Source organism: Saccoglossus kowalevskii, chromosome 7 (assembly GCF_978046115.1).
Source record: "Saccoglossus kowalevskii chromosome 7, keSacKowa6.1, whole genome shotgun sequence".
In the NCBI taxonomy this organism is placed as follows: Eukaryota; Metazoa; Hemichordata; class Enteropneusta; family Harrimaniidae; genus Saccoglossus; species Saccoglossus kowalevskii.
Window position 1 is genome coordinate 37,706,321 of NC_140647.1, and position 285,918 is coordinate 37,992,238.

General features: G+C 36.1%; 5 protein-coding genes and 1 long non-coding RNA gene across 6 annotated transcripts; 4 read left to right on the forward strand and 2 right to left on the reverse strand.

Annotated features, from left to right (window-relative positions):
• Positions 1-6,481: 6,481 nt before the first annotated feature.
• Positions 6,482-87,039, reverse strand: LOC102802799 (mediator of RNA polymerase II transcription subunit 24-like). The gene is made up of 22 exons (XM_085501539.1): positions 86,481-87,039; positions 85,170-85,252; positions 80,375-80,493; positions 51,684-51,907; positions 50,143-50,266; positions 49,517-49,676; positions 45,975-46,088; positions 44,601-44,740; positions 44,214-44,300; positions 43,793-43,895; positions 31,742-31,884; positions 28,276-28,396; positions 27,625-27,788; positions 25,827-25,929; positions 21,187-21,362; positions 18,334-18,623; positions 16,974-17,165; positions 16,328-16,395; positions 12,620-12,686; positions 10,442-10,528; positions 9,606-9,751; positions 6,482-9,348 (listed from the first exon to the last, which is right to left on the reverse strand). Exons 1-22 carry the CDS (start codon positions 86,623-86,625, stop codon positions 9,220-9,222), a joined length of 2,985 nt encoding a protein of 994 aa, XP_085357665.1. The 5' UTR covers positions 86,626-87,039; the 3' UTR covers positions 6,482-9,219.
• Positions 87,040-87,263: 224 nt separating this feature from the next.
• LOC102802680 (uncharacterized) lies at positions 87,264-139,205 on the forward strand. The gene is made up of 15 exons (XM_085501540.1): positions 87,264-87,412; positions 92,556-92,689; positions 97,624-97,745; positions 97,926-98,133; positions 98,239-98,431; positions 98,980-99,279; positions 119,445-119,569; positions 119,949-120,045; positions 120,291-120,610; positions 122,162-122,374; positions 125,486-125,770; positions 126,133-126,846; positions 127,154-127,375; positions 127,722-127,810; positions 129,172-139,205. Exons 1-15 carry the CDS (start codon positions 87,397-87,399, stop codon positions 129,218-129,220), a joined length of 3,087 nt encoding a protein of 1,028 aa, XP_085357666.1. The 5' UTR covers positions 87,264-87,396; the 3' UTR covers positions 129,221-139,205.
• Positions 139,206-145,616: 6,411 nt separating this feature from the next.
• On the forward strand, positions 145,617-152,862 carry LOC100378442 (uncharacterized). Its single transcript, XM_085501542.1, has 6 exons — positions 145,617-145,828; positions 149,604-149,777; positions 150,232-150,382; positions 151,312-151,497; positions 151,582-151,633; positions 152,014-152,862. Exons 1-6 carry the CDS (start codon positions 145,703-145,705, stop codon positions 152,150-152,152), a joined length of 828 nt encoding a protein of 275 aa, XP_085357668.1. The 5' UTR covers positions 145,617-145,702; the 3' UTR covers positions 152,153-152,862.
• Positions 152,863-152,994: 132 nt separating this feature from the next.
• Positions 152,995-188,865, reverse strand: LOC102803091 (zinc finger CCHC domain-containing protein 7-like). Its single transcript, XM_085501541.1, has 9 exons — positions 188,752-188,865; positions 185,823-186,469; positions 185,395-185,523; positions 170,009-170,182; positions 169,754-169,789; positions 169,282-169,371; positions 160,027-160,255; positions 157,713-157,836; positions 152,995-153,979 (listed from the first exon to the last, which is right to left on the reverse strand). The coding sequence occupies exons 2-9, from the start codon at positions 186,459-186,461 to the stop codon at positions 153,964-153,966; spliced, it is 1,437 nt and encodes a 478-aa protein (XP_085357667.1). The 5' UTR covers positions 186,462-186,469; positions 188,752-188,865; the 3' UTR covers positions 152,995-153,963.
• A 3,908-nt stretch (positions 188,866-192,773) lies between these two features.
• On the forward strand, positions 192,774-275,278 carry LOC102806136 (uncharacterized). Its single transcript, XM_085501543.1, has 10 exons — positions 192,774-192,880; positions 212,479-212,720; positions 253,920-255,307; positions 261,266-261,434; positions 261,530-261,701; positions 262,036-262,129; positions 263,063-263,349; positions 264,183-264,365; positions 264,987-265,227; positions 271,276-275,278. Exons 2-10 carry the CDS (start codon positions 212,487-212,489, stop codon positions 271,508-271,510), a joined length of 3,003 nt encoding a protein of 1,000 aa, XP_085357669.1. The 5' UTR covers positions 192,774-192,880; positions 212,479-212,486; the 3' UTR covers positions 271,511-275,278.
• Positions 214,803-218,390, forward strand: LOC146740969 (uncharacterized). The gene is made up of 2 exons (XR_014929941.1): positions 214,803-214,840; positions 218,157-218,390. It is a non-coding gene; the product is annotated as an uncharacterized LOC146740969 (long non-coding RNA).
• Positions 275,279-285,918: the final 10,640 nt, after the last annotated feature.

A 285,918-nucleotide genomic window follows, 5' to 3' on the forward strand; every position in this document is an offset into this window, starting at 1 on the left:
ATCTAAGGAAACTTGGCTAGTCAATATCAAGAAAGACTGAAAAAACATTTTCCCCAAAAAAACAATTGGTTATTATTAGTTACAAAATGGATAAATCTGGATAATGAATAAAACAGTGAGGTATGTACGACCTAGAAATAGTGCCGTATGCGAGTACCAAGTTGCGAGTCGCAAGTAGCAAAATATGCCATATGCTAGTGGTAAAAACGGCATATGTGAGTGGTAAAATGTATCGTTTGCTAGTAGCAAAAAAGCCCTATGCGAGGGGTAATACAAAGGCTTGTAACGTTTGCTTATAATATAACAACGTACGTTCAATTGTGTTTTATCACAGTAAAATCAAATATTTAGCATGGTTATGAAATGATGTGTACATGGTTGGTTAAGATTGGCATGATGCTGTATCAAAAAAGTTCGTTCAGTCGTTTGCATAGAATCGATGTTTGCTCTTCACGAAATTGCACAGGAAACATGAAAGCACAATAATTTAATAAACGGCCATGACCAGCCAGCACACTCCGCATAACATGTGAAAATTGTTTTTTCTTTTGGTAAAATTAGTATGAACCCGTGGTCAGCGATTAAAGAATCATAGAATTATAATTGTAGTTAGTAACGGGTGCATGTTCACCGAAGGGTCACAGAATTCTTGTGTCACGCGCCGCCGTTTAAATGAAGACAATGGCAGGTTTCAAAAGTAGTCACACCTCGGAGAGGTGTTAAATTTGCCACAACCCAAGTGTTAACTAGCACACAATTCCATAATACATAGTATATAATAAAGAAATAAAGTGCATGTTGAGTGATAAGTCCGCATGTTTACGAGACGTCCCTCACACGTGGAATGTATTTACAGGCAACCTGGATCAAATTTGAATTGAAACAAATTGAAACAAAGAAGCGTCTGCCATTGCTTGGTCAGGATAGAGAGACAATTTTCATGGGTAAATGCTAGTAGAAGACCCTCAATGCCCCAAATACTTCGACCTAACCACTTTATATGTTAAAGTAGAAAAAGTGTTATGTTTCGTTAAAACATGGAACTATGAACCCCAGGAAGAACAACCACTTCGTTTCCTTTGAACTATGATAGTTGCCGCGATGTCGAATGTTTATTTTGACTGTTTATTTTGTCGCATTAAAAAATAAGCCGATTTACGCAAATGAACGTTTATCTCCGACTATCGGTCATTTTCGGAGTCAATCGGACGACTCCGGGAGATCAAGTGACCGAGTTGTTCCGGTTATAGCATAAAAAAACAATGGCGCCAAGACAAAAACACTGATAAATGATCGACATTCAACGGGAAAAAAAAACACATTGCCACTTCTGGCGATCGAAGGGAAACACGGAATTAGTCGGGATATCTCAACAACAAACAGCTCACCAAACCCCATGTTTCGCAAACTTTCGCAACCTTATTTTTTCGAGGGTTGAAAAAAACAAGAAGTAATCTAAAAACGACATTAAAAATTATGAAAACTCGCTAAAACTCCGACCCGTTGCATGATTTCCGGTACACTGAAGGTCACCCTGCAGACCGACTTGTTTGCGCATGCGTAGTGAACGAAATATTTTACTGCGCAGATATGAAAAAATTTTTTCAAGTTTTCCGTTTCCAGCAAAGCGGTTGAAACGGGCGTATCGGCGGCAACTAACATGGAGTATGACTAATGTCGTGGAAACAAAAGCGAAAGCACTGTAAGATAAACTAAGACAAAGGTTTTTTTAATCCTCTTAGTTTCGTTGTTCTTCCTGGGGTTTATAGTTCCATGGTTAAAATAAGCATGGACATGTTAGCATTGAAATAATCATAGAAGTACAGTTATCATCAGTACAAGTAGACTCGCTGAACAGGAACTCACACGCAAGCCAATAAAAACAGTGGCTGATTTCAAAGCAATTTTGTCTCAGACAAGACATGGACAACAAACTCGCTGTTTTGCTGATTAGGAATAACGTGATGTTATATAATTTTCGTAGTATTTCAACAGCTTTGTAATGAAGCACAGGCCCTTAGCTAAATTCTCCTATAAACTGTTGATTCTGTCGACCAATGGGAACGCACGTTTCAACCACACTACTTGGACCTTGCACATTTGCGAGACGTAACAAAAAACGCAGCCAGTGATACATTTCGAAAATAAAAATACAAAATAAACGCAATCAGAGGCGCCGACCACGCGCGTTGGAAATAAATAGAACGCATTCAACTGCGTTGTGACACAGTATCACCAGCCTCTTTCACTCACGCAATATAATTATGCTATTTCCCAACGCACTTATATTTAATACATTGACGAAAAACACCACAAGAAAAATGTCAACTAATAATACGCAATTATCCAGGCAGTACTAGAAATTATTGCTGATACTAATCATGTTTTGTATTGGAAAGTTGGATACTTGAACGTGAAGTCCCGGGCATGTAGTAATAATAATAATAACTTTATTGCCTTCGTGTAAAATGTTTTACATAGGATAAGTACAGTAAAAAAGAGTTTTAAAATAATAAGATATATGTAAGAATTGTACAAAAAACAATACAAAAGGACTTAACTAGGATTTAAATGTTAAATAAATATTTGTGTTGTGTAAATATAATTGGCCAGTTCTATAATTATGCCAGGATCTTTGCTTGAGAGTATATACATGTATGTGAACTGTATATTTTTATTGTTATTATCTTTTCTAAGGTCTATGTTTTAACGAAACATAACACTTTTTCTACTTGTACAAATAAAGTGGTTAGGTCGAAGTATTTGGGGCATTGAGGGTCTTCTACTAGCATTTACCCATGAAAATTGTCTCTCTATCCTGACCAAGCAATGGCAGACGCTTCTTTGTTTCAATTCAAATTTGATCCAGGTTGCGTGTAAATACATTTCATGTGTGAGGGACGTCTCGTAAACATGCGGACTTATCACTCAACATGCACTTTATTTCTTTATTATATACATTTTTGTACCATGTATTATGGAATTGTGTGCTAGTTAACACTTGGGTTGTGGCAAATTTAACACCTCTCCGAGGTGTGACTACTTTTGAAACCTGCCATTGTCTTCATTTAAACGGCGGCGCGTGACACAAGAATTCTGTGCCCCATTGGTGAACATGCACCCGTTACTAACTACAATTATAATTTTATGATTCTTTAATCGCTGACCACGGGTTCATACTAATTTTACCGAAAGAAAAAACAATTTTCACATGTTATGCGGAGTGTGCTGGCTGGTCATGGCCGTTTATTAAATTATTGTGCTTTCACGTTTCCTGTGCAATTTCGTGAAGAGCAAACATCGATTCTATGCAAACGACTGAACGAACTTTTTGATACAGCATCATGCCAATCTTAACCAACCATGTACACATCATTTCATAACCATGCTAAATATTTGATTTTACTGTGATAAAACACAATTGAACGTACGTTGTTATATTATAAGCAAACGTTACAAGCCTTTGTATTACTGTGATAGGTATTTTTGATGGTTAAAAACCTTTCACTTAGGTAACCGGGATTCGGTCGTTTCCACGCTAGGCTGACAAAAGACACACACAAGCTTCGTTCATGTTCCCAAGACGATTCTCTGCCAAGTCCCTGGTTTTCACCCGAGACAGCATTAAATCCATCTTTATTTCTTGTCACTCCTTAACCAATTACAATCAGTATAAGAGACTCCAAGGCCTTTCCTTCCAACAAACAACCAATCACATGAAAGTTTTACACATCAAAATCAATTAATTACTCGTCAAGCTGTCTAGAGAAAACATTTCTATACATTGTCAACACTAACTAATATTGATGGGGTAATAATCTCGCACTAACATTCCACCAAGATACTACCTTTTTTAAACTCGCAAACAACATTGGTTTAGAATTACAGCTACTGTCTTGTATCTTAAAAACTGCAGAGTCATAAGATGTTTTTGGTTGATTTCGACCAGCTCGCCATCTGGTCTTGTCATTAACCTTTATCAGTATATGTCATGACAACCACTGTCAAACTGACTGAAATATAAATCATGATATTACCCCTCGCATAGAGCTTTTTTGCTACTAGCAAACGATACATTTTACCACTCGCATATGCCGTTTTTACCACTAGCATATGGCATATTTTGCTACTTGCGACTCGCAACTTGGTACTCGCATACGGCACTATTTCTAGGTCGTAAATACCTGAAACAGTACTTCACTCAATGAACCTACATAAAAATTATTAAAGTAATCATGTAAGCCATTCATAATAACACTTTAATTTTAATCAAAGTAACTAGATATCAACTAATCATACCACACACTTTGACTTAAAAATAATGTCCATGCACATGGTGATACTCTCAGCTGGCTGGTCTATGAACACTGTTTGATAATACTGGTATGTGATTTTTAGCTTTCTATATTTTTCCATCATTAGCACTATGAACTATAAAATAGTTTTCAAAATTGTATTTTCATTTGAGTATGTAAATTGAGTACAAAGCGCACTCTGGGTGCAAAAATATTCAACTATATTTTGATGCATCAGTGTATAAAACAGTTTGATGCATGGCAATTTTATATTGTACAATGCATATGAAATGTATTTTACACTGTGGACATTTCATAGTAGAACTAATATATGCTATTTTCAGTGTGTCTACTTGATAACTTTGTCATGTTTTATAAATATACCGGTATGGTAACTCTTCATTAAATCAAAGAAAACTTAGAAAGAACTCCCATGCGCAATGTAACAAAAACTCTATGTACCAAGTTTAATTGAAATGTGATTAGAACCAAAAAATTATGAATTATTATGCTAATTAGGGAAATAATATGAACAGAGTTTTACCCCAAACTAATTAGGTTTGTACATTGTCCTAGAGCATCTTTGTACTAAGTTTCATTAAAATGGAAATTAGTACTTTAGATATCAGTGTGAAAGCTTAAAATTGGTTAATTATGCAAATTGGGTAATTAATATGTACAGATTTTAACCCACAATTATCCAGGTCTGTCTATTGTTCTACAGCATCCATGTACAAACATTCATTGATATGTGATAATTAGTATCCGAGATATCAGTGTGAAAATTGGACATTGGTTAATTATGCAAATTAGGTGATTAATATGCACAAATATTTACCAAAAACTAATTGGGTCTCTGCATAATTCTAGATTCATTGAAATGTGATGATTAGTACTTTAGATATCAGTAGAAAAGCTGAAAATTAATTATGCAAATTAGGTAATTAATATGCACAATTATTTACCCTGAAACTAATCAGGTCTCTGCATAGTCCTAAAGGATCTATGTACCAAGTTTCATTGAAATGCGATGATTAGTACTTGAGATACCCGTGGAAAAGCTGGAAATTAACTAATTATGCAAATTAGGTGATTAATATGCACAAATATTTATCCGAAACAATCAATCTCTGCATAGTCCTTGAGTATGTAAGTACCAAGTTTCATTGAAATGTAATGCTCACTACTTATATCAAAAGCTGAAAATTAATTAATTATGCAAATTAGGTAATTATATGTACTGATATTACCATAAAAACTATCAGGTCTGTGCAGTGTCATATGACATCTATGTACCAAGTTTCATTGAAATGTGATGATTAGTACTTGAGATATCAGTGGAAAATTGACTAATCATTATGCAAATTGGGTAATTAGTATCCACGGATTATTACCAAAAACTAATCAAAACCTAGCATTAGTTCAGAGCATCTATGTACCAAGTTTATCAAAATCCAATGAGTGGTTGTTTAGATATCAGTAGAACAGTCATGGAACCACTAAAAAATAGCTAATTATCATGCAAATTAGGTAATTAATATGCACGGATTTTTACCAAAAACTAATCAAATCTGCGCATATGTTCAGAGCATCTATGTACCAAGTTTCATCAAAATCCAATGAGTGGTTGTTTAGATATCAGTGGAACAGTCATGGAACCACTAAAAAATAGCTAATTATCATGCAAATTAGGTAATTAATATGCACAGATTTTTACCAAAAACTGATCAAATCTGCGCATATGTTCAGAGCATCTATGTACCAAGTTTCATCAAAATCCAATGAGTGGTTCTTTAGATATCAGTGGAACAGTCATAGAACAGCTAAAAATTAGCTAATTATCATGCAAATTAGGTAATTAACGAGCATGGATTTTTACCAAAACCTAATCAAATCTGCGCATTGGCCCAGAGCATCTATGCACCAAGTTTCATCAAAAACCAATGTATGGTTCTTGAGATAGCAGTGGAACAGTCGGACACACATACACACATACACACACATACAGACACACTAACTGCAAAGACTCCCATTTTGTGCTTCGCACATGGGAGTCAAAAAATGGATTGGAATGGAAAGTCAAAATTCGTAGAGGGTGCACTTTTACTCACTAAGGGATTGAAGGGGAGCACTGTAAAATCTTTGTATGACTTGGGAACAACTATAGAAGAAGTCAAAATACAAGATTTAGAAACTAAAATCAATCAGTTTATTTTCTTAAAATCAAAATGTTACATAAATCAATAATTGCATTTAAATATCACTTTATCATCATAAAAAACATAGTACGATATCATAGAAGCAGAAACGTGCCTTACAATAAATAGTCATCTTTATTGTAGAATAAAGGAAATGGAACCACTTAAAGTGCCTGTGCAATGCCCACCCTCACGTTTCCCATTTTAGATCTGTATCCCACTGAAATGGGCAGTTATTGGTTTTTTTGCTTAAAATGATTACTCGTATCCAAGTAAATTTGGGATATTTCTCGTGTTGTAGCCACGCCCACCTATCCTGAAATGGTCGTCTGTTTCCGGATTTCCGACTCTCGCCGAAAGTGCGCCACCAAATGACAAAATGTGAGAGGAAGTCATACCCCTGGTCATTCAGTATACTTTTAAACGATATACATTTTTCAGTCGGCATTTGTTTTGTTTTCTCTTTTTTTGTCTATTTTCCTTTTTTTTTGAGAGAGAGAGTTTTTAGATGTTGTGTTGTGGGCAATTGCAGTGAAACGTATAGTCATAGTGTAAGTATTCACACGTTTCTAATCGATCCGAAGGTGCGACATCAGTGGACGAAAGCCACTTAGCCTCAGATTCCTTTTTTGGAAAAACTGTCCTCGTCCATGACAAAAAAACAACTAGGTTTAAAGAGAAACGCCGACAACATAAACCTGGCACAACACTTTTGAAAGAAATAGATTCCGGACCATGATCACCGAGGCGGATTTCAGAAGAGAGATAGACGTTCGGCAAGTGTTTCAAATGAGTTGACTTTTTTTGCGATCCTGATTATCGTTTTATAGAAACCATTTAGTCCCTGTTAAGTAAAAGGTAGCAAAAGGTAGCATAACTTTGACAGTGACACGAAAACGAAGCGTCGGAAAAACAGGAAATTACACAGCCCTTACACACTGCTAATTGTTTTCATTTTCGAAGGCTAAAAGTTTCTGAATTGTTTGGTGGTTGGTGTTGAATGTCGAATTCACACCTCTGTTCTTTTTTTACCTCCATGCTTGCAGCTTGATCTGCGTAATAATTTCTGAAATAAGAATCCGGGCTTGGTCAATGTGTTTCCACCAAATAAAGTTTTAATATGATGTTATAATTATGACAATCAGGCCATGGATCACGCTAACTCGAATCCACTCTGAATTTATCTGTATGTGTGTCGATCTCGGTTATTTTTGTTATCCGCTTTTAACGCACTTGCCCTCGTCGTGACCCGACGCGTTCACCTATTTCAACAAAATTTCAATTTATTTCCACGCGGCTGTCATTTATTTAGTAACTGTGATTTGTCGTTTTTTAAATTATTTTATAGTGATCACTATAGTCTAATGTTTAGAATGTCAAAATATGTTCTCTTTTATTTTAATTTTGAAAGTTTTACTCAGACGATTGATGAAATAAAACAGTGTAGTGACGTGCCTAGTAACCTGCTAAATAACGAGATAATTCTGACGTCAAATTCTATTTTGTCCAGCGACAGTGTACAAACGTGCACCGCTGACGATTACCGTGACCAGCTACACCAGAATGAACATATTTCGCATCTAACTCAACCCCATGCAACAAAAATTGATACTATGTGTTCATTATGGTCCATTCTTCCTCGACGAACAAGTACCTAAGTGAAAATTTAGTCAAAGACAAGAAAACTGCAGAAGAAATTTGCCTTATTTACACGTACTGGCAATGCAAGCTGCCATGCGACTTCCCCTTCTGACGTCACAAGGGGAATTTCTGTATGCAAATAAGAAGCTAATGAGGAGCCTCGTTTTAAAATACACAAAAATAAAGTTGGTGTAGATTGCCGTTTAAAACACATTTTTTCACTTAAAAAAAATAATTCATGCTTAGAAACATAAAAAATAATAATATTTATGTATCAATGGATAATTTTAGGCGTGAAAATAGCAGCCATTTCACAGGCACTTTAAGGTAGTTGGTGACCATTAAAACATTCATTTATGCAGATCAAAAGTACAGGCACCAAACTACTGTTTGCAATAAAATGAGTAAAAAAAATGGCAATTTCTTAATTACCATTGGTAATTTCATTTGGTTATATACATATATTGTGCAAATATGATCAACAGAAATTATTGGAAAATTTGGACAATAATTTTTTTAATGAAATGATATTTTAACGTGGATTTCTATAGAAATTGCTCCAAAAATTACAATTCTTGCATTTTGTCCTACAATTTACAGCTTGTGTGTTATATTGCAGACACTTGAATCTTTCAATGAGACAATTTATGATCATAATTTACTTGTTTATCAATAAGAAGACACATTTTGTGCACATTTTGTTCAAGGAGTTCCTCAAATTACCGGTATATATACAATGCATGACTCACTGTACATGATAAAGTAAGTACATCCTTGTGGCAGCACCACAAAATCCATCCTTGTAAAATAACAGCATCAAGTAACAATACAACTGTTCATGAAAGTTTTCCATGAAGACATTAACACACATTACATCCCTTGAAGATTCCTTGACACAATGGATTTATGAGAGTTTTCTCCATGTATAACATCCTCCACAGCTTACCATCACAAACCATCATGTTTAAAATAACACCAGTCTCATACAATCTCATAATCCCTTTGTTTTAACAATTTAAGCACAGTATTCCATCCTTATATTGGCAGTGGTCAGATACCGTTTCCATAGTAACATTCAGCTCACTTCATCTTCTGCTAAGGCAAAGCATTTTTGCTGCAATTTTCCTTCCCATTGGAACATCCAGATCACACACAGCTAAGGCAAGATCAGATGGGAATGTACCTCCTAACGAACTTCTGAAAAGTTGTGAGATCTGAAGACAAAAGAATTTTATATCATTTGTTACGAATCAAGTCTTCATATATGCATTTATTTCTAATAAATGATTGCACCTCAATCCTGAATTGGTCTTTCCATATATATCTTACAAGGTAACTAGGTAATGCTCACATGCAGTTAAGACTACTCAAAACTTACTTTACTTTAATAATGAATCACAGTTCTCATAATGTACAGTCACTATACAGTCTTATGTAAAACAGCATATCACATGTCTCAGTTTTTACTTACCATGTTGACTGGCATAAATTGGAGTATTGATTTTGAAGTGAGTTCACCACACTGTAGTGCTTCTTTGACAAAAGACATGACAAACTCACTACGAGGTCCAATATTGTTCTCAGCCAGTGTTGAGGCAAATAACTGAAACATAGATGCTGTAAGGGAAGAATACATTTTTCATTAAAGAACTCAAATCATTGTTGTGACAGAGTAAGCATACTCAGTCAGTCATTCAAATCAAAACTTCATATAATGTTATTTGACGTTTTTGTCCAATTTCAGAATAGCAACAATGTTTGATTTTCACCATCTTGAATTGGATCATATGTGTGCATATATGTGACAAGATGTCATTGTAAAGTTTGAATGTGATTGGTCCAGGCATATTAAAGATACAGGTAGGCATGCATAGACAGATGCGCAGATTGACACAAGGGTAGGCACATGCACTGAGGTGAAATTATATCAGAGACTAATAACTTCACACAATCTTAGTACCCATATAGTGGGATGCCACTCACAACACATCACCAGCTGAAAGCCTACACAGATGGCCAAAATGAATGGTAGAAAAATTGCCTAATAGATAATGTATTAACCCTTTGTCACCTTTCACAAAATGAATCTGTACAAGACCTTTAGCCAATGAGAAACTATCCCGTTATAAGAAAAACACATAAAAAACTGCAAAATGTTTCCCAAAATGTTCAGCGTGGGAAATTAAGGCATTCAAAAAGTTAAAAATAATATACTGACTGAACATCTTTTAGAATTCAATTATTATGAAAGGATTTGATAAATGGAAACAAAAATGGAGATTTAGTGAGAAAACAGCTAGGCATTACCTAATGCTTTATTGAATGGATCTGACATGATCTGTGGTTGTTGGGAGTGTGACATCAACATCATTATCCCTCCATTTGCAGCAAATTCTAAAAATATAATAAGTATACAAGTCATGACCTAACACAGTCCACGTCTATTTTCAGTGTAAAATCATGCATAATATATATATGTCTCATAATAATAATAAAGGCATGTCAGAGATATGTCTCTGGAACAGAACAAAATGGCCACCATGTTCAATGTATGTAACTAAGTTTAAAAGAAATTTGTCTATATATAACTACTGAAGTTTAGTTCCAGAACCTAGATTTTGATGATATTTTTTAGTATCAATTAGAAATATGTGTGATATGATGTATGAAGCATTTTATGAAGTTTTATTACACATGGGTTTGATTGTTATTTTGGTGATTCAGTTATTCTTGTTTTTTGTAGTGTAAGTTTGACAGAAGGATGTATTTTGGAGTCTAGTGACTATAAGTAACAAAGAGAATTCATACTTAGCATGTCCACATTGGACAGAAAGATACTTTGAGTTAAGTTCAGATAGACAGAAATGCATCCTTAAGGATGTGGTAGAGTTATTTTAGTGAATTTTGCTTTTTTTGTTATTACTTTTGTAAAGTTATTGGGCTCATAATGTTATCAAAATTAAAACTGAAACACATCTAGAATACCTTTTTTTTAAAAAAATAAGAAAAACTACTTGTATAACGAGATACTGTACACTCTGTTTTTGAGATAAAAGTCTGGACGCAAACAATAACATTGACTTATTGCGTAATTGCGTAATTTGCATAATCCCTTCACGACGGAAACAGTGCTCCTGATTATTGATCAAACACAAAAAAAGGCCCCCAAGGAAAAACTCAAAACGCAGTTCAGAGGAAGCGAAACTTTACCTATAACAGAAACGCATTGCCGACAGTACAATGGGGTTCACACTTCAAGTTTGAGTATTCAAACCAAGAGGGTAAAATTTCGTCAGCAAAACATGATCAAAAAAAACATCTTCCAAAAAGTCGGGCAGACAATTTAATATCAACCGAAAATCCGTATTGGTCGGACGAGCAGTTGGGAGAGGTCGGCGAGGTTTGAAAACACTAGTGTCTTATGCGGGATTGCCGCCGGGCAACCCATCGACAAAGGTCCGTACAAGAACGCCGTTTCCGAAGTTGCGGTGGAAGTTGAGTGTCTGTTAGAACAAGACAAAACGTTGGATGTTGTTGAGTTAACTAGCACTAGGGGTTGGCGTTTAGGCATGTCGACCTCTTTCTCCGGTTACTCGGCAAGCGTTTGTTTTACAGACCACGCTTCGCATGTAAACATGATTTGAATATATAATGAGATGACGTCATTAATCTCTCTAACTGTTCAACGTTATGCGGGACCGCTGTGTACTGTAACAACGTCGCTTCTTTTTGGAGGACGAATATGGGTCCAAAACTTTATAGTTTTGGATTTTAATACTGCAAGGCTAACTAAGTGACTCCATGTTATGTGTTTTGTTGTAAAAATCAGTTCATCTGATGCTTTAGATGTCCAAAATTAGCGCAACGTGACAAATGTTTTGATTTTTGGCATTTTCAGGCAGAAGAAATCTGACGCCATAGAGGTCATTCAAGTGAGTTGTGCGTCGTCAGAAATTGACATACTTTCATGAAATTCACACACATTGATAACGTATTGGCGCAGAATAAAACCCTTGAAGCATTTTTTGATAACTCCTCGCAATGAAAAATAAAAAGCTTTTAAATTCCTTGTCTATGGGTGAAATAACAGGAAAAATGTAAATTGATGTCATTGTAAACAAATATGCAATCTATGTTCTAACACTCTTGAGACATTGACGGGGCTGATGCTGCTTTGATTTTTCAGCTTTCGTTTTTTACAAAACCCCTACGGTTTTTATACAAAACTCATTTTTATTCAAAATAATACCTCTATGTTTACTTAGTAATCACGTGACTAATTCGTGGTACATGTCGCAGATCATATTTTTCAAAAAGCCAGGAACAAGGGCTTCAAGAAAATATATAATTTGCTATGCTTCAAAACACTTTTCCTCATGAAAACAGTTTTTACTTTTTAGAGCATGATAACTCTACCACATCCTTAAGGCAGATGGACAGACCAAAATGAAGACAAAAGAATGCATTGATAAACTGACACCATACCTGCCAATGTTGTAGTGCTGTCCTGATCAGCTGTACTCAATACTCTTCGCAGTTTAAATCCACCTTCCTGCAAATCAAAAAACATTGTCATGAATTGATTTATTAAACAAATATCACCATACTAAAGGCACATATTCAATAGTAGTACATCATAATTATATATAGCATTTACTCTATGCTGAATCAATAAACAAGCAACCTGCTGTGAGGCATAGTCTGAGAGAAATTTGATCAAAATATTAGAAAATGAATAAATGTGTGCAAAAGTCAGCCCCAATTCAGCCTGATACAAACTGTATATGTATACATGTATCATAGTAATCATGTTAACTGTCAAAAATATCTTTTTTTACAAAATGAAAATAATCTGCCCAAAAATATCAAGTTTAATCAAAGAAAGCTTAGAAAGAACTCCCATGTGCTGAGAGTATTGGAGACACATTAAATACAATTCGAAATTACTTAGCTGAAAACTAATTATGCAAATCAGAAAATTAATATGACCAGATTTGAGTGTAAAACTAATGAGGTCTGCGCAATGTAACAGAAAATCTATGTCTCCAAGTTTAATTGAAATGTGATTAGAACCAAAAAATTATGAATTATTATGCTTATTAGGGAATTAATATGAACAGATTTTTACCCCAAACTAATTAGGTTTGTACATTGTCCTAGAGCATCTTTGTACTAAGTTTCATTGAAATGGAATAATTAGTACCGTGAAAACTCCAAAATTTCGACCCTTCTAAAAATTCGCCCGCCTATTTATTTGCCGGGTTTCGGTTTTTTATTTACCTCCAAATTTTCGACTCCACTAAAAATTGCCGACTCATTCTTATTCGAAAATTGCGACCAGTTTTAGTTTTCCCCCAAACGAAAAAAAACCCGATGTGAGCGTTCAAACGGGACCTTCCTCAAAGGCATGAATCCGGGTTTCTGATTGACTGAGCGAAAATATATTCTAAATAAACGAAGTTTCAAATAAAAACGAACACAAAAATCTCGGCATGCTGCGTTTCTGAATTGTTGATTATTACTGTACTCAGTAGTGATTATAATAATGTACACAAAATAAATTTGTTGAATGGTTATGAAATACAAATAAAAGTCAACTTAGTTTCATCGTAAGCGAATGATTCCGGTCTCGCATAAACGTTTGATGCTGTAGGATATCCGCCATGTTCTCTTAGGTCAAATAGGTCAAATCGCTAATTAACCAATCAAAAAGCTGGATGATGCCAACGTGTTCAAATTACCATAGCTTATTTAAATATGTTAATGTTATTGAACGCAATGCGGAAGAGATTGATGTTGTAGTACGATATTTTGGCTTGGATTTTGATGCGAAAACGGCATGATTTTTTTTAAATAAAAAAATTAGTTGTTTTTAAAAAATAAACTGGTCATCTGAAGAATAATTTAACATTGTTCACAGTGATAACAGCTCATTCTCGAAAGGAAGCTTACCCGCTCACGCTAGTCACGATAAAAATCATACACGTGTACTCTTGAATAGACAGACGTCAATGAGTACGGTAAAACTTAGACTCTATTTTAGCCGGCAGGATTGATTGAAATGTCCGAAAAATGACGCCAAAATACACCTTAAAAGTCCCATTTTATTTTCTTAAATCCCATTTTATTTTTTAATCCAAGTACGAATTTACGGCAGAATTTGGTCCCTCAAATAAGGGACACGTGAGCTTTGATTCTAACCGGATACATTGCACTGGGTCGGGGAGATCGTTTGCTAAACTTCCATGTATCTTTTGTCCAATGGATACCTGTACTTCGAACATTCGCAAGTTTTCCTAGGTAGTGCGAGACAGCTTTGTCTTTTGACCTATTAGTTTTGTGCTGACCTCTTCTCCGCGTCTTGATGTTTTGTTTTGCTTGTCATAATACTCACTGATTGATGACTTTGTTTAGATTTTGAGTTACAACTCGGCCACGACCTTTGCTTTTACCGTGAAACATGAGGAAGTTTACGTCAATTGACGGACATTGCATTTTTTAAAAACTAATAAAGCACACTGTCTATCATCCCCATTTTTTTTTGCTGATTTATATTCTGAAAAATTCGACCGTCCGAAAATGGACCTTAATTTTGACTCTAAAAACATGTCACATTTCTAACACCAATTATTTAAAACTGGTCGAAATTTTGGAGTTTTTACGATACTTTAGATATCAGTGTGAAAGCTTAAAATTGGTTAATTATGCAAATTAGGTAATTAATATGTACAGATTTTAACCCACAATTATTCAGGTCTGTCTATTGTCCTACAGCATCCATGTACATTCATTGATATGTGATGTATAGTACCTGAGATATCAGTGTGAAAGTTGGTTAATTATGCAAATTAGGTGATTAATATGCACAAATATTTACCGGAAACTAATTGGGTCTGCATAATTCTAGATTCATTGAAATGTGATGATTAGTACTTTAGATATCAGTAGAAAAGCTGAAAATTAATTATGCAAATTAGGTAATTAATATGCACAATTATTTACCCTAAAACTAATCAGGTCTCTGCATAGTCCTAAAGGATCTATGTACCAAGTTTCATTGAAATGCGATGATTAGTACTTGAGATACCCGTGGAAAAGCTGGAAATTAACTAATTATGCAAATTAGGTGATTAATATGCACAAATATTTATCGAAAACAATCAATCTCTGCATAGTCCTTGAGTATGTAAGTACCAAGTTTCATTGAAATGTAATGCTAACTACTTATATCAAATGCTGAAAATTAATTAATTATGCAAATTAGGTAATTAATATGTACTGATATTACCATAAAAACTATCAGGTCTGTGCAGTGTCGTATGACATCTATGTACCAAGTTTCATTGAAATGTGATGATTAGTACTTGAGATATCAGTGGAAAAACCGAAAATTGACTAATCATTATGCAAATTAGGTAATTAGTATCCACGGATTATTACCAAAAACTAATCAAAACCTAGCATTAGTTCAGAGCATCTATGTACCAAGTTTCATCAAAATCCAATGAGTGGTTGTTTAGATATCAGTGGAACAGTCATGGAACCACTAAAAAATAGCTAATTATCATGCAAATTAGGTAATTAATATGCACAGATTTTTACCAAAAATTAATCAAATCTGTGCATATGTTCAGAGCATCTATGTACCAAGTTTCATCAAAATCCAATGAGTGGTTCTTTAGATATCAGTGGAACAGTCATAGAACAGCTAAAAATTAGCTAATTATCATGCAAATTAGGTAATTAACAAGCATGGATTTTTACCAAAACCTAATCAAATCTGCGCATTGGCCCAGAGCATCTATGCACCAAGTTTCATCAAAAACCGATGTATGGTTCTTGAGATAGCAGTGGAACAGTCGGACACACATACACACACACACACATACACACATACACACATACACACACACATACAGACACACTAACTGCAAAGACTCCCATTTTGTGCTTCGCACATGGGAGTCAAAAATGGTTGCACTAGAAACCAAGAAAGTATTAAAGACACATAGCTATCATTGTTAAAGAAGTAGTCAAAATGTAACAGTGACAATGAACAACAGAGACAGACAATCAGTAACATTTAGTACTTTGTTCTTTTGAAGATAATTAAACCCCAGTCATTTACATGCATCAGCTAATATATGGTATTTATCTTTATAAATAGAAAGACAATAACATTGTTTTACTTACATCTCTGTCAACAAATCCTCGTTTTCTTCCTCTGAGCGGTTTAAATGAATTTTCTTTTGATCTAACTTCTGTTGGCATGGAAATAAACAATTCATTATTCCAAAAGGCATGCAATATTGTAGAAAAAAACAAACCAAAATCATAGAATTTTTCACAAAAAATTGAACAAGTATTTTGTAATGCATAAGAATTCTGTTGTTTGTTGTAAAGTCACTAACATACAGCAACTACACATAATGGTTAATCCTTCCCACAAGTTTGAAGTAAATTGGCTGACACATGCCTGAGATGTGGTTTTGATGTAGTACTACAACAAAAATGACTGTCAGTCGGTTGGTCATCTGTGACCGAATCATGAAATCACTACACATGTATCAGATGTTTCAGACTTCATCATTCAAGACTATGGATACCTGCAGTTTGTTTCCCTGCCATTATGAATTCAATACCCAGTGAAAATGCTCAAAAAACATCAAATAGTGAAAATAAATACCAGTGAAAATAAAATAATGTTTTTACAGTGGTTTTACATACAATCTAGCTTAGACATTGACACATTAATAAAGGTACTTCTAACTATACTACCAGTAGTATTTGAATATAGAACATGAATATAGAAAATAAATAAATCACTGAATAAATTTACCTCTGTAACTATCCTGGCTCATTTGTGCGGATGCAACACACCAGACAGAGAAAGTTGCCAAGGCATGTCCTTGAGGGTCACTAAGTCTCTGCCACTGACTTGGATCATTCAGTATTTGAGTTAATACAGTACGAATCAATGCCAATGTCAACTGTTCTATATCCACTTGGAACAAAGCAATCATGATTTCAACTATCAAATATAGTAAACAAGAATAAGAAATTAAAAGCATGACACATTTTACCCCAGACCCTACTAATTACCCATCAAATTACCCTTTTACTTGATGGACAGAAAATACTGTTTCAATTTCAACAAGAGGCTCTCGTGACTTTCAGGAAACTTGAAATGATATCTGAAGTTATACAATCACGCAAACCATTATTGCTGCATAAACAAATGATTTTAATTTATGATTTTTATATATTATTATGATTTTAACCTAATAATAATAATATTAATAATAATAATAATAATAATAATAATAATAATAATAATTCATCCACAGTTTCACTTTGAGAACAGTTTATGCAAGTTCTATTTTCAATTAGAGATTTGGATTAAGTGTGTCTACCTGTTTCAATAACCAGGTTATGGTTACTGATTCTAAGCTTTGTTTTTTCTTTAAGGCATTCTTTCCAGAATTCAATGTAATCCTTTTTTAGCACATTCATAATTTGTTTTGAATCCTGTGTTAAATTGTTTCCCATTACAGATTTGTTTAAATCTCTGAATTGAAATACCCCATGATAAGTTTGACTTCATCTGTTCTTGAAATGCTTGTTTTGTTAGATCATTTTCTGGAAGATCCTTAATTCTACACCAGTAATTAATAAGTAATTTTAGGTGATCTTGTTCTGTTCTGTTTTATCTTATTTATTGTTATCTAAAATTTTCACTCCCGAAATTTCCGCACCATATAATAAGAAAGGTTTTACACAGGACTTGAAAATACGAATAGCTGTTTTGCAGGCAGTTTCTTTTGGCAAGTATTTTGACATAGCATGTTTTATCTGCCATATTATTCTGTGCTTCGTTGAATTTGCTTGTATTGTTACCCCCAGATATGTATATGAATTGACACAAGTAATATTTTTATCTTGATAGTAGAAAACCTCTTTTTTGATATACTATAATTATGATTTTAATCTATGAATTTGATATATAATTATGATTTCAATCTAGGATTTTGATATACTATTATGATTTTAATCTATGATTTTGATATACTCTCATGATTTCAAAATATTCCTTTTAAATGACACAATTTCAAAATATTCTGTATCTGTCACATTATTTACAATGTCAATGTCTGAAAACATAGATTTGTGATTTATGTGTTCGTTGTTACATTTCTCACCTGCTGATTGCAGCTCATCTTTCCTCTGTAGGGAAAGTAAATGATTTACCATCTTTTCACAGAACCACTGTACACCACTGACATTGATAATTTGATCCATCGCTGCCAAGACTGTCTTATCCACACAACCAGCCTCCAGCACTTTAGCAAACACATCCTTGGCAACAATACTAGTGGGTGTAGTCAGTGGAATGGTGAAGGTGGAATCTAGACTGCTGGATGTACCACTAGGCCATGAATCCAAGCAGTTAGAACACATCTTTTTGATTATATTTGTCATTAACAGATTTCTATTGGGAGAAAGATAGATTTACAACTATCAATGTCCATACAAACAAAAATCAAAGAAAGCTTAGAAAGAACTCCCGTGTGCTGAGAGTATTGAAGACACATTAAAAATTAATTCAAAATTACTTGTACATGAGATATTGATAGAAAAGCTGAAAACTAATTATGTAAATCAGGTAACTAATATGAACAGAACAAAACAAAAAAATTATGAATTATTATGCTAATTAGAGATTTAATATGATCGAAATTAATCAGGCCTGTCTATTGTCCTAGAGCATTTATGTACCAAATTTTATTCAAATGTGATCAGTAATTGAGATTTCAGTCTTAATTAATTATGTTAATTAGGTGATTAATAAGCATAAATATTTACCAAAAACTAATTGGGTTTCTGCATACTTCTCTTTAAAAGTTTCATTAAAATCAATTTGTGGTTCTTTATATATCAGTGGAACATTATGCAAATTAGGTAATTAATATCCAATTAAAACTAATCAGGTGTCTGCATAATCCTAGAAGATCTATGTCGCAAGTCTCATTGAAATATGATGATTACTACTTGATATATCAAAAGATGAAAATTAATTAATTATGCAAATTAGCTAATTAATATATACTGATATTACCCTAAAAACTATCAGGTCTGTGCAGTGTCCTATGACATCTATGTACCAAATTTCATTGAAATGTGATTACTACTTGAAATATCAAAAGCTGAAAATTAATTAATTATGCAAATAAATTAAAAATAAATATTGATAAACAAATTTTATGGTTTTCAAAACAGCTCAAAAGAAGACAAATATGCAAAGTTTATTAAATATTGATAACTCTCCTATTGAACTTGCTTCCTCTGTGCTATATCTTGGTGTCACTCTCGACAGATCACTTACTTGGAGACCTCACATTAATAATATTGTTAAAAAGATTAGTAAAATGATTGGACTCATTTCATATCTGCGTCACTACCTACCCAAATCACTTATAATATTACTATATAATTCACTCATTCTTCCACACATAAGCTATTGTATTGAAATATGGGGCAACACTTTTAGTACCGTTTTAGATCCAATTTTCAAATTACAGAAAAAATTTATTCACTTAGCCACTTTTTCAAATCTCCCTGCAAGTAGCTCACAACTCTTTAAAATGTTGGGCATTCTTGATGTGCATAAATTATGCAAGTTCCAAACGTGCATGTTTATTTATGACCTGAAGGGCGATCGTTATGCTCGTTCTCTGGGTCATTATGCCCCTTCAATCTCTCACTCTTATTTGATACGTTCAGTTATTTCTGACAAACTTGAAATTCCAAAAGTAAAACTAAGCTCAAATAAAAACAGTTTAACATATTCATTAGTAAAACACTGGAATGATCTTCCAATTTCCATTAAAACATTAACATCAAGAAATTGCTTCAAGCTTACCCTAAAACAATTTCTTTTAAATAATTGAACATCAATTTTATTGTTATTTCTCTATCATTCAATTTACAGTATTGTCATTTCACTATTACCACCATATTTCATATAATTTTTCTCCTTATGTATTATGTACTCTTAAACAATATATTAATATGATTTATGAATTCACTGTCCTTATCAGTTTTTTTCTGCTATCAGTGAATATGCAAGGGCTAGAGACTAGATTAGTTCTACTAGAACTACCGCTCTTGTCCTCGCCAGATAGTTATGTATATCTCTATCTTTGTTTTGTACTTTGTAATGTAATTTACCTGGTGAAATAAAATTGTATTGTATTGTATTGTATACCAAGTGTCATTGGAATGTGATGATTACAACTTGAAATATCAAAAGCTGAAAATTAATTAATTATGCAAATTAGCTAATTAATATATACTGATATTACCCTAAAAACTATCAGGTTTGTGCAGTGTCCTATGACATCTATGTACCAAGTTTTATTGAAATGTGATGATTAGTACTTGAGATATCAGTGGAAAAGCCGAAAATTCATTAATCATTATGCAAATTAGGTAATTAATATTGCACATATTTTCACCCAAAACTAATCAAATCTGCGCATTAGTTTGGAGCATCTGTGTGCCAATGAGTGGTTCTTTAGATATCAGTGGAACACGAACACGAACACGCGCACAAGCGCACGCGCACACGCACACGCACGCACACACACACACACACACACACACACACACACACAGGCTACTATTTTTATTACTTGGGTAGAACAAGATGTCAAGAATGTATTCTCATATAACTCTTCATAACCCCCCCCCCCCCCCCCCCCCCGCCTCCCAAATAAGACATAATGTAACAGTTGGATGATACACACAGCATACTACAATTATTAATCAAGAAGTGCACATTTTACTGAGTATAGGCAATTGACAATACTGAAAGTGATTGGTGGAGGCATGTCAAAGATAGGAATACATACCCGGACTGTGTCTAAATAGGAACTAATAAGGTAATGAATCAAGACAAAAAACCATCATAATTCACTATAAAAGTTGCGTTAAGAATATACACACTAACTTTCCAGCAATAACTTTATAAGTGAGACAAATTACTATCTAACCTTTCATTATAAAACTGCATAGCCGGCTCACCACCTAATGGTACCATAAACATTTGCAATAACTGTATGGGTCTTGATTTCTCTGCTGCACCAAGTATATTAATATAACTACACAACCAAGCACCAATGCATACAGGAATACAACACATGCGACTACGAACATTGTCAACCATCTTCTGAAATAATAAATTATTTGAACATGTGTGTTAACATTGTGAGAGTAATATATTCATTGAAAATCTTAATTTTTCAAATTACTTTATTAATTGTAAAAAGTATTTTATAAACGTTCAAATGCTTAAGTCAAAATAAGTAAAATTCATGTAAGTTGGTAAAATGAAGTTTTTCTGGAATAAAGCAAGCCAGCTTCACTAGCATTTGCCAAAATATTCAAATTATTTCATAAAACCATGACCAATATTTTGAAATTATCAGCAACGGTAAAACTAACCTGCACTGCACAGGGACCACCAATGGCTGAACACTGCCAGTGGTAAAAGTAAAACTAACCTGCACTGCACAGGGATCACCAATGGCTGAACACTGCCAGTGGTGAAAGTAAAACTAACCTGCACTGCACAGGGACCACCAATGGCTGAACACTGCCAGTGGTAAAAGTAAAACTAATCTGCACTGCACAGGGACCACCAATGGCTGAACACTGCCAGTGGTGAAAGTAAAACTAACCTGCACTGCACAGGGACCACCAATGGCTGAACACTGCCAGTGGTAAAAGTAAAACTAACCTGCACTGCACAGGGACCACCAATGGCTGAACACTGCCAGTGGTGAAAGTAAAACTAACCTGCACTGCACAGGGACCACCAATGGCTGAACACTGCCAGTGGTAAAAGTAAAACTAACCTGCACTGCACAGGGACCACCAATGGCTGAACACTGCCAGTGGTGAAAGTAAAACTAACCTGCACTGCACAGGGACCACCAATGGCTGAACACTGCCAGTGGTAAAAGTAAAACTAACCTGCACTGCACAGGGACCACCAATGGCTGAACACTGCCAGTGGTGAAAGTAAAACTAACCTGCACTGCACAGGGACCACCAATGGCTGAACACTGCCAGTGGTAAAAGTAAAACTAACCTGCAATGCACAGGGACCACCAATGGCTGAACACTGCCAGTGGTAAAAGTAAAACTAACCTACACTGCACAGGGACCACCAATCGCTGAACACTGCCAGTGGTAAAAGTAAAACTAACCTGCACTGCACAGGGACCACCAATGGCTGAACACTGCCAGTGGTGAAAGTAAAACTAACCTGCACTGCACAGGGACCACCAATGGCTGAACACTGCCAGTGGTAAAAGTAAAACTAACCTGCACTGCACAGGGACCACCAATGGCTGAACACTGCCAGTGGTGAAAGTAAAACTAACCTGCACTGCACAGGGACCACCAATGGCTGAACACTGCCAGTGGTAAAAGTAAAACTAACCTGCACTGCACAGGGACCACCAATGGCTGAACACTGCCAGTGGTGAAAGTAAAACTAACCTGCACTGCACAGGGACCACCAATGGCTGAACACTGCCAGTGGTAAAAGTAAAACTAACCTGCAATGCACAGGGACCACCAATGGCTGAACACTGCCAGTGGTAAAAGTAAAACTAACCTGCACTGCACAGGGACCACCAATCGCTGAACACTGCCAGTGGTAAAAGTAAAACTAACCTGCACTGCACAGGGACCACCAATGGCTGAACACTGCCAGTGGTAAAAGTAAAACTAACCTGCACTGCACAGGGACCACCAATCGCTGAACACTGCCAGTGGTAAAAGTAAAACTAACCTGCACTGCACAGGGACCACCAATGGCTGAACACTGCCAGTGGTAAAAGTAAAACTAACCTGCACTGCACAGGGACCACCAATGGCTGAACACTGCCAGTGGTGAAAGTAAAACTAACCTGCACTGCACAGGGACCACCAATGGCTGAACACTGCCAGTGGTAAAAGTAAAACTAACCTGCACTGCACAGGGACCACCAATGGCTGAACACTGCCAGTGGTAAAAGTAAAACTAACCTGCACTGTATAGGAACCACCAATGGCTGAACACTGCCAGTGGTAAAAGTAAAACTAACCTGCACTGCACAGGGACCACCAATGGCTGAACACTGCCAGTGGTAAAAGTAAAACTAACCTGCACTGCATAGGAACCACCAATGGCTGAACACTGCCAGTGGTAAAAGTAAAACTAACCTGCACTGCACAGGGACCACCAATGGCTGAACACTGCCAGTGGTAAAAGTAAAACTAACCTGCACTGCACAGGGACCACCAATGGCTGAACACTGCCAGTGGTAAAAGTAAAACTAACCTGCACTGCATAGGAACCACCAATGGCTGAACACTGCCAGTGGTAAAAGTAAAACTAACCTGCACTGCACAGGGACCACCAATGGCTGAACACTGCCAGTGGTAAAAGTAAAACTAACCTGTACTGCACAGGGACCACCAATGGCTGAACACTGCCAGTGGTGAAAGTAAAACTAACCTGCACTGCACAGGGACCACCAATGGCTGAACACTGCCAGTGGTAAAAGTAGAACTAACCTGCACTGTATAGGAACCACCAATGGCTGAACACAGCCAGTGGTAAAAGTAAAACTAACCTGCACTGCACAGGGACCACCAATGGCTGAACACTGCTAGTGGTAAAAGTAAAACTAACATGCACTGCACAGGGACCACCAATGGCTGAACACTGCCAGTGGTAAAAGTAAAACTAACCTGCACTGCACAGGGACCACCAATGGCTGAACACTGCCGGTGGTAAAAGTAAAACTAACCTGCACTGCACAGGGACCACCAATGGCTTAACACTGCCAGTGGTAAAAGTAAAACTAACCTGCACTGCATAGGAACCACCAATGGCTGAACACTGCCAGTGGTAAAAGTAAAACTAACCTGCACTGCACAGGGACCACCAATGGCTGAACACTGCCAGTGGTAAAAGTAGAACTAACCTGCACTGTATAGGAACCACCAATGGCTGAACACTGCCAGTGGTAAAAGTAAAACTAACCTGCACTGCACAGAGACCACCAATGGCTGAACACTGCCAGTGGTAAAAGTAAAACTAACCTGCACTGTATAGGAACCACCAATGGCTGAACACTGCCAGTGGTAAAAGTAAAACTAACCTGCACCGCACAGGGACCACCAATGGCTGAACACTGCCAGTGGTAAAAGTAAAACTAACCTGCACTGTATAGGAACCACCAATGGCTGAACACTGCCAGAGGTGAAAGCAGAACTAACCTGCACTGCACAGGGACCACCAATGGCTGAACACTGCCAGTGGTAAAAGTAAAACTAACCTGCACTGCACAGGGACCACCAATGGCTGAACACTGCCAGTGGTAAAAGTGAAACTAACCTGCACTGCACAGGGACCACCAATGGCTGAACACTGCCAGTGGTAAAAGTAAAACTAACCTGCACTGTATAGGAACCACCAACGGCTGAACACTGCCAGTGGTAACAGTAAAACTAACCTGCACTGCACAGGGACCACCAATGGCTGAACACTGCCAGTGGTAAAAGTAAAACTAACCTGCACTGTATAGGAACCACCAATGGCTGAACACTGCCAGTGGTAAAAGTAAAACTAACCTGCACCGCACAGGGACCACCAATGGCTGAACACTGCCAGTGGTAAAAGTAAAACTAACCTGCACTGCACAGGGACCACCAATGGCTGAACACTGCCAGTGGTAAAAGTAAAACTAACCTGCACTGCATAGGAACCACCAATGGCTGAACACTGCCAGTGGTAAAAGTAAAACTAACATGCACTGCACAGGGACCACCAATGGCTGAACACTGCCAGTGGTGAAAGTAGAACTAACCTGCACTGCACAGGGACCACCAATGGCTGAACACTGCCAGAGGTGAAAGCAGAACTAACCTGCACTGCACAGGGACCACCAATGGCTGAACACTGCCAGTGGTAAAAGTAAAACTAACCTGCACTGCACAGGGACCACCAATGGCTGAACACTGCCAGTGGTAAAAGTAAAACTAACCTGCACTGTATAGGAACCACTAATGGCTGAACACTGCCAGAGGTGAAAGCAGAACTAACCTGCACTGCACAGGGCCCACCAATGGCTGAACACTGCCAGTGGTAAAAGTAAAACTAACATGCACTGCACAGGGACCACCAATGGCTGAACACTGCCAGTGGTAAAAGTAAAACTAACCTGTACTGCACAGGGACCACCAATGGCTGAACACTGCCAGTGGTAAAAGTAAAACTAACCTGCACTGTATAGAAACCACCAATGGCTGAACACTGCCAGTGGTAAAAGTAAAACTAACCTGCACTGCACAGGGACCACCAATGGCTGAACACTGCCAGTGGTAAAAGTAAAACTAACCTGCACTGCATAGGAACCACCAATGGCTGAACACTGCCAGTGGTAAAAGTAAAACTAACCTGCACTGCACAGGGACCACCAATGGCTGAACACTGCCAGTGGTAAAAGTAAAACTAACCTGCACTGCACAGGGATCACCAATGGCTGAACACTGCCAGTGGTAAAAGTAAAACTAACCTGCACTGCACAGGGACCACCAATGGCTGAACACTGCCAGTGGTAAAAGTAAAACTAACCTGCACCGCACAGGGACCACCAATGGCTGAACACTGCCAGGCATTCAGTACTTCTTGCATCACATATGGTACCTGGGTGCACATTTCATGCCATTTTGCCAGGCTGGCCAAAAAAAGACAATGCAAAAAAGAAAAGGCATTATAATATGTTTTGTATGAAGATTGCACAATGTGGTATTTTATGTGGTATTTTAGGGTGTATTTAACAGGGGCATGTTGTACTATACACACTAGTAGGCACATAGACTGGTAAATTACTATACACACTAGTAGGCACCTAGACTGGTAAATTACTATACACACTAGTAGGCACATAGACTGGTAAATTACTATACACACTAGTAGGCACATAGACTGGTAAATTACTATACACACTAGTAGGCACATAGACTGGTAAATTACTATACACACTAGTAGGCACATAGACTGGTAAATTACTATACACACTAGTAGGCGCATTGACTGGTAAATTACTATACACACTAGTAGGCACATAGACTGGTAAATTACTATACACACTAGTAGGCACATAGACTGGTACAATACTATACACACTAGTAGGCACATAGACTAGTAAATTACTATACACACTAGTAGGCACATAGACTGGTAAATTACTATACACACTAGTAGGCACATAGACTGGTAAATTACTATACACACTAGTAGGCGCATTGACTGGTAAATTACTATACACACTAGTAGGCACATATACTGGTAAATTACTATACACACTAGTAGGCACATAGACTGGTAAATTACTATACACACTAGTAGGCACATAGACTAGTAAATTACTATACACACTAGTAGGCACATAGACTAGTAAATTACTATACACACTAGTAGGCACATAGACTGGTAAATTACTATACACACTAGTAGGCACATAGACTGGTAAATTACTATACACACTAGTAGGCACATAGACTGGTAAATTACTATACACACTAGTAGGCGCATTGACTGGTAAATTACTATACACACTAGTAGGCACACAGACTGGTAAATTACTATACACACTAGTAGGTGCATTGACTGGTAAATTACTATACACACTAGTAGGCACATTGACTGGTAAATTACTATACACACTAGTAGATGCATTGACTGGTAAATTACTATACACACTAGTAGGCGCATTGACTGGTAAATTACTATACACACTAGTAGGTGCATTGACTGGTAAATTACTATACACACTAGTAGGCGCATTGACTGGTACAATACTATACACACTAGTAGGTGCATTGACTGGTAAATTACTATACACACTAGTAGGCACATAGACTAGTAAATTACTATACACACTAGTAGGCACATAGACTAGTAAATTACTATACACACTAGTAGGCACATAGACTGGTAAATTACTATACACACTAGTAGGCACATAGACTGGTAAATTACTATACACACTAGTAGGCACATAGACTGGTAAATTACTATACACACTAGTAGGCGCATTGACTGGTAAATTACTATACACACTAGTAGGCACACAGACTGGTAAATTACTATACACACTAGTAGGTGCATTGACTGGTAAATTACTATACACACTAGTAGGCACATTGACTGGTAAATTACTATACACACTAGTAGATGCATTGACTGGTAAATTACTATACACACTAGTAGGCGCATTGACTGGTAAATTACTATACACACTAGTAGGTGCATTGACTGGTAAATTACTATACACACTAGTAGGCGCATTGACTGGTACAATACTATACACACTAGTAGGTGCATTGACTGGTAAATTACTATACACACTAGTAGGCACATAGACTACCTTGTTTTTATATCTGATCCAGAGTTGAGGATATTCAGTAGATGATCCACTTTGCTCTGTTCTGGTTTCAGTGCCATCTCTAATGGTTTGGGACCATTGTCATCAGGTAAACAGTGAGTGGCCCAGTTTTCAAAAAATGAATCTCCACCATTTGCTGTTACCATCTGTAAGTGAATGAGATAAAGAAATTACAAACTTGGATTCTTTCAAAAAATGTGATACTATCTTGGGTCAAACATGTTTGTTTTTAGTACTAGTCAGTATCAGTCTAAAACAGGGAATTAGGATTTTGGTTTCCGTCTGTCCTTCCATGTGACATAATTTCTCAGATACACCTGGACGCACTGAGCTCAAGACATGATGCACACATCATTTAGTATTTCATTCTAATGACCTTTAACTGACTGATTTTGTTAACATGTCAGGAATGCTTGAGACAATTGTATTCAAACTTGGCATGAAACATCACACACAGTGAGATACTGAGTTAGTTTGTTTTGTCATTGCTATATGTTCATGTGTCCTTGAACCATTTCTCACATGTACCTTGATTTTGTTCAAAACTGATACAATGACCAGTGTCACCAACATTAGTTCTATAGTCTTACATATACAGTAAATGTGGTAATTAGTGCAGACATTTAATCTTACCTCCACTCCATACAGCTGTGCAATGTGACACAACATAAGAAAGGATATATCATAAAGTAATGCTCTAGTATAAGATGCCTTGCTACCTTCACCACTGGTCTGCTTAGCTACCTCATTAAACCTGAATAAAAACAGACAATATGTTTATAACATTAGAAGAATATATCATTAAGTAATGCCATAATAAACTTCACTAAGTAAAACAAGAATAAAGTTATTAGTTATGTTAGTAAGCGCACACAGCACACAGGACTGACAGCTTGACATGCACATTGGGTCTGGTCATTTTTCTAAACGTATTACACTGTATGCCGGAACAGGACATGCTCTATTTCATACTATGGAGTGAGCAGTCAGCTGAGAGAATCCAAATCTGTAATGTGAGGTGAACACATTCATCACTATATTGTCCTGGGTTGTTGTGTTAGTAAACAAATATACATGGGGTATAGTGCAAGGATGTACAGGCTACATATGTGTACATCACATAGACAGTTAATACAGGCAGTGAGATCTAACATATTGGTGCAACAATATTTTGTCTTTTTACAAGGCTTTAAAAATGCTGCATATTCAGCTGGAGGTCTTTTTATATTTTAGTTATATTTACTAGGTTGAACATTAAACAAAACATAGTTAAACTCTGGTGACCCTGTACTTTGCTTCATAATATTATTTCATAGTTTTATAACATGAATATACATTACCAGAATTAATTTTGAATTTTAATACAGTCATCAAACTATGAATATAATTTTTTACCATAGATACAGTACAGTTCTCTCGGAAGCTTTGGCTTCACTTCAGCTTCACCTTTGCTTCAGCATCGCATCATTATGGCATTGTTATGGCTTCAGCATCGCATCAATGTCGCGACATTAAAAAGTTAGGCGGTTACCGCTTCGCTTCATTGTGGCCTCATTATGGCGACAATGTGGCATCAGCATCGCTTCATCAAACACACTCATTTCGCCCAACCTCTCGCCCGCTTCTGCTTTTCAATCGCTCGCTTTTGCGACCGCTTGTAGAATTTCCGCTTTATTTTCGACTGTGCAAAAATTCTGACTATTAACAATTTTCTGGTTTTCATAGATCGCGGTTACTAGTTTAGTAACCGTGCATAGATGTTGAACAACCGTCAAAAGTTCAAATACTTTTTGTTTTAACTATCTATAATTATATGCACGCAATCTGACCCTTTGACCTAGATTTGGCTGGGATTGACTATTTTATTTTAAACAATATTCTGATGTGACGCACTGCTACAAAATGTATTTCAACAGAAGTACGACATGGTTGTCCAGGTTTCTTTTCCTGACTGTGTTGAGTTTACGATTTGTATAATTATTGTTATTTCCCCCAAGGAGAACACAAATCGAAGGACCATGAAGCTAAATAGAAGTCCCACGCATGGACTGAGTGAAAGAAAATATTTCTAAGGCTAAAATAAAACCTAATAGCTCTTTGTGTATTTGTCAATTTTGCATATATTTGGTCTGACAGTATGTTCGTAAATATCTGGAAAAATCACGTCTTTCGTTAATAATTTTATTTGTTTGAAATATCAACCGACCGTGTCCCAATAATTTGTTTGGAATATCGATGCCCGTTTCTCCAAATGGTCCCGACGTCCATTATTCAATACAATCAGCATTTATTTATCGTAATTCGTGGGGATCATGTCCCTGAATTTGCGGGCTGTAAAATCAAATAATTAAACAAGTACTATTCATTATATATATTTTTTACCTCGTGAAACTACAACACAGTGTAGAGTTGTTGCGGTGAAACAGTCGCCTTGAAATCGATGGAACTTCAATTATCCATTTCTCACCTTGAAATAAAATTAAAAAAATTCGAAGAGCATCGGGGGATATATTATTAACCAGTCTTACCAATCGCTAGCCTTATTTTATTCAAATCCATAAAATTCACGAGTTTTTCGACATTTGTTGGCAACTTCCGCGCTAAAAATGGTTGAAAATGTGGGTGTGGTTCTCTCGCAAAGTCCCGTTGATAATACGGACAAATATGGTTCTTTGACCTAGGTCGTGCTCCGATCAGGTGACTTTCAGCAAATCAATGATGTTGTAACAAAGCATATTTGACGCTAATTAAAGGGTCATCGTACTGTCAAATCTCCGGCGTCGATTCACTGTGCTGTGACAGGCTTCACAATCACTCACTGAAAAACAGCTGGGATTTGACCTCAGTTCAAAAAAGAAAAACTGGGCTGAGATACAATTCAGTTTTGCAAGTTGGGAAATAAGGTAAACCAGATTGGGGTCGATGATATTCAGTATCAAAGGACTTCTGTGTGTATAATGAGTTTCAAATTGTCACCAAATATTTACGCCTACAACTAAATGAATTTTTCTGAAGCCCAATAAATTATTTCTGCATGTCAAGTGCTATTCGATTTTTTACCAGGCCTGTGGCTCGTTTTTATTCGAAAATATTTTTTTGTGAGAATACTTTTAAAGTACGTATAGATTGAGCTCAGGTTACTGATCGTGACTTAATTTTGAAAATTGGATGTAAAATTTTACCAGACCGACGCCACCACAACCATCCAATCATAGTTGGAAATGTACGCACTTGTTTTGGAACTTTGTATCAAGATGACAGGCGACAACGCCGACGCACCAGGCGGCGTTTGCGTGTTTTGCAAGTATTGGTAGTCCGGGCATGAGATCGGACTCGGCTAAAACTAAACGAAACACAGAAAAATACCACCAAATTGAGGAATCTGAATCTGTTCTCTTACCAGCAAATAAAATGAATGAAAATAAGGTAATTTTATAACAAGAACAGTTTCATTTCCTATAGCAAATTGTGTTGTTTCCGAACGACGATTGCATCGTGTGATTTAAATTTATCACGTTTTTCCTTGCAGTCAATATGACACTCGTCACCTTGCAGATTGCAATGTACTTCATATAGTTTTTGGTACCCAATACTCTCAACATTAAATAATTAAACAAGATATTTTTTTAAATGTCATTTTACTCTTGGTCATATTATTTTATTCCCCTTACCGCTTTGAATTTCAAATCGATTACATATCGAACATCTGTACACATGTTTTTCTCTACTGCCTTTCCATGTGAAAATAATGAGGTCATACTCTTGTCACAATACTTTGAAGCTGATGCCATGTTGATGCCATGAGATTGTGAAGCTGAGGCCACAATGATACCACAAAATAAGAGAGGCGAACACAGCTTGAATTTTCAATGACGAGAAGCTGACGCCACAATGATGCGATGCTGAGGCGACAATGAAGCCATGCGTATGCGACAATGATGCCACAAAAGCCAAAGCTACCACGAGAACTGTACTGTATTTATATAAACAACGACAGACATTTTCCTTTAATATAAATTTCCTTTCCATCTTCAATGATACAGGCAAGGTAGAAATGTGTAAAAACATGTCATGTCCATTGAAGTTAGGAATATCTTACTTGATTAACTTGGCTGCAAATTTCTTGAGTTTACCAGTAGCTGCTGCAGCTGCAAGTATTAGCTCAAAGCTCTTACCAGACATCATGTGACCAAGCACACCAAGTAAAGCTTCTTGACTCTTGGAGTAGTCTGCATCTAATGTCTAACAGAGAAAACAAAATTTGTAATACTAATTGATTCACAGCTGATTTTAATATCTTTTAAAATTTACTATTTCTGATTTAAAGATTTGGATTTAACATCAAGTAATTCAGATTAAAATTGATATTAACAGGATAGTTTTGCAGAAAGTATAACCTAAATGACAAAGGTGGTGAAAATGTTTTATTACAGCAATTCCAGGCACTGATTTGACGCTGAAGTAGTGCTATATGTTGATAACTTACTACAATAGGTTACACACTTGTTTTCACATTTACAGAAGTTGTTACATATAATGCAGACAGCATGTCTGCAATTTGAAAGAAAGAAAGCTTCGCCCATAAAAGAGGCGGTACATTAGTTTTGAATTTCTCCTCCAATAAATGATCAAGACTCTCAACTTAGTTTCATACAATCTGCGTCACATGTTATTTCAGTGAAAGGCCGCATAAAGTGCTGGCTGACCGACTGATCATGACAGAATTATGGATCAAAGAGCATTATTACTACTATGGAAATATCCGTATCACGCCGATGTATATAACTAAAAGCTGCCTGTAACAAATGTCCTATGATGACTTCATCCAGTATATCAATAATGAAATTGAATACATAAGTAGAATAGGTGTTATTTGATTATTAGTTCTCGACGATGAGAACCAAAAGATTGATGTGCCACCAAATAATCCCTTAAAAAAGCTCATCACTAGCAACACATGATCACACGTCCAGAGAGGGTTGTCGCCGTACATACACAAGTAGTTTTTGTCAAATTTCCTGTCTGTAAATGCGCGTTCTCACTGTTTTATAATATTTGACATAGTCTATAATGTTGTCAGGTAATTTTTTAGTCGCGGATTGGTCGCTCTTACGCTTTTCTGGCAGGATACTCTCAGTGGTAACAAAACGTTTGACGATATTATAAGCTGTCACCACCATTTCGATCTCCAATCTCAGCAAATGACAGTCCACGAAAATACAAATCGACAACTCTTGTTCTCACTACAATTGGTTTTTTGACCCCTTGGCTTCTCCATCGCGGTGCTTAAACAACTTAGGCAAATGCTGATTAGCAAACACGAAATCAACACAATGACCGACCAAAAGTGAATGAAGGACAGACGCGCCTAGGTGTACCTGTTTTTGTAGCAAAAATAGAAAACATTGTGGGAAATATCTGTCAATCATTCCTCTGATTTGCCGCCGATGTTTATATTTTTAATTACAACTTATGTAAATTTGAAAACAAAGTGGATAACCTATTGTAGTAAGTTATCAACATCTAGCACAACTTCAGCGTCAAGTCAGTGCCTGGAATTGCTGTAAAAGTGCATATTTCAACAATTGAATATTGAAAACTGACAATATTCATGAATTTCTGTTTTAATACATTTGGGCTGTTTTGCTAATTATTAAACAAGCAGCCTTTCGGCTGAGATAGCTCCGCTGTTAGCAATGCACATTTTAATTAAAGAACAAAAGATATCATTAGAAAATGAACAATATGTATAGTATCAAAACAATCAGCGGTTTTCAACAAGAAATTGAAAATATCACTTTTTACCAAAAATGACAAAAATATTCACCAAAATTAGAGAATTAAAGATATAATTACAAAATGAACAAATCTGAGAGAGGTCTACATGTTGTACCTATATATGTAATATCAAAGCAATTGGACTTGCGGTTTTCAACAAGAAGTCGAAAATACCACTTTTTACCAAAAATATTCACCAAAATTAGAAAATTAAAGATGTCATTACAAAATGAACAAATCTGAGAGGTCCACATGTAGTACCTATATATGTAATATCAAAGCAATTGGACTTGCGGTATTCAACAAGTCGAAAATATCACTATTTACCAAAAATGACAAAAATATTCACCAAAATTAGAGAATTGAAGATATCATCATGAAATGAACAAATCTAAGAGAGGTCTACCCAAGGTACATATACGTCAAGTATCAAAGCATTCAGGCTTGTAGTTTTCAAGAATAAGTCGAAAAAGTAAAACACTGACACGGACGACAGAGGACGGACGGCGACGGACAATCACTCATATGATAAGCTCCGCTTGACAAAGTCAACAGCGGAGCTAAATATGCCTGACACTTTTTCATAGTGTCACATGACTTATGCAATTGGTCAGAATGCAGTTTGAAAATGAACTGTTATTATGCTATTGGTCAGAAGGCAGTTTTGAAATGATATGTTGTTATGCTATTGGTCAGAATGCACTTTGCAGATGAGCTGTTGTTATGCTATTATTCAGAAAGAGTTTGGAGAATGTTTTTTGTTAAGCTCTGCAAGGGTAGTTTGCAGATGAGGGTTTGTTAAGCTCAGCAAGGGTAGTGTGCAGATGAGGGTTTGTTAAGCTCTTCAAGGGTAGTTTACAGATGAGGGTTTGTTAAGCTATTCAAGGGCAGTTTGCAGATGAGGGTTTGTTAAGCTCTTCAAGGGTAGTTTGCAGATGAGGGTTTGTTAAGCTCTTCAAGGGTAGTTTGCAGATGAGGGTTTGTTAAGCTCTTCAAGGGTAGTTTGCAGATGAGGGTTTGTTAAGCTCTTCAAGGGTAGTTTACAGATGAGGGTTTGTTAAGCTCTTCAAGGATAGTTTGCAGATGAGGGTTTGTTAAGCTCTTCAAGGATAGTTTGCAGATGAGGGTTTGTTAAGCTCTTTAAGGGTAGTTTGCAGATGAGGGTTTTTTTAACCTCTTCAAGGGTTTGCAGATGAGATTTTGTTAAGCTCTTCAAGGGTAGTTTGCAGATGAGCATTTGTTAAGGTCTTCAAGGGCAGTTTGCAAATGAGCATTTGTTAAGCTCTTCAAGGGTAGTTTGCAGATGAGTGTTTGTTAAGCTCTTCAAGGGTAGTTTGCAGATGAGGGTTTGTTAAGCTCTTCAAGGGTAGTTTGCAGATGAGCATTTGTTAAGCTCTTCAAGGGTAGTTTGCAGATGAGTGTTTGTTAAGCTCTTCAAGGGTAGTTTGCAGATGAGGGTTTGTTAAGGTCTTCAAGGGCAGTTTGCAAATGAGGGTTTGTTAAGGTCTTCAATGATAGTTTGCAGATGAGCATTTGTTAAGCTCTTGAAGGGTAGTTTGCAGATTAGGGTTTGTTAAGCTCTTCAAGGGTAGTTTGCAGATGAGGGTTTGTTAAGCTCTTCAAGGGCAGTTTGCAGATGAGGGTTTGTTAAGCTCTTCAAGGGTAGTTTGCAGATGAGGGTTTGTTAAGCTCTTCAAGGGCAGTTTGCAGATGAGGGTTTGTTAAGCTCTTCAAGGGTAGTTTGCAGATGAGGGTTTGTTAAGCTCTTCAAGGGTAGTTTGCAGATGAGGGTTTGTTAAGCTCTTCAAGGGTAGTTTGCAGATGAGAAGTTGTTAAGCTCTTCAAGGGTAGTTCGCATATGAGGGTTTGTTAAGCTCTTCAAGGATAGTTTGCAGATGAGGGTTTGTTAAGCTCTTCAAGGGTAGTTCGCATATGAGGCTTTGTTAAGCTCTTCAAGGGTAGTTTGCAGGTGGGGGTTTGTTAAGCTCTTCAAGGGTAGTTTACAGATGAGGGTTTGATAAGCTCTTCAAGGATAGTTTGCAGATGGGGGTTTGTTAAGCTCTTCAAGGGTAGTTTGCAGATGAGGGTTTGTTAAACTCTTCAAGGGTAGTTTGCAGATGAGGGTTTGTTAAGCTCTTCAAGGGCAGTTTGCAGGTAGGGGTTTGTAAAGCTCTTCAAGGGTAGTTTGCAGGTGGGGGTTTGTTAAGCTCTTCAAGGGTAGTTTGCAGATGAGGGTTTGTTAAGCTCTTCAAGGGTAGTTTGCAGATGAGGGTTTGTTAAGCTCTTCAAGGGCAGTTTGCAGATGAGGGTTTGTTAAGCTATTCAGGTGTAGTTTTCAGATGCGGGTTTGTTAAGCTCTTCAAGGATAGTTTGCAGATGAGGGTTTGATAAGCTCTTCAAGGATAGTTTGCAGATGAGGGTTTGTTAAGCTCTTCAAGGGTAGTTTGCAGATGAGCATTTGTTAAGCTCTTCAAGGGTAGTTTGCAGAAGAGCATTTGTTAAGCTCTTCAAGGGTAGTTTGCAGATGAGGGTTTGTTAAGCTCTTCAAGGGTAGTTTGCAGATGAGGGTTTGTTAAGCTCTTCAAGGGTAGTTTGCAGATGAGGTTTTTTTTTAAGCTCTTCAAGGGTAGTTTGCAGATGAGTGTTTGTTAAGCTCTTCAAGGGTAGTTTGCAGATGAGGGTTTGTTAAGGTCTTCAAGGGCAGTTTGCAAATGAGGGTTTGTTAAGGTCTTCAATGATAGTTTGCAGATGAGCATTTGTTAAGCTCTTCAAGGGTAGTTTGCAGATTAGGGTTTGTTAAGCTCTTCAAGGGTAGTTTGCAGATGAGGGTTTGTTAAGCTCTTCAAGGGCAGTTTGCAGATGAGGGTTTGTTAAGCTCTTCAAGGGTAGTTTGCAGATGAGGGTTTGTTAAGCTCTTCAAGAGTAGTTTGCAGATGAGGGTTTGTTAAGCTCTTCAAGGGTAGTTTGCAGATGAGGGTTTGTTAAGCTCTTCAAGGGTAGTTTGCAGATGAGAAGTTGCTAAGCTCTTCAAGGGTAGTTTGCAGAAGAGCATTTGTTAAGCTCTTCAAGGGTAGTTTGCAGATGAGGGTTTGTTAAGCTCTTCAAGGGTAGTTTGCAGAAGAGCATTTGTTAAGCTCTTCAAGGGTAGTTTGCAGATGAGGGTTTGTTAAGCTCTTCAAGGGTAGTTTGCAGATGAGGGTTTGTTAAGCTCTTCAAGGGTAGTTTGCAGATGAGGTTTTTTTTTAAGCTCTTCAAGGGTAGTTTGCAGATGAGTGTTTGTTAAGCTCTTCAAGGGTAGTTTGCAGATGAGGGTTTGTTAAGGTCTTCAAGGGCAGTTTGCAAATGAGGGTTTGTTAAGGTCTTCAATGATAGTTTGCAGATGAGCATTTGTTAAGCTCTTCAAGGGTAGTTTGCAGATTAGGGTTTGTTAAGCTCTTCAAGGGTAGTTTGCAGATGAGGGTTTGTTAAGCTCTTCAAGGGCAGTTTGCAGATGAGGGTTTGTTAAGCTCTTCAAGGGTAGTTTGCAGATGAGGGTTTGTTAAGCTCTTCAAGAGTAGTTTGCAGATGAGGGTTTGTTAAGCTCTTCAAGGGTAGTTTGCAGATGAGGGTTTGTTAAGCTCTTCAAGGGTAGTTTGCAGATGAGAAGTTGCTAAGCTCTTCAAGGGTAGTTCGCATATGAGGGTTTGTTAAGCTCTTCAAGGATAGTTTGCAGATGAGGGTTTGTTAAGCTCTTCAAGGGTAGTTCGCATATGAGGCTTTGTTAAGCTCTTCAAGGGTAGTTTGCAGATGAGCATTTGTTAAGCTCTTCAAGGGTAGTTCGCATATGCGGGTTTGTTAAGCTCTTCAGGGGTAGTTTGCAGATAAGGGCTTGTTAAGCTCTTCAAGGGTAGTTTGCAGATGAGGGTTTATTAAGCTCTTCAAGGGCAGTTTGCAGATGAGGTTTTGTTAAGCTCTTCAAGGGTAGTTTGCAGATGAGGGTTTGTTAAACTCTTCAAGGGTAGTTTGCAGATGAGGGTTTGTTAAGCTCTTCAAGGGTAGTTTGCAGGTGGGGTTTTGTTAAGCTCTTCAAGGGTAGTTTGCAGGTGGGGGTTTGTTAAGCTCTTCAAGGATAGTTTGCAGATGAGGGTTTGTTAAGCTCTTCAAGGGCAGTTTGTAGATGAGGGTTTGTTGAGATCTTCAAGGGTAGTTTGCAAATGAGAGTTTGTTAAGCTCTTCAAGGGTAGTTTGTAGATGAGGGTTTGTTAAGCTCTTTAAGGGTAGTTTGCAGATGGGGGTTTGTTAAGTTCTTCAAGGGTAGTTTGCAGATGAGGGTTTGTTAAGCTCTTCAAGGGTAGTTTGCAGATGAGGGTTTGTTAAGCTCTTCAAGGGTAGTTTTCAGATGCGGGTTTGTTAAGCTCTTCAAGGGTAGTTTACAGATGAGGGTTTGATAAGCTCTTCAAAGATAATTTGCAGATGGGGGTTTGTTAAGCTCTTCAAGGGTAGTTTGCAGATAAGGGCTTGTTAAGCTCTTCAAGGGTAGTTTGCAGATGAGGGTTTGTTAAGCTCTTCAAGGGTAGTTTGCAGATGAGGGTTTGTTAAGCTCTTCAAGGGCAGTTTGCAGATGAGGGTTTGTTAAGCTATTCAGGTGTAGTTTTCAGATGCGGGTTTGTTAAGCTCTTCAAGGATAGTTTGCAGATGAGGGTATGATAAGCTATTCAAGGATAGTTTGCAGATGAGGGTTTGTTAAGCTCTTCAAGGGTAGTTTGCAGATGAGCATTTGTTAAGCTCTTCAAGGGTAGTTTGCAGATGAGCATTTGTTAAGCTCTTCAAGGGTAGTTTGCAGATGAGGGTTTGTTAAGCTCTTCAAGGGTAGTTTGCAGATGAGGGTTTGTTAAGCTCTTCAAGGGTAGTTTGCAGATGAGGGTTTGTTAAGCTCTTCAAGGGTAGTTTGCAGATGAGGGTTTGTTAAGCTCTTCAAGGGCAGTTTGCAGATGAGGGTTTGTTAAGCTATTCAAGGGTAGTTTTCAGATGCGGGTTTGTTAAGCTCTTCAAGGGTAGTTTACAGATGAGGGTTTGATAAGCTCTTCAAGGGTAGTTCGCATATGAGGGTTTGTTAAGCTCTTCAGATGAGGGTTTGTTAAGCTCTTCAAGGGTAGTTTGCAGATGAGGGTTTGTTAAGCTCTTCAAGGGTAGTTTGCAGATGAGCATTTGTTAAGCTCTTCAAGGGTAGTTTGCAGATGAGGGTTTGTTAAGCTGTTCAAGGGTAGTTTGCAGATGAGGGTTTGTTAAGCTCTTCATAGGTAGTTTGCAGATGAGTGTTTGTTAAGCTCTGCAAGGGTAGTTTGCCGATGAGGGTTTGTTAAGCTCTTCAAGGGTAGTTTGCAGATGAGGGTTTGTTAAGCTCTTCAAGGGTAGTTTGCAGATTAGGGTTTGTTAAGCTCTTCAAGGGTAGTTTGCAGATTAGGGTTTGTTAAGCTCTTCAAGGGTAGTTTGCAGATTAGGGTTTGTTAAACTCTTCTAGGGTAGTTTGCAGACGAGGGTTTGTTAAGCTCTTCAAGGGTAGTTTGCAGATTAGGGTTTGTAAAGCTCTTCAAGGGAAGTTTGCAGATTAGGGTTTGTTAAACTCTTCTAGGGTAGTTTGCAGATTAGGGTTTGTTAAGCTCTTCAAGGGTAGTTTGCAGATTAGGGTTTGTTAAGCTCTTCAAGGGTAGTTTGCAGATTAGGGTTTGTTAAGCTCTTCTAGGGTAGTTTGCAGATTAGGGTTTGTTAAGCTCTTCAAGGGTAGTTTGCAGATTAGGGTTTGTTAAGCTCTTCAAGGATAGTTTGCAGATGAGGGTTTGTTAAGCTCTTCAAGGGTAGTTTGCAGATGAGGGTTTGTTAAGCTCTTCAAGGGTAGTTTGCAGATGAGGGTTTGTTAAGCTCTTCAAGGGCAGTTTGCAGATGAGGGTTTGTTAAGCTATTCAGGTGTAGTTTTCAGATGCGGGTTTGTTAAGCTCTTCAAGGATAGTTTGCAGATGAGGGTTTGATAAGCTCTTCAAGGATAGTTTGCAGATGAGGGTTTGTTAAGCTCTTCAAGGGTAGTTTGCAGATGAGCATTTGTTAAGCTCTTCAAGGGTAATTTGCAGATGAGCATTTGTTAAGCTCTTCAAGGGTAGTTTGCAGATGAGGGTTTGTTAAGCTCTTCAAGGGTAGTTTGCAGATGAGGGTTTGTTAAGCTCTTCAAGGGTAGTTTGCAGATGAGGGTTTGTTAAGCTCTTCAAGGGTAGTTTGCAGATGAGGGTTTGTTAAGCTCTTCAAGGGCAGTTTGCAGATGAGGGTTTGTTAAGCTATTCAAGGGTAGTTTTCAGATGCGGGTTTGTTAAGCTCTTCAAGGGTAGTTTACAGATGAGGGTTTGATAAGCTCTTCAAGGGTAGTTCGCATATGAGGGTTTGTTAAGCTCTTCAGATGAGGGTTTGTTAAGCTCTTCAAGGGTAGTTTGCAGATGAGGGTTTGTTAAGCTCTTCAAGGGTAGTTTGCAGATGAGCATTTGTTAAGCTCTTCAAGGGTAGTTTGCAGATGAGGGTTTGTTAAGCTGTTCAAGGGTAGTTTGCAGATGAGGGTTTGTTAAGCTCTTCATAGGTAGTTTGCAGATGAGTGTTTGTTAAGCTCTGCAAGGGTAGTTTGCCGATGAGGGTTTGTTAAGCTCTTCAAGGGTAGTTTGCAGATGAGGGTTTGTTAAGCTCTTCAAGGGTAGTTTGCAGATTAGGGTTTGTTAAGCTCTTCAAGGGTAGTTTGCAGATTAGGGTTTGTTAAGCGCTTCAAGGGTAGTTTGCAGATTAGGGTTTGTTAAACTCTTCTAGGGTAGTTTGCAGACGAGGGTTTGTTAAGCTCTTCAAGGGTAGTTTGCAGATTAGGGTTTGTAAAGCTCTTCAAGGGTAGTTTGCAGATTAGGGTTTGTAAAGCTCTTCAAGGGAAGTTTGCAGATTAGGGTTTGTTAAACTCTTCTAGGGTAGTTTGCAGATTAGGGTTTGTTAAGCTCTTCAAGGGTAGTTTGCAGATTAGGGTTTGTTAAGCTCTTCAAGAGTAGTTTGCAGATTAGGGTTCGTTAAGCTCTTCAAGGGTAGTTTGCAGATTAGGGTTTGTTAAGCTCTTCTAGGGTAGTTTGCAGATTAGGGTTTGTTAAGCTCTTCAAGGGTAGTTTGCAGATTAGGGTTTGTTAAGCTCTTCAAGGGTAGTTTGCAGATTAGGGTTTGTTAAGCTCTTCTAGGGTAGTTTGCAGATGAGGGTTTGTTAAGCTCTTCAAGGGTAGTTTGTAGATGAGCATTTGTTAAGCTCTTCCAGGGTAGTTTGCAGATGAGGGTTTGTTAAGCTCTTCAAGGGTAGTTTGCAGATGAGGGTTTGTTAAGCTCTTCAAGGGTAGTTTGCAGATGAGGGTTTGTTAAGCTATTCAAGGGCAGTTTGCAGATGAGGGTTTGTTAAGCTATTCAAGTGTAGTTTTCAGATGCGGGTTTGTTAAGCTCTTCAAGGGTAGTTTACAGATGAGGGTTTGTTAAGCTCTTCAAGGATAGTTTGCAGATGAGGGTTTGATAAGCTCTTCAAGGATAGTTTGCAGATGAGGGTTTGTTAAGCTCTTCTAGGGTAGTTTGCATATGAGCATTTGTTAAGCTCTTCAAGGGTAGTTTGCAGATGAGCATTTGTTAAGCTCTTCAAGGGTAGTTTGCAGATAAGGGTTTGTTAAGCTCTGCAAGGGTAGTTTGCAGATGAGGGTTTGTTAAGCTCTTCAAGGGTAGTTTGCAGATGAGGGTTTGTTAAGCTCTTCAAGGGTAGTTTGCAGATGAGGCTTTGTTAAGCTTTTCAAGGGTAGTTTGCAGATGAGCATTTGTTAAGCTCTTCAAGGGTAGTTCGCATATGCGGGTTTGTTAAGCTCTTCAAGGGTAGTATGCAGATGAGGGTTTGTTAAGCTCTTCAAGGGCAGTTTGCAGGTGGGGGTTTGTTAAACTCTTTAAAGGTAGTTTGCAGGTGGGGGTTTGTTAAGCACTTCAAAGGTAGTTTGCAGATGAGGGTTTGTTAAGCTCTTCAAGGGTAGTTTGCAGATGAGCATTTGTTAAGCTCTTCAAGGGTAGTTTGCAGATGAGCGTTTGTTAAGCTCTTCAAGGGTAGTTTGCAGATGAGGGTTTGTTAAGCTCTTCAAGGATAGTTTGCAGATGAGGGTTTGTTAAGCTCTTCAAGGGTAGTTTGCAGATGAGGGTTTGTTAAGCACTTCAAGGGTAGTTTGCAGATGAGCATTTGTTAAGCTCTTCAAGGATAGTTTGCAGATGAGGGTTTGTTAAGCTCTTCAAGGGTAGTTCGCATATGAGGGTTTGTTAAGCTCTTCAAGGGTAGTTTGCAGATGAGGGTTTGTTAAGATCTTCAAGGCTAGTTTGCAGATGAGGGTTTGTTTAACTCTTCAAGGGCAGTTTGCAGATGAGGGTTTGTTAAGCTCTTCAAGGGTGGTTTGCAGATGAGGGTTTGTTAAGCTCTTCAAGGGTAGTTTGCAGATGAGGGTTTGTTAAGCTCTTCAAGGGTAGTTTGCAGATGAGGGTTTGTTAAGCTCTTCAAGGCTAGTTTGCAGATGAGGGTTTGTTAAGCTCTCCAAGGGTAGTTTGCAGGTGAGGATTTGTTAAGCTCAGCAAGGGTAGTTTGCAGATGAGGGTTTGTTAAGCTCTTCAAGGGCAGTTTGCAGATGAGGGTTTGTTAAGCTATTCAAGGATAGTTTGCAGATGAGGGTTGTTAAGCTCTTCAAGGGCAGTTTGCAGATGAGGGTTTGTTAAGCTCTTCAAGGATAGTTTGCAGATGAGGGTTGTTAAGCTCTTCAAGGATAATTTGCAGATGATGCTTTGTTAAGCTCTTCAAGGGTAGTTTACAGATGAGGGTTTGTTAAGCTCTTCAAGGGTAGTTTGCAGATGAGGGTTTGTTAAGCTCTTCAAGGATAGTTTGCATATTAGGGTTTGTTAAACTCTTCAAGGGTAGTTTGCAGATGAGGGTTTGTTAAGCTCTTCAAGGGTAGTTTGCAGGTGAAGATTTGTTAAGTCAGCAAGGGTAGTTTGCAGATGAGGGTTTGTTAAGCTCTTCAAGGATAGTTTGCAGATGAGGGTTGTTAAGCTCTTCAAGGATAGTTTGCAGATGGGCGTTTGTTGTGCTCTTCAAGGGTAGTTTGCAGATGAGGGTTTGTTAAGCTCTTCAAGAATAGTTTGCAGATGAGAGTTTGTTAAGCTCTTCAAGGATAGTTTGCAGATGAAGGTTTGTTAAGCTCTTCAAGGATAGTTTGCAGATGAGGGTTTGTTAAAGTCCTCAAGGATAGTTTGCAGATGAGGGTTTGTTAAGCTCTTCAAGGGTAGTTTGCAGATGGTGGTTTGTTAAGCTCTTCAAGGGTAGTTTGCAGATGAGGGTTTGTTAAGCTCAGCAAGGGTAGTTTGCAGATGAGGGTTTGTTAAGCTCTTCAAGGGCAGTTTGTAGATGAGGGTTTGTTAAGGTCCTCAAGGATAGTTTGCAGATGAGAGTTTGTTAAGCTCTTCAAGGGCAGTTTGTAGATGAGGGTTTGTTAAACTCTTCAAGGGTAGTTTGCAAATGAGGGTTTGTTAAGCTCAGCAAGGGTAGTTTGCAGATGAGGGTTTGTTAAGCTCTTCAAGGGCAGTTTGTAGATGAGGGTTTGTTAAGCTCTTCAAGGGCAGTTTGTAGATGAGGGTTTGTTGAGATCTTCAAGGGTAGTTTGCAAATGAGGGTTTGTTAAGCTCTTCAAGGGTAGTTTGTAGATGAGGGTTTGTTAAGCTCTTTAAGGGTAGTTTGCAGATGGGGGTTTGTTAAGTTCTTCAAGGGTAGTTTGCAGATGAGGGTTTGTTAAGCTCTTCAAGGGTAGTTTGCAGATGAGGGTTTGTTAAGCTCTTCAAGGGTAGTTTGCATATGAGGGTTTGTTAAGCTCTTCAAGGGTAGTTTGCAGATGAGGGTTTGTTAAGGTCCTCAAGGATAGTTTGCAGATGAGGGTTTGTTAAGCTCTTCAAGGGTAGTTTGCAGATTAGGGTTTGTTAAGCTCTTCAAGGGTAGTTTGCAGATGAGGGTTTGTTAAGCTCTTCAAGGGTAGTTTGCATATGAGGGTTTGTTAAGCTCTTCAAGGGTAGTTTGCAGATGAGGGTTTGTTAAGGTCCTCAAGGATAGTTTGCAGATGGGGGTTTGTTAAGCTCTTCAAGGGTAGTTTGCAGATGAGGGTTTGATAAGCTCTTCAAGGATAGTTTGCAGATGAGGGTTTGTTAAGCTCTTCAAGGGTAGTTTGCTGATGAGGGTTTGTTGAGCTCTTCAAGGGTAGTTTGCAGATGAACTGTTACTGGTTAGAATTCCATGGGTACAGGAACATGACATAATAGATTATTAAAAACATACCTTGAGTATATTTTTCACTGTTGGATCAGCTCTTAGTATAAGGCTAGCATTAGGTTGGGTTGGAGGAGTGTCTGTAGACTTAGTCTTCTGTGTTTCCTGAGTTCTGAAATACAAGTTGAATAAATTATCAACCAACTGCAAGCAAAGATTCTATAGATACAGAGAAACCGCAAGAGTGCATGAAAATTACCGTATTACCAATAAAAGCAATGTATTCATAAACATATATCACAGTGAACACATCATACCAGGACACAAGAATGTATTCATAAACATATATCACAGTGAACACAACATACCAGTACACAAGAAGGTATTCATAAACATATACACATGTATCACAGTGAACACAACATAACAGGACACAAGAAGGTATTCATAAACATTTTATCAAAGTGATATTTAAGTATAAGACTTGTACCTTTTTGCATGGATCTTTCTGACCTGTACGTCACTCATCAAGCCATGTTTCACCAACTCTTGGAGAAGATATTGTAAGCTGTCACAGCTACAAATTAAAAAAAAGTTAAAAACAATTCTTAGATATAGCAAGACCTCACTGCCGATAGCTAATATACACAGAACATTTTTTATTTTCACTGCGAACAATTTTGAGAATTTTATGGCATTCATGAAGACAACATGTTTCAAAAGTCACCAACACTCCGTGTTGTAGAACCCAGAGACATTGTAAATGCTACAGAATTGTCAATTGTTATTTTCACTAAATTTATCTCTGAGGCAGTTTACAGTATATTATAAAGAAGCTAATTCATTATAATAAACTTCAGAAGAGTATGATACATACTGTGACTTGGTATCGGCAGCATCCAGCAAAGGAACAAACCTCAGCAACTGCTCAAAAGATTGGTTTAATATTTCACTATTATCCTGCTTACTACCATCAGATGGTGGCAATGATTGTAACCTCATTAATATTTGGGGTAGCTGTGAAATGAGACAGAATAATCATCTTGTATTAGAAAAGATGGTTTACACCATTAATGTGACACATTATAGTTTATGTTAGTTTGTAGGTATGTTATTACCACATAACTGAACTGAGTGTGGGCATGGACATCTATTCAAAATGAACAAACATTCTACAATGTATGTGTAGTTTATGTTAGTATGGAGGTATGTAATCAACACATAACTGAACTGAGTCAGGTCATGGGCATCCATTCAAAATGAACAAACATTCTACAATGTATATGTAGTTTATGTTAGTATGGAGGTATGTAATCAACACATAACTGAACTGGGTCAGGTCATGGACATCCATTCCAAATGAACAAACATTCTACAATGTATGTGTAGTTTATGTTAGTATGGAGGTATGTAATCAACACATAACTGAACTGGGTCAGGTCATGGACATCCATTCCAAATGAACAAACATTCTACAATGTATGTGTAGTTTATGTTAGTATGGAGGTATGTAATCAACACATAACCTGAGTCAGGTCATGGACATCCATTCCAAATGAACAAACATTCTACAATGTATGTGTAGTTTATGTTAGTATGGAGGTATGTAATCAACACATAACTGAACTGGGTCAGGTCATGGACATCCATTCCAAATGAACAAACATTCTACAATGTATGTGTAGTTTATGTTAGTATGGAGGTATGTAATCAACACATAACTGAACTGAGTCAGGTCATGGACATCCATTCCAAATGAACTAACATTCTACAATGTACGTGTAGTTTATGTTAGTATGGAGGTATGTAATCAACACATAACTGAACTGAGTCAGGTCATGGACATCCATTCCAAATGAACTAACATTCTACAATGTATGTGTAGTTTATGTTAGTATGGAGGTATGTAATCAACACATAACTGAACTGAGTCACGTCATGGACATCCATTCCAAATGAACAAACATTCTACAATGTATGTGTAGTTTATGTTAGTATGGAGGTATGTAATCAACACATAACTGAACTGGGTCAGGTCATGGACATCCATTCCAAATGAACAAACATTCTACAATGTATGTGTAGTTTATGTTAGTATGGAGGTATGTAATCAACACATAACTCAACTGAGTCAGGTCATGGACATCCATTCCAAATGAACTAACATTCTACAATGTATGTGTAGTTTATGTTAGTGCGTTGGTATGTCCATTTCAACAAAAAATTGAATTCAAAGATTGTTAACACTAACCTTGAGATAAGTAAATGAGGCCCATTTCAATTCATCAGAGCTACCAGCAGCATCCACCACACCAATCAGACTGGCCCTCATCAACTCTAAATACACAGTAGCTCTGTGTAATTTCTAGCATAACAAATCACAAAAATAGCAGTTTAAGTTTTAAACAAGTGACATGACATTTGAAATAGTTCAGCTGTTTCAGTAGAGCTGTGAGTGTTACCTAATGTCACAGAAATAACTAATCTAATAAATAGAGGTCTATCCAAGATACATACGATGTAGTCATATATCAAAGTAAATGGAGTAGCAGATTTAAAGAATAACATTTTGACCAAAAGTGACAAAAATATTTGCTAAAAATAAAGAATTGAAGATAACATCACAAAATAAACAAGTCTGACAGAAGTTCATTCAGAGTACCTACATACAAAGTATCAAAGATATTGATCTGGTAGTTTTCAGGAAGAAGTCGAACAATGCTATTGTTGACAATGATGGACAATCTTCAATGACAGTGAAAACCAAACTAAACAGCAAGTAGAAGAGATTATTCATTGCCAATTGACAGAGGGAAGGTACCCATAGCAATTGAAAATGTGTGATTTTTCTATTTTAATTTATGCAGCAGACTGAATGCACACACATACAATACACATATTGGCTAAAGGACAGTCTGAGGGTGGTGAATTTGGTGACTTTACTGACTAAAGGACAGTCTGAAGGTGGTGAATTTGGTGGCTTTACTGGCTAAAGGACAGTCTGAAGGTGGTGAATTTGGTGGCTTTACTGGCTAAAGAACAGTCTGAGGGTGGTGAATTTGGTGGCTTTACTGGCTAAAGGACAGTCTGAAGGTGGTGAATTTGGTGGCTTTACTGGCTGAAGGACAGTCTGAGGGTGGTGTATTTGGTGGCTGTACTGGCAAAAAGACAGTCTGAGGTTGGTGATATTTGGTGGCTTTACTGGCTGAAGGACAGTCTGAGGGTGGTGTATTTGGTGGCAGTACTAGCTGAAGGACAGTCTGAGGGTGGAGATATTTGGTGGCTTTACTGGCTAAAGGACAGTCTGAGGGTGGTGCAATTGGTGGCTGTACTGGCTAAAGGACAGTCTGAGGGTGGTGTATTTGGTGGTTTTACTGGCTAAAGGACAGTCTGAATGTGGTGAATTTGGTGGCTGTACTGGCTGAAGGACAGTCTGAAGGAGGTGAATTTGGTGACTGTACTGGCTGAAGGACAGTCTAAGGTTGGTGATATTTGATGGCTGTACAAGCTTAAGGACAGTCTGAGGGTGGTGATATTTGGTGGCTTTACTGGCTAAAGGACAGTCCGAGTGTGGTGTATTTGGTGGTTGTACTGGCTGAAGGACAGCATGACAGTGGTAGTGTTTGGTGGCTGTACTGGCTAAAGGACAGTCTGAGGGTGGTGTATTTGGTGGTTGTACTGGCTAAAGAACAGTCAGAGGGTGGTGTATTTGGTGGTTGTACTGGCTAAAGAACAGTCAGAGGGTGGTGTATTTGGTGGCTGTACTGGCTGAAGGACAGTCTGAGGGTGGTGTATTTGGTGGCTGTACTGGCTGAAGGACAGTCTGAGGGTGGTGTATTTGGTGGCTGTACTGTCTGAAGGACAGTCTGAGGGTGGTGTATTTGGTGGTTGTACTGGCTAAAGAACAGTCAGAGGGTGGTGTATTTGGTGGCTTTACTGGCTAAAGGACAGTCTGAGGGTGGTGTATTTGGTGGCTGTATTGGCTGAAGGACAGTCTGAGGGTGGTGTATTTGGTGGCTGTACTGGCTGAAGGACAGTCTGAGGGTGGTGTATTTGGTGGCTGTATTGGCTGAAGGTCAGTCGGAGGGTGGTGATATTTGCATGGTGACTGTTCTGGCTGAAGAGTAGTCTGAGAATGGTGTATTTGGTGGCTGTACTGACTGAAGGACAGTCTGGGGTTGGTGATATTTGCATGGTGGCTGTACTGGCTGAAGGACAGTCTGAGGTTGGTGATATTTGGTGGCTTTACTGGTTGAAGGACAGTCTGAGGTTGGTGATATTTGGTGGCCATACTGGCTAGAGGACAGTCTGAGGTTGGTGATATTTGGTGGCTTTACTGGCTGAAGGACAGTCTGAGGGTGGTGTATTGGTGGCTGTATTGGCTGAAGGACAGTTTGAGGGTGTTAATATTTGGTGGTTTTACTGGCTGAAGGACAGTCTGGGCGTGGTGATATTCGCATGCTGGCTGTACTGGTTGAAGGACAGTCTGAGGTTGGTGATATTTGGTGGCCATACTGGCTAGAGGACAGTCTGAGGTTGTTGATATTTGGTGGCTTTACTGGCTGAAGGACAGTCTGCGGGTGGTGTATTTGGTGGCTGTATTGGCTGAAGGACAGTCTGCGGGTGGTGATATTTGGTGGCTTTACTAGATAAAGGACAGTCTGAGGTTGGTGATATTTTGAGGCCTACAATGGGCTCTGATACAGTTTACATTCCTGGATACTTTTGATAAGTCTACAATGGGCTCTGATACAGTTTACATACCTGGATACTTTTGATAAGCCTACAATGGGCTCTGATACAGTTTACATACCTGGATACTTTTGATAAGCCTACAATGGGCTCTGATACAGTTTACATTCCTGGATACTTTTGATAAGCCTACAATGGGCTCTGATACAGTTTACATTCCTGGATACTTTTGATAAGCCTACAATGGGCTCTGATACAGTTTACATTCCTGGATACTTTTGATAAGCCTACAATGGGCTCTGATACAGTTTACATACCTGGATACTTTTGATAAGCCTACAATGGGCTCTGATACAGTTTACATTCCTGGATACTTTTGATAAGCCTACAATGGGCTCTGATACAGTTTACATACCTGGATACTTTTGATAAGCCTACAATGGGCTCTGATACAGTTTACATACCTGGATACTTTTGATAAGCCTACAATGGGCTCTGATACAGTTTACATTCCTGGATACTTTTGATAAGCCTACAATGGGCTCTGATACAGTTTACATTCCTGGATACTTTTGATAAGCCTACAATGGGCTCTGATACAGTTTACATTCCTGGATACTTTTGATAAGCCTACAATGGGCTCTGATACAGTTTACATACCTGGATACTTTTGATAAGCCTACAATGGGCTCTGATACAGTTTACATTCCTGGATACTTTTGATAAGCCTACAATGGGCTCTGATACAGTTTACATACCTGGATACTTTTGATAAGCTTACAGTGGGCTTTGATACAGTTTACATACCTGGATACTTTTGATAAGCCTACAATGGGCTCTGAGACAGTTTACATACCTGGATACTTTTGATAAGCCTACAATGGGCTCTGATACAGTTTACATACCTGGATACTTTTGATAAGCCTACAATGGGCTCTGAGACAGTTTACATACCTGGATACTTTTGATAAGCCTACAATGGGCTCTGATACAGTTTACATACCTAGATACTTTTGATAAGCCTACAATGGGCTCTGAGACAGTTTACATACCTGGATACTTTTGATAAGCCTACAGTGGGCTCTGGTACAGTTTACATACCTGGATACTTTCGATAAGCACAACTTGATCTACAAAAGGCTGTATATCAATGGTGATGTTAAGAACAGCTTCCATGTATGTCATAATGTTAATTGTACAGCTAGAAACTTTACTACCAAATGCAACATCACCAATTGGAGAAATGGGCTGGTTCTGTAATCTAAAGAGAAAACGATTATTATCAACATTGACTGAAACTTATTACCCGGTAATGAAATTGTCTGATGAACAGTTTACTCGATGAGTAGTTTTTCCTGTCTGCGTTTCATAGCCAATTTTTAAATAGTGACTCATACCCATTGTTTGAAAATATTTAAAGGTGAGGATACCCATTATTTTCCTCATCAGGAGAAACTGAAAGCTTTCAAAGTTGTCAGACACTTTCAGACAAAAATTGTTCTCCCAGAATCAAAATGGAGAGTGCAATATCATCCCCACAATATATCAGGATAATAAATCTACTCTGATCATAATATATTACTCACACACACAAAGTAACTATTAATAACTTTTAAAGTACTCAGAGAGATATGATCACTTGCCAACCATCATGTCAATGCACAAGAGTGAGAAACATATCAGACAAATTTAAACAGTGCAACAAGCAATATTAAGTGATGCCTTACTTTTGAATTTCCACCAAGTATCTATCAACCTTTTCTCTTAGCTCCTTAGTGAACACTGTCTGTTGTTGGTTAATCAATGTATTTCTAATACTGGTCAACACCTGTTCAATTCCCTTCCAGGTTTCTGAAAACAATAAATGACACTCAATCAATTTTGTATATTTCTTTCTAGTTTTCAGGAATTCTTGCATAGCTTTCTTCTTACGCAGCTTTCTAGTGTTTCTACAAATCTTTCTAGTGTTCCTGCACATCTTTCTAGTGTTCCTACACATTTTTCTAGTGTTCCTACACATCTTTCTAGTGTTCCTGCACATCTTTCTAGTATTCCTACACATTTTTCTAGTGTTCCTACACATCTTTCTAGTATTCCTACACATCTTTCTAGTGTTCCTACACATGTTTCTAGTATTCCTACACATTTTTCTAGTATTCCTACACATTTTTCTAGTATTCCTACACATCTTTCTAGTATTCCTACACATTTTTCTAGTATTCCTACACATCTTTCTAGTGTTCCTACACATTTTTCTAGTGTTCCTACACATCTTTCTAGTGTTCCTACACATGTTTCTAGTATTCCTACACATCTTTCTAGTGTTCCTATACATCTTTCTAGTATTCCTACACATCTTTCTAGTATTCCTACACATCTTTCTAGTATTCCTACACATCTTTCTAGTGTTCCTACACATGTTTCTAGTATTCCTACACATTTTTCTAGTATTCCTACACATCTTTCTAGTATTCCTACACATCTTTCTAGTGTTCCTACACATCTTTCTAGTGTTCCTACATATTTTTCTAGTGTTCCTGCACATTTTTCTAGTGTTCCTACACATCTTTCTAGTGTTCCTACATATTTTTCCAGTGTTCCTACATATTTTTCCAGTGTTCCATCACATTTTTCTAGTATTCCTACACATCTTTCTAGTATTCCTACACATCTTTCTAGTGTTCCTACACATCTTTCTAGTGTTCCTACACATGTTTCTAGTATTCCTACACATTTTTCTAGTATTCCTACACATTTTTCTAGTGTTCCTACACATCTTTCTAGTGTTCCTACACATGTTTCTAGTATTCCTACACATGTTTCTAGTGTTCCTACACATTTTTCTAGTATTCCAACACATCTTTCTAGTATTCCTACACATCTTTCTAGTGTTCCTACACATCTTTCTAGTGTTCCTACACATCTTTCTAGTGTTCCTACACATTTTTCTAGTGTTCCTACACATTTTTCTAGTATTCCTACACATCTTTCTAGTGTTCCTACACATTTTTCTAGTATTCCTACACATCTTTCTAGTATTCCTACACATCTTTCTAGTGTTCCTACACATCTTTCTAGTGGTTCTACACAGCTTTCCAGTGTTCCCACATAGCTTTCAAGTGTTCTTGCACAGCTTCCTAGTTCTCTCACATAATTCTTATAAATTTTCTATTCAACAACGCACTCTGTTTGTTTCATGTCAATATTCAATTCTTGGAATTCCATTTTACTAACTACTTAAAATGCACTCCTTATTACCCCAACTTACTATCATCTTCTAACTTTCCAATATACAACAGGCCTCGAGTGTGTTTGGCTTCATACAGTCTCTTCAACACTTCACTGCACATCTCAATGTTCTTCGAGATAACTAATGTTTCTTTGATTTCGCGTTGCTTCTCTAACGCATGCAAAATACCCCTAAGCAACCAGTGAACAGCTGTCAACAATGACTGACACAGTATCAAACACTCTTCTGCATTTCCATGGCAGCTAAACAAAAGAAGTAAAGATAATTTTGAAATATAATTTCAAATATCTGAATGTAAATAAATTATATCAGCTGAGTTTTTTGAAAGTTTTTTATAAATTTGCATTAAAAATTTGTGCACAACAGTATTTTAAATCTTTGGAACGAACATTACCAAAAAAATTACAGAAAACACAAACAAAGTAAATGTTGCTAAGAAAAATAATGGCATTCAAAAAAGCCAAAATTAGTTTCCATATACCACTTAGCCTTACACAGCAACCATTACACTTAGGCAGGAACAGCAGAAATAAATAAAACTTAATGTTGTTTGACATGCTGATGGCACATATAAAACCTTATACAACATGTGCATATAGATTTCACAGGAAATACTCTGTTGCTGATATAAATATTGTCCTTGTGTAAACAATAATTACATGTATAGCAGAAAACAATACACAACATTAGATGTAATGAGATTGACCTATTCTTACTTGCTCAATAATTAAAACTTTATTGGCTAGGTTTGAAATCACATAATCAATGTTTTGTGATATAAATAAAATGAAGAAATAGAGACAGTTTTCTCTTCTCTTCTCTTAAAGTTTGAAGCAGTAAGATTGTAAAAATAGATGGTGAAATTGACATTAAAAAGATTGATGAATTAATGAAAGTATTTCTACAAGTGCTATCATTTACAGTTAGGTAATTCAATTTCAGTCATGTGCTACATTGTTGCTATATCTAATGAAAACAAAAGAAAATGTTTGAATGTGAGGTCAAAATGATGCACTTGTTTAAATAAGGAAGAAATTGAAATGCGTCTATATCAATTTCAAATACTTCTGTATTATGTTTTGCAGACAAATCAATATTATCTTTTTCAATGCAGGATGTACAATTAATAATAAACTGTGGAAGTTTAATGTAGCTTGTCACTTTAGCAGTCTTTCTGACAGCCAATATCTAATGAAAAGTTCGAAAATCAATTTTCTCTTTTGAACTTCTGTGAAAATGTGATAAGTTTATAGAGGGTTAAGGTATATTTAAGAATAGGTAAAGTGAGCTTTGAGATACCATATAAATACACTTCAAATGCTAAGCCTAAAACTCACAGCTATCAGATCCCTGAGTATAGGAGTAATTGAAATAATAATTCAAAGTAAAGGAAAATCAATGAATTAACAGAACATCACTGACATGTTTAGAACATACTCTTTAACAAGAATAACCTGTCAATGGGATACTGCTAGAAAGCCTACTCAGTGTATACATGTATGGAGACTAATATAAAGCCTACTCAGTGTATGCATGTATGGGGACTGCTAGAAAGCCTACTCAGTGTATACATATGTGGGAGCTGCTAGAAAGCCTACTCAGTGTATACATGTATGGAGACTAATATAAAGCCTACTCAGTGTATACATGGATGGAGACTAATATAAAGCCTACTCAGTGATGCATGTATGGGGACTGCTATAAAGCCTACTCAGTGTATACATGTATGGAGACTGCTATAAAGTCTACTTAGTGTATGCATGTATGGAGAGTGCTATGAAGCCTACTCAGTATATGAATGTATGGAGACTGCTATGAAGTCTACTTAGTGTATGCATGTATGGAGAGTGCTATGAAGCCTACTCAGTGTATGCATGTATGGAGACTGCTATAAAGCCTACTTAGTGTATACATGTATGGGGACTGCTATGAAGCCTACTTAGTATATGCATATATGGGGACAGCTAGAAAGCCTACTCAGTGTATACATGTATGGAGACTGCTATAAAGCCTACTTAGTGTATACATGTATGGAGACTGCTATAAAGCCTACTCAGTGTATACATGTATGGGGACTGCTATAAAGTCTACTCAGTGTATACATGTATGGAGACTGCTATAAAGCCTACTCAGTGTATACATGTATGGAGACTGCTATAAAGCCTACTCAGTGTATACATGTATGGAGACTGCTATAAAGCCTACTTAGTGTATACATGTATGGGGACTGCTATGAAGCCTACTTAGTATATGCATGTATGGGGACAGCTAGAAAGCCTACTCAGTTTATACATATATGGGAACTGCTATGAAGCCTACACAGGGTATGAATGTATGGAGACTGCTATAAAGCCTACTCACTGTATGCATGTATGGAGAGTGCTATGAAGCCTACTCAGTATATGAATGTATGGAGACTGCTATAAAGCCTACTCAGTGTATACATGTATGGAGACTGCTAGAAAGCCTACTCAGTGTATACATGTAAGGAGACTGCTATAAAGCCAACTCAGTGTACACATGTATGGAGACTGCTCGAAAGCCTATTCAGTGTATACATGTATGGAGACTACTCAGAAAGCCTACTCAGTGTACACATGTATGGAGACTGCTAGAAAGCCTACTCAGTGTACACATGTATGGAGACTGCTAGAAAGCCTACTCAGTGTACACATGTATGGAGACTGCTAGAAAGCCTACTCAGTGTATACATGTATGGAGACTGCTACAAAGCCTACTCAGTGTATACATGTAAGGAGACTGCTATAAAGCCTACTCAGTGTACACATGTATGGAGACTACTCAGAAAGCCTACTCAGAGTATACATGTATGGAGACTGCTATAAAGCCTACTCGGTGTATACATGTATGGAGACTGCTATAAAGCCTACTCAGTGTATGCATGTATGGAGACTGCTAGAAAGCCTACTAAGTGTATGAATGTATGGAGACTACTCAGAAAGCCTACTTAGTGTATACATGTATGGAGACTAAAAAGCCTACTCAGCGTATACATGTATGGAGACTGCTATAAAGCCTACTCAGTGTATGCATGTATGGAGACTGCAAGAAAGCCTACTAAGTGTATGAATGTATGGCGACTACTCAGAAAGCCTACTCAGTGTATACATGTATGGAGACTGCTATAAAACCTACTCAGTGTATGCATGTATGGAGACTGCTAAAAAGCCTACTCAGTGTATGCATGTATGGAGACTGCAAGAAAGCCTACTAAGTGTATACATGTATGGAAACTATAAAGTCTACTCAGTGTATACATGTATGGAGACTGCAATAAAGCCTACTCAGTGTATACATGTATGGAGACTGCTATAAAGTCTACTCAGTGTATACATGTATGGAGACTGCTATAAAGCCTACTCAGTGTATGTATGTATGGAGACTGCAAGAAAACCTACTAAGTGTATACATGTATGGAGACTGCTACAGTGTATAAAGCCTACTCAGTGTACGCATGCATGGAGACTGCTAGAAAGCCTACTAAGTGTATACATGTATGGAGACTGCTATAAAGCCTACTCAGTTTATGCATGTATGGAGACTACTCAGAAAGCCTACTCAGTGAATGAATGTATGGAGACTACTCAGAAAGCCTACTCAGTGTATACATGTATGGAGACTTCTAGAAAGCCTACTCAGTGTATGCATGTATGGACCCTTCTAGAAAGCCTACTCAGTGTATGCATGTATGGAGACTGCTATAAAGCCTACTAAGTGTATGAATGTTTGGAGACTGCTAAAAAGCCTACTCAGTGTATACATGTATAGAGACTGCTAGAAAGCCTACTCAGTGTATACATATATGGAGACTGCAAGAAAGCCTACTCAGTGTATGAATGTATGGAGAATACTCAGTGTATACATGTATGGAGACTGCTATAAAGCCTACTCAGTGTATGCATGTATGGAGACTGCTAAAAAGCCTACTCAGTGTATGCATGTATGGAGACTGCAAGAAAGCCTACTAAGTGTATACATGTATGGAGACTGCTAGAAAGCCTACTCAGTGTATACATGTATGGAGACTGCTAGAAAGTATACTCAGTGTACACACGTATGGAGACTACTCAGAAAGCCTACTCAGTGTATGAATGTATGGAGACTACTCAGAAAGCCTACTCAGTGTATGCATGTATGTAGACTGCTAAAAAGTCTACTCAGTGTATACATGTATGGAGACTGCTAGAAAGTATACTCAGTGTATATATGTAAGGAGACTGCTATAAAGCCTACTCAGTGTATTCATGTATGGAGACTGTTAGAAAGCCTATTCAGTGTATACATGTATGGAGACTACTCAGAAAGCCTACTCAGTGTATACATGTATGGAGACTGCTATAAAGCCTACTCAGTGTATACATGTATGGAGACTGCTATAACGCCTACTCAGTGTATACATGTATGGAGACTGCTAGAAAGCCTACTTAGTGTATACATGTATGGAGAGTGCTAGAAAGCCTACTTAGTGTATATATGTATGGAGACTGCTATAAAGCCTACTCAGTGTATGCATGTATGGAGACTGCTATAAAGCCTACTCAGTGTATGTATGTATGGAGACTGCAAGAAAACCTACTAAGTGTATACATGTATGGAGACTGCTACAGTGTATAAAGCCTACTCAGTGTACGCATGCATGGAGACTGCTAGAAAGCCTACTAAGTGTATACATGTATGGAGACTGCTATAAAGCCTACTCAGTTTATGCATGTATGGAGACTACTCAGAAAGCCTACTCAGTGAATGAATGTATGGAGACTACTCAGAAAGCCTACTCAGTGTATACATGTATGGAGACTTCTAGAAAGCCTACTCAGTGTATGCATGTATGGACCCTTCTAGAAAGCCTACTCAGTGTATGCATGTATGGAGACTGCTATAAAGCCTACTAAGTGTATGAATGTTTGGAGACTGCTAAAAAGCCTACTCAGTGTATACATGTATAGAGACTGCTAGAAAGCCTACTCAGTGTATACATATATGGAGACTGCAAGAAAGCCTACTCAGTGTATGAATGTATGGAGAATACTCAGTGTATACATGTATGGAGACTGCTATAAAGCCTACTCAGTGTATGCATGTATGGAGACTGCTAAAAAGCCTACTCAGTGTATGCATGTATGGAGACTGCAAGAAAGCCTACTAAGTGTATACATGTATGGAGACTGCTAGAAAGCCTACTCAGTGTATACATGTATGGAGACTGCTAGAAAGTATACTCAGTGTACACACGTATGGAGACTACTCAGAAAGCCTACTCAGTGTATGAATGTATGGAGACTACTCAGAAAGCCTACTCAGTGTATGCATGTATGTAGACTGCTAAAAAGTCTACTCAGTGTATACATGTATGGAGACTGCTAGAAAGTATACTCAGTGTATATATGTAAGGAGACTGCTATAAAGCCTACTCAGTGTATTCATGTATGGAGACTGTTAGAAAGCCTATTCAGTGTATACATGTATGGAGACTACTCAGAAAGCCTACTCAGTGTATACATGTATGGAGACTGCTATAAAGCCTACTCAGTGTATACATGTATGGAGACTGCTATAACGCCTACTCAGTGTATACATGTATGGAGACTGCTAGAAAGCCTACTTAGTGTATACATGTATGGAGAGTGCTAGAAAGCCTACTTAGTGTATATATGTATGGAGACTGCTATAAAGCCTACTCAGTGTATGCATGTATGGAGACTGCAAGAAAGCCTACTCAGTGTATGCATGTATGTAGACTGCTAGAAAGCCTACTTAGTGTATACATGTATGGAGACTGCTATAAGGCCTACTCAGTGTATACATGTAAGGAGACTGCTATAAAGCCTACTCAGTGTATACATGTAAGGAGACTGCTATAAAGCCTACTCAGTGTATACATGTATGGAGACTGCTATAAAGCCTACTCAGTGTATGCATGTATGGAGACTGCAAGAAAGCCTACTCAGTGTATACATGTATGGAGACTGCTAGAAAGCCTACTTAGTGTATACATGTATGGAGACTGCTATTAAGCCTACTCAGTGTATGCATGTATGGAGACTGCAAGAAAGCCTACTCAGTGTATGAATGTATGAAGACTACTCAGAAAGCCTACTTAGTGTATACATGTATGGAGACTGCTATAAAGCCTACTCAGTGTATGCATGTATGAAGACTGCTAAAAAGCCTACTCAGTGTATGCATGTATGGAGACTGCAAGAAAGCCTACTAAGTGTATACATGTATGGAGACTGCTAGAAAGCCTACTCAGTGTATACATGTATGGAGACTGCTAGAAAGCCTACTCAGTGTATACATGTATGGAGACTGCTAGAAAGTATACTCAGTGTATACATGTATGGAGACCACTCAGAAAGCCTACTCAGTGTATACATGTATGGAGACTAGAAAGCCTACTCAGTGTATGCATGTATGGAGACTACTCAGAAAGCCTACTCAGTGTATGAATGTATGGAGACTACTCAGAAAGCCTACTCAGTGTATGCATGTATGTAGACTGCTAAAAAGTCTACTCAGTGTATACATGTATGGAGACTGCTAGAAAGCCTACTTAGTGTATACATGTATGGAGACTGCTATAAAGCCTACTCAGTGTATACATGTATGGAGACTGCTAGAAAGCCTACTCAGTGTATACATGTATGGAGACTACTCAGAAAGCCTACTCAGTGTACACATGTATGGAGACTAGAAAGCCTACTCAGTGTATGCATGTATGGAGACTACTCAGAAAGCCTACTCAGTGTATGAATGTATGGAGACTACTCAGAAAGCCTACTCAGTGTATACATGTATGGAGACTTCTAGAAAGCCTACTCAGTGTATGCATGTATGGACCCTTCTAGAAAGCCTACTCAGTGTAGGCATGTATGGAGACTGCTATAAAGCCTACTAAGTGTATGAATGTATGGAGACTGCTATAAAGCCTACTCAGTGTATACATGTATGGAGACTGCTAGAAAGCCTACTCAGTGTATACATGTATGGAGACTGCTATGAAGCCTACTCAGTGTATGCATGTATGGAGACTGCTAAAAAGCCTACTCAGTGTATGCATGTATGGAGACTGCAAGAAAGCCTACTCAGTGTATACATGTATGGAGACTGCTAGAAAGCCTACTCAGTGTATACATGTATGGAGACTGCTATGAAGCCTACTCAGTGTATGCATGTATGGAGACTGCTAAAAAGCCTACTCAGTGTATGCATGTATGGAGACTGCAAGAAAGCCTACTAAGTGTATACATGTATGGAGACTGCTAGAAAGCCTACTCAGTGTATACATGTACGGAGACTGCTAGAAAGCCTACTCAGTGTATACATGTATGGAGACTACTCAGAAAGCCTACTCAGTGTATACATGTATGGAGACTGCTATAAAGCCTACTCAGTGTATGCATGTATGGAGACTGCTAGAAAGCCTACTTAGTGTATACATGTATGGAGACTGCTAGAAAGCCTACTTAGTGTATACATGTATGGAGACTGCTAGAAAGCATACTCAGTGTATGCATGTATGGAGACTGCAAGAAAGCCTACTCAGTGTATGCATGTATGTAGACTGCTATAAAGCCTACTCGGTGTATACATGTATGGAGACTGCTATAAAGCCTACTCAGTGTATGCATGTATGGAGACTGCTAGAAAGCCTACTTAGTGTATACATGTATGGAGACTGCTATAAAGCCTACTAAGTGTATGAATGTATGGAGACTGCTAGAAAGCCTACTCAGTGTATACATGTATGGAGACTGCTAGAAAGCCTACTCAGTGTATACATGTATGGAGACTGCTATGAAGCCTACTCAGTGTATGCATGTATGGAGACTGCTAAAAAGCCTACTCAGTGTATGCATGTATGGAGACTGCAAGAAAGCCTACTAAGTGTATACATGTATGGAGACTGCTAGAAAGCCTACTCAGTGTATACATGTATGGAGACTGCTAGAAAGCCTACTCAGTGTATACATGTATGGAGACTGCTATGAAGTCTACTCAGTGTATACATACCGGTATCTGGGGACTGCTATAAAGCCTACTTAGGGTATACATGTATGGAGGCTGCTATAAAGCCTACACTGTGTGTGCATGTACGGAGACTGCTAGAAAACCTACTCAGTGTATACATGTATGGAGACTGCTAGAAAGCCTACTCAGTGTATACATGTATGGAGACTGCTATAAAGCCTACTCAGTGTATGCATGTATGGAGACTGCTAGAAAGCCTACTCAGTGAATACATGTATGGAGACTGATAGAAAGCCTACTCAGTGTATACATGTATGGAGACTGCTATAAAGCCTACTCAGTGTATGCATGTATGGGGACTGCTATGAAGCCTACTTAGTATATGCATGTATGGGGACAGCTAGAAAGCATACTCAGTGTATACATAATATGGGAACTGCTATGAAGCCTACTCATGGTATGAATGTATGGAGACTGCTATAAAGCCTACTCAGTGTATGCATGTATGGAGACTGCAAGAAAGCCTACTAAGTGTATGAATGTATGGAGACTGCTATAAAGCCTACTCAGTGTATACATGTATGGAGACTGCTAGAAAGCCTACTCAGTGTATACATGTATGGAGACTGCTAGAAAGCCTACTCAGTGTATACATGTATGGAGACTGCTATGAAGCCTACTCAGTGTATGCATGTATGGAGACTGCTAAAAAGCCTACTCAGTGTATGCATGTATGGAGACTGCAAGAAAGCCTATTCAGTGTATACATGTATGGAGACTACTCAGAAAGCCTACTCAGTGTATACATGTATGGAGACTGCTATAAAGCCTACTCGGTGTATACATGTATGGAGACTGCTATAAAGCCTACTCAGTGTATGCATGCATGGAGACTGCTAGAAAGCCTACTAAGTGTATACATGTATGGAGACTGCTATAAAGCCTACTCAGTGTATACATGTATGGAAACTTCTAGAAAGCCTACTCAGTGTATGCATGTATGGAGACTACTCAGTGTATACATGTATGGAGACTTCTAGAAAGCCTACTCAGTGTATGCATGTATGGGGACTGCTATAAAGTCTACTCAGGGTATACATGTATGGAGACTGCTAGAAAGTCTACTCAGTGTATGCATGTATGGGGACTGCTATAAAGCCTACTTAGTGTATACATGTATGGAGACTACTCAGAAAGCCTACTCAGTGTATACATGTATGGAGACTAAAAAGCCTACTCAGTGTATGAATGTATGGAGACTACTCAGAAAGCCTACTCAGTGTATGAATGTATGGAGACTACTCAGAAAGCCTACTCAGTGTATACATGTATGGAGACTTCTAGAAAGACTACTCAGTGTATGCATGTATGGAGACTGCTAGAAAGCCTACTCAGTGGATGCATGTATGGAGACTGCTAGAAAGCCTACTCAGTGTATACATGTATGGAGACTGCTAGAAAGCCTACTCAGTGTATACATGTATGGAGACTTCTAGAAAGACTACTCAGTGTATGCATGTATGGAGACTGCTATAAAGCCTACTCAGTGTATGCATGTATGGAGACTGCTATAAAGCCTACTCAGTGTATGCATGTATGGAGACTTCTAGAAAGACTACTCAGTGTATGCATGTATGGAGACTGCTATAAAGCCTACTCAGTGTATACATAAATGGAGACTGCTATGAAGCCTACTCAGGGTATACATGTATGGAGACTGCTATGAAGTCTACTCAGTGTATACATACCAGTATATGGGGACTGCTATAAAGCCTACTTAGGGTATACATGTATGGAGGCTGCTATAAAGCCTACTCAGTGTATACATGTATGGAGACTGCTAGAAAGCCTACTCAGTGTATGCATGTATGGAGACTGCTATAAAGCCTACTCAGTTTATGCATGTATGGACACTGCTAGAAAGCCTACTCAGTGTATACATGTATGGAGACTGATAGAAAGCCTACTCAGTGTATACATGTATGGAGACTGCTATAAAGCCTACTCAGTGTATGCATGTATGGGGACTGCTATGAAGCCTACTTAGTATATGCATGTATGGGGACAGCTAGAAAGCCTACTCAGTGTATACATATATGGGAACTGCTATGAAGCCTACTCAGGGTATGAATGTATGGAGACTGCTATAAAGCCTACTCAGTGTATGCATGTATGGAGAGTGCTATGAAGCCTACTCAGTATATGAATGTATGGAGACTGCTATAAAGCCTACTCAGTGTATACATGTATGGAGACTGCTAGAAAGCCTATTCAGTGTATACATGTATGGAGACTACTCAGAAAGCCTACTCAGTGTATACATGTATGGAGACTGCTATAAAGCCTACTCGGTGTATACATGTATGGAGACTGCTATAAAGCCTACTCAGTGTATGCATGTATGGAGACTGCTAGAAAGCCTACTTAGTGTATACATGTATGGAGACTGCTAGAAAGCCTACTTAGTATATACATGTATGGAGACTGCTATAAAGCCTACTCAGTGTATGCATGTATGGAGACTGCAAGAAAGCCTACTCAGTGTACGAATGTATGGAGACTACTCAGAAAGCCTACTCAGTGTATACATGTATGGAGACTGCTATAAAGCCTACTCGGTGTATACATGTATGGAGACTGCTATAAAGCCTACTCAGTGTATGCATGTATGGAGACTGCTAGAAAGCCTACTTAGTGTATACATGTATGGAGACTGCTAGAAAGCCTACTTAGTGTATACATGTATGGAGACTGCTAGAAAGCCTACTCAGTGTATGCATGTATGGAGACTGCAAGAAAGCCTACTCAGTGTACGAATGTATGGAGACTACTCAGAAAGCCTACTCAGTGTATACATGTATGGAGACTGCTATAAAGCCTACTCAGTGTATGCATGTATGGAGACTGCTAAAAAGCCTACTCAGTGTATGCATGTATGGAGACTGCAAGAAAGCCTATTCAGTGTATACATGTATGGAGACTACTCAGAAAGCCTACTCAGTGTATACATGTATGGAGACTGCTATAAAGCCTACTCGGTGTATACATGTATGGAGACTGCTATAAAGCCTACTCAGTGTATGCATGCATGGAGACTGCTAGAAAGCCTACTAAGTGTATACATGTATGGAGACTGCTATAAAGCCTACTCAGTGTATACATGTATGGAAACTTCTAGAAAGCCTACTCAGTGTATGCATGTATGGAGACTACTCAGTGTATACATGTATGGAGACTTCTAGAAAGCCTACTCAGTGTATGCATGTATGGGGACTGCTATAAAGTCTACTCAGGGTATACATGTATGGAGACTGCTAGAAAGTCTACTCAGTGTATGCATGTATGGGGACTGCTATAAAGCCTACTTAGTGTATACATGTATGGAGACTACTCAGAAAGCCTACTCAGTGTATACATGTATGGAGACTAAAAAGCCTACTCAGTGTATGAATGTATGGAGACTACTCAGAAAGCCTACTCAGTGTATGAATGTATGGAGACTACTCAGAAAGCCTACTCAGTGTATACATGTATGGAGACTTCTAGAAAGACTACTCAGTGTATGCATGTATGGAGACTGCTAGAAAGCCTACTCAGTGGATGCATGTATGGAGACTGCTAGAAAGCCTACTCAGTGTATACATGTATGGAGACTGCTAGAAAGCCTACTCAGTGTATACATGTATGGAGACTTCTAGAAAGACTACTCAGTGTATGCATGTATGGAGACTGCTATAAAGCCTACTCAGTGTATGCATGTATGGAGACTGCTATAAAGCCTACTCAGTGTATGCATGTATGGAGACTTCTAGAAAGACTACTCAGTGTATGCATGTATGGAGACTGCTATAAAGCCTACTCAGTGTATACATAAATGGAGACTGCTATGAAGCCTACTCAGGGTATACATGTATGGAGACTGCTATGAAGTCTACTCAGTGTATACATACCAGTATATGGGGACTGCTATAAAGCCTACTTAGGGTATACATGTATGGAGGCTGCTATAAAGCCTACTCAGTGTATACATGTATGGAGACTGCTAGAAAGCCTACTCAGTGTATGCATGTATGGAGACTGCTATAAAGCCTACTCAGTTTATGCATGTATGGACACTGCTAGAAAGCCTACTCAGTGTATACATGTATGGAGACTGATAGAAAGCCTACTCAGTGTATACATGTATGGAGACTGCTATAAAGCCTACTCAGTGTATGCATGTATGGGGACTGCTATGAAGCCTACTTAGTATATGCATGTATGGGGACAGCTAGAAAGCATACTCAGTGTATACATGTATGGAGACTGCTATGAAGTCTACTCAGTGTATACATACCGGTATCTGGGGACTGCTATAAAGCCTACTTAGGGTATACATGTATGGAGGCTGCTATAAAGCCTACACTGTGTGTGCATGTACGGAGACTGCTAGAAAACCTACTCAGTGTATACATGTATGGAGACTGCTAGAAAGCCTACTCAGTGTATACATGTATGGAGACTGCTATAAAGCCTACTCAGTGTATGCATGTATGGAGACTGCTAGAAAGCCTACTCAGTGAATACATGTATGGAGACTGATAGAAAGCCTACTCAGTGTATACATGTATGGAGACTGCTATAAAGCCTACTCAGTGTATGCATGTATGGGGACTGCTATGAAGCCTACTTAGTATATGCATGTATGGGGACAGCTAGAAAGCATACTCAGTGTATACATAATATGGGAACTGCTATGAAGCCTACTCATGGTATGAATGTATGGAGACTGCTATAAAGCCTACTCAGTGTATGCATGTATGGAGACTGCAAGAAAGCCTACTAAGTGTATGAATGTATGGAGACTGCTATAAAGCCTACTCAGTGTATACATGTATGGAGACTGCTAGAAAGCCTACTCAGTGTATACATGTATGGAGACTGCTAGAAAGCCTACTCAGTGTATACATGTATGGAGACTGCTATGAAGCCTACTCAGTGTATGCATGTATGGAGACTGCTAAAAAGCCTACTCAGTGTATGCATGTATGGAGACTGCAAGAAAGCCTATTCAGTGTATACATGTATGGAGACTACTCAGAAAGCCTACTCAGTGTATACATGTATGGAGACTGCTATAAAGCCTACTCGGTGTATACATGTATGGAGACTGCTATAAAGCCTACTCAGTGTATGCATGCATGGAGACTGCTAGAAAGCCTACTAAGTGTATACATGTATGGAGACTGCTATAAAGCCTACTCAGTGTATACATGTATGGAAACTTCTAGAAAGCCTACTCAGTGTATGCATGTATGGAGACTACTCAGTGTATACATGTATGGAGACTTCTAGAAAGCCTACTCAGTGTATGCATGTATGGGGACTGCTATAAAGTCTACTCAGGGTATACATGTATGGAGACTGCTAGAAAGTCTACTCAGTGTATGCATGTATGGGGACTGCTATAAAGCCTACTTAGTGTATACATGTATGGAGACTACTCAGAAAGCCTACTCAGTGTATACATGTATGGAGACTAAAAAGCCTACTCAGTGTATGAATGTATGGAGACTACTCAGAAAGCCTACTCAGTGTATGAATGTATGGAGACTACTCAGAAAGCCTACTCAGTGTATACATGTATGGAGACTTCTAGAAAGACTACTCAGTGTATGCATGTATGGAGACTGCTAGAAAGCCTACTCAGTGGATGCATGTATGGAGACTGCTAGAAAGCCTACTCAGTGTATACATGTATGGAGACTGCTAGAAAGCCTACTCAGTGTATACATGTATGGAGACTTCTAGAAAGACTACTCAGTGTATGCATGTATGGAGACTGCTATAAAGCCTACTCAGTGTATGCATGTATGGAGACTGCTATAAAGCCTACTCAGTGTATGCATGTATGGAGACTTCTAGAAAGACTACTCAGTGTATGCATGTATGGAGACTGCTATAAAGCCTACTCAGTGTATACATAAATGGAGACTGCTATGAAGCCTACTCAGGGTATACATGTATGGAGACTGCTATGAAGTCTACTCAGTGTATACATACCAGTATATGGGGACTGCTATAAAGCCTACTTAGGGTATACATGTATGGAGGCTGCTATAAAGCCTACTCAGTGTATACATGTATGGAGACTGCTAGAAAGCCTACTCAGTGTATGCATGTATGGAGACTGCTATAAAGCCTACTCAGTTTATGCATGTATGGACACTGCTAGAAAGCCTACTCAGTGTATACATGTATGGAGACTGATAGAAAGCCTACTCAGTGTATACATGTATGGAGACTGCTATAAAGCCTACTCAGTGTATGCATGTATGGGGACTGCTATGAAGCCTACTTAGTATATGCATGTATGGGGACAGCTAGAAAGCCTACTCAGTGTATACATATATGGGAACTGCTATGAAGCCTACTCAGGGTATGAATGTATGGAGACTGCTATAAAGCCTACTCAGTGTATGCATGTATGGAGAGTGCTATGAAGCCTACTCAGTATATGAATGTATGGAGACTGCTATAAAGCCTACTCAGTGTATACATGTATGGAGACTGCTAGAAAGCCTATTCAGTGTATACATGTATGGAGACTACTCAGAAAGCCTACTCAGTGTATACATGTATGGAGACTGCTATAAAGCCTACTCGGTGTATACATGTATGGAGACTGCTATAAAGCCTACTCAGTGTATGCATGTATGGAGACTGCTAGAAAGCCTACTTAGTGTATACATGTATGGAGACTGCTAGAAAGCCTACTTAGTATATACATGTATGGAGACTGCTATAAAGCCTACTCAGTGTATGCATGTATGGAGACTGCAAGAAAGCCTACTCAGTGTACGAATGTATGGAGACTACTCAGAAAGCCTACTCAGTGTATACATGTATGGAGACTGCTATAAAGCCTACTCGGTGTATACATGTATGGAGACTGCTATAAAGCCTACTCAGTGTATGCATGTATGGAGACTGCTAGAAAGCCTACTTAGTGTATACATGTATGGAGACTGCTAGAAAGCCTACTTAGTGTATACATGTATGGAGACTGCTAGAAAGCCTACTCAGTGTATGCATGTATGGAGACTGCAAGAAAGCCTACTCAGTGTACGAATGTATGGAGACTACTCAGAAAGCCTACTCAGTGTATACATGTATGGAGACTGCTATAAAGCCTACTCAGTGTATGCATGTATGGAGACTGCTAAAAAGCCTACTCAGTGTATGCATGTATGGAGACTGCAAGAAAGCCTATTCAGTGTATACATGTATGGAGACTACTCAGAAAGCCTACTCAGTGTATACATGTATGGAGACTGCTATAAAGCCTACTCGGTGTATACATGTATGGAGACTGCTATAAAGCCTACTCAGTGTATGCATGCATGGAGACTGCTAGAAAGCCTACTAAGTGTATACATGTATGGAGACTGCTATAAAGCCTACTCAGTGTATACATGTATGGAAACTTCTAGAAAGCCTACTCAGTGTATGCATGTATGGAGACTACTCAGTGTATACATGTATGGAGACTTCTAGAAAGCCTACTCAGTGTATGCATGTATGGGGACTGCTATAAAGTCTACTCAGGGTATACATGTATGGAGACTGCTAGAAAGTCTACTCAGTGTATGCATGTATGGGGACTGCTATAAAGCCTACTTAGTGTATACATGTATGGAGACTACTCAGAAAGCCTACTCAGTGTATACATGTATGGAGACTAAAAAGCCTACTCAGTGTATGAATGTATGGAGACTACTCAGAAAGCCTACTCAGTGTATGAATGTATGGAGACTACTCAGAAAGCCTACTCAGTGTATACATGTATGGAGACTTCTAGAAAGACTACTCAGTGTATGCATGTATGGAGACTGCTAGAAAGCCTACTCAGTGGATGCATGTATGGAGACTGCTAGAAAGCCTACTCAGTGTATACATGTATGGAGACTGCTAGAAAGCCTACTCAGTGTATACATGTATGGAGACTTCTAGAAAGACTACTCAGTGTATGCATGTATGGAGACTGCTATAAAGCCTACTCAGTGTATGCATGTATGGAGACTGCTATAAAGCCTACTCAGTGTATGCATGTATGGAGACTTCTAGAAAGACTACTCAGTGTATGCATGTATGGAGACTGCTATAAAGCCTACTCAGTGTATACATAAATGGAGACTGCTATGAAGCCTACTCAGGGTATACATGTATGGAGACTGCTATGAAGTCTACTCAGTGTATACATACCAGTATATGGGGACTGCTATAAAGCCTACTTAGGGTATACATGTATGGAGGCTGCTATAAAGCCTACTCAGTGTATACATGTATGGAGACTGCTAGAAAGCCTACTCAGTGTATGCATGTATGGAGACTGCTATAAAGCCTACTCAGTTTATGCATGTATGGACACTGCTAGAAAGCCTACTCAGTGTATACATGTATGGAGACTGATAGAAAGCCTACTCAGTGTATACATGTATGGAGACTGCTATAAAGCCTACTCAGTGTATGCATGTATGGGGACTGCTATGAAGCCTACTTAGTATATGCATGTATGGGGACAGCTAGAAAGCCTACTCAGTGTATACATATATGGGAACTGCTATGAAGCCTACTCAGGGTATGAATGTATGGAGACTGCTATAAAGCCTACTCAGTGTATGCATGTATGGAGAGTGCTATGAAGCCTACTCAGTATATGAATGTATGGAGACTGCTATAAAGCCTACTCAGTGTATACATGTATGGAGACTGCTAGAAAGCCTATTCAGTGTATACATGTATGGAGACTACTCAGAAAGCCTACTCAGTGTATACATGTATGGAGACTGCTATAAAGCCTACTCGGTGTATACATGTATGGAGACTGCTATAAAGCCTACTCAGTGTATGCATGTATGGAGACTGCTAGAAAGCCTACTTAGTGTATACATGTATGGAGACTGCTAGAAAGCCTACTTAGTATATACATGTATGGAGACTGCTATAAAGCCTACTCAGTGTATGCATGTATGGAGACTGCAAGAAAGCCTACTCAGTGTACGAATGTATGGAGACTACTCAGAAAGCCTACTCAGTGTATACATGTATGGAGACTGCTATAAAGCCTACTCGGTGTATACATGTATGGAGACTGCTATAAAGCCTACTCAGTGTATGCATGTATGGAGACTGCTAGAAAGCCTACTTAGTGTATACATGTATGGAGACTGCTAGAAAGCCTACTTAGTGTATACATGTATGGAGACTGCTAGAAAGCCTACTCAGTGTATGCATGTATGGAGACTGCAAGAAAGCCTACTCAGTGTACGAATGTATGGAGACTACTCAGAAAGCCTACTCAGTGTATACATGTATGGAGACTGCTATAAAGCCTACTCAGTGTATGCATGTATGGAGACTGCTAAAAAGCCTACTCAGTGTATGCATGTATGGAGACTACTCAGAAAGCCTACTCAAAGTATGAATGTCTGGAGACTACTCAGAAAGCCTACTCAGTGTATACATGTATGTAGACTGCTAAAAAGTCTACTCAGTGTATACATGTATGGAGACTGCTATGAAGCCTATTCAGTGTATACATGTATATAGACTGCTAGAAAGCCTACTCAGTGTATACATGTATGGAGACTACTCAGAAAGCCTACTCAGTGTATACATGTATGGAGACTAGAAAGCCTACTCAGTGTATGCATGTATGGAGACTACTCAGAAAGCTACTCAGTGTATGAATGTATGGAGACTACTCAGAAAGCCTACTCAGTGTATACATGTATGGAGACTTCCAGAAAGCCTACTCAGTGTATGCATGTATGGACCCTTCTAGAAAGCCTACTCAGTGTATGCATGTATGGAGACTGCTATAAAGCCTACTAAGTGTATGAATGTATGGAGACTGCTAGAAAGCCTACTCAGTGTATACATGTATGGAGACTGCTAGAAAGCCTACTCAGTGTATACATGTATGGAGACTGCTATGAAGCCTACTCAGGGTATACATGTATGGAGACTTCTAGAAAGCCTACTCAGTGTATGCATGTATGGAGACTGCTATAAAGCCTACTCAGTGTATGAATATATGGGGACTGCTATAAAGTCTACTCAGGGTATACATGTATGGAGACTGCTAGAAAGTCTACTCAGTGTATGCATGTATGGGGACTGCTATGAAGCCTACTTAGTGTATACATGTATGGAGACTACTCAGAAGCCTACTCAGTGTATACATGTATGGAGACTAGAAAGCCTACTCAGTGTATGAATGTATGGAGACTACTCAGTGTATACATGTATGGAGACTTCTAGAAAGCCTACTCAGTGTATGCATGTATGGAGACTGCTATAAAGTCTACTCAGGGTATACATGTATGGAGACTGCTAAAAGTCTACTCAGTGTATACATGTATGGAGACTGCTAAAAAGTCTACTCAGTGTATACATGTATGGAGACTGCTATAAAGCCTACTCAGTGTATACATGTATGGAGACTACTCAGAAAGCCTACTCAGTGTATACATGTATGGAGACTAGAAAGCCTACTCAGTGTATGCATGTATGGAGACTACTCAGAAAGCCTACTCAGTGTATGAATGTATGGAGACTACTCAGAAAGCCTACTCAGTGTATACATGTATGGAGACTTCTAGAAAGCCTACTCAGTGTATGCATGTATGGAGACTGCTATAAAGCCTACTCAGTGTATGCATGTATGGAGACTGCTAGAAAGCCTACTCAGTGTATACATGTATGGAGACTGCTAGAAAGCCTACTCAGTGTATACATGTATGGAGACTGCTATGAAGCCTACTCAGTGTATACATGTATGGAGACTGCTATGAAGTCTACTCAGTGTATACATACCGGTATACATGTATGGGGACTGCTATAAAGCCTACTTAGGGTATACATGTATGGAGGCTGCTATAAAGCCTACTCAGTGTATGCATGTATGGCGACTGCTAGAAAGCCTACTCAGTGTATACATGTATGGAGACTGCTAGAAAGCCTACTCAGTGTATACATGTATGGAGACTGCTAGAAAGCCTACTCAGTTTATGCATGTATGGAGACTGCTAGAAAGCCTACTCAGTGTATACATGTATGGAGACTGATAGAAAGCCTACTCAGTGTATACATGTATGGAGACTGCTATAAAGCCTACTCAGTGTATGCATGAATGGAGACTGCTATAAAGCCTACTCAGTGTATGCATGTATGGGGACTGCTATGAAGCCTACTCAGTGTATACATATATGGGAACTGCTATGAAGCCTACACAGGGTATGAATGTATGGAGACTGCTATAAAGCCTACTCAGTGTATGCATGTATGGAGAGTGCTATGAAGCCTACTCAGTATATGAATGTATGGAGACTGCTATAAAGCCTACTCAGTGTATACATGTATGGAGACAGCTAGAAAGCCTACTCAGTGTATACATGTATGGAGACTGCTAGAAAGTATACTCAGTAAATATATGTAAGGAGACTGCTATAAGGCCTACTAAGTGTATTCACGTATGGAGACTGTTAGAAAGCCTATTCAGTGTATACATGTATGGAGACTACTCAGAAAGCCTACTCAGTGTATACATGTATGGAGACTGCTATAAAGCCTACTCGGTGTATACATGTATGGAGACTGCTATAAAGCCTACTCAGTGTATGCATGTATGGAGACTGCTAGAAAGCCTACTAAGTGTATGAATGTATGGAGACTACTCAGAAAGCCTACTCAGTGTATGCATGTATGGAGACTGCTAGAAAGCCTACTTAGTGTATACATGTATGGAGACTGCTAGAAAGCCTACTTAGTGTATACATGTATGGAGACTGCTAGAAAGCCTACTCAGTGTATGCATGTATGGAGACTGCAAGAAAGCCTACTCAGTGTATGAATGTATGGAGACTGTTAGAAAGCCTATTCAGTGTATACATGTATGGAGACTACTCAGAAAGCCTACTCAGTGTATACATGTATGGAGACTGCTATAAAGCCTACTCAGTGTATGCATGTATGGAGACTGCTAAAAAGCCTACTCAGTGTATGCATGTATGGAGACTGCAAGAAAGCCTACTAAGTGTATACATGTATGGAGACTGCTAGAAAGCCTACTCAGTGTATACATGTATGGAGACTGCTAGAAAAGCCTACTCAGTGTATACATGTATGGAGACTGCTAGAAAGTATACTCAGTGTACACACGTATGGAGACTACTCAGAAAGCCTACTCAGTGTATACACGTATGGAGACTGCTATAAAGCCTACTCAGTGTATACACGTATGGAGACTGCTATAAAGCCTACTCAGTGTATACATGTATGGAGACTGCTATAAAGCCTACTCAGTGTATACATGTATGGAGACTGCTATAAAGCCTGCTCAGTGTATACATGTATGGAGACTGCTATAAAACCTACTCAGTGTATACATGTATGGAGACTGCTATAAAGCCTACTCAGTGTATACATGTATGGAGACTGCTATAAAGCCTACTCAGTGTATACATGTATGGAGACTGCTATAAAGCCTACTTAGTGTGTAGTGTAGTGTAGTGTAGTGTAGTGTAGTGTAGTGTAGTGTAGTGTAGTGTAGTGTAGTGTAGTGTAGTGTAGTGTAGTGTAGTGTAGTGTAGTGTAGTGTAGTGTAGTGTAGTGTAGTGTAGTGTAGTGTAGTGTAGTGTAGTATAGTATAGTATAGTATATTTTATTTGGCACGAAATAATGCATTGAATTACATTATCTATGGTCAATAAACATGCAACAACAAGTAACAAACATCAATAACAAATAAAACAATAAGTAAGCAAAGAAATATAAAATATTAGTAGAAAATGTAATAAGAAACAAAAGTAAAATTTAGATATTGTTAGACATTATAATTTGATGAACAAATTTTCTGAGACTGTTAACAATGAAACTATCATTTGAGGTAAATATTTTTTTAAGTAAGTTATCTTTGGATAATTCTTGAATTTTTTCATCATAAACCGAAACCATATTTAAAAATTCTAAACGACTATTCTTAATTTCAATATTTTCAGTTCATGAATACATGAGTTTCACTGCCAACAGCCCCTAGATCACATAGTGTACAAATTGTATGGAGACTGATATAAAGCCTACTCAGTGTATACATGTATGGAGACTAGAAAGCCTACTCAGTGTATGAATGTATGGAGACTACTCAGTGTATACATGTATGGAGACTGCTATAAAGTCTACTTAGTATATGCATGTATGGAGACTGCTATAAAGTCTACTTAGTGTATGCATGTATGGAGACTAGAAAGCCTACTTAGTGTATACATGTATGGAGACTACTCAGAAAGCCTACTTAGTATATGCATGTATGGAGACTGCTATAAAGTCTACTCAGTGTATGCATGTATGGAGACTGCTATAAAGTCTACTCAGTGTATGCATGTATGGAGACTGCTATAAAGCCTACTCAGTGTATACATGTATGGGGACTGCTATAAAGCCTACTCAGTGTATGCATGTATGGGGACTGCTATAAAGCCTACTTAGTGTATACATGTATGGAGACTGCTATAAAGTCTACTCAGTGTATGCATGTATGGACACTGCTATAAAGCCTACTCAGTGTGTACATGTATGGGGACTGCTATAAAGCCTACTCAGTGTATGCATGTATGGAGACTGCTATAAAGCCTACTCAGGGTATACATGTATGGGGACTGCTATAAGGCCTACTCAGTGTATGCATGTATGGAGACTGCTATAAAGCCTACTCAGTGTATACATGTATGGAGACTGCTAGAAAGCCTACTCAGTGTATACATGTATGGAGACTGCTATAAAGCCTACTTAGTGTATACATGTATGGAGACTACTCAGAAAGCCTACTTAGTGTATGCATGTATGGAGACTGCTATAAAGCCTACTCAGTGTATACATGTATGGAGACTACTCAGAAAGCCTACTCAGTGTATACATGTATGGGGACTGCTATAAAGCCTACTCAGTGTATATATGTATGGAGACTGCTATAAAGCCTACTCAGAGTATACATGTATGGAGACTACTATAAAGCCTACTCAGTGTATACATGTATGGGGACTGCTATAAAGTCTACTCAGTGTATACATGTATGGAGACTGCTATAAAGCCTACTCAGTGTATACATGTATGGGGACTGCTATAAAGCCTACTTAGTGTATACATGTATGGAGACTACTCAGAAAGCCTACTTAGTGTATGCATGTATGGAGACTGCTATAAAGCCTACTCAGTGTATACATGTATGGGGACTGCTATAAACCCTACTCAGTGTATACATGTATGGAGACTGCTAGAAAGCCTACTCAGTGTATACATGTATGGAGACTGCTATAAAGCCTACTTAGTGTATACATGTATGGAGACTACTCAGAAAGCCTACTTAGTGTATGCATGTATGGAGACTGCTATAAAGCCTACTCAGTGTATACATGTATGGAGACTACTCAGAAAGCCTACTCAGTGTATACATGTATGGGGACTGCTATAAAGCCTACTCAGTGTATACATGTATGGAGACTGCTATAAAGCCTACTCAGAGTATACATGTATGGAGACTACTATAAAGCCTACTCAGTGTATACATGTATGGGGACTGTTATAAAGCCTACTCAGTGTATACATGTATGGAGACTGCTATAAAGCCTACTCAGTGTATACATGTATGGAGACTGCTATAAAGCCTACTTAGTATATGCATGTATGGAGACTGCTATAAAGCCTACTCAGTGTATGCATGTATGGAGACTGCTATAAAGCCTACTCAGAGTATACATGTATGGAGACTACTATAAAGCCTACTCAGTGTATACATGTATGGGGACTGCTATAAAGCCTACTCAGTGTATACATGTATGGAGACTGCTATAAAGCCTACTTAGTATATGCATGTATGGAGACTGCTATAAAGCCTACTCAGTGTATGCATGTATGGAGACTGCAAGAAAGCCTACTCAGTGTATGAATGTATGGAGACTGTTAGAAAGCCTATTCAGTGTATACATGTATGGAGACTACTCAGAAAGCCTACTCAGTGTATACATGTATGGAGACTGCTATAAAGCCTACTCAGTGTATGCATGTATGGAGACTGCTAAAAAGCCTACTCAGTGTATGCATGTATGGAGACTGCAAGAAAGCCTACTAAGTGTATACATGTATGGAGACTGCTAGAAAGCCTACTCAGTGTATACATGTATGGAGACTGCTAGAAAAGCCTACTCAGTGTATACATGTATGGAGACTGCTAGAAAGTATACTCAGTGTACACACGTATGGAGACTACTCAGAAAGCCTACTCAGTGTATACACGTATGGAGACTGCTATAAAGCCTACTCAGTGTATACACGTATGGAGACTGCTATAAAGCCTACTCAGTGTATACATGTATGGAGACTGCTATAAAGCCTACTCAGTGTATACATGTATGGAGACTGCTATAAAGCCTGCTCAGTGTATACATGTATGGAGACTGCTATAAAACCTACTCAGTGTATACATGTATGGAGACTGCTATAAAGCCTACTCAGTGTATACATGTATGGAGACTGCTATAAAGCCTACTCAGTGTATACATGTATGGAGACTGCTATAAAGCCTACTTAGTGTGTAGTGTAGTGTAGTGTAGTGTAGTGTAGTGTAGTGTAGTGTAGTGTAGTGTAGTGTAGTGTAGTGTAGTGTAGTGTAGTGTAGTGTAGTGTAGTGTAGTGTAGTGTAGTGTAGTGTAGTGTAGTGTAGTGTAGTATAGTATAGTATAGTATAGTATATTTTATTTGGCACGAAATAATGCATTGAATTACATTATCTATGGTCAATAAACATGCAACAACAAGTAACAAACATCAATAACAAATAAAACAATAAGTAAGCAAAGAAATATAAAATATTAGTAGAAAATGTAATAAGAAACAAAAGTAAAATTTAGATATTGTTAGACATTATAATTTGATGAACAAATTTTCTGAGACTGTTAACAATGAAACTATCATTTGAGGTAAATATTTTTTTAAGTAAGTTATCTTTGGATAATTCTTGAATTTTTTCATCATAAACCGAAACCATATTTAAAAATTCTAAACGACTATTCTTAATTTCAATATTTTCAGTTCATGAATACATGAGTTTCACTGCCAACAGCCCCTAGATCACATAGTGTACAAATTGTATGGAGACTGATATAAAGCCTACTCAGTGTATACATGTATGGAGACTAGAAAGCCTACTCAGTGTATGAATGTATGGAGACTACTCAGTGTATACATGTATGGAGACTGCTATAAAGTCTACTTAGTATATGCATGTATGGAGACTGCTATAAAGTCTACTTAGTGTATGCATGTATGGAGACTAGAAAGCCTACTTAGTGTATACATGTATGGAGACTACTCAGAAAGCCTACTTAGTATATGCATGTATGGAGACTGCTATAAAGTCTACTCAGTGTATGCATGTATGGAGACTGCTATAAAGTCTACTCAGTGTATGCATGTATGGAGACTGCTATAAAGCCTACTCAGTGTATACATGTATGGGGACTGCTATAAAGCCTACTCAGTGTATGCATGTATGGGGACTGCTATAAAGCCTACTTAGTGTATACATGTATGGAGACTGCTATAAAGTCTACTCAGTGTATGCATGTATGGACACTGCTATAAAGCCTACTCAGTGTGTACATGTATGGGGACTGCTATAAAGCCTACTCAGTGTATGCATGTATGGAGACTGCTATAAAGCCTACTCAGGGTATACATGTATGGGGACTGCTATAAGGCCTACTCAGTGTATGCATGTATGGAGACTGCTATAAAGCCTACTCAGTGTATACACGTATGGAGACTGCTATAAAGTCTACTCAGTGTATGCATGTATGGAGACTGCTATAAAGCCTACTCAGTGTATACATGTATGGGGACTGCTATAAAGCCTACTCAGTGTATGCATGTATGGAGACTGCTATAAAGCCTACTCAGTGTATACATGTATGGAGACTACTCAGAAAGCCTACTTAGTGTATGCATGTATGGAGACTGCTATAAAGCCTACTCAGTGTATACATGTATGGGGACTGCTATAAAGCCTAGTACTCAGTGTATACATGTATGGAGACTGCTATAAAGCCTACTTAGTGTATACATGTATGGAGACTACTCAGAAAGCCTACTTAGTGTATGCATGTATGGAGACTGCTATAAAGCCTACTCAGTGTATACATGTATGGGGACTGCTATAAACCCTACTCAGTGTATACATGTATGGAGACTGCTAGAAAGCCTACTCAGTGTATACATGTATGGAGACTGCTATAAAGCCTACTTAGTGTATACATGTATGGAGACTACTCAGAAAGCCTACTTAGTGTATGCATGTATGGAGACTGCTATAAAGCCTACTCAGTGTATACATGTATGGAGACTACTCAGAAAGCCTACTCAGTGTATACATGTATGGGGACTGCTATAAAGCCTACTCAGTGTATATATGTATGGAGACTGCTATAAAGCCTACTCAGAGTATACATGTATGGAGACTACTATAAAGCCTACTCAGTGTATACATGTATGGGGACTGCTATAAAGTCTACTCAGTGTATACATGTATGGAGACTGCTATAAAGCCTACTCAGTGTATACATGTATGGGGACTGCTATAAAGCCTACTTAGTGTATACATGTATGGAGACTACTCAGAAAGCCTACTTAGTGTATGCATGTATGGAGACTGCTATAAAGCCTACTCAGTGTATACATGTATGGGGACTGCTATAAACCCTACTCAGTGTATACATGTATGGAGACTGCTAGAAAGCCTACTCAGTGTATACATGTATGGAGACTGCTATAAAGCCTACTTAGTGTATACATGTATGGAGACTACTCAGAAAGCCTACTTAGTGTATGCATGTATGGAGACTGCTATAAAGCCTACTCAGTGTATACATGTATGGAGACTACTCAGAAAGCCTACTCAGTGTATACATGTATGGGGACTGCTATAAAGCCTACTCAGTGTATACATGTATGGAGACTGCTATAAAGCCTACTTAGTATATGCATGTATGGAGACTGCTATAAAGCCTACTTAGTATATGCATGTATGGAGACTGCTATAAAGCCTACTCAGTGTATGCATGTATGGAGACTGCTATAAAGCCTACTCAGAGTATACATGTATGGAGACTACTATAAAGCCTACTCAGTGTATACATGTATGGGGACTGCTATAAAGCCTACTCAGTGTATACATGTATGGAGACTGCTATAAAGCCTACTCAGTGTATACATGTATGGAGACTGCTATAAAGCCTACTTAGTATATGCATGTATGGAGACTGCTATAAAGCCTACTCAGTGTATGCATGTATGGAGACTGCTATAAAGCCTACTCAGTGTATACATGTATGGAGACTGCTATAAAGCCTACTTAGTATATGCATGTATGGAGACTGCTATAAAGCCTACTCAGTGTATGCATGTATGGAGACTGCTATAAAGCCTACTCAGTGTATACATGTATGGGGACTGCTATAAAGCCTACTCAGTGTATACATGTATGGAGACTGCTATAAAGCCTACTTAGTGTATGCATGTATGGAGGCTGCTAGAAAGCATTTAATACTAAATTTTATATATGTAGTTAACATACATTTGATGACTCAACCATGATAACACTATTTTAATAGAGCACAAATCATTCCTACATACGAGGAGGGACAAAAGTTCTATGGCCTGTCATCAATCTGCACATAATATACTGAAAAACATGATACATAATCTTATCCACAATTGATTTTTTTATCTCATTTCATTCTTGTTATATACTGATAGAAGCATGTGTATTTCTAAAGACGTAATAAAGTTATTGTTATTATTACAGCAATAGATTTTTAGAAGATTGAAATATTGTTTTATGGCAAAAATACAGAAAGTATAATCACCCAATTGACCTTCCTAGAAGCCACTGGGTCAGATAACAGATAGAATCAGGTATCTCAAAACTCCTGCATTAAAAAGCAATAATTTGGTTAATGTAAACAAAAACAGTGCTCCCATTAAAATGAAACTAGCATGGATGCTGTGCAAAGCAGAGTTACAGCCTCATAATTCATGCATCTTTAAGGAGAAATGTGACAAATGAGACCCAATGGCTGTCGATATATTCTACTATAATATTACTTAGTTACTGTAACAGATGATTTTTGTTTTCCTAAAATAGAGATTTAATAACATTTTTCTGGCTTTGAAGAAGGAAAAATTGAAGAGGAATCTTCACTTGCTGGAAAAGAATCTCCCTAACGAGTCATGGATTTAGAAGTAAACATTTAACAGGCCTTGCCTCTGTAAAAATGAACTCACTTTGTAATGAGAAAGAGTGAATGAGAGATATACATGTGATAGATGCACATGGAACCAGTATTTTTAACTAAACATTTTCATGCATTAAAATAATTACATATAATGAAATAGCTGTGATGGTACAAATGTATAATTCAAAAAGGACAAATACAGATAACATCCATGTACATTCCAGAAAATAATGTGCACAATAGAAGACTTGTCTCGTGTATATGGCGTTTCAATTGCGGATTAACATTTTTTTGAAAAAAAATAAAGGAGTTCTCAACAACAAACATCCAATCATATATTTACCAATGTCCTAATAAGTCTATTTTGTTACTACCAGTATATATGATTTTTTTCAACAAATGTGACAAAATTAAATTTTAAGATACAATCATAGCCATAGCAACCAATGTTAAATGCTCAAAAATCCCTATTTTCATAAATGTTTGACCTGTGCTTTGTGCAAAAAGTAGTTTGGTGACCATGTATTTCATCTGGGTTTTGTTAACAACAACATAAAATAAATCCATACTGTAAATAAGAGGAAAGTCTGATTATTTGTTTAAATGGTAACAAACCAACTTAAAAAAAAAGGTCACAGCAGTCAGCCATTTTGAATCTGAAAAAACAAAGGTACTACATGCATGTCTGTGCAAAATTTGAAAAATGGTTTAAAAAGCCTGATTTTAATATTTTAGCTTTAAACAAGTGCATGTATGTAACATGATGTATGATGGATATGTGAAGTTTAAGCATAGTCAGTCATAGCATGTCTCAGATATAGCTTGAACAGCATTTATTAAAACAGTATGACTATATTGAGGGACGGTGGACTATCGAAGGCAAAATGAAAAACAAAATGATGTGCATCAATGTCCCATTCTGTTGAATGTTGGAATAGTATATGTTTATGCATTAAAGAAATTCTGTTGCAGAATTGCAAAAATGCATGATTTGAACACTTTAATGTTCGTACTCTAATAACCTTGATAGTGAATAACGAATTAACAGGATGAGAAACTATGAGAAAACAAGACCTTGGCAATATTGAAAACAAAAATCTGAGTCACCGTTTTGAAATTTCACACTGAACAGATTTACTATTTATTACGCCAATCATATTTTATTCAGTTTGCTCTAATCAAGTGTAAATAAGATGCATCTTGCTTTGATTGGTGGAGAGGGTGGTACACTATGTAAATGAGCTTTGTTAACATTGCATTAACAGTTTATGTAAGTTTCCACCAGCTATTCCCATTACAGAGAACGCTAAATGCTGACATGCATTACCTGGTGCCTAGACAGAAGCAGGCAGACATTCAAGCAGTCTATGACAGTGCTCAGTTTCATACCTTATCTTGTGGGCACAGCTCACCAAAAGATCTAATAAACTTCTCATACAATATGGTCTACTTGTGAACAAATCTTCATATCTTACCATAGAAGTCAATACAGCTGCATAGGACACAACCTAAAATCAAATTGAAGCTGTCACATCAAGTCTGACAAGGTTGATTCATTTTTTTTATAGAAACAATCATGTGATTGAATATGTATCTCTAATACTTGCTGACCAAATCATGTGATTGAATATGTATCTCTAATACTAGCTGACCAAATATTGTGACCTATAGCATTAAAGTTCTCAATAATACACGTGTTACATACAGTAGATACTAAAACCCAATTGTCAGTCAGGTGTCAATGAAGCAATTGTTTCTAAGAAAATCCTTTTCGAGCACCTTAGATGTTTTGACCACGTCGATAAATATCTATGGTATTTGTACTACCAGTACTATATACTGTAAACCCATTGTGTCGACACAGGAGGCACTGTCCCTGCACAGACCTGTGTCATATGACACCGATTTTGGCTAAAATAGCGCTCCACCGCCTCTTTACACTAGTGTTTATACATGTTGATACTTCTTTTTACAATTTAAGTTGCTTTTTAAGGGAAGGGAAGAGTAGGAAATCAAACGGGCGGTGCACCGCGGTCATTACCGCTGTGTACAGCAAAACGCCGGGGAGAGCCGCGGACTGCTTATAATTAGGGGCCTCTACTGCTGTACCGGTCACAACCGCGGTCCTCGGTAATGTGTGAAATACATACTTAACAGTTTCTTTGTTATAAAATCCGATGCTGTAAATGAATACGATATGTGCGCTTGTTTAGTATTTAGTACATGTATTTAGCGTAAATTTCCAAAGTGATGCGATACAATTTTTCATGGTACATGTAGGTATACCTTTATTACACTGGAATAAAATCTACAATTGAAAAGAGGACAATTTACAAAGTGTCAGCGTATCCAAGCCGTATCCTGGTTCTTGATTGATTTGGCAGTATCATGTTCACCATTTGTGTCACACTCCAGAAAAAATGGCCAGCAAACGAGAAACGGGCTAACTAATCAAAACAGGTCAGGCTGTCTGCATTGCACTGACAATGACATGATTATTTTCTGTTTCGTTTCATAAATCTTGCCTTGCGCATAATAATAATAATAATAATTTTATTGCATCCTTAGAAGTACAAATGTTCTATTGGTTTACAGCAATAAATATATAAGTGATTAAAATAATATCAAAGTATGATAACGTAAAAAATAGAAAAAAAGAGTCAAGGTATTATATCCAAAAGCTCATTTCTTAAAATAAATGATTTATATAAAAATTTCCCTAAAAGTTTTATTATATTTCTGTCATTACCTTTCATTAAATATGTGAATTTTTGCAGGTTGGTAATGATTTCTTTGGGGAATAAAATATTGGAAATAAAATCATTTCTATCTGTTTGATATCGTGGGCAAACTAAAAGAAAGTGTAATTCGTCTTCAACTTCCTGTAATGGGCATTGTTTACAAATTCTATTTTCTAATGGGGTTTTTGGATTGGTATGTCTGCCTTTTTCAATGGCTAGATTGTGACTACTTGTCCTGAATCTAGCCATTGATATTCTTTGATTATTATCCAAAACATTAATGTAATTTTCCAGATTGTAATTAATTTTAAATTTAATGTTTGTTCTCAGTTTTGTTTTTTCATTTGTCATATTCTCTCTCCAGTATGTTATATATTGTTGTTTAATAGTGCTGCTAATTTCCTTAATATTTTGATGTGATAGCTGTGATGTTTTAGAGAGGTCTACATCTTTCAAGATATTTTTGACTGATGTTTCCCATTGTGCTTTTGACAAAGTCTGATCGCTTAACGCTATCTTTGTATAATTATTTTGTGACTTGTCTGTGACACGGGACCAGAACTTAATCATATTGATTTTCACTTCAGTTATCAATGGAAATGCTCCAATTTCACCCTGACATGCGCATGTATTCTTGGTTGACAGAATCTTCTTTAAACAAAAGACGATATTTTTCTGTTATATGTTCGTGTTCCATGGTACTCGTGAGTGTGAAAGGCATTTTGAATGAATAATTATTGACTTTATGATACCGTACGATAACGCTAGCTGGCTCGATTAGAATTTCATTACGCGTGAACCGCTGAGGTCATTGCCCGTTACTGTGCCAACCGCACATAGTTCAAAAGCACCTGACGTTGTTTGTTTTTTTTCACTCGAAATGTAAGCGATCGAATACTCTGCGTTCAAAGTACGCTGCCCTGAGTTTGAAATTACAGTAAATTGTAACGCATGGATTTTATTTACATGAAATTTAGTTTTATTTCAAAATGATATAGATGTCAAACCATAATTATTATTATTTGAAATGTTGTTTCTTGACTTGACTTTTCTGGCTTTAATGTTTTGTGTGTGCGTGTTTGTTTACAATATCATTATCAACAACAGTTATTCAGTGGCCCCGTCTCTGAGGCAGTAAGTCGCGGTTTCGACTAAGTCGCGTAGTTATAAATTATACAAATTATACGAAAGCAACGCAATTTCAAGTCGACAATGTTGAAATATTCACAACCCGTACGTAAACAACGGAAAATAAGTTTGCGTAATTATTACAAAGGCAACGCATTATCAAGTCGGCAAAGTTTAAATATTCACAGCCAGTACGTAAACAATGGAAAATAAGTTTGCATAATTACGTCGGCAATGGTGAAATATTCACAGCCGTACGTAAACAATGGAAAATAAGTTTGCGTAATTATTACGAAGGCAACGCATTATCACGTCGGCAATGGTGAAATATTCACAACCAGAATGGTAACAATTTTTACGTAGGCAACGCAGAGCCAATGGGATGTGTATAATAACAAGGTCAACGCGCGGAGCGCGAATGGTCACCAAGGTAACAACCCACTTGTTCAGTGCGCGACTTGGGGTTAAACTTGGGCCAAGGTTTATTAGATTAGTCAGTTTCGCCAAGAAGTGCGCTATTTTTTTCGCTGATCACCCAGTTGTTGTAGTATATATTGTAGCACCAAGTGTGTGACACTCCCTCTTCAACTTCGGCTTGCTTTTCCTACTTAGTGCATGGTCTCGAGGTAACGTAAACTGCGGCCTCTCATCGAGTGTTTTACACTTGGAATTTATACTTCGCCCGATTATATTGGTATACACGAAACATTAATCTTTTAAAATAAATCCTGAGACCATACAGCGGCGGCAAGTAACCTTTAGTTTCCCAGTCTATTGTGTCCATTCATAGTCTTAACAATAGGGTGTAAATTGCCATGCGAGCCTACCGCACACGGCCGCGTTAAACCGGGGTCATGGAATCTATGCATAAATTTGCATAAAATGCGGTCGACCGGCGAGCACCCACCATGACCGCGGTTAACCGCGAGTTTGATTTCCTACTCTTCCCTATCAAATTTTAGTGAAATACTGTTTAGTGAGTGAAATATTAATGTCATAAATAATTCAATCTTTGAAACAGAAACTAACACATAATAACGATAATCAAATTTGTGTGTGAAGTTCGGCATACTCACGTAATTTCCGGTTTCAACTAATTCGAAAATAGAACATCCTTGAACGCAATAAAATCACACGTTTGAACTCCTTCCAAACCAGACACTAGCAGCGTGAACTCATTGCAAATTTGCGCAATTCGGGCCCAGTTTGTCCTTACAATATTTCCAAGTTTCATTTATCATTATTTAGTAAACAGGCCCCCAAAACGATTTAATATATCCGTCAAATACGTGCCGGCCGACGATTGACTTCTAAACATTCGAAATTTCGAACAATCTCCTGGCACACCTTGCGCGATATGCGTCAGACCGGTGTTGAAAGAATGCCGACCTACAGTGTCAATGACTGTAAACCACTTTAATTTTGTGAGACAAACAATTGTAAGTTAGTGAAAATCACAAAATGTCACGAAAAGTGCCATAAAATTTCTCAGCAGTAAAAATTAATGAAACGATTAACAGTGTCAATGATGTTATATAACTTATAAGTATTCTATTTCTTAATCTTGCTTGAGAAGTATGAGAAATAGAATACTTCCTACTAACCCCTCACCCCTTCCACCAACCCCAATCATAAGATCAATCAATATGATTCCATCAAACAAGCATGTGTTGTGTTAATTTTAAATTATCATCAGATGTCATATAGGTAGCACATATATTATTGATGCTCAACATAAATTTCAGACAATCACAGCTGAAAACCGAGAAATATGTGAAATAAGGATAGTTGTCGAACCATGTGTCATGAGACTTAATATTTTGTTTTTATTGGTAGGACATGTTCATATACCAATGTTGCCAAAAAGGGTTAAAAGTGGCCACTTTCAGAAAGAAAATCAGAATGACAACAAAAATGCCTTAATACCATATAGACTTGAATAAACTGACCTACGGTATATGTACATGTATAACTAGGCTGGTATGTATCTTTAGCCATAGTGTTGGTAGAAAAGGTGAGATTAGGAAACATGTTTAGTTTATAGAGCCTAAAGCTGTCTGTGAATATACAACTTACTCGTAGTTTTCAATGTTGACATCATTAGGTATTATAGTACAGTTTAAAAGTAAAATTAAGCACATATCTTGTTAGTGTTGACTTAACTCACTGAAATCTGACAATTTCAGTGTGTTTTTCAAGTTTTTATGAGTGTCACTGAGAGTTTTCTGCTTTAATTTCTAATATAGCATACGATTACGACTGTCATTGCATCTATGATCACAGTGACATTTAAGTGTAATAAAAATATACAATACCTGAGAACTGATAGCATGTTTTAAATAAGACAATATTAAAGTATTTGGACTTGGACCGATGAGTGCTTCACTAAGCAGCATTTCTGAAATGAGACAATGAATGACCTTTTCAGTAATTGAACAACCTACTGTGGAATACTTTATTTTCGCTTGGAATTAATTTTCGCTATTTTCGCTAAAGGAATGATTCAGTGAAAATAAAATCCAGCGAATATACCTGTTTTCCTATCTTTTACATTCAACTCGCCAAAAATCAGTGAAAATAAATTCCATATAACACACCTAAAAAGTCTTTTCAGCGAAAATAAATTCCAGTGAAAATAAAGTATTTTACAGTATATATCATCTGAAAGCTTATTAGGTGAACACAGGAGCTCATATGGCATACCAATGTTAACCTAATTGAATTGCACATGATGTTCGTAATGCTGTAGGCTAAATAATCTTATTTACCTTACCATTCTGACCGAAAACAAACTCGCGTTTTCGCTGTTCCACTTCACAAGGGAATCCTACTACAGTGATGTCAAAGTTTTTCTGACGGTTTTTGCTCAAATGGTAATTGAAAACAGTGGTCCCCAGTGGTCAGTTAACCTTTAACCTCTCCTTTGAAACTGACTCAATTTAGCAATTTAATGTTCTGTGCTAAATGATAGTGTCACTTCTTGTACTCACATTCATTTAAATTTATTTTAGTGAACAAATCAATGTAATTTCAACAAATTTTCATTTATGGCAGTATATCGACAAATGATTGAGGTATAACCCTGCAAAGACTCATGGGTAATGGGTATAACCAAATTATTTTACAGCCAAAGAAAGCATTTTCTTTGGATTTGAAGGAAGTGTGGGGATCTTTTATGATCAATGTTTTAAGAATATTTATAAATGTTCACAAAACAAATTCAAGCCTTTATGAAACATGGTGTACTATTCAGCATTGTGTGTTTGCATATCCTTTCTGTGTCAATAAAATCTTAATATCCAAAAATAACTTTAAAGACACCAAATGTATCAGAAATAGTATAAATATCAGCATGACTACGCGTATAACAGAGATATAATTCTACAGTTATAATCATACAAGATAAGATAACAGCTTTATTACAACCGTGTAGAAAATTTTACATTTCTAATTTGGTGTTTAAAATGTAATAAAGTTAATAATGAATAACTAAAAAAGTAAGTAGGCGAAAGTTGAGTAAATAAAAAGTTAAATAAGTGTGACTGAGTGTATTCTTTTGTTTGTTCATACAAGTTATTCCTACTCTTTACAAAATAAAGTACCCAATAAAAGAAAGATTTGCTGACCTGCTAGGTTATACACATCTCCAGATGTTCCTTTGGGAAGCACAGCTTTAACTTGTGCGCTCCATTGTACATCACTCCATCTTTCTCGCCATGCCTTCAGCAACAGGGACTTCAAAATCATCTGTTTTTGTTTGATCATCTCCATTGTCGTGCTCGAAATTTTAAACTTTTCAGCTGTTTACAAACCCCGCTGATATCAAATTGAAGAGTGCGTTTGCAATACTGTTAGCAACTTTCACTCTCGTGTTACTGAAAATATTAATTTGTTAACTGTGGTCCTTTTCAGTAACCCGTGTTTAGATAGAGCAGAACGTTACGCACATTATGTATCGTCCGTAGCGCCCTCTTGAATCATAACAAGATCGCTCAACGGGCGGCTGCTACTCCTAGCGTGAACGACTAATAGCATAAATACCAACGACGTTTTTGCATATTAGGGTGAAACACAATGAATTTTTTCAGTAAAACGTGGATACTTCTTTCAAAAAACAAAAAAATATAATATGTTCCTTCGGATTCAACGGGGAAACCTCAGTCCACGGACCGGAACTCCAACCACTTCCGCTTTGATTGGTTGTTAGCCTCGTCCAGCAAAAATAAATCAAGTGGACATTTTGATGTTTTATACATTTTTCAGAAACAATACTATATATGTTAAAGTGCAAAAATTAAATATATATATAAATATTAAAGTTACTATAACCATTCATATTTTTTAAAAATGCGCGAAAAATGTTGGCAGCTATTTGTCATTGGGCTCGAGTACGATTTGCAGGCTGAACGCCATTTTTCAAGCGAAGAAATACTATGTATCTGTTGACGTCTGCGTTGTTGTGAGGATTTTATCCGTTTATTTGATCGTCAGAGCTGAGTCATCGTTTGCAATAGTTTGCTTAAATGTGATAGAATTGCAGTTATGACTGATGTCGAAGGTATGTGATTTCTATGTTGATGTATTACGTGATAAGTAATGGAATGATTGACCTCGTTCGATATGTTGTTTGTTTCAAATGCCACGGTCATGAATTTGACCATGATGTACCTGGGGTGATCTCACACTTACTTTGACTGTGTGTGTTTTTTATAGCAGTGATGTAACTTATTTATATAAATTTACAATGAGCCATTTCCCTACTGATCGCAGTTGCATCGTATACAAAACACAGTAAGAGTTTTATGTGAGAATACCCTTTTGAAGTAAAAAAATATATATATTCATTGCTCATTCAGATGGTAACTTGTATCAGTGAGTGTACTAGATGTGTTACTAATAATACATTGTACCAGTTATAATCTGAGAAACGAAGGTTGAAAATCAGTAGCAAGGATATCAGGGATTATATGTGTAGATATGAAAATTGTGATATTTTTTCCTGTAGTCAATTTTACAAATAGACAGTGGATTAGAATAGAAGTAGTATGAAGTAAAATGACAAAATCTCTTCTCGTCTACCATGACTGTTTACAATCGTTGCAATGTTCAGTTTTCACTACGGACAAGGATATCTTATACAGTTCAGTTGTTATTCTTGTCAATCACAATAACCAAAAAAGCAGATGAGTACTTTATAATAATATTTTTGTTATGATTTATTGATTTTTCAAAGTAATGCAGTGTATAAGCAGTTTGTGTGCAAACATTATGAATAAATTATTCACTGGTTCTTGACTAAAATCATGGGAATAGCATTCTGTATTTCTTGGTAAAACCATTCAAAAGTTCTGAGAACACTGTATTTCTGTGGCAAGGCTTGGACAAATTGACGTGCATAGAAAGCCTGTCCATGGTTTCATTCGAAGGAGCTGATATTTTGTGTTAATGTTAGTGTGTCATACCTGTTTCTCAAAGACTCATTTTGTTGGTGCAATCCTTTATACTGTGAATATGAAAACTTTTACAGTTTGGATATCAATTCATTTTGGTAAAATAGTACTAGATTCTGCTGTAAATTCACCCAGAGCCGTTAAACGGCAGTTCAGGTTTTTAAAAAAATAAATGGGGACCAAGAAACTGCCCATTCCGCGATTTTTCGACAGTTTTTAGCTCCGCTGTCGACTTATCATATGAGTGATTGTTCGTCTGTCGTCGCCGTCCGTGTCAATGTTTTACTTTTTCGACTTCTTCTTGAAAACTACAAGCCTGAATGCTTTGATACTTGGTGTATATGTACCTTGGGTAGACCTCTCTTAGGTTTGTTCATTTCATGTTGATATCTTCAATTCTCTAATTTTGGTGAATATTTTTGTCATTTTTGGTAAAAAGTGATATTTTCGACTTCTTGTTAAAAACCGCAAGTGCAATTGCTTTGATATTACATATATAGGTACTACATGTGGACCTCTCTCAGATTTGTTCATTTTGTAATGATATCTTTAATTCTCTAATTTTGGTGAATATTTTTGTAATTTTTGGTAAAAAGTGATATTTTCGACTTCTTGTTAAAAACCGCAAGTGCAATTGCTTTGATATTACTTATATATAGGTACTACATGTGGACCTCTCTCAGATTTGTTGATTTTGTAATGATATCTTTAATTCTCTAATTTTGGTGAATATTTTTGTCATTTTTGGTAAAAAGTGATATTTTCGACTTCTTGTTAAAAACCGCAAGTCCAATCGCTTTGATACTACATATATAGGTACTACATTTGGACCTCTCTCAGATTTGTTCATTTCGTGATGATATCTTCAATTCTCTAATTTTGGTGAATATTTTTGTCATTTTTGGTAAAAAGTGATATTTTCGACTTCTTGTTAAAAACCGCAAGTGCAATTGCTTTGATATTACTTATATAGGTACTACATGTGGATCTCTCTCAGATTTGTTCATTTTTAGCTCCGCTGTCGACTTTGTCGAGCGGAGCTTATCATATGAGTGATTGTCGTCGTCGTCGTCCGTCGTCGTCGTCCGTGTCAATGTTTTACTTTTTCGACTTCTTCTTGAAAACTACAAGCCTGAATGCTTTGATACTTGGTGTATATGTACCTTGGGTAGACCTCTCTCAGATTTGTTCATTTCATGATGATATCTTTAATTCTCTAATTTTGGTGAATATTTTTGTAATTTTTAGTAAAAAGTGATATTTTTGACTTCTTGTTGAAAACCGAAAGTGCAATTGCTTTGATATTACATATATAGGTACTACATGTCGACCTCTCTCAGATTTGTTCATTTTGTAATGATATCTTCAATTCTCTAATTTTGGTGAATATTTTTGTAATTTTTGGTAAAAAGTGATATTTTCGACTTCTTGTTGAAAACCGCAAGTCCAATTGCTTTGATATTACATATATAGGTACTACATGTGGACCTCTCTCAGATTTGTTCATTTTGTAATGATATCTTTATTTCTCTAATTTCAGTGAATATTTTTGTAATTTTTGGTAAAAAGTGATATTTTCGACTTCTTGTTGAAAACCGCAAGTCCAATTGCTTTGATATTACATATATAGGTACTACATGTGGACCTCTCTCAGATTTGTTCATTTCATAATGATATCTTTAATTCTCTAATTTTGATGAATATTTTTGTAATTTTTGGTAAAAAGTGATATTTTCGACTTCTTGTTGAAAACCACAAGTCCAATTGCTTTGATATATTATACATATAGGTACTACATGTGGACCTCTCTCAGATTTGTTCATTTTCTAATGATATCTTCTGTTCTTTAATTGCCATGTGCATTGCTAACAGCTGAGCTATCTCAGCCGACAGGCTGCTTGTTTAATGATATCTCAGTGTTCTCCACAATCTAAAATAGCTGGTGGGCGACCTAATTAGCATAAATTTGCATATTAATTTGCATATCATTTACATACAGCATTCTAGCATTTATGTCATGAACTGCAATACACACTAAGTTATTTACTATTCTCTTTTTAATTTAATTGAAACATGTTACAATTATTTAAAATACAGATTGGTCACTATTAATATTTACGAAATGCAAAAAGTTTGAAATCGGTGATTTATACGTTCGCAAATTATTCTGCGTTCATGAAATGCAATTCGAGTAACCAAGAGCAAGTACAAAACATTAATGTAGAAAATATACAAGGTGATTTGTCGCCAAAACGAACGATTTGTCAAAATAAAACTCATAACATTTTTTATTTGTGGCATCAGTACTCACCCGTGCCGACAGACGGCATTTACGCATGTACGGTCACAATACGTTGCGTTTTCACACGTTGTTTTTGGAATTCAAGAAAAAATGCTAGCAATCGGCAAAATAAAAGAATCTGCTATGTTCTCGAAAGATTAGACATAAAAAATGGATAAATTGAAAAAAGTACGTGGAAAAGATAACTCAAATATTATTCAATTACAAATACTCGCGGTAAACTAATCCGGTAGCCATGTTTGATGTTTATTACCGCTTTCCGAATTCAGTACACGAACACCCAGAATGCGTTGTTCCCCTATGCAACTTCGATACTAAATCGTTACAGCGCCAACAGCGGTGGGTGGCCGACGGTCGTTGAATGAGGTAGGCCAAAAGGTCACCAGTTTGCCTTCTCCATGCTGTTTTCATGATGAAAATCGAGCGAACGTTGTAAATACGGCTATAATTTTAATTTTTGTTCGAGTTTACATGCAATCTGCTAATATATTTGTTTACTTTTTGTGTATATACATTTCGTTCGTATTTACTTCTTTCTTTCGTGATCGGAAGACGATTATTAACAATACAGCTGTAAATTGAAACCACTGTAGTTGCGTATCGTGAGCAATAAGTGGCAACAATGTCGGGCGACAATGAATTCAGGCGATTGACACATTGCCATGAATACACTCGATAACTGCTTGCAGACTTCCAGTGGTCATTGTTTATGTTTGGACTCGTGAAACAATAGCAAAATAAAGGGTTGGGCAACTACTCTTTTGTTTAGGCTTGGGAAGAACAATGCAAGCTTTTTTACAAATAATTTCAGCTGGATGTACGTTGGTGGGCGGGTGTTGAGAGTTACTAGGCGGCCGTACAACTTGATGGGCGGGCCGCCCACCTAAAACCCCTTGTGGAGAACACTGTATCTTTAATTCTCTAATTTTGGTGAATAGTTTTGTCATTTTTTGTAAAAAGTGATATTTTCGACTTCTTGTTAAAAACCGCAAGTCCAATTGCTTTGATACTACATATATAGGTACTACAAGTGGACCTCTCTCAGATTTGTTCATTTTGTAATGATATCTTTAATTCTCTAATTTTGGTGAATATTTTTGTCATTTTTGGTAAAAAGTGATATTTTCGACTTCTTGTTGAAAACTGTGAGTCCGATTGATTTGATATTACATATATAGGTACTACATGTGGACCTCTCAGATTTGTTCATTTTGTGATGATATCTTCAATTCTCTAATTAATTTATTTTGGTGAATATTTTTGTAATTTTCGGTAAAAAGTGATATTTTCGACTTCTTGTTAAAAACCGTAAGTCCGATTGCTTTGATACTATTCATATTGTTCATTTTCTAATGATGTCTTCAGTTCTTTAATTGAAATGTGCATTGCTAACAGCGGAGCTATCTCAGCCGATAGGCTGCTTGTTTGAAACTTCTTTTAGAATATACTTTCGTTACTAATAAAATGAAACAAAATAATTGTATTTGGCGCACAAGGTTCGTGAACAAGATTTTTTTGGAGAATGATGCGCGGTCTACTTATTAATCCAGCTAGAAAAAAAATGTATACAATTTTAGTGTCTTTCGTTTTGGGTGGTCCAACTGCCGGTGTTGAAAGTCGGCGTAGGTGGATTTTTCAATGAAAATATAAGCCCCTAAAAATATTTGATGATAATTTTTTGAAAATTTGAACCCCAAATTAGGGCTCACCAGCCATGAAACCGCCCAGGGCGATTTTTCTGATGGGCGAATTTACGACAGAATCGGGTACAAAAATAGTTGTAAATTTGTTGTTTGTACTAATACAACAGTTATAATCATGTCTGGGTGTCCAGAAATATTGGAATGGAATTCTGTTCATGTGACTAAATTTAAAAATGTATATGTTTAAATAATAAAGTATTTAAAAAGAAATTTATTTATATGCAAATCATATTTGTGGTTTTACAGATGCCTTTACATTGGACGAAGATGAGGTGAGTGAGGAAGACAAAGCATACAACAGAAAGAGGCCGACTGAAGTATCATGGGATAGTGATGATGATCTCTTAAAAGATGACCCTTTTCCAACTTTTGGCAAAAAGGTACAATCTACCGGTATAAATTTTGTGTGCAAATGAAGATTTTGTTGTTTATTTTCTGTTGTTCCCTTGTATCTTTTATATTCACGGAAATGTTATATCAACTTTTCAAATTCCACGTTTGAGATTTTACAGTTCATCCAGGTGTAGTGTATAGGGCTTAATTATTCATTACGTCTCATTTATATTTGTTTAACTTGGTATAAATAAATTTAAATTTAATCCTACAATGTACAAATCAGTGAATTAATTATTTAAAACATATCCCTGCTACATCAAGTCTGCTAAAAATGAACCTAGTGAATTTTTGCCTACTTTATTATACATTATAACTTTTGTTGAATAGTACGTGCACATTATATACTACCGTAAAAACTCGATTAATTCGCAGTCCCAATTAATTATTTTCGAACGCTAATTTTTAAATGTACCGTTAAAGTCCTATTATAAACCGCGGTTTATATTACAATGTATCAATTTAAAAATTGGGATCAAAAGCTCAAGTTCGGGGTGCGGTTTCTATTACGTACATATTGCAATCATTAAATGGGCGTGGTCATTTTTTGTCCACAACACATGGAACAATACAAAACAAACAATACACCGTACAATCTCTTGAATAGGCGTCAGGGAAGAGTGAAAGGCCTTATTTTGGTTCTAAAATAGGCGTTACGAAATGTTGAAAAATTACAGTCAATGAAAAAAAAATTCCACATGATATAAAAAATACTCAGTATTTTTAATGTAATATGCATTTATTTTTTTAATTTTCTTGGTAACGAAAAGTATATTCTAACAGAAGTTTCAAATAAAAACACGAATGCACTGCTTAGTAGCAAATGATCACATAACGGTAGCTCGATCCGGCCATGCTGCGGGTGACAAGTGAATAACTTACTTGTTTTCAAAGTGTTGATATTGGTGATTATTTTTTAGTAGTGATTACAATAACGCACGAAAAATAAATTCGTTGAATTTTTATAAAATGCAAGTAAAATTCAACTTAGTTTCCCCATAAGCGAATGACTTCAGTCACATGTAAACAGCCGATACGATATCCAGCATGTTTTTGAATGCTCACGTGACATATTATTGACCGGATAGGTCAAGTCGCTAATTAACCAATAAAAATGCTGGATGGTGCCCACGTGTCTAAATTACATAGCTCATTTGAATATGTTAATGACAGTTCAGCGACCTCATGGTGAACGCAACACGGAAGAGATTTACCGATAATGTAGCGCGATCTTTTGCCTTTGATTTCCATGGGAAAACGGCATGATTTTTTTTTTAAATCAAGAAATTATTTGTTTTCGAAAGATAAATTATTCTTCAATGCTCAGTTTAACACTTTTACGGTGATAAAAGCTCATTGTCTAAAACTTACTAAACACAGACGTATTCAGAAAGAGTATTGACAGAGGTCGCCAGAACAAAAGCAGTTTCATTGCCTGTCTGACCGCCTGTGGTCTGACATCTTATCACCACTGAACAATAAATAGGTGTGAATATTTTTAGGCATGTTGTCGAAACAAATGAATAGGATTAAGAACAATGCCGTTTTGGAACAGCTGGTTGAAACAATGAAGTCAGTCGTGGTCTTGTTGAATTGGGGGTGCGGTTAGTAATAGGTACTTTTCAAGTTTTCAATTTTTGTTAAGAACTCTTTAACCCCAAAGCCGGAATTGGGGGTGCGGTTACTATTACGTATGCGGTTTATATTAGGACTTTAACGGTATCCTTTTAATTCGCGGCGTTCAAAAACATGTTTAAAATTGTATCCTATTAATTCGCGGGCCAGAATAAAGTGGATAACTCAGAATATATTGCATGAAGACATTAAAAATATACATTTTGTTTGAGTTTTTATGTTATCAGTACTTGGTGTAGCCGCAATCGCAGACGATCTCCGTCATCACAGCCTTTCAGTTAGCAAGCAGTTTAGGTTCGGTAAAGATTTGACCTGAAAAAAATCATTCCCCCACGACACTACAGATGTTGGGCGAGATTATTACTTAGTCGATAAATATCCATCGATCACAAATTTCTGTGATGGAAAGCTTAGTACAGGGCTTTTTCGTCGCTGGTCCACGAGGTTGCATCGACCATGTGTCCGCCATTATTCTATTACGTCATTTAAGTGAACCGCCCTATGGTGCGTAGATTGACGTTTTTGATTGGTCACATTTTCATTACACCGGATTTGGTAAAAAGCACAGTTAAGCGGTCATGTACGTTCTATAAATCTAACCTTGCACACATAATCTTGTACTGATGTGTTTTTTGTCCGAGAAAGACGTTCCCTTTCATTTAACCCCCAGTTAGCTCTTCGCGTCCATGGTATTTGTGAGAGTTGAAAGATTTTTTGAACAAATGACAAGTAACTATATTGATTTGCGTCAAGCTGGGTGGCCCCAATTTAAATATCAGTGCGTGAACTCTGGAGGTCATTGCCCAATGCCGCACGTAATTCAAACACGTGGTTATTAGAGTTCAGTCGAAATGTACGCGAGTGATGCGATCGAAGTGCGCTGCCCAGAGTTTATTATATTATAGTAAAATTTAATTTGACGTATGGTATGTTTATGTTTCAGTGTTCTCCCCTAGCCAAAACAGCGTCGCGGGCCCCGGCGTGATCGGATTTGCCCGCGACGCTATGTGTTTCCTCCGCGATGCCATTATTTATCCCGTGACCTGATTTCTTCAGTCTCTCACAGACTGTAAGTTTCCTGGCTAACTAGTTAAATCTACAAATGCATTGTATTAACGTCAATTTCCCGGGATAATCCCCTGTTGTGTCTCATTGGTTGGATATCGTTTTAAAAAAACAAAGCAGTTCCATATAAAGACAAAGCCGTAAGCCCCGGTGTCAAACGCTCTTTGCCAAACGTATATTTATATGCAAATGATATAGTCACACTTGGGGTCAAAAGCCACATGTTTCCGGTGTGTACGAAACGTATTTTCATTATTATTTTTAGAAATGTAGTAGTACTATTATTCTAAGTTTTGATTTTTGTCAGTATTTTTGATATTGTATTTGTTTTTTGAGATCAAAATGTGAAAAAATATATATTTATGATGTAAAAAATTTTGACCTCGTGATTGTGAATCCAAGATGGCGTCACCCACGTACGATCCAGCGAGCGTGAACTTCCCACTCGGATCGCATATCGTGCTCAGATTCGGATGAATTAAGTGAAGCATAATTGAAAATAATTTATTTATCAAAAAATCGGGAATTCTAATCAAGAAACGTGTGGAAATTGGAGTGACACTTGTGTTATTTCTTGGAAGAAAAGCCTCAATTTTACGTGGTATAACAATGGCGACAATTCGTAATTCCAGACCTCCGTTGTCTCTCACAATTGTGTTGAACAGACAACATCGATGATTAAAAAAAATACATAAAGATGGATAATTTCAGCCAGAAAAACTATTATTGCTCGAACATAGTAGCGTAAGTATCTTGACTCGTAACAGTTGTTGTACTTAACCGGAAAACAACAGAAACGAAAGACAAGCAATGAGAATAATCAACCCCATGTTTAATTTACCGGGACTGAACAGGGTTTTATAAAGTTGCTGATTACTGGGCCAAGCAAAGAAACAGAAAACTCAGTATTTCTGTAGGACATTTGCAATACTAAACATGCAGTGAAATAATTGTATACAGATTGTACATAAAATAAATAGAAAAAAAGGAAAAAACTGGTTTTGTTTTATTTCCCCATATGACAAACAATATGTTAATTTATGCTAATTATTATGCAAATTAGCCGCGACTCTATGAAAACTTTCTGGGGAGGACACTGTGTTTGCGTAATTATTACGAATGCAACGCAGTATCAAGTCGGTGATATTGAAATATTCACAGACCCAATACCCCGTGTCAGTGCCCTAACAATAGTTGAAAAAAAAACTACTAGTAATTATCATGAAAGCAATACATTACAAATTTGAAATATTCAGAGCCGGTACAATATTGTAAACAAATTTGCGTAATTAGAAAAGCAGTGCACTAAGTAAACGACGTTGATATATTCAAAGCCAGTACGTACAGAGTTGCATACAAGTTGGTGATCACTCAGTTGTCACAGCGTGTGTTGTGTCATGTCCATGATGCACCCCGTTTCGACTTTGGCTTGCTTTTCCTTCTTAGTGCATGTTCACGTAATATGCGACCTCTCATCAATGTATTAAAACACTTTGAATTTATACTTTGCATGATTATATTTGGTCAACGCGAAACATTATTTTTTCTAAACATTTTCTGAAACTATTTTTATCAATGCAGGGTTATTTTTCTAGACCAGATGGGCTTCGTAATATCTGCCAAAACATCGCCCGGGTGATGCCTAGAAAAATAAAAAAAGGCAGTGCAGCCAGACGGCTACTTTGTAGTCACGTGTTCATTGTTTGTTTGTGTACAGAGTGACATTTGCCATTTCACTGTTTCATTTCAAGTGTAACATGGTGCGTGTTCTCTGCCCGACTATAAACGCCATGAATGTCGCTAGCCACGAGTAACAGAGGCACTAAAACACCGTCCTGTAATCGTGTTCATTGAAAAACAAAACAAATCACTAACGAATTTATGAAAACAGCTTCTTTTTGAATCGATCTAAAAGTACTCTTTTAATTCGCACAAAAAAAACAATAATTTCCGTTTTAACGCTACTAGTTGGTGCACTTGAAAAAATAATTATTTTTACTACCGCGAATTAATCGAGTTTTTACGGTACTTTATATTAAAAAGTTCAGAACTGTTAAACTCATTGATTTAAAATGTACATTATATGTTGCCTATATATTTACTAAAATCTTTTATAATAATTGATTCAATGTTGTAGTTGGAGATGTGCAGATGCTACATTCATATAACAGACTGCCATCTCTATCAACTTCTGAAGAGCTGTATTTGTTTTTCTTCATAGGCAAGACATGATTTTTCAGATGAAGAACTTGATGAAGATGTGCTGTTAGGCATAAGTGACAATGAGGAAGACGTATTAAATGCAAGTGGTGATGATGGACAAGATATTTTTGATAATTTCAGGTATTCACATCAGTTCATTCACATTTTTTCAAATGAGACTTGTTAAAAATAAACACTTGAGCAATCTATGGAAATTTTATTTGTTCTCGTCTAGTTAATCACAAGAAGGATCTTGACAAGCCATAGTGCAAGCATATTGTTGTTCCTAAAACAGACATTATCAAAATTTTGCCTTTTCAGCAAAACTGAACCTGTAGATGGTGTTGATATACTTTTAAATGAAGACATATCAAACTTAGATGGTGATGTTTTGGATATCGGTATTGACAACACAGATATCTTGGATGAAGATGTGTCCACTCAAGTATATGATTCAGAAGAAACGTTTGTTGATACAACTGAAACACAAGCAGTGGTACCAGAAATTAAGGAGGAATTACCAGAACAGGTAAAGATTTATATTTTTATACACTGATTCTAGTCACAATTGACATTTGAGTATCACGCATGTCCAAAGTAACACTCATTTATACTCATGCTTTTTACATGACAGGAAGTGGAAACGGAACTTGATGACACACTGGAAGATGAAAACCAAGTGTTAGATGATTCCCTTCTTGAAAGCAGTGAAAGTGAAGGTGACGATGACGATACCCGTACACGTTTCAAGTCAGAAAGACAGGACTCTGCAGTAGTGGTGTCTACAAGTACTGCTGGACGAAAGCGAGATATACCTGATACACTCGGTAAGGTCACATGGGAATGATCCTAATGCTACATTAATAATGTTTTGTTTTAGCTGTACTTTGGCATATACTGCTGATGTCATGGCATATACTGCTGATGTCATGGCATATACTGCTGATGTCATGGCATATACTGCTGGTGACATGGCATATGCTGCTGGTGACATGGCATATATTGCTGGTGACATGGCATATACTGCTGATGTCATCGCATATACTGCTGATGTCATCGCATATATTGCTGATGTCATGGCAATGCTAGAATGTATTTGGTTACTTCAGGTGAAGTTTGTTTTATAAATCATGTACATTACCTAGATGTTTTGACCTGTAATTATTTTTGTACAATGAACTGCATATTATTGAGCAAGTGTTGGAAATCGATCAATATTGTTCAAGCAATCTACGATATTTCAGATAACATTACATATGTTTTTCAATTAGAAATAGCTTAAATTCATTCCTGTTTGAGATACAAAATTTAGTATATCTGCAATGGAGATAATAAATTGCATACTGAACTTTGAAATATGTATTGCCTTTTGTAGAGGTGAGTGCCGAAGTTCAAGCAAGTATTGATGAGTTTGACCAGAAATTAAAGCAAAAGAAACAGAGAAATCATCGAGGGGGTTACTGCAATCGTCAGTATCAAGGTAATGGAAGAGGAATGGGTATGCAGCAACACAGACCCATGCAGCTTGGTTTGTCACAGGGACCAGCTGGAATACAGCTGCAACACAGGCCGATTGGGATGCAACAACAACGCCCACAGAACAGTGGCTCTTTACAACCGAAGAAAATTCATATTAATCCACATTTTAAAGGCACAGTGAATGTCAGACCTGACAGTAAGAAGAATTTATGTTGTTTTAATTGTATTGTTTTGTGTGTTGGTTAAGTTGATGGATTGGGTTTGTGGGTGGGTGTGGGTTCGTGGGTGGGTGTAGGTTCGGGTGTGTCTGTGAGGTATGCACACTCAGATGTAGTTTATATTTATAGTACCTGGATAGAGTGGACTGCCCATTTAAAATACTCTTCCCATACATGTTTGTGGTTGGTTTTCATAGTGTGTTTCTGCAGATCTTATCAGCCAATTTGCATACTTTTATTTGCTTCCATTGGATATACACACCTTTGTGGGTAGTTAATTGAATACAACGTTTATGAGTAAACATTGTAAGTATGGCTGACCATGTGATGAAATGTGATGAAGTTAAAATGAAAATACCATTTCAATTAGGTGATATGGGTAGGTAATTCACTGGAAAGCTGCTGTCTGTCTTATTTCCACAGCTACAAAGCAAACTAACTGGTATTTAATTTAAAGTCGTCCAATCATTTGCTGCCACCTGACTGTGTCAGACTTCAGTTGTCTGCATTTGAAATCCAAATTACCTTGGTTTGGGATGAATGTGTTAGATTTAGATTGTCTGCATTATTATCAAAACTAACATGACTGTGTTGGTCATTTTGCATATGACTTGTCTCCACTGCACTGCCAGAATTCTGTTGGTCAATAATTTTTAATGAAGCCATGTTGCATAAAAAGCAATTCTAGAAAATGACAGATACAAGCTCTGACGTGACAGCAACATGCATTAAGATAACAGTAAAATACTTTGACATGATGGCAACATGTAATGAACTGAAAAAATGATCTTATTACAGAATCATTCTAAGATTAGATCTGTAAAAAGCCATCATCTTCATGTGTTCACTCATACTAATCTGGGGTAGCTACATTTACATGAACTACAAGGCAGAAGATAAATCTACCTGTGTGCAGCATGGTGTCAAGACATCATAAAAATAGTGCTGGTCAATAATGGTGATAACAGTCCACCAATCAAAAGTTCTATTCAGACTGGCAACATATCACACACAAAAACATTTATTCATGGTCAAACAAATGTTGATTTCTATTCAATAAGGCAAATAATTGTAATACCGGTATACAAAAACAAATTTCATTGATTTGTCATGAAATGTATGAAAATAGCAACTTAAAAATATCATCTGACCTGTTGTGTCTAGTTATTAAGTGATTGGAATAAGTATGGTCTGTACTGACAACAGTTTCTGGAAATTTCTGAATATTGGTGAAGACCAAGACTGCAATGTGGAAGTGCTTTATCAAAGCTGAATAAAGACAACTTTGTGTTCCTTTGTGTAGTGGAAATGCTGGAATTGGTAATTGTTAAAGATGAAATAGTTAAGCTTTAACGATGAATGTTAAATTCTAATTTCTTCATTTATGCTCGACACAAGTATTCCTGACTAAGCCAGTGACTGAAAAATTGTTCTGGTTTAGATGCCAGGAACAATTGAAACATCCCATTAAAAATTATACCTTAATTATTCATAAACACATTAAATTTTGCTCAAAATAAAAGAATTGTCTGATAATTAGGTTATTATTACTTGTTTGACACTGCCTTGACTTTTCAAAAGAAATAACCAACATCAAGATAAAACACAAGGCATATCATGTGCAATACTATCGTACTCTGCCGCATTAGTGCCCATGCCTGGTCATGCGTCCACTCCCCACTTTTGTGCAATTTTTATATTCAGGGTCACATTCGGCGAATCACCCACCCCTTTAAAATGCCACTAATTTAAAACTTGGTCTTTAATCATTGCTCAACGAATACTGGAAATCGTTTTTATATCATGATACAGCATGGATATCAACTGCCGTGAATATGTTGTGAATGCGTAGACCACAGTAACCATGCATAAACTACGCTTCGCAATGACCTGTTAATAAAAGTAAAATACGGTAAATATTCCATGCCATATTCATGTCACTGCCAGTTACCAGTTAAAAAAAAAAAACATGTCGTTTATTCGCCGAAATCAATTACAACAGATCGTACTTCGACATTGATAATTCACTTCTGCTTTGCGCTACGAGAAAGAGTCGGGAATTTCCAAAGAATTGCGGTGGTACAACACTGCATTCTGATTAGTTAATAACAGACTTGGCCCATTAGATCAAAGAACGTTGTTGCAAGTCAAATCATGCGAATACATCATGGCGGAAAAATGCTTTCCATCGAGAGTTTGTGTACGATCAAACACATTTGTCGAATATTTTAATCTTGTAAATTTGAGTGGTACGTAATTAATATTGTAATAAAAATTGCATATTTTTTGTGACCATTCTTCATTGTAAAAGTCAATGACGATGCAACTAATTTCGTTATTTTATTTTCCTTCAAAGACGTAATATTTCCCTCAATCTGTCACATGGTGAATTAAAATTGTCATTGGCACTCTTTTCCAAAGGGGTGCTCTGGCGAGCGCCCACCCCTAAAAACTCGTGATTTTCTGAGTTCAGGACCCTGGGCGCGAGGGTCTATTTAAATCTCCATAAACCAAAATTTGCAAATATTCCTTTTGGTGGGGGTTGGGGTGACTGACTGTTCAACTCTGTGACTAATCTTAGCGTGTACCATGCCAGCACTACTCTGATTTTGTTTATATACAGATGAAGTTTAATCTGTCTGTTCTTACAGTGCTTCAACAAACACATTTGGCCATGATTGAATGGATTAATGTCTTTAAGAATAAACAGACACACCCAACCATAAATTGTTTAACATATGTCTCAATTTAAGGAATTAAAAAAAAACACAAAACAAATGACTGGCATTCAGGGGGGCGCACAATCTACAAAAACAAAACAATTAATTGACAAGTACATTACATCATAGAGCCTAAAAAGGAAAGATAAGAAACAATGACGAAAAAGTAATACTGTAAAATACTGAAATAATTTTCGCTTACCGGATTCTGTCGTAAATTCGCCCATATGGAAAGTTGCCCTGGTCGATTTCATAGCTGGTGGGTCTTTATTTCGGGTTAAAAATTTCAAAAAAATATCATCAAAGGCCTTCAGATCTGGCTGTACTAGGATAGTGGAAGTAATGGTACAGCATTATAACAGTGAATAAAGCCACGCTGTGTGGCGTGGATGGGTTTCATGTTCTCTGCACGTAATAAGCTTAGTTATTAAGCATCCTTTTTGGGGGATGTCCCATGGCCGAGGGGAAGACGTGTAGTGGTGTGAAGCTAGGCGATTAGGTGCCGTACACGAGCACCAATTCGAGTCATGCACGCAGTACATGTTTACTATAATTTGACGTAGTATTCACCTTGCCGTTTATTCGGTGTTATTTGCTTACTTTACTTCCTATGTCGACAGCAACTATGAATAACCAATCAAAATGATGGATGATGTCAACGTGTTCAAATTACTATAGCTCATTTATGAATGAATGAATGAGTTTATTCACAACAAATAAACAATTAAAAACCAGTATTACCAGTACATTGCTGATAGAATATAAGGAATTTGTGGTGGGCATCCCTGAAATAGTTCTACTGAACTAGTCGGGTCAGTGACCCATTTAATGGTAAACAAACAAGCAAGTGATAATAATCAATAAATAAATAAATAATATGTACAAGAAGGCACTGCTTTCATAACAGTAAATGCAAAAGGAAAAAAGCCTTTGCCTAATAAATAACACAATTATTTGTCAGTAATACTGATAAGAAACAGTTGACAGATGATAATACATTGTAATAATAAAATAATATCGTAAGAATGAATAGAATGAAAATTAATTCCAGCTAAAATAAAGTATTTTACAGTAGTTTATTTTTGTATGATGTTGCTTTGTATACGTAATTAGCAAAAGCATTCCACAGACTTCCAGATGACATCACAGTGCAGACACTGAGCAAATACTTCATTAAAACTGTTGCGTCACCAGTCTTGCTTTTGTTACTCTTGTTTTAAGGTCTATGATTACACATTTTAGTCAAATTGGTTATACAATGTCAGTGTTCTCCACAATCCAAAATAGCGTATGGGCGGTCCAATTAGCATACATAAATCCATATCATTTACATATTGCATATTGCATTTATGTCATGAACTGCAATACACACTATTATTTACTATTCTTTTTTTAATTTAATTGAAACATGTTACAATCTTTTGAAATACAGATTGATATTGATAAATCTGTGATTTATACGTTCTCAAATTATTCTGCGTTCATGAAATGCAATTCGAGTAACGAAGAGCAAGTACAAAACATAATTGAGTTATAATGTAGAAAGTATACGAGGTGATTTGACCAGAAGCCGAAACAGACGATTTGTCAAAATAAAACCCATAACATTTTTATTTGTGGCATCAGTACTCGCCCGTGTCGACGGATGGTACGATACATTTAAGCATTGCGTTTTCACACGTTGTTTTGATATTCAAGAAAAAATGCTAGCAATCGGCAAAATAAAAGAATCTGCTTACAGCTATGTTCTCGAAAGATTCAACATAAACAATTGAAAAAAGTATGTGGAAAAGATAACTAAAATATGTACATGTATTTAATTACAAATACTCATGGTAAACTAATCCGGCAGCCATGTTTGATGTTTTTTACCGCTTTCCGAATTCAGTACACGAACACCCAGAATGCGCTGTTCCCCTATGCAACTTAGATACTAAATCGTTATGGCGCCAACAGCGGTGGGTAGCAGACGGTCGTTGAATGGGGTAGGCTAAAAGGTCACCAATTTGCCTTCTCCATGCTGTTTTCACAATGAAAATCGAGCGAACGTTGTAAATACGGCTAGTATTTTTGTTCGAGTTTACATGCAATCTGCTAATATATTTGTTTATTTTCTGTGTATATATATTTCGTTTGTATTTTCTTCCTTTCGTGATCGGAAGACGATTATTAAAAATACAGCTGTAAACCACTGTAGTTGCGTATTGTAAGCAATAAGTGGCAACAATGTCGGGCGACAATGAATTCAGGCGATTGACACATTGCCATGAATACACTTGATAACTGCTTGCAGACTTCCAGTGGTCATTGTTTATGATTGGCCTCTTGAAACAATAGCAAAATAAAGGGTTTAGCAACTACTCTTTTGTTTAGGCTTGGGAAGAACAATGCAAGCTTTTTACAAATAATTTCAGTTGGATGTACGTCAGTGGGCGGGTGTTGAGAGTAACCCTTGTGGAGAACACTGAATGTAGTAAGATATAAATGTATGAACCTCATGGTACTACTGGTATACAGATTTCCGTTTTTTGGAAAGAGTAAGCTCGTTCTGCTCCACATGTATCACCTGATGTTTATCTTTCTCAATAAAATGGTTTCTGATCGAAAACCGAGGTACACATCAGACAAAACTGATAAGATGTGGACTGTAATTTCAAGTCTGTTTGCATCATGTCATTTTGCGTGTTTTAATTCACAGCTTCATGAGTGCATTCCATTCATGAATTAGCATATAAACCACCGTCCCTCAGGTGTTGAGGGACGGTGTATAAACTGATGATTTTGTGAATACAAATAAAAGACTTTTCTGTGGACATTTGGTTTATTTTGTAGTCCTTTGTAGTCTGAGGCAAGAACTTTGCACATATTACAGGCAACAAACACATGAACTAGTGGATGCCTTGGTAAGCCACCATACTTGTCCCATTCTGGCTATTAACTTGAACACAATCTATGAAAAACTTGTTGTCAAAAAATTTCAGACACCGTCTTAATGTGATTTGGTCGTCTCTTTCACAAAGTAAAGTGTTCATTATCATTTAGCAACCAATCAGACATTCATTTTTGAATTATAAATGCAGAAACTCTGTATAGCAGTGTATTGGAGACTGGTCTCTTCAAATAACATACTGACACATACATCAGTATGTAGTCTTTGTTTATATACTAATTAACATCTGTTGAATAAGTTGTGTTATAGTGTAGCTGCATACTGTGGAATACTTTTATTTTCGCTAGGAATTTATTTTCGCTATTTTCGTTAAAGGAATGATTCAGTGAAAATAAAATCCAACAAATATACCTTTTTTCCTATCTTTTACATTCAACTCGCCAAAAATCAGTGAAAATAAATTCCATATAACACACATGAAAAGTCATTTCAGCGAAAATTAATTCAAGCGAAAATAAAGTATTTTACAGTAGATAGGATTTGAGTGATAGTTATGTTTATTTATGTTCGACTGACTTATTTTCTAGAAACAAGCAGATTTTGATACAAAGAGGGAATAACTCTCAGTTGTGAATTACAGCTCATGTAGAATTCGAAACTAATCCACTCTAAAAAGAGGATCACACTTTGTATAAAAACCCTACACCCTACCTGCTGACTGTATTCTTCAGTGTTTAATTGACACTGACCCTATCACAGATGCCTACTCTGTGTGCTTGAATCACTATAGCTTCATTTCATTGATTGGGAAAGTACTCTGTTGTAGGTGCCCTTATCACAACATGGTCAGGGAAGAATTTTGATGGAGATGATAAGACGAGTTACGTGCCACCCCAAGATTCTGTCACTCAAAAACAAAGTGGAAGTATTTTTCATGATTCTGAACTGATAGATGACTTAGCTGAACCATCTTTAGATCCCTGTCTTGAGAAGTCCAGTAAGGGTGAAGGTTATCTTGGAGATAATAAAATGTGTAGCGTTCCATGTGACACAAGTAAATTGAGTGAAAGTCTTGTTCACGATTCTCACAAAAAAGAACTGCTAACTAATGTGGCTGAACATACTTTGGGTTCCACTCCTGCGAAGTTCAGTAATGGTGAAGCTGGTTGTAATACTCTATGTCAAGATTCTGACAGTGAATTGAGAAAACTAGATAAACCTACGTTAGAGGACATTTATGAGATTCCCAGTAAAGACATGATACGTGGCATGTCACTGGTAGAGTCAAGACATTCACTGTTCCATGGTTCGAAGGACACTGGTCGAATTGATCATACCAGAATTACTCAGTACACAAATCCAACTCAGGTAGAATATACAAACAGTGAAGATAACCATTTGAACTATAAGCATTTCAGTAAACTCAAGTATGTTGTCCAGCATACAAGCACCACTGTCAAGCATATGTCTTATGCTGCCCACAATAAGAAGAGAGCTGCTGGAAGACGAAGGATCCTTGATGCATCTTGTCATCATTCCTCATCAGACAGTGATGATGACAAAACTGCTAAACATAGTAGTAAGGACACTGATTATCAAAATGTGAAATTGCACCATTCCAGAATAAGAAAGAAGAAGAGGAAGAATGTAAATAAAAGTTTCCCCATAAAAAGAGCATCATCTATAACGATGTACTGGAAACAGAAGAAACATTCTTCAATGAGGCATAATTGTAGTCTGAAAAAATGTTCACAAAGTCCTTCCCCCACTGTGCAAACTTCTAGGCATGGTAGAAAGAATTTGTGTCTGCAAAATGTGAAATTGCAGCATTCCAGAAGGAAAGAAATTAGTGAAGTTGCAGTGACTGACAATGAGGCTGGGAAAAATGAACGAAAACCACATGTGGAAGAGAGGCAAAATGAGGGTGACATGACAGAAGGAACAGGTGACAGTGAGGGTGAAGATATTGTTGAGGGACAGATCCCTGTCAGAGCTATGGATGATAGGGAAGAAACTGACAGTTCAGATGATCAACAGTCAGTGGAGAAATCTGAAGAAAGTGACCACTGTTTTCCCTCCTCATCTGGAGAGGAATCAGATGAAGATCCATTTAAAGGACTTAGTGCTAGATCAAGAAAGAGACTGAAACCTAGTATAAATGTAAAAAGAATAGAGGATACATGGAAAAAAACGGACAAGTATGAAGAGCCAACTGAATACTCTGGTGACAGTTCTGATAGTGAGAATGATGAAGGGTGGTCATCACATCTAAGGAGACATAGACGGTCACAGGAATTTACTGGAAACCCACCAGGACCCAATGTTTGCCTGGATGAAAATGTCAGTCCTCTGGAAGCATTTTATACAATATTTCCTCACTCCTTGATAAAAAAACTACGGCGTGAGACAAATAAATATGCCAGATGGTGTCAAGCCAAAAAACGGAAAACAGATAAATACTGGCTTGAAGTAAAGGATAGTGAGATGAAGGCATTCCTGGGTATCCTTATCCTAATGGGATCAGACCCTAAAATGGAAATTGGAGATTACTGGTCAAACCAGACTGCTTTGAGAAATGAATTTATTGCTGGCACCATGAGCAGAAATCGTTACCACAAAATCATGCAATATTTTCATTGTAACAATCCTGAAAATGATCCTGCAAATATCAGTGACCCCAAAGTCCGCAGAATTGAAAAAGGTCGCAACCCTATGTACAAAGTCGCTCCAATACTGGACAAAATTATGGAACAATCTGTAAAGTCGTATCACCTGCACCAACAGGTTGTTATAGATGAGGCCATTATTGGTTATAAGGGCACTAAAGGAGGTATCCCAAGTGTTTCCATAATTTCCAAACCTAGGTCTAAGGGGTTTAAAGTTTACGTTCTTGCTGATGCAGTGTCAAACTACGTAAATTGCATCAGATTTATGACAAGAGGAGCTATACCAAATAAAAAAGGTGACAGTAAAACCCTGGAGTTAGTTGTGGATATGGTCAGTCATATCAGTGGATTCAACCATATTCTATACACAGACAATTATTACACCAGTCCTGAATTGGCAGTGACCCTGCTGAACCAACATCACATGTTTCTTACTGGTAGTGTACGTCCAACAAGGAAGGGAATGCCAACCAGTCTAAAGGCTAATGAAAAAAACAACCCTGCCAGTAAGAAAATAATAGCCCTGGAAAGGGGGCAGTTTGCCTCAAGACAGAAGGGAGAAATGGTATTAGTTGTTTGGAAGGATTCAAAACTGTTCACAGTGCTCACAACTTGCAAAGAGGGGTTCAGAATAAATGGAGAGAGAGTGGTGAGACATGTGAAAGACAAAAACACAAAGAAGAGAATTACATACACACTTCCAGCACCTGATGTGATAGATAACTACAATGAGTATATGGGTGGCGTTGACAGGGCGAATCAGTTGAGGTCCTACTACACCTCACAAAGGCAAACACACAAGTGGTGGAAGTATATATTTTTCTACTTGTTGGATACAGCCTTGACAAACAGCTGGATCATATTTAAAGAAATGACCAACTCCAAATTGACACACAAGTCATTCCAAGTTCAGATAGGTGTTTCCCTAGTTGGTGGTTTTTCATCAAGAAAGAAAGTGCTTGTGACTTCCCAGCCTACAATAGACAGCTACAAGGGACATACACTCATTCGAGAAAAGGGGCGTGGCCAATCTTGTAGGCTCTGTATAAAACTCAAGAGAAGAACAAGATCTGGAGGATATCACAAAAGTAGCTACAAGTGTCGTGAATGTAGCATTAGCCTGTGCAGGGATTGTTTTCTGCCCTATCATCACATAGCAACTGGAAAGGCAACATTGTGTAAAGAAACACAGTATGATGCCGGGGACCAGAATGAAGCCAAACAACTATGGCACACCAGCCAACCAAGACAAAGAGGAAGGGGAAAACAAGCCAGAAGATAAAGAGGAAGACAAGCCCGATGATTTAGAAGATTTTGTTAGATTTGTGTTCTGTAGTTTAGTTTAGTGAGGGTGTTTGTGTAAGTCCTACCGGCACAGAACTGTAACTGACCATGCATGTTTTGTTGTATTGATTCAGCCGATTTCTATATAATACCAATTACATGACATCAGTTATCATTGACACACCAACAATTATTAAGTGTGTCTACAAACCCTGCAGTTGTTAGTGTGTGTTACTGTGGCATATTGCACATGTTACTAAGTACTACTTGTACTTGTCCCAATTGTTACTGAGTGGCCTTGTGGACTGCCAGCCAGTTGTTACTGAATGCTTCAGTTAGAATGGAATGTTACTCAACCTATCAGTTATCAAGAGCAGTCACTAACAATTACAAAGATAAACCTAGGACCCCTTGGGAAATATTTCTGACATGTTTATTTTCCAACTATATTACTAGAAACAAAACTATATATCTTAAATTTGATAACTAACAGGGACTGTGCTGTGTATGGCTTGTTAACTGTGTTATTCACCTCTGAGGCAAGAACTTTGCACATATTACAGATGGCAAACACATGAACTAGTGGATATTATATTCACAGCAGTGTTACAACATGCATAAACAGGTACGCATTGATGAAGCCATTATTGGTTACACCGGGAAATATTGTGCTATCCCCACAGTGAACCAACATATATTATATATATATATATATATATATTTACCAACATTGAATTCATGACTAGCAGTGGTAGCCGTGAGGTAGATTCCAGAAATACATCAATGACTCTGCAGCAGGTTGTTGAGTCTAATAAGTGTGAAACATCACATACTTTACACAGATAGCTTTTATACAAGTTTGGAAATGATCAAACTCCTCTTGACATATCATCAGACTTATGTTGTAGGTACTATAAGGCACGACAGAATTGGATCTCCCAAATCCTTATCTGTCAGTCCTCTGCGAAATCTTGCTAACAAGGTAATAAAGAATATGAAAAGAGGACAGTTTGTTTCACGACTGAAAGGACAAGTTGTGGCCATTACTTATTATGAACTTGATGACATCATGCATAGAAGGTTACTGCGATAATAACCAACCTGTTGTACGTCTATTACGATCACATGAACTGGGAAGAAAAATTTATTATTCCCTGCCAGCACATCAAATTATTGACAACTACAATGTGTATATGGGTGGTGTAGATAGAGCAAATCAACTAAGATCTTACTACACATCACAAAGACAGACACATAAATGGTGGAAATATGTGTTCTTCTACCTCCTTGACACTGCTCTAACTAATGCATGGATCATCTACAAAGAAAAGGTAGACCAAAAGAAATCCCATAAAATATTCCAGCTGGAAGTTGGTATGGCATTGGTGGATTTATTAGTCATAAACATGTGCCAAATCATGAGCCTATCATTGATACGTATAAGCACCATAATTTGGTGCACAGCTCTAGTGTGAAGCGTGGTGCTAGCTGCAGATGGTACATCAAGATGGAAAGACATACACCCAGGGGATTCTACCGTTCTAGTAGTTTCCAGTGTAGAGAATGTACAATATACCTCTGTAGGGATTGCTTTCTCCCATACCATCATGCTGCCATAGGAAGTCCAGTCTGTAACTAAGAAACACAGACAGAAGAAGTTGACCTAAAAGAGGCAAAAAGAAGATGGAAGGCCTCCAGGGGATGACGTGCGGCCAAAAAAGGGAGAGGTGGCCGTGGTGGAAGAGAAAGCAGAATTGGTCGCAAAATTACATTCTAACACCTTTCGACATAGTGAAATGGGAGACCTTGTCGCATGTAGTAGTTACTTATTGACTCAACTAAATATTAAAAAGTTCACTTGATAGAATTTCTTAGTATATAAATCTAAACTAGTGTAAATTAGATGAGCATTCTATTTAGATTGTGTAGGATGAGATGCATTGACATGATTGTGATATCAGCTTAATATACGTGTAAGGTAATAACATGACAAATTGGTTACTTGAAATATTACTAATAACAGATAAATGTAACTCATGGTTTAATCAGAAAAATGTAAATGTATATTGCAATTGGAAACTAAACATGGTCAGGGAAGGATTCTTATGGAAATGGTAAGTTAGGTAACTTACCACCCCCAAGATTCTTACAGTAGAGAATTGAGAGAAAATGTATTCTATGGTGTCTATAATGGAGAACTAATAGTGCACGTCTTAGTTGAACAAAACATTACCATAAAAGGGGAATTATCTGTAACAAAGTACTGGAAACAGAAGAAACATTCTTCAGAAAGAAATTTACACCGTCCCCTCACTGTGAAAACTGCTAGGTTTCAGAAAGAGAAACAACATAAAGAAGAGTATGTCTTGCGTTGCTAAACATCAGCTTCGCAATAATAAGGACGCAACCAAAAGAATGGCCGACATCCCTTGTCAATAGTAATGATAGCACAAACCTTTCTTCCTCATCTGGTAAAGAACTATTTTCCGCAGAAGTTGGATTGAAAATTAAAGCATGCTTCTGAGTTAGGAAGATGAATCATATTGAAAGCACATGGGTAAATTTGGAGAATAATCAAAAACCAGACCAGTGTTTAGATGACTCAGATAATGATGTTGATTCTAATGGTATGTTAATTGTAAAAAAGAGGCATATTTTATCATTCATTTTTATCTGGTCCCAGTTTAGAGTTGGAACCAACATCAATACCTGTAGCCTAAAATTAAGAAAACAGATTTGTACTGGCATAAGACAGACTAAAAGATTGGCATAAAAGATTAACTAAATTGAGTTTATACTATCATGTGAAAGTTATATCAGTTTTAGTATTTACCATTTTCAGTGACAATTCTTCACATATGTATCTCTAAAAACTTTGATATTTCTGACCTACATAAAGTGAAAAACTTTGATATTTCTGATCTACATAAAGTAAAAAACTTTGATATTTCTGACCTACATAAAGTGAACAACTTTGTTTTAAAGGATAGTCAGGGTAACAAAGATTTTAAATCATACAACTTCTGCATACCAAAAAAATATTAAAAGCAAGTTAAAAGTAGTTACAACAGATTATTAAATTTTTTAGAAATACAATTATTTAACCAAAATAGACTAAAGTTTATTTGTGCTTGTTCAAATACAGAAGAAAAAAAGGTTTTCTGAAGTTTGCTAGTATAAATTGACTTTCACTATCAGTTTTATTACTTTTTACATTGTCCTCCAGTGTTCGTTTGAACTTCTTCTTGTGTGATATATTTTCCTTTTTAACCAAATTACAATAGATATTTCATAATTTCTGTAATACCCGGTAATAGGATTGTATGTAAGTGAGTTTATAAAGTCATTATGTCTCAATATTTGAAAGGCTTCTGGTTTTACAAGAGACAAATTATGTTAATTTTTGAAGTCATCCAGTGGCTTTAGTGAAAAGTTATCTCTGTAAACACTTCATCAAACTATGAAGCAGGGGAAATATATGTATCACATCATGATGTGTACATGAAAACAGTTTTGTTGTAAGCCTGTGTACAATGTGGTTCATTTTGTGTACTGTAAAGGGGGTAATTATTCACTGGGTTTTAATTTAGCTTATTTCGCTGACTGGAAAAATGCGCTAAATTAAAACACAGTGAATATGTAAAATTTAGCATAGAGCACATTATCTAAATGACAAAACAGTGAATTTAAAACCTACTGAATATGCCTAAAATGGTAAATCAGTGAAATTTAAACCCAGTGAAAATTAGTCATTTTACAGTACTTGACCTGCTTGATATACTATACCCCATCTAGTGTGTCTAAGAATGTATTTCAATGTGGTCTTCAATAACCTTGATGACCTTGACCTTTTTGATAACTTTACAGTTAAGTTCATGAACTATCAGTTGTCAAACTTGCATTCAATCATAAGTGAATATCCGGTTACTATTACTTGATAGATAGATAGATAGATAGATAGAATTTTTTATTTGGAATGTACCAATGAAATCTTGAGTAAAGTCCAACAATAACAAAACAAAACATTCAGAACAACAAACACTTACAGTACTAATAACATATCAAGAATATAGAATATAAATTTTGCAAAAATGCTAAAAATGAAAAAATCATGACTTGAAACAATAATAGGAAATAATTCATCCATGCTAAAATCTTCCAACTTTGGGGCATAGATGTATAAAGCTGCAATTCAAAATTTTCTTTAGAACACCTATCAAGCTTAGAATTGTTCAACAAATTGTTTTTCCACTTCATACGGTACAAACATTTGAGCTTCACTTTAATAATATCACAAAAATTATTCTGATGTGGGTCCGGATTAGTTAGATCTGTTATGACTAGTAATTTTTGTATAAAGTTGATATGTGTAATGTATGTACAAAAAACTTCATCACAGAATGAACTTCAGTCTTATTTTAGAGTACTCTGAGGGATTATTTCAACTGTTTTTTACCAGCATGACAAAATAATTAGTGTTTTTGTTTATTTAGTCAATTTTCACTGCCAAGTTTATTTTATTTTTGTTCAAAGACAAAAAAACAGTATTTTATAACGCCTTTCTTCTATATCTGAAGGTACAATCTCTTTTTTGTAATCTGTTTTAGTAATACATGTACATTGAAATATTGTAGAAACTAGAAATGCTCATTCCTCTTGTATACTTTGTGTTTTCCTTTTTTGCGATCAATTTTTTTAGTTATTCAGTGTTTTTTTTGTTTTGTTTTTGAAATTTTCTAATTTCTAATCTAATTTATGTATTTTGTATTCAAATATTTCACTTATTGAAAGATTTTTTAAGATGAAACTACATTACTCGGTGCCAAGTTGCCTTCTGGAAGACACTGACTGTTAGTGTACTATTTAGTGTAAACTAAATATACCAACTTATCCTAATATGGTGAACCTCCCTACATTCTGGCATTTTGTGGGGTATTTGGAGCATGGCCTTTAGACAGGCAAAGTGTTCAATACATTATCCACTGTTTTTAAATTTTAATGACAACTGCTTCCATTTCTTGAAAAGAAAAAATCTCATTGATAGTTAATTTGGGGGATTCTATGAAGTACTTTGGTAGACAGATTTCAAAACTTGTTGTCAGTGCTGCCAGGGGCCAAAAAGGGACTTCCTGTAAGCGGAAGTGGTTTTGTGTTGATGTTTGTTCAATTCAGTGCATTCAATGAATCCTGCACTGTGTCTGCATGACTTGTCAGGTTCATGTGAAAGGGCAGCTACATGTCAATATTTAGTGTGATTGCTCTATTTACATATGAACTCACTTACATACTGAGTTTTGTAGTTATTACCTGTATTTTATGGGAGGGACCATCACAGACTCTGGAGGGTTTGAGGCAAAATTTCTGGGAAAATATATTTATTAAAAAAAATTACACACACTTTGAAATTTACCAATGTTTTTGTTTTTTCATCTCCCACCCAGAGATTTGATTGGTCATCCCATAAACTAACTGTAGGTACTATGCACAGAATCTATTTCACTGAAATCAACCAGTATCTCAGGTACTGTGCACAGACTCTATTTTACTGAAATCAACCAGTATGTCAGGTACTGTGCACAGACTCTATTTCACTGAAATCAACCAGTATCTCAGCGTACTGTGCACAGATTCTATTTTACTGAAATCAACCAGTATCTCAGCGTACTGTGCACAGATTCTATTTTACTGAAATCAACCAGTATCTCAGCGTACTGTGCACAGACTCTATTTTACTGAAATCAACCATTATCTCAGCGTACTGTGCACAGATTCTATTTTACTGAAATCAACCAGCATCCCACGGTACTGTGCACAGATTATATTTTACTGAAATCAACCGGCATCCCAGGGTACTGTGCACAGATTCTATTTCACTGAAATCAACCAGCATCCCACGGTACTGTGCACAGATTCTATTTTACTGAAATATCTGTATACCTAAAAAAAAATGAGTAAATAGTATATTTTTTATAATACTTTTTATAATTTTTGATAATTATTTTAGAATAGTTTAGCTACTGCATATAACACATATGTATATACAATATAGGGAATCTTTGATTTTAGAGTGACTGTATAGATACACTGCTAATAGTTACCATGGTAATCATGACTTCCATAATGAGTATGTACCTCTAATAGGGTATGTATGGTATCATAGTTTTATGAACTATATACATTGTAGTGCTATTACTATGTTATCCTATTACTATATCCTATCCTTAACATGTATTTGCTGCTAGCATGTTATTTTAGCTATAGACTTGGAGATGGGAAAAACTGACCTACATAAAGTGAAAAACTTTGATATTTCTGACCTACATAAAGTGAAAAACTTTGATATTTCTGACCTACATAAAGTGAAAAACTTTGTTTTAAAGGATAGTCAGGGTAACAAAGATTTTAAATCATACAACTTCTGCATACCAAAAAAATATTAAAAGCAAGTTAAAAGTAGTTACAACAGATTATTAAATTTTTTAGAAATACAATTATTTAACCAAAATAGACTAAAGTTTATTTGTGCTTGTTCAAATACAGAAGAAAAAAAGGTTTTCTGAAGTTTGCTAGTATAAATTGACTTTCACTATCAGTTTTATTACTTTTTACATTGTCCTCCAGTGTTCGTTTGAACTTCTTCTTGTGTGATATATTTTCCTTTTTAACCAAATTACAATAGATATTTCATAATTTCTGTAATACCCGGTAATAGGATTGTATGTAAGTGAGTTTATAAAGTCATTATGTCTCAATATTTGAAAGGCTTCTGGTTTTACAAGAGACAAATTATGTTAATTTTTGAAGTCATCCAGTGGCTTTAGTGAAAAGTTATCTCTGTAAACACTTCATCAAACTATGAAGCAGGGGAAATATATGTATCACATCATGATGTGTACATGAAAACAGTTTTGTTGTAAGCCTGTGTACAATGTGGTTCATTTTGTGTGCTTGACCTGCTTGATATACTATACCCCATCTAGTGTGTCTAAGAATGTATTTCAATGTGGTCTTCAATAACCTTGATGACCTTGACCTTTTTGATGACTTTACAGTTAAGTTCATGAACTATCAGTTGTCAAACTTGCATTCAATCATAAGTGAATATCCGGTTACTATTACTTGATAGATAGATAGATAGATAGATAGAATTTTTTATTTGGAATGTACCAATGAAATCTCGAGTAAAGTCCAACAATAACAAAACAAAACATTCAGAACAACAAACACTTACAGTACTAATAACATATCAAGAATATAGAATATAAATTTTGCAAAAATGCTAAAAATGAAAAAATCATGACTTGAAACAATAATAGGAAATAATTCATCCATGCTAAAATCTTCCAACTTTGGGGCATAGATGTATAAAGCTGCAATTCAAAATTTTCTTTAGAACACCTATCAAGCTTAGAATTGTTCAACAAATTGTTTTTCCACTTCATACGGTACAAACATTTGAGCTTCACTTTAATAATATCACAAAAATTATTCTGATGTGGGTCCGGATTAGTTAGATCTGTTATGACTAGTAATTTTTGTATAGAGGTGATATGTGTAATGTATGTACAAAAAACTTCATCACAGAATGAACTTCAGTCTTATTTTAGAGTACTCTGAGGGATTATTTCAACTGTTTTTTACCAGCATGACAAAATAATTAGTGTTTTTGTTTATTTAGTCAATTTTCACTGCCAAGTTTATTTTATTTTTGTTCAAAGACAAAAAAAAACAGTATTTTATAACGCCTTTCTTCTATATCTGAAGGTACAATCTCTTTTTTGTAATCTGTTTTAGTAATACATGTACATTGAAATATTGTAGAAACTAGAAATGCTCATTCCTCTTGTATACTTTGTGTTTTCCTTTTTTGCGATCATTTTTTTTAGTTATTCAGTGTTTTTTTTTGTGTTTTTTTTGAAATTTTCTAATTTCTAATCTAATTTATGTATTTTGTATTCAAATATTTCACTTATTGAAAGATTTTTTAAGATGAAATTACATTACTCGGTGCCAAGTTGCCTTCTGGAAGACACTGACTGTTAGTGTACTATTTAGTGTAAACTAAATATACCAACTTATCCTAATATGGTGAACCTCCCTACATTCTGGCATTTTGTGGGGTATTTGGAGCATGGCCTTTAGACAGGCAAAGTGTTCAATACATTATCCACTGTTTTTAAATTTTAATGACAACTGCTTCCATTTCTTGAAAAGAAAAAATCTCATTGATAGTTAATTTGGGGGATTCTATGAAGTACTTTGGTAGACAGATTTCAAAACTTGTTGTCAGTGCTGCCAGGGGCCAAAAAGGGACTTCCTGTAAGCGGAAGTGGTTTTGTGTTGATGTTTGTTCAATTCAGTGCATTCAATGAATCCTGCACTGTGTCTGCATGACTTGTCAGGTTCATGTGAAAGGGCAGCTACATGTCAATATTTAGTGTGATTGCTCTATTTACATATGAACTCACTTACATACTGAGTTTTGTAGTTATTACCTGTATTTTATGGGAGAGACCATCACAGACTCTGGAGGGTTTGAGGCAAAATTTCTGGGAAAATATATTTATTAAAAAAAATTACACACACTTTGAAATTTACCAATGTTTTTGTTTTTTCATCTCCCACCCAGAGATTTGATTGGTCATCCCATAAACTAACTGTAGGTACTATGCACAGAATCTATTTCACTGAAATCAACCAGTATCTCAGCGTACTGTGCACAGATTCTATTTCACTGAAATCAACCAGTATCTCAGCGTACTGTGCACAGACTCTATTTTACTGAAATCAACCAGTATCTCAGCGTACTGTGCACAGATTCTATTTTACTGAAATCAACCACTATCTCAGCGTACTGTGCACAGATTCTATTTTACTGAAATCAACCAGTATCTCAGCGTACTGTGCACAGATTCTATTTTACTGAAACCAACCAGCATCCCACGGTACTGTGCACAGATTCTATTTTACTGAAATCAACCAGCATCCCACGGTACTGTGCACAGATTCTATTTCACTGAAATCAACCAGCATCCCACGGTACTGTGCACAGATTCTATTTTACTGAAATCAACCAGCATCCCACGGTACTGTGCACAGATTCTATTTTACTGAAATCAACCAGCATCCCAGGGTTCTGTGCACAGAATCTATTTCACTGAAATCAACCAGTATCTCAGCGTACTGTGCACAGATTCTATTTTACTGAAATATCTGTATACCTAAAAAAAATGAGTAAATAGTATATTTTTTATAATACTTTTTATAATTTTTGATAATTATTTTAGAATAGTTTAGCTACTGCATATAACACATATGTATATACAATATAGGGAATCTTTGATTTTAGAGTGACTGTATAGATACACTGCTAATAGTTACCATGGTAATCATGACTTCCATAATGAGTATGTACCTCTAATAGGGTATGTATGGTATCATAGTTTCATGAACTATATACATTGTAGTGCTATTACTATGTTATCCTATTACTATATCCTATCCTTAACATGTATTTGTTGCTAGCATGTTATTTTAGCTATAGACTTGGAGATGGGAAAAACTGCTATCTATCATGTCTCAGGGTTGCTACTGGTCAAACCTTGGTTAACTGATGTTTTTGGTATGTTCACATTAGGCCCGTGGAAAAATATTGTATAAATTAAAAAATGTTTGGTTAAATTTAAAAAAAATAATTCCACAAATCAACTTGTGCATTTACTTTTTACTGGTCCTCCAAAATATAATTTTAGCAATGTCAAAGTGTTGCTTATTCATACTCTTATCTGTATCTGCTAAAATAACATGTGATGCTAAATAGTGTTTTCATATACTGTATGTATTATTGTATTGCATACTATGTGATTTATTAAAATACCTAATCATACTGTTATGTAAACCTTGATTACATTAATCTTAGGTATATTTTCTTTACTTAAGTGCATTGCCAGCTAACTTTGTACTCAGCTAATTTTATATTTGATACTTTTTAAGTTGTATACTGATCTATATTTTGATATCAATGTTTAATAATTTTTCAATAAAAAATCAGTTGTTAGTTTATAACTAAAAAAGTAATTCTGTGTTGTTTTTGTGTTGTTACATATGCTGAATGTTGTCAGAAAACTCCAGTACCTAGATAGAATAGCAAGTATTCCAAATAATGATCTATTGTACTCAGGTCAAATGTTAAAAGAATGGCAGTGCAATGCAGAACAAGAGTAAAATTAATCATGCCCCTGTCACTTGGTGGGGAATATAGCTGACATCAGATACCCATTCTACTGCCCTCTATAGGTTGGGGCTATTGCTGATAGGCATAGCATTATTTAATAAAGAGTGACCTTGACATTGCACTTGCTGATTTATCTGCACTTGTACATATACTGTATTTGTTCTATTAGTTGAGTTATAATCTTTCTGTAAAAGCCCTATTAGAAACAGCATGGGTGCCCTCTGGAGGCTACTAGACTGTATAATTCATGTTTATGTATAGTTGAAAATGTTCTTTTTACAGTAAACACGACAAACAACTTCCCATTCTGATTTTCTATTCTCTTTCATAGTTGATGGTTCATTTTCAGGTGCATTAAGATGGGATAGGACCAGCATGTCACCGTCAGCAAGCCAACCATCGTATCCTCCATCGCTGCTATCAGAATCCATCAGACCATCTTACCAAACATCAGTGCCATCTGTAATGCAGCAGGTAAGTTTGAGGGCGCCAGACATCCTACTCTGTACTAATAAGCATCGGTGTTCAGCTGACCTTAGACTTTGCAGTGGATTGTTTGGCTGGTGATCTACTATCATATTTGCACCTTTAAAAAAGCATGGGCTTATGTAAATGGCAGGTTTGTCTGTGGGTCAAAATGTTTAATAATTCAGTATACTTTATTTGCGGCTTACATACACTTCTAATAAAGTACGATGTGACAGATGTTGACGAAAACCATCTTCTTTTTTCTGCAGAAAATACAATAAAATTAAAAGCTGGATGCTTCAAGAACTCATTTGATCAACAAATTTTCAAGAGTTTGCGCATGCGGTTGAATTTAATTGTCTAATTGTTATTTGTGTGTTTACAGCATCCTTCCCAACCATATCAGTATAGAACCACATTTAATAGACCACCAATGAAAGAAACATGGGGTGCACCCCAGTCCAGGCATCCAGGACCACCAGGTATGCAACTGTCATCATCTTCCAACTTCAAAGAAATGATCAGCTACTTTTGTCAATTACAATTCCTCAATAGAAAGTCATGGCTGCTTATTTCATAATTAAAACATAAATTTAAAATCAAGTTGTATTTAGTAATCTGATGATTATACATATAGTATAGTAATTATATACCTATTCATCTTAGCACTGAAACTAGCTTTAAAATAGTGGCCATGTTGTAATTGTAATCTTTTATCTTTTGACAGGATCTATGTATCAACCATCTTACTCTCCAATGTCTTCTCACGGTCGACCACCAATGTCAGGCCCACCTAGATATTCTCAACCACAGCAGCCTCCAGGATATCAAAATGCCAGACCACCATATCCAGGGAGCAGACCACCATACCCCGGTGCCAGACCCCCATACCCCGGTGCCAGACCACCTCGTCAAGGTGGGATGCCAGGACCAATGACAGGACCACCACCACCACCCAGACATAGTGGTGGCTACCCTTATCCGAGAGAGCGGCAGCCATTCATGGGAGATAGTGGTCTACCACAACGAATGCCACACTCAGAACCGGTAATATATCATGTTTTTAACAGATCTGATGAACGTCTAAATGATATTTTATTATAAGATTTGTGGGAACGTTTAAGAATACCTTGCAAACCCCTGTCTGCTTTTAACAGCATTTTCATGAAACAAAGTTACTGTGACTCGCTGTCTCAAAGTTGCTGTGACTCACTGTCTCAAAGTTGCTGTGACTCACTGTCTCAAATTTACTGTGACTCACTGATTCAAATTTACTTTGACTCACTGTCTCAAATTTACTTTGACTCACTGTCTCAAATTTACTGTGACTCACTGTCTCAAATTTACGATGACTCACTGTCTCAAATTTACTGTGACTCACTGTCTCAAATTTACTTTGACTCACTGTCTCAAATATACTGTGACTCACTGTCTCAAATTTACGATGACTCACTGTCTCAAATTTACTTTGACTCACTGTCTCAAATTTACTGTGACTCGCTGTCTCAAAGTTGCTGTGACTCACTGTCTCAAATTTACTGTGACTCACTGTCTCAAATTTACTTTGACTCACTGTCTCAAATTTACTTTGACTCACTGTCTCAAATTTACTTTGACTCACTGTCTCAAATTTACTGTGACTCACTGTCTCAAATTTACGATGACTCACTGTCTCAAATTTACGATGACTCACTCACTGTCTCAAATTTACTTTGACTCACTGTCTCAAATTTACTTTGACTCACTGTCTCAAATTTACGATGACTCACTGTCTCAAATTTACTTTGACTCACTGTCTCAAATTTGCTGTGACTCACTGTCTCAAATTTACTTTGACTCACTGTCTCAAATTTACGATGACTCACTCACTGTCTCAAATTTACTTTGACTCACTGTCTCAAATTTACTTTGACTCACTGTCTCAAATTTACGATGACTCACTGTCTCAAATTTACTTTGACTCACTGTCTCAAATTTACTTTGACTCACTGTCTCAAATTTACTTTGACTCACTGTCTCAAATTTACTTTGACTCACTGTCTCAAATTTACTTTGACTCACTGTCTCAAATTTACGATGACTCACTGTCTCAAATTTACGATGACTCACTGTCTCAAATTTACTTTGACTCACTGTCTCAAATTTGCTGTGACTCACTGTCTCAAATTTACTTTGACTCACTGTCTCAAATTTACGATGACTCACTCACTGTCTCAAATTTACTTTGACTCACTGTCTCAAATTTACTTTGACTCACTGTCTCAAATTTACTTTGACTCACTGTCTCAAATTTACTTTGACTCACTGTCTCAAATTTACTTTGACTCACTGTCTCAAAGTTGCTGTGACTCACTGTCTCAAAGTTGCTGTGACTCACTGTCTTAAAGTTGCTGTGACTCACTGTCTCAAAGTTGCTGTGACTCACTGTCTCAAAGTTGCTGTGACTCTCTATCACTGTGGATTTCATACAAAATTTAATGTATATATCCCAAAAAACAAAACATAAATAGGATTACTGTAGACCATTACCAAATCTGCTTTCTGCTGGATAAACAGTATGACATAGTTTGTGTTAGTGTACAACTTGTGTAATTTCAGATTCCTTCACACATTACGTCTGGTCCAAGGTATCAAAATTCACAAGGGATGAAACCAAACATGGGACAGCAACCACAGTATCGGCCAGCACAGCCATCACAGCAATATCGACAGAGATCACCACATCCTACAACATCTTCACAACAACACATCTCTCTTCATCAATCCCTATCACCAAGGCAACAGTCCCCGTCTACATCTGGCTATCAACAGGTATGTTTAACATTATTAATGGCGTACCGTTAAAATCTTATTATAAACCGCGGTTTATATTACAATGTATCAAATAAAAAATTGGGATCAACAGCTCAAGTTCGGGGTGCGGTTTATATTAGGGACATACTGTAGAATACTTTATTTTCGCTTGGAATTTATTTTCGCTATTTTCGCTGAAAGGATGATTCCGTGAAAATAAAATCCAGCGAATATACATTTTTTCCTATATTTCTATATAAACTCATCAAAAATCAGTGAAAATATATTCCATACAAAATGTCCAAAAAGCCTTTTCAGCGAAAATTAATTCCAGCGAAAATAAAGTATTCCACAGTATTGCAATCACTAAATGGGCATGGTCATTTTTTTCCCACATCACTCGCACAAAACAAACAATACACCGTACAATCTTTTGAATATAAGCGTAACTCTAATTTAGATGTCGAGGAAGAGTGATAAGCCTCACGTCACAAAAAAACTGTTCACATGAAAAAAAAAAAATACTAAAATATGCATTTTTTTTATTTTCTTCGTAACGGAAAGTATATTCTGACAGGAGTTTCAAATAAAAACAAACATTAATGCATTGCTTAGTAGAAAATGATCATGGTACGACACTAAAAAAGTATGGTACCATGGCTACGGTAACGCAATCCGGCCATGCTTCGGCTCACAAGTGAATAACTTGTTTTCGAACTGTTAAAATTGTTGATTATTACTCAGTAGTGATTATAGCAACGCACAAAAATTAAATTCGTTGAATTGTTATCAAATGCAAATAAAATTCAACTTAGTTTCACCGTAAGCGAATTATTTCGGTCACATGTAAATGATCGATGCGACATCCGCCATGTAGTTTGAATGCACACGAGACATTACTTGACCGGGTAGGTCAAGTCGCTAATTAACCAATCAAAATGCTGGATGGTGCCCACGTGTTCAAATTACCTTAGTTCATTTAAATATGTTAATGACAGGTCACCGACTTCATGGTGAACGAAACCCGGAAGCGATTTACCGATAATGTAGTGCGATCTTTTGGCTTTGATTTCCATGGGAAAACGACATGACTTTTTTTTAAAATCAAGAAATTAGTTGTTTTCGAAAGAGAAACTGAGCATTGAAAAAGAATTTAACAGTTTTTCGATGAGAACAGATCATTGTCGAAAACTTGCGACAAACGGACGTATTCACAAGGAGTATTGACACAATTTGTCACAAGACAAAAGCAGTTCCACTGTGTGTTTGACATCCTAACACTACTGAACAATAAAGAGGTGTGAATATTTTTAGGCACGTTGTTGAAACAAATGAATAGGATTAGGAACAATGTACCAGCTCGTTGAAACAAAGTCAGTTACGGTCGCGGTCTTGTTGAATTGGGGGTGCGGTTAGTACTTTTCATGTTTTCAATTTTTGTTGAGAACTCTTTAACACTGAAGCCAAAATTGGGGGTGCAGTTACTATTAGGTATGCGGTTTATAATAGGATTTTAACGGTATTAACCTTTGAGTGCCAATGTCAATTTTTGTAATTTTTCACAGAATAAATTTCGTTTCCATATTTTTTTTCAAAAATTTAGATCTTGAACTGTACTCAATAGAAAATTATGTTCCTTTGGTCAAAAATTATTCAAACATTTATAGTGTTTCACCAAAATTTTGGCAAAAAAAATGATGGTTCCCACAATGCTGATGTGACAATATTGTGCAATTTGGGGCGGGGGGTATCAGAATTATTACTGGTATAAATTATTCTTACATTACCTGTTTTCTATTGACTTTGGTGGAGCTTTCAGCAAGTAATGTGTTATATGCTACTATCACTGATCTAATAATTAATAACTTGTCCAATTATCACTTTTTAGCTCCGCTGTCGACTTTGTCGAGCGGAGCTTATCATATGAGTGATTGTCGGTCGTCGTCGTCCGTGTCAATGTTTTACTTTTTCGACTTCTTCTTGAAAACTACAAGCCTGAATGCTTTGATACTTGGTGTATATGTACCTTGGGTAGACCTCTCTCAGATTTGTTCATTTCATGATGATATCTTCAATTCTCTAATTTTGGTGAATATTTTTGTCATTTTTGGTAAAAAGTGATATTTTCGACTTCTTGTTGAAAACCGCAAGTCCAATTGCTTTGATATTACATATATAGGTACTACATGTCGACCTCTCTCAGATTTGTTCATTTTGTAATGATATCTTCAATTCTCTAATTTTGGTGAATATTTTTGTAATTTTTGGTAAAAAGTGATATTTTCGACTTCTTGTTGAAAACCGCAAGTTCAATTGCTTTGATATTACATATATAGGTACTACATGTGGACCTCTCTCAGATTTGTTCATTTTGTAATGATATCTTTAATTCTCTAATTTTGGTGAATATTTTTGTCATTTTTGGTAAAAAGTGATATTTTCGACTTCTTGTTGAAAGCCGCAAGTCCAATTGCTTTGATATTACATATATAGGTACTACATGTGGACCTCTCTCAGATTTGTTCATTTTGTAATGATATCTTTAATTCTCTAATTTCGGTGAATATTTTTGTAATTTTTGGTAAAAAGTGATATTTTCGACTTCTTGTTGAAAACCGCAAGTCCAATTGCTTTGATATTACATATATAGGTACTACATGTGGACCTCTCTCAGATTTGTTCATTTCATAATGATATCTTTAATTCTCTAATTTTGATGAATATTTTTGTAATTTTTGGTAAAAAGTGATATTTTCGACTTCTTGTTGAAAACCGCAAGTTCAATTGCTTTGATATATTATACATATAGGTACTACATGTGGACCTCTCTCAGATTTGTTCATTTTCTAATGATATCTTCAGTTCTTTAATTGAAATGTGCATTGCTAACAGCAGAGCTATCTCAGCCGAGAGGCTGCTTGTTTAAAATTTCTTTTAATCTCAAAACTTTGTTTGATGACACGTGAGAGAAAGTCATATCTTATGATTAATCTGAATGAACTCTTATATTGTTGAAGCATTACAAAAAATAATCTAGTTTCCCACAATGCATTGTACATATGCTCAATGGTTTACAATTCGGCTCAAACTACCTGTTTTACAATTTAACAACATTATTATCAATTCCAGATTCAGCCAAGACCAATTCTTTCTCAGCAGCCACGCCAGAGGCTTCCCACACCATACCATTTGCCACAGCAACCAAATATACAACAACATCCAAGAATGCAGCAGCCACGTCTTCAGCATTCACAACAGGGACAGCCAAGACTACACCTGCCCCAGACAAGCCAACTTAGGCCACCACAGCCTAAAGTCAGCATTCCAAGGGCACCTGCTCCCTTAATGAACCTTACTCCGCCTGCACAAATAGAAAAGACAGCACCACAGCAACAACAACCGCCGAAGGAAGAGGTAATGCTGGTCTAGAATTTTTCAGTCTGGCTGTTAATAATGACCTTATCTGTGCAACAATTCAGTGAAAAGTTACCCATAAATAACTTGAAAAGCATAGAAAAATATGAGCCAGCAGTCGCTACCTTCCCATGAAACATCAAAGCTTACAGGAGTTTACAATTTTAGTGACAATTATCACAAATTGTGACACCCCCTTCCCTCCCACTTTTATAACATGCAGTTTTATCAAAGTATGCAGTGTGACCTTTACAGGACACATGCACAGTAACTAACTACAGTTTATGTTATTAGCAAACCTTGAATGGTCTGCAATGATTGTCGTATCATTTGAGCTTACTGTCATTTACTTTGTTTAACAGGAACCAATGGATGAGGAAACAAGGATTATGAAAATCAAACTAGATGAACAAAAGAAATTACGAGAAGCGATTCAGAAGAGGAAAGAAGAGAGAAGACAACAAATGGCAATAAAGAGACAGGCAGAACTTAAGAAGAAATTTATGCTTGAACAAGGTGGTGGTGACGCCAGCACACAGGTGGCTGCTGTACCTGTGGTTGAACCAGTAATTCAAACTGTTGATAAGCAACAGCCAATGATGCAACTGCAACATGAGACATCAGAACAGCAAGGACAGCTGCAGTTTCAGCCAGGACAGTCATTACAACAGGGACAGCAAGTATCACAAGTTTTGCAATTTTCGCAGCAGAAATTGATGCCAATGCAGCAAAAACTGCAACCTGGACAAAGAAAAGTGTTGTTGACCAAAAAGGCGAAGCTGCAGCAAATGAAGCTTCAGAAGCAAAAGCCCCAAAAACTGCAGCATCAACAAAATATGCAGCAACAGCAGGCATTGGTACAGCTAGGAACACCAAATCAACTGCAACAACCACAGCCCCTTATGTCACTACCAGGACAAGGTAACTCTGTGGTTAAAGTTCTCACTGGAGGTGATGAACTACCTCAACAGATACCAACTATAGGTGGCAGTATGCCCATCAAACCTTTATCTCAAGCCAAACCATTCCTCATGCAAAGTCCCAGATCTTCAACTGCTAAAGCGCCGATTAAACGGGTAAGGTATTAGGTTGTTTCCTTTGGAAACGTGTTAACACAGGTGTCTGAGTTATACACTGATATCCATTGACAGTGTATTACATTAATGCAAATAACAATTACCTTGTGTAGACATATCATACTTTGACATGCTGGGTGATCTCATTCAAATTTCTCAATTTTTAATTATCATCGAAAAATGTGATCCATACTTCTAGTGTTAGTAGTTTTCAATATGATTTTAAAATACACCCAATAGTTAATTGGCATTGGGTATTATTTGATAAAAATATTGAAAACAATTTTAAAATAATTTATACTTACAGAAAATAATGATGAGTTCTGGAAATAAACAGCTGAAAATCCACAAGGTGGTGAAGATGCAGCCAAAACAACAACAGCCACAGCCACAGCCAGAAAGGAAAGTAGTAACTAACCCTAAGAATGGTGCTCCAATGTCTTTTAGAATGGTAGCCATTGATGGTTTGCCATCTAACGTGGGTAAAGATAAATTATTGGAGATGCTTAAATCAAGTGGAACAGTAGAGGTAAGATGTCATTTGATTATTATTAATAATCATAGTTATTTACTACTGTGATGTATACTGTGAATTATTGCTGCACACATTACGATGTTAAATGTTATCATTTTATGTGTACATATATCAAACAGTATGCAGAGAAAGACCAATCATGTGACATGGTTTATCTGAGTGATTTCAGATTCAGTAATATTCACTCATAGGATGCAAATATTGGAAGAAAGGAAATAATTTTTGACATTTTAAATGCATGTATTGTGTCAATTTGTGTAAATGAAAACAAATAGAGTTTACCACTCTTGTTTAGCAATATCATAAGATGACTCATAAAATGCATTTCTTTGTCTTTCAGACACTTCAGATTATTCCAAGTCAGCACAAAGCCCTGGCACGTTACTTGAGACAAGAACATGCTGAAGCATTTCAGAAAAAATATCATAGGTAAGAGTGAGGTGTGATATATAGTATTATTGTATACCTTGTATTGCCCAGCCTTGTCATGCTGTGGGAAATATCATAGGTAAGAGTTAGGTGTGATATATAGTATTATTGTATACCTTGTATTGCCCAGCCTTGTCATGCTGTGGGAAATATCATAGGTAAGAGTTAGGTGTGATATATAGTATTATTGTATACCTTGTATTGCCCAGCCTTGTCATGCTGTGGGAAATATCATAGGTAAGAGTTAGGTGTGATATATAGAATTATTGTATACCTTGTATTGCCCAGCCTTGTCATGCTGTGGGAAATATCATAGGTAAGAGTTAGGTGTGATATATAGTATTATTGTATACCTTGTATTGCCCAGCCTTGTCATGCTGTGGGAAATATCATAGGTAAGAGTTAGGTGTGATATATAGTATTATTGTATACCTTGTATTGCCCAGCCTTGTCATGCTGTGGGAAATATCATAGGTAAGAGTTAGGTGTGATATATAGAATTATTGTATACCTTGTATTGCCCAGCCTTGTCATGCTGTGGGAAATATCATAGGTAAGAGTTAGGTGTGATATATAGTATTATTGTATACCTTGTATTGCCCAGCCTTGTCATGCTGTGGGAAATATCATAGGTAAGAGTTAGGTGTGATATATAGTATTATTGTATACCTTGTATTGCCCAGCCTTGTCATGCTGTGGGAAATATCATAGGTAAGAGTTAGGTGTGATATATAGTATTATTGTATACCTTGTATTGCCCAGCCTTGTCATGCTGTGGGAAATATCATAGGTAAGAGTTAGGTGTGATATATAGTATTATTGTATACCTTGTATTGCCCAGCCTTGTCATGCTGTGGGAAATATCATAGGTAAGAGTTAGGTGTGATATATAGTATTATTGTATACCTTGTATTGCCCAGCCTTGTCATGCTGTGGGAAATATCATAGGTAAGAGTTAGGTGTGATATATAGAATTATTGTATACCTTGTATTGCCCAGCCTTGTCATGCTGTGGGAAACCTAATGAGCAAGCCATGCAGTAATTTTCCATATAACGCCTGCCCAGTTTGACCATATTTAGATAAATATATTCCTTTTATAGATATTTGAACTGGGTCCAACCAGCTACCGGTATATCACATTTGCCATTTTATTGTGGGGCTTGCTTTCATAAATCATTGATCGCATTAGCTATAACCAACTGTCGGACACAGGCAGATATTTAAAATAGTATTAATATAAAAATTAAAATGAAATAGGAACATGGAAGAATGTTTAACTACAGTCTTTAGGGTCAGTCACCTGATACTGAAAAATATATGTAATTAACATTTCTCATTTCTCTGTTTTATTTCTTTCAGACATATGATAGAACTTTCACATATCAATGTTACACTTATGCAGGTCTGAATCATTGAGTGCAGTGTAAGTTTTGTAATCCATCCTCTATGTGTTTACCATATGGTATCACAACTGCCTTGTTCTGTAAATAGTTGGGTATTGATGGGAAAGTATGCCCTAACGTCACATCCCATTGGCCTAAAAAGTGAGTATGCAGCAAATTGTTGGGTTATCAACCAATCTGATAAAGTGTTATGTATAAAAGATGAAGATACAAGATACATAAGATTTGATGAAGATGCTGCTGCACACAGATGAGAAGACCATAGTGGTTGCTGAAGAAGCTGTTCATAAAGAAAAGATTATTGGCTGTTGTTGTTGTTGTCAAGACATATTTTCTGTGGTACAATGTATATATGTACATGTTACCAGTCTGGTACTAGAAGTGTTATTAAATACCAGTCATATGGTAGCAATGTGCTTGGTACACAACATTTCTTATTGTAAAACACATCTGTGAGTGTACCTTAGTGTGTACCAGAATTCCAGATATGGAGCTATGAAAAACAAAACTGGTCACATATGGTATGTGTTATTGTCTGGCTGCTCTCTCCAACTGAAGTAATCACGACTGCACCAAAAGACAACAGTAAAACTTGGTTATTGATGCGTAGAAATGCCTTAAAATAGATTGAGAACAATGTCCTGAAAATCGCATGTTTCAGGAAGTTAGATTTCCTCAGCATTCACTCCATGTCTTAACATTTTACCATAAACATTACTGATATGGTGGTATTAATACATTTCCTATCAGATATATAGATACTGTGACTGTAAGAGTTCACTAGAGATATCTCATTTATCATTGAACTATCAACTCGGTATAACTCATTTTATTTATTTTATTTATAGACAAACTAACAGTGTTCAATCAGCTTATCAACATATTACACTAATATTTTACTGGAATTAGTGTGCATAAGCAGCCAAATTTCTGATGTGACCCCACAGCTCTGTTAAAATACGGAATAGTCTTTTGATATGCTTTTTCACCCAATTCTGCATAAACCAAGATAAATGCATGATGTGTGCTAGTTTCAGATTGTTAAATATTCAGATGCATTAATATAGTGAGAATGTTGCAAATAATAGCACCTTACAAGCTGAAAAAAAATTATAGTCAGAATTAGAATTATATCTGATTTAACAGTCATTGGACCCTAGTAGACAAAGAACATTTGACATGCAATGTAGTAGTGAACAAAAGATTGATGTACGGATCTGAAGCACATATTGCAAAGTAGTGATGAAAACACTCCATAAATTATATTCCATACATTATTACCAGCATTTATTGTGATAGATGACAGTGTGTTGTAATATAACTGAATTGAACTCTGCATTGTTTGGAAATGAAATCACCTCTTTGTGTATTGTTAGCAGAAGGCTTTAATTTGTAATATTTGAAATTATCAAATATCTTGTGTGGCATCAGATTTATTTGGAATATTCTTTAATTCACAAGGTTCATAACTTGGCACTATTAAGCTAGAAGCCTACTCATAATTGAAAATACCAAGAATGTATCCATTTTGCAATAATTTGTACTTGCAACCAAAATATGCTGTTGACTTTAAAAAAGTTTGGTGTCACTAACCCTAATTTTTAGTTCATGTTGATCATTTTGTCAATATTAGAACACCTCTACTTTTTTCTTTCTCCATCTACAGTGGAGATTTTATGTCATTTCTTAAATTGTAGGTCATAAGGTGAAAAATCAATATATATATATATATATATATATTGCAACTGATTGGTACTTTGTTATCCTGAATTATTTCAAAAATCTAGGTTACGAAAAAAGTAGTTTGGCTTGTTCTGTGGAATTAATACTTTGCCAAGTTTCTCAAATAAAGACGGTACTGTAACACACAATAGAATATAGCTCCATGGTAAACCAATGAACTTAGCACAATTGATGACCATTTTTCCCAATAATTGTGAGTAGGCCTCTACTTTAAACTAAAAATAAAAACCTATCTGATATGTGAATATTGAGAATGTTGTCTTAGATAGTTAAGTTCATGTCTTTAAGAAGGTTTCATAATCAAACCCGCTTGGTATCAGAATTTATTTTTTTCGGCTCTTTGCATGTAATAAAAACTGAAAATTATTGTTAAGTGACTAAATCATAACTCGTCATGGCTTTCTCATTATGAAATAAAACATTGCATGACAACCTAGAATTGCAAAATTATTAATATTTTTATCTAAGTCATACAAATGTGATTCACCATTCCTAACAAAACTCTGCTCTGTAGAAGGTTACTTTAACTTGCTGTATAGAAATCAGCAACTGCTAAATTACATGTTGTGATTATAAAATTATGTCTGCTTCATTAATTACTATTTACAGGTAAAAACGTGACATTGTTTAGAAACTGATTATTATAAATGACTGAAGGACTGTAGATTTATGCAACATTAAAATCTTAGTTAAGGCCTTAATATGTGTTGTAATCAGTGATAAACATAAATTCTTATCTGCTGTGTGGTTTTATACTAAATCATGAAAACCAATTTCAGTTAAATACAAGATTTTTAAGCCTTTTTTTTTTTACTTTTTTTACATTTTCTTTTTTCCAACTTTTGTTTTGATTTGGGAGGTTAAAATACCTACCAGTAATACTACATCAATAGGGTTTTTTAAGCAAAAGTTTGAGGCTATTTCAACGGCTTCCCAAATGACTGAACCACATAAAATGTCTGGAGTGAATGCTGGGCAAAAAGGAAATCTTAACAATCAATATTGAATGACTGTTAAATATGGTGTGCTAATTACATAATTACATTCTGTTGTAATTGCTAAAAACCTTATTTGAGCAAAACTTGCAAAAGATGATTTCTAATGTAACTTTGTGTTAACTATGTAGCTTGCTTGTTGACATTGTAATTCTGCTTGGAGATGAATTCCTATTTTGAGAAATAAGACACTTGATGAAACGAGAGGAGTTAATAGGATAGCAATTTTTTGTTTTCATATATATATTTTCAAAATAATGTAATTTTCATTTATGTAATGGTAGTCATTATTAAACATATATTACGTAAAAAGACATTTTTTATGTGTGTAGTACACTTATATTTATTTGGTGGTATTTTTGTATTTGAAGAGAGTCTTTCAACTATAAACAATGATGGGTGCTATTTATTTTCAATTTTGTTGGAATGGGATTTCATTGTTTTGGGGGATGGGATGGACAGAGTCTAGGTTAGCTGTTGTGTAAAGTATATTGGGACTACATCATTGATATGACATTCTAAGTGTCATGTATCCAAAACACAATACCTGGCTTGCTTCTTGCATTTCATGTAAAAACACAAATAGGGGGAAAGAGGACTTTTTTTTCTTTATTATTTTTTTTTTTTTTTTCCAATTTTATTTATTATTTACACTGTATTTGTAAAGTAGTTTGCATGTATGTAGTTTTATTTGTTCAATCTCTGGGGGTGTACTATTATGGCAATGGAGACTATGACTGTATATTTGAGATTAAATAGTAATTGTTCTGTTATTCCTCATAATATTTGACTTCACCGATAATTAATAACTACATCAGTGCATGCATAGAAATTCAATTGTCCTGAATAGACAACTATGGTGACTATGAAGTCACTGATTTTACCATCCTCTGAACGGAAGTCTTATAAGTGTACATAATTTGGAGACTATGATTTACATCAAGATGGTGTATGACCTCAATCAAGTATGTTTTTAATTTCTTTCAAAACTTTAATAGACTTCTGTGTTATTTCATTATCAGTACTTGTGGTTCTAATTTGGTAAACAATGACCACATCTAGGCCTATCTATATGCTATGTTAAAACTATAGGTTCAACAAATAACATACCTCCATACATAATTGATTTTATTCATTTTTAGTCTATTGATTACGTCAAGTTTGCAAGTCATTGTAACCGCAAGACAAGTCAGGCACTTTATAATTACTTCATCTTACTGAACTCATCTAAGCGATTCATGTTTAACATTACTCAAACTCCTGTTTTCCGTCCAGACCCTATAGTCGTAGCCAGGAATCCTCATTGACTGACTTGGGTCCCATAAACAGGGCAAATTTTTAATTTGCAGTTTTTCAACTTGAATCTATGTTCATGAAAATGAAATACTTTGGCAATTTCTGACAATCTAATAATGATAACATTATTTAAAGCCACAATAGTTGAAACAGTTTCTAACATTGATGAAATTTTCACCAAAATAATTTCATTAGTACAGGACAAGCTCTTATTGAGTGGCACAAACTATTGGGTGCATCCATGTTTTTTGGATAGCAAGTATATTGAGTATATTTTTATAATCATCAGACTTTCTGTTGGCTGCATTAATAATCTGTAATGAGAAATGTTTTGAAAGTTACAGCTACCGTCTCTTTAAGTAATGTAAATATTTGAATATACCTTTATAGTCTCCACTCCTTCATGTAACTAGCAAGTTCCTCTGCATTGTGTTTTTACATTAAAATGTAACTAGACTACTACAAGGACTGTATCTACTTTATTGGAAGTGCATTATCACATTGCACCAAAAATATTTTTAATTTGAAATCCCTTCGAAACTATTTTTTGAGCTCTCATGCACATATTGGAGATACACTTTTAATAGAGCTAATACAGAACATGTAGGAATATTAGTACAATGATTGTGTGTATTATAAATAAGGTTACTGCTTTCAAAAAAGCAGATTGAACAAAATATGTTAAATATGTTGAAAACGTATGCCTATAGTGACGTTAAGAAGTTTTGCAACAGTAATAGTTGTTAGAGAGATATATATATATATACAGGTTGTTGAAAAAAGCATCAGTGTTTATCATTGGTCTGAAATCATTACTGGGGTTGCTATAGGGGTTGGGATATATCAAGTTTGTTGTCACTGTTAGTCATATAAGCTGCAAGATATTTGTAGTGAATGCTACATCTGGGAAATAGTACGCAATTCTGTAAACCATTTGATTTGAATCACAAGAGAAAAATTCATAGTATGTATGCCATACAAATGTTACTTGATAACCTATTTTGCTATATTTGATTATTCAGACAATTGAAAACAACATTTTTTACGCTTTCAATTAGATGATGGTGTTCGTAATGCTGTCTACAACTTAGTCTTGCCATGGAGGTAAAAAGAGATCTCTTTTTACCTCCATGGTCTTGCTTTATTGTTTTTCTTTTTTTTATCTGCTTTGTTTTCTATTTATGTAACTAACTACTGTCATGTGTTGACAATTCATTGTACAGTGTTGATAGGCTATAATAACAAAACTAAAGCATAGATTAAAAAAATAAAGTCACAGTTGTTTGTACAATGTCACCAAAAACTGCTCACAAAAAAAACACATTTTGAAATGAATGTGGAGCCAGAATCATGGCAAAGTATAAAACCATGTTTAGATTTCTTTGACCTATGAAAATGGCCATTGAATAATCCCTTAGACAAAAAAAATGAACATTTTGTGATTTTTACTTGCTCATAGAAATATTTCTCTAAAAATCAAAATGGTTTACATTATGTGAAATATTTGTATAGTTCAAGCATTATCGTATGTTAAATGTTCCCATGGCAACTATGGTTGGTTCAAATTTGCTACATTAAACTACTGAAGGTAGAAGTTTTTTGTATATTCTTACTGTTCGTGTAACAAAACCTAGCGTAGTGCACCTACAGAGAAAGGTGTATTTATTATTGTATGCCTTTATTGTCATTTGTGTTGGGGCATGTGTGTCTACAGTAGAAAGTATAATACTCTTAGAAGATTGTCTACTGGGTTTTATTTCACTGATTGGTATTCAAAAGTGATTAAAGTGAAGAGTTGTCACCTGCACATAACACAGCCTACAATAGCATGTTACTGTTCTATCCATGTGCCTTTGAATTTGTAGTTGGTGTCGTCACTTAGGACACAATGTGCAAGTGACACGATCTAACACGACTTGCTTCAATAATTGCAACACGTTTGATTTTGAACATGTTGCTTATTTATTAAAACTGAATTTAAAATAAATTTAAACCCAGTAGTTAGTAGTATTTATAGCTCTTTCACTGTGAAACATTCTCTGTAACAATTTTACAAACTTCTCTTTTCTCAGTACTGATGTCACTGCTGTACATTACATTCACATATCTGAGGTTAAAAAATATTTGTTTCTGATCAGAGAACGTGTCAGTTTGAAAAGAATACTCCCAACTCAGCATGATATAAGTTTGTATATCTCGGTACCTTCCAGTAAACCTTGGTTGTTCCTTACATCTTTCAATTATTTCCTTTTGAATGACAATTCTTGTCACCTTTTTCAAATTATTATTTTTGTCCCACTTGTGAATGGTGACTCTATGGTGACTCACTTGTGACTTCTTAGCAATCCACTGGTGACTCGCTGGTGACTCGCTGGTGATCTACTGGTGACTCGCTGATGACTCGCTGGTGACCTACTGGTGACCCACTGGTGACTCGCTGGTGACCTACTGGTGACTCGCTGGTGACCTACTGGTGACTCGCTGGTGACCTACTGGTGACTCGCTGGTGACCTACTGGTGACTCGCTGGTGACCTACTGGTGACCCACTGGTGACCTACTGGTGACCTACTGGTGACTCACTGGTGATCCACTGGTGACTCGCTGGTGACCCACTGGTGACCTACTGGTGATCCACTGGTGACTCGCTCGTGATCTACTGGTGACTCGCTGGTGACCTACTGGTGACTCGCTGGTGACCTACTGGTGACTCGCTGGTGATCTACTGGTGATTCGCTGGTGACCCACTGGTGACTCGCTGGTGACCTACTGGTGATCCACTGGTGACTCGCTGGTGACCTACTGGTGATCCACTGGTGATCCACTGGTGATCCACTGGTGACTCGCTGGTGACCTACTGGTGACTCGCTGGTGACCTACTGGTGACTCGCTGGTGACCTACTGGTGACTCGCTGGTGACCTACTGGTGACCTACTGGTGACTCGCTGGTGATCCACTGGTGACTCGCTGGTGACCCACTGGTGACCTACTGGTGATCCACTGGTGACTCGCTGGTGACCTACTGGTGACTCGCTGGTGACCCGCTGGTGACTCGCTGGTGACCCACTGGTGACTCGCTGGTGACCTACTGGTGACTCGCTGGTGACCTACTGGTGACTCGCTGGTGACCTACTGGTGACCCACTGGTAACTCGCTGGTGACCTACTGGTGACCCACTGGTGACCCACTGGTGACTCACTGGTGACCCACTGGTGACCTACTGGTGACCTACTGGTGACCCGCTGGTGACCTACTGGTGATCCACTGGTGACTCGCTGGTGACCTACTGGTGATCCGCTGGTGACTCGCTGGTGACCTACTGGTGATCCACTGGTGACCTACTGGTGATCCACTGGTGACTCGCTGGTGACCTACTGGTGATCCACTGGTGACCTACTGGTGATCCACTGGTGATCCACTGGTGACCCGCTGGTGATCCACTGGTGACCTACTTGTGACCCATTAGTGATCCACTGGTGACCCACTGATGACCCAATGATCAAGATAATTCTTTAGATTACTTTGATGGTTTCAGTAATTTCTTGCATTAGTTTTGTCGTTATACTACACATGTATTATATAGTCATTGTCATCAGGAGTGTGCCAAGTTACAGATTTACAAGAATTGTAAAGCAGTGGAAGGGCTATATAATTGTTATTCACAAATACAAAACAATTTAGTCAATTTTTGTAGTATAGCTTGTTCCCAAACTGAACTCGCATTGTTTATCATTTTCTGCACAATTCATTTTTTAAATGTGTTTTTTTTTTCATTAACCCAACTGTTCCTAGTAATTAAATATTTGTGTATGTACTTACAACTTTTTTGACTGCCATAGTTGCTTGATTCATGTTATTTTTTTTATTGAAATTTTGCAAAACAACAGAGTTTATATGCAATGTTGGTAAACAATATGATAAATTTTGACTTCAGGTTATTCTGTAAATTGTAATGTCCTATAAAGTATTACTATGATAATATTATTGTAAAAAGGTATTTAACCTCAGTATTATTTCACATATTTCAAGAATTTAGGGTGTCTATTCTTTATATGGAAGTTTGCTTATAGCATGAAAGATGTCATATTTATCTCTGAATGGTCAATTATTTCAACACTGTGTCATACTAACCTTTTAAGTTGTATCTTAAGGTGACAGGCAACCAAGTCAAGTTTTTTTTTTTCATTCTAGGGAGTTTAAACCTGAACTTGACTTTCCACTTAAGATTGACTACAAAACTGTTGCAAGATTTTGTTTCTGTAGAACTCAGCGTGGATGATGGATCAATGGCATGTTTACTGTGTGAGCAGCAACAAGTGAGATTCTATTAACGCAATGCTTTCATCATCTGCGAATACCTGTATTAACAATAATACTTTTTTTGACTGTCTAATAGATACATTAATGTATTAAGTTGTTTTTCCTTTAGGAGAAAATCAAGATGGCTGTTAATATTTTGTTTTCTGTTTTAGAGATGATGCCTTGCTTCTAAATATCAGTGATGTCATCAATATGTTGTCCAATCACAATACTTATATTTTATCTATGTGTTATTGATTTCAAACTTTATTTCACAGGCATGACATTTTATTCTCATTCCTGGTTTATGTATTGGTCTTTTTCTTGTAATTAGTGTAGATTAAAAAGAACCCATCTGAGAAAAAAACACATGCAATATACATTATTTGATTTTTGCATACATATTGCTTTAATATAAAGGTGGTTGCCTATCATTCATATCATTGTGTGATTCCATAGTGTGTGTGATCATGTATAAAAACTGCATTCACATCATGACTGGGGAATTAACTTGTATACAATATCAGTATTTTTGTCATAGTGTATGTATGCATTTAATCTTAGGAGTGTTTATCACAACGTGTTCGGTGTTGATGAATGTCTGAAGAACCAACGTTACTTTGGATCATTTATTGTTGATATTCAATGATTAATGAGCCGTCTGTCGTTATAAAAAGAAACAAATTGTTTCTAGCCGCATCGGTTAGATTTTCCCAATATTTCTTGTAATCAGCTGAGATTCTGTGAGTTCATCATGCTGCTGTAGACCTAGACCTCCTATGTCTCTCACAGTACTTTAAGACCTTATTACATGTGCAATCCATGGTGCAGTGTATTACCGATAAATACAATAATGGGTTAACCTGTAATGTTACCGGATAGTCTCATATGAACTATGGTTATTTCGTCATTGTTTATTACCGCATTGTGCATGCCTGTTAACACATCTCTATTCATTTAATTAAAAACATCACACCAAAAACATTGTCCACTTGTATCGAGTACATTGGATGATACAGATAGAAGTTTTTGATATGCATTACATACATCGTGTAAAGAAGTGCAGTCATATTTACATACATACTATATATAGGGTTGACTGATGCAGTCATTTACATACTTCATATTTGCATAATTCTATATATGGTTGACTAATGCAGTCATTTACATACTTCATATTTGCATAATTCTATATATGGTTGACAGATGCAGTCATTTACATACCTCATATTTGCATAATTCTATATATGGTTGACAGATGCAGTCATTTACGTACCTCATAATTGCCTAATTCTATATATGGTTGACAGATGCAGTCATTTACATACCTCATATTTGCCTAATTCTATATATGGTTGAGTGATGCCGATATTTACATAACTATAATATGATGGTGTTATTTGCATAACTTAAAAAGTATAAGGAATCTCAACTGGTTAAAATAAAACGTAGTCGATATTTGACATTCTGTTCTAAAATTGTTTATTTCAATTGTATTTGAAACTTTATGTAGCCAATATTTGGCTTTATAAAAAACAAACTGTTCATAAAAACTTATCACCAATTTTGATTGACATGAATGATTGTAAATACTGTAATATGTTGTATTTCAAATCATGTTATTGAAATTAAATGATACAAGTTATATTTTCACTGTAATGTTACTTGTCATTATTTTCCCTACCACACTCACTACTTGCTTGATTGCATCTTGAATTTGTGACCTTGCTGATTTCATTCAGGTTATTGAGTTGGTAATGTACGCAACCTTTGAAATATATATTACTGTGGAGTTGTATGTCGAAAGGAAGGAGCATACATGTTTCAAAATTCATATTTTATATATATATATATATATATATATATATATATATATACCCAATATGAAAATATATTGCTAATTCAAAATTTTGAGATTGCCTTACCATTTTGTGAATGACATTTTATAGAAGCCTGTTCAGATGTACTGTGAAAACAGATGTTTAGTTTTGGGTTTGATGTATCATTTTTGAGACTTATAAACTATATTGTATAAATCAATATGAAATCTTGGTGTAACTTGATTATCATTTATATGAGGCAATACATGATTCGGCCTGTGGTAGTTTGTGCAAAGTGAAAGTTGATTGGAAACTTGGCTTGGAAAACTAAAAATTGGTAGAAAAGTTGCAGAAGTTGGCTAGAAAGCTAATTTGATTGTGAGCATTTTATTTTTTGACTTCTCAGCTAACTTTACAAAGTTGTAGAACTTGAACAGAAAGTAACCAATGATAGTTTGATGATTCTCTGGCTGAGTTTTGATGTTCACACACAAAAAAACAAAATTAACCTCTGGCCAAGACAACTATGTTTCAAAATAAAGACTTAAGGGTTTCAAGAGCCCAATGATTTGGAAATTGCTGTTTAAAAGTACTTTGATAAAATGAAGGATGCCCTCATTTTTGAAGTATTTAAAATTGGCAATCTTTAAAAATTGTTCAAAAAGTCAGAAAATTATAGCTTAATTTGGGTTGCAAAGTTGCAAGGCTGTGCTGGGAAATTGAAAATGTTGGATGGAATGTTGAGAGATTGATTGCGAAAGAAAGATAGCTAGAAAGGTTGGTTGAAATGTCAAAACAGTTGTAGAGTTGAAAAACTGAAAAATATGTTGCAAAGGTTAGCTGGGAAGACAAAACAATTCGTTCGAAAATCATACATCAAGAGTGGTAAATTGGAAAAACAACATTTCAAGTTGCAAAAGCATAGTGTAAAGTCGAAAAATGAGTTGCAAATTTGCGTGGGAAAGTTGTATAAAAAGTTTGAAAAGCGGTCTTTGAGTTTCGGCAGCAATGTCAAGTAATGTTTTGAAAGGAGGGAAAATTGTTCGGGTGCGGGAAAAGTCATCTGCAAAGTCGTGAAGGTGGAAATCTTGAGAAGGCAATAATGTCGGCATAATAAAAGAAAAGGTGTTTTGAATGGCGGTAGCAAAGCGATTTGAAAGACAGTAAATTTGTTTGAAGAGTTGCATTGAATGGCGGAAAAATTGTTATAAAGTTTCAAAATTTGTTTGGGAAGTCAAGATGTTCACTTGGAAGAGTTCATTGAACGGTTCGCAAAGCGTTTTTTGAAAACAAATTTATGTGGAAAGTCAGAAATGTTGAAGTTGCATTGAAAGAAAATTGTTACCTGTGAAGTGAAATTTGTTTTGGATGGCAGGAAATTCGTATGACAAGTGTGCAAAGCGGTTTAAACAATTTAGAAATTCGCCCTGTAAGTCATAAAATATGCTGGAAGGCAGGAAAAATATGAATCAGAAAAGAAGCTTTGGGGTGACAAAAGTCGTCTGTAAAGTCAGAAAAGTGGCTTTGGAAAGTGGTAAAGTTGTTTAAGAGGCTGGCAAATTCATCTGCACTGTCGTAAACGTTGCATTGAAAGCGCCGAAGTCACGCACAACTCCAGTAATAGTTCGAAATGTTGGAAAAGCCAAGAAAGTTCATTTTGGAAGACAGTAAGGTGTTATAATATAATGTTTGCAAAATAACAAGACAAGAAAATCGTCTACCAAGTAAAATAGTTGCTTTCAAATTTTGATAGTTGTAAGCAAGGTGATAAAGGCTGCTTTGAAATGCGGTAAAGTTGTTTGAAAGATCAAAAATGTCGTCTACAAAGCCGTAACATTGATCAGAAAAGACAAAAAAGTGAATTTGGATAACGGAGGAGGTTATTTGGAGTTTGAAAAAGTTGCCTTTCATTGTAATTTGGTAAAGCGGCTTTAGAGGACAATAAATTCGTGAGTTGCATTGAACTCCTGCAGTTGTTAGAAAAAGTATTTCAGGAGGTCGGAAGAGTTGCATTCATTTGAAAGCAGAAAGACTGCGGAAGTTTGCAAAGCAGTTGGAGACGACAAGAAAGTTGTGAATTCCACAAAGTTACTATGAGTAAGTTGTCGAAAGAGTTCTTAAAGTAGTTTGAAAGGTTGTAACTGTCACGGTTGTCTTTAAAGTCACAAAATGTTGAAAATAGTTTAGAACGTTGGGGAAAATTACTATCACCAATCTAAATAACTTTTTGAAAATATGTGAGCAGAACGCACAAAGTATTGTGTTTAGTACCTCTACTTAGAATATGACATTCTGTGTATCAGCATTTGTAGGCCTTCTGCACTTATCTAACCTTTTGGTTTCAAATGTAGCAAGTTTTGATACACATAAACATATTTGCAGACAGGATCTCCAGATTCAGCCCTGGGGTATACTCCTATATATTAGATGGTCTAAAACCATTCAGTTTCAACAACGTGTTCTGCTGGTTCCACTGCCTTTTATTCCGGGCCACCCCCTGTATCCTACATCAGCTCTTTTAAAATATATCGTTTTTTCTGCAGGTGCACCTGCCAGTGGTCCAGCTTTTTGTTACCCCTTTTCATCCCGTTTCCCACCTCATACTCTCAATATTTATCGATCTCGTCTTCATTTGATCCTAAACACTCTCGGGATTGCTGCTTGCTGCCAAAGTGTCAGGCCATGCTTCTATCAGGGGGAATTCTTCTTCTCTTGGTTCTCCACACGTGTCAGGGGGGAATCTCGTCTCGTCTCTCTATCTCTTCCCCTTGTGGTATGGGATTGGAGAAGTCACTTAAACTTTACACACACACACACACACACACACACACACACACACACACACACAACGAAATACGTTTCAACTCTCGTCTTAGTCGGCCAGTCGAGCACTTTGTAAGACACAGTGCCCTGGGGAAAAATCCCCAAAACTATCGCAAGGCTGACCCAAGACTCTCCTAGACTGCGTCAAGACTCGCCCCAAGACTCTCTAAGACTGCGTCTCAAGACTCGTCTAGCCTCTCCAAGACTGCGTCTGTCCCGGTGTGCTCGCCAAGACCAACTAAAAACAACTTTATTCATTTTCAAAACCTTAACCAATTACAAAGCAGTTTAAAGACTCTAGGGCGTAACCTTCAATCATACAGCCAATCACACTAAGTACTGAACACGTCATATCTTTTGATTAATCGTTCACTACGAATACTAACTGTCAGAAATAGTAGTCCAAATAGCGACGGTTATCTCGTAATTAGTTCCAAATCACTGAGCCAAGTTCCGTCCAGAACCTCGCCTAAACGATGACAGACATAACACAGCCATTCACTCGTAATCAGCTAATTAAGTCGATTAATAGATACGCAAAAACAATTTCATCACACTTCTGAAGTGTGGGGGGTGCAACTTGGGCACTCCAATGCGGTATACCAGGTGAAATTAAGTACTAGGAGACTGGAAAAGCTCTGCATATCTCTCCTATGTTCAAGATGTTAGCCTTCAACAACGTATATCAGCTATGTCTACTTTTACCCTACAACTACCACTACCACATTGAGTTTTTTGGTCACATCTTTGGGAGAAAGTTCTGTTCACATTCAGTTTGTTTTGTTTGCGAATTAATTTTAATATTAAAGAACTTATCCCGAGTGTACCAAAGAAACTCTTGTGTGCATAGTCTCGCTTTACTGTTAACTATGTGATAATTTACAGGAAATTGCAAGTAGGCAATAGCGTGTTTGCTCACATGGAGCCCAGGAACTATAATCAACTTAAAAAACGGTCAGAAAATAAAAAGTGGTATGACAAGTCATGTTATATTCTAAGACGTGACGTTATTGGTATGGGTAAGCTTCTAACTAAGTACCCCAGGGAACCCTATGTTAGAAATAGATATTTCCAGTTGAAGAAAGATTATAAAAAAATAGTTAAACGCAAAAAAAGGGATTATAAAGAGGAACTTCTAAATAAAATTATAGAAGTTGAGAAAAATGATCTTGAGGAATTTTGGAATACAATCAAGGAGTTAAAAACTAATAGTGCATTACCCTCCAATAGTGATATCAATAATAGTATTTGTGTAGAAGAATGGGTGAAACATTTCTCAAATCAAAATGTTAAGTACTGCAATGACAGCTCATTAGATACAGAAATAAATGAGTTGGAAAATAATGCAACTAACAATGAATTAAATAATAATATTAGTATAGGTGAAATTATTAAGGCTATTAAACAGCTTAAAAAGAAAAAATCCGCTGGTAAAGATAAAATCATAAATGAAATGATTATTTATGGTCAATCAGTTCTGTTAGAGCCAATTAAAAAATTGTTCAATGATATTTTTAATGCAAACAAGTTTCCGGATAATTGGCGTACTAGTACCATTAAGCCTATTTTTAAATCGGGTGATAAAAATAATCCAAATAATTATAGAGGGATAGCTCTTTCGAGCTGTTTAGCAAAATTATTTACATCTGTACTAAACAAACGTTTACATAAATATGTGGAGGCAAACAATATTCTGAGCCCTTGTCAAACTGGATTTAGGCCTGGGTACAGAACAACTGATAACATGTTCATTCTTAAAACTGCCATTGACAAATATATCAACAATACTGAGAATAAAAAAAAGGGTGGTAAACTATTTGTTGGTTTTGTAGATCTTAAAAAAGCCTTTGATAGTGTATGGCGTAAAGGGCTTTATTATAAAATGCTGAAAAACAATATCAATGGTAAATTATATAATGTCATTAAAGATATGTATGAAGATGTCAACTATGACATAAAACTAAATAATGGTATTACCAATCAGTTTAAATCACTCAGAGGTGTCAGACAAGGTTGTAACATTAGCCCCATATTGTTCAATCTTTTCTTAAATGATTTCCCAGATACATTGGATGAGACATGTCAGCCTGTTAAAATTGGAAAGTCATCAATAAGTAGCCTAGTTTATGCAGATGACTTAGTATTACTCTCTGAAACAGAGGAAGGGTTACAAAACTGTTTTACTAAGCTACATTCCTATTGCACTGATTGGAATTTGGAAGTAAACACTTCCAAACCCAAAGTAATTGTCTTTAACAAAAATGGCAGGTTGCTCAATCATAAATACAATTTTTATTATAATAATATAGAAATTGATATTGTGAGTAGTTATAAATATTTAGGTATGGAGTTTAAGCCAAATGGAAAGTTTGATTTGGCAAAAGAAAATTTATATAAAAAGGCAGTCAAAGCATTTTTCTTTATTAAAAAATCTCTTAGTGGGTCTACCAAAATTAATATAAAAACTTGGCTGAATGTCTTTGATCATGTTATTAGACCTATATTAACATATGGCTGTGAGATTTGGGGGATAGAAAAGTATACAGACAAAACAGTCATCGAAAAAATTAACATAAAATTGTGCAAACTACTCCTTCAAGTTAACCAGTCTGCAACAAATTTGGCTGTAAGAGGAGAGCTGGGTAGACATCCACTGTCAGTATTTATTAATAAAATGATGATAAAATACTGGCATAGATCATGCACTGTGAAAGAAAACACTCTAATTCATGAGGCAATGTCTTACAATATCCACAGGGAGCCCAGGAACTATAATCAACTGTAATACGCAGTCTCTATGAGCGCGGGGGGGGGGGGGGTATCGGCTGGTATCTAGTGTAAGAAATAGGAATGAAAAATTAAAAATAAAATCTAAAAAAAATACCAGGTTGAAGAATATTAGTTGCTGTGCCGTGCGTTCGGGCAAACCGTTAGGAATTCCTAAATGGAGTAAATTTGTGTAGTTTTCTTGATTTATTCTGCAGATATCGGTAAAATGTAGGTAGGGCTTTGGCGAAATTTGAAGAAGCAACTAATATTCTTCAACCTGGTATTTTTTTAGATTTTATTTTTCATTCTTTTCGTCTGTTTTTTCGAGTTTAAAAAATGTGAGCTGGCAGGAGCCTTCATCCCTTGTCTATTTCTTACACTAGATACCAGCCGATACCCCCCCCCCCCCGCTCATAGAGACTGCGTATTACAGTTGATTATAGTTCCTGGGCTCCCTGTGGTTTGCTATAGAAGTTTGTAAAACTTTTCAAACATATTTAGCCTAATAATCAAATTTTGTGAGCATTGGATTTCGACAGGAACAGTATTTTAGAATTATATTTATATGATGACAAACTAATAATACATATGCATCCAGACAATATGCATAATTAATTAATTAATTGTATAAACTGTGGCTTCCGACTTCTGAAAAGCCAACCCAATACATAGGTAAAACATCGGTCATCACGTAGAATTACTTCCTGGTTGCGTCAAAGGTCAAATGATTTCAGTTTGCATGAAATGGAAAAGCCAGAGAATAAAAAACAGAAGACAGGCGAAGGTGCTGTCTCATCGTGGCCCAAGTACTGTGATCGCATCGACGAAGATAAAGTCAAACACTTTTTTGATGAAAATGGTTATGTGAAGGTTAGTAGTGCCGTGTATCGACGTGCTTTCAATTCCGCTAGTACCCGCTGATTTAGTACCCGTCTTGTAACTGTTCACATGGAAGGTAATTGCCACCATGGTGTTCCTTATGCTAGCTGTCCTTATGGGAACACCGACACCCCCCCCCCCCCCATCACCACCACCACCTCGGAGTACCAGGTATGTGGTGAAAGTGTGGAGGTAATCTCTGGACAGTAATATTCATAGTAGCCCTGTGTACATGTCTGTTATTCCGACCGCCGACATGTACACAAGGCTATGTTCAGACACCGTGTTAAGGGACGATGGTTCAGAGAAGCTTGAAGAAGTCATCAATTTTCTCATGAAATTTCCCACCTTGGGACAACAATGCGTTATAGGATGGGGTAGTGATAACAGGATGATAAACCATTTTTGTGTTATCCCAGGGGTGGGACATAATAAAGTCAGCAACTCTTTTTTTCCCAACATTAAAAGGCCAATGTCACATAGGGATCTAATGACCATGAAGCCTAACAAGAGAGCTGCAGTTCCTTTTAAACTCACAATCTACCAATAAATGTACTCCAGGTCTATAAAATGTATTGACTTTTAGATTTAATAAATATTTTTGTGACAGGTGACAGTTCCTAGCAATGTCACTGTTGTCACTACTGACTTTTTTAATGTGCAATTTGCAATATATTGACTTAAAAAATGGTGCATGTGATTGTTTTTGAGAATGGCAATCACTTCAAATGCTTTTATCTTACTGTGATGGAAATATTATGCCATATATATATAATTGTAAACTGATGACATTATATATTGTCACTGATAGGGGATTTTTCTTATCCAGAATTAAAGAAAAAATATGTATTTTAAAAAATGATATAAAATGCAGTTTTGATTTAGTAGCATTGTTTTCTATGAAATTGTTCTAAAGGTGTCAAGAATGAAATTAAAATAAAGGGAATGAAAGGTATAGAGATTACCTTGTCTATCTGACAATATTTTCATCATTAGAAATTTGTAATAATAATAACTTTATTGCATCCTTAGAAGTACAAATGTTCTTTTGGTTTACAGCAATAAATATATAAGTGATTAAAATAATATCAAAGTATGATAACGTAAAAAATAGAAAAAAAGAGTTAAGGTATTACATCCACAGAAAGCCTATTTCTTAAAATGAATGATTTATGTAAAAATTCCCCTAAAAGTTTAATTATATTTCTGTCATTACCTTTCATTAAATATGTGAATTTTTGCAGGTTGGTAATGATTTGTTTGGGGAATAAAATATTGGAAATAAAATCATTTCTATCTGTTTGATATCATGGGCAAACTAAAAGAAAGTGTAATTAAGATTCTTTGTGTCCAGGAATTGCACCCACCTCAATTACCAGTTACTTGACTGCAGATACACATGCAAATATGAATTTATTTACTTAGTTTCAGGCCTAGCAGTTGAGCAATAAACACCTTGGCTACAAGTGCTCCTCTCTAGTGCGTTATTCTCCTTCTGATTTGATGACCAATACTCACTTGGTTCACTCTATCTTGAGAAGTCTGTTCTCAGTTTACATATGGTGGCAGCGATGGGATTACATAACAATGCACTATGCTGAAAATAGCTGAAAAATGCTGCTGGAGGGAGGGGGGTATACAAAAGTACATAATACTTGAATCTTGTCTCTTTTGAGTTTTAGTATTAATTAGTTTATTTGTTGTTTAATTTGAAGGTATTGTACATACAAATCTATCAATGTCTCTGAGGTTTTGAAAGTTTAACATTTACTTAATATAACTCTCTCAGTACATGTATTTTGGACACTGACTATTTATTTTCTTTATTCCGCACTATATGGCCACCGGCCTAAAGTACTGTTACATTTCAAAACTTAAATTACACACGGTCGCTTTAAAATTACAAGATACATATACTTCAAATCATACTTCCATTTCAGTTTCTCTGTAATGAAAACTCTTAAACAAATATTTACCCAAACTTAGTAAAATATACGAGTTAGTACTCTGTAGCAATGCAATGAATTTCATCTTGGTTGGTGGTGAAAAATAATATTTTGGTAAGAATTTTTGTCTAAGTGCTTCATATTTTGGACAAACCATAGTAAAATGATATTCGTCCTCTGTGACCCTGCAACCAAATGGACATAATCTTTGGTCACGTGGAATACCCAATGTTCTACCATTTTCAATTTCTAGGGGATGACAGGAAATTCTAAGTCTAGTTATAGCACATGAATAGATAGGAGTAGCCAACGAAATAGCAGTAAGATATCTTTCGTATATTAAATCTTGTTTAAACATGCAATATGTTTGAAGCTTTACATTTTTATTAATTTCTGCACACCAATTCTGTCTAGATATATCAAAACATCTTCTTTTAAATTCACTGAAGAACATCTCGCTATTATCAATTCTTTGTTCATACCATACATGTCCATAACCAGATGTACATAAAATATTTTTTACCTCTAAAGCCCAACACCTAGACCCCCCTTCTGCTCTATGGTATAGATAATTATAACATTCCTTTAAAATGGTTGAGCCGTCCTCTTGAATCAGTTTCAGCCAAAATCTGACCATTTCAATATTAACATAGACTCTAACTGAGTGTCTTCCTAATTCACCCCTTACTGCAGCATTGGAAGCGTTGAAACTAACTCTCAATAGAAATTTACAAAACTTATTTTGTACTTTTTCTATGTCAGCTATTACACCCCGCATTCCCCACACACAACTACCGAATAACAAAATTGGCAATATTTTACAGTCAAATACTTTGCATGCAAGATCAGGCTGCAGTACGTCCCCCCAACCCCATAATGGTTTTTTCCAAACAAAATAGTGCTTTTCTAGCTCGCGCCGAGATATCTTTCTGTGTTTGAAACCATTTTCCCGAACTCGAAAAAACTATGCCTAAATAATTATATTTTGCTACAATTTCAATTTCTTTACCCCTCAGAAACCATTTTTCATATTTTTTCAGACGACCCCCTTTTCGGAAAACAATTATTTTTGATTTTTTCAGATTAATATTCAGTCTCCATTTTAGACAATAATCCACTAAGTTATTAAATAATCTTTGTAATCCAACAGGTGTGCTGCTGAACAACACCAAATCATCCGCATATAACAAATAAAAAAGTTTTAAAGTATTTATATACACAACTGATTCCTGTCCTTGTTGGAGGGCACTCTTAAGGTCATTTATGTAAAAGCAAAACAGTAAAGGTGAAATAACAGAACCCTGCTGCAGCCCAACATTAATATGGAAAAATTCAGTAACTCCCTTTGGGTTTTTCACAGCAGCCTTAATATTTTGATACATAGAATAAAGTGATTTAAACAGTTTCCCCTTAATCCCAATTTTTGACAACTTATAAAATAATGAACAATGGTGTACTCTATCAAATGCCTTTTCATAATCAATAAAGGCACAATAGAATCTAGCTCCAAGAGTATAAACATATTTTTCTACAAGGGTATAGAGAACAAAAATATTATTCAAAGTTGATTTACCTTTTTACTGAATTACCTAATGTAGCATTAACTGCTGATTTATGTGATTTACTTGGTCTTGTTTTACTGCCTAATTCAATTTCAATTTTGTAGCTATGTTCTACAAATATGTCTCCCAATTTCAAATCAGTTATCATCACAGCGACATACACAACACATGTAAAATCCATGAAATTAAAACAAACACCACGACCACCGCCCTTTAAATTTCCGATATGAAAAACTATTTCTTTTCATATATTTACAGCTGGTGGATTTTCTCTCAGACAAAGAGATTGCTTCTGTCCATCGAGAACTTGGTCGCTATAGACAAGATGTTGTTCCGAAAATAGAATCAAAATTTGTTTTTTATGAAGAAAAAGGAAATGAAGACAGCATTATTAGACTGGAACAAATGCTTGTACATGATGAGTTTTTCAAGGTAATTATATTTATTTATTGTCAATGACAATCTCATTTATAAAGTGTAGTGTTCCCTCCAAAAAATTTAAACCACTCTAACAAAGAAAAAATTTACATAAATATGCATATTATCACTTACAAAACTCTTATTGTGTGAAGAAAATGTTTGGTTTTCAGCGATTTTGATGTTGCCAATGAATTGCTAAATAATGTAAATAAGTGAAAGAACCGATTAATGTTCAACTTGGGCAGTTTTTGCTAGTGTTCATGATTATTCACGAAGCATTCTTGTTTTATATGCATTTTGCTTTTAAGAAAAAAGCAATAATCTTGCTCATTTCTGTTCCCGTAATCCAACTTTCTAGTGTGTTTGTGATACCATATTTGTGAGAATACGTTGGATATACAAGAAAATCATGTTGAATGAGATCTTTAACTTGTTATTTATTAATAATTTATTTCAATTAATTTAGGATTTAGCAGAGTCACCAGCTTTCAATGGATTAGCTGATTTATTGCTTGGAATGGAATGTGAACCTAATAACATCCAGTTTTTCTCAAAGCCTCCAGGAGGGAAGGACACACCTCCCCACCAAGATGGAAAGTATTTTATGCATGATAAAGGTATAATTACAAAATATTACCTAGGTGGAAGTACCTGGTCTTACTGGATAGTTTTTAGTCCACATCATACACAGTCGTAATGGAATACACGAACATGTTTTTTAGTTTGGTTGACCTTTGACTGGCTAATGACCAGTTTTGTCCTAAAACACTAAAAATCAACTTTTTATCAGGCATGCCTGGGCAACACGGCATGAACGTCATACATTGTAGTTACTAGTGCACTTCTGATTCAAAATGGCCGTCTTGTGGCCATGTTGGTTTCATTTTAATTCATCTTTAACCATTTCACAGACATGATTTGACAAATTCATGCACATTTCTATAAATTTGTCATCAACTGTTAATTTCTCTGGTGTGCCTAGTCAAGGATTATCTTACAGTGGGTTTTTGCAATTTGATTTAAAATTGGCATGTCCTACCTTGATTCAGAAGGGTGCTATTACGATCAGATTCAATGTCTACTGGTATGTTGTTTTTTCTAATATTTGGATGCAACCATTCCTACATGTGGACTAGACAAATTCCATATGAATGAAGCGTAATTTCTCAGATCAAACATACATCTACCGTACTTTCTCTATTAGCTGTGTATGCATTCATGTAAATTAGAGGTATTTCTATGGTCAGAATAAGTAACATTTTAAGGATTCAGTATGCAACAAATGCCATTTTTGGTTGGACTTCTATTTGAAATTATATTTGTATAGGAAATGACATGCTTTTTACGGTAAATTGTAAATGAAAGAAAAATTATATTTTGCTTCTTGTTCCAGGGAAAATTGAAAAAATTATATGGTTTTAATTTCTTTTTATGAAATTTATTTAATGCCTTAACAATATGTCAGAGTTGTTACGGGGTAAAGGAAACAATTGTATAATTTGTTAAATATTGAATTCACATTAAATATTAAGTTATATATATGTAGGTTTGACATTTTGGTTAGCATTGGAGGATGCTGATGAGGAAAATGGATGCATGTATTATGTACCTGGCACTCATAAAAGTGGATGTCTGGAACATGTAAAGACAGACATGTTAGGATTCAGTCAGGCTTTGGTTGATTACACAGATGGTATGAAAAATAAAGAAGTTTGTGCTGAAGCTGAAAAAGGTATTCAATGTTTCTAAACTAAGTTGAACAGTGTTGATTTTTTAATTTTAATTATAATTATATAAATTATTCATTCATCATTAGGTACATTGCTAGGTCATCATCCCAACATGGTACATAGAGCCGGTAAAAACAGGTAATTTATTTATGTATAAATTTACAGAAGATTGAAAACGTCCATTCAGTGTGTTGTGGTATTTTTTGCAAAATTAATGCTAGGAAATACCGATAGTAAACTGACAACTAATTGCCATCTATCTATCTATCTGGTGAGATTTTTGCAATTAGTTTTACTGATGAAGTCATGTTTTATTGACTGGCAGGTCAAAATAAGTAATAATTTAATGATTCAGTATACATGTACAAATGTGATTTTTTATTTATATGCACTTCTGATTAAGAGGTAGTAGCTTTATTATCCAAATCAAAAACTTGCAGTATAATTATTAAATTAGTTTATTATTATTATTTTTGACACATTACTAGCTGAAAAAGAGTAAATCTATTTGTCTTCAGGTCTGACATAAGATGGAGACCAGCCATAGGACTGACATACTGGGCTAAAAGCTGTCGAGATGATGAAGAGTTGCACAAGAGACGAGCTGCATATAAAAAAAGCTTATTCCAAGAATTGAAGACAACTGGCAAAATCTGAGCCAGCAAAGCTAAAATACTATGGCTTAAAGTACATATATCTAGCAATATATATTCTAAACAGTCTTAACTATTTCACCATCTGACTTTCTTGCCCAAATTCTCCAGCACTGTTTTCTTATATTCTGCAATATTTCTGGAAATGAACCCTAATTTTAAAGCCAACAGACTAAATTTGAGTAAAACTCTTGTTACTGCCTGTAAATCGGCAATAATGAAGAATCAAAGTTAAGCTCTGCAGAGCTCCTGTATGAATACAGAATACATTCATAATGTATTTACAAAAAAATCTCAAAAATTAAAATTCATAAACAGTTAAGGTGCAGTAAGGTCAAGGGGAGGATCACTGGCAGCATGAATTTATCTATGTAGTAAATTTACTTATAATCTATTGTGGTTCTCAAATTAGATTGAAATAAGAAGATTAATATGAAAATTAACCACTTAATATGCACAGACATGTCCCTAAAACTTAATCTCCGGACAAAGTAAGTTTTTGAGATTTTGCTTACACAGAAACATAGTAGCTACAATTTATTTTGAAACAAACGATTGTAAATAATTTTGAAACAAACGATTGCAAATAATTTTGAAACAAACGATTGCAAATAATTTTGAAACAAACGATTGCAAATAATTTTGAATGGGTGTTAACACGTGTATATATTCACTTTGTTTCAGTAATGGAAATAAATTACAGCCTTATAAATATTTTATTCGTCTTGGTGTTAATACTACCGCATGGTCTGGGGTACAACTCTGAATAAAGTAGAAATAGCGGTCCACATGGATTATACGAAATGGAGTGACGTGCATTTTGTACACACAAAAGATGAGAACACATTTACAAATATGGTCAAATTTTAATTCATAATCTAATTTTAAGACGCATATAAATGACAGACTAATCAATGGAGTCTAAAGTAATGTATTTACAATATAAAAAGATACTAATTGTTCTGCCTGTATTTATTTCATTATCAGAACAGGAAATAATCAGCATGTGAATAGAAACATTTGATTCTCAGAAGTGATTACATCCAAGATGATAAATTAGCATCTAATTTCAGAAAATAAGTAAATTTTTTATTATGTAATTTATGTAAACAATGCTTCAGGAACTAGTTGACATTTGTGTACAACTTGTAGGAACACTGGGTACAGTGTTCATGTGAATTTGTCTACAGCATTCCTTAAAACAAATGTTATGCATAAAGGACCAATGTAAAGTACTAAATTTAGGTCTGAGATCCAATTCCAGAATGGCAGAAATACTTAGCAATAAAATAGCTGCATTAGGCCATTAAATAGGATCACAGTACAAATGCATGCACATGTGTGAAGTTTAAACGTAATTAGCCCAGGTATGTCTCAGATACAGATGTAAGATACAAATGAGTTGCACAGAGGTGAACATGTATGGTAAATACCCATTTCCTGACTATACCACAACAGGGCCTATCAAGACAAGTATTTTGATGAATTTGGGTACTCATTTTTTGGTAAAGTGTGATATAGGTTTGTTATAAACTTTTTTTTTCAAAACTTCTTTATGAGATTCAATGGTCCATGCTATTACACACATACTCTGGTTAAAAGCTGCTGGAACAGCAGAACAACCACTACATTCTAGATCAGATACAGGAAACAGGAAGCTCTACTAGTTGCCATAGAAACCCATGGTTAGCTAGTAGATTGATCCACAAACTTTTCGGGAAGATGACTGCAATGGCTAGACATCCAACGCCATGACTTTCTCTTGTCTTTGTCATCAACTATTTTGTATAAATAAATCTTAGTTCACTGTCACTTTTAGTATCTTGATGGTCTGCAGATAAGAGAATAATATTTAATTTACATAAATTGACAAAGCTTGTTATGGCATATAGTCTGTATAGACCACACCATTTACACTGACATAAGGTCATATTCAGTCAAGATGAATACACCATAAATTACTTTTATTTGGTTTGGGGACAGTGCACCCTGACAACCTTGAACTATCTGTAGCTTTGAATTTCTACAGTATTGTGTTTTCAGGATTTTTTTACAACAATTTATATTAAGGTGCTACAGCAGGGCACTGTCTGTGCTACATTTACCGTACTTATCCGGGTAAGAGCCCATGCCTGAACAAACGCCCACCCCCACTTTTGACACAATAAAGAAGTTGAGGTCATATCCGGGCACACGCCCAGGGGGTCTTTTTCTACATACACAAAACAAAAAAAACTATTTTCTATTCGTTGACTGTGGTTGTATTAACAGTTGACTTTCTTGAAGTCTGTCGTGATACTTATAAAAATTGTTAATTGCGTAAAACAAGGCGTGAACGCAAAATAGCTGTGACAGCTTTCTGCCTTCAGGGCAGCGCTTTCACCCTTGATTATTTTCAGAATCATAACAGTCAGCAAGTCTATAAAAATGAATATTAAAGCAGAAACGACAGTTCTCTTTTTGAAATATGTCATGGCCCTAAAAAGGGCCGGCCGTTTGGTTTGTGCTTCCTTAGAAACAATTCAAGCAAATCGTATAAGGAGAGCCGCTAAGCAAGTGTCGCACTCGTTCGGCTTTAGCGTCATCGACAATGAAAACAATGTTGCAATATTGTAGCAACCCGTACCTGGGAGAATGGTTGAAATCACGTTATTTTGGCTTTATAAATATTTGTTGCAGTTTGCGAATCCATAACTGGGGCAAGCAATTTTGCAATGTCACGCCGAAGACTGCCAACTTTTTTACCATCTTTTATCACCGCTATTGCATTTCTGTCATGAAAACTATTCTTCTGTTGTTGGATGAAAAAAAACGTCCTACCGGGGTATTTCAAGTCCACCGTGATACCCATATAGTGAGACATTTCAACCGCCAGAACTTGCTGAATGATAACTTTCACTGTGATAAATAAGTCTCGAGTCTGTTAAGAAAGCAATGTCACGATTTGACCTTTATGATGAAATATTAGTAGTGATGTCATTCTTCGCCAATCAGTAAAGCAGATGCATAAAGGTCAAAGATGATTGCTAGACTGTAAACAAAAGCATCGTGTGCCATCGCAGCAGAGCGATCCCATTTTTCTTGTCTCTTTATTATGATTAGACATGAATAAAAAGTGCCAAGCTGACAGACTGCGAAATCCCTGGATTAAAAGTGCTAAGTCCAAATTGTGTGGGACGATATCGATGAACTTCAGGAATAAGTTGTAGGGATTTTGTTCGACGGCTACAGTGACGCCGACTTGGACATTTGAGGTTTTGAGTTTGACGAAGATGGCAATGAACATACAAATAAAGATCTGAGAAGTTTTTCAAACAGCTATGAATTTTTATAATTTTTACTGTGTAAATTTGTAAATTATTATTGATCTTGTTTGACGGTTGATTCGTAATTTGTCGAGACCGGAAATCATTTTACGCAGTTTAACACCTGACATTTTAATTCATGCGTATTGGGCGTGTTTGTTGGCGGGAAAATCCTAATTCAAATGATTCCTCACTGTCGATTTTTATTATTTCTGGTTTATTTGTCACATTATTTAGCGATACATTATTTTTGTTTTACTTCTAGTATTGCATATTGTTCATTTATTTCCGTTGCATGTTTTCATTTGCCGTTCTATTCCCTGCCGCAGTTTGATCTGTGTGTTGTCAATTTTCGTGAATTTTCTTTTTTTTTGCCGGGGATCTCCTGGCAATCGCCCACCCCTACTTTTTTGCAATTTTCCATGTCCAGGACCCTTGGCTTATGCCCGGATAAATACGGTAGAATTTAGCACTTAAATTTTAAAAAAATTTTTGTTCACAACTAAACTATATCCAGTTAAATTTGTGTATAGCAACCACTAAAAGGACTTCATTCATTAACTTTGTTAAAATAGTCTTAATTATTTTGGTCTCAAAGAATAGTGAATTCACAAAAATAAACAAGTCATTGAAAATGACACAGTCCCCGTTAAATTTTTGAAAGTTCTCTTTCTGCTCGTCATATTAAAGCGGAGGGGTTGTCGTGAGCGTGTCCTTGAAAATTGAGTTCCAAGTGGCGTATACAACAGATTGTTTATTTACATCAAAACACGTGTTCCGTGTAGTAGTAATATGGCCAAAAATAAAAACAGCCGTTATTCGGCCATCTTTGATCTGATTATGAAACACACTGATATGTATGATGTATGTGCAAAATACAAATGAAAATGGTACATAAATTGTGGAAATATAGTAGTAATACCAAAAAGTCAGATGGCTGTCAATCAGCCATCCTTGACCAGATGTTGAAACAAATTGTCATGGACATGCATCCTAACATGTATAAAGTACATGTATGTGCCAAATTTGAATGAAAACTGACAGAGCACTTCCAAGATACCGCATAAAATAAAAGAAAAAAAAAAGATGCCTGCCAGTAGACCATCTTTGATCCAATTGCGAAATAAATTGTCATGGACATGTAACCTAACATGTATAATCTATGTACCAAGTTTGAATGACAACTGACAAAGCATGTCCAAAATACAACATTTTCAAAAAACAAGATGGCTGCCAGTCGGCCATTCTGAATCGAATTGCTAAACCACTGCATGTGCATATGTACCACATAAGGTACTAGGCACATGCAAAGAATGAACGGAATCGGTCTACAGGATTCTGAAATATTGCTATTGACAGACTGACGCACGGGCGGACGGACGGACAGACTCAGGAACTCACGGATGGTCGGGGACATGTATCCTAACATGTATGATCGATGTACTAAATATGAATGAAAACTGACAAAGCATGTCCAAAATAAGCCATTTTCAAAAAACAAGATGGCTGCCAGTCGGCCATCTTTGATCCAATTGTGAAATAAATCGTCATGGACATGTATCCTAACATGTATAATCTATGTACCAAATTTGAATGAAAACTGACAAAGCATGTCCAAAATACAACATTTTCAAAAAACAGGATGGCTGCCAGTTGCTAAACCACTGCATGTGCATATGGTCCCAGATAAAGTACTAGGCACATGCAAAGAATGAACGGAATCGGTCCATAGGATTCTGACATATGACTCTGGACGGACGCACGGACGGAGACCGAATTATAAGTCCCCGTTTTCGGACTTCGTCCGAACGGGGACTAATAAATCACATTCATATAGAGGTGTCTGCCTATAAGTCTTTATATACAGGTGGTCACCAAGATTTTTCTGTACTAGAAAACTCACTAAATAAATTAACAATATAAAAATTCAAACTTTTTTGTCCTATGCCACCAAGAATAATTTCAAGATATGAAGAAATAATTACACCATGAAAACCAGGGCAAAAATTAAAATTTTCTCAAAAAAACTCATCTCATTTGATCTCATTTTTGTTTTCATTTACATAATTCACGATAATGAAGCATTAAACAGTTTAAATTCAGATCGAAAGGTGTCACTCAGTGCATGTTCAAATTTCATGTTAAACAATGTAATTTACACATATTGTGTACATCGCTATGAGTCCCATATCAAGGACGTGGCACTGCCCACTGCTCTTATCAAGGGGATATGAAGACAAACACAACTTGTACACATACCTGTTTTTATTTTTTTTCTTATACTTATTTTTATCTTGTACAGGAAAGTTATTTGACCATTTTGTCTTTGTCTTAACTTTATGATTATCTATGGTTCTGGTTATCGTTTGATGGAATCCATTTTCTGCAAACAATGAAATGTGTAATACAGTTGGTAAATTTGTGCCTTGATTGACTGTGATAGAGATGATCTGAGAGGGAGGGGTCCCCAATATTACTGTGGGTACGGGAGAAGAGCAGTACTGTAAATGTGTTGTTTTAGCTAGTATGTTAATTTAACGAATCCATAATTCAAGATGTCACTAATTTCAATGAAGTATATTCTTACAATGAGATTGTTGGCACTTTTGCTAAATTAAGATTTTGTTAATTCATGCATTGAGTCAAATTTCCTAAAATGACATGCAGCTATTTCAACAGTATCTAGCCCATGAAGATAATGAAACAGTTCACTATGCATACATCAATTATTATTCAAAAATTGCTGTCCAACCTCAGAAATAAATGCTACCTAATTATGGATTATCATATCAAATCCATCTAACAAGTTCAAACAACTTAGAACCAAGTGTGTGAACATGAAAACTGATCAATCCAGGCAGCCTATGTGTAATCATGTATGAGGCCTTGCAAAAAAAGATTTCCTGGTCAAATTTAAAAATGATGAGGTCATTTATTTTGCTAAAATATTTGATGGAGTACAAATTTTTCAGGTTTAATAAATTTTTCAAAAGAGGGCTCTGTGCAGTGGCAAAATAAGTGAAAATCAAAGAAAGCTTAGAAAGAACTCCCGAGTGCTGAGAGTATTGGAGACACATTAAAATTCAAAATTTTAGATTTGCTTTTCAAACAAAAAAACTTGGCAACTAATTTTTGTCTGCTATTTGAGATGCATAACATGAAAAAAATGTGATTCGCATTATCAAAATTTATAATACATACAGAAAATACAATTGATTTCTCATCCATGGTTTTTAATCTAATTAGTTCCAGAGCACCTCTGAAATGAATTCAATTTAATTCAGATTTTTTTAAATAACAGAAATGAGCTAATAATAGATACCGTATTCAATATGCATGTTTATCAACTTTAAACTAATCATGTATGTGGATTACTTCAATGAACCAAATGAATTATTATACAAATTAAGCAATTATTATGCATAGATTTAGGTCTGTATATTGTTTCAGGGTGCACATGTACAAAATTTCAATATAATGTGATGATTAATCCTAACTAAATTAGTGAAAAGCTGAAAAGTAAATTATTATGCAAATTAGATAATTATTATAGATGTATATAAACCTAAAACTAATTAGATCATCACATTGTGTTAGAGTACATATGTACCAAGATTCATTGAATTAAGATAAGTACTGTCACAGACCATCTATGTACGAAGTTTCATTGAAATGTGATTAGAACCAAAAATTGTGATTTATTATGCAAATTAGATAATTATTATTATAGATGTATATAAACCTAAAACTAATTTGATCATCACATTGTGTTAGAGTACATATGTACAAGGATTCATTGAATTAAGATAAGTACTGTCACAGACCATCTACGTACAAAGTTTCATTGAAATGTGATTAGAACCAAAAATTATGATTTATTATGCAAATTAGGTAATTAATATGATCTGATTTTAACCCAAAACTGAGCGGGTCTGTGCATTGTTCTAGAGCATCAATGTACCAAGTTTCACTGAAATGGAATAATTAGTACTTGCGATATGTGTAAAAGCCAAAAATTAACTAGTTATGCAAATTAGTTGATTAATATGCACACATTTTTACTTAAAACTAGAGCATCTATGTACCAAGTTTCATTGAAAAGTAAGTAATAGTACTTGAAATATCAAAAGCTGAAAATTGATTAATTATGCAAATTAAGTAATTAATATTTTACATATCTGTCTGTGCATTGTCCTATGTATCTATGTAAGTTTCATTGAAATGTGATGATTAGTACCCGAGATATCAGTGGAAAAGCCGAAAATTGACTAATCATTATGCAAATTAGGTTAATTATATGCATGGATTTTTACCCAAAACTTATCACATCTGTGCATTAGTTCAGAGCATCTATGTACCAAGTTTCATCAAAATCTAATGAATGTCACACATACACACACACGCACATACTGACAAGGTAACTGCAAAGACTCCTATTGTGTGCTTCACATGTGGTGTTGGCTGTCACCAGAACCATGCCGTTTTTTAGACCATACCTGCACTTTATCAGTGCTCCGTTCTGCCCACAGTAATTGTCTATGTCTACGGTAAATAATTCAATAAGTGTACTTACTTGTTTTTGTTTTTTTGTTTTTAAACCAAACTGCTTCATAATCATCCTTCTCATCCTCTTCCTCATCAAAAAACTTGTGTTTATTAGATGAGTGTCGCTTTCTTTTCTGTTTACCTGGCTGACTTGTCATCTCATTGAATCTATTATTAATCTGCTTCCAATTGTCATATCGACATATAAAAGGCGTCATTGGTATAATAGACTTTATCATTCTGCTTTTATTACATATCTACAAAATCAATTACATGTATGAGAGTAAGGTAACATTAAGTGTAATCTCTCTAATCTTGAGAGTGAATATCTGGGTATTTTCACCTCCTGGTAAGCAGAACCGATGAATGGTAATAAATTCTCAAAAAACTTTACTTTGGGCCAATTGTTGAGACTCTCCTAAACAGTGAAACAAGATTACCCCTACATGTGTAATATATAGAAATTTGGTTGCTCAGTATTATTTCAAAGTTGAGTTTGTGCTGTTTTCGTTGACTCTTTGATCGGCATTCCACACCAGCTTGAATACATGTGGTGTGCGTCTTAGCAATGTAAATGAGTAAATATATGTTCTGTGAGAATGCTACTTGTGTGTGTATGGGGGGGGGGTGTTTTTGATGGCAGGAACATCACTAAATTGCAACTACATATAATAATAGTAGCATGGCAATCTGGAAATCCACAGGTGTATTAAATGGATTCTGAAGCAAATCTTATTGAAACAAGTAACCTGTAGAATGCTGTGTGGGTAATATTTTTTTATATTGATTTTTGCTGCATTTGCAGCAAATAGTTACCAAACAATGAGAAATCTATAGGATTGAATATACCCCACAGCTGGCTTCACATGCATAGTTCAAGCCTGCCTAACCGGTGCTTACACCAGGATTTAGTTACAGCACCTAGGCAGTATGTGGTTACAGCTTAATGTTCGAGTAATCGCAAGAAATTGACATGACAATAAAGATTCATTAAAGACTGGCACTCCCATGCAATTAACAGCGAGGGAAATTCCTGGGATTGAAACATATATTTTGAAATCACTGATGTAGGCAACGAATAACTGCAAGTTGACATAAAGACGAGGTAGTTTATTTAATCAGTGCTCAACTAGAGGCTGAAATTATAATTAATTTGTTTATTTCAATTTCTCCTGACGTCAAATAGAATACACTGGTGAAACACGGTAGTAACTGTGGGTGAAAGGATGTTTTGGGGTGTAGTTTACATTGTATATAGAGTGGTAGGGTCGGGTGTAATTTGTTCATTTCCAACTATTATAAAGACGTGTATAATTTCACTTAATTTATTTTTGCTGACATGTTTTCAAGCATTACATGTGAATCTAATTTTCACTGTGCTGTGTCTCAATAGAGTATGAGGGGAAATGGCATTTTCACTGGAATTTATTTCAGGGGAAAAATGTTTTCAGTGATAATGAACTATTATGACAGATACCCTCCCCGTGGCTTTCATTGCGTATGGAAATTATTTTCACGAGTGATGCGGTGTATCCTGCTGCCGTACTTTCACGAGCGAAGCCACGGGGAGGGTGTGGGGTTCTGTTATTATACATACAGGTCCCATATTTGATTATTTCATATTAAAAAAAGAACGTGCGACAAACTGGGATAGAAATTTAGGTCTGGGAACCCAATTGCCCATTAATATATGCTCCAAGACAGTGCTGCGACCTAGCAACGCTTGTCAGTGTAGAACACGTGTCGCTGTACGTGTGAAAATAAAATAATCAGACGTCTAATTTGAGTCATTGTCCGAATAAATAACTCGTGGATGTTTAAGCGTGGTGGTCATCGCGCAGCGCGTGTTCGAATTTCATGTAAATAAACAATGTATTTTACACGCGTTGTATACGTCGCTATGAGTCCCATATCGAACAGGACGCGACACGACGACTGTTGCCCTTTAGTTGGGACCACGACAGAACCAGAACTTAAACTGGGCGACTACGATACACGGTTTATGTTGAAGTTAAAAGTTCCTCCACAGATCTGTGCATTGGCAAACATGCCGTGCAACTGCGGTACTCCACTGATGGAATGACTTTCGTTGACATCGGTCGTCGCTGACTCGTGAGCTGCACACTACAACTTCGTTTGTGATGTTGCTTGCTGATCGTAGATAGACTGAGTCTTGGTTACCAGTTAAATGTTGCTCATTTGGCGTTGGTAATCTTTATTTGTAACTGAGTAACGCCGCAAAGTCGCCAGCAGAAACCTCATGGTATATCGATGTTGATGGTTGCGGCTGCATATTAATCCGAGATTTTACTGCGGGTCCAGGCTGCGAGTGGATCTTCCGAGAGCCCTTCAAGATTTATAAAACCCAGTTTCCAGGTGGTCAACAAACATTAAGTTCTCCCAATCCTAGTATTCTATGTGATGTACATCTAACATGCCAAAAATGCTGGTGAACGATTTGAACCCGACAAAAGTAGCAGACGGAAATGTGTTTACAAAATAAAAATAGTGATTACTTGAAATAGATACCAGGAAGGGGAGGGGCCCGAGGGGGTAAAAGAAAAGTTATATAACATTTTATTATTCAATAATTTATAAAAATACATAAGTTTGTCCAACTCCCTGTGATACAACACCTCAGACACAACTCATTGTACTCTGCTTGAGTGTGGGCAAAAAGTTACTATTTGAATTTTTGATATCTTTTTTCATTAATGAGAAATTTGACCCCGAAGTTAGAGTAACTGTTCAGCAGGAATGGCTTTTTAACTCTTCTGTGATTTTTGTTGGCTTGGCTGATTTTGTTCATACTTGACAGGTAGGTTGTACCATCACTAATTGGAAAAAGAATTCTGACCTACCGCTACCATGGCAACAGCCAAAATCTGTTTTTTGAATACTTTCGCTCCAAATTTATTACCTCCTACCAGTATTGTAATAGCAGTGTCTAAATGATCATGCCTTTTATTCAGGCTACGTTGCGCACTGGTAAGAGATCACCGGCGCCGACATTGTTACCACTGTCAACGTAATCCCAACGCAGCTTTGAACTTTGAACAAATTGTAAATGCTGCCTCCAATCTAGAAAATACTATCGCAAAACGGTTGGAAATAATACATTTAACGGCTGAATACGTCCTAACAAACATAGTTGAACTCTGGTGATCTTGCCCTTGGTTATATAATATAATTCCCTTTATCATAGTTTGTTTCAATATAAATATGCATTGTCATAATTAATTTTGAATACAAACAAGTTTTGGGGTTGAACCAACAGTGGGGAATCAGTCTACCAAATGTCCTTAAAAGATGTAAATATCTTACAAAAACATTGGTGCCTTATTTGTTTAATTATTTTAAGGGACATAATTTCCAGCTTTATTCAAAGTAATTCAGATATTTTAGTATAAAAACAAATGTCTCATTGCAAAAAAAGTGCTGCATTTACATGTGAATAGATTCATAAAACATGCAAGATAACAGAAAATTTTAGCTGGCTTTAGTCCAAGTATTTTGTACAGGTGTCTGTCAAAAATTAATGATTCACTGAGACAAATATGAACTGCCTCATTGTGTGACTACTGTATTATATGAAAAGTAAAAAAAAAAACACCCTTTATGAATAGCTATCATGTTGCAAGCTCTGCTTTGTATGCAAATTAACTTAAATAGTTAGTTGGTGTCCAGTGGAGGGAGAAGTCAACAGTACTGTTGCCTCCTGAGAATCTACATCTTCAAACACTGCAATCTTTGAAGTGCGTTTTTAAACTAGTATTATAAAAACTCTATCATTCTGTTCTAATAGCTGAAACATATTCCTGTGAGTTTTCATTTGTCGAATGAACTGTTTGTCAAATACAGAATACATATATTTTAGAATAATTTTCTTTTTAAAATGTGGATGAAATGTTTTGCTTTTAATGTATTTTTTATGTATTGTTTTTGATTTGATAACTTTGAACTAAACAGATTTTCTATTAGCTTCAGATCTTGATCAAAGATAGGCCACCAGTTCATATGAGTGCTTATAATGATTTTCTGACATCTTGTTTTCTGTAAAGATTGTATTGGTAGGTTTGCAAATGTGTATCAGACTGTGCAATCTCTCCATGAGTTGGTTTTGAAACCCAGTATGGAATTCTGAGATACATTACCAAGGATATTATTACAAGATAAATTATTTGCTTCATTGAACACATACAACAATGCATATTTCCACTGAGATCAGTGACCTTTGATGTGTATCACCAGTGATCAGTAAAGTAGAAACAGTCAAAATATTTTATCAGATTTTCTCAATTTTTGCATGATATTTTCATACAGGACATCTGTTGTTTCAAACTCAGGGAAGACTTTATACTGATGAATAAGGTGACCAAGTTTGATAAAGTTTGGAATAGAATTAGTAAAGTAAATATGCACACAATAACAATTATTAACGACGACGATGACAACAACAACAATGCCGCACAAAATTTTTCCCTTAATATACCTTTCCCTTCCATCTTTGATGGTACGGGCAAGGTAATAAAATAAAGTGACTTCTAAAGACTGAATGTTATTTTGCGAACCTCGTATAAGGTGCCCGGTTTTAGTTATAAACAGACGTTAGCTTCACGTTCATGTCCCTTCCATGATAACAGCCGAAAACATATAGCTTTTTTTTACCGGTTTGTTTTCATTGGCAACCGAAGTATTTTTATTTTGTAAACAAATTTTCGTCTAGTATTTTTATCCAGTTCAAATCGTTCAGCAACATTTTTGGCATATTAGGTATACATCACATGAAATACTACGATTGAGAGAACATGATGTATGTTGACTGATTTTTATCATAGTACGAAGTACCAGGAGGTTACTCAGTTCCAAATAAAGATTACCAACGTCAAATGAGCAACATTTGACTGGTAATCAAGATTCATTTAATCCATGACTAACAAGCAACATCACAAGCGAAGTTGTAGCATGCAGTACTAGTAAGTCATCCCGTCAGTGGAGTACCGCAGTAGCACGGCATGTTTGCCATCAGCATTGTATTCAAACGAATCATGTGGTGTGCCGTTCTCGTTCAAACCCGGGATTCGATCAATAGGGGAGTTCCAGTAAAAAAAACACATTGCAAATCATGCAAGTTCAACATTTTCAAACCAATATACTAAAACAGAAATGCTCAGCAATGAAAAAGAAAGATAGATATTACTTTTCACTATACACATCTCTGTTGATACTATCCCTCACATATTCTACTCCCAATTACTCCTGCGTAAAATGGACTAGCCTCTTTTCATGTTGACATTCAGAGTAAAATCAGGCTGTTAAAATTGGCTGTTGCATACTCTTTCGCCGGTCTGGGAAAATGTGTTTAATTAGCTCTCATTCAAGCAACAATGCAGATTTTCCAGTGGGAGTAAAACTATTCAACTCTGTCATTAAAAAATAGGGGTGTTTTCAGCAAAAAACGAATAACCCTGGAATGCACACAACATACTGAATTTCGGAACAAATCGTGCATTACTTACAGCAGCAGAATACCACAGAAATGTCAGACGAAACATGAAAACACTATATATTGTATTTCAGCCTGAACCCTCTATATTGCAATTCAAGGAATTAACCCCATATGTGCATCCATTTCCCACCTTGGTATCACCCACCCTTGAAAACAAACTCTTAATACCACGCTGAAGCGTTTGGTAACAAGTCACTGACAACACATGGTTCTCATCGTGAACAATTTTATATGAATTTTTAAAACATTATTCCATTAAAAATAGAATGTATTCATCAGTATTTGTTAATAATTTTGGACAACCATTTTATATCTCCATATGATATATAATGTAATTGTCACAATATAAAGAATGTTGACACCTTAAAGGTTATTTATTTTTCTTATATTCGAAACAGGCTTGAATATTGTAGCGTTATGTGGAATGGTATCCATCAAACTGATGCTGTGGTTGTATTAAATAAATAAATAACAGACAATACTTGGTACCATAAAATTTGTATTAGAAGCCGCTTTCCCATTAGAAGTCATCCCATTCTTTTTGAACAATTGAGAGCCAAACATTTGTCATTTGTTATATTTGTAGATGCCGCATCCCCATTTTAATAGAAGCCGAGGCTTCTAATACAGATTTTACAGTAATTGCTGTTCTAAGTAACTACCGGTATTCAAAATTGCTAGACATTAAAAACAATGGCTTTTCTACATGTGATTTGGAAATATTTGGGATATGAAACCATAGAAACCGATTATTAATGGCATGATAATCATCTTGTTTTAGGCAGAGGGTTCTCCGAACCCGCCTATTCATATAGTTCATACCCACCATAGACTCCAGTCAGTCAAAATGACTCTTTTGAACTGTAGGCATCAGTGATTCTGCCAATGTCGGAGAGATAGAATCTAGGTCAGGGGAAACCCTTATGTCACGAACCACATGACTGAGGCCATATGGCGGCGCCATTACGGCTGGCTATTCACTCTGGTTCCTTTCTCTTCGCATCGAGGACTTAGACCAAAGCTACGGAAAAAGTGGGGGGGGGGTCTATGGTGGGTATGAATTGTGTGAATAGGCGTGTTTGGAGAACCCTCTGCCTAAATTCACTACGTTCAATTACCCGCCATAGACTCCGGTCAGTCAAAATGACTATTTTAAACTGTAGAGTCAGATGCTGATAGGGGGCAGGTTTTATGAGCAAACAGAAACTGATGAAAGTCTTTTCCCAGTCAAGGATGATACACTCTACACCACTTATCACCTCGCTAAGACCCCCAAAAGTAGTATGCTTTTGAAGTAAAGACCGAAACAGTTCTGCGTGAGGACATAGGCCGAAAAGCGAGACCTCGAAACTTCCAAGGAGTGCTGATGGTAGAGAAATCTGTCCACAAAAATGCTGAGACCTACTTATTGCCTATATGCAGGGACCCTTGTGGTTCTTCGGGCTGGGTCTCTTAGGTAGTAGTTTATAAAGACGTTTGCATTCTCCGGAAGCCTGCCTTCAGAAAATGCTCAAGGGGGCGCTTGACGCTAGCACTAGTGAGTTAGCAATCGCACGGACCTCATGTGCTCGTACTTGGTGTCTCTGCAAGCTCTGTGTCGAGGAAGTTAAAGTATTATAGATCTCTAATACAGTCGCAGTTTTCCACCTTGTGATGGAAGTCAGGGAGGCCGGCCTATCCTGTCTGCCTGGGCCATAACACAAAGACATGTGCTTGGCACCCTGTCTTGAATCCCCAGTACGATTTTGGTAGCAACTCCATGCTCGAACCGGGCAGAGAAGCAATTCCGCCTGACCCTCCGGCCCGACAAAATATGACAGCCGGGGATGACGATCGGGTGAGGATTATGTCCTGGTATTTGGCGAGAAACCCGATTCGTGTCTTTAGCACAACTTGATTGTTCATAAAGGCGGTACATGTACATCGTCTGAGAAGGACAATACCCCAATGCCCCCAGTTCTGACAGATGCCTACCTGAGGAGAGGGTCAGTAGGGAGGCTCAAAGGGGTGGTCTGCTTAGAGCAGACCACACAATCGAGAAATCCCAGTTGGGCAGTTCCTTTGTACGGGGTTGTACCGGGCAGCTGCGTAATGCGGCCTGGGGAACTACCCTTTGAACCAAGATCATCATTTCGATGATAAGCATTAGTTCTCGGAGGCACACTGAGGGAACGCTGACTAGGCGTTTTGCTAGGCTGTATAGCGCCAAGCAACCCGCTTGAAATAGCTATACCAAGCCTACCTCTGTGCCAAACTCCATGCCCAGGAACACCAACTGTTGCTTTGGGTAGGGATGGTGAAGTAAATCCTGTGTTAGCCTTACTTGCTACCGCAAATCCGGTAAACCACTGCCTGAAAACAGACTGTAACAGACTTTAACCGATTTTTACTGGACGCGCGACCTTGCTGTGAAAATACAAGCGACGCAGTCAGTGTCAGTGATTTTGTGTGGCTCTGAAAAACATCCCAGGCCTCAGAACTCCAGTGAAAAACATACGCCTTCAAGGCAAAAACCCTGAACCCCGCACGCAGCCACGGCAAAAATAGCATTTCAGATGTGGGTTCTATGCTGGTAAATTCTGATTATAACCACTGCACAGTCGCCTCGAAAAACGAGGAGACAAAACCGGCGGCAAGCATCTGGTGCTGTCATTACATCTATCGATTTCTAAATACATTGATAAAGCATAAAATGGACATGACATGCATGAGGGAAGCGAAATACATTTGGAAAAGGTGACGCAACAAAACCAACAAGTGATTAAGTTAAGTCGCTGAGTTTTATTTACTTTGTTGTGAAAAATGCTACATTTAAAGGGAAAATCGACACGAGGGTAAAAATGACAAGGAAAACTTATCCTACCAGTAACAACCCAAGCCAGAAACCCGGACAGGAAAAGGCAGGCTATGCAGGCAGAGCCGCTAAACTTCATCCCCCGTCGATGCAGAGATAAAGAAAGAGTGAATAGCCAGCCGTAATGGCGCCGCCATATGGCCTCGGTCACTTGGTTTGTGACGTAAGGGAAAGAATCTTGGGGTCATGGGGCTTCCTCTGACCTAGATTCTATCTCTCCATCATTGGCAGAATCACTGATTAATGCCTACAGTTCAAAATAGTCATTTTGACTGGCCGGAGTCTATGGTGGTAATTGAACGTAGTGAATTGACACATGTCTCGTCCAAAAAGTAGTTTGGTGACTATATATTTTCATTCTAGTTTTGTGTACAACAACATAGAATAAAATCATACTTTGAAATTCAAAGAAATTTGATCATTTGTTTTAATGACAGCAAACTACCTTACGATTAGTCAGATTCTTCCTATATAGTCATTGGGTCTCTCATATTTGAATTTCTTTAATCAATAATGACTATTCTATTTGGTATTGTTACCACTGTGTACAACATCACACATTACGTATTTCGTAGGTTAGATGTGTTTGCCAAGCATCTGAAGCAGAATTTGAATAACAATACAGGACGGTAATTATTGTAGAGAAGACACATAATAACTTATTTGATGAATGGAACAATATGGCAGCTTTTATTCAAGACTGTAAATCTTGCAATCACCTAAAGTTACGTAAAATTGAAAGACCTTTCAACAACTTTAAAGCAAGGACGAAAGGACACTAAGTAAATAAGTTGACCCTTTTCCAGGCTGTGATTCATTTGAAGGGCTTTATGTTTTGTGACCACTAAATATACATATATGCATAATAAGATTCCTGTCTTGGCTTGGGTCAGAAATTAACACTCTAATTAAATACTCACATGACCAAAGTGTCCAGCTCTACCACAGTTATAACAAAAGACATTTTTGTTTTTGTTTAAAGGTGCTTGCTGCATAGAACCATACTTAACCTGCAATTAACATATCATTAATGGTGATGTCTTACGTCTCCATCTTGACAACAAATTTGACACATAACATATGTATGAATGGATTTTCTACAATGATTCTTTGGTATGTTGTTAATTATTCAAATTGAAGTCAGCTATTCTGGATATCACAATTTATTTCAGAAGTTATAGTTTAATCAGAGAAACATGAGATCTTGGAATTATGAATAAAAAAATGGTTGACATGCAAAAAGGGTAGGTCCACATGCACAAGGAAAAGGTCTCCATGCACAGAGGATGACACAAAAAGACAGAACTCAATTCATATGCTGCATTTGGAGACCAACATCATTTTTAGTGGCAACTAGAAACTTGCATGCTTGTTTTATTAGGAAATACTTACAGTTAAATGTAACTGTCGCCAAATATCTGGACATTCCTGCAAAATACCATGAATAATAAATCATTTTTACAATAACATACTTAATGCATATTGCTACAAGTTAATGAGTGATCACGAAGAATGGTCATGAAAAACAAATGGTTGAGTTGCTATTAATTTTCATGTGACTTGTGACATTTACACAACATGTGACTTGGAGTGCAATATGAAAACACCAAATTTACTAATGTTAGGTATCCACAACCATTAACTTACCTTTCCAATATGACCACTTTGCTGACATCGATAACATTCTTCTGATAGTCTTCTCCATCGCTCAGTACAGTCTTTCATTTGATGTCCCGGTTGATGACAGTTGAAACACAATGCATTAGGACATCTCTGTCGTGAGTGACCTGTCTCTCCACACAGATAGCATGAGGGATGTTTCTGATGAGACAAGATAATCAATATACATTAACAGTCCAGTCTTAACTGCTTTGTTATAAATCAGGACACCATTGAGGGAATCAAAGGATCTTGTCAGTGACAAGTGCATGTCCAACGTTTTGAGCTAAAATGGCTCAGCTGAACACAGTAACACAAGGAGAGAATTACTATTAAAATCTCTTCAAAATTATATGCATTGGTAGAATCATAATTTGCTCTTCTGGGTCTTAATTTGGGTGAGTGATATACGAGTGGAGTGATCACTCTCCTTAGAAAGTCTGTACATGATGTCTTTAATGATCTCTGTAATTCTTACTCACCCTTGGCTGAGTGAGTGGAGTGATCACTCTCCTTAGAAAGTCTGTATGTGATGTCTTTAATGATCTCTGTAATTCTTACTTACCCTTGGCTGAGTGAGTGGAGTGATCACTCTCCTTAGAAAGTCTGTATGTGATGTCTTTAATGATCTCTGTAATTCTTACTTACCCTTGGCTGAGTGAGTGGAGTGATCACTCTCCTTAGAAAGTCTGTATGTGATGTCTTTAATGATCTCTGTAATTCTTATTTACCCTTGGCTGAGTGAATGGAGTGATCACTCTCCTTAGAAAGTGAAGTCTGTACATGATGTCTTTAATGATCTCTGTAATTCTTATTTACCCTTGGCTGAGTGAGTGGAGTGATCACTCTCCTTAGAAAGTGAAGTCTGTACATGATGTCTTTAATAATCTCTGTAATTATTACTTACCCTTGGCTGAGTGAGTGGAGTGATCACTCTCCTTAGAAAGTCTGTATGTGATGTCTTTAATGATCTCTGTAATTCTTACTCACCCTTGGCTGAGTGAGTGGAGTGATCACTCTCCTTAGAAAGTCTGTATGTGATGTCTTTAATGATCTCTGTAATTCTTACTCACCCTTGGCTGAGTGAGTGGAATGATCACTCTCCTTAGAAAGTGAAGTCTGTACATGATGTCTTTAATGATCTCTGTAATTCTTATTTACCCTTGGCTGAGTGAGTGGAATGATCACTCTCCTTAGAAAGTGAAGTCTGTACATGATGTCTTTAATAATCTCTGTAATTATTACTTACCCTTGGCTGAGTGAGTGGAGTGATCACTCTCCTTAGAAAGTCTGTATGTGATGTCTTTAATGATCTCTGTAATTCTTATTTACCCTCGGCTGAGTGAGTGGAATGATCACTCTCCTTAGAAAGTGAAGTCTGTACATGATGTCTTTAATAATCTCTGTAATTCTTACTTACCCTTGGCTGAGTAAGTGGAGTGATCACTCTCCTTAGAAAGTCTGTATGTGATGTCTTTAATGATCTCTGTAATTCTTACTTACCCTTGGCTGAGTGAGTGGAGTGATCACTCTCCTTAGAAAGTCTGTATGTGATGTCTTTAATGATCTCTGTAATTCTTATTTACCCTTGGCTGAGTGAATGGAGTGATCACTCTCCTTAGAAAGTGAAGTCTGTACATGATGTCTTTAATGATCTCTGTAATTCTTATTTACCCTTGGCTGAGTGAGTGGAGTGATCACTCTCCTTAGAAAGTGAAGTCTGTACATGATGTCTTTAATAATCTCTGTAATTATTACTTACCCTTGGCTGAGTGAGTGGAGTGATCACTCTCCTTAGAAAGTCTGTATGTGATGTCTTTAATGATCCCTGTAATTCTTACTCACCCTTGGCTGAGTGAGTGGAGTGATCACTCTCCTTAGAAAGTCTGTATGTGATGTCTTTAATGATCTCTGTAATTCTTACTCACCCTTGGCTGAGTGAGTGGAGTGATCACTCTCCTTAGAAAGTCTGTATGTGATGTCTTTAATGATCTCTGTAATTCTTACTCACCCTTGGCTGAGTGAGTGGAATGATCACTCTCCTTAGAAAGTGAAGTCTGTACATGATGTCTTTAATGATCTCTGTAATTCTTATTTACCCTTGGCTGAGTGAGTGGAATGATCACTCTCCTTAGAAAGTGAAGTCTGTACATGATGTCTTTAATAATCTCTGTAATTATTACTTACCCTTGGCTGAGTGAGTGGAGTGATCACTCTCCTTAGAAAGTCTGTATGTGATGTCTTTAATGATCTCTGTAATTCTTACTCACCCTTGGCTGAGTGAGTGGAATGATCACTCTCCTTAGAAAGTGAAGTCTGTATGTGATGTCTTTAATGATCTCTGTAATTCTTACTTACCCTTGGCTGAGTGAGTGGAGTGATCACTCTCCTTAGAAAGTGAAGTCTGTACATGATGTCTTTAATGATCTCTGTAATTCTTACTTACCCTTGGCTGAGTGAGTGGAGTGATCACTCTCCTTAGAAAGTCTGTATGTGATGTCTTTAATGATCTCTGTAATTCTTATTTACCCTTGGCTGAGTGAGTAGAGTGATCACTCTCCTTAGAAAGTGAAGTCTGTACATGATGTCTTTAATAATCTCTGTAATTATTACTTACCCTTGGCTGAGTGAGTGGAGTGATCACTCTCCTTAGAAAGTCTGTATGTGATGTCTTTAATGATCTCTGTAATTCTTATTTACCCTCGGCTGAGTGAGTGGAATGATCACTCTCCTTAGAAAGTGAAGTCTGTACATGATGTCTTTAATAATCTCTGTAATTCTTACTTACCCTTGGCTGAGTAAGTGGAGTGATCACTCTCCTTAGAAAGTCTGTATGTGATGTCTTTAATGATCTCTGTAATTCTTACTTACCCTTGGCTGAGTGAGTGGAGTGATCACTCTCCTTAGAAAGTCTGTATGTGATGTCTTTAATGATCTCTGTAATTCTTATTTACCCTTGGCTGAGTGAATGGAGTGATCACTCTCCTTAGAAAGTGAAGTCTGTACATGATGTCTTTAATGATCTCTGTAATTCTTATTTACCCTTGGCTGAGTGAGTGGAGTGATCACTCTCCTTAGAAAGTGAAGTCTGTACATGATGTCTTTAATAATCTCTGTAATTATTACTTACCCTTGGCTGAGTGAGTGGAGTGATCACTCTCCTTAGAAAGTCTGTATGTGATGTCTTTAATGATCTCTGTAATTCTTACTCACCCTTGGCTGAGTGAGTGGAATGATCACTCTCCTTAGAAAGTGAAGTCTGTATGTGATGTCTTTAATGATCTCTGTAATTCTTACTTACCCTTGGCTGAGTGAGTGGAGTGATCACTCTCCTTAGAAAGTCTGTATGTGATGTCTTTAATGATCCCTGTAATTCTTACTCACCCTTGGCTGAGTGAGTGGAGTGATCACTCTCCTTAGAAAGTCTGTATGTGATGTCTTTAATGATCTCTGTAATTCTTACTCACCCTTGGCTGAGTGAGTGGAGTGATCACTCTCCTTAGAAAGTCTGTATGTGATGTCTTTAATGATCTCTGTAATTCTTACTCACCCTTGGCTGAGTGAGTGGAATGATCACTCTCCTTAGAAAGTGAAGTCTGTACATGATGTCTTTAATGATCTCTGTAATTCTTATTTACCCTTGGCTGAGTGAGTGGAATGATCACTCTCCTTAGAAAGTGAAGTCTGTACATGATGTCTTTAATAATCTCTGTAATTATTACTTACCCTTGGCTGAGTGAGTGGAGTGATCACTCTCCTTAGAAAGTCTGTATGTGATGTCTTTAATGATCTCTGTAATTCTTACTCACCCTTGGCTGAGTGAGTGGAATGATCACTCTCCTTAGAAAGTGAAGTCTGTATGTGATGTCTTTAATGATCTCTGTAATTCTTACTTACCCTTGGCTGAGTGAGTGGAGTGATCACTCTCCTTAGAAAGTGAAGTCTGTACATGATGTCTTTAATGATCTCTGTAATTCTTACTTACCCTTGGCTGAGTGAGTGGAGTGATCACTCTCCTTAGAAAGTCTGTATGTGATGTCTTTAATGATCTCTGTAATTCTTATTTACCCTTGGCTGAGTGAGTAGAGTGATCACTCTCCTTAGAAAGTGAAGTCTGTACATGATGTCTTTAATGATCTCTGTAAATCTTATTTACCCTTGGCTGAGTGAGTGGAGTGATCACTCTCCTTAGAAAGTGAAGTCTGTACATGATGTCTTTAATGATCTCTGTAATTCTTATTTACCCTCGGCTGAGTGAGTGGAATGATCACTCTCCTTAGAAAGTGAAGTCTGTACATGATGTCTTTAATAATCTCTGTAATTCTTACTTACCCTTGGCTGAGTGAGTGGAATGATCACTCTCCTTAGAAAGTCTGTACATGATGTCTTTAATGATCTCTGTAATTATTACTTACCCTAGGCTGAGTGAGTGGAATGATCACTCTCCTTAGAAAGTGAAGTTTGTACATGATGTCTTTAATAATCTCTGTAATTATTACTTACCCTTGGCTGAGTGAGTGGAATGATCACTCTCCTTAGAAAGTGAAGTCTGTACATGATGTCTTTAATAATCTCTGTAATTCTTACTTACCCTTGGCTGAGTGAGTGGAGTGATCACTCTCCTTAGAAAGTGAAGTCTGTATGTGATGTCTTTAATGATCTCTGTAATTCTTACTTACCCTTGGCTGAGTGAGTGGAGTGATCACTCTCCTTAGAAAGTCTGTATGTGATGTCTTTAATGATCTCTGTAATTCTTACTCACCCTTGGCTGAGTGAGTAGAGTGATCACTCTCCGTAGAAAGTGAAGTCTGTACATGATGTCTTTATGATCTCTGTAATTCTTATTTACCCTTGGCTGAGTGAGTGGAGTGATCACTCTCCTTAGAAAGTGAAGTCTGTATGTGATGTCTTTAATGATCTCTGTAATTCTTACTTACCCTTGGTTGAGTGAGTGGAGTGATCACTCTCCTTAGAAAGTCTATATGTGATGTCTTTAATGATCTCTGTAATTCTTACTTACCCTTGGCTGAGTGAGTGGAGTGATCACTCTCCTTAGAAAGTGAAGTCTGTACATGATGTCTTTAATGATCTCTGTAATTCTTATTTACCGTTGGCTGAGTGAGTGGAGTGATCACTCTCCTTAGAAAGTCTGTATGTGATGTCTTTAATGATCTCGGTAATTCTTACTTACCCTTGGCTGAGTGAGTGGAGTGATCACTCTCCTTAGAAAGTGAAGTCTGTACATGATGTCTTTAATGATCTCTGTAATTCTTATTTACCCTTGGCTGAATGAGTAGAGTGATCACTCTCCTTAGAAAGTGAAGTCTGTACATGATGTCTTTAATGATCTCTGTAATTCTTACTTACCCTTGGCTGAGTGAGTGGAGTGATCACTCTCCTTAGAAAGTCTGTATGTGATGTCTTTAATGATCTCTGTAATTCTTACTCACCCTTGGCTGATTGAGTAGAGTGATCACTCTCCTTAGAAAGTGAAGTCTGTACATTATGTCTTTAATGATCTCTGTAATTCTTACTTACCCTTGGCTGAGTGAGTGGAGTGATCACTCTCCTTACAAAGTCTGTATGTGATGTCTTTAATGATCTCTGTAATTCTTACTTACCCTTGGCTGAGTGAGTGGAGTGATCACTCTCCTTAGAAAGTCTGTATGTGATGTCTTTAATGATCTCTGTAATTCTTACTCACCCTTGGTTGATTGAGTAGAGTGATCACTCTCCTTAGAAAGTGAAGTCTGTACATGATGTCTTTAATGATCTCTGTAATTCTTACTTACCCTTGGCTGAGTGAGTGGAGTGATCACTCTCCTTACAAAGTCTGTATGTGATGTCTTTAATGATCTCTGTAATTCTTACTTACCCTTGGCTGAGTGAGTGGAGTGATCACTCTCCTTAGAAAGTCTGTATGTGATGTCTTTAATGATCTCTGTAATTCTTATTTACCCTTGGCTGAGTGAGTAGAGTGATCACTCTCCTTAGAAAGTGAAGTCTGTACATGATGTCTTTAATGATCTCTGTAATTCTTACTTACCCTTGGCTGAGTGAGTGGAGTGATCACTCTCCTTAGAAAGTCTGTATGTGATGTCTTTAATGATCTCTGTAATTCTTACTCACCCTTGGCTGAGTGAGTAGAGTGATCACTCTCCTTAGAAAGTGAAGTCTGTACATGATGTCTTTAATGATCTCTGTAATTCTTATTTACCGTTGGCTGAGTGAGTGGAGTGATCACTCTCCTTAGAAAGTCTGTATGTGATGTCTTTAATGATCTCTGTAATTCTTACTCACCCTTGGTTGAGTGAGTAGAGTGATCACTCTCCTTAGAAAGTGAAGTCTGTACATGGTGTCTTTAATGATCTCTGTAATTCTTACTTACCCTTGGCTGAGTGAGTGGAGTGATCACTCTCCTTAGAAAGTCTGTATGTGATGTCTTTAATGATCTCTGTAATTCTTACTTACCCTTGGCTGAGTGAGTGGAGTGATCACTCTCCTTAGAAAGTCTGTACATGATGTCTTTAATGATCTCTGTAATTCTTACTTACCCTTGGCTGAGTGAGTGGAGTGATCACTCTCCTTAGAAAGTCTGTATGTGATGTCTTTAATGATCTCTGTAATTCTTACTCACCCTTGGCTGAGTGAGTGGAGTGATCACTCTCCTTAGAAAGTCTGTACATGATGTCTTTAATGATCTCTGTAATTCTTATTTACCCTTGGCTGAGTGAGTGGAATGATCACTCTCCTTAGAAAGTGAAGTCTGTACATGATGTCTTTAATAATCTCTGTAATTATTACTTACCCTTGGCTGAGTGAGTGGAGTGATCACTCTCCTTAGAAAGTCTGTATGTGATGTCTTTAATGATCTCTGTAATTCTTACTCACCCTTGGCTGAGTGAGTGGAATGATCACTCTCCTTAGAAAGTGAAGTCTGTATGTGATGTCTTTAATGATCTCTGTAATTCTTACTTACCCTTGGCTGAGTGAGTGGAGTGATCACTCTCCTTAGAAAGTGAAGTCTGTACATGATGTCTTTAATGATCTCTGTAATTCTTACTTACCCTTGGCTGAGTGAGTGGAGTGATCACTCTCCTTAGAAAGTCTGTATGTGATGTCTTTAATGATCTCTGTAATTCTTATTTACCCTTGGCTGAGTGAGTAGAGTGATCACTCTCCTTAGAAAGTGAAGTCTGTACATGATGTCTTTAATGATCTCTGTAAATCTTATTTACCCTTGGCTGAGTGAGTGGAGTGATCACTCTCCTTAGAAAGTGAAGTCTGTACATGATGTCTTTAATGATCTCTGTAATTCTTATTTACCCTCGGCTGAGTGAGTGGAATGATCACTCTCCTTAGAAAGTGAAGTCTGTACATGATGTCTTTAATAATCTCTGTAATTCTTACTTACCCTTGGCTGAGTGAGTGGAATGATCACTCTCCTTAGAAAGTCTGTACATGATGTCTTTAATGATCTCTGTAATTATTACTTACCCTAGGCTGAGTGAGTGGAATGATCACTCTCCTTAGAAAGTGAAGTTTGTACATGATGTCTTTAATAATCTCTGTAATTATTACTTACCCTTGGCTGAGTGAGTGGAATGATCACTCTCCTTAGAAAGTGAAGTCTGTACATGATGTCTTTAATAATCTCTGTAATTCTTACTTACCCTTGGCTGAGTGAGTGGAGTGATCACTCTCCTTAGAAAGTGAAGTCTGTATGTGATGTCTTTAATGATCTCTGTAATTCTTACTTACCCTTGGCTGAGTGAGTGGAGTGATCACTCTCCTTAGAAAGTCTGTATGTGATGTCTTTAATGATCTCTGTAATTCTTACTCACCCTTGGCTGAGTGAGTAGAGTGATCACTCTCCGTAGAAAGTGAAGTCTGTACATGATGTCTTTATGATCTCTGTAATTCTTATTTACCCTTGGCTGAGTGAGTGGAGTGATCACTCTCCTTAGAAAGTGAAGTCTGTATGTGATGTCTTTAATGATCTCTGTAATTCTTACTTACCCTTGGTTGAGTGAGTGGAGTGATCACTCTCCTTAGAAAGTCTATATGTGATGTCTTTAATGATCTCTGTAATTCTTACTTACCCTTGGCTGAGTGAGTGGAGTGATCACTCTCCTTAGAAAGTGAAGTCTGTACATGATGTCTTTAATGATCTCTGTAATTCTTATTTACCGTTGGCTGAGTGAGTGGAGTGATCACTCTCCTTAGAAAGTCTGTATGTGATGTCTTTAATGATCTCGGTAATTCTTACTTACCCTTGGCTGAGTGAGTGGAGTGATCACTCTCCTTAGAAAGTGAAGTCTGTACATGATGTCTTTAATGATCTCTGTAATTCTTATTTACCCTTGGCTGAGTGAGTAGAGTGATCACTCTCCTTAGAAAGTGAAGTCTGTACATGATGTCTTTAATGATCTCTGTAATTCTTACTTACCCTTGGCTGAGTGAGTGGAGTGATCACTCTCCTTAGAAAGTCTGTATGTGATGTCTTTAATGATCTCTGTAATTCTTACTCACCCTTGGCTGATTGAGTAGAGTGATCACTCTCCTTAGAAAGTGAAGTCTGTACATGATGTCTTTAATGATCTCTGTAATTCTTACTTACCCTTGGCTGAGTGAGTGGAGTGATCACTCTCCTTACAAAGTCTGTATGTGATGTCTTTAATGATCTCTGTAATTCTTACTTACCCTTGGCTGAGTGAGTGGAGTGATCACTCTCCTTAGAAAGTCTGTATGTGATGTCTTTAATGATCTCTGTAATTCTTACTCACCCTTGGTTGATTGAGTAGAGTGATCACTCTCCTTAGAAAGTGAAGTCTGTACATGATGTCTTTAATGATCTCTGTAATTCTTACTTACCCTTGGCTGAGTGAGTGGAGTGATCACTCTCCTTACAAAGTCTGTATGTGATGTCTTTAATGATCTCTGTAATTCTTACTTACCCTTGGCTGAGTGAGTGGAGTGATCACTCTCCTTAGAAAGTCTGTATGTGATGTCTTTAATGATCTCTGTAATTCTTATTTACCCTTGGCTGAGTGAGTAGAGTGATCACTCTCCTTAGAAAGTGAAGTCTGTACATGATGTCTTTAATGATCTCTGTAATTCTTACTTACCCTTGGCTGAGTGAGTGGAGTGATCACTCTCCTTAGAAAGTCTGTATGTGATGTCTTTAATGATCTCTGTAATTCTTACTCACCCTTGGCTGAGTGAGTAGAGTGATCACTCTCCTTAGAAAGTGAAGTCTGTACATGATGTCTTTAATGATCTCTGTAATTCTTACTTACCCTTGGCTGAGTGAGTGGAGTGATCACTCTCCTTAGAAAGTCTGTATGTGATGTCTTTAATGATCTCTGTAATTCTTATTTACCCTTGGCTGAGTGAGTAGAGTGATCACTCTCCTTAGAAAGTGAAGTCTGTACATGATGTCTTTAATGATCTCTGTAATTCTTACTTACCCTTGGCTGAGTGAGTGGAGTGATCACTCTCCTTAGAAAGTCTGTATGTGATGTCTTTAATGATCTCTGTAATTCTTACTCACCCTTGGCTGAGTGAGTAGAGTGATCACTCTCCTTAGAAAGTGAAGTCTGTACATGATGTCTTTAATGATCTCTGTAATTCTTATTTACCGTTGGCTGAGTGAGTGGAGTGATCACTCTCCTTAGAAAGTCTGTATGTGATGTCTTTAATGATCTCTGTAATTCTTACTCACCCTTGGTTGAGTGAGTAGAGTGATCACTCTCCTTAGAAAGTGAAGTCTGTACATGGTGTCTTTAATGATCTCTGTAATTCTTACTTACCCTTGGCTGAGTGAGTGGAGTGATCACTCTCCTTAGAAAGTCTGTATGTGATGTCTTTAATGATCTCTGTAATTCTTACTTACCCTTGGCTGAGTGAGTGGAGTGATCACTCTCCTTAGAAAGTCTGTACATGATGTCTTTAATGATCTCTGTAATTCTTACTTACCCTTGGCTGAGTGAGTGGAGTGATCACTCTCCTTAGAAAGTCTGTATGTGATGTCTTTAATGATCTCTGTAATTCTTACTCACCCTTGGCTGAGTGAGTGGAGTGATCACTCTCCTTAGAAAGTCTGTACATGATGTCTTTAATGATCTCTGTAATTCTTATTTACCCTTGGCTGAGTGAGTGGAATGATCACTCTCCTTAGAAAGTGAAGTCTGTACATGATGTCTTTAATAATCTCTGTAATTATTACTTACCCTTGGCTGAGTGAGTGGAGTGATCACTCTCCTTAGAAAGTCTGTATGTGATGTCTTTAATGATCTCTGTAATTCTTACTCACCCTTGGCTGAGTGAGTGGAATGATCACTCTCCTTAGAAAGTGAAGTCTGTATGTGATGTCTTTAATGATCTCTGTAATTCTTACTTACCCTTGGCTGAGTGAGTGGAGTGATCACTCTCCTTAGAAAGTGAAGTCTGTACATGATGTCTTTAATGATCTCTGTAATTCTTACTTACCCTTGGCTGAGTGAGTGGAGTGATCACTCTCCTTAGAAAGTCTGTATGTGATGTCTTTAATGATCTCTGTAATTCTTATTTACCCTTGGCTGAGTGAGTAGAGTGATCACTCTCCTTAGAAAGTGAAGTCTGTACATGATGTCTTTAATGATCTCTGTAAATCTTATTTACCCTTGGCTGAGTGAGTGGAGTGATCACTCTCCTTAGAAAGTGAAGTCTGTACATGATGTCTTTAATGATCTCTGTAATTCTTATTTACCCTCGGCTGAGTGAGTGGAATGATCACTCTCCTTAGAAAGTGAAGTCTGTACATGATGTCTTTAATAATCTCTGTAATTCTTACTTACCCTTGGCTGAGTGAGTGGAATGATCACTCTCCTTAGAAAGTCTGTACATGATGTCTTTAATGATCTCTGTAATTATTACTTACCCTAGGCTGAGTGAGTGGAATGATCACTCTCCTTAGAAAGTGAAGTTTGTACATGATGTCTTTAATAATCTCTGTAATTATTACTTACCCTTGGCTGAGTGAGTGGAATGATCACTCTCCTTAGAAAGTGAAGTCTGTACATGATGTCTTTAATAATCTCTGTAATTCTTACTTACCCTTGGCTGAGTGAGTGGAGTGATCACTCTCCTTAGAAAGTGAAGTCTGTATGTGATGTCTTTAATGATCTCTGTAATTCTTACTTACCCTTGGCTGAGTGAGTGGAGTGATCACTCTCCTTAGAAAGTCTGTATGTGATGTCTTTAATGATCTCTGTAATTCTTACTCACCCTTGGCTGAGTGAGTAGAGTGATCACTCTCCGTAGAAAGTGAAGTCTGTACATGATGTCTTTATGATCTCTGTAATTCTTATTTACCCTTGGCTGAGTGAGTGGAGTGATCACTCTCCTTAGAAAGTGAAGTCTGTATGTGATGTCTTTAATGATCTCTGTAATTCTTACTTACCCTTGGTTGAGTGAGTGGAGTGATCACTCTCCTTAGAAAGTCTATATGTGATGTCTTTAATGATCTCTGTAATTCTTACTTACCCTTGGCTGAGTGAGTGGAGTGATCACTCTCCTTAGAAAGTGAAGTCTGTACATGATGTCTTTAATGATCTCTGTAATTCTTATTTACCGTTGGCTGAGTGAGTGGAGTGATCACTCTCCTTAGAAAGTCTGTATGTGATGTCTTTAATGATCTCGGTAATTCTTACTTACCCTTGGCTGAGTGAGTGGAGTGATCACTCTCCTTAGAAAGTGAAGTCTGTACATGATGTCTTTAATGATCTCTGTAATTCTTATTTACCCTTGGCTGAGTGAGTAGAGTGATCACTCTCCTTAGAAAGTGAAGTCTGTACATGATGTCTTTAATGATCTCTGTAATTCTTACTTACCCTTGGCTGAGTGAGTGGAGTGATCACTCTCCTTAGAAAGTCTGTATGTGATGTCTTTAATGATCTCTGTAATTCTTACTCACCCTTGGCTGATTGAGTAGAGTGATCACTCTCCTTAGAAAGTGAAGTCTGTACATGATGTCTTTAATGATCTCTGTAATTCTTACTTACCCTTGGCTGAGTGAGTGGAGTGATCACTCTCCTTACAAAGTCTGTATGTGATGTCTTTAATGATCTCTGTAATTCTTACTTACCCTTGGCTGAGTGAGTGGAGTGATCACTCTCCTTAGAAAGTCTGTATGTGATGTCTTTAATGATCTCTGTAATTCTTACTCACCCTTGGTTGATTGAGTAGAGTGATCACTCTCCTTAGAAAGTGAAGTCTGTACATGATGTCTTTAATGATCTCTGTAATTCTTACTTACCCTTGGCTGAGTGAGTGGAGTGATCACTCTCCTTACAAAGTCTGTATGTGATGTCTTTAATGATCTCTGTAATTCTTACTTACCCTTGGCTGAGTGAGTGGAGTGATCACTCTCCTTAGAAAGTCTGTATGTGATGTCTTTAATGATCTCTGTAATTCTTATTTACCCTTGGCTGAGTGAGTAGAGTGATCACTCTCCTTAGAAAGTGAAGTCTGTACATGATGTCTTTAATGATCTCTGTAATTCTTACTTACCCTTGGCTGAGTGAGTGGAGTGATCACTCTCCTTAGAAAGTCTGTATGTGATGTCTTTAATGATCTCTGTAATTCTTACTCACCCTTGGCTGAGTGAGTAGAGTGATCACTCTCCTTAGAAAGTGAAGTCTGTACATGATGTCTTTAATGATCTCTGTAATTCTTATTTACCGTTGGCTGAGTGAGTGGAGTGATCACTCTCCTTAGAAAGTCTGTATGTGATGTCTTTAATGATCTCTGTAATTCTTACTCACCCTTGGTTGAGTGAGTAGAGTGATCACTCTCCTTAGAAAGTGAAGTCTGTACATGGTGTCTTTAATGATCTCTGTAATTCTTACTTACCCTTGGCTGAGTGAGTGGAGTGATCACTCTCCTTAGAAAGTCTGTATGTGATGTCTTTAATGATCTCTGTAATTCTTACTTACCCTTGGCTGAGTGAGTGGAGTGATCACTCTCCTTAGAAAGTCTGTACATGATGTCTTTAATGATCTCTGTAATTCTTACTTACCCTTGGCTGAGTGAGTGGAGTGATCACTCTCCTTAGAAAGTCTGTATGTGATGTCTTTAATGATCTCTGTAATTCTTACTCACCCTTGGCTGAGTGAGTGGAGTGATCACTCTCCTTAGAAAGTCTGTATGTGATGTCTTTAATGATCTCTGTAATTCTTACTCACCCTTGGCTGAGTGAGTGGAGTGATCACTCTCCTTAGAAAGTGAAGTCTGTACATGATGTCTTTAATGATCTCTGTAATTCTTACTTACCCTTGGCTGAGTGAGTGGAATGATCACTCTCCTTAGAAAGTCTGTACATGATGTCTTTAATGATCTCTGTAATTATTACTTACCCTAGGCTGAGTGAGTGGAATGATCACTCTCCTTAGAAAGTGAAGTTTGTACATGATGTCTTTAATAATCTCTGTAATTATTACTTACCCTTGGCTGAGTGAGTGGAATGATCACTCTCCTTAGAAAGTGAAGTCTGTACATGATGTCTTTAATAATCTCTGTAATTCTTACTTACCCTTGGCTGAGTGAGTGGAGTGATCACTCTCCTTAGAAAGTGAAGTCTGTATGTGATGTCTTTAATGATCTCTGTAATTCTTACTTACCCTTGGCTGAGTGAGTGGAGTGATCACTCTCCTTAGAAAGTCTGTATGTGATGTCTTTAATGATCTCTGTAATTCTTACTCACCCTTGGCTGAGTGAGTAGAGTGATCACTCTCCGTAGAAAGTGAAGTCTGTACATGATGTCTTTATGATCTCTGTAATTCTTATTTACCCTTGGCTGAGTGAGTAGAGTGATCACTCTCCTTAGAAAGTGAAGTCTGTATGTGATGTCTTTAATGATCTCTGTAATTCTTACTTACCCTTGGTTGAGTGAGTGGAGTGATCACTCTCCTTAGAAAGTCTATATGTGATGTCTTTAATGATCTCTGTAATTCTTACTTACCCTTGGCTGAGTGAGTGGAGTGATCACTCTCCTTAGAAAGTGAAGTCTGTACATGATGTCTTTAATGATCTCTGTAATTCTTATTTACCCTTGGCTGAGTGAGTAGAGTGATCACTCTCCTTAGAAAGTGAAGTCTGTACATGATGTCTTTAATGATCTCTGTAATTCTTACTTACCCTTGGCTGAGTGAGTGGAGTGATCACTCTCCTTAGAAAGTCTGTATGTGATGTCTTTAATGATCTCTGTAATTCTTACTCACCCTTGGCTGATTGAGTAGAGTGATCACTCTCCTTAGAAAGTGAAGTCTGTACATGATGTCTTTAATGATCTCTGTAATTCTTACTTACCCTTGGCTGAGTGAGTGGAGTGATCACTCTCCTTACAAAGTCTGTATGTGATGTCTTTAATGATCTCTGTAATTCTTACTTACCCTTGGCTGAGTGAGTGGAGTGATCACTCTCCTTAGAAAGTCTGTATGTGATGTCTTTAATGATCTCTGTAATTCTTACTCACCCTTGGTTGATTGAGTAGAGTGATCACTCTCCTTAGAAAGTGAAGTCTGTACATGATGTCTTTAATGATCTCTGTAATTCTTACTTACCCTTGGCTGAGTGAGTGGAGTGATCACTCTCCTTACAAAGTCTGTATGTGATGTCTTTAATGATCTCTGTAATTCTTACTTACCCTTGGCTGAGTGAGTGGAGTGATCACTCTCCTTAGAAAGTCTGTATGTGATGTCTTTAATGATCTCTGTAATTCTTATTTACCCTTGGCTGAGTGAGTAGAGTGATCACTCTCCTTAGAAAGTGAAGTCTGTACATGATGTCTTTAATGATCTCTGTAATTCTTACTTACCCTTGGCTGAGTGAGTGGAGTGATCACTCTCCTTAGAAAGTCTGTATGTGATGTCTTTAATGATCTCTGTAATTCTTACTCACCCTTGGCTGAGTGAGTAGAGTGATCACTCTCCTTAGAAAGTGAAGTCTGTACATGATGTCTTTAATGATCTCTGTAATTCTTATTTACCGTTGGCTGAGTGAGTGGAGTGATCACTCTCCTTAGAAAGTCTGTATGTGATGTCTTTAATGATCTCTGTAATTCTTACTCACCCTTGGTTGAGTGAGTAGAGTGATCACTCTCCTTAGAAAGTGAAGTCTGTACATGGTGTCTTTAATGATCTCTGTAATTCTTACTTACCCTTGGCTGAGTGAGTGGAGTGATCACTCTCCTTAGAAAGTGAAGTCTGTATGTGATGTCTTTAATGATCTCTGTAATTCTTATTTACCCTTTGCTGAGTGAGTGGAGTGATCACTCTCATTAGAAAGTGAAGTCTGTTCATGATGTCTTTAATGCTTTCTGTAACTTTACTAACCCTTGGCTGAGTGCAGTATTTTGAAAGATGTCCACACTCTCCACATTTGTGACATCTTATTGAAGACTTTGAAGCGTAGTATCGTTTATGATGGCTCTTTGATTTTTTTTCACTATTCTGGATGTTATTCTGGTGAAGAAAGATTACAAAGCTCATTACGACAACTGGTATGATGTAAATATGAGATGTGGTTGAAGCATTGGTCAGCCTGATTACAACCCTCCTCCTCTAAAGAAACGTAGCAAGAATAGAAAAGTGGAAATCACTACCAATGCTAGATTTGACTGGTGACAAGTTAATTGTTTGCACTTAGATGTCAGACACAGCAATCACATGTACAATGTAGATGCAGTGTCGTTAGTCACTCTAGCAAATACATTTGAAGTATTCTGATAATTCTTATATTATATGAGTAAATGTGAACTTACCATCTTGTCTTCTAATTCAATTTTCCAATCTTTAGATGTTTTTGATGTTTGTTGTGAACTCCACATGTTAGTCACATTCATCATCAAATCAGGTTGTGGATCAGTGATGTCATCAATGACTGTCCATTCCGCAACACTTTCTTCATCGCTAGAAATACGGATTGTAGGTGTACTGGATGATTCTTTTCCTTTTCTAAATTTAGATTTCTTAGCAAATTTATTGGATTTCTTATTCTTTTTCATTTGCAAGTGATCTAATTTTATTTTACAATCTGACTGTTCCAGACTTGTCTCAGATATAGGTGCAAGTGATGCAAAATGTTCTTCTTTTCTTTTTTTGGAAGGTTGGACATCAGAATCACTTGATATGAAAATAACTTCAGATTTTCTTTTTTTAGGAACATGGGTAGATTTCAAAAATACAACACTATCAGAATCAGCAGCTGATAACTTGACAGCATCACTCGGTGTGATTGTATAATCATTATCAACCTCATCCGAGGTCTGTGCATAGTGCATTTGCTGATACAATTGGCATTCAATGTTTTTCTTCTCTGCATCATCCCCTGAATCACTGTCACTACCAAGACCATAAATGTCTCTTTCGTAGTCTTCTAGTGAATCATACATAGTCTGCATCTTGATATCTAGAATAAACAAATGTAATGATTAGTAAACCTCAGATAAGTGTAATAAGCCATGCACGACACAGTTCACGTTCATTATCGAATTTAAATAAATATAGTTTTGTTTATAGTACAGCCAAAACAAGGTTAGGTCAGCTTGGACGTTCAGCCAGTGATACATTTCCACGCGCGTTGGAAATAAATAGACGAGCATAATCATACTGTCACATGTTTTCCGTCTTAGCCTTGTCTTTTCATCTTAACCGTCGCAGTCTGCTTCATTGAATGTTTAGTTTGATAATTGATAAACATATATTTCAAGTTGTGTTAATACAAATATGATTTAAACTTGTCCCTTCCGTTGCCAACATATTCAATATACAGAAATTAGGGTTCTCTGAACCCGCCTATTCACATAGTTCATACCCACCATAGACTCCGGTCAGTCAAAATGACTATTTTGAACTGTAGGCATGAATCAGTTATTCTGATAGAATCTAGGTCAGGGGAAGCCCCATGACCCCAAGATTGTCTTCCTTTACGTCACAGACCACGTTACCGCTTTGTATTGTGAGTTTGCGTATGATCGAAAACATTTCACAACGAAGATAATGATAAAGATCTTGCTTTTGACTGTTTTTCCACAGACCTTACTCATTTTTGCACCGACAATTCAGACGGGATGTAAATCGTATTGTAATAAAGTGTGTGTATTTTTATGAACATGTTTGTTTCTTCATTGTAAAAAGTGTCGTGGAAATCAAAAAGACGTAATATTAACCTGAGACCGGCGCTGTGAACGAAAAATGTAATTTGTATAATTTGTCCTGGTTGGGAGGATTGTTAAAATTTTACCCACCCCCCAAATTATTTTTTCTGAGGTGGTCCTCGAGTATAAGCCCACCCCCTAATTTTCCCTATTTTACATGTATTTTATTGTTTCTTATATCCTTATTGTATTCTAATCTAGATCCAAGAGGGGATACGATATCAATAAAGATTGTTATTATTATTACATGTTCAGGCCGCTGTGCTTAAACTCGAGGAAGTACAGTACATTGGGGCAAAAACTGTACCAGTCAACTAAATCAAGACAAAATTAATATAACGGCCTTGAAATAGTACTGACCCGATGTTTTGATTTTGTACACGTGTGTAGCAACGTCACGTTGAGAGAACGCTCATTACTTACTTCCACCTGATTTATTTCCACTGCTATTTAGTTTGACCTGCAACTGAATTTTATACTTTCTGTTTTATTTTTACCCGGACCTGTTTTATGAATGTCTGTGGACTACGAGAATAAATAACGTTAAAAAAATTATTAAATTTGGTCTGAAATGTCACTTCACTTCCTGTTGAAACATCACAGTTTATCGCGAAACCGTGCGTTAACGCATGACTTAGTGGGCATTTCCTGATCTCCGCCATTTGTTGATGATGAGCTTAAAACCGTAATGTTATCGCAAAGGTAAACCCGAGACACACGTTAGATCAAAAGAAATACCAGCATTGCCAGTCTGTTTAGTAGTGGTCTGAGATTCACATAAGTTTTTATACCAGCATAAGTTAAGTCGGTGTTACCTCTTTCTATGTCATTGTACACAGGCCTAGATTCACACCTGTTTTTTTGTTAAGCAAGCTTAAAAGAACACAAAAAATTATATAAACTGACATGCGAAGAGTAAGTAAGCAGTACATGTGATAATCCTGTAGGGTTTTCACCTGTATGGGGTTATCCTTGTTGACGCTGTGAATGCAATAATAATAATATAAACTCAATTACTCTCACATTATTCAATTTTACTATCACTGATGTCGTAACAGAAGTCATCAAAACAATAATAGCGATCTACTACTAGTACAAAGTATTATCATTCATTGACATCCAAGTAAGACTGTACAACCATGTAGCGTGTACAAAATGGGTGTATTCACACCTATACACCGACACTTATCATCTGTGCACGGCGTAAACCAGACAGTGTGCATCCAAGACAGTCTACGAATATATCCACATATTATTTGCACATTGCTCTGGACAAGCATAAAAGCTGTATTACCAACACTCTATAAATAAATAACAGATAAAAGTGTTCTGTTTATAAACAGTTTAATAAGAATACAAACGTGTACACTACGAAAGAAAACACGCAAACACAAGTCCATACGGGCACCGCGTGATTCCATCATTCACTCCAACCGCGCGGCCGGTTAGATAAAATTTCGTCTAAATAAGCAAATTATATCATTGATCTACAACAATTATAATTTTTGACACATCGTGGTCAATAAATACTTACCTTCAACCGATAATAATCGAAAGTTCAAACAAAACCATGCCACAACCAAACCGGGAAGCAAAACACATACAACCGGACACGGAAACGAATGTTTACCGGGGGGTTAACAGTGGGTCAATGTTCTTATTTCTGGCCTCTTGGTGGCGCTGTATAAGGAGTAGATTATTAAAAACACGGGGCGGGGCTTATGGCAGAATTTGTGGAAAAGAAATAGGAACAAATCATGGAAAAACATATCCTGCATGGGGGTCAATGATAGTAAACAAATTATGTACGCCTAAATCTTGGGGAAAACATATTTCACACAAAGGGGAAATATTCATCATGGGAAAACCCCAAAACTGGAATACTTGCACATTTTATTAAAACAGTACTCGAGAAAGCTTACTTTTGGTGCTATAATGTGTTAAAATGTCGACCAATCTTTAATATAGAGCTGAATGATAATAGAACAATTTTGTTCAATAAGACTCTTCTACAGGAATAAGTTTCGGTAGAAGGTGAGTCCAGTCACAAACCCAGACACGTAACACGTCAGAGTGTTCTGGTTATAACTCTAACTCTTTTATACAACTAAAAGAATAGGGGCTGTTACTTGTGATTCCACTGCAATTAAGTTGTTGTGCCATTTGTCTATCATTCACATGTGCAACATCTATTAGAAGAGAATTGTCAACAGTTATAGTAATTAATTTAAATCTGCCTAGCTCCCATAGATGTCCAGTCTTTATTCTATTCTTATATGTATCATTGTATTGTATTTAGAATTATACTTATATAATACAACGTCTGAGGGCCATTCGTTTCTTAGTAGATTGTTACTATTACTGTCTGAGACTGTGCATTACATGAAGGAAAAGTAATCAGCATGATAATTGTATTTCAATTGTAAATGAATCCAGTGTCTATCCAATCTTGCTTTGAAAGAGTCCACTGTTGGGCCTGAAACAACATTATTGGGTAAAGTGTTCCAAATATTTACAACTCTATTACTGAAAAGGTATTTTCTGACATCCAGACGTGACCCAATTGTTTCTAATTTAAAGTAATGGCCTCTAGTTATAGATTGTGCAGGTAATGTAAATAAATCTTGGTGGGTTGTATATTTGTGATTAAGATAATTATAAGTTTGTATCATGTCTCCACGTAACCGTCTATACACTAAAGTAGGCAATTTAAGAAACTTAAGCCTGGTGTCATATGACGAAGATTTGATATCTGGAACAAGTTTAGTGGTTGTACGTTGGACTGCTTCAAGGGTATCAATATGACGGAGTTTGTATGGTGCCCATACGTGATTATTATATTCAAGATGAGGCCTAATTAAAGCCTTATATAGCAAGACAAGTCACTCATCGTCCAATTAACTAAAGTAACGACGTATAACACCCAAAATATTATTTGCTTTGTGCGCTATATAGTCAATATGTTGGTTAACATATACATTATTATCCACAAGTACACCCTGGTCTTTCACAGTTTCTAACCTCCAAAGTAATAGTGGTATTGTTGTCTCTCATGTTATATAAAGATGACCAGGATTACATATGCCAATTTGAAAGACTGTACATTTACTTGGATTAATTCTCATTTGCCAAGTATCAGCCCAGTCTTGGACTTTCATAATATCAAGTTGAAGTTGTGTAGAACAATTAGTATTAGCATATAGTTTAGCGTCGTCAGCAAATAGTTTGAGACTTCTTAGAACAACGTCAGTCATTAATGTAAACAATAAATAGAACCGGTCCCAACACACTCCCCTGTGGAACGCCATTGGTCACTTGTACGAGATTAGAATACTGTCCATTAATAACAACCTGTTGTTTTCTATTAGTTAAAAATGATTCTATCCAATTGCAAATATCCCCCAAAATACCATAAGCTCGAAGACAGAATCAGATGACAGAATCAAATGCCTTTAGAAAGTCCAAATACATGACATCAACTGTGCCACCTTCATTAATAACACACGTCCAGTTTTTAACGACCTCCAATAGTTGTGTCATACATGACCTACCACTAAGAAACCCATGTTGATGTGGAGAAAATAAGTTGTTCTGGTTCAAATTCATATGATTAAGAATTGCATCTCTGATGATAGATTCCAAAATTTTACAGATGGCAACTGACTAATTCAACTTATTTTTGATACAATCTTTTTTTTAAATTTAATTTTAGTCTCCATCATGAACCGTCACTCAAATTAAAAAGTCCAAAGTATACAAGATACTATCTTACAGTGCTTTGAATAAATAGAATTACGTGTGTCTGAGAAACCAACAAATATACATTGTATATAATATTGTCAACTGAATGCATTTATTTATTTTTTCATACGAGTACCCAGTTTTGATCTTTTGTTTGCAATTACATATTCCACATGTTTTGCACAAATGATTTCAAGTTTATAAAAGTTGGATTTTTTTGTTTACACCTGGATATGTAAATAAATCTCTTTATTACCAAAATCAGAAAATTTAAAACCCTTGGCATTGAAGGGTCTCCAAGTATTATTTATTCAGCATTAAGCTGTCGTTTTAATCCAATGAGATTTCCCCAACGATTTGAGAATTTGACCCAAATCTTTTCAACTAAAGGACATCTGACTAGGAGGTGTGATAATGTTCCATCCCCTAAGTTGCAAAATGTACATTTGCTAGACTGAACAACATGTGGTATTATTTTGTGAAGCCTGACATTTGTCATCAAGATATTGTGATTCACTTTCCACTGTAACTCGCGTAGTTTTGTGTCAATTGTTAATTTAAATGGTAGTCTATAAATTTCTTCCCACATTGCAATGGGTTTTTCTAACATTACTGCAAAAGTAGTCTCTAATCGAGGGGATATGAAATACTTGTCAATTATACTACGACTAATCACCTTGGTTGCACAATCAGAGGCGGCGGCAGCTTTTTTTTTTTTTTTTACTGTGGGCGAAGATTTTATGTGAATGCCAACAAATGCTCCCCCGTGAACATTTTGAAATCTACACCCTCTGAAACGCTGTTTCTTGCATTTTGGGAATCAAATTTTGATGGTACACTTAGGTATATTTCTCTTACGTTTTCTTGAGATGGGTGTATATATAGACCTTATTTTTCGTGGGGGCTACCGCCCTCACTGACTCCACGGCGCCGCCGCCGCCACTGACAATGTTTTAAATATGAGTCTGATACCAATTCTTTGATCTTGACCTTCAATATCAAATTTTGACAAATCAGCTGGCTTCTACACTGAAGGCAATGCTGAAACCACGCCACACAACATGAGCCAACTTTGTGGTTAGAATATAATCAGAAAAATTACATTTGATTAAAATTGAATAGCCAAGTCCATTCTATTGATACGAGTGAAACTAAAAAATGTAAAGTTAACAGTTTTTATTCCACTATGAAAACAGGAACGGGAAACAAAAAGGGTCAGTTTTCTCTACAAGAAAACAAAACTGCCTAAACGTAAACAATGAGCTGTCAAAATTTGTGTCATTATAACAAGTGGATTTTTCATCATATTTAGAGCAGATATAGCATAGTGCACTCGTTATACACTGACAAATGTGAATACTGGCACAACTTATCAAACATATAAAAACTGCGTAGAAAAGTAACAACTAAAACTGTTTCAGATGTATAAATCTTCTAGGTATATGTATTAATGGGATTATCTATACAGGAGATTATAACCCACATTGCACACAGGAAGCTGGACTTTCCTTTGCCTCAGACAGAAGTTGCATGTCTCTGTTTTCTAAGGTCTATGCAGGAACTATGGACAGGACAAATGTTGAGATGACGCTCTTCTGCAGCTGTTTTACAGACACTCTTTATCAGCTCCGCAATCAAATATTAAAACGAACCTTTGGTTTTAACAATTTATTTTCAGGTGTCTATTACATACACCAAAACATGATTTTGAGGTTTCATTTTTATGCACAAGACGTGAAAATAGTATGAACGCGGATTTTCAGATCTGGTTGTATAGCGCCCTCTATCGGTGAATAACTCCACAATTTTCTTCACGTGACTTACTGGAAAAACCCTCTGCTACGGTTGCGTCGTTTTTTCCCGGAAGTGATCGGGCTCATCATAATTTTCACTCATTTTCAAGTCAGTGGGCACATGCACAGGTACAGTTGCCATTCTATCATGTTGATTTGCAATGTTAACGTCGTTAATTTGCGCTCATGCTGTTTTTATGTAATTTCCCTGAAACGTGACGTTTACTCAGTCTTCATCATGAACCGTCACTCAAATCAATTTGCATTGCGCCAACCGCCTGTCTATCTCGAGTTCCGTTGGGAAGGCGGTCTTAGCCAGACATCAAAAAGCTCAAATATTTCCTACTTGATGGCGCCGTTGAGTAAGACTTTGTTCCCAGACGAGTCGCCTTCACCACATTCAGTCTTGACCTTTTTGATTGTCGTCTGAACGACGCGCGATCATGAAAACATTATGAACTTCGAATGAATACAAATTAATATATGAGAATGCGTATGATAACCAGTAGTGAGGTGTAGTTTTCTTTGTTATCACAGAATATCGGATGCCAAAGATAGCTTTTATTGACATTTGACTTTTTAAATGAGCGTAAAATAATAATAATAATAATAATCAAATTTTATTGCATCCTTACAATATTTCTTTTGGTAAAAAGCAATAAATATATCCGTACACAACACAATTACAATACAATATAAATAGATACGTTAAAGTTTTCTGTATTCCATGGCTTTAAGTAGATAGGTCCCCATACATTTAATTGCCTTGGAGTCCTTGTTGCTCATCAAAAATATAAAATTACTCAATTTATCTCCTGCATTAGTTAATGTAATTTCTGTGAGCAATTCATGTCTAATATGTTTGTACCGATCACATTCTAAAAGGAAGTGAACTTCATCTTCTATTTTATTTTGGGAACACAAATTACAAATTCTTTTTTCAATGGGAGTTTTTGGCTGTGTGTGCCTTCCTTTTTCAATAGCCAAACAATGGTTACTTGTTTGGAAGCGTGACATGCAGACTTGATGTTTTTTCGGAAGACAATTTAAGTATGACTCAAAATTATAAGTGTTTTTGAATTTTGCATATGTTCTTAGTTTTGTGTTTTCTTGATTGACATTCTGTTTCCAAAATGTAATATAGTTTTCTTTTAAAGTCTTATCAATGTTCTTTATATTCAAATCTGTTTTACTAGTTTGAATTCTTGAGTCAATAACTAAATTCTGAACCGATGAACACCATGGTAAATTGAATTTCATTTGTTCATAATATGCTTGTTTTGTAAGACATTTATCTGGAAGCCCTTGTATGCGTAACCAATACTTGATAAGGTTTTTCTTGGTGTCTATTAGTAATGGGAAACAGCCCAACTCTGCCCTACAAGCTAAATTATGAATTATGAACTTCGAATGAATACAAATTAATATATGAGAATGCGTATGATAACCAGTAGTGAGGTGTAGTTTTCTTTGTTATCACAGAATATCGGATGCCAAAGATAGCTTTTATTGACATTTGACTTTTTAAATGAGCGTAAAATGATGTCATGTTGAGAGTTTCACTTTCAGTGTGAGCAATTTATGGATCAAACAACTGAAGTCATCGGAAGTTGGGGGTTGGGGTTGGAAGAGTGTGACCAGTACATCTTTTTGAGGTGTCTTGTCTGTACATTTTTATTTTTCTTGAATGTGCCAATTTTTTCTTCTGTAAGCGCTGACATGCAATTGTTTCTCTTGTTGTCTAGCTTGCTTTCAACAAATCTTTCCAGCCAACCTGTCACTTTAAATGGTAAACCCTTTAAGGGTTGATCATTTAAAAATTAGGGGGAGGGGGAATTAATAAATTGCAAATTTTTTTTCCCACCAACATAGTCACAAACTTTTTTTTCTCAGCTCAACAGCCAGTAATTTGTTTTCTCCATGTTAAAGCGAACCTAAATGCGGCCTTAATTTATAGTTGTGTATATTGTAAACTGTATTCGAAATAATATTGCAGTGGTTTAATTTTGTTTTAATTATAACTGTAGCTTGGATAGGCATTTGAAGTGCTTGCCATGGAGGCCATTCATGGAGGGGAATAATTAACGAACGAACATATTTAACATCCGGGTACTTTTCAAAGCTATGACGTTTTAGTATCTGATTGCATTGATTTCGTATACGCCATTGTACATAGCCGTTCATGCTGCCAAGCATTGTGTACTATTAGTATAAACTCAACTTTTATATGCACAATGTGCTTTTTAAAACTTGGGTTAGAGCCTAATGTGTTTGAACCACAGTATTCTGAGAGGGAAAGCCCAATTGCGTTAAAGTACCGTACTTCCCCGATTGTAAGCCCCTCCCGAGTATGAAGCCCATCTCTATGTTTTTACTTGGTATTTATTGAGTTGAGAGCATTCACGATTATAAGCCCAGAGTGTTTTTACTGGGCGTCGACGATATTCTTTAAAATATGCGTGTAAAAGGTGTGTTTCATTTCATAATAATGGTGATTGGCATGTTAGTTTGGTTCATGCTTTTAGTTTTATGAGAAAACTCGCATTAATTTCAAGTTCAGAGTGCATGGCGAATGTACACAACGTGATTCGCATCGTTTCTATTCTGTCATTTACTCAGGATGAACATCGATGTTGCACTTCTGGAGTAATCCATATTTGAGTAGTAGCCTTCGAAAAGCCAAAAATGTGATCGTCAAGGCATGTACCTGGTTATTGGGCATGGTTTACTTTGAGACTAAGGCCTAAAGTTTGAACGATGAGACATGTTGGCGACCGAGAAAGGTGTTTAAAGAGGCACCTGCCAGTTAAGCTTAATTTCACAACAAATTTACTTTCTGGATTAAAATAACAATGGATAACAAAAGATAGATTAACGATGTAAACAACATAAACAATAGTGTCCCATGATTCTTTGGTGCAATCCATGGGATTGAGCGGTTCCCCTTTAAATTCTTCCTCCACACTCAGTTTACCCACGGTTACTATTAACCGTCGTTTATATTTCGGAAATTGCGAATCGCCAGTTTTTAGGGAAAAATATCATCGTTTTTTTGTTGCAATCAGTGCTACAGATCGCATTTTAACATTGCGGTAATTCACTTCCGCACTGCGCTAAAAAATCATCGTCAATAATCGGAAAATTTCATCATTACGACACATCATTTTGATTGGTTAATGAAAGACATGACCTGTTATGTCAAAGGAAGTTGTTCCAGGTCAAATCGTGCTGAAAAACCTCATGGTGAAAAATTGTTTTGCGTCGAGAGTTTGCGTACGATCGAAAACATACCAAAACGAAGATAATGATAAATGCCATCGTCCACTGTTTCCTCACAGACCCTACCCATTATTTCACCGTAAATTCAGACGGTATGTAAATCGTATTGTAATAAAATGTGTGTGTTTTTTATGAACATGTTTGTTTCTTCATTGTAAGTATCGTTCAAATCAATGACGCATTTTGTTTTCAAAAATAAGTATTATTTTCCCGAGCCCGGCGTGGTGAACGAATATTTTTTTTGGATAATTTTTCGTTGTTTGCAAGATGGTTACAGGGTTTAACCCCAAAACAAAATCATTTTTTCTGAGTTGGTCCTCGAGTACAAGCTCATCCCTTACTTTTCCTTTACGTGTTCATGCCTCCGGGCTTATGATCAGGGAAGTACGGTATACTGTGACGATTCAGATCAGTCCAGTGTCAGTGAGTGATGAGAGTATATCGTCGACGATGCCCCTTGTTCGGATGAAAGTTTTATTTCAAATTACACGGAAGTCTGTGAACAATCTGCTTGGTGTTCCTGTGACACTTGTCCCATGATTTGCCAGTGCAGCCCCGTGAATACATGGACGAAAATGTTTCCACCACCACCCTATGAACTCAAGATTGCATACTCCAGCATCCATACTTTGAATAATTTGCACGCTGCACAGTGCAGTACTGGAAACAGCATTTATTAGACAGACAAAAAACAAAACAAAATGCCTGTCTCAATCAATCGCACATCCATAATGTTTGTATGTTGATATGCTTGTAAAAGTCGAAACAACCTAGACTAGAAGTCAATTCACCAGTCCAGCCAGCTATGGCTCCCTAAGTTGCTTATATTTAATCAGATACTATTTCGTCATCATGCTTTGTTACCTTACCTGTTTATACCTCATGAGGGCGTTTTTTGATGGCAAGATGGCGCGAACGGAAGTCCTTCGCAGGTTTATGGTTTCTCATATTTAAATCATCATAACTCTAAAGATAATCATTTTTTTTAATTTTTTTTTTCAAATTTATAATCAATATACATAACTTGATAAATACAAACACCAAAATGGGCTCTATTTAGTTCCCCTTTAAGAGTGATCAACCTTTTTCCCCCTTTTCCTATCACTCATGAACAACATTATTCTGAATCTAGCCATCTGATTGGCTGAAGCAAGGTATTATATCTGGCACTAGATGCAACTGTGATTCTGGATCAAAACTGAATAAATTGGCTTAAATACCTAACTGAATCAAGATCACATGACTGTGAGCATCAATCATAGTGTTTGTGAGTGTATATTGTTCAACTGATTACAAAACCTGGTATAAGTATTACCAGAGGTACATTACTTGGGATTTGCAACTACGGTGACATGATACCAAGATCTTGTTACAATCTCGCTCTCGCATAAGCGTTCTAACTCAGAAAAATGCGAATGGGCATGCCCGAGGTAACTAGGATACTGGAATGTCCAGGTGGATCAAAATAGCTGCCCACGATATGACGGATTACGAGAACTATATTTTCTGTACATTTTCAATGTATTACATTTTTCACTATGATAGTGGCAAGAAAAGTTTTATTTTTTCATTACAAACCTTGTCAGAAGGTCGTAGCCTCAGTCTTGCTATCTACGAGACTTGAATGGGATCTTGACATGATGTCACCATACAGTACTATGCGAGTTGCAAACCCCAAGTAATGTACCTCTGGTATTACCGGGTAATACAAATTACTATTATACATTGTCACTGTAACGCCATAAGTTATAGCGTGCTGTAATTTTGCGGAATTGCACTGGGTATTTTCATCCTACCATATTAGGAAACGCAAATTCCAAATATGGAATGATTAAGTGCGTAATTGTCCTCTAATAATAAAAAACAAACATGGCTGCCACCAAGGTTTGACCAGACACCACACAAAGAAGTTCACTAAATCTGTTCTAAACGTTTTGGATTTCGGCATTCCCATAATGTATTCCTGGGAGGAACAGATGTACAGTACGCTGTACTGTCTTCGTGCATACTTTGCAGTATCCTGATGTAATAACCTCATATTATTGCCAAAAAACATTGTCACACATTTTGCAAGAGAACTTCCTATGATGAATTGCTGCATACCATTCTAATTCAACATGCGACATCAACAACACATCTATTGTTCCTACTCGCCGGGCTTGTCATCTGTTTATCAATCAGAGTATATATACAAAGAATACAGAAAGCATTGTATTTTTAATTTTTTTTGCTTTGTTTATGTGTGGAAATAATGTATGGTTGGTTATTACTACTACATATGTAGTTCTTGATATAAACAGCTTTGTAGCATATTTCTAGTATGAGCATGTTGTAACAAAGTTATAAACGATACACTGGAGTAGCATAAATTAGCTTACATTCAGTTATTATCTATCGTGATTTGATTTGTATACCGTACTTCCCCGAGAATAAGCCCTTCCCCGAGTATAAGCCCACCCCTCTGTTTTTAGACATTCAATAATAATAATAATAATAATAATAACTTTATTGCATCCTTAGAAATACAATGTTTCTATCAGTTAATAGCAATAAAGATTAGTTGTGATAACTACTACTACAAAAAAGAAAGTTAGTTGTTAAAAAAAAAAAAAAAAGATAAAGCAAGTGTTACATATCAAATGGCATTTTTATTTCTTGATTGAAATGCATTATGAATATAGTTGCCAATCTTTTTTATTATTACATCATCTTTTGAAGTCATCAAGAAATCAATGAGTTGAAGGCATCCCCGAGAATAGGCCCAGGGTGTTTTACCGAGCATCGATGACATTTATTAAAATATGCATGTAAAAAGTGTTTCATTGCATAATAATTGTGATTGGTACTGTAGTTTTGTTCCTGTTTAATTTCAGAGTGCATGGCGGGCGAACATACGAAACATGGTTCAAATCTTTTCTATTCTGTTATTAATTACTTATAATTCGGTCTCTGTTCGTCCGTGCGTCTGTGCGTCCATCCGGAGTCATATCTCAGAATCTCTTGGACCGATTCTGTTCATTCTTTGCATGTGCCTAGTACTTTGTGGGACATATGCACATGCAGTGGTTTAGTGATTCGATTCAAAATATCTGACTGGCAGCCATCTTGTTTTTTGAAAATGTTGTATTTTGGGCATGCTTTGTCAGTTTTCATTCAAACTTGGTACATAGATTATACATGTTAGGATACATGTCCATGACGATTTATTTCACAATTGGATAAAAGATGGCTGACTGGCAGCCATCTTGTTTTTTGAAAATGTTGTATTTTGGACATGCTTCGTCAGTTTTCATTCAAATTTAGTACATTGATCATACATGTTAGGATAAATGTCCCCAACCATCCGTGAGTTCTTGAGTCTGTCTGACCATCCGTCCGTGTGTCTGTGCTTCAGTCTGAACAGAGTCATATTTCAGAATCCTGTGGACCGATTCCGTTCATTCTTTGCATCTGTTGTATACGCCACTTGGAACTCAAGTTTCAAGGACACGTTCGCGACAACCTCTCCGCTTTAATATGACAAGCACAAAAAGAACTTTCAAAAATTTAACGGGGAATGTGTCATTTTCAATGACTTGTTTACTCAGGATGAACCACGATGTTGCAATACTGAAGTAATCCATATTTCTTTTGTGTAGTAGTTTTAGAAACGCCAAAAATGTAATCATCAAGTCGTGAAACCTGGTCATTGAACATCGTTTTACTTTTCTGAATAATCGTGTCCATTGAGACATTTTGTGAATGGGGTGTGAACTATTCTTCGACATGACTTGTTGGCAACCGTGAAAAGTTTAAATACTTCCTCCACCCTCAGTTTACCTTTCTAAAATTCGAATCAGCAGCTTTAGGGAAAAAAGCATTGATTTTTGTCGAAATCTGATCACATTTTAACATTTCGGTAATTCACTTCCGCATTGCGTTGAAAAAATTACTTTGTCAATAATCAGAAAACTTTGTCTGTACGATACAGCATTTTGATTGGTTAACGAAAGCTGTGACCTGTTAGGTAAAAGTTGTTCAAGTCAAATCATGATGAAAAACACCATGGCGGCAATTGCTTTGTATCGAGAGTTTGCGCATCATGATCGAAAACAAATTACTATTATACATTGTCACTGTAACGCCATAAGTTATAGCGTGCTGTAATTTTGCGGTATTGCACTGGGTATTTTCATCCTACCATATTAGGAAACGCAACATTCCACAACGAAGGTAATGATAAAGATCTTGCCTTCGACTGTTTTCCCACAGACCTTACCATTTTTGCACCGTAATTCAGACGGTATGTAAACCGTATTGTAATAAAATGTGTGTATTTTTATGAACATGTTTGTTTCTTTATTGTAAAAAGTGGCGTGGAAATCAAAAAGACGTAATATTTCTCCGAGACTGGGGCTGTGAAAGAAAAATGGTTACAATTTTAAACCCCCAAAAAATGTTCTTTTCTGAGGGGGTCCTTAGTATAAGCCCACCCATATTTTACATGTTCAGGCCCCTGGGCTTATACTCGGGGAAGTACAGTATATACAGAGCAGCTAAATATACATATTCTGTCAATGAAAAGGTCATGAAATACCATGCCAATGTATTGTTGGTTGAGTTGGAAATGATGTCATAATGACATCATATTTCAACAGTGTCAATAAAATATATTGTATTTTTTGTATTGTTGGTTGAGTTGGAAATGATGTCATAATGACATATTTCAACAGTGTCAATGAAATATATTGTATTTTTTGTATTGTTGGTTGAACAGAGTTGGAAATGATATCATAATGACATCATATTTCAACAGTGTCAATAAAATATATTGTATTTTTTGTATTGTTGGTTGAACAGAGTTGGAAATGATGTCATAATGACATCATATTTCAAAAGTGTCAATAAAATATATTGTATTTTTTTTTCACCAGAAAATATACACAATATTAATTACATCCTTGATTTGTATAACAAAACATAAGCCATTAAAGTTCGTAGACATATTTGGATTTGCAAATTCATTGTTTTCATTCAATATTTCTATTTACTAACATTTCTTTTCAAAATACAAATTATGTACTTTACAATGTTATTTCTGAATATATTTTATCCCCAATAGAATTGGCTTAAAACATGAAACTAGAAGGTTTCTATGAAATCTATTTATTTTGCTAACTCAATTTTCAGTGCAAATCTGATGGTTTTTGTAGGCAGAACATCAACGTCAAGCAGTGAGCCTTTGTTCTTCTGAATTTTACGAATGATGCCTGCCAAAATAATGTAAATTATTTCAGTTGTATATTTTATATTCTTAGAAAATCATTTTACTAAGATTACTTATAAATATATTTTAATGTTTATCACTAATTGACACTAATTGTGGTAATTTTAAAATACTAATTTATTTCATCTCTGCAGAAATAGATATCGCAATGATTATTATTCGGTTTAGTTTCAAGTATTACTGCCATATATACTGCTGATGGAGAATACAAATAAACATTGTATAATGTAACACCTTTTGCATTTTTGCACATTTAATAGTGTGAATGGCTAATCTTGATGGTATCTTGTCCTCTCTTGACATGAACTTTGACATGATGGTCTGATTCTCTGCTCTAATGAAAAGCCTATATTCTAAAAAGTGCATGCCACATATATTTTTATTTATTCAATTTTATCCTTTTATACATTTTCTTTGTTTTGTAAATTTTCACTGCAATTGTATTCTATAATAATATTATTTTGCGTTAACTTTACCCTGATCGCTTCCTGACATTTAAATTTCCAACAAATGAGATTAGGTATATTTAGTATCTTATATTTCTGCAAAACTGGTTGATTCTATTTTGAAGAGGGTCTTTTAATAGGACAATCTGAAAACAAACAATAAAATGCCTCATCTGGCCAAAAGGTACGCACATTTATTTTTCTTTAGGAGTGATTGTAATATCAGTCTCTAGGGAAATGATATGAAACCGTTTATGATATTTGTATTGGCTATGATGTCATTGTGACTGAAATGAGTACTCTAGTTTCTAAAGACAGATGTATGTTGCCATTTTGTATGTTGAAAGTTATTTATTAACCTTAGAGGGCAGTATGTAAATTTGTACCCATTTGTGACAGTCTTGCGTCTATTCTACTTTTTTTTACATGTCTTTTTTATGTTCTAAAATATCCATTGATCTATGTATAAATGTTGAAATGACCCTTACCGGTAATTTATGCCATTGTGTATATTACATCATAAGAATTACTGTGCCAATGCCTAAATGTCATTTCATGTACTAAATATAAATGATCCGATAAACTTTGTGGAGTGCCAACGACACCCCTGAAGTTACCGGACAAACAGCTCACAGCATATCATTTCTTATTAGCTCCATGATATCACTTACATCATCAACTCCGTAATTATATAAACATACCCAGAGTTTGAAAAAAAACAACTTGGGATTAACACCTTGCATTTGTATAAACCCATAGCTGACAGTCATTTTTATCAGTCAAAACGACTGTCTGAATCATGCTATCCCACAGCTTTTACGTGGAAATCACACTGACATCGCTCCAAACTTGTAAATTAACATTGAAATTGTATTGCGGATATATTCAGGTTTATGTACGACATGAAAATAAAGCACCACAGGCGTTAAGATTGCCAAAAAGCGTGATTTTGCGGAGCACCTCAAAGCGATGTTTCATTTGCATACTGAAAACTGGTGGCCATCTTTCCTTTTATATATCCGGACCCACAGTTTAATGGTTCTGATATATCTCAATTACCAAATGTTGATTTTGATGAAACTTGTTGCATACTATAATGCTCCAGGCTAATGCGCAAATTTGATTAGGTTTAAATCCATGCATATTGATTACCTAATTTGCATGATAATTGGTAACTATTATCTATAGAACACTTATCAAACAATATTTTATTCATTGTTGTTATTGAGCACTTTATTATTCCATGTATACATATGCTTTTTAAATAATCTAAGATCATGGCAGTACTGTAGTGGTGTGACGTGACATCAAAGATCATGGCAGTACTGTAGTGGTGTGACGTGACATCAAGGATCATAGCAGCACTGCAGTGGTGTGATGTGACATCAAAGATCGTGGCAGTACTGTAGTGGTGTGATATGACATCAAAGATCATGGCAACACTGCAGTGGTGTGATATGACATCAAAGATCATAGCAGCACTGCAGTGGTGTGACGTGACATCAAAGATCATGGCAGCACTGCAGTGGTGTGATATGACATCAATGATCATGGCAACACTGCAGTGGTGTTATATGACATCAAAGATCATAGCAGCACTGCAGTGGTGTGATGTGACATCAAAGATCATGGCAGCACTGCAGTGGTGTGATGTGACATCAAAGATCATGGCAGCACTGCAGTGGTGTGATATGACATCAAAGATCATGGCAGTACTGCAGTGGTGTGATATGACATCTAAGATCATGGCAGTGCTGCAGTGGTGTGATATGACATCAAAGATCATGGCAGTACTGCAGTGGTGTGATATGACATCAAAGATCATGGCAACACTGCAGTGGTGTGATGTGACATCAAAGATCATGGCAGTACTGCAGTGGTGTGATATGACATCAAAGATCATGGCATCACGGCAGTGGTGTGATGTGACATCAAAGATCATGGCAGCACTGCAGTGGTGTGATATGACATCAAAGATGGCAACACTGCAGTGGTGTGATGTGACATCAAAGATCATGGCAGTACTGCAGTGGTGTGATATGACATCTAAGATCATGGCAGTACTGCAGTGGTGTGATATGACATCAAAGATCAAGGCAGTACTGCAGTGGTGTGGCGTGACATCTAAGATCATGGCAGTACTGCAGTGGTGTGATGTGACATCAAAGATCATGGCAGTACTGCAGTGGTGTGATGTGACATCAAAGATCATGTCAGCACTGCAGTGGTGTGATATGACATCTAAGGTCATGACAGTACTGCAGTGGTGTGATGTGACATCAAAGATCATGGCAGTACTGCAGTGGTGTGATGTGACATCAAAGATCATGGCAGCACTGCATTGGTGTGATGTGACATCAAAGATTATGTCAGCAGTGCAGTGGTGTGATATGACATCAAAGATCATGGCAGCACTGCAGTGGTGTGATGTGACATCAAAGATCATGGCAGCACTGCAGTGGTGTGATATGACATCAAAGATTATGTTGGCACTGCGGTGGTGTGATGTGACATCAAAGATCATGGCAGTACTGCAGTGGTGTGATATGACATCTAAGATCATGGCAGTACTGCAGTGGTGTGATATGACATCTAAGGCCATGGCAGTACTGCAGTGGTGTGATGTGACATCAAAGATCATGGCAGTACTGCAGTGGTGTGATATGACATCAAAGATCATGGCAGTACTGCAGTGGTGTGATATGACATCTAAGATCATGGCAGTGCTGCAGTGGTGTGATATGACATCAAAGATCATGGCAGTACTGCAGTGGTGTGATATGACATCAAAGATCATGGCAACACTGCAGTGGTGTGATGTGACATCAAAGATCATGGCAGTACTGCAGTGGTGTGATATGACATCAAAGATCATGGCATCACTGCAGTGGTGTGATGTGACATCAAAGATCATGGCAGCACTGCAGTGGTGTGATATGACATCAAAGATGGCAACACTGCAGTGGTGTGATGTGACATCAAAGATCATGGCAGTACTGCAGTGGTGTGATATGACATCTAAGATCATGGCAGTACTGCAGTGGTGTGATATGACATCAAAGATCAAGGCAGTACTGCAGTGGTGTGGCGTGACATCTAAGATCATGGCAGTACTGCAGTGGTGTGATGTGACATCAAAGATCATGGCAGTACTGCAGTGGTGTGATGTGACATCAAAGATCATGTCAGCACTGCAGTGGTGTGATATGACATCTAAGGTCATGACAGTACTGCAGTGGTGTGATGTGACATCAAAGATCATGGCAGTACTGCAGTGGTGTGATGTGACATCAAAGATCATGGCAGCACTGCATTGGTGTGATGTGACATCAAAGATTATGTCAGCAGAGCAGTGGTGTGATATGACATCAAAGATCATGGCAGCACTGCAGTGGTGTGATGTGACATCAAAGATCATGGCAGCACTGCAGTGGTGTGATATGACATCAAAGATTATGTTGGCACTGCGGTGGTGTGATGTGACATCAAAGATCATGGCAGTACTGCAGTGGTGTGATATGACATAAAAGATCATGGCATCACGGCAGTGGTGTGATGTGACATCAAAGATCATGGCAGCACTGCAGTGGTGTGATATGACATCAAAGATGGCAACACTGCAGTGGTGTGATGTGACATCAAAGATCATGGCAGTACTGCAGTGGTGTGATATGACATCTAAGATCATGGCAGTACTGCAGTGGTGTGATATGACATCAAAGATCAAGGCAGTACTGCAGTGGTGTGGCGTGACATCTAAGATCATGGCAGTACTGCAGTGGTGTGATGTGACATCAAAGATCATGGCAGTACTGCAGTGGTGTGATGTGACATCAAAGATCATGTCAGCACTGCAGTGGTGTGATATGACATCTAAGGTCATGACAGTACTGCAGTGGTGTGATGTGACATCAAAGATCATGGCAGTACTGCAGTGGTGTGATGTGACATCAAAGATCATGGCAGCACTGCATTGGTGTGATGTGACATCAAAGATTATGTCAGCAGTGCAGTGGTGTGATATGACATCAAAGATCATGGCAGCACTGCAGTGGTGTGATGTGACATCAAAGATCATGGCAGCACTGCAGTGGTGTGATATGACATCAAAGATTATGTTGGCACTGCGGTGGTGTGATGTGACGTCAAAGATCATGGCAGTACTGCAGTGGTGTGATATGACATCTAAGATCATGGCAGTACTGCAGTGGTGTGATATGACATCAAAGATCATGGCAGTACTGCAGTGGTGTGATGTGACATCAAAGATCATGGCAGTACTGCAGTGGTGTGATGTGACATCAAAGATCATGTCAGCACTGCAGTGGTGTGATATGACATCTAAGGCCATGGCAGTACTGCAGTGGTGTGATGTGACATCAAAGATCATGGCAGTACTGCAGTGGTGTGATATGACATCAAAGATCATGGCAGTACTGCAGTGGTGTGATATGACATCTAAGATCATGGCAGTGCTGCAGTGGTGTGATATGACATCAAAGATCATGGCAGTACTGCAGTGGTGTGATATGACATCAAAGATCATGGCAACACTGCAGTGGTGTGATGTGACATCAAAGATCATGGCAGTACTGCAGTGGTGTGATATGACATCAAAGATCATGGCATCACTGCAGTGGTGTGATGTGACATCAAAGATCATGGCAGCACTGCAGTGGTGTGATATGACATCAAAGATGGCAACACTGCAGTGGTGTGATGTGACATCAAAGATCATGGCAGTACTGCAGTGGTGTGATATGACATCTAAGATCATGGCAGTACTGCAGTGGTGTGATATGACATCAAAGATCAAGGCAGTACTGCAGTGGTGTGGCGTGACATCTAAGATCATGGCAGTACTGCAGTGGTGTGATATGACATCAAAGATCATGGCAGTACTGCAGTGGTGTGATGTGACATCAAAGATCATGTCAGCACTGCAGTGGTGTGATATGACATCTAAGGTCATGACAGTACTGCAGTGGTGTGATGTGACATCAAAGATCATGGCAGTACTGCAGTGGTGTGATGTGACATCAAAGATCATGGCAGCACTGCATTGGTGTGATGTGACATCAAAGATTATGTCAGCAGAGCAGTGGTGTGATATGACATCAAAGATCATGGCAGCACTGCAGTGGTGTGATGTGACATCAAAGATCAAGGCAGTACTGCAGTGGTGTGGCGTGACATCTAAGATCATGGCAGTACTGCAGTGGTGTGATGTGACATCAAAGATCATGGCAGTACTGCAGTGGTGTGATGTGACATCAAAGATCATGTCAGCACTGCAGTGGTGTGATATGACATCTAAGGCCATGGCAGTACTGCAGTGGTGTGATGTGACATCAAAGATCATGGCAGTACTGCAGTGGTGTGATATGACATCAAAGATCATGGCAGTACTGCAGTGGTGTGATATGACATCTAAGATCATGGCAGTGCTGCAGTGGTGTGATATGACATCAAAGATCATGGCAGTACTGCAGTGGTGTGATATGACATCAAAGATCATGGCAACACTGCAGTGGTGTGATGTGACATCAAAGATCATGGCAGTACTGCAGTGGTGTGATATGACATCAAAGATCATGGCATCACTGCAGTGGTGTGATGTGACATCAAAGATCATGGCAGCACTGCAGTGGTGTGATATGACATCAAAGATGGCAACACTGCAGTGGTGTGATGTGACATCAAAGATCATGGCAGTACTGCAGTGGTGTGATATGACATCTAAGATCATGGCAGTACTGCAGTGGTGTGATATGACATCAAAGATCAAGGCAGTACTGCAGTGGTGTGGCGTGACATCTAAGATCATGGCAGTACTGCAGTGGTGTGATGTGACATCAAAGATCATGGCAGTACTGCAGTGGTGTGATGTGACATCAAAGATCATGTCAGCACTGCAGTGGTGTGATATGACATCTAAGGTCATGACAGTACTGCAGTGGTGTGATGTGACATCAAAGATCATGGCAGTACTGCAGTGGTGTGATGTGACATCAAAGATCATGGCAGCACTGCATTGGTGTGATGTGACATCAAAGATTATGTCAGCAGAGCAGTGGTGTGATATGACATCAAAGATCATGGCAGCACTGCAGTGGTGTGATGTGACATCAAAGATCATGGCAGCACTGCAGTGGTGTGATATGACATCAAAGATTATGTTGGCACTGCGGTGGTGTGATGTGACATCAAAGATCATGGCAGTACTGCAGTGGTGTGATATGACATAAAAGATCATGGCATCACGGCAGTGGTGTGATGTGACATCAAAGATCATGGCAGCACTGCAGTGGTGTGATATGACATCAAAGATGGCAACACTGCAGTGGTGTGATGTGACATCAAAGATCATGGCAGTACTGCAGTGGTGTGATATGACATCTAAGATCATGGCAGTACTGCAGTGGTGTGATATGACATCAAAGATCAAGGCAGTACTGCAGTGGTGTGGCGTGACATCTAAGATCATGGCAGTACTGCAGTGGTGTGATGTGACATCAAAGATCATGGCAGTACTGCAGTGGTGTGATGTGACATCAAAGATCATGTCAGCACTGCAGTGGTGTGATATGACATCTAAGGTCATGACAGTACTGCAGTGGTGTGATGTGACATCAAAGATCATGGCAGTACTGCAGTGGTGTGATGTGACATCAAAGATCATGGCAGCACTGCATTGGTGTGATGTGACATCAAAGATTATGTCAGCAGTGCAGTGGTGTGATATGACATCAAAGATCATGGCAGCACTGCAGTGGTGTGATGTGACATCAAAGATCATGGCAGCACTGCAGTGGTGTGATATGACATCAAAGATTATGTTGGCACTGCGGTGGTGTGATGTGACGTCAAAGATCATGGCAGTACTGCAGTGGTGTGATATGACATCTAAGATCATGGCAGTACTGCAGTGGTGTGATATGACATCAAAGATCATGGCAGTACTGCAGTGGTGTGATGTGACATCAAAGATCATGGCAGTACTGCAGTGGTGTGATGTGACATCAAAGATCATGTCAGCACTGCAGTGGTGTGATATGACATCTAAGGCCATGGCAGTACTGCAGTGGTGTGATGTGACATCAAAGATCATGGCAGTACTGCAGTGGTGTGATATGACATCAAAGATCATGGCAGTACTGCAGTGGTGTGATATGACATCTAAGATCATGGCAGTGCTGCAGTGGTGTGATATGACATCAAAGATCATGGCAGTACTGCAGTGGTGTGATATGACATCAAAGATCATGGCAACACTGCAGTGGTGTGATGTGACATCAAAGATCATGGCAGTACTGCAGTGGTGTGATATGACATCAAAGATCATGGCATCACTGCAGTGGTGTGATGTGACATCAAAGATCATGGCAGCACTGCAGTGGTGTGATATGACATCAAAGATGGCAACACTGCAGTGGTGTGATGTGACATCAAAGATCATGGCAGTACTGCAGTGGTGTGATATGACATCTAAGATCATGGCAGTACTGCAGTGGTGTGATATGACATCAAAGATCAAGGCAGTACTGCAGTGGTGTGGCGTGACATCTAAGATCATGGCAGTACTGCAGTGGTGTGATGTGACATCAAAGATCATGGCAGTACTGCAGTGGTGTGATGTGACATCAAAGATCATGTCAGCACTGCAGTGGTGTGATATGACATCTAAGGTCATGACAGTACTGCAGTGGTGTGATGTGACATCAAAGATCATGGCAGTACTGCAGTGGTGTGATGTGACATCAAAGATCATGGCAGCACTGCATTGGTGTGATGTGACATCAAAGATTATGTCAGCAGAGCAGTGGTGTGATATGACATCAAAGATCATGGCAGCACTGCAGTGGTGTGATGTGACATCAAAGATCAAGGCAGTACTGCAGTGGTGTGGCGTGACATCTAAGATCATGGCAGTACTGCAGTGGTGTGATGTGACATCAAAGATCATGGCAGTACTGCAGTGGTGTGATGTGACATCAAAGATCATGTCAGCACTGCAGTGGTGTGATATGACATCTAAGGCCATGGCAGTACTGCAGTGGTGTGATGTGACATCAAAGATCATGGCAGTACTGCAGTGGTGTGATATGACATCAAAGATCATGGCAGTACTGCAGTGGTGTGATATGACATCAAAGATCATGGCAGTACTGCAGTGGTGTGATATGACATCTAAGATCATGGCAGTGCTGCAGTGGTGTGATATGACATCAAAGATCATGGCAGTACTGCAGTGGTGTGATATGACATCAAAGATCATGGCAACACTGCAGTGGTGTGATGTGACATCAAAGATCATGGCAGTACTGCAGTGGTGTGATATGACATCAAAGATCATGGCATCACTGCAGTGGTGTGATGTGACATCAAAGATCATGGCAGCACTGCAGTGGTGTGATATGACATCAAAGATGGCAACACTGCAGTGGTGTGATGTGACATCAAAGATCATGGCAGTACTGCAGTGGTGTGATATGACATCTAAGATCATGGCAGTACTGCAGTGGTGTGATATGACATCAAAGATCAAGGCAGTACTGCAGTGGTGTGGCGTGACATCTAAGATCATGGCAGTACTGCAGTGGTGTGATGTGACATCAAAGATCATGGCAGTACTGCAGTGGTGTGATGTGACATCAAAGATCATGTCAGCACTGCAGTGGTGTGATATGACATCTAAGGTCATGACAGTACTGCAGTGGTGTGATGTGACATCAAAGATCATGGCAGTACTGCAGTGGTGTGATGTGACATCAAAGATCATGGCAGCACTGCATTGGTGTGATGTGACATCAAAGATTATGTCAGCAGAGCAGTGGTGTGATATGACATCAAAGATCATGGCAGCACTGCAGTGGTGTGATGTGACATCAAAGATCATGGCAGCACTGCAGTGGTGTGATATGACATCAAAGATTATGTTGGCACTGCGGTGGTGTGATGTGACATCAAAGATCATGGCAGTACTGCAGTGGTGTGATATGACATCTAAGATCATGGCAGTACTGCAGTGGTGTGATATGACATCAAAGATCAAGGCAGTACTGCAGTGGTGTGGCGTGACATCTAAGATCATGGCAGTACTGCAGTGGTGTGATGTGACATCAAAGATCATGACAGTACTGCAGTGGTGTGATGTGACATCAAAGATCATGTCAGCACTGCAGTGGTGTGATATGACATCTAAGGCCATGGCAGTACTGCAGTGGTGTGATGTGACATCAAAGATCATGGCAGTACTGCAGTGGTGTGATGTGACATCAAAGATCATGGCAGCACTGCATTGGTGTGATGTGACATCAAAGATTATGTCAGCAGTGCAGTGGTGTGATATGACATCAAAGATCATGGCAGCACTGCAGTGGTGTGATGTGACATCAAAGATCATGGCAGCACTGCAGTGGTGTGATATGAGATCAAAGATTATGTTGGCACTGCGGTAGTGTGATGTGACATCAAAGATCATGGCAGTACTGCAGTGGTGTGATGTGACATCAAAGATCATGGCAGCACTGCAGTGGTGTGATATGACATCAAAGATCATGGCAGTACTGCAGTGGTGTGATGTGACATCAAAGATCATGGCAGCGCTGCAGTGGTGTGATGTGACATCAAAGATCATGGCAGCACTGCAGTGGTGTGATATGATATCTATGATCATGGCAGTACTGCAGTGGTGTGATGTAACATCAAAGATCATGGCAACACTGCAGTGGTGTGATATGACATCTAAGGTCATGGCAGTACTACAGTGGTGTGACGTGACATCAAAGATCATGGCAACACTGCAGTGGTGTGATATGACATCTAAGGTCATGGCAGTACTACAGTGGTGTGACGTGACATCAAAGATCATGGCGACATTGCAGTGGTGTGATATGACATCTAATATGGCAGCACTGCAGTGGTGTGATATGACATCAAGGTTCGTGGCAGTACTGCAGTGGTGTGATATGACATCAAAGATCATGGCAACACTGCAGTGGTGTGATGTGACATCAAAGATCATGGCAGAACTGCAGTGGTGTGATGTGACATCAAAGATCATGGCAGCACTGCAGTGGTGTGATATGACATCAAAGATCATGGCAACATTGCAGTGGTGTGATATGGCATCTAAGATCATGGCAGTACTGCAGTGATGTGATATGACATCAAAGATCATGGCAACATTGCAGTGGTGTGATATGACATCTAAGATCATGGCAGCACTGCAGTGGTGTGATATGACATCTAATATCATGGCAGCACTGCAGTGGTGTGATATGACATCAAAGATCATGGCAGCACTGCAGTGGTGTGACGTGACATCAAAGATCATGGCAGCACTGAGGTGGTGTGACGTAACATCAAAGATCATGGCAACATTGCAGTGGTGTGATATGACATCAAAGATCATGGCAGCACTGCAGTGGTGTGATGTGACATCAAAGATCATGGCAGCACAGCAGTGGTGTGACGTGACATCAAAGATCATGGCAGCACTGCAGTGGTGTGATATGACATCAAAGATTATGGCAGCACTGCAGTGGTGTTATGTGATATCAAAGATTGTCAAAGATTTTTTTTTATCAGTACCTGCATTTACTGTGTTTGCTTGTTCAGTCTGAAAGTAACACTGAAATCAAAGAAAATATTTTCCCGAATAGCGGTATGAGACAAAATCTGCTTATGAACTGGCCAATTAATTATGCGTTGTATTGTAATTCTCTTGTCAGATTAAGATATGGAACAGGATGTGCTAGAATATTTACAAGATCAGCGACATACGGTCACATCCAAAGATATACAGCAATCACTTGGATTGACACAAGGAGAACTTAATTTACACTTACATAGTTTGGAACACAGTGGCAAAGTGGAGCCTGTGCAAATATCGCCACCAACATGGAGATTGCGACCAAGACACCCAGCATTGACTCCTCTTTCATCAGTGGGACGAAAGAAACGAGGGAGAAAAGTGAGTATTTAGCATTCAGTTAAAATAAATATTGTATTCCTGGTATCAGAATTCATAGAAGGCACTCATCTGCATATGAGAATCATTTGGCTGCTAATATGCAAATGAGGTAAAATAGTTCTTTCCAAATTTGAGTTTTCTTGAATTGTCACAGTACATTTTTGACACTGTATTGTTGAATGTTTTGGTTTGTATATTTGAATATTAAGACATCCAACGGTGCATTTTTTCACATACAAGTGTACTATAATTATGTCAATTAAACAGATGTCCATGTGATAATTTTCAGTGTTTTTACGGCAAATACTTTCACTTTGCTCAAGAAACTATGGCTGCAGGATACACTGATGAAACTAACTTGCATTCACCACAAACATTATAAGCAAGGTGATGAAGGCCACGACACACTGATCAATGCCCACATATTACTGGAATAATAGTAATATATAATCCTGACATTTAGATGTGTAAAACTCTTAATGAGAGATCATCACTGTGGGTTACAAAATCAATCACTTTTGAAATCAAATATTCTCACTGCAATATCATAAGTAATTATTTTACAACCAGAAATAGGAGTCAAGCTGTTTGTTTAAAATACTAGATTAGGGAAGAGTAGGAAATCAAACGGACGGTGCACCGCGGTCATTACCGCGGTGGTGGTGGGTGCTCACTGGTCGACCGCATTTTATGCAAATTTATGCATAGATTCCCTGACGCCGGCTGACCGCGGTTTTCCGCGGTGGGCTCGCACAGCAATTCACACTTATTGTCAAGACCATTAATGAACACAAAGAACTGATAAATTATAAGGATCACAAAGTTCTAATGAAAAATTAAACCAGTTTGGCTGAGCCAAAAGCTAGGAAACTCGTCTATAATAGTTGACATTATTTTATTTGCCTGAGCCTTGGAATAAAATCACAAAACGATCCAGAAAGACGTAGAGATCAACATAATATAAAATATGATCGCATTATTTTGTGAATATATATCATGCATGGTCTCAGAAAATGTTTAGAAAGATTAATGTTTCGCGTAGACCAAATATAATCACGCATAAGTATAAATTCAAAATGTTTTAATACATTGGTGAGAGGTCGCATTTACGTGAACAAGAACATGCACTAAGAAGGAAAAGCAAGCCAAAGTCGAAACGGGGTGTATCATGGACTTGGTACAACATGCGCTGTGACAATTGAGTGATCGTCGACATCATTTTGGGGCACAATTGAACTTCAAGTACGTTGCGAAACTTGCTACGCGGCGATGCTGACATCAAGTGTGTGTTGACCGAAGTTTGACCCCAAGTCTCGCACTGAACTGGCACGTTACCTTAGCAACCCTTTTCTTTCTTGGTCCGCGCTTCGATCTCGTAAATTTGTTATTATATCCGGCGGTACTGTAATAACACAACTTGTATCCAACTCTGTATTGGCTTTGAATATTTCAACATTGTTTACTTAGTGTGCTGCTTTTCTAATAACGCAAATATGTTTACAGTATTGCACGGGCTCTAAGTATTTCAACTTTGCAATGTATTGCTTTTATAATAATTACGCAAACTAAGTTATTTTTATTATTGTTGGGACACTAGCTCGGGCTATTGGGTCTGTGAATATTTCAATATTACCGACTTGAAATAAAGTGAATATGTAATATTAACCATACAATAACATACAATATCATGCGTAATGTTAAATTTTGAGCCTTCGCAGACGAAGTCTGCCGAAGGCTTATAGATTGGGTTCTGTCCGTTCGTTCGTCCATCCGTTCGTCCGTCTTTTACTTCTTATAACTTGATATGCTCTGTCCAATTTTTAAAAGTTGGTGCAAATGTAATTCTCCATGCCATACATATGCACGCCAAGTATTTTTTTGATTCGCCAAAGTTTCATTGTGTTTTTCTGTGATTTTCAACATTTTACTAGTACAAGTGCCGAAATTTGCCGGAAAAATCCGAGTTTTAACGACATCTGGCAAGAGAACTGGCATACCGTATTGCGCATGCGCCAGTCTAACCGCTGAAGAAATCGGCGGCGATTTCGTCTGAGGATATTTTATAACGGACTGTATCTTTCTTTGCACAAGGCTTACATAGATTAAATTCTATCTCAAAGGTAAGAAACTGTGCTTATGGTATTTATTATGAACTTTGATTTATCCTTTTGTGTCCTGACTTTAGTGAGAAACTAGCGATCGCACAGTGTCACACTTTGCCAGAAAAACAGTCCTGCTATTAGTTCAAGAACTGGTTATGAAACGTGTAAATCGAAAGTTTATCTCGTCATTTAGGAGGCTTGGGAATAACGTTTGGCATATAAAATACTGGAATAATAAAAACGTAAAAGTTTAGAACACGCTGATCATGATTCTGTTATGTACGATTGCTGTTGCCGGTGTTCATTGGCAACTGCTAGCAGATTGAAACTTGGTTTCGTGACGACATATTAGACTAGAATTATCGAGAAAACACAAGTCAAGTTCGGCCAACCGAAAGCAATGATGAAATTGAAAAGTACTGTAATTAAATATCAATGAATCTATCATCGCTTTTAAATTACCGTAAATATGATAACCGAGTGCGTTACTGCACTCGTGACCGAGACCTCTACGCTCCATGCGGTGTTGAAGTTTATTGGTAAATCGGACCTCTGTCAACAGAGACACATTTTCCCAATCAGCTATTTATTTTGGTACTGAAGTCAGGGTGGCAATTTCAATGTTTAGCTACCATAATTTATCTCCATTATGAGCAGGAAAATAAATTACGGACCTCGATTGAGATGGATTTAACATAGACCATGTTTTTAAGGGATATGTGAAACAATATTAGGGAGGGGTTCAAATTTACGCAATCCTCAATTTTAATGATGTTGACTTAATAGTCATAATTTTTTTTTTCAAAACTTCGGATATTATTTAATATATTTTAATACAACTACAATATTTTAATTAGTATGCAAATTGATATACAAATTAGCAGCCAATCTGAGACAATGCAATCCAGTTCAAAGGAAATTTGACATACACTTAGGTTACATGATCACTACCTCTGCTGATTAGTTTTTTATGCACTTCTATCTGCTTTTATATTAAATGTATTTTTTTGTATTTTTCTCAATAGTTTTTGACTCCCGTGTGCGAAGCACAAAAGGGAGTCTTTGCAGTTACCCTGTCTGTATGTCTGTATGTCTGTATGTATGTATGTATGTCACTTTTTTTGTTCCACAGTTATCTCAAGAACCACTAATCAAATTTTGGTGAAACTTGGTACATAGATGCTCTGGGATAATGCGCAGAGTTGATTAGGTTTTGGTAAAAATCTATGAATATTAATTACCTAATTTGCATGATAATTAGCTGATTTTTAGCTGTTCCAAGACTGTTCCACTGATATCTGAAGAACCACTCATTGTAATTTGATGAAACTTGGCACATGGATGCTCTGAACCAATACGCAGATTTGATTAGTTTTGGGTAAAAATCTATGAATATTAATTACCTAATTTGCATGATAATTAACTGATTTTAAACTGTTCTATGACTGTTCCACTGATATTTGAAGAACCACTCATTGGATTTCAATGAAACATGGATGTGCTGAACTAATGCGCAGATTTGGTTAGTTTTGGGTAAAAATCTGTTAATATTATTAATTACCTAATTTACATAATGATTAATCAATTTTCGGTTTTTCCACTGATATCTCATATACTAATCATAACATTTCTATAAAACTTGATACATATATGTCATATGACACTGTACAGACCTGAGAGTTTTTAGGGTAATATCAGTACATATTAATTACCTAATTTGCATAATTAATTAATTTTCAGCTTTTGATATTTTGAGTAGTAATGATCACGTTTCAATCAAACTTGGTACATAGTTACTTGAGGACTGTGCAGAGACCTAATTAGTTTTTGGGTAAAAATTTGTGCATATTAATCACTTTATTAGCATAATTAGTTAATTTTCAGCTTTTCACCTGATATCTCAAGTACTAATCATCACATTTCAATGAGACTTGCGACATAGATATTCTAGGACTATGCAGAGACCTGATTAATTTGGGGATAAATAATTGTGCCTATTAATTACCTAATTTGCATAATTAGTTAATTTTTTGCTGTTCAATGGCTATTGCACTGATGTCTAAAAACCACTCATTGGATTTCAATGAAACTTTTAAAGAGTACCCATCACATTTCAATGAACCTAGGACTATACACCATATTAGTTTTTGGTAAATATTTATGCTTCTCAATCACCTAATTAACATAATTAATTAATTAATACTGATATCTCAAGTATTGATCATCACATTTGAATAAAACATGGTAAATAACTGCTCTAGGACAATAGACAGCCTGATTAATTTTGGGTTAAAATTTGTGCATATTAATCACTTTATTAGCATAATTAGTTAATTTTCAGCTTTTCACCTGATATCTCAAGTACTAATCATCACATTTCAATGAGACTTGCAACATAGATATTCTAGGACTATGCAGAGACCTGATTAATTTTGGGATAAATAATTGTGCCTATTAATTACCTAATTTGCATAATTAGTTAATTTTTTGCTGTTCTATGGCTGTTGCACTGATGTCTAAAAACCACTCATTGGATTTCAATGAAACTTTTAAAGAGTACCCATCACATTTCAATGAACCTAGGACTATACACCATATTAGTTTTTGGTAAATATTTATGCTTCTCAATCACCTAATTAACATAATTAATTAATATTGATATCTCAAGTATTGATCATCACATTTGAATAAAACATGGTAAATAACTGCTCTAGGACAATAGACAGCCTGATTAATTTTGGGTTAAAATCTGTTCATATTAATTCTCTAATTAGCATAATAATTAATATTTTTTGGTTCTAATCACATTTCAATGAAACTTGGTACAATAACATTGTGCAGACCTTATTAGTTTTACACTTAAATCTGTTCATATTAGTTATCTTATTTGCATAATTAGTTTTCTGCGTTTCCATCAACATATCAAATTCAAGTAATTTTAAATTAATTTTTAATGTGTCTCCAATACTCTCAGCACACGGGAGTTCTTTCTAAGCTTTCTTTGATTTTTTATTTCTTTTGATAGCTTGGCATCCATTTGGTTCAGCTCAAGTGGCTTTTTGCACATTCTTAATCCCGTAAATATTAATTTGACAACTTTGTAGAGTGGGAACAGACTGTTGAATTAGTTCATCCTAGACTTTGGTAGAACATGTTTAAAAAAGTACAGTGTGAACTGCAATTTTTTTCTGGCTGGTATAAATTTATTAAGTAATATTTTTTCATACTAAAAAGACTCAAATATCTTTTTTAATTAAATCTATCAGCCAATGGGAGCACATATGCTACAACCTCTGCTTACTTTGGGCTAAATGTTTTTTTTGTTTTTTTTCAGGTGCATAGCCAGATTTTTTTTTCTCAGAAAGCAAAGCCACTGGAACTGCATGTATTACAAAAACATACCGGTACTATTCACTGCGTGTCTGACAATTGTATAAAGTTTTGCAAGTCCTCTGTTTTTTACTTTGAGAAGTTCTGTCAACCAAAGCATAAATATGTGTTTCTCTGTACATAAAATTTCACACGATTTGTTAATATTAATGTATGATAATAAAAACTTGATAATATTTTTATGGATTTTTGCACTTTATTTGTATCATTGTCGTATGAGAAGTAATCTTGTCCTTTTTAGAGATATTGAAACTAATCCAGGGCCACAAACTAGTTTATCCAAACAGACACAACACTGACTCTACATATTTGCAGATCTGATTTGTACACTTCCTTGTTATTTTACCTGTTGTACTGGTTTGGTGCTATCTGGTTTCCTTGCTGAGAATAATGCTGACCTGGATGGAGAGTGCTATAAACTTGAAAATGCCATAGAAATCACGTTTGCCAATTTATGTCCATGCAACTTTAGAATGACAACTAGCGAAGGCAGTGTCATTCATGACTTGTTCTATAATAAACTCGCAGCGCACTTCGATCGCATTATCCGCGTACATTTCAACTGAACTCTAATATCCATGTGTTTGAATTACGTGCGGCAATGAGCAATGACCTCAATGAGTAAATAACATTCTTTTCATGTGGTAGACTTTATTCAAGTGTAACAAACGTAAGTGAAATGTATGGACGAGTCATAATACTCGTACTTTCGAAAATTACGACTCTTACTCTTACAACATTGTTTCATGTAACAACAATTCGTATACAGCATTGGACTTATGGATTTTTATATTAATAAAATACGTGGGCCGATAATATTACCATATGCTTAGTATTTCCATGCCAGCGATGCTTGTAACCTGCTCGATTTAAAAACCCAGTACCAGTAGTTGAATCTCTAAATTATGAGGTACCCCGTAGTTGAATCTCTAAATTATGAGGTACCCCGGTAGTTAGTCCCCGTTCAGGCGCAGCCTGAAAAGGGGACTTTATAATTCAGGTTATGTCCATTTTTCCGTCTCCAACATTTTCTCAGAAATTCTACAGCAGATATCAGTGAAACTTGGCAGGTTGATGAACAAGTCTCTGCTGAGTATGCACGTAATTTTTTTCCCAGATCTAAAAATCCCAAGTGGGTCTTTTTCACGATTTTCATCAAAAATTACCTCTCCCGGCAACATTGACAAAACGTCTGCGCATGCTCAGAATAAATTAATTACTGTAAAATACTTTATTTTTGCTTGCAACATTTTTTTGCTATTTTCGCTGAAGGAATGTTTCAGTTAAAATAAAATCCAGCGAATATACCCTTTTCTTATATTTTACAGTCAACTTGTCGAAAATCAATGAAAATAAATTCAATACAAAACACCCAGAAAAAGTCTTTTCAGCGAATGATAATCCAGCAGAAATAAAATATTTTACAGTAGATTAGATCTGTGAGTAACGCTGCTGTTATTACGGCACGTGATTTCTCCATTGCGTGCAATTTATTATAGTACTGTTTATACATGTGTTCTGTTCGGCTCAGTGGTCTCGTTCACTAGTTACTAGAAGAACTAGTAACTTTATTTGATTTCAAGAACTTCAAGAAGGCGGTATAAGAGACGTGTTTGCAAAGGTAAGTCCTCCAGTTTCAACAAAATTGAATGTATATTGGGGTACGATTGGTGTACATTCCGTGACCTACGGACGTGAATATTATGATGATTGCCAGCTTTATATTCTAAAGCCAAAAAAGCAAACAATTGTCTCCAATCTACGAAACTAGTTCGTAAACTGTCAAATTATTGTACATGGGGGACATAGTTTTCAACTACGGTAAATCGTTATCCGGTCTTTTGCTTGTGTCGCGATTTCCGAAATATCCACAACTCGGGGGGGGGGGGGTGTCCCCGTATCGATCAATTTATTCATTATATAATAGTAGGTTGCCTATGATTATATTCGTATTTTTTATGTTGTGAGCATTAAACTGTTAGTTGTAATAAAGATTTTGCCGATCTCCTGCGATTCTACATGGCGGATGTACAGTGACAACACGTGTATGGACGGTCGGTCGAGTAGTCTGCAACAGACTATGAAATCGCCCGGCGTTTTTTTGGCAGTTTTTTTTTTTAAATATTTTGGATATCCAAGAGTATGATGTTATTGTGAATAGCCTGAATGGGTAAGCTTTGTTTCGACAATGAGCTGTTATTTCTGTGAACAATGTTAAATTATTCTTTGAATGCTCAGTTTATTTTTTGAAAACAACTAATTTTTGGATTAAAAAAAAAAATCATGCCGTTTTCCCCGTCAAAATCAAAGCATAAAGATCTTGCCAGAACATCAGTAAATCTACTACCGCGTTGCGTTCACCACGAGGTCACTGAACCGTCATTAACATATTTAAATGAGCCACGTGTAAATGGGAACATGGCGGATATTGTATGGTATCGAGCATTTACATTCGACCGAAATCATTCATTTACGATGAAACTAAGTTGAATATTACTTCCAATTCATAAAAATTCAACGAATTAATTGTTTGTGCGTTATTATAATCATTACTGAATAATAATCAACAATTGCAATACTTCGAAAACAAGTAAGTTATTCACTTGCGAAACACAGAATGACCAGATTGTGCTACCGTGATCATTTGCTACCGGTACTAACCACTAAGCAATGTATTCGTGTTTGTATTTATTCGAAACTTCTTTTAGAACATACTTTACTTTCGTTATCAACAAAATTATAAAAAAATAATGCATATTACATTATGTGATTTTGGGGGGGGGATTCAATTCCAACATTTCGCAGTGCCTATGAACCAAAGGCTTTTCACTCTTCTCTGAGTGTGACACCTAAACCAGAGGTTTTATGGTGTATAAACTGGCACTAAATGAAAAGGCCATTGAACCTTATTCAAATTTATAAGTACATGGTATTATGTATTTCATTATGAAAACTGACTAAATTAAATGTGATCTTATTTTTAATTGTTTGAACAGAATGATTTATATCGGTATTGACGTTTTCATCCAATATTAATTGTGCAATTGTTAAAATGCCTACCTACACATTTATTGTTTTTGTTTCTAAAATAGACATTTGTAAAAAAAAAATTATAAAATCATGCTTGATTAAAATTCAAAAAAAAACAAGATGTAGCCATGTAGCCCCTTTTCTGTTATGTTTCCAACTTCTTCCAAAGTAAAACTGGCAAAGGCATGTAATTGCCATACAATCATCAATTGTGGGAAAACTTATATGTTATTGAAAATCTTTATTTTGTTGTCTGTGAATTAATATAATATTTGAAATGGCGTAATGGTGCAAAATATTCTCAAACAATCGGTCTTCTGGTGGCACTACACTGCACATTTATGCACAGTCAGTATCCCAATGTGCGATCTCAGCTTACTAAGTGATGATGGTGGTTGAAATGGAAAACTGAATACAAAAATCCAGAAAACATATCAAACGAATTTCCATCTGCTGTGAATGCATGTTTCGTTGCATCAAATAAATAACCCAATTTTATGATAGAAGCTTGCGATCTTGTGCCATACAGGGTCAAGTGATTGAGCAATAAAAAACATGGTACCAATGATCTGAAATTTCAGGAGTGCTCGCTGAAGGTTTATCAATCCTGCGTATTGTCTTGTTCTTTTTCAATCCTGCATTTCAGTTACTAGAATTTATACTAAAAAAAATTGTTTCTGTTTTTCTTCTAATAACCCGGCCACTCTCAAAAACAAATATTTTTCCATGGTCGAAATGCAAGAATACAAAACTACTGTGATTGCATAGCGATACCTGTAGGGCCATTGTCAATTAGTTCGCCTGATCAACACAGCGTTATACATAGGGCTGTTATTGAATCACGGAGAGTAAAATCTTGTGATACTAATCTCTAGAACCACTCAGATTGGTACATACCGGTATGTCTTATGAACCCACATGTGTATATCTTGGACAATATTCATTTTAAACTTTTTTTTTTTTTTTTACAGTGATGCTGTGAACTGCTTCAATTTCGCAAGGCATTTTTTCTGGGTTCCTACAACATGGAGTGTCAGGGACTTTATTGAAATGTTGTACACAAATTTCATAAAATCCTGAATATATCTAGAAGTGAAAATTAAATGGTTTACAGTATTTTATACCCATTAATAATGATTGAAATACAATAATATCACTGCACTAAAACGACTTTGAACAATTATTGTTACTTCTTCATTGAAGGTTATGAGCAGACCAACCTTTATCACTACTGGCTTTCTTAATTATTACATGTACTTGCTCTGAAAACATAGCTTTTACAATTGTTTAAATTAACAGATGTTGTTCTATGTACAATGAATACATTTTAATAAACCTTACTGTATTAATAACAAATTGTATTTGACAACATGAGAATGATTCTGATGCCCAGTGGTGATGTTGAAACAAACTCAGGTCCTGGTAATATACTAAGACTTGATTAACAAAGAAGTCATGTACATCAAGGTTCACTCAGATTTATGAATGCAGTTTCTTGAGCAAGTATACATGTATGACAAATAGTTTTGTTGCACTTGTGTACTCTGAGATTCTGAACATGGATCAGTGGAAGTTTTTAGTTGTCAGTACAAAACTAGATTATGGGAAATCACTTTATGATGAGTTGTACCCACAAAAAGTACATATTTATTCACCTGTTTGCAGATGTTCCTTGTACTACCTGTACTTTATAATCAAATAACGAAGACTGTGACATTTCATGTCTTGTTGAATCTCTAAATTATGAGATACCCCGGTAGTTGAATCTCTAAATTATGAGGTACCCCGGTAGTTGAATCTCTAAATTATGAGGTACCCCGGTAGTTGAATCTCTAAATTATGAGGTACCCCGGTAGTTGAATCTCTAAATTATGAGATACCCCGGTAGTTGAATCTCTAAATTATGAGGTACCCTGGTAGTTAAATCTTTCATACACTTGATCTCTGTTTCTTACATCTTCATTTTGATAATTGTGGCTTCTTGAAATTCAATGAAATGGAAAACATTATTCATTTATTCTTGGCACTAATTTGTTTGTGTTTACCGTTTACCTATGGAGATTATTCTATGAATATAATTGAAAATAGTATTGAAATTAATGAATCAATAGTTGAAAGTAATCGTTCATTCACAACATTGTGACTGCAAGAAATGAAATGAATATGTTAGCCATTCTTCAAAATATCAGTCTAGTAGGCTGAATGTAGTAATAAAATCCTTCTACCACTGACTAAGAATTTATATAGATATGATGTAAAATATGATAATCATTTGTTGATCTATGTACTGAAATATCTAGTTCTATATTTGAAAGAGGAGAGTGTGTATAATCGATGGATGCATCTTATGTTCATGTGATACTTTGTAGACCACTTTCCTGAATGTACCTTGTTGGTAACCTTAAAACAAGACTAACTGGGAATTTGGTATAAGTAAGAAGTCTGATGTTGTCATGGTGAAAAATACAAACATGCCAGTCTGCTTGTATTTGGTAAAACTGAATCTTATTTTTGTCACGTTGATCAGTGATGCAACATTATGTCATTGTATCCCTGTGTCTGCTATGTGCATGTATACAAAAGCCAATATTGTTGACTTTCATGAAAGTGCTACATTGAAATTGAAATCAGACAATCCTCATCAAAAGTTGTTATAATGAAAAACGTGAGAACATTTATATGTCTTGTTACCATAGCAACTGAACTTTGCAATTTTGTCACCTGCTTTTTCTGCTTTTTCGATCTTTCAATTTTTATTGTTTTTTTATTTATGATCTGGTATACTGTAAACCAATTAAGGCATTGAATAAAGTTTGCCATGAATGATCTCTCAATTAAATTACTCTCACTAAATGTGAGGGGTATTAGAAACAATATAGAGAGAACCAAATTATTTACATAGTTGAAACCCAAAAAATGCGTAATTATTAAGCTGCAAGAGACTTATAGTTCTCAAGAAGTTGAAGAGCAGTGGACAAAACAATGGAATGATAAAATATTTTTAGTCCCCGTTCGGACGCAGTCCGAAAACGGGAACTTATGTTTTGACCTCCGTGTGTCCGTGCGTGCATGCATCTGTGCGTGCGTCCGGACCTGTATCTTAGAAATGCCTGACACATACATCATACATGATATTATACATATGCACGTCAATTTGTTTCACGATCTGATTCAAGATGGCCGAATGGTGGCCATTTTTGTGCTAAAAATCATCAAAATCAAGCATTTCTCGGCTGTTTACAAATGGATTTTGTTGACACTTTGTATATACATTAGACATTATAGGACCTTGATGCACATTATTTTGTTTTACGATCTGATTCAAGATGGCCAAATGGTGGCCATTTTTGTGCTAAAAAATCCTAAAAATCAACCATTTCTCGGCTATTTACAGATGGATTTTGTTCAAACTTGGTATATACATTAGACATTATGGGACCTTGATGCAAATAATTTTGTTTTTCAGATAAGATTCAAAATGGCCGACTAAAAAAATCCAAGCAGCAAACGCTTCACATGGAGACAAAAATCTCCTGTCATACAATGCCGTCTTGATTATTGGTTCATTTCTGATACCCTACAAGATCGTGTGAAGTCAGTAGAAATCAAACCATCCATCTGCTCAGATCACTCCGCTATTACTCTCTGTATTCAAAGTGAATCATGGGGCAGACATGGTCGGCCCTACTGGAAATTTAATAATTCTTTGTGTAAAGATAGAAATTATTTCCTAAAGCTATCAAATCAAATCAAGGAGTGGGAGTCTGAGCTTTCAGGCAAAGACCCAATGATTTCTTGGGAGTATCTAAAGTATAAAATAAGACGTTTTACAATGACCTATTCAAAATCAAAAGCTCAAGAAAAAAACAAAAAACTTCATGAAGTGGAATCGTTAATTGAGGACTTGGAAAATAATCTTGATAATGAAATTAAAACAGTACAATATCATGAGACAAAATTGAAAATAGAAAAAATCTGGAATGATAAATTACAGGGTTCTATTATACGATCTAGATGTAATCATTACAAACTGGGAGAAAAAAGTAATAATTTTTTTCTGCATTTGGAGAAATCTACTCAAATCTGTATGCGAAAGATCATTTGATAGAATCAGAACTGGGCGCTCAACAATTTTTATATAGTACTAACATCCCTTGCCTAGGTGAGGAAGCAAAGCGGTCTTGTGAGGGAGCACTAACTTTGAATGAATGTTTTAGAGCCTTAACCTTATTACCAAGAGATAAAACACCTGGTAATGATGGCTTGTCAGCTGAATTTTATCTAACATTTTGGAACATTATTAGTTCACATTTACTCAATAGCTTAAATTACTCTCATAGAAAGGGACAGTTAACAGAGTCGCAAAGACAAGGGGTCATAATCCTGATTGCTAAAAAAGGCACAGATAAAACATTCCTTGAAAACTATAGACCAATCTCCCTCATTAATACCGATGTCAAGATAGCCTCTAAAGCAATTGATTACAAATTTCTGATAAAAATATTGGAGGTATTTAATTTTGGTAACTTCTTTATAAATTGGGTAAAAACGTTTTACAGTAGCATCTCTTCTTGCGTGATGAATCATGGAAGGTCAACTGGTTATTTTCCCATTGCAAAAGGTGTGCGGCAGGGAGACCTCTTATCCCTTTATCTGTTTATAACAGTAGTGGAATTACTTGCAATTAGTATTCGAAATAATCCAACTATAAATGGTATTGGTACTTTTAAAAAATGTATTAATTTAGTAATGTATGCAGACGACATAACCTGTACAATTAAGCCCACCCCAATGATACCGCTCTTCAATACAGTTAACAAATTTGGAAAATGTTCAGAATTAAATCTAAATCAGGATAAAACTGAGGCACTTTTGTTGGGGTCTGGTCACACACCAAAAGAGAAAATAAATATTAAATGGTCGAATGGAATAACAATTTTGGGAGTTTTTTTTACCTATGCATCTGACATGTCTGTTGAGGAAAATTTTTCAAAGAAAATTAACAGTCTGAAGTCAGTATGCTCATTATGGTCTAGAAGAAAACTCTCAATAATTGGTAAAATACAGATCCTTAAAACCTTTGGCCTTTCCCAATTCATATATTTAGCATCAATGATTTCAGTGCCAAAATCAATTATAAAAAAAATCAATACTGTGGAATACTTTATTTTCGCTGGAATAAATTTTCGCTGAACAGGCTTTTTGGGCGTTTTGCTTGGAATTTATTTTCACTGATTTTTGATGAGTTTAATGTGAAATATAGGAAAAAAAGTATATTCGCTGGATTTTATTTTCACGGAATCATCCCTTCAGCGAAAATAGCGAAAATAAATTCTAAGCGAAAATAAAGTATTCTACAGTAGTATTTTTTACAATTTTATTTGGAATGGAAAAGATAAAATTAAAAGAAACATCCTTATTTCAGATATTGAAAGGGGTGGATTAAATATGATTGAGGTGGACTCTTTTTTTAAAGCACAACAGATTATGTGGGTGAAACTGTTTGTTTCTGATAGCCAAGCCAGATGGAAGGATATATTGAAGGGACTATTGAAAAAGTTTTGGGACCATGTTTTTTTTTGCAACTATGATGAATCAGAATTTGAAAATCAAATCCCACCCTTTTATTATGATATTATCCGGGAATGGTCATCTCTGACATCATACACTCCAAAAACAACATCTGAAATTGATAAACAAATATTATGGAACAATAGATTTTTAAAAATTGGCTTTCGTACAGTCTATCTGAAAAGTTTAGCAAGAAAAAAAGTATTAAGAATAATAGACCTAATCGATTTCTATGGAAACTTTCATGACTGGCAATTTTGGAAGATAAAAGGTATCACTTTGACAGAATACCATACTATTCAAGGCCTAATCGCTGCAATACCAGATGACTGGAGAGAGAACATTCATGCTAATACCCATAAGTGGTGTGATTTTCAAAACAAAGTCAAATGGAATTCTAAGTATGTTGCAATTAATACACTGACGAGCAAAAAGGTGTATAAATCTTTGTGTGAAAACATTATTGAAGAGCCAAATATTGCCATAGACTTCCAACATTTGTATGGGATGAAACAAAATGTAATTTTCAAACTAACTTTCAAGACAACAATCTCCACAGAGCATTCCAATACAAAATTCTACACAGAGTTTTAACAACTAATGTAAAACTGTATATATAATCAATTCCCCCACTGTTCTTTTTGTGAAAAAGAAAAAGAAACATTAGAACACATATTTGTTAACTGTATTCTTGTAAAGAGACTGTGGAGACTGTTGCAAAGTGATTGCAATCTTATTGCCAATTTTGTTTGTAATGTCAAAAATATTATTATAGGTCTATGTGAACCGGAAAATATATTATTAAATCATTTTATTTTATTATTTAAAAAATATGTATATACCTGTAGGGTTCAAAAGGTTCATTCAACAAAATACGCATATAAAAGTTGGATCAGGGAAAATAGAAATATTGAACTACAAATCGCAATAAACAAAAACAAAGAGCTTATCCATTATCAGAAATGGGAACCATTAACTAATTGGTTAGATAATGGGTAAATTTAGATGTTATACCAAATCATTTTTTTTCTCTTTTCTTTTCTTCTTATTTTCTTTCTCTTAATTTTAATTTTCTTTCCTTATACCACTATGTTATGTAATATTTTGTGTTGTATGTTTATATTATTGAACCGAAATAAAAATATTGTTTAAATAAAAAAAAAAAGAATTATGCAATGAATATATTAGTAGTTATGAATATTTTAATGTTGATATAAAATGTCCTTAATAGTTGAATGCTATGAATTAGTTTTCTCGTCTCCATAGTTATAATATAATGTGTACAGTGACAAATTTATACTATATTCAGCAATTTATGTGGAGTTCAATCTTGTTACTATAGTGACTGAAATATGTGATTAACAAATATATTAAAAAAATTATGTTGTGAAATCTGTAATAGTGGTACATGTGCCAAAAATAGGAAAGTTGTATATATTAAAAAGTGGTTGTGATGGTAAAGAATAACTAATCATGAAAGTACAACTTTGAAATTCTGAGAAAGTAAAATTTATTGCAACTTTGTATTTCTTAGTGAGTCATAAGTATATGCAGGTGAAATGAATGAATGATCCACTTTCAACACTAGATGGCGCTCTAATGCTTCCTCTAAATGTTGACTGCAGCTGTTAATCCAGAAAGAAGTATCCCATAATATTCAACCATGAAATTGATTATGTGGTCACTTTGCATGTACCAGGTAAAGAGATGAATTCACAACTTGTGACTATTTAATCCCATCTCTGTCGTTATGTAGTATTTTGTTCTCTTCTCATGTAACATATGGTCTATTATTCTTTTATCAAATTTTGTGTAGTCTGCAATTAATGATTTGATCACAGATGTGGCTTTATGTTTTGGCTGGGAAAATTTTGGTGAAGAAATTTAGAATTCTGTAGTCTCTATTGGTATATATTTATCGAATGCTAAGATTTAAATATATATAAATAAAGTCAGAAGAACAGTTTACTCTCATCTAATAGCAAAAATATTATAAATATTCTCCAATCTGTTTAGCCATGTTATTCTCAGTATTATGATGAGATGCATACAGGAATATAAAGATCACTGTTTGGGGTTGTGATCAGAGCAGATTTTAATAAACTAACAATCATCATCAATGAATTAAGTACCTTATACATTTTGTATAACTAGAACAACTTTTGAATTTTCAATAGAAATACACAATTCCTCTAATTTTCACAATGATTATCCAAATGCATTAAGTCATCGTGTTTTGAATTCATAAAAAATCTAGGACAAGATGACTTGATGAGTGTAATCCCTACACAGCTGGATAAGACAGTGCTAGCTGCAGTCAATGTTTGTATTGGAATTACTTAATGTATGTCAAAACCAGCCTGGTTCTGTGAATTTCAAGGTTGTATACTTCACTTGTGGAACACTCATATATAGATACCACTGTATTGAGGTTGACTTTCTATAAAGACTTTCCCACACAGCTAGTACATAGGGATGTCATACATATCTTTTATATTAGTAAATAATAATAATAACTTTATTGTAATCGTATCCACAAAGGGGTATTGATAAATACAATAAAGGTAATGTATATAAAAATAATGACAATATTAGTAATATTCACTACAGGCAAGATGGCAGGTGAAAAGGTATATTGTTCAGGGCTATCAACTCAACTGATTTCAACCCAATATTGTCGTGGGCTATAACTGTTTCTATCAACTCAACTGTTATAAACCCAATATTGTGGTGGGCTATAACTGTTTCTATCAACTCAACTGTTATAAACCCAATATTGTGGTGGGCTATAACTGTTTCAATCAACTCAACTGTTATAAACCCAATATTGTGGTGGGCTATAACTGTTTCAATCAACTCAACTGTTATAAACCCAATATTGTGGTGGGCTATAACTGTTTCTATCAACTCAACTGTTATAAACCCAATATTGTGGTGGCTATAAATGTTTCTATCAACTCAACTGTTATAAACCCAATATTGTGGTGGCTATAAATGTTTCTATCAACTCAACTGTTATAAACCCAATATTGTGGGAGGCTATAACCGTTTCCATCAACTCAACTGTTATAAACCCAATATTGTGGTGGGCTATAACTGTTTCTATCAACTCAACTGTTATAAACCCAATATTGTGGTGGGCTATAACTGTTTCAATCAACTCAACTGTTATAAACCCAATATTGTGGTGGGCTATAACTGTTTCAATCAACTCAACTGTTATAAACCCAATATTGTGGTGGGCTATAACTGTTTCTATCAACTCAACTGTTATAAACCCAATATTGTGGTGGCTATAAATGTTTCTATCAACTCAACTGTTATAAACCCAATATTGTGGTAGCTATAACTGTTTCTATCAACTCAACTGTTATAAACCCAATATTGTGGGAGGCTATGATCGTTTCCATCAACTCAACTGTTATAAACCCAATATTGTGGTGGGCTATAACTGTTTCAATCAACTCAACTGTTATAAACCCAATATTGTGGTGGCTATAAATGTTTCTATCAACTCAACTGTTATAAACCCAATATTGTGGAGGGCTATAACCGTTTCTATCAACTCAACTGTTATAAACCCAATATTGTGGTGGCTATAAATGTTTCTATCAACTCAACTGTTATAAACCCAATATTGTGGAGGGCTATAACCGTTTCCATCAACTCAACTCTTATAAACCCAATATTGTGGAGGGCTATAACCATTTCTATCAACTCAACTGTTATAAACCCAATATTGTAGAGGGCTATAACCATTTCTATCAACTCAACTGTTATAAACCCAATATTGTGGTGGCTATAAATGTTTCTATCAACTCAACTGTTATAAACCCAATATTGTGGAGGGCTATAACCATTTCTATCAACTCAACTGTTATAAACCCAATATTGTGGTGGCTATAAATGTTTCTATCAACTCAACTGTTATAAACCCAATATTGTGGTGGCTATAAATGTTTCTATCAACTCAACTGTTATAAACCCAATATTGTGGAGGGCTATAACCGTTTCCATCAACTCAGCTCTTATAAACCCAATATTGTGGAGGGCTATAACCATTTCTATCAACTCAACTGTTATAAACCCAATATTGTAGAGGGCTATAACCATTTCTATCAACTCAACTGTTATAAACCCAATATTGTGGTGGGCTATAACTGTTTCTATCAACTCAACTGTTATAAACCCAATATTGTGGTGGGCTATAACTGTTTCTATCAACTCAACTGTTATAAACCCAATATTGTGGAGGGCTATAACCGTTTCCATCAACTCAGCTCTTATAAACCCAATATTGTGGAGGGCTATAACCATTTCTATCAACTCAACTGTTATAAACCCAATATTGTAGAGGGCTATAACCATTTCTATCAACTCAACTGTTATAAACCCAATATTGTGGTGGGCTATAACTGTTTCTATCAACTCAACTGTTATAAACCCAATATTGTGGTGGGCTATAACTGTTTCTATCAACTCAACTGTTATAAACCCAATATTGTGGTGGGCTATAACTGTTTCAATCAACTCAACTGTTATAAACCCAATATTGTGGTGGGCTATAACTGTTTCAATCAACTCAACTGTTATAAACCCAATATTGTGGTGGGCTATAACTGTTTCTATCAACTCAACTGTTATAAACCCAATATTGTGGTGGCTATAAATGTTTCTATCAACTCAACTGTTATAAACCCAATATTGTGGTGGCTATAAATGTTTCTATCAACTCAACTGTTATAAATCCAATATTGTGGAGGGCTATAACCATTTCTATCAACTCAACTGTTATAAACCCAATATTGTGGGAGGCTATAACCGTTTCCATCAACTCAACTGTTATAAACCCAATATTGTGGTGGGCTATAACTGTTTCTATCAACTCAACTGTTATAAATCCAATATTGTGGAGGGCTATAACCATTTCTATCAACTCAACTGTTATAAACCCAATATTGTGGGAGGCTATAACCGTTTCCATCAACTCAACTGTTATAAACCCAATATTGTGGTGGGCTATAACCGTTTCTATCAACTCAACTGTTATAAACCCAATATTGTGGGAGGCTATAACCGTTTCTATCAACTCAACTGTTATAAACCCAATATTGTTGTGGGTTATAACCGTTTCTATCAACTCAACTGTTATAAACCCAATATTGTGGTGGGCTATAACCGTTTCTATCAACTGACTGTTATAAACCCAATATTGTTGTGGGCTATAACCGTTTCTATCAACTCAACTGTTATAAACCCAATATTGTGGAGGGCTATAACCGTTTCCATCAACTCAACTGTTATAAACCCAATATTGTGCTGGGCTATAACCGTTTCCATCAACTCAACTGTTATATACCCAATATTGTGGGAGGCTATAACCGTTTCCATCAACTCAACTGTTATAAACCCAATATTGTGGAGGGCTATAACCATTTCTATCAACTCAACTGTTATAAACCCAATATTGTGGTGGCTATAACTGTTTCTATCAACTCAACTGTTATAAACCCAATATTGTGGAGGGCTATAACCATTTCTATCAACTCAACTGTTATAAATCCAATATTGTGGAGGGCTATAACTGTTTCTATCAACTCAACTGTTATAAACCCAATATTGTTGTGGGCTATACCCGTTTCTATCAACTCAACTGTTATAAACCCAATATTGTGGGAGGCTATAACTGTTTCTATCAACTCAACTGTTATAAACCCAATATTGTTGTGAGTTATAACCGTTTCTATCAACTCAACTGTTATAAACCCAATATTGTGGTGGGCTATAACCGTTTCTATCAACTGACTGTTATAAACCCAATATTGTTGTGGGCTATAACCGTTTCTATCAACTCAACTGTTATAAACCCAATATTCTGGGAGGCTATAACCGTTTCCATCAACTCAACTGTTATATACCCAATATTGTGGGAGGCTATAACCGTTTCCATCAACTCAACTGTTATAAACCCAATATTGTGGAGGGCTATAACCATTTCTATCAACTCAACTGTTATAAACCCAATATTGTGGAGGGCTATAACTGTTTCTATCAACTCAACTGTTATAAACCCAATATTGTGGAGGGCTATAACCATTTCTATCAACTCAACTGTTATAAATCCAATATTGTGGAGGGCTATAACCATTTCTATCAACTCAACTGTTATAAACCCAATATTGTGGGAGGCTATAACCGTTTCCATCAACTCAACTGTTATAAACCCAATATTGTGGTGGGCTGTAACCGTTTCCATCAACTCAACTGTTATAAACCCAATATTGTGGTGGGCTATAACCGTTTCCATCAACTCAACTGTTATAAACCCAATATTGTGGTGGGCTATAACCGTTTCTATCAACTCAACTGTTATAAACCCAATATTCATAAACCAAATATTGTGGTTGACTAACCACATGTTTTGACAATGAAACTGGCATCAATCTTTCTCATGGAGTTTTCTTAATTCATTTGGATATAGTTTGGGGAGAACACGTCTCAGACTTCTTTGATCAGCTATGTCTTCTACGAGACAATGTTTGCATCAACTTAACTACATAGCAGCATTAATTATTTATATGGTTATGCTTTAAGATATTGAAATCACATTTCATTTGCACTTAATGTCAAAATGTCAGCGTATACAAATTCATAATTTCTACAGGGAATAGTTTCATTGATGAATGTCGTATTTTGTGATTTAAAATATTTCTGTTGTGTAAATGATTACAAAATTGGCTTCTCTGACAGTTCCTTGGAGAGTAACATTATATCACCAGACTTTAGTGAGGGGGCATAACTATTTACCAGTTTTGACTTTAGTGAGGGGCTGTGATATTTCACCTGTTATGACTTCAATGAGGGGCTGTGATATTTCACCTGTTATGACTTCAATGAGGGGCTGTGATATTTCATCTGTTATGACTTCAATGAGGAGCTGTGATATTTCACCTGTTTTGACCTTAGTCAGGGGCTGTGATATTTCACCTGTTATGACTTCAATGAGGGGCTGTGATATTTCACCTGTTTTGACCTTAGTCAGGGGCTGTGATATTTCACCAGTTATGACTTCAATGAGGGGCTGTGATATTTCACCAGTTTTGACTTCAGTTAGGGGCTGTGATATTTCACCAGTTATGACTTCAGTGAGGGGCTGTGATATTTCACCAGTTATGACTTCAATGAGGGGCTGTGATATTTCACCAGTTTTTACTTCAGTTAGGGGCTGTGATAATTCACTAGTTTTTACTTCAGTGAGGAGTTGCAGCATTCCATCAGTTTTGACTTTTTTGCACTTTGTAAATTCCAAAACAAATTATCATCGTAAGGTATTACTGTACATTACTTGTTTTCTGATAAAGCTGATGGATTGAACCTGAAGCTCGGATATGATTATTATCTAGAAATTACTTGAGAGACCTTATGGCCTTGGTATGGTCTATGTGGACAAGTGATGATTAAATTTGGTATCTATATAAGACTAAGACATCCATCAGCATTCTAACCCACTTACAGATTTCTCTGGCAATTACACACTAACATACATTTAGTGTTTCGCTTGACTTGGGGATGTTTGGATTTCATCTCCCTTTGGGACTTTTCTAACTTGAATAACTACTGCATTTGAATTTTTATGAACCCCTGGAATCTTCATTAATATGAACTTGAATGAAAAAAATTGAGAGTTTTAATGCATTTTATGATGGAGGTAAATCCTACTTGTCAGACTATGAATGTCCTAAAATTGTGATGTCATTAAACAAAACTCTGACTGTGTCAGTGGCAGCAATTTAATCAATAACAGTGCAGTGACTAATTGGAATTGAATTTAAATAGATTGAATAGCTAAAAGTATTAAAAAGTAATTACATATTTGGTGAACTAATTAACGGGAAATGGTACAAAAGTCACTGATAACTGACTTAATTGGAATTGAGTTAAATGTTATCTTTATTCTCTTTTAGCTTATAAACTGTTTATCAGGAATACTTAATTATTTCATAGGGGGAGAAGGTCAGGCTAAAGAAGGTGAAAACTGAACAGAAGTTTAGGAATATGCAAATGTTCATCATGTATAACTATTTGTAAATTGTAGATGCAATGCATACTGTAATGAAGAATATATTCTTTGCATCCAATATTGACCCTCCTCCTTCCCTTTATCATAATAGTTCAACCCTTGCTACAATGTGGAAATGAAGTCATTTATACATCCTGTGTGTACGTGCATGTATTGTACCATTGGCTGTTTTTGTTTTGTCATGTTTCAATGTGTGTAATTTGTGTCTATACTGGATATATATATATATGAACAGTGGCTTCCTATTGCCTACATATCACCAAATTGTGTTTGCTTACTTGTAAACATCTATTGACAGTGATGGGAGACATGTGATTTGTGATGGACCAATCAGAAGAAAGTGAGTCAATTGCTCATTTTGAATCTTTCTCTTCTACATGCTTGTCAGAATTTTATTTTACAGATTTTCCGATGTTATGCATGCATTTAAAACTTTTTTCCCAAATGGCTTCCTGATTCCACTCATATCTTCATGATAATGCATGTCACAGTGACATATGGGGGAGGTGCATATAGAGGATGGGCATAGGGAGGAGGGAGGGTGTGTTGTCACCATGAGCCCCGATAACACAAACACATACAATTGAAAAATACCTTAAAAATCTGAGTTGTAATCTTTTACAGCTCTTAACTTGGAAACAAATGCAGACAATATAATTCCAAACCAGTTTTGTTTCAAAAGCAGTGTATTGTTTCATATAGTTAAAGAGGATGACTAAAAAAACATATAATTGATATGCAGATTTTGCTTGTCGATGCTTTCAAATATATGTCTCCTCTTTATAAGTATCTTAATTAATGTTGTGGCTGAATGCACTTGTCTAATTTGCATAATTGATTACAATGTCATACATTATAGTTCTACAATTGAATTTACTGTTTGTTCATTGAAATTTATGTCCGTTTTTTATTTTGCTATTTTGTGATAAAAGAGTAAGGAACGAAGAATGCAATGATTTATACATTCTTAGAAGCAAAAATGCATCTCAATTTAATTATCAGTGCATGCCATTAGGTTGGCTGGAAGCAGTGACTGTATCATAAGGTCAGACTTGAATGATTGGTTATTCTATACATTACAGTTGCAAGAGGTGTGTACCTGTACACTACATGTTAGCACAAGGTTAAACCGTCCCTGTACATCCTATATATTTATCAGTTACTTTTGACAGATGATGAACTCTTTCTCATCATGAGTCTCCTGTGTGTCCTGTGAGAACTGCAATGCATTGTGGGATTGCCAGATGACTAAATATTTTGATCATTTTAAAAATACAGTGTAGTAGATTTCCAAAAAGGTAATGAGTGCTCCCGTTATTGCCATTGGCTCATAGCTGGCTCATAGCTGGCTGTCAGATTGTCATCTGGCATGATCATCTTGTTGTTTATGGATAATTACATTACTGTTTTACTATTTTACACACAGCATGCTCACTTTGCTTTGATTGCATCCTTGTATTTGACATATGATTACTTCAAATTATTTTCACCTTAAACCAACTTCTTTTAATCTAATCGTCCCTTTTATTTATTTTTTTCTCCATTAAATTGTAAGTTTATAAGACAATTTATTTAACATACATATACCTGAATATAATCAGTTCAAATATGGGCTGCTGCCTGAATAACTTATATCCATATTGCAATGAAGTTAGAAGAAGCATGCATAATTTGTCTTTTGGAAGACGTGATTGATACCTGTTTTGTATGTCTTAACTTATACACCCTCCCAACTTAATTTAAATAATTAAAGCATGATTTGTCAATAGCCAATTCTATAATGGCAAGTAGTACATAACATCAATTGTTGTATGTCTGACTGAATTTATATCTTAATGTAAAATTGTGTTATCCATTCACCAAATTAATTGTTTATTTTTTTTATGTTTCAGTTGTACTAATTATCAGTAATTCATTATTAGTAATATAATGTAAGATGATGTCTCAATGTATTTTAAACTAACAGGATGAACAGCTTATTTAAAGTAGTCTTTGTATCTCTCATTTAACACTATTATGTAAAGATTATACTGAAGTAAATGAAAGCTTGAGTCTGAAAATAAAAATTAATTTGAGTTTCATGTCATTTGCTTATGGAACAGTTAACATAGTCAACCAAGTATGTCAGTGTTGGTAATAATTAAGACAAGATGGAATATGGGAGATGACATGCAGAGCTTTTGGTGTAGGTGTCTGTCATCGTTGTGTCTCGTGTCAATGTTTGGCTTGCCTGTAATAAAGTGAAGAAAAAGTCGTAGTTAGTGGCAAACCATGGTAGTGGTCTGTTGTCATCCACGTCTGGCGTCACCATCTTAAAATTTTTCTTGTGGCCATGATAGATCCAAAATATTCAGCAAATCGCTATCAAACTAATATATATGGTTTATCTGTAGGTATAGTTGGGCTGTATAGTTTTAGGAATTGATTTTCCAAAAATTGTATTTTTGGTGAATTTTGAAATTTTATTTTAAAAGTGTATATAGTGTCTAATTGGGAATTTCATAGTGCTTTGCAAGTCGTGAAAAAACTTTTAATTTTTTAACTTCTTTCTTTTCTTTTTTTCTTCTTTTGAGGTATTCTATATTTTATATATTTTTTTCATGTGTTTTTTTTCTTCAAATTATTTTTTTTTGCCTTTTGCAGTATTTTCTTCAATTTTCTTATGATGTTAAATGTTATCAATAATGGGCGCTCTTTAAATTTGTGTTCAATAATTTCAATGTGTAACATTTTCAATGAATTTAAAAACATGTCTACTAAAACTGTTCGGTGACCATGGATCGTAGTGGTATTATTTAGGGCTTAAATCATTCAGCAAACTAGGGAGAGATGTCAGGCATAATTTCTAACAGTTTAACTAATCTAATCAGATTGGTAAATTTTGTGAAGTTCATGATGATTAAATTATCAATAGTATTGACTTAAGTATATAAGGATCAGTTCATATGTAATGATATCTGCTATGATCTGCCTGACCTTACTTATACAGGGCAAGCCATGTGTAGTTTAACTATGTTTTAAAAGGATTTTGTCTTGAAGACCGTTAAAGCTATATTTGGTTTTATACTTAGTACATATATTCATTGGGTGGACATCTGCTAGATTTTTTACTCCCGTGTGCGAAGCATACAATGGGAGTCTTTGCAGTTAGTGTGTCTGTATGTGTGTGTGTGTGTGTGTGTGTACATATGTATGTGTATGTGTGTCCGTCTGTTCCACTGATATCTCAAGAATCATACATCAGTTTTTGATGAAACTTGGTGCATAGATGTTCTGGGCCAATGCGCAGATTTGATTAGGTTTTGGTAAAAATCCATGCATATTAATTACCTAATTTGCATGATAATTAGCTGATTTTTAGCTGTTCCATGACTGTTCCACTGATATCTAAAGAACCACTCTTTGGATTTTGATAAAACTTGCCACATAGATGCTCTGAACTAATGCGCAGATTTGATTAGTTTTGGGTAAAAACCTGTGCAATATTAATTACCTAATTTGCATAATGATTAATCTATTTTTGGCTTTTCCACTGATATCTCAAGTACTAATCATCACATTTCAATAAAACTTGGTACATAGATGTCATAGGACACTGCACAGATCTGATAGTTTTTAGGGTAATATCAGTATATGTTAATTACCTAATTTGCATAATTAATTAATTCTCAGCTTTTGATATTTAAAGTAGTAATCATCACATTTTAATAAATCTTGGTACATAGATGTCATAGGACACTGCACAGACCTGATAGTTTTTAGGGTACTACAGTACATATTAATTACCTAATTTGCATAATTAATTAATTTTCAGCTTTTGATATTTCAAGTAGTAATCATCACATTTTAATAAAACTTGGTACATAGATGTCATAGGACACTGCACAGACCTGATAGTTTTAGGGTAATATCAGTACATATTAATTACCTAATTTGCATAATTAATTAGTTTTCAGCTTTTGATATTTCAAGTAGTAATCATCACATTTCAATGAAACTTGGTACATAGTTACTCAAGGACTGTGCAGAGACCTGATTAGTTTTGCGGTAAATATTTGTGCACATTAATTAACTTATTAGCATAATTAGTTAATTTTCAGCTTTTCGCCTGATATCTCAAGTACTAATCATCATATTTCAATGAGACTTGCTACATAGATCTTCTAGGACTATGCAGAGACCTGATTAGTTTTAGGGTAAATAATTGTGGATATTAATTACCTAATTTGCATAATTAGTTAATTTTGTCCATGAATGTTCCACTGATATATATAGAACCACCAATTGGATTGTTAATGAAACTTTTAAAGAGTACTCATCATCACATTTCAATAAATCTAGGACTATGCAGAGACCCAATTAGTTTTTGATAAATATTTATGCTTATTAATCACCTAATTAACATAATTAATTACCTAATTAACATAATTAATTAACACTGATATTTCAATTACTGATCATCACATTTGAATAAAATTTGGTACTTAAATGCTCTAGGACAATAGACATGCCCGATTAATTTTGGGTTGAAATTTGTTCATATTAATTCTCTAATAATAATTCATAGTTTTTTTGTTTTAATCACATTTCAATGAAACATAGATATTACATTACGCAGACCTTATTAGTTTTACACTCAAATCTGTTCGTATTAGTTACCTGATTTACATAATTAGTTTTCAGCTTTTCCATCAATATCTCAAATACAAGTAATTTTTAATTAATTTTCAATGTGTCTTCAATACTTTCATCACACAGGAGTTTTTTCTAAGCTTTTTCTGATATCATTCTGTGACAATGTCCTCTATTCTTTTTTAGTGAATATTTTTGCAATTTTTGATCAAAAATGTTATTTTCGACTTTTTGAAAACTTATACTCTAATTGTACTTATATACTCCTTGGGTGAACCTCTATTAGATTAGATCATTTTGTAACATTAGGGAATCACTACTAATTCACAGACATATCCTCTTCCTGCAGTAGTGGAAACACTTACCAGTGATGGTTATTTACTCACCACTATACAATGTATGTGCTAACATTTTTAATCCTTAATATGAACGGTCGTCGGGATTCACTTGATTCATGCCAAAATCACGCCCTCATTTGATGATTCATTACAAACATGGTTGTTGATATGCATGTTCTGTGCATATATGTGTCTGATGCTATTCTCTGGTATTTTTAATTGAATATGCGTCACCTACAACATTACTTCAGCTTCCACCTATATATTCCATGAAACGATAGTTGTGTTTCCCTCCATTACCATGTCTTATGAATCAGTATTTGTGCTCTTAGACTCATAGCCGTGAACGTGATTTTGGTCTGTGGCATTTAGACTGCCAAACTTGGCATGTGTCAAGTTTTGGTTCCAAATCTTTATTGGGACCAAGATCAAGTTTTTTTTTGCCACATGCCAACTCAGTACTGATGTGTTCACATACATGTTGAACACAAATAAAACAAAGTGCCTTATTGTGACTTATCATTCATTCTGGGGATAATTTTTCAAGAGATTGTCTAAACATCAAGAAGAAACAACACTATTATAACGCTATTAATACCACATGTAGAGATGAAGTGGGAGAATTACAGTAGAAGTAATATAAATTTGATTAAATTACTAAATATTTTAAAACAGGCTTTTCTGGAACAGGATAAATCCAATTTGCAATGAGTATACTCATTACAAAAAAAAAATGACAGATTTAACACAGATTTATCATCAGATCAGAAAATGAATTGCGAGCAAAAATATAAAGCAAATTGTTAAAGTTATCAAACGACAATACACAAATTTCTTAAGAAAAACAAAACTGAATGCATACATGTATGTAAAATTCAAAAATTCTTATACGTGTGTTTAGGTGTATTGAATTTAAAACAAAAAAGTTCAGTGAGAAAACTTTGGACTAGTAATCACAACATGGCAAATAAAAAAAACCAAACAGTTGAAAATAGAATTTTTTTAAACAATGTAGAATTTATAGACAATGTTAGAAAATGAGCTACACTTGGTTATGATATGGTAGGCACTTAATATAAACTTGAACATCAAATAACAGTTCCACAAGAAGCCCAGTATCTTCGCTAAACTAAATGATTGAATGAGGGGTGGTCACATGGAATGGAATTACTCACAGTATACCCCTCAGTTTATGCAAATTACATCAACATTTTACATTTAATTATGTCAACAAGATGAGGCATGCAAATCTAAATACAAAAACAAATGTCGTCATTTCGGCAATTTGAACATCAAAATGGAATATTTTGAAAAACGAAGTATAGGCACATTGCAAACTCGACAATGATGGCATTCTGATAATTCTTTGCAACAAGGGTGCAGAAAAAACCTTGCTGATTTTCTTATCTAATAGCGCAGGAAACTTAATTAACTTGGTCATGTCTGCCCTATCATTCGTAACATGACAACTCAACCTGATTTAAATAAATGTAGCCAGGAAGTCGGCAGTGAGGTCAGCGATGTGAATTTTGATCTTCAAATGTGAACTGTGAAAAGGTGTGGAAAACTAGTCTAAGACAATTATATACAATATCTGAAACATTCATGCCGATAAATTAATGTCAATATATAATAATAAAAATCACTGGATACTGTTGTGACGGACTGTTGCAGACGATATTGTAGTGGTTTCCGCTGAGACCAACTGACGTAATTCTGAGAATAAAGGGTGCAACACAATTATTAACTGTAAACCTTGGGGTATATGAGGATTTGTCTCCCTGATGTGACATTTATTACTTCGGCTGGACACAAATCTGCATATACCCCTCAGTTACAGTTTAATAATTGAAGATATGTGCCACTACATACTCAACTCATTCTGTCAATAAATGTCATCTGTTCTATAACAAATTTCTTTATCTTATCCCCTTCTTTCGTAATCAGTTATCACAACTTATCTGAATTGTTATTAGATAGAAACACTGCATATCAAATGATAATATAAAACTGTTATTTTTAGTTGTTATTACTCAAACTGTATTTTACTTGTACAGTGCTAATATTTTTACTATTGGAAGCTTACCTTACCATATGAACTCTGAACCATTCATATGTCAACTCACTGACCCAGTTGCCATGTTTTTCATCTCCTGCAATTAACACTAGAGGGCTAAATCTGGATCAATAAACCTTAAACTGTTTTTAGTGAAACACACACTTTTTGTTCATCCATAGTAAATATCTCATATTTGCAGATGACCCAACCACCTAATGAAACACACATTTTTTGTTCATCCATGGTAAATATCTCATATTTGCAGATGACCCAACCACCTAATGAAACACACACTTTTTGTTCATCCATAGTAAATATCTCATATTTGCAGATGACCCAACCACCTAATGAAACAAACTCTATTTGTTCATCCATAGTAAATATCTCATATTTGCAGATGACCCAACTACCTAATGAAACACACACTTTTTGTTCATCCATAGTAAATATTCCATATTTGCAGATGACCCAACCACCTATTGAAACACACACTATTTGTTCATCCATAGTAAATATCTCATATTTGTAGATGACCTAACCACCTAATGAAACACACACTTTTTATTCATCCATAGTAAATATCTCATATTTGCAGATGACCCAACCACCTAATGAAACACACACTTTTTATTCATCCATAGTAAATATCTCATATTTGCAGATGAACTAACCACCTAATGAAACACACACTACATGTATTTGTTCATCCATAGTAAATATCTCATATTTGTAGATGACCTAACCACCTAATGAAACACACACTTTTTATTCATCCATAGTAAATATCTCATATTTGCAGATGAACTAACCACCTAATGAAACACACACTTTTTATTCATCCATAGTAAATATCTCATATTTGCAGATGAACTAACCACCTAATGAAACACACACTACATGTATTTGTTCATCCATAGTAAATATCTCATATTTGCAGATGACCCAACCACCTAATGAAACACACACTTTTTATTCATCCATAGTAAATATCTCATATTTGCAGATGAACTAACCACCTAATGAAACACACACTACATGTATTTGTTCATCCATAGTAAATATCTCATATTTGTAGATGACCCAACCACCTAATGAAACACACACTTTTTGTTCATCCATAGTAAATCTCTCATATTTGCAGATGACCTAACCACCTAATGAAACACACATTTTTATTCATCCATAGTAAATATCTCATATTTGCAGATGAACCAACCACCTTATGAAACACACACTACATGTATTTGTTCATCCATAGTAAATATCTCATATTTGCAGATGACCCAACCACCTAATGAAACACACACTTTTTGTTCATCCATAGTAAATATCTCATATTTGCAGATGACCTAACCACCTAATGAAACACACACTACATGTATTTGTTCATCCATAGTAAATATCTCATATTTGTAGATGACCTAACCACCTAATGAAACACACACCTTTTGTTCATCCATAGTAAATATCTCATATTTGTAGATGACCTAACCACCTAATGAAACACACACTTTTTGTTCATCCATAGTAAATCTCTCATATTTGCAGATGACCCAACCACCTAATGAAACACACACTTTTTGTTCATCCATAGTAAATCTCTCATATTTGCAGATGACCCAACCACCTAATGAAACACACACTTTTTGTTCATCCATAGTAAATATCTCATATTTGTAGATGACCTAACCACCTAATGAAACACACACTTTTTGTTCATCCATAGTAAATCTCTCATATTTGCAGATGACCCAACCATCTAATGAAACACACACTTTTTGTTCATCCATAGTAAATCTCTCATATGTGCAGATGACCCAACCACCTAATGAAACACACACTTTTTGTTCATCCATAGTAAATCTCTCATATTTACAGATGACCCAACCACCTAATGAAACACACACTTTTTGTTCATTCATAGTAAATATCTCATATTTGCAGATGACCAACCACCTAATGAAACACACACTTTTTGTTCATCCATAGTAAATATCTCATATTTGTAGATGACCTAACCACCTAATGAAACACACACTTTTTGTTCATCCATAGTAAATCTCTCATATTTGCAGATGACCCAACCATCTAATGAAACACACACTTTTTGTTCATCCATGGTAAATATCTCATATTTGTAGATGACCTAACCACCTAATGAAACACACACTTTTTGTTCATCCATAGTAAATCTCTCATATTTGTAGATGACCTAACCACCTAATGAAACACACACTTTTTGTTCATCCATAGTAAATCTCTCATATTTGCAGATGACCCAACCATCTAATGAAACACACACTTTTTGTTCATCCATAGTAAATCTCTCATATTTGCAGATGACCCAACCACCTAATGAAACACACATTTTTTGTTCATTCATAGTAAATATCTCATATTTGCAGATGACCGAACCATCTAATGAAACACACACTTTTTGTTCATCCATAGTAAATATCTCATATTTGCAGATGACCCAACCACCTAATGAAACACACACTTTTTGTTCATCTATAGTAAATCTATCATATTTGCGGATGACCCAACCACCTAATGAAACACATACTTTTTGTTCATTCATAGTAAATATCTCATATTTGCAGATGACCAACCACCTAATGAAACACACACTTTTTGTTCATCCATAGTAAATCTCTCATATTTGCGGATGACCCAACCACCTAATGAAACACATACTTTTTGTTCATTCATAGTAAATATTTCATATTTGCAGATGACCCAACCACCTAATGAAACACACACTTTTTGTTCATTCATAGTAAATATCTCATATTTGCAGATGACCAACCACCTAATGAAACACACACTTTTTGTTCATCCATAGTAAATATCTCATATTTGCAGATGACCCAACCACCTAATGAAACACACACTTTTTGTTCATCCATAGTAAATCTCTCATATTTGCGGATGACCCAACCACCTAATGAAACACATACTTTTTGTTCATTCATAGTAAATATCTCATATTTGCAGATGACCCAACCACCTAATGAAACACACTTTTTGTTCATTCATAGTAAATATCTCATATTTGCAGATGACCAACCACCTAATGAAACACACACTTTTTGTTCATCCATAGTAAATATCTCATATTTGCTGATGACCCAACCACCTAATGAAACACACACTTTTTGTTCATCCATAGTAAATATCTCAAATGTTCATGCAATAAGACACATTCCAATGTATTTACTAATTTTCGTTGAAACACAGTCTGCTAAAAACAAATGCGTGATTAAAATGTGTTGACAAAAATCCACGCAATAAAACTTAATTCATTTTTCATTTGACTTGAAAGGTTGTTATTTACATTAAGGTACACCTGTTGTTGAGTGCAGAGTAACCAAGTATATAATTATTTTAAAAGATATACTGAGTTGGTGATACTTAGCACAGGTGACGCTTGATTGGTTTTATAACTCCACAGCAGCTGTTAGTCGATCTATGCTTTTACTGACTTGAAACCTGTTGCATATGAATTAATTCACCTCCATGTCTTTATGCTGGGCTATTACTTCCCACCATTTCATATGCATGTGAAAGTCCAGACTTTAAATAATGTGAAAGACTTAGGTACTCAACTTTTAACACATATTGTTATTTCTAATTCTATCACAAAGTACCATAACTGTGATGTACTTGAAATTCCCATAATCACAATGTTTTAAAGGACCGGGGTCGTCGTGCAGCGTATTTTACATACGTTGTGTACATCGTTATGAGTTCCATATCAAACAGTATGTGGTGTGATGACAACCACATTTTAACAATTTATAACATCTCTCATTCAAGATTAAAACAATTATAGTCACATTAAAAAAGAAATATATTTTAATAGCACAACATACACTACGCAATGCTGGACATCTACATATGTGTCTCGTACAAAGCACCTGCTTTAATCTCATTAGGTATTTTGTTGGGTATTGAAGTGAACATTGTCATGCATTTCCATAAATAGAATGAAAATTAACAACATTGAAGTGGTAACATTATTCTGATAATAAAAATTTTAAATATACAGAATATCTATATATAACCTATACTGTACATTGAATTCAGATCTAAAATGAATATTTAAAAAATTGCTTTAAAATTTGGTACGCAGTACACAAGGCAAAAATAAGTGTGTTAATCAAATGTGATGAAAATTAAAATGTGTGGCTCATTGACGCATTTACTGAAATGATGACAATATTGTTTGTGAAATTTATTACAGCTATGCAAATAGGGTTTACTTGTGTTACTGATGTAAACCTGTTTGTGTCTGATATCACAGGAACCATTTAACAAATACCAATGAAATTTATTAAATATTTTGGTATAAATCACAAACCTGATTAGTTCACAGTTTAAATCCCTTTATTATTGTTTGAAATTATTCGCATGTTTTCAGTGATCTTCTCTTAATTTGATGTTATCACCCAGCCAGGATAAGATTCTTAGAGATATCTTAAAGCGGGGCAGTTGTCACCTGCGCATGCGTCAGATGGCCTTAGCGTGTCATTGTTTACAAACAAGCATCTACCCATGAGCCTTTGCATTTTTAGTGTGTGTTGTTATCATCGCTTGGGACTCGCAGGTGACGACCCTCCCGCTTTAAATCACTTTGTCTGGAAATACACATTGGCGATATGCACTATTTTAATAAGCCATGCTTTTTTTGAATGCTTCCAGTTTGACAAAATGTTTTAATGAATCATTTGAAAAGTGAATCAGAATACCAGTTGTAATTTATGTCTAGATTATGTCCATGCAAAAAGTGTTTGTTATTTTCATTGATGTCACTGGTATTTTTGATACACAGGAAAACTAGGCAACGGTATATATGGTGAAAACCCTAAAATTGTCAAACCGTGAACTTTTGTGGCATCTGGAATGTAACTGTTTTTTTGTCAAAAGAATGGAAAGGAAGTAATAAAAAGAAATCAATATTGGCTGATTATAAATTTCAAAATATTTGCTGTTCATGAAATAAAGATTTTCTGTTGTGGAGACTGTGCAAATGCAATGACTTGTTGAAAATATAACTATAAATCTTGGCAGGGAACATCTATACTTTATACAATGATAATATGATATTATACTTTTTATACAAATCACTCTGTCACATACTTCCTTCCTACGATTTATTACCACTATATGCATATTAATTAAGGCACTGATATGAACGTCCTTATTATTAAAGTTGTATTACTGTGTTTAAAGCCTTTAACAAGTAATTTTTATATGTACTGTAATAAGTACAACAGCTAGAGAAATCACAAAACGTTTATCAGAAGCTGTATGGATATGGGAGTTTATTATCGTTTTTGTGACATCATCATATGTTAAGTTAAAAATAAAATTTAAAATCTTGAAAGGTTGTGATATTGTTCCTATTAACATGATATAATTTGGTAATATCAGACACCATGCTATACCAGTTAGGCTTTCCAGCTGCTATTTGATATGTGTCAATTACAGATAAAGTAGGTTTGACAAATATGCATGATTGGTCATCAAGCGTGTCCGCGACATATGGTTGAACACTGTGACAATCAAACATGCATGCTGTCCTTAGTATGCTAGCTGTCTATGCTCTCTAACACTCTTATATACATTTTTTCAATTATAACAATATTATGTCAACATCCAGTATTTAATTATAATCTAAGACCTTTGAATTAGTACAAGTATGTGTTTTATGCTGCCTGACATCAATGTTTTCTTAAATGTTTTTCCCTTTGTGAATACTATTGTATACATACATGTACCTTGATAGTTATAGTGTATTTATTACTAACAACACTTATGCAAACAAACATGTCTTCATGTCAGTATACCTGATGTTATTGCAATCAACTTTGACAGCCAAGAAAGTTAACTTCAGGTCATAAATGAGATTAGTTTATGTAATCAGTATGGAATTGTAAATATAATCTGCTTTCTGCATATTAGAGGTTCAGGAAGTCAAAATATGCATTGTCGTGATGACGGCATGACTGATAATATGATAGATGGATTCAGTCCAGTACACAGTGTATGATATTTTATCTTGCAAGGAATATAAATGATGTCATATGGAATCTATTTAGTCAGAGTATATCAGTCTATGAAATCTTGCTATAATCAACACTTGTGTCGCTTTGTTGGATATTTTTCACATGAATGCATTCCAGGCTTTATTCAGCTATGCTTTTTTCATCCATTCAATGAATCTCTCGCTCTGGTTCAGATAAATGCATCTTTGATATTATGACATCACTGTAAATATTGCATATGTTACAAAATTTGATGATTACAATCATACAGTTGTGAGATGCAAAGTGCCTGTCATATTTGATTAGTTTACAGTTCCTGTTGGATTCCATCCATCTGTCTGCATGCATGTCTGACATCATTTCTCAAACATTCATTGATATATTTTGTTCAAACACATAATATTAATACATGTAATATAATAATAATAAATTTATTGCCTCTGTGTAAACAAATTTACATAGGATAAGCACAGCAAAAAAGAGTTTTAAAATACATGTACTAAAAAAATATATGTAGTAATAAAAAACAAACAAACCATATTTATGGTTATATAATATCCGATAAGTGACCGTGTGATATTTGGACTTGGAACATATGAAATTTACTGCACTATGTTGTCTTAGGGCAAAATGTGAACATAACTACGTTGTCTTAGGGCAAAATGTGAACATAACTATGTTGTCTTAGGGCAAAATGTGAACATAACTATGTTGTCCTAGGGCAAAATGTGAACATAACTATGTTGTCTTAGGACAAAATGTGAACATAACTATGTTGTTTTAAGGCAAATATTATGATTGCTTAGAAATGCATCCTTTAATTTCTGGTATAATAATATTTTTATTGCCAACATTAAAATGAATACGATGACTGTCATTCCAGAAATGTGGAAGTTAGTTGGAAAGATTATTTTTTGCTGGGTGTATAAAAAATTACTGGTAGTTAACAACTTAATGCTTGCATATGAATTTATATATTTGTATTGCCATTGTAATTAATATTTTGTTCTTTGTATTTGGACTTCACTAATTTATTGATTTATTTTTTACCTTACTGTGTATGTAGGTTATAAGTTTTGTTCATTACCTGTTGTCAACACAAATGTTCATTTACGAGTGCAATTAAGTTTAAAGCCTTTTTAATTTTGAGTAACTTGGCCAAAAATCAAATTGGAATTGCAGCTTTTGTGTTACATTGATCAAAAGCTAATGTATTATTGACTAAGCTATTATTTGTTTTCCGTAAAATAAATCTTGTCATGCATTGTTGTTTGAATTCTGCTTTGAGGGAAGTATTGATAATCTATGTTCACTCAGATGTAGTGGTAACATATAAGGTACATGTACCTAATGGCTATGCAGATAACATCTCAAGATTCTAGTGTGCTTCACAGACTAATTTAATTTTGATCGTTGAACAGAGAATCCAGTGTGTGATTCATCACCATAATGACCATATCATATGGTGTTGAAAACTCAATCACAACCAAATTTACAAATATCAAATATTACAATGCACATATTCAGGATTTTTTAGAAAAAAACTGCAAGAGGGAGCACTGCAATTCAGCGACACCACCAAGTGGGGGACATAGGCTTCTACCTACCAGGGTGTGGAGCTTTTGATAATTCTAAGTTAAAATGGAGCATTCTAGGGCTTCCTTGGGGCCAAAATTACTATCAGACAGGTCACAGTTGAAGAATTTTATGGTTGCCAGAGGATCTGCTTCCCAGGGCAAGAGGCGCATGGCCATAGCATGAGGGCGCTGCGCCCCTTTTCCCTTGTTCAAAAAAATACCTGCATATTACTTAACATGTCAAAGTCTGCAAACAAAGTATTGCTGACAGTACAACTTTTAATATTTTGCTTATTAATTTGCATAAAATCAAATTTCACAGCTACAACATTCAAATTTATGATTTTACCTGATTTTGTGAAATTCACAAATATTCGTCTCTAATGAAATGATACGTACTTTTAACAATTTAATTGTCACTGCAAGAAATTTTTGCAAATCAATATTTTATGGTATTCACTGACAAGTTGTTTTATAGGAACCTAGGAAAATTATTAATGTTTGAAAAGTTTTTACTGACTTGCTAATTGATGAAAATTTGTGATTTACAGTATCCTTTCAGCACAGGTGGTGGTGGATAGTGGGGGGGGGGGGGTGTTTGAATGATTGAGTTTATGTGAATGTGGAATACAATTCATCATACTTGAATAAAATGAATAAATGTTCATTATAAAATTGTTGTTATTTAATTAATCATTGATGTGTGCATACAAGTTGAAAAATTGCAACTTTTGTAAGACACTTGTAAGCTTTACTTTGTTCCCAAAATAAAAAAGAACCTTGGTGGTTATCATTTGCAAAATGTTTTTAAAGAGCAGTAAAACACATAGCAGTATAGTCCAAAATAAAGCTGAGAAGCCTTGTCTTCTTGGGAAATTTATAAATATAGGTTTTATAATAGTGTTGTGACAAAAGGAATTATGGAATCAAGATGGAAGGGGTGGTTGCTATAATGCTAGTAGTCACTTCAGTATTGTTAAACCATGGTGCTACTTTAATATTAATGTTTTCTAATTAAGAAGAGATTAACATAAATGGATAGAAATTCATCAATCAATCAACTTTTTTAAAGTAGCTTTAGGGACAGGTGGGAGCACTCATCTAGAAATACCATTCTTCATAAATAGGTTTGCTCAGTTACATGTTGTCTAGCTTCCTATGAACTGTAAGCAGTGAAGGTACGTAGTCTGTATTATATGTACAACTAAGGGTTAGCCTTGTAAATCAGTGAACAGCTTTTCAGAAATCAGTTTGGCAAGTGAGACAGAGATTGTTTTCAATCAGTATCGCTCACTGTAAGTGCATGACCATCTGCCATGTCTGTGTGTATGGTCTTTGTTTGTATAGTTCCTTTCTTAAGTATTTCTCTTGTTACGAGACACAATGGTGTTACATAAAGCTGTTTTTATATTTCTTAGTTTAGCTACAATAGTAAATGTTTGTTTTGCTGTTTTCAATTGATACATTAATGACTGATTGATTGCCTTACAAATTAATCTTGTTCATATTTTTTATTTTTAACTACTAATACTAACTACATGTATTAATAAATCTGAATTTTTTTCCCTGCAATTAATACATTCTCATTACAAATTGTACTTATCTTTGTTCCCTAGTTTGTACAAATTTGGTTTGTCTTATATAAATGTTTACTACATAGGAAATACTTAAGTTTGACCCATGGTGTCATCCAACATTGTATAGCTGGCAGCAAAGACCATTCAGGAGATGTGAAAATACCAAACTAATTAATTTCCCTACCTTGAGTTTACATTTTGTTTTTGAGTTCACTCCCACTTCTTTTTAGGAATAATGATTTATTTTTGAAACCAAAAATATAAATTTTCCCAGAAATCAGTAGCTAAGTCGACGTCTATAATTGGAGATATAAGCAAATTATCATGCTTAAAGAAATATTTAAACACTTAGGCCTTACCATTTTATAAATTTTATAAAACTCGGTATATTTCTCCCTAAGTAATCATACAGGAAGGACTTGTCAAACCACAGTTTCAGGAAATGTTCTATTCTTTGCATTTAAATATTTTAATATTGATGCGAGTGACTTTGAATAGCTAACGAATTAAATTCTTTAGATGACCCAATACACCATGTTGATCTATTCTTATATGTCTTGAATAATTCAGTACCTCCTGGATGTGGCATTTCCACTCATTGTCTCACATTTCTATGATTCCTGTCTCCACACATAACGTCTATTGCATCCTGTTCTGTTTTACGGCCGGCAATTTTCAGACGAACCGATGTGTACTTTGAAAAGCATAAATAGCATCAATTTTTAATGTTTTGCTTATTTTCCTGATTGGAATACATGACATTTTAATCTGTTAATCTTTTTTTTCTCTCTAAAATGACTGCAATGTATATTGTATTGAATGAAACCAGTATATAACAATAGAGAGGATCTTGTCATTTCTCAAAATTTTTTTTAGTAAGAAACAGGAAATAATCGTATGTTGGAGCAATGGTAATTATAATAGCTATAAATTATTAAGAAACTCGTATTTATTTTTATGAAAAGATGCTTTAACATGGATTACCATGGAAATCGATCCAAACTTGTCAATCTTTGCATTTTTAAAGGCAAATATTTATCTAACAAAATATTTTGTATGGTACTTGGTTGAAAAAACTACAAGTGTACAAGTGTTGATGTGTAGCAATTACCGGTAATAACAACATTGAAACAACATTGTAAAATCTAAAATATCGAGGAAATTGTCAGTCTTCTGATCTCCCTGGTTTTCTAGGTCAGTCATGTTGGCAACAATGATCTTGAGAAATCTTTTCTGCTTTAAGCATGCTGTTGTTAAATTCCATAATTGAATCAAATCATTCTCATTAAGTTCCTTGTTGAGACAAAGGTATTCCCTCTGAGAAAAACTCTTACCCTTTGTACAGGTTCACCTTGAATACAGAGATTGATGATGGCATGTTAGTCTCAAGGAAACTAAGCCAAAGATTTAGACTAAGTGAACTGTATACTGCTTTTTATGAAATTCCGTCTTACAATATATGGGTATTAAAAATTCATATTGGCAAAATATTTACAGTGTATTGCACGTTTCATGAAGTGTCTTGTTTTCGAAAACCAAGATTAATTGATCATTTTGAACTTGAAGTATTTAGAGAAAAAAAGCTTTTAACAGGTGGTCCCCATCTCGTTACTTTATTTACTTACATTTTATTGCATTGTTAGAAAAAGAACATTTCTATAAATTTTAGCAATAAATATGTAGGTAACAAAAACTAAAAAGTAATACGTGTACTAATACTAATATCAGCAAAAGACAAATTATGCAAATTCAATTGGTTTGAAATCTGTTGGTTTACCAAGTTAAACCAGAGTATTAGCCAGGAATTTGAAAGTGCCTGTCAAAAATACGCTAAAAAGAGATTTTGTGCATTATATTTGACTAAATTTACAAGGCACAAATGCAAAAAATTAGAAAAAATAATAAAATGTTTCCTGTCAATTTGCCAGACTGAGAGGTAGCAGGCTAATATACTGAGTTTGATAACTAAAATTCTCATTTATGTCTGATATTGTGATAAGATTCATGTCATCGTTTGTGACTTGCATGCTGTTGATGATTGTCGCTTGACATGTACATCTCCTGCATATAAAAAGAACAGCTTTGATATCCTTCAATATCCTTCATTTTTTCAGCCATCAATTGTTTGTAAATGTAAAATTCTAATACATGCTTCTTTGTTATGCAGAATGTATGCTCCCTTAAACTTAAGTATGGTAGTTGATATGAAACTTGCATATTGTGCCTAAAAAAACATCCACACTCCAACATGGTGGCTGTGACATGGTCTGTAACATTATATACAATTTTATCACATTGGTGGGCGTTGTGTTGAAATTGAATTCCCAAAATAGAAAAAAAAATGTTAATTCAGAATATAGTTGATCAGTTGGTACATTTAAAATGAAATTTGATTGAATCTGAATCTGTGGCAGCTCTGATATGCGGGGAAATGTGGGCTTATATATTTAGCTCATGCTCCTGGACAATTTTATAATTTATAACTGCTGTCTATGAAACCGTAACATGTAACTCAAATTACCATCAAGAATGAAATAATAAATTTTATCAAAAGTGTGACAATTTGATATTCATTATACTTTACACTTTTCAGTTATTTTCATTGAAGTCATATAAATCAATATAAATGTGACTTGAATTTTGAATTTAAGACGATCATCAATAACATCTTTAAAAATCATTGTTCTATCCTTGTCAGCAGGTCAAACCACTTAAGTCGGAAATAGGGGTGGAAGAGGGTTAATATTCAATGTGGTCTTTAACGTAATATACCATCTATTTTTAATTCTGCAGAGGTTAAAGCAGACTGTTGAAATCGAAGAGAGTGTCCTCGGCATTCTACAGAAGGAACAGAGATCAGTGACAACAGCCGAACTTGTGAAAGCATCAGGACACGGAGAGAAAAAGGAAATCAACAAAATATTATACAAACTTCAACGGCAGGGAGTCATCATAAAAGTGTGCGAATCTCCCCCCAAATGGGGACTCAAGCATCCTGTTACTCTGGAACAAGACATCCACGATAATACACAAGAAGTAGACAACGTGGATATAAACATTGATGCTAATGAGGACAGCATTGCTGATGAGGAACCTGATGAACAAGATATAGATTCAATGGAAACTCAGACTGTAACTATGGCAACCGCAATAAAAATGGAACAGATGACTTCAAGTGAAATTAATGTGAACAATGGTCGCGATGAAGTAGAAATGAAAAGTGAAACCATTGATGTACATCTGCCAAAGACCAACAGTAATGGCGATTTCAAACTTCAAATGCAGATGGCGGCAGTGACAGCAGTGCAGGCATCCAACAATGATATGATGGTCGTAAATAATAATAAAGAAACTCTGAGGGCTCAGTTGTTAAATGCACTGAATGCACAAATGGAACCTATCCATGCAAATAACCTTGCTAAACTGGTTGGATTGAATAGCAAAAAAGATATTAATCCAGTCTTGTTTCCGATGCAGAATATGGGACTAGTTTTGAAAGTGTCAAACGTCCCTCCAAAGTGGATCATTACCGATAAAGGTACTGAATCTTTGACAGCATCACCGACGCAACAGGCAGCGACTTTACAGATACCGCCCGATCCTCAACAGATCATACAACAGTTAGGTGCTAACACTTTCATGCAACCTCCAGCATCGATGGTACAAGTCCATAAAAGTGACCTTGAAAAGTCTCTCTTACAGGCCCTGCTGATGCGTGAGAATTATAAAGCTGCTGAACTTGCCAGAGCCGTTGGATTTCAGAGCAAGAAAGACATCAATCCTACACTGTTCCACTTACAAAGGAGAGGATTAACTAAAAAGATAAATGACTCTCCTCCTACCTGGTGTATCACTGTAAAAGGGAAAGAACAGATTGAATGTATTTTAGCGGAGTGTGGGGAAGATATCCAGTCACGAGGAGAAGGACTTGAGGAAGATGAAAACTTAGAGAGACGAGGGTCTCTAGCAGAAGATGAAGTGATGACACAGCAAATCACTCTACCAGCCAACATGTGTACTGGTACAAGTTCTTCCTTATCTCCTGCTGCTACGTTTACCAGTGAAACATTTGCTGTGATCAATAAGAACCCCATCAGTGCTTTGATGGAGTATGCACAGTCTAGACAGTACAAATGTTCCATAGAAGTGCTGTATCAGAGCGGTCCACCACATAGTCCACGGTAAGTCTTATTTTTATTTAAATATGGAAACATTGTATAAACTGGAAGAAATGCTGTTTCTGAGAGCGCAAGATGGATAACCATGGCAACATGAATACACAACATTCAGCAATTCAGAAAATTAACTACTGCAACATTTGCTGGGATATTTATTGTTTAATACTGTAGTTCACAATGAAATAGCTGCATGCCATTTTAGGGAATTTGACTCAATACAAAATCTTAATTTAGCTTAGCAACAATTTCATTATCAGTTACTTTTTGTAAATTAATTAAAATAACATGCTAGCTAAAATGTTTTTACAGTATATATGCTGGATGGTGAATCATTAATATAGATGCAGTGTGTATTTTATCTTGGTTTAGTTTTGTGGTCACCATGTCAAACAGAATTAACATCATTGATGATGGAACTGATTTGTATTGCAGTCAGAATTCAAATACATTTCAGTTTAAGCTCAGCTTGAACTATTTTAATGAGTGGGATGATGTGATCACAAGACAAAATGATGTCACCTTGAGAAATATTCATGATGTACTGTCACACTTTCTTACAATGGAAGCTGAAATAAACAAATCAGAATTTTTTTAGTGGTGTTTGTTTTGACTTCAGCACTCTCAATTCTTACAAGTTTGATTGAAATGAAACTTTGAATTTAAATAAATAACAACCAAATTGATTTATGAAAAAATAATTCTTGAAAATTGTACAATTTTGGCAAAAATGTTGCTGAGCAATCTTTGTAATTGGGCTGTACTGTGCGCACATCATGATTAATACACTCTATTACAATGTACCTCATTGGAAGGTCATAGACGTTGAAAAAAAAGTGAAAATATTACAAAAATCAAATTTGTTTTTATCACAGCATTTTACAGGAGAATTAAATATGTGATATATTTACCGTCGTGGAATTCAGGTATTGTCATGTTGTAATCACTGACCTAAGACAGCAAACTTTCAAGATTGCATCTGACTCATAAATTTATGAAAATACATCTCTTTTAAAATTCATTTATTAACAGTAAATACATATTAATATGAAAATTTAAAAAATTGTATTAGTGGAAATTAGTGAAATAAAAAAAAATATACTGAGCATGGTGGATATGATATCAAGTGTTCTGAAACATTCATTCACAAACATAAAGTTTACCTGATATATTTTTTGTTCAAACCATAACTGAATAATAAGCAATGCAGAAAAATGATCATTTGGGAAATGTTTTGTTTCTTCAGGTGTTCATAAATTTTACCACATACCACCAGTCAACAGTTTTTGTTTTCATTAATAAGAGTCTAAGTAGAATCAAACAATATTAGTCTGAAAAGAAAAATCTGAAGCGGAAGAAATTTTTGGGAAAAAAACAGCAAAATTCTGTGATCGGTTTAAATTCTAGAAGCCAATAAATCTATAAAAATCTGCTAAATAATTAGGTGGTCCAAATTGTAGAGATATTCTGGGAAGCTCATATATAAACACAGACAGCAAAAAAACAGTTCTCACTCAGAATTGAAATTAGAAATTGGTTGCAATGAAACATTTGTAAATTGTACACATCTACTTACACAGCTGTAAATTACAATTATGTTAGAATTGGGTTTGTTGAAGAGTTGCTCACGGCAATACAGGAATTGTACAATTTGTGAATAATTCATTGCAGTAGAGTAAAATGGCGGCAATTGGCTACTCAATTCAATTAAACAAGGTAGCATTCATGTTTATATTGCTCACAGCTATTCATTAGTTATTTCTAAACTAATAGGATATATAGTTGTTTATTGAGTCTCGAGACATGCAATTCTACTTTTGCCAGTAAGTGAACTAGTTAATATTTAGGGACTGCATCATGCAAGAAAAGTTAGTATCTTTTGTGAATTTAGCTGATGTGTGTATATAATATTAAAATATGAAGAAATAAAATATATCATATTGAAATTAAATTCCCCTTATAATTGTTTTGCTTCCTACCATTGGTGACATTTTATGTATAACTTAGACAAACAGATAGTCATTAAAGGAAGGTGTTAACCTTTTTGGAGCATGTAGATCAACATTCTAATTGCACTTTGTAATTTATTTTAAAATTGCTTAGACCCTATAGCACTCATAAAAATATAATTTATTCCAAACACAAAATTAGTAATTTTATTGAAAAAGCGCACCAGTGGCTTACTTTAATTTTTCAATGATATTTTTCAATGATTTGCTCATGTAAACCATAAAAAAAATTAGTATTTTTAACTGGAACCCTGTGAGTGATAAAAATGGTGAATAAATTCCAAGTGAACATTAAACACTAAAAAGTAAAATGTGATTTATCACAATTGCATATCAACTTTTACAAGCATGTGTTATATTTTACCAATCAATTTGTATTGAGACTAATTTGCACAATGTTGATGACATTCAAAGTACCATGGTCATTGCAGTAAAAACCCATGTTGTTAGCTCATATCACATTATGTATGTTATGGATTGCATGCAATATACCATAACGCATCTACTAGTAAAATACATTGGTTTGTTCAAACCAAATTTGAATGCTTGCTTTCATAAAAATGTTAATTTGTTCACATCCTTTTCTGTTTCATTTTCCTCGTAAATGACTAGTGTTATATATGCAATAAATAAAAAATAAAATATTCATTGACATTATAAGTTGTTGAAAGTTTGTTACATAATTTATGTGACTAACTACAAATATGCTCATTTTCATGGTTACAAGAGATTTTTGGTAGCCATTTTGAATAGAAAAATGGTGATACTTGAAGTTTTTTTTTCTCAAGAGAAGTAATTAACCTACAGGGAACTTGTGTCTGTCCTTGAAAAATCAATGTATGCATAGTCTTGTGCATTATTTTGCAATTGAAATAGACTCAATCAATTACTTGAGCAATTCCTATTTTTATTTGGCACCAGAATAATAACACATTCGAAAAATAAAATCATATTCATTAAGTTCTTCATTTTGTTCCTGAGAAGTAAAATTAAAACGCCAGGTACAATGTTTGCAACACTTTCCAATATCTGAATCACTAGACAGTATGTTTTGATTAGTAACATGTATGTTTTCACCCGCCTTTCAGAATATTAAACAACAAACATACAAACCACATTTAGTATCTATACAATTGTGTGATATAAGTGGTTTTGTGCACACATGGTAATGGGTATCATTATAGGAACATTCAACAACCTGTGTACCCTGTTAGTTGTCATGCCCGATAGGTCAATAACAATCACTGGGGTATTCCACACTTCCATCATTAGCATATCAAAAAGCTGAATCTATTTCTCTACTATAGTTTTTCCCACTTAGATGTGAAACATTGGCTTTCTGTATTTCCCTATACAATTGCCCTTTGTACTTATATGTACTGGTTGTAATGCAAGCAATATGTAAATCACAATACAGATTGCATGTGCTTTGCAAGTATCATCCAACCAATTATTCTGGCATTTGATTGTGGTGCATATTAAATACAATATTGGTGCCCATTAAAATTATATACATGTACTACTGTAATATCTAGAGTTTCGGAATACAATAACTTTGCATGAACAAAGAAGTTGGTTATGTGTGAGTAATGTATGTAAACAGCTCTCATTATATTATTACTAGAAGTAAAAGAAAGATATGTGAAATAATTAGGTTATCATAGGAAAATGTATACTATGCACTCAGGCAGTACTGGGTCACATCAATCTCTGCTATGTATCTGTAGATACATTCTCATGCATACACTCTCAGGATAATCTTTTACTATTTATAAATCATACTTTATGTAAATTTATATACAAAATTATATTAAGAATATGTGAAGGCCATTTACCATTATAGTTATTATTTTTGCTGACTTTTACTCATAATGCCCTACATTGGAATCAACCAATTGTCTCCATTCTACTATTTGAGTCCTTGAAAAGCCATTGTGTCTGATATTTATATTAATTAATAACTAACCTTATTTGTATAATTTGTTGTGCTTTGATTGTACCAATATTCTAAATTACTTGTAAACTAAACTGAAAGTATGAGATCATTTTGTTATGCAAACAATTTAGAAATATCCTGGCAAAACCTGTTCCTTGGAAAGTTTTTCCTCAACATCTCGTAATCAAAAAACCCAGTAGAGATTTATCTCTGGTTAATTGCCACACACATCAAAGTATTAGTAGAATGCATATGAATGTTTTCATTTTGGGCTCAGTGATGGACTCCTGTTGTTCACTCTCTTTACAAGGCTTTTGTTGGTGCCTTTCCTTTACATATAGATATATAGCGATTTGCTTGTCAGGACATACTGGTAAATACAATAAGTAATCAATGATGATTACTGGAACCGTTCAGAAATGAAAACAGTGGTAATATATATAAAAAAGTTTGACATTTCTTCTTTGGCATAAACATAATAATAATGATTTGGTTAGAAGACAGCTTAAATGTCAGCAGAAAATATCAAAGAAATAAATTGTATAGTTGCCATGTATTTCATTTGAATTAACAATTCTACTCTGAAAGAAACTGTTCTCATTTTTTATAGGCAGCAATAATGTAGTTAATTAATTCTAAGTTTTTTGTCATTGCTGCTCATTATAGTATAAATTTCTCTTCATCAGATGAGAAATTTAAAAGCATGTAAATGAGAAAACATAGAATACAGTAGTTTTTGTTCATCTTTGTGTAGTTTACATTGAGTGATATAACTTCATTCTCAAATAAAGTACATGAAGGGCTTTTTTTTTGTCTAGTGTGTCGCCCAGTTTCAATGTGTAATTTATGGCAGCTAAGTCTAAATTTGGAATGTTCTTACTGTCTATCATTCAGTGTTGATGCTTGGAGAGAAATGGTTTAGGCGGTTTCCTTTCATAGTATCAAAATGAATCGTGGTGCAGCACTCCTTGATGCATCTCCATGTAGTATGTGGTGTGCAAGCAGAGCGCATACCTTCACCTGATTATGTCGCATTGCAAATATAAGTGACTTTTTCCTGTGGTGGCTTGGAGATACTGACATCAAGTTTAAGTGGTACATGCGTTTTTTCTCATATCAAATGCAACGTTTCGCCTTTTCTATTGAGATGCAAATTTGTTCCTGTATCTCAACTCTGTGTTTTTTAGAGAAATTGTCTTTCCTAGGAATTGGCATTTCTCAAGCAAACAAACCCACATACACTTGCAAGGCCTTCAGATATATTTCGATGTGTTTATGTTTGTCCATTATATTTTTTTCTCAACTCTGAAGTATATTTTGTAAAGGAATTTAACAGAGGTGAGACAGTGTTTACACTCTGTTTGAAACACCTTGTCATAACATTGTCTCAGTACTGTTATCCTCACTTTTGCCATGCAAAGAAAAGATTGTACTAGACAGTTCCATCTGGAATTTGTATGTATGATTCAACCTTTTCACCACCAGTTCCCTTTTTTCATCACAAATTCACATAATAATCCTGTTTATAGTCTGCACTTTCCTTCTGAAGATTAGGACAAAATAGCCGATTTTTTTTTATAAAAACTGAAAATTTACTCAAATTTTGTCTGCCCCAAAATTAGGGTTCATTTCCAGAATTATTGAAAAATATAAAAAAAAAATTGGGTGAAATGGTCAATATCTAGATTGTCAACAAACATGGTTGTGATAGCATACATGTATGAGCATAGCATACATAATGAATTGTTAAATATCTGATCTGACCAGCTAAATAAGATTCTGAATGTACTTGTACTGGTATCATATACAAAAAACCTTAGAGCTAGGTCTGCCATAAATGACATTTATGCATAATATTAGCCAAGACTTGTTGAGTTGTTGAGTTAGAGTAATTGATGAAGGGTTGGTGTGTGTAGGGGGAGTGACAAAATGAAAGTTGACAATTCATCCTACAGGAATATTCACTAATAGAGGGCGCTGTTGACTATGTATTAATTTGTCTGTCTTTTTGTTTAACAGGTTTACCATGGCGGCTATAGTGAATGGACGCCGTTTTCCGTCCGTTATCAGTAAATCTAAAAAAGACGGTAAACGAGAAGCTGCAGATAAAGCATTGCGTGTCCTGATTGCTGAAGGATTAATTCAAACTCAACAAACCCAGCCATCAACGTTAGCCAATGATAACAAGGTAACCACTCATATGACCCAAAAAGCCAAATTACGTGTTGTTCATAATTTACTTGCATATTTGATACGATTTATTATCTTTTTTTTGCTTTACAGATTCTAAATGGTGAAAGTCTTCATGCTGATAATATTGCTGCCCTTAGCCATCAGACCTTTAATGCGGTTGTGGCTAATCTCCCAGAATGCATTTCAGGTCGAAAGATTTTGGCAGCACTAGTGATGTTAAGAGAAACAGAAGAACTTGGCACTGTCATAAGTTTAGGAACTGGTAAGGGTTCAAACGGAAAAAAAGTGGGATGATAATATTTATGTATGCAACGTTACTTGTTTTTATATTGAGTATATGAAAGCTTATGATAAATGGAAAGTTCTCTCTTGTTTTTTTTCCTTCCCTTGTTGAAATGAATCAGTTTTGTTTTAGGCAATATACTGGATTGAACAAAAGCAAAAAAAAAACACAAAGTGTACAAAATGATATTTCTGACTATAGAGGGCTCATTTCTCGTTATTCGTGCAAGATATTGATTGCCACTATAATCATATTTATGGAAATTTTGTGTGTTTCTTGGCACTTAAAACGCAACATGTTTTTATTGTACTAGGCAACCGTTGTGTGACAGGTGATATGTTGAGCTTGGAAGGCCATACAGTCAACGACTCACATGCTGAAATCATAACAAGAAGATCATTCCTAAGGTCAGCATAACAATCTTTTATGTGGCTTGCAAGATATTTCAGTGTGATTATCTTTTGCCATTTTGTAAATAATTTGTATCAGTATTTCTTGATAGAACATCATACTGACAATTAATTTGTATTGAAAATTCCTATGAAATGCTAGCTACTGTCTCGCCCAAAATCATTTATTGGTACTGTAAAATTACTAATTTATTAAGCACAAAATAAATTAGTGAAAAAATTAGTTTTAAACTCAATCTACAACAATTTTATTTTTATGTACACACATGTATTCTAAAACGAGGCTCATTATTAACTTCTCATTTGCATATTCAAATACCCCTAGTGATGTACATTGTGTATGCAGGAGAACTTGCTGGTCAGCGTTCATTGTCGATATGTATATAAGGCACATTTCTTATTGCGTGCGAGTGAATTGGCATCCTGACTAAATACAATTCATGTTATATTATACTATAAGGGACATTGAGATTAATATTTTTCTCGCCAAATTTTGTTTAGATATGCTGCTGTGCTACTATTTTTAGAAACTTTAAACAATTTATGTTTAATTATTCTATAAGGAACATTGAGATTAATACAGTACTTATATTATTTGAGGAACATGAATATTAATTATTTTTTTATGTAATTATGCTGACTTCATTGTGCTTGTCCACATTTGGTTAGAATTTTTACATCTAAATTCTTGCCAGTATTTTTCACATGAAATGTTTAGTTATAATATTGCATTGTTTCAGAACTTATACTCACTTTTGCCATGCCAAAAAAAAAAGATATTGCATCTTTAGTTTGTGTCCATCTATTCATTTATTGTTTAATCCCTTGTGCCTTTACTTGTTTCTTTTCTAGTTAAAACAAATTCTTCATTAAAATTTCTATAAAAGTCAGTAGGAAATCTTCCTATAATTAACATCATTTGCATTACAGATATTTGTATCATCAACTAAACAATTATCTAGATGCTCCCAGTGAAAGCATTTTTGAAAGTAAGCCATGTGGTAAACTGGGAATACGAGATGGCATTACATTCCATTTGTACATAAGTACTGCTCCGTGTGGTGATGGTGCTCAGTTCAGTCGTGGTGATTGTAGTGGCACAGATACTACAACTTGTGAAGGCAACAATGATACTGGTGATTTCACTGGTAATGCTAAACATCAACCAACATTTGCAAAAAGCATCCAAGGGTTATTAAGAACTAAAATGGAAGGAGGTAAGATTTAACCTAATTCATATGTTCCTAAAGTTTTAATCCCTTTTTTTCTCTAAACTGTCAACCAAATTACTTATCTTTCTTCTCTAAAACTGTAAGTCATAATGCTATTTTTGCTTCTTCAAAACTGTCAGCCAGATTGTATCAGTCACTTTTATTAGATGGATAGTGAATTTTGTTCCCGTTGAAATAATATGATTGAATTTACGTAAAAAAAGTGTGTCTGTCCAACTGTCTGCGAGTCTCCACTTGTATCTTGAACATGCCTGCTATGAGCCAATCACTTTCAAACTTCACTTACACATCTTTGAAAACATATGCATGTCCTTTCATTTCATGTTTCAAATTATCAAAATCAGGCATTTCTGCCATTCCAGAACCATATCTTGATCTTGTAGAGATGGATTTTGTTCAAAGTTGATAGATACATTGGACATTGTTGTTATTGTCCCATATCTTGTAGAATGTCATTTTGCTTTTCAGATCAGATTCAGAACGGCCAAGTTGTGGAAATGTTTGTTTTCACACATGCGTTCCGAACTCTTAGCTTGTGTTTCAAAGTGGATTCAAATTAACCAACTATTTTGTTGTAATGAATTCTGTTCCAGAACCGTTTCTCTGACATGCCTTAACTTATTCCAATCAAACTACATCATAGAATATGTCACACATATTAACATTTGTTTTGAGCTCTGATTCAAAAAGACTGATGAACTTACTTTGCACAATAGACACTTGTTATTTTCAGAACCTTCCAGATATATGTTCTATGTTATTGTTTCAAACTCACAGAATACAATTTAATGATTTCTATTTTGTATATTTGGTTCTAGGCGAAGGTACGATTCCTATAGATCCTGAGAGTTCAGTACAGACTTGGGATGGCATTATTCGTGGTGAAAGATTACGTACAATGTCATGTAGTGACAAAATAGCAAGATGGAATTTATTGGGTCTACAGGGAGCACTGCTTACTCATTTTATACAGCCTATCTATTTAGCTTCTATTACACTTGGTACGTAGTATTCATCAACTTTGAATTGATCGGATTTAAATCTAAAGGATTTTGGTACACAGAATCTTTGTGATAAACCTTTGACCTGATTAGCTTTTGGTATGAAAATTACTACATGCTTACTGTTTGTCTGAATTAATGTTTGTACATAGTTTGTAATTAATCTGTGCTTATTAATTTGCATATTAATTAACTGTACATGTATATACAGTGTATGTAATTATTTGAATTAATCTGTACATATGACTCGGTAATTAGTTAATTTGCATACTAACTAAGGTAGCATGATAATGTAGATGACTATAACTGGACCAATAATGGCCAGAACCTGTTCATTTTTAGAAAACATTTGCCCTGATATTTTTGATAAAAATAGTTTTAGGGTTACCGGGCACGTTACTCTTGAATTAAACAGATGTGATAAATAAGTGAAAACCTATATATCATTCTTTATTATGATAGCATTATTATTGTTATAGCAAAAAATACACAGTTGTATTGGATTTATTATGTTTCCTAGCATCTCCAGTAACTTTTTTAAGAAAACAAAAATAAATATAAAAATAAATTTCAGAAAAGCTGTCGACATCATGAAAATTATCATGTCTATTGTCATTACAGGGTCTTTGTATCATCATGGACATCTATCCCGGGCAGTATGTTGTCGATTAAACGCTGGTAACCATGACATTAAGATGTCATTACCACAAGATTACCGGTTACATCATCCTCAGTTAGGTTGTGTCACTGCATTCGAACCACCAAGAGAGACAGAGAAGACTAAAGCACTGAGCATCAATTGGTGTGTTAACGACTCCAAAGCTGAAGTCACTGATGGAACCAAAGGCAAATGTCTAGAAAGGTTGTTATGTTTTATTGATTTACAATTTAATTTTTTAATTTTCAAAGCAATCTCAGAAATGTGCTCATTTGTAATACATCGAGCATTGACCCGATCTGTACTTTGTCTGGGATCATTAATGTTGCATGCATAGTGCCCTCTAGTGGCAATCTTGCTGAAATGACCATTATAGAATGATCTAAGCCATGTGTTTTCTCGAAGCCTGGGGGGGGGGGGTCATTCTATATGCTGTTACTACCCCATGTGCGTTCCAAACTTAGCGAGAAAGGGCGGTGTTTTTCACCTTCTGGGCCCCCAGGAATAAACTCACAGGGTTGCTGCGCCCACTGTAGGCCCCTTCTTGCAACAACCACTCCCATATATCGCCCTAGGCCCCGAATTGGCTGACCCATAAAACAACGAATGACACAACAGGATCGAGTCGCATACACAGCAACCATAAGTAGCTTGTTTGAGTTGATCTTACTCCACTTGAGAATGCTCGCAATAGGGGGTGTTTTCTTCTTCAATATGTTCTGTGGGGTACTAAATTTACATTTATGGTTTTTGCCAATGTGCTGCCAGCCGTAGGGGCCTATTATTTTTTAGCAAGAATGCACATGTTGTGATGTTTTAATATAGGGTGATCCCCCTTTGCCCTCAACCATTTTTCATGAGCCCTCCTGGCCTGACTCAACCAATTTTTATGACCACACCTGGCCTGACTCAACCATTAATTCATGATCCCACCTGGCCTGACTCAACTATTTTTCATTACCCCTCCTGGCCAAACTCTATCATTATTTTATAAACCCACCTGGCCTGACTCAACCTTTAGTCCATGACCCCACCTGGCCTGACTCGATCATTAATCCATGACCCCACCTGGCCTGACTCGACTATTTATTCATGACCACACCTGGCCTGACTAAACCATTTATTCATGACCACACCTGGCCTGACTCAACCATTTTTTATGATCTCACCTGGCCTGACTCAACCATTAATTCATGATCCCACCTGGCCTGACTCAACTATTTTTCATGACCCCTCCTGGCCAAACTCTATCATTATTTTATAAACCCACCTGGCCTGACTCAACCTTTAGTCCATGACCCCACCTGGCCTGACTCGATCATTAATCCATGACCCCACCTGGCCTGACTCGACTATTTATTCATGACCACACCTGGCCTGACTAAACCATTTATTCATGACCCAACCTGGCCTGACTAAACCATTTATTCTTGACCACACCTTGCCTGACTAAACCATTTATTCATGACCACACCTGGCCTGACTAAACCAATTATTCATGACCACACCTCACCTGACTAAACCATTTATTCTTGACCACACCTTGCCTGACTAAACCATTTATTCATGACCACACCTGGCCTGACTAAACCATTTATTCATGACCACACCTGGCCTGACTAAACCATTTATTCATGACCACACCTTGCCTGACTAAACCATTTATTCATGACCACACCTTGCCTGACTAAACCATTTATTCATGACCACACCTCGCCTGACTAAACCATTTATTTATGACCACACCTCGCCTGACTAAACCATTTATTCATGACCACACCTTGCCTGACTAAACCATTTATTCATGACCCCCACCTTGCCTGACTAAACCATTTATTCATGACCACACCTGGCCTGACTAAACCATTTATTCATGACCACACCTGGCCTGACTAAACCATTTATTCATGACCACACCTCGCCTGACTAAACCATTTATTCTTGACCACACCTTGCCTGACTAAACCATTTATTCATGACCACACCTTGCCTGACTAAACCATTTATTCATGACCCCCACCTTGCCTGACTAAACCATTTATTCATGACCACACCTGGCCTGACTAAACCATTTATTCATGACCACACCTGGCCTGACTAAACCATTTATTCATGACCACACCTTGCCTGACTAAACCATTTATTCTTGACCACACCTTGCCTGACTAAACCATTTATTCATGACCACACCTCGCCTGACTAAACCATTTATTCTTGACCACACCTTGCCTGACTAAACCATTTATTCATGACCACACCTTGCCTGACTAAACCATTTATTCATGACCACACTTCGTCTGACTAAACCATTCATTCTTGACCACACCTTGCCTGACTAAACCATTTATTCTTGACCACACCTGGCCTGACAAACAATTTATTCATGACCACACCTGGTCTGACAAACAAATTATTCATGACCACACCTGGCCTGACTAAACCATTTATTCATGACCACACCTTGCCTGACTAAACCATTTATTCTTGACCACACCTTGCCTGACTAAACCATTTATTCTTGACCACATCTTGCCTGACTAAACAATTTATTCATGACCACACCTGGCCCGACTAAACCATTTATTCATGACCACACCTTGCCTGACTAAACCATTTATTCATGACCACACCTTGCCTGACTAAACCATTTATTCATGACCACACTTCGCCTGACTAAACCATTTATTCATGACCCCACCTTGCCTGACTAAACCATTTATTCATGACCACACCTGGCCTGACTAAACCATTTATTCATGACCACACCTTGCCTGACTAAACCATTTATTCATGACCACACTTCGCCTGACTAAACCATTTATTCATGACCCCACCTTGCCTGACTAAACCATTTATTCATGACCACACCTTGCCTGACTAAACCATTTATTCATGACCACACTTCGCCTGACTAAACCATTTATTCATGACCCCACCTTGCCTGACTAAACCATTTATTCATGACCCCACCTTGCCTGACTAAACCATTTATTCATGACCACACCTGGCCTGACTAAACCATTTATTCATGACCACACCTGGCCTGACTAAACCATTTATTCTTGACCTCACCTGGCCTGACTAAACCATTTATTCATGACCACACCTGGCCTGACTAAACCATTTATTCATGACCACACCTGGCCTGACTAAACCATTTATTCTTGACCACACCTTGCCTGACTAAACCATTTGTTCATGACCACACCTGGCCCGACTAAACCATTTATTCATGACCACACCTCACCTGACTAAACCATTTATTCTTGACCTCACCTTGCCTGACTAAACCATTTATTCATGACCACACCTGGCCTGACTAAACCATTTATTCATGACCACACCTTGCCTGACTAAACCATTTATTCATGACCACACTTCGCCTGACTAAACCATTTATTCTTGACCACACCTTGCCTGACTAAACCATTTATTCTTGACCACACCTGGCCTGACAAACAATTTATTCATGACCACACCTGGTCTGACAAACAAATTATTCATGACCACACCTGGCCTGACTAAACCATTTATTCATGACCACACCTTGCCTGACTAAACCATTTATTCATGACCACACTTCGCCTGACTAAACCATTTATTCTTGACCACACCTTGCCTGACTAAACCATTTATTCTTGACCACACCTGGCCTGACAAACAATTTATTCATGACCACACCTTGTCTGACAAACAAATTATTCATGACCACACCTGGCCTGACTAAACCATTTATTCATGACCACACCTTGCCTGACTAAACCATTTATTCTTGACCACACCTTGCCTGACTAAACCATTTATTCTTGACCACACCTGGCCTGACAAACAATTTATTCATGACCACACCTGGCCTGACTAAACCATTTATTCATGACCACACTTCGCCTGACTAAACCATTTATTCTTGACCACACCTTGCCTGACTAAACCATTTATTCATGATCACACCTGGCCCGACTAAACCATTTATTCATGACCACACCTGGCCTGACTAAACCATTTATTTATGACCCCACCTGTCCTGACTAAACCATTTATTCATGACCCCCACCTTGTCTGACTAAACCATTTATTCATGACCACACCTGGCCTGACTAAACCATTTATTCATGACCACACCTGGCCTGAATCAAGGCAATGAATTTTAATATTTTAAAGTTTTGCAGCAATTTTTTAACACGTAATAATTGAATTTTGTCGTACCCACTGTATCCTGTGTATCTGTTGTCATAGTGATTTCTAATTGATGTGTATCCCCATGTTGTTTGTTTGTTTCCACAGTCCAGAGGACCTTGACTCTATTCTAGATGAGTCATTGTATTGTATTAGGTACTGTTTTTTTCTCTCACTTATCTTTGTATATCATCTTATATTCTTTCTTTAAAATGTTTTTTTTTTCCAGTTTGATTTTTTAATAATATTAATAACTGCACTAGGTCAGGAAAAGTCTGAATCAGAGTTGAGTTCTCTGTAATGTGCCCAAGTGTGCAGGATGTTTGGTGACACCATCACCCATGTTTTTGCTATTTTCCCATAAACGTTTTTAAACTTAATTCTGTAATGGTTCAAACAGGGGCTTCAGGTGTTTATTACATGTAAAGATTATAATATAAAAAGGGATGTATGTGGGAAAGTATTATCGTCAACTTCATAGCTACAACATAGCTACAGCTGTGGCAAAGGCTTTGGATTATTTGACTTCAACTTTGCGTAGACAAAATACAATCTTCTCTACATCAGTGTCATTTATGTTTGTGTTCACATAGCTTCCCTTCCCTGTGGGATAATCTTAAAAGAATAAAATAGCTGTAATTTTTCAAAATACCATTGTGAAACTGATTGCAAAATAATTCAGCACTGAAAACATATTACACTGTAACCTCAGTATAATGAACACCGTTATAATGAACTTCCTGATATAATGAACACATAGCGTGTCTCCCGCTCACAACAAACCCAATGTATTATGTACTTCATTATAATGAACATTTCACTATAACAAACTAATTGTATGTCCCCCAAAGAGTTCGTTATAGCGAGGCTACAGTGTACTAGTAATGTTGTGTTATGATTGACCATTAATTCTTATAATGTGTATTATTATACATCTGTCGCCGTAATGCCATAAGTTACAGCGTGTCGTAATTTTGCGGTATTTTACGGGGTATGTTCATCCTACCATATTATGAAATGCGAATTCCAAATATAGAACTATTACGCACATAAGCGCCCTCTAATAATAAAAACAAACATGGTTGCCCCCAGGGTTTGAGCGGACCCTACACAAAGAAGTTTGCTGAATCTGTTCTAAACTTTTTGGATTTTGGCATTTGTATGATGTATCCCTGGGAGGAAAAGATGTATAATAATAAAGTTATTATGAGGATACTGCAAAGTAAGCATTCAGACAGTACGGGGGTCGCATCAACATCTGCTGCGTGTCGGTCAATACTCCTGCGATACTGTCTTCATGCATACTTTGCAGTATCCTCGTATAACCTCATATTATGGTGTGAAGATATGCAAGACACATGAAATTACGATGTCATTGCATTTGTGTAAAAACTTATGTAAAACATAAATAGCTTGTTAAGTAAGTGCATTGCATTGTGGGAGAGATTTTCCTTTTTAATCCATATATGACTTTATTGAATACTCTCAGAAACGAATACAAAATGCATCTCACACAATTCTTGACAAATTGGCATTTAAACATGCCGTAAATTCTTCAATTTGATCCAATTTGATTATACAAATTACTTTGGATCCTCAAAGAATGTCAGCATATCTGTGTAACTTAATTGAGAATACAATAATAAACCACTTTCTGTATTTTATTCTAACTTTAATATCATATCTTTTATATTTACTTTTTATTTAACTATTTATTTCAGTTTACTTACCAGCAGGAGATGTGTGTCATGGCTGAACATTGCACATAAAATTGTCAAAATGTTCTGACATTCATACCTGTTAATGTTTAATTTTGTATGTTTGTCTAACAATAATGTTTTTTATTTGCACCAATGAAAAATATGCACATAAAGATTTTAAAAATTGAAAAACAAATCACCTTATCCGTACATATGTGTGTTTCAGGCTTCACAAAATATAAAAACAAACAAAATACTTCATTTGCCTGAGATGGCGCTTTTTAATCAGTGAATGATTAAGGTACAAGAAAATATTTCAAGAATTCTTTTCTCTTGAAAACTCACTTGTTTTTTCTTTTTCACTTTTTGCTCACAGATCAGGTCAGTCAAACGTTTCTGTTGTCGCCAAGGCATCAATTTATCAAGAGTTTCGCAAATTATGCGAGAAGATGAATCGCAACGATTTACTTGAATCGGCTACCTACCATCAGGCTAAAAAGATGGCCAGAGAGTACCAACAAGCTAAAGCGTACATGATTGAATGTTTTGAGAAAAATAATCATGGCAGATGGATGCTCAAACCACCAGAAGAAGAAATGTTTTCTGTTTAAAAAAAAAATCATGCGCAAATTACACATCGTTATAATACCTTTAATTTAGTTGGCACAGCTAGATCAGCATGAGTTTATTTTTTTTTCAGAATACTTTAATTTGTGATATCAGAGTACTCTTTGACAATTAGAAACATATATGCACAATTTTGTGGAATATTGAATGTCTTTACAAAGAAGAATGACATAAATGTTGTAAACAAATTTTAATTTAATTTTCCAACTGCAAAACCAGAGGTCTGACTTGATTCAAAGTTAGAAGAACTTCAAACTGGTACTTGAATTTTATGCAGCAGCTTTATTGTGAAAATTACGAGTAACTGCTAACTTTTGTACGGTATATGATTTGTTTATTGTTACACACATTGACAGCCACCTACATCATAGTGGCTGCATTGAGTGCCATGGTTAACAATGCATGAAATAGGAACCAACAGTTACGGTGAAAACCACCAAGTTTGGGATTGCTCTGGATGTTGTAAGATTAGAACAAATATTGTAGAGTAGCTGCAGACTTTGTTTACATTTCACATGTATATACTTTGTTTATATGTGTAAGTATGTGAGGACATTGAGAGCAATCTCAATAACAAAATCTTGCTGGTATTCACTGTAACAAACATACAAATACTTTTGGGAAACAAAGGCATTCTCTTCATCTTTGTATGTATGTATATAAATGGCAGTTAAATCAGACCAACCAATCAATGAACACAGCACGCAACAATGTCATTTGAAAACGTTGCTATGGGGACAATAGAATTCTAGTTTCAGTGTGAATTTTTGAATGTATAAATATTTATGATGAAGATGAAAGGAATGACTTTGTTGTACTAAGTCATGAATCAGCACAAAATAGTAATGTATAGTTGTTGGTTACATGCACCACAAACAAACAAACATTGGTGCACATTGTCATCAGATAAAAACAGTATATGTTTTGAATACTGATATTTTATCACATCAGATTCTCTACCTTTATTTAGCAAGCCTTGATACATACATACATAGCTGACAACATTATTACCAGTACATGTTTTATTTATTTTTTGTCACACCATGGTATATACTGTTTGCCGAATTTACATGATAAATCAGTGTGTGTTTTGCTGCTTTGTGATTTTTTCTAAAAGTAAAAAAAAATTATCATAGTGATTATATTATATTACATGCTTTGTTAGCACACTTATTTGAGTTTATAGTTTTATTTCATGAATATATTGTATTTATTTGCTTATTTTATTTGAAGCGAAACATCTGCAAAAAGCTGGCTAAGTTGCTAATATGCTAATCTTCTTGTTGAGTATTATAATGATTTTGATGTTGCTGTGGTATCCACTGTTCTTGGAAGGTGCTTCATAAAAACAACAGTTTATAATTTCAATATTGTTCTGAAAATATTCTATAATTTTCCAAATAATCATGATATTGATTTGAGCATTACATTTATTGTACTGTGATTTTATAAATTTTTCTGTAGATATACAAAATAAACCAATACTACCTAGGGTTTTGGAGATATATCTAGAAAAGGAAAGAAGACAAAACAATCATGGCAGATAGACACGATTGTGAAGGTTCAGGATTACATATTATTGTGTTTTACAGGGTAATGGGTGGTTAGAGTTGTATTATCTGATATATATTGTCAGCAGACTTTATAGTATGTGTCTGATAATGTAACAGTTACAGTGTTAACTGAATATCATGATTATAATTTGTTTGCAAATATCCAAATATCACAGAGCTATCATGTCTGTTCAGTTGTAATTGAGATTTCATCAAATAACACATAAAACTTCTGTGATTGACATTTCTAATACGGTCAACTTATCTGATCAATATTTGATGCAAGACATATTCCTATATTAGGATTTCTTTGTGATGGACATCCACATCTTATGTTTTCCTAGTTTTAGGTCCCTTTCTTCCAACTTTATGAGAAATCTTATCTTCTGTTGCCTATATTTTATACTGTTTCAGTCAATAAATTAATTAGTCAGGTGCCATATCTACTAATTAGTCTAGCAGATAATACAACTTTAAGATATATTCTATTTTGTGGAATGACTGGGAATCTAAAGAAATCACAACATAACCCTGCCCTGTTTAGGCCATACTATTCACAAAATTCTTTTGGGGTGCCTTAACGTTTTAAATTGTTCATAATCATGTATAAGTACCGTGTTGCTTTGTTAAAGGCCATGGATACTGAAACAAAATTAAGTGTATCACATGACCATAGATCATTTGCATATGACTCCTAAGAAAATACTGTTCATCTCAAATATAGATTGAATAAAAATTTTCTGCTCTATTTTTTTGAAACTACTTTAATTTTATTTACAATTAAGCTTTTCAAAAAGTATATCTTGTTGACTGTTTATTTTGAATTTTATTATTTGTTCATCAATCATTTCTGCGTTATTGGCTTAAGTTTTTTTTGTTTTATTTTAATTTTATCATTTGCTTTTATTTTCTGTTATTTGTTGCAATGTTTAAAGAGGCCGTTTCTGACCCTGACTTCACTCACTGCCACTGAATACCTGTATGTAGTGTGTAATTGGATCAATATCAAATCAAATATTTACAAATGGAAACTACTTTTATTATCCATAGTCATTTTGTCTAAAGTATAGAATTATAAAAAACTCATTAAAAATACAATGAATACAGATGGCAGAAAATATTTTTTTTAGTTTTAGAATTGTTTTTAGCTAGTTGTTATGACTTATTAAGTAATATATTTTGTATTAATTTATTTGTATCCTGTTATATTAACATAGTAAAATTGCAGTCGCTATGTAATATTTATATACAGAAGCTTTTTGTGTAATTACACATAGTTTAGTTGACATATCACAGCTTTGTTTTTATATTGTATTTACTGATAACATGTTTTGATTGCAGTACAGTTGATTATTTTATTGTATTTTTTTTTCAATTTTATTTTGTAATTTATCAGTGTTCCAATCATGCTTTGTCTTCTCAAAACCACTGAATGTTGCGGTACTAATGCATTCTTCAAAGAAATTCTTGTTTTAAGCTCTTGAGTTTGAAGCGACACATAGATTTCAAATTGTTTAGATTAGGTGCTGTAGTTGACTGGCTGCCAGTCATAACTATTGGATACCAGGCTGTATTATCATGTTATGGTATAATATATGTATATGATTTACATAAAATTACTACACTGATGTATAAACTCTATTACACTTATGAATCACAGTGATAAGATACAGAGATCAGTTTCCTGCATTGAAGGAATCACATATGATATCTAACCAGTCCTGCATTATACTCTTTGCTAGTCTTCCTGCTTTCAGGGGTTTAGGGGAGTGTGCAGTTCTGAGTATTAACAAATCGACATTCCCCCTTCAAGCATGCATCAATAACCCATCTAAACATTTCACCAGTGTTACACAGTAATTAAAACATTTAGCCAATCATGAAACATGTAACACCAAGCAGTTTAGTTTATGTGAACACAACCTGATTGGTGAGTTGAACCAATTGTAGACAAAGATGGAACTATGGTATAAATTGTAATACCAAAGTAGCATATGTATTTTTTTGTTCATAACTCACTTTTTATGTTAGTCTTTTTAATGAAATCCAGAGTTTATTTGTAGTTTTATAGTGGACCTAGAGTATATATTCATTGTTATGATGTATATTAAAGTGTTGTATATTGTATTTTGTTGTATATCCACACAAACAAACACACATGTTTTATATTGTTGTTTAGCAATAAAATTGTTGATTGTATTACAAGGTGTTGTGTTTTTGTAAGAATGCCGGGGGGGGGGGGGGGGGTATGATGTAGACTACATGACTACCATTGGTTTTGTCATGTAATTAGCAATTGGATTTATTATAAGAAATTGCTTCAGCAAATTCTGCTGTTCATTAGGTACTGCCAATTACACTATTTGGATATACCCAGTAGTTTGTCTAACATGGACAAATATAGGTTTAATCAATTGAATCAAGATAGATCATTAATGGTATGACCCTTGATTGCCTATCAGTGTTTGGGGCATCATACACACAACCAGCTACATAAGTATAAGTATTTTGGACAGTTTTCATAAAACATGTCATAAATTGATGTGTGACAACATTTAAAAAAAGGCCGAGTCTCGTGCCACGCCCGTGGCAGGAGACAATATGGCTACTGCCACGGGCGTGGCAGGAGACAATGTGGCTATTGCCACGTCCCGGAAGTAAACGTACCAACGTTCTATGTGTAGTTTCGGTCGTCATATACAGATTTTTCACTTGTTTTACCATCGGTGTTTGAATAAAATACTTTCACAGTGGTGTCGTTGTCAGAAATAATTTCAATTCCCGCATTTTATACGAAAATGCGAAGTCCAACCATTGACGGGAACTTTGTACGCCCTCCGGTGTTGGGAACTTGGACACTACGTTTACCTAAAGCCAACCTCGGCGTTTATCAATCTAATAAAACTCGCAAATTACGGCGTCGTTACCGTATTGTTAAAGTTTTAAATAAAATTAATATAGTACCAATAATATATTATTTCCTCTTTTTTACAGTCAGAGATATGGTTAATGTTAAATGTAACTGGGAATTACCATTATTCAATAATATGCAACAGGTGGTACTTTGAATTATGACGACGAGGCCATCGACTGTACGAATGAAAACCCAAGTTATGTTATCTGAATAATAATGCTTGTGCAGGCTTGTTTTGGTCTCCAATGCAATTACCGTAATGCAGCTCAAATTTTCAGATTGGATGACCACTTATTGACTCGTCGTGTGTTCAGATGAATTTAAATTGGTGCCATTTAATATTTGGTAGTGTTTCAAAATAATTGATTCAAACATGACATATGGCTTTGGATGACACTCCAGTGATATAATCCACTGTTATGAAAACTTTCAATCCCATTTTCAACTAATGTGTTTCTTATGACAACATATTTTGAATTTCAAAGCAATGTTTATTAACTTCCCACAAATACAATGCTACTGACACAATGAATTGTTACAAAACTTTATCCATTTTTTCCAACTATGTTTTTTCGACATTATGCCAACCAAGCGGCGCTATCAGCTTGTCAATAACTTTGCATGCTGTTTTAAGAGTTGACCATCATCTACTATGACAATTCTCTGATACAATAAACTTTTATGAGAGTTACAGCTTTGTGTTTCGACTTTGCAACAATTCAAAAAATGATTTACCAGGCACCGTGGTCATATGGATAGCTGGAAAGTTTGCGTTGTTATACCGGATTCGGCGATGTTTCAAATAGTGGGAGATGTTTTGGTTCACACATTGCCTAACTGAACCAACAAACATTTTTACAGACCGCAATTTTCCCGTCCGACATCTTGCATCGAGCGCGCTATTTCAAATATGACGCTAAAAATAATTCACTGTGAAGTCGAAACGCGTAAAAATCCAATAAATCCAATGCTGTAGCTAATTGTTGCGTGAAAAAATTGTATATGCTTGTATTTTATGCAAGTATTTATCACCAATTTCAAGAGTAAGAGTCGTAACTTTACATTTCACTTACGTTTATTACACTCGAATAAAGTCTACGCTTGAAAAGAATGCTATTTACGAAGTTTAAAATAGCCAAGCCTTCCTGATTCGAGCCTCTTGGTTGATCTGACGAAACCCCCAGTAATAATAATGGGAATGTTCAACCTGGTGATTGGTTGGTTTACTTTAAGAACCTACTTAATACTGATAGCAGCACATCAAACTCAGATTGTGAATGAACTGGAGAATAGTGAAAAAGAGTGCAAGTAGCAACCCCTATTTAGACAGACCAATCTTAAAAAATGAAATAACTAAAGCCATTAGACTTTTTAAAAGTAACAAGGCTTCGGCAGAAGATAGAATTTGCAATGAATTGTTAAAATACGGTGAACATCACTTATTAGATCATGATGCAATACATAAACTCTTTAATATTGTTTATAGTTCAAATAACTATCCACATTCTTGGAGCACTGGCCTGTTGGTACCAATCCACAAATCTGTGTCGAAAAATAACCCGGCCAACTACAGGGGAATCGCCATCTCTAGCTGTCTTGGCAAGTTATTCAATAGTATTCTAAATATTAGGCTGACATCATTTTTAGACTCTAATAACATTCTTTCCGGTCAACAGTTCGGATTCAGGCATGATTGTCGAACAACAGACAATCTTTTCATACTAAAAACCCTGGTAAATAAATATCTCTACAGTGGTAAGTCAGAGAGCGCCAATAAACAAAATAACACAAATATTAAAAAATCAAAAAAATTATATGTCTGCTTTATTGACATTAGAAAGGCCTTTGACAGTGTCTGGCATGATGGTCTATTCAAAAAATTAATCAAATATGGTAAAACAGGGAAAATGTATAAAACTATCAAAACCATGTTCAGTAAAGTAAAGTAAAATATAAAGTTAAATGTAAAGAAGTCTTAACAAAACAATTTCAGTCCAATATTGGTGTTAAACAGGGATGTAATCTTAGTCCAACTCTCTTCAATCTTTTTTAAAATGACCTGCCCACTATTTTCAATCCTAATAGTTTGGCATTGTATGCTAAAACGTGGAAGCTCTCTGTCAACACTGACAAAACCAAAATTTTAATTTTCAATAAATCAAACAGACGTTTGAATAATGATACATTTTTTCTTGGAGGTATCGAACCTGATATAGTTAAATTTTATAACTATCTGGGACTAGTCATTAGTGCCAATGGTAGGTTTAAGGATGGCCTAAAAAACCTTAAACGTAAGGCTCAAAAAGCTCTGTTTTCAATGAAAGCAAAGCTTGGCTCAATTCAAAACATAAGTATAAAAGTTTCAATTTCCCTTTTTGACAAACTCATCAGACCTATCCTCATTTATGGTTGTGATGTTTGGGGTGATGAGTTCTCCACTAAATCACCTTGTGAAGACGTTCAATTAAGTTATTGTCGGTATCTACTAGGGGTGTCACAACACACACCAATTATGGCCATGTATAGCGAGTTAGGCAGGTACCCCCTAGACGTATTTATATAAAAAAAAAAAAAATATTACAGTCGGGCCATGAATTCTAATAATGCGTTACTCAAGGAAGCTTTTGTGGTTAACCAAAACATTAAAAGTAAATGGTATCTAAAAGTAACATCATTATTAAACAATATCCATCAATATCATTCACTTAACAACTGTGATAAATTAACCTTGGCACAAATGAAACAAATTGATTTGGGCATCAAGGATTTATTTCTAACAAGATGGAAAGGTGAGGTCCATAATGATAACCGCACCAAAGCAAATGAAAAAAACAAACTAAGAACATATCGGCTAATCAAATCAGATTTAAAGCTTGAGTAATATTTAGTCAAGCTAAACAACTTTGAATTGCGTAGTGTGCTTACCAAATTTCGTCTTAGTGACCATAGTCTCAAAATTGAAATGGGTCGTCATAAAAAAATCCCATTAAACAACAGGGTTTGTGACATGTGTAACCAAGGTCTAATTGAGGATGAAATGCATTTTCTGCTGGAATGCAACAAATACAATGAGTTGCGTGCCAAACTGTTCAATAAAACTAAGGATATGATCCCAGCATTTGAAAATAAACCTGCAGAGAAAAAAAAATCACGGAATTGTTACAGAATGAAAACGTTATTATACCAGTAGCACAGTTCATAAGTAAAAGTTTTGAAGTCAGGAAGCAGGGTCTTACTTGACATCTTAATGCCTGCTGTCATTTTAGTAATTTCATATTATTTAGTATTTTAGAGATTTTGTATTATTTAGTAATTTAGTGATTGTATTTGTTATTAGGTATATTGTATTTTGGTTTTATTTTTATATATATTTTTCTCCTTGTACTTTGTGACCATTTTCTTTCCCTCCGGGGATTGTGTAAGAGTCAATAAGTAAATAAATGACAAGGGTAGGTATCATTCATGTTTAATCTTTGTCTGTATCGCATTCAAGACAACAAGTTCAAGATCGGTAAACAAGAAATGGACGAACTAAAATGTCTCCTGTGCTTAACATGCGACATGATTATTAAAAAAAACAGAGTTAAGCGGTTGTGTACGATTTATAAATCTAACCTTACGCACATAATCTTGTATTGACGTGTTTTTTGTTCAAAAAAGACGTTTAATTTCAGTTAACTCTTCGTGATCATGGTATTTGTGAGAGTTAAAAGATTTTTTGAACAAATGATAAGTAACTATATTGATTTGCGTCAAGCTGGGTGCCCCAAATTTAAATATCAGTGCGTGAACTCTGGAGGTCATTACCCAATACTATTAGAGTTCAGTCGAAATGTACGTGAATAATGTGATCGAAATGCGCTGCCCAGAGTTTATTATATTATAGTAAAATTTAACTTGACACATGGTATGGTTTATATTACATGTTCACTTCATTTAGAATAAAAAATCACCATTGGAACATCGATGAATCACAAGTATTTAAAATATTTTCTCTACTTTCCGTAGACACCTGACTATCCTTTTTTAATGATTTAAATGCGCCCATGTTTATGTTTGCGCAACGCATTATCAAGTCGGTATTATTGAAATGTTCACAGACCCAATACCCCGAGTCAGTGTCCTAACAATAGTAAAAAATAACTTGGATTTGCGTAGTTATCATGAAAGTAATACATTACAAAGTTGAAATATTCAGAGCTGGTACAATACTGTAAACAAATTTGCGTAATTAGAAAAGCAGTGCACTAAGTAAACGACGTTGATATATTCAAAGCCAGTACAGAGTTGCATACAAGTTGCATAATTACAGTACCGTCGGATATAATAACAATTTTACTGGATCGACGCGCACAGCAGAATTGGTTTGATCATTGCATCAAACATCTTTAAGTGGATTTCTACTGGAATGTAGTTTTCGGAGAACAGCATTTGGTTCATTTTGAAGCATGCTTTCATGGCTCTATTTTTGAGATCTTCTTGTGCTTTATCAAGTTTGCCTGTTGTGTTTAATTTCATTCCCAAATATGTATAAGACGATGTTATTTCCAGCTCTGCCCCATTAAGAATGAAGTCAGAATTGTTAATTTTTTTCCCAGACTTATTGAAGATCATAATTTTGGATTTAGTGATATTAATGTCTAATTTCCATTTTCGGCAGTATACATAGATATTAAATAACACTGGACTCAACCCATCAACCTGTCTGATGCCTCTTTGAATTGGAAAGGTGTTTGTTATATTATTAGTTATTTTTACTGCACTTAATGACTTTTGGTAGATAGATTTAATTTACCTGTAATGCCGTTCATGATGAGTTTTGGTAGGTAGATTTAATTTACCTGTAATGCCGTTCATGATGAGTTTTGGTAGATAGATTTAATTTACCTGTAATGCCGTTCATGATGAGTTTTGGTAGATAGATTTAATTTACCTGTAATGCCGTTCATGATGAGTTTTGGTAGATAGATTTAATTTACCTGTAATGCCGTTCATGATGAGTTTTGGTAGATAGATTTAATTTACCTGTAATGCCGTTCATGATGAGTTTTGGTAGATAGATTTAATTTACCTGTAATGCCGTTCATGATGAGTTTTGGTAGATAGATTTAATTTACCTGTAATGCCGTTCATGATGAGTTTTGGTAGATAGATTTAATTTACCTGTAATGCCGTTCATGATGAGTTTTGGTAGATAGATTTAATTTACCTGTAATGCCGTTCATGATGAGTTTTGGTAGATATATTTAATTTACCTGTAATGCCGTTCATGATGAGTTTTGGTAGATAGATTTAATTTACCTGTAATGCCGTTCATGATGAGTTTTGGTAGATAGATTTAATTTACCTGTAATGCCGTTCATGATGAGTTTTGGTAGATAGATTTAATTTACCTGTAATGCCGTTCATGATGAGTTTTGGTAGATAGATTTAATTTACCTGTAATGCCGTTCATGATGAGTTTTGGTAGATAGATTTAATTTACCTGTAATGCCGTTCATGATGAGTTTTGGTAGATAGATTTAATTTACCTGTAATGCCGTTCATGATGAGTTTTGGTAGATAGATTTAATTTACCTGTAATGCCGTTCATGATGAGTTTTGGTAGATAGATTTAATTTACCTGTAATGGCGTTCATGATGAGTTTTGGTAGATAGATTTAATTTACCTGTAATGCCGTTCATGATGAGTTTTGGTAGATAGATTTAATTTACCTGTAATGCCGTTCATGATGAGTTTTGGTAGATAGATTTAATTTACCTGTAATGCCGTTCATGATGAGTTTTGGTAGATAGATTTAATTTACCTGTAATGCCGTTCATGATGAGTTTTGGTAGATAGATTTAATTTACCTGTAATGCCGTTCATGATGAGTTTTGGTAGATAGATTTAATTTACCTGTAATGCCGTTCATGATGAGTTTTGGTAGATAGATTTAATTTACCTGTAATGCCGTTCATGATGAGTTTTGGTAGATAGATTTAATTTACCTGTAATGCCGTTCATGATGAGTTTTGGTAGATAGATTTAATTTACCTGTAATGCCGTTCATGATGAGTTTTGGTAGATAGATTTAATTTACCTGTAATGCCGTTCATGATGAGTTTTGGTAGATAGATTTAATTTACCTGTAATGCCGTTCATGATGAGTTTTGGTAGATAGATTTAATTTACCTGTAATGCCGTTCATGATGAGTTTTGGTAGATAGATTTAATTTACCTGTAATGCCGTTCATGATGAGTTTTGGTAGATAGATTTAATTTACCTGTAATGCCGTTCATGATGAGTTTTGGTAGATAGATTTAATTTACCTGTAATGCCGTTCATGATGAGTTTTGGTAGATAGATTTAATTTACCTGTAATGCCGTTCATGATGAGTTTTGGTAGATAGATTTAATTTACCTGTAATGCCGTTCATGATGAGTTTTGGTAGATAGATTTAATTTACCTGTAATGCCGTTCATGATGAATTTTGGTAGATAGATTTAATTTACATGTAATGCCGTTCATGATGAGTTTTGGTAGATAGATTTAATTTACCTGTAATGCCGTTCATGATGAGTTTTGGTAGATAGATTTAATTTACCTGTAATGCCGTTCATGATGAGTTTTGGTAGATAGATTTAATTTACCTGTAATGCCGTTCATGATGAGTTTTGGTAGATAGATTTAATTTACCTGGAATGCCGTTCATGATGAGTTTTGGTAGATAGATTTAATTTACCTGTAATGCCGTTCATGATGAGTTTTGGTAGATAGATTTAATTTACCTGTAATGCCGTTCATGATGAGTTTTGGTAGATAGATTTAATTTACCTGTAATGCCGTTCATGATGAGTTTTGGTAGATAGATTTAATTTACCTGTAATGCCGTTCATGATGAGTTTTGGTAGATAGATTTAATTTACCTGTAATGCCGTTCATGATGAGTTTTGGTAGATAGATTTAATTTACCTGTAATGCCGTTCATGATGAGTTTTGGTAGATAGATTTAATTTACCTGTAATGCCGTTCATGATGAGTTTTGGTAGATAGATTTAATTTACCTGTAATGCCGTTCATGATGAGTTTTGGTAGATAGATTTAATTTACCTGTAATGCCGTTCATGATGAGTTTTGGTAGATAGATTTAATTTACCTGTAATGCCGTTCATGATGAGTTTTGGTAGATAGATTTAATTTACCTGTAATGCCGTTCATGATGAGTTTTGGTAGATAGATTTAATTTACCTGTAATGCCGTTCATGATGAGTTTTGGTAGATAGATTTAATTTACCTGTAATGCCGTTCATGATGAGTTTTGGTAGATAGATTTAATTTACCTGTAATGCCGTTCATGATGAGTTTTGGTAGATACATTTAATTTACCTGTAATGCCGTTCATGATGAGTTTTGGTAGATAGATTTAATTTACCTGTAATGCCGTTCATGATGAGTTTTGGTAGATACATTTAATTTACCTGTAATGCCGTTCATGATGAGTTTTGGTAGATAGATTTAATTTACCTGTAATGCCGTTCATGATGAGTTTTGGTAGATAGATTTAATTTACCTATAATGCCGTTCATGATGAGTTTTAGTAACAGACCTTCGTGCCAAACAGAATCGAAAGTTGTTTGAAAGTCAATAAAGCATGCTTATATATTTTTTCCCTGACTGAAGTATTTTCAAGGAGTTGTTTTAGAACAAATATGTAATCTGCTGTTCTAAACTTGGGCATAAAGCCAATTTGTTCTTTAATAATTATATTTTTTTCTTTTAGGTGATTTGCTAATCTTTGTTTTAATACAGAAGTGAACAGTTTGCTTAATGTATTCAGAAGCGTAATACCTCGATAGTTACCAGGATCATTTGTATCTCCCTTCTTGAAGACCAGACTAATAATTCCCAAATTCCAGCTACTAGGGAACTTGAAGTGACCAGATGACAAGATCATGTTGAACAGTTTTTGAATAGATTGGACTAATGTATTTCTGCTTGCCTTGATCATCTCCTTTGTAATTTAGTCTACCCTGGGTGCTTTTTTTATTTTTAGACTGTTTATTGCTTTATGTATTTCTAGCTGGGATAAAGTTTGATCCAGACTGTTCGTAGACAAGAAGTTAGATTCTAATTCGGCTAATGTGTCACCACCGTTTTTGTTACTGTTGACTTTCTCATAATTTAATTATTTGAAGTTATACCATTTCTCCGAATGAATGTTTTCGCAAGTGTTATTATTAGTAGTATTTTTTAATTTGCCTATAAGGTCCCAATATTCATTAGGTTTAGATTTTTTTAAGCTGTAGCATTTATTTCCTAATTCTCTGTTGTAAGCATTATGACAAAGTCTCTGGAGAGCTTCTGTACTTCCTTTTTCAAAATAGCAAGTTTGGTTTATTTGTTTTTTTATGTTTTTCTTCATCTTTATGCTTTTTACTGAAAATGCGTTTTTTAAGCTCCTACCAGCTGCCTCATGGTAAATATTTGATAATGAATTAGTTGCTGTATCTACAGAATGTTGTGTATTGTCAAAGTTGGTATTGTTAAAGTTGGTATTATTAAATTTGTCGATTAATCTATCTAGTATAAGAAACCTTCAAAGACAAGTATGTTTTTAAAAAAAGCGCCAAAGTTGAGAACAATAAATAATATAACAGTAAGTTTTAAACAGAAGACAATTATCTTTATAGCTAGAGTTCACAAAATTCATAAAATAAACCCCAGTGGTGGCCAATGTCCAAATAATCCTTCTTGTTTCACGTGACCCTAGGATCTTAGACGCAGATTTCACTGAGGGCGCTTCGTAAACACATGTCATTCACATCCACATCCACTGATATAGTACCGGTAATAATTTTACTGCCAATAAGACATCCATTAGGAAGTTTATTTAACTGTGCATTTAGAATATTCATATTACTTGAAAATAGAGATGAGGAAATTATCAAAAGCTTTCGAAGTTGGCGACAGAACACCGCCTTGTCTGACTCCATTGGATACATTGAATGAGCGTGAGATAACATTTGGTTTTAACTTGAATACCAATTGATAAGAAACCAATACTAGTACAACTCATCACATTGTGTTGGTGGACGGTCGATCCGTCCCAAATCACATTCAGTATAAGTCGATTCGTCCCACAGGTTGACTCGTCCCAAGTTTATTCGTCCCGAAGTCGATTCGTCCCACAAGTTTATTCAAAATTGTTTCGTCCGATCTATTAGGTTAGCCTGATACTAACTCGTCCAATACGCGCACAAGATCCGAACAACGAACTATATCTAATCGTGGCCAAGCACTTGTGCATACGAGAGATCCCTGAAGGCTGAACCCCAGTAGTTTATTGTATCACACTTCACAATACGTAAATCCGTCAATTGTCAAATCATGGAGGTAAATTTACCTTCATGGTCAAATCAAGTTATTCATGCAGGGTAATTATATACAGTGTACAATTAATTAATGTTTTACAAATAGTAATCGTGATAAAAGTTGTTTATTTCTGAATATACAGTAAATATTGTTGTAAGTTCACGCTTTACGATTATATTTTATATGTATCCAGTATGATTTCCTTATAAATAATTATATTAAATGCATCAAAAAAGCAAACAAATACTTGACCTCTGAAATAATTGTAATGTGTAATAATTTATTTCAATGCAAAGATGAACAAGACTGTCGAGTGACGTCTTTTAAAATCGAAATGATTGTTTGAAACATCGAGATCCTGGCATCTATTAAACAAAGAATGCAGTCAGTGGGACTTTGCTAGTCTTGCTCCACTTTAACCTTAGTGATTGGGAACAATTTGACTCAATTAACATACTTAGAACAGTTCTGTGGATAAGCATGGCAGATAAACACAGTGACAGTTGGTTCCTATGGCAGAGATATTATGCACTATCTCAAAATCTAGCCTGGCGACATAGGCTAAACA

Coding starts and splice junctions, on each gene's coding strand:
- LOC102803091 (XM_085501541.1), bottom strand. CDS start 186,461: ATGCAGACTATGTATGATTCACTAGAAGACTACGAAAGAGACATTTAT. Junction 185,524..185,822: donor TTGAATTAGAAGACAAGATG/GTAAGTTCACAT, acceptor TTTCTTCACCAG/AATAACATCCAGAATAGTGA. Junction 157,837..160,026: donor AAACAAAAAAACAAAAACAA/GTAAGTACACTT, acceptor CATTGTTTGCAG/AAAATGGATTCCATCAAACG.
- LOC102802680 (XM_085501540.1), top strand. Junction 98,432..98,979: donor AGATATACCTGATACACTCG/GTAAGGTCACAT, acceptor TGCCTTTTGTAG/AGGTGAGTGCCGAAGTTCAA. Junction 120,046..120,290: donor CAGGCATCCAGGACCACCAG/GTATGCAACTGT, acceptor ATCTTTTGACAG/GATCTATGTATCAACCATCT.
- LOC102802799 (XM_085501539.1), bottom strand. CDS start 86,625: ATGGAGATGATCAAACAAAAACAGATGATTTTGAAGTCCCTGTTGCTG. Junction 43,896..44,213: donor AGAAAGATCCATGCAAAAAG/GTACAAGTCTTA, acceptor CTTGTATTTCAG/AACTCAGGAAACACAGAAGA. Junction 31,885..43,792: donor CAGTGAAAAATATACTCAAG/GTATGTTTTTAA, acceptor TTTCTCTGTTAG/ACATTAGATGCAGACTACTC.
- LOC102806136 (XM_085501543.1), top strand. CDS start 212,487: ATGGAACAGGATGTGCTAGAATATTTACAAGATCAGCGACATACGGTC. Junction 255,308..261,265: donor GGTCCACCACATAGTCCACG/GTAAGTCTTATT, acceptor TTTGTTTAACAG/GTTTACCATGGCGGCTATAG. Junction 262,130..263,062: donor ACAAGAAGATCATTCCTAAG/GTCAGCATAACA, acceptor TTTGCATTACAG/ATATTTGTATCATCAACTAA.
- LOC100378442 (XM_085501542.1), top strand. CDS start 145,703: ATGGAAAAGCCAGAGAATAAAAAACAGAAGACAGGCGAAGGTGCTGTC. Junction 145,829..149,603: donor ATGAAAATGGTTATGTGAAG/GTTAGTAGTGCC, acceptor ATATATTTACAG/CTGGTGGATTTTCTCTCAGA. Junction 149,778..150,231: donor TACATGATGAGTTTTTCAAG/GTAATTATATTT, acceptor CAATTAATTTAG/GATTTAGCAGAGTCACCAGC.